Here is a 204,867-nt window from a genome sequence, read left to right as displayed (position 1 = left end):
ATTTAAAAATGCTTACTGTGATGCTGTTCAGTCACATTCATTTCCAAGATAAATACAATCAGCTATTTAAACAGCTATTTTTCTTTACATCCTTAATTAATTTTGATTCGTTCAGTAATTACACAATAACTCATCGTAATGATGCTCCCAAACATGCCGCTCGCAATGACATAGCAGGTGACTTCTGTTTACATGCTGTGCATTTACATCGCAGCTGAGAGGAAAACAGTTTTAATTGCAAGTTAGAAAGTTTCTACTGCTGATGTGATTTCTGAAAATACAGGCCTGCTCCCATTCAGTCACAGTAACATGTTTTTTCACAATTCAGCAGTGTGGAAAATGTATTAAAATACTGTATGCCAGGGTGGCTCATTATAACAGTAGGTATTAATATCCCTTAATTTCTTTCTGTCTGTCTTACTGCAGCTACTTCTCGCTCCAGAGGGAGTAGCGGGTATCACACTAAATGCTATAAGCTATTAGCTATCTGCTTGCCTGGTTACTCTTGGAGGAAAATATAATCAGGTGTGAACTTCCATTTATAATTAAAGGTAATTATAACATTCGGAAGTAGTAAATAGCAAACCCTTCTACACAAGATCAAGAAGAAAGGAGTAATAATGTTTCTTTCCTTTTCTGCACACATTTGAGCATCAACTGGTAAACCTTTTTAATGGAAGTTTTACCATTGGGATGTTCAGGGTTACTTGTTGCCCACTTTTTGTCAGTTGTTAAATAAGTGTTACTGTCAATACTGAAAAAAAACTATGTTGATGTGGGGTATCTAGTCTTTTCAGGTTTCAATAACTCTCAGGTCTGCAACTTAAGTGGTGCAATACTGTGCAGTTAAAGGGTAATTACACACTATGCTTGGATGAGGATTACAACAAAGTGTAAAGGAAACAGATGTAGCAAATAAATTATGATGTCAATTACGTGACAATGTCCCTGAAGCGTCCGCACCACTGGGCAGCATTTAACTGACACAGTTATCAAAACGCTTCCAAAAGCAAGAAGCTGCGATGTTGCTGTTCAAGGTTCTCCATTTCCACTGTCCGTTACGCTCTCTGTCACCAGTATTTGTATCACGTTTTCCATCGCTTCAGCGTTTACTGTCGCTCTATTAATTATGTCATCATCATTTTGTGGTTTACTTTACTTAGACACACTCAACTATTAATATTTGTAAAACAGTAATGGATAGAAATGCACGTTAATTTGCATTTTCTTTTATCGATTTTTGTAAATTTTGGGTTAAGAATTGTGCCGCATTTGGATGGAAATCTGACTGCTCTATTTTGCATTGGCGCCCTGTTTACATAGGACAATAAATAATGGAAAAGTAATGCACACCGAGGGTTGTAGTGAGGTGCTGATCACCGGAAGTAGACTTGAGAGTACGAAAAAAGTGCAACACACTCTGACTCCATATGTATTTTTTGTGTGTGTATGTAGGCCACATCCTAGTAACATATCTGTTCCACCATTAGGGTGAGAAAAACGCTGGTGTGCCATCTTGAATAAGCTTTTGACCTTGTGACTCTGCTTGTTGACCAACTTAAAAAAGATTTGGATCAATTGGAGAAATCAATTGATGCGAAAAAACTGTCTCTATCCCAAGCAATCAGAAATGAAGATGATGAAATGATCTCCTCAAAGCTAATCAAGACATGGAGGAGAAGTTCTCTAGAGAGATCAAAGACATGAAAATCAAAAAATTCAACAGAGACAAAAAGGATGTGAGTGAGGGCAACATCTATTACTGGAGGAACCTCGAGTGAGCCCCAAAAGACGGCACGCAGGACGTCAACAAACTGATCATCTCTCCTCTGACCAGCTCTCATCAGTCTCAAGTTCCAGTTTTTTATCCAAGCATGACAGACAGAAGAAGAAGTCAAGGCCAAAGGAAGGCCGTACACAACCTGGGAAAAAGAGAAAGACCTTGAACCTGCTCCCAGGTCCATCAATGGAGGAAAGAACCGTCTACTTTACAAAGAACAGACTCTGATCATCCCTTACTGTTAAAGAATAGTCTCCCATTTAGTCAGTTTTGCAGATTAAAACAAGTTTGCCAGAAAACTGATGATTTTGACAGGAACATGAATGAAATGAAAAACAACTTTCAACAAAGAGGATATAAGAAATCTGTCCTAAATGATGCTGTCACTAAAATAAAAGATAGATGATCTCTTAAAAAAATAAACCTACAATGAAATCAAATGACAGTATAATATTTACAATTGAGTATTCTAAGGGTTCAGAACAGATAAAGGGAATAATAAAAAAAACGTTGATATATACTTGAATCTGATTCTCAACTCAAAGAACGACCTCTCATGGTATATAAGAGGTAAAAACCTAAGAGATCACCTGGTTCACTCATATTTACCTCCTCTTCACTCAGTACCAGCCCCAGCTACTTTAACACCTTGTGTATCTCTGAGGGCACCGCTGTGGTTGTTGTACAGTTTTAAGCATCCTCACACAGGTAAAGAGATCTCTATAAAAGGAGTTATTTCATGTCACACTAAGTCGGTTATTTATCTTATCACTTTCCCTTGTGGTAAGTCATATGTTGGAAGAACAAGTCGAGCACTGAAAACTCATATCGCTGAACAGAGAAGCAGTATTAGATCAAAAACATGAATTATTCAGTGGCAGCACACTTTGTTGAATTTAATCATCCTATTTCCTCTCTAAGATACTGTATATTAGTATTGAGAAGGTATCACTCTCCCCAGGAGGAGGTAACTTGGATGATTTACTTCCCAGAGGGAAACACTATTGGATCCACCATCTGAGAACCGTCACCTTATGGACTGAATATAGATTATGATGAAGTTTTTTTCTGTAATGTACCTCATTTATTGGATATTTACATTAAGTTGTTTAGGATGTTCATCCAGAGCTGAGGTTTAACTTTTTCTGTATATTTATTAGAAATTTATTACAAAATAAATGTATTTTTAACATTTTTGAATATACTTAACTAAAGAACTGTAATGTAAAATTTAAATCTCTTTATATAGTATGAGACATAATGGTTCTTGCCACTTTGTTTAAAGTAATTTGATTGGCTGTAGTTTGGAACATGATTGTCTAATTACCATCATATATGTAACTAGGATGTGGCCTACATAACGTACCAGTGCCTGTGTCCTACTATTACTGTTGATCTTGAAGAAGGCTTGAGGGCTGAAATGTCATCTCAATAAAAGCCAGAGTGTGTGACACTGTTTTCCTTCTCTCTACACAGGACAATAAAACAAAAATGTCACCAGCAGTATCAAACATGAAGATATCTATTAAAATTGAAATGTAAATAAGTAACAGAGATACAGTGGTAAAAGATAAGAGCAGGAGTGATCCTTCAGTAAATACATTTGAATGCAACAATAAAGGATAAAAAAAAAACAGCTGTAATATCGACACTCCACTCAGATCTGACAACATATGGGATTAAATTTGTCATAATAATTTAACAAAATCAGAATCAACAGAATCAAACAAATAAAAAAAATAAAGTGACAGTGAATAAAAATAAATTGAAACCAGCAGGATCAGTCCTATAAACAGAGATGTCTGTGACTGAGTGACTGAGTGATGAAGTTACACCATTGGTCAGCCAAAGGCCTGGTGTCACCACTTCCTGTATCCGTCGTTTCAAATTAAAAGCCCTCTAGCGTTTCATACACGGTCCAGCCATATATGAGGTTTTGACCTAGTCTTGTTTAAGATTTGCTGCTGAATTTTTCAGTTTTGACACAAAACTCCCATGTGGGCCGGTGTTACAGCGCTGGGTCCTCATTGGATAATTACTTTTGGGAGAACAGGTCAATGGTCCGACGTGCAGAAGTTTAAAAAAATGAAATTTCCCCCCACCAACTTGTTTTGTTTCTCACAACTGGCAATCCTAATATAAAGTAAGAGTCTTCTTAATTTTATTTATATTATCATTAGTAATTATAAATAACCATATATGTAGATACATTATAATACAAACATATATATTGTAATGTTACGTGATGTTACGTGATGTTACGTGATAACATTGTTTGTTTATGCTGCAAACATAATGAATTTGATGTTAATACAGGTGATCTTTCCAAAAATACACATTATGTGTAAAAAATGTTTTATATACTCAAATGTTACGGATATGAGTATGTGTGTAAGCCTGTTTTTGTGTGTGTGTTTTTTTATGCCTGTCAATTAGCCTGTACCGTCCCAAGGTTCAGCTGTTCCTCCCGCTTCCTGGTTTCTTCGATGATCCTGATTGGACTTATTGATCCAGCGCTCCAATCCCAACGGTTCAATTGGGGAATTGAACCTATAAATATTTGGCCAGCTTGTCAGTCGGGGCAGCTGTGAGCAGCTCGCCACTGTCTCTCTCGAACTGCCTTTACTAGAAAGTGATGACTCTGTATAAGCTCAATTTCAGTGTTAATTGAGGTTCTAGTTAATTACCTGAGGATTGGGCCATGTATAGTCTTCAATGATTACTGATAACTCACTGATTATCTGCTGTGTTTAGACACACTAGACGCAGGGGTGCTGTTTTGACTGTTTTTGGTTTTGGTCAAGTAAGACTTAGATAGTGAGGTTTTATTTTTGTTTTGGTTTCTTTTAGATAAAGATAATTGTAGCTCTCGTTTAAAGAGCCTTCTTTTGGTTATATTTGGTTACTGATTTTAACAGCACTCACAGGACCTTTTCCTTTGTAATTTGCCTCTTGTGTTCTGGTTTTATGTTGCTTCCCTTTTGCCTAACGAACTGGGTCATAACATCAAAATTAGCTTGTTTCTGTCTGCTTGGATTTGAAAGTTCTTGAAAGTGTACTTCCATTATGTATCGCATTTCAAAAATTTCTTTACATAATCTCCTAATATAACTGAATGTAGAAATTCTCACGGTTAATGTAATGATCCTATGGGTTTATATTATGACCACCAGTTTCAACTATTTCAACTTAACTTCTGAGAAATCATGTTTTGTCTATGATTTTGGTGGACAGCTAAAAATACTACAATACCCATCAGCTCTGATTTGAGGGCTTAAATCAGCGTGTAATGAATTCAAAATGCTTTGTCACTGAAGTTGTAAACAAAAAATGGCGCCATAGTTGCTGAAGTTACTTAAAAGTGACCCAGAAATGAAAAGTAAATTGATTCACCAACACAACACCATAAACCTGAACAAATTTTAAGCTCAGTGATTGGTAGTTTCTTGCTGAAATGCATCTTGGGAGTTGTAGTTAACTTCTACCCCAAAGGCTTGTACACAGTCTTCTACCTTTGACTTTTTACCAAAGTACCAGATTTTTTTCCAACACGTTTGTTCAGCTTTTATACTGATGATTGATGAGAGCTCAAACTGTGAGTAACATAACATTGTCTACGGGAAAAATGAATGGTATTTTTACATTGCCCAAAATAGCTCTTCCCACTTCCTAACTCTATTAGGCAAGACTCCGAGGTCTATTCCATATATCAGCTGCCACACCTACTATAAATATCAGAACCCTGGTTAACTGTAGCCTCAGTATGTGCCTCTCACACAGAGCTCCTGGTAGCGTTGGCGAGCCAAGATAAGAGACGGCAGAGAGACATCATACATTACCAAGAGATTTATTCCTTTTCTGTGGCAGTAAACACAACACACTGGTCTACCAATAACCAACTGTGCTATATTCAGAGCTTAACAAGACATTGAGGGCTGATGATGGTAACGTTAACTGTGATAAACAGCAGGGCTACAGCTGCGTACTGACACTCCCCCACAGACACACACACACACATCAGAGAGCCTCTCATTTTGAGTGTGTAGTTACTCTTTAAGAGACCAGTTTGGTAAAGAAAAGTCAACAGTATCTGTCCTGCATATTCTGACATCAAGGTGAATCACACCTACAGTATAAAGAGCAATAATATTGTTGTATTTTGTTCTGCGATGTTCACAGCACATCTTTCTGTTTCTCTAGTGGCAGGAGCTTTGACATCTGATGTAACCCGGTGAAGTCTGCCTTTAAAGCGCCCCATTTTCAACCGTTTTACATGCGTATCATCGTCTTTTATGAACCCGTCAGCCAGCCGGTGCAGAGCTTCTTCCAGCCGTTTACCATCAGAGAGCCTGAAAGGGGCTACGGGCCATGAAAGCCTGACGCCATCCCCATCTCCTTTTATACCCCTTCATCCCTAACCTCTGCAATGTGACAGCGTCTATCGGTCTGTAAGAGGATAAAGTTGCCGCCACCTCCTGTCTCCCCCCATCGCAGTGGGAGGGAGAAACAACACAAGACAGACTGGCAGGGGTACCCCGGGGAAATATCAGGATCCAACCTGTAAGGGAAAAAAAAAAGTCTGAGAGGGGTAGAAAGATGAGATGAGGTGAGAGACAGGAAGTAAATGGCACCAAGAAAGAGAGGGAAGGTGTGAGATAAGAAAAAGGAAGTTCAAGGAGAAAGGGAGGAAAGAAGAAGAAGAAGAGGAGGAGGAGGAGGGGAAGGAGGAGAGGTGAGCGGTGATGGCGAGGCAGAGAAATTGCATTTTGATGGAGGCAAATTGAATCAGCTCTGCAATAGAGGCCTCGGGGCAGAGAGACAGATTGAGACGGTCATGTCAGCACCGAGAGATTACTACTACCTGTGTGTGTGTGTGTGCCCGAGTGTGTGTGTGTGTGTGTGTGTGTGTGTGTTTGATGCGATGATTGCCTGCCGTCACCATCTTCAAACCTCGCACAAGGATATTTGCGCTCGCACTGTGACAGCCTCTCCGCCCATCTTTGAGGTGAATGAACAGACACGCGCACGCACACACACACACACACACACACCTTATAATAAAAGCAGGACAGACAGAAACGGGGAGAGAGAGGTGTCGTGGCAGAGGACAGGTATGTGAAATTGTCTGTTTACAGCTGAAACACCATCAACATGTACTAACAGGATTATTGCTGGCAGTCGGGAAAATAGAGCCACCACAGGTCTGTCTGAGACGACTGCAGCTCTGAATCTAACAGATGAAAAAACAGTCAAAGTCACATTGGAGAAATTTGGAAACTCACTCTCAAACTGTGAGAAAAGCCAATGTGATCTGCTCTTAATTTGAGTTTTAAAATAACAGATGACATAAAATAAACAGCAGATCGCATGTTCGAGGTGAATATTTCCATTGTTTGTGTTCTCGGCTGTCATTTATGGCTCACACGGGCTCCCTTCTGTCACAATTATCTTGTTCTGCAGCTCCAGGCAGTTTATTTGCAGGGCAACGACTTCAAGTCACATTTACTTGTAGAGCCAGTTTAGGTGAGACTGTCCTCCCACGGAAAATTGGATCAGCTATTTGAGAATGTGCCTCAAAACAACATATTTTTACATTCGAGTGACGGAAGCCCTCTAGCTGTTGTAGTAATTATGATGAGAGCAAAGGAGGAAATGAGATGATGTATTATAGAGCAACAAAGTCCACACAGGGAGGAGGTTGGGGTGGATGAATGGATCAACAAAACATCCGACTTTAACCCGGGAGTGTGTCGTTCTGGAGTTCAACGACATATTTTTCATTTAATTTGGATAATTTGTTGGTTTAGATACAACAGGAGCTGACCAAAGTGAATTTAAAAGACCTTCACCTATCAATGTCATCAAAATATTGTCAGGAAAAGCTAAAGACAGCTGGGAAGAGAATAAGAGAAAAAGCTGAAGAATAATTCATAGCTTTGATGAATCCGATTCAAGTCCAAGTCTCAAGTCTGAAGTCACATGCAGCTCTGCTTCAAAGCAAAGACTGAATTATTAAATATTCAAGCTGTGTGACAATGAAGGCTGACAAGTTGCTCTTTTGTTTCTCTATTTTTTTTAATGTGTTATAATAGTTTGCTCTGGGATTTTACCAGGTCAAACCATGTCGACTTAAGTGTTTTTCCTTTTAAGTCTCAAGTAATGTCTTAAAGTCCAACTGAAATCACATTTAGTCGTCCCTGTTTGCAGTCAAAAATAATGTCAACATGTATTTTAAATGCAATGTTAATCATTTGTGGAGGGACATGTCGGTGCAAGTGTTGAACAGCAGTTGGCAGGCTGAGCTCAGGCTGCACCTGTAGGGCAACGAGAGACAAAGTAAACAAACTTGTGCTGCATCTTAAATCATGGGCGGACAGTGTTTTGTTAGCAATGGTATTGAAGAGTAAAGCCATTTTCCTGTGATATCTGAGTTATTGTAATTCCGAGTTTCCAACTTGCAAATTCATTCACGTCAACATCCAAGACCTTATTATGACTGTGAAACTCAAAGTTTCCTGAAAGCTCTGATATACGGTATGTGAGTCGGCATTTATCAAACAAATATGGATGCCTAACATCCATATTGAAGTCTGACTTTCAGTGTAATTAAACCCAAATTTAATAGATATGGTGTTATATTGTTAATGCATAGTATTTTACCATCTCTGTACTATCCATACCAGCATCTAACTGGACTTTCATGACATTTTCAGGTATGTTTAAATGCTGTTTAATGCACTGCAGCTGAGCAGCTAGTTAGCTACCTAGCCTGCTAACTGACGTTAGCGGTGCACTTTTCCCCAGTGGATGTTTGTTTGGTGGCTCGTTCAAGAAGCTAAGGTGCAGGACAAGACGTGTTCGTGTTTAGATAAGGAATTAGTTACATAAGGAGACTTTAGCAGGAAAGCTAATGTGGGTTTTTGTTCAGTCAGTCTTATGTCGTGTAGCAGGATGCAATCAGGCTCAGTGTGACCGTCTGCTCTGCCTATGATAGAATGACACATTATCGCTTTATGTAATCTACATAGACAAATAACTAACTGTATTATATTGAATTAACACAAAACTAGGGGACACCATGAAGCTGAAAAATATAAAATACAGATCATTTTTGGTTTCTGTATTTTATTTTTTTCTTCTCAAAGGAGAACGCAGGAGAAGTGATTTATGGGGGAGATATGTATACTGCAGCAGAGAGAAAAATGCAATTTAATTTCAGCTGGACTTGAAGGGAGTTAAGGCTCAAGTAGGTCATGTCTCAGATTTAATGAAATCTAACTCAAATCTGCTGTTCTGGTTCAGACTGAATGTGACGCAAAATCTCACCTTGCTTTACTCACAAATTTGACTGCTGTGTTTTTATCCTTCCTTAACTGACAGTACAAAAGATTGCAAACATACACCAACTCAGTGTTTGTGCAGTGTGTGTGTGTTTGTGTGTAAGAGATCACACAGACTGATTTTAGACCTTGCCAGGAACTCTTGCTGTATCTCTTATTTTCCTCCAGAAAACACGAGCAGAGTTTTGTTGGCAGAGGCTGAAAAACAAGTTGTGCAGGCTTTCTTTTTTTTCTTTTTTTTCTTACATACCGAGACCCCCATTTTCCCAGGTAGTTTTGTTGTGATTTACAGAGGTCTGGAGATTTCCACCACAGAGATGTCCTCCATCAGTCCATTACATCTAATAGGTAAATTGGATAGGGAGGCTCTCAGGCTCATCAATTGTTCCGTCGACTAGAGCCAAATATAGAAGCTAAAATACCCCAAAGCTGCTCAGGTAATGGCACCGGGAAGTTGCCATTACCTGGGATGTTTAGTATAATTTAGGAATTACATCTGTCTTACATTTTCTAGTTTAAACACTTGTACACATTTTGGAATTATACTGTATTGGTATTGGTGTTTTCAAACTGTATTTTTCATGTTTTACAAAAGAAAAGATGTCAAGAATGAAGACTAACTGGTTGTTTTGACAAAGTGTACATCTGGTTAACCACCTCGCCTCTGTTAAAGAGCAACACGGAGCTTTTCAGTGGGAGAGCAACCTTGCTCTCCACTGCAGAGAAGCTGGAATCACTCACCTGTTCACTAAAATAACCAGAAATATTATTGGACGGATACTGTTTTTATAATCTGGAGCTACTGGCTACAGTGTCTGATTCTGCGAATGCATACAGGTCATTGATAAAGACTTTGAGTTCCTGAAATGGTTCCAAGGCTGCTGGAAAAGTACCGGTGGTGTAAATGGGCCATATGTATATATGTGTGCACATCCCTGCCTGCATCAAATCAAACATCATATCAACTTTAACTGTCACAGCAGGGGTCTGGTTATTGTTTTCACCTATAAGTTTCTCAGTTTTAATAGATACTTAGCTCTGGTTTAATCAGACTCTTGTGTGTTTTCTCCCTCGGTACATTTTATTCAGGCAGATCTGGACACAGCAGTCGTACTTGGGGGAAGACCAAGACAGAGGACGTGGTCTTGGTTAATTTGTTTTGGGAATGTGATCCAACCTAAAATTGACGTATTGCAACTCAACTCAACTTTATTTATACAGCACATTTCATACAAACATGTAGCCTAAACTGCGTCACATAGCAGGATTAAAACAACACAGACAACACTGACAAACGAAAATAAATAAAAGCCAAATAGACAAGAATAAATGAAATTTTGCAAGACTTAAAATTACAATAATAAAACAATGAAGCTTTGAAAATAGAATAAAATAGAATATCAAAAAATAAATGAATAAATAAATAAACACCGAGGATAAAATGACATAAAAACCAATGAAACCCAAAAACTAAAGCTAAAGTTTATTGCAAGCTCAAGGTTCAGCTGTATAGTTGTTATAAAAATACAAATATTAAAGCATTTTAAATTAGAACTGAATAAGACAAGGAAATTGGCCAAAGTATGTAAAAATAGCACTAAAAGAATAAATAAAAAAGGAAGATATATATATATATACACTGTATATATACACATGTGTGTGTGTATGTGCAAAATCAATGTCGGGAGAAGACTGGAGCGAACAAATTGCAAGTTTGAAAAAGCCCTTAGCGAAGGTGAATTTAGTTGATTTGTGGTCCGCAGACTGATTCCAACAATACATCTGAGAGAAATTCTTTCTAAGTAGCTTGTAGTTGAGGAAAACATTGTTCCTGATCCTGACTCATCCACATCACAGCGTCATCAACATCAACAACAAGCGATGGTTTTGTTCTCTGCTGTGTGACTGAACCCACTGTGCTGCTATATTTAGTTTGCCAGCCTGCTCCATAAAAACAGACCTAATGATGAAACTAGGGCAGCCCACAGTGACAGAGCCCCTTGCAACCTGAAGCAGCGCTCTCCAAAGCCTTGATGTTAATAATAACCCCAAAACCTGTAAAATTCATTTTCCATCAACATATTCTGCTTTGGAGGGTAAACCAAACACCTTAATCATTTTTTCTGTTTGTAAGTAGCAGGTTAATCTAAAGACTCGATCTTTTCTTAATTGAGTTTTTCAAGATAGATGAGACAGATTGATGATTTATGGCTGCATGGCAACTGGTTAGTATGCAAACACAGCCCCAAGGAGTCTGATTCGTATGAGGTATGAAGCACGCCTGGCTGCCATCTGTGTTTTGAAAATTAAGGATTAAAAAGAAAGATATGGATCCAAGATAAGAAAAAGAAAATTAGATAGATAGATATATAGATAGATAGATAGATAGGTATAGATAGATAGATCTTCATTAAAGATTAAATACAACAAATCACCACAGAAAATCAAAAGCAACTCAATCTAACTTTAATATATTCAAATATTTGAAATATTCAGGAAAGTGGAAGGCACGACTTCCCTCCACGGAGGTTGAGTTGCAGTCTGAAGACGAGTGTGCGCTCGTGGATCGCTGTGATGAATAATTAACTGGAGGGAAATCGGGAACCCTTTAATCAAACCAGCCAGTTACATCACTGCCGTGGAGGAATACTCCATCATTTACTGATCAACTTACTCATATTCACATTTGCATGTTTCCACAGAGGGAAGTCCAGGCTGAGACAAAAGAAGGTCTGAGAGTAGCAGTTTACCACTTAATCAACCAGCACCACAGCATCCCTGCAGCATAGTGGGAGGCTGTTTATGATGGATGTGAAAGTCTAACGGAAATTAAAAACCATTTTTGCTATGAAATCAGTAAATATATCATTGATGTTTGTTTTGACTTGTGTTCTCGTTCTGACTGACAACGACACTACTGGTGGTGTGAGTGTGATATCTGTGTGGGCAGACGCTAAAAATAGTTAATAACATCACAGCAACAGCCACTCAGACAGTTAACTAGCTGGGGCCAATGTTGATAGCGGTTGTTTAGCAGTGGTGGAGGAAGTATTCAGATCCTTTACTTAAGTAAAAGTACCGATACAACAATGTGAAAATACTCCATTAAAAGTAAAAGTTCTGCGTGAAACAATACATCTGAGAGTACTCGTTTTCCATCACCCAGCGGTTGATCCTCCAGAGAGGGCAGGTGGACCTAAAGCAGCAGACTCACTCTTCAATTTGCTTGTGCTAGTGTGACGTCACACAACGACACCGTTTGGATCTCTGGGGGTGAGGTCAAGTGAGGTCCAAAAAGACCACCTGCAATTACCGCTTTGTTCTCTTCGACGCCATATGGTGCCATCAAAGAGAACAAAATGGAGATCTTTGAAATTGCCACTTTAAAGTATTAAAGTAGAAATACTCATTTCATCCCTCTGACTGATATATTATTATATGTGACATCATTAGATTATTAATACTGAAGCATCAGTACATTTCAACTACTTTATATACAGTTAGCTAGTTTCCAGTGGTTCCCAACCTAGGGGTCGGGCCCCTCCAAAGGGTCAGCAGATAAATCTGGGGGGTCATGAGATGATTAACCCTTTCATGCATAGTGGTCACTACAGTGGACAGCTGTTCAAAAGCCGTTTTCTTATATGTGCATGGGGTTTTAATGGTATAGTTGCACATCAGCCAACACAGTGGACTCTAGTGCGTCATCCCATACACTGCCATCCATTGGCCAGCCTTTGTAAGTGCAACACAAATTTCTCAAAACCATAGACTGTAAAAGCTCAAAACCAAGATGGCCGCCTGCTGGCCAGAAATGCTCATCGGCTCAGGAATATCTTGCCAATCCTTCTATAGTAATAGACCCTTGCAGGTAAATAAAATTTTGTAACATCAAGTAACAACTAAGGAGTAAAACAATTGTTAAAATTACGCAAGTATTGATTTTATGTTGGGAGAAAATGACAATTAATCATCTGTCCACTACGTTGGACAAACTCCTTGAAAAATGTGTGTTTAAAAAAAATAAAGTTCAATTTTTTTTTTCATGCCTAAAGAGGAATAAAAACACTTAGGAAAAAAAATCCTGACTGAGGTTATCATAATTCATGCATGAAAGGGTTAATGGGGGAGGCGCTGACATTCAGAATAACACAAATAACAAACAAAACCAAGCAACAATGATTTTCACAGGAGCTGTAGTTTTTTGTGTGTTTGCTAAGTAATCGTTGCTTAACTTTGTTAAAATCATGAAGGTTTCAGTTTGTAAGGGCAAGTGGCGTGATGTCAATTTGCTTTAGAATATGGAAAGTTGAGGCTAGTGAACCAGAAGGTAGTCTGGACATGACGTCAGGACTTCAGCGCTCTGTAGTTGTTTTATCATCATAGTTAATATTTCTCAACATAAAAAGAGAGAAGAATTCAGATTTCAGCTCGACTTTAATTTACTGCACTTTTTTCAAGCTGAAAAACAAAAAATGTTGCAGTTAATTAAAAAAGAAAAGTCCAGGGAGGCAAAGATCCATAATCCACAGACACAGTTTGATCAAACATTCGTTCTAGATTTTTAAAAATGCAACTAAAATGGATAAAGATGACAACCTCTACTAGGATGCCCTCTTTCATCCATCGCCCTCCTTATCTGCCTCTGGCATCATTTTTCAATACACCTCCCCCCCCAAGTCTACCCATCTTGTCTTCTCATCCATGCATCCATCCATCTCTCCCTCCATCCATCTGTCTCTCCGGGTGGCATGGAGCAGTAATAAAACATAATGTCAGGGAGGATGAAGATGTCATGTTGCAGGCTTATCACTGTATTTCCATTTCCACAGATGAGATGGTGCTTTGTTATTAACAAGGTTGCCTGGAGCTGCCTACGCACCGCGTCACCTTCTATCTGAGGAGAAGTCTTAATTTTAACACTGGGGAAAATAAAAAATAAGACTGCTGTTTGTGTTGATGATGAAATATCCCCGTCTCTCCCTCTTGTTGTTTTTTTTTTCCACATCCTCTACCCTTAAAACTGGTATTTTAAGAGATGACATTTCAAAGGCTCGTGGACTAGCAGTTGCATTTGCAGCAGATGCTTTTCTCGCTAATTAATGCCAGAAAAGACAACTCTGACATTCGCTCACCAAGAGCAACAGAAACACAAACTCGCTCTTTCCCACACTCACAGTTAGAAAGAGCAAGGCATCGGTGCTGTTCATCTCTTGCTCGCTTGGCACATTTACACCGGCTATAGGTTAATTGGCTAATCCCAAGAGGATAAAGGGATTGATGACCATGAACAGGCAGAGAGAGAGGGTGTAGAAGACTGACAGCGAGGTGGAGATGGAATGAAAATGGCAAGGGGGGGAAAAGGGAAGATAAGGGGGACATTGGGACCAATTTGCCATCTTCTCCCGTCATTAACTGATAGCTGGGGCGGGTCATTAGCTGAGCGTGTCCTGAACGCTGGTCTCATGGTGCAGGAAGAGGGACACCTGCTGAAGGTAGCAGATGGCTGAATAAAGAGCCCAGAAATAGATGTCCATGAGGGGGGAATAGTAGATGATTCAGCTCCAGCACCAGTTTTTTCTGATTATTCATTTAAGAAATGGGGAAATTTTGTCAAAGCTGAGAAAAAGAGATGTCAGCAGCATCAGCAGCAGCAGCAGCAGCAGCAGCAGGGGGGACGATGTGTTGAGGAAGTTATATAACGTTTCTGCTTAGGAACTGTTTGCATAGATAAAGTCAAACACATGGTGGTCACGCTCAATGATGCAAGGCTGATTCAGTTCCTAAATGAAATGAGAAATGAGAGAGGTTGGTATCAAAATACACTACACGGCCAAAAGTATGTGGACACCCAAACATTACACCCAGATAAGCGTGTTGAAAATGTCAGCAGGTGATTGGTTGTAAAGGAGAAAGTTTTTGTAGTTTATGTGGTTTTGTTGTTGTTTTCTTTTGAGAATTTTGTTGTTTTTTCATTTTCTTTTTTCAGTTTTGTTTTGGTGCCATGTCCACCAACCAAAACCAATAAAAACAAGACATCTCGCGTGACCAAACCAGTTTTCTGGGCAAGCACATCCCACCAAGCACCCAACATCCACATATCTTGTTTTTTTAGGCTAACTGAGGTCGGTCATGGTCAAAAAACACGGGTATTAACCTGCTGCCTCCACTCTTCTGGTTTCAGGCTTTTAACAAGATTTTGGAACCTGGCTGCAGGAATAAAGCCTGGGGCCCGTTTCAGAGAAGTGATTTGTGAGCGCTGCCTACACACAGATCACAAATAGCGCCAGGTTCCCGCTTCACTCGCTGATAAATTTGTGTATCCTACATTCCTCTCACATCCTCTTACATGTGTCATAAGTATGGTGTTTCTCCTGATTAGTTAAACGTGTCAAAATTAATGTGAGAGGAAATTATCTCATGTTGTAGCTTGCAAATTCAGTGAAATGGGCCCCGGTCGAACTGAGGAAACTATTTCTTGCAAAAAAACAAAACAACTCAAAAACAGAGAAGTTGCAAAACACTGAGGTTTCATGTAAGACAGCTCTAAAACTACACAAATAAAGATAAGTGAATAAAAAACCAGCATTAATGTTATTCGACCATCATCAACACAATTGTTCTGCGTTCTTGTGACTGTTTAAGTCAGCGGACACAAGTTGATTGTAAAGTTTTTTAAGAGCACAAATGTTTCTACATCGCTAATTTCTCATTTGGTTGTTTGCAGTCGCCTAAAGGAGGAGGAAGACGGTGTTTTTATGGTTCAGTGTAAATAACAAACTTTTAAAAATCTGAAAAACACGAGCAGAACTCTACATCAGTGTCGACGTGTCCCGAGCTTCGGTGGCTTCACACTCCATTACCGTCCCTAGTCAGAGCAGACGCACGTTGCCAACATGCCATTAGACTTGTTTAGCCTCATTGCGTGGCCGCGCTGCCCACTCTTTTAATTCTATTTCTGTGCGTTGGCCAAAGCACAAAGAGTGCGCCAGTTTGCCGAGAAGCGTCCAGGATGCTCAGATGCAACAGAGCGCGGCAGCCTGCCAAACGCTGGCCAAGAAAAGCAAAAGCACAGGAGGGATTTAGTCAAGTGCTCATTTAAATATGAGTGAGCAACAGACTGTGGAATTTGAATGAGATTATAAAGGGAGAAGGGGTAGGATGAATTTCAATTTGAGAGCATTACATGTATTCTCTCACCATCTCTTCCCCTCTCGCCTCACCCGCCTCCCAGAGGTGAGATAATGACTCCCAACAATGAGCAGGAGGGAGGAAGTTGGCAGCGCTATTGCCACATAGCAAAGCCCAATGGTTATTATGGCATGGCTGCTCCTCCCCTTCTATTTATCTGTGAACACACACACACACATGCACACACACAAAAGGAAACACATTTGTACACATGCACACACACACATGCACACACACTGGGATCTAGGTTAACAGAGCATCATATCTGAGTGGATCTTACTAGCAGCTTCACTGCAGTTGTACGCATTGCACCTCCAAAACCTCCTTATCAGATCACAACCCCCCCTTAGCACCTTAGCATATATTGTGTGTGTGTGTGTGTGTGTGTGGAAGGGGGTGGTGATGGAGGGAGGTGGAGTGCCTAATGCAGCAGCAGCAGCAGCAGCAGGTTGAAGGAAGAGACAGTGAAGGAGAGAGAAAGAGGCAGATGGAGAAAAAACAACGAGGGACGGGAAAAAAGAGCAAGGAGGGCGACAGAGGAGGGTGGGAGAGAGCAGATTGAGAGAGAGAGAGAGAGAAAGAGGAGGAGGGGGGAGTAAAGAGAGAGAGAGAGAGAGACAGAGTGAGTGAGAGAGAGAGAGAGAGAGAAAGAGGGAGGGGAGGTTTATCCAAACACTGGTGAGACAGAAGTTTCAGCTCTACGCTTCACACACAGCCAGGACAGAAGATACCACACGCATACGTGCAGGTGAGACAACTCTATCTCTTCTTCTTCACCTCTATAAGGTGTTTTATTTATTTATTTTTTTTAGCTGTAATATGATGTTGACATTCAGGTGTGAAGGTGAATGCCGCGTGAAAGCGATGAACTTGGTGCTCAGCCGCAGCCTAAGTTGGGAGTGTGCAGGAATGCAGCGTAAACACTGATGCATCAGTGGGGGTTTTGTTGCGTCCTGAGGGATGAATGTCAACATAAAGAGTCCAGAATCTGCTCCTTTTTCTGTCTAATTTTTTTATCCCGCTGCAAGAGTGTCATTTTCCAGATGAACACAAAAAGAGGGGGTAGTGGGGGGGGAGTGTAAGTGTTGCTGTAATATTAATGGATGCTTTCCTTAAGTGTTGCATGCTGTGCGAGTGCTGTTGGAACGTGCCATAGTGTCTGTGTGCGTTCAGCAGTCGTGCCGCGTCTGAGTAGCATGCATTATTTATCTGCACTGATCTCTAGAAACAGCGATACCTCAACAGGGGCAGAGGGAGGAATGTATGTACTATAATTCATTCACAGAGTCTTAATATCATATGTGATAGCTCCACTGATATAACGTGAGAGCAGGAGCAGGGTGGACAACCATGCATGTTTTTTTATGTTTTAAGCTGTTCCACACATGCTTTGTCTTGTTTGTAACATCTTGCCACAGTATAGTAGGTTGCAGCTTGGCAGAAAGAGTATGCATGGATATCCTATGGTTTATTTATCTGTCATTATCTGCGGTGGAGATACTGGAGAGCTCCGTGGGCAGCAGAAGGATGTGAATAAAGCTAAAGAGTTGATGAGATCTCTCTTATCACAGATGGGTTTTTCCACACTGAGGAGGTTGACTCCTTTTGTCTGCAGCTCCAGTATCTTAATACACATCAGTGTAACACACGGCTGCTGCAGGCTACAGATTCATCATCTGACTCAGTGTAGATTTCACATTTGTAAGGGGACATATGCTTGTGTTATTTACAGCATCTGTGTGTGATTGTTTGCCTGCATACAGCTGCTTCTGCCCTTTTTTTACTGGAGACTGAAGGCAGCGCCTGATGTTCTAAATCCTGGAGAGTCTAACACACACAGAGACTGATGGTTATGAGACAGTTATATTGGCCGATATCTCTCTCACAGCACATTAAGGCTTTAATAACAGGTAAAGGAATGTTCCATCTAAACTCACCCATTGTTGGCCTCTGAAAAGTTGTAGCTTGTTCCTTTGTGGAGGACAGCAGCTGTAGTGGGCTTGGATTCACAGCTCTTACAATGGATTCCAACTGTGACCCAGTTTCTTGGTGAAAATGTAACAAAATGTTAAGAGAAAGTTCTCACACCACTCCTGCAGTGTCATCCACTTCTTCGCTGTCCATCTTTATGCTCAGTATTATTCAAATATTCACATCTTTGCCAGTTACACAGTTTTTATTTGTCGCTAGTGCAGTTAGCTGTTTGTGTTTGTTACCAACATAAAGCTGAAATCATCTACTCCACACTTAATGACCATTTCTACCAATATACACAGTCTTGGCAATCAGAAAGCAGCAATCTGAAACTAGTAAAAACAGAGGACAACACACTGAACAGGTACTTAATAAGTGTGTTTCCATTCACCCGTGTTTAAGGTTTCAATTTGTGCGTTAAAAAACTGAGTTGAAACCCATAAAAAACATCAAAAACGGTTGAAATGTTGCAGAATATTTGGGGGAAAATTGGTGTATCCATAAAAACTAAATGCGACAAAGTGCAATGGAACCAGACTTTAGCAGATAAATGATGATGTATATGAAGCATGTGACTTAAACGTCACTCCAGTTTTCACTGAAGAGATGAAAACATCAGACCTGTCTGCAGCGATGAGGACACTGTCATAAAATGTCATATTTCCATTACATCCTCCACATGGTTCTCCGTTATCTGAGGTTTAACCGCCACTCTTTTAATTACATCATCTCGTTGTGTCTTCTTCTTCTGAAATGGTTTAAAGGCACCAGACTGGAGAATTAGCACCACCTGCTGTTTATCTCGACAACCCAACTCACAATATTCGCATAACAGTCGTGGAAGGAAACGCGCAACTGCTGTTTTTATGGAAATTCAGTTAAAATTTGTGCTACATTTGGATGGAAACTTATAATGATTAGAGTCGCCTTGCAAGTCAACATTTATTAAAAGTGCATTATCACACAAGAGTGCCTCAGCAAAACATTGAAAACAACAGCAGAACTGACAAACAATACAATTGATGAATTAAAATAGAGATAAAACATTGAGAACAGTGACAATAAAACCAATAAGCTGCCAAGAGAGGGTTAAAAACAAACACCAACCGGAAGGTTATAGTAAGTTCTACACTGTAGGACAGAAAAACAGATGAGTTTCCAAAAAGGTTTCCAGAGAAGGAGCGTAGTGGAAGAAGGGACCATGATGTGAAAACGCTCTGACACCAGATGAATTTTTGTGAATTCTGCAACAACATGAATAACTGCTACTGTACCTAAAACAGAAATCAACATAAATAAAGAAAAACTGTTTGTCTTGTTAACTTATGCTGTTATTCGTACAAAGAAGGCAAAAAATATGCAACACGTATCTTCATCGTAAGTGGAAACAGCTGAAAAGCTACAGTATGAACTACGAGTGAGTGTCTTATACTCAAATAACACGTTTTGATTGGAGTATTCCTTTAAGTTAGGCAGGTGACAGAATATGAAAAAAGAAGCTGCATTTCCTTTGCTAACGCCACTGCCACCTCCTTACATCTGATTTAAAAACATGCGGCAGTGACCCTACTCAAATATTAAGCAGTGGTAGAAGTTCTCAATATGTAAAAATACTTCATTACATGCAAAAGTCCTACTTAAGTAAAAATATAGAAGTATTACCAGGTGAATATACTTTAACTACTAAAGTAAAAGTATTTGTTTTGCAGAAAATCAGGCCGTGACTGATACATTCCATAAATTTAACAGTCAATTCATAAGCAGCTTTTTATTGGCGCTAGTTTTAACTGGGTCACCAGATAAATACGAGGGGTGTTGAGATGATAGGTTTGGTAGGAAAGAAGAAGAAACATAGTTCTGCTACATCAATTTGGATGAATTTTTCAGAACTTTTCTTTAATCTTTGCTTTTTTTGTGAAATATTGGAGAGTTCTCTTTGTTGAGGCCATGCGAGGGGAAATGTCTCCTTGGTGGAAAACTAACAACTCTGACTAGAAGACATAACTACACTCTGATCTTTGGTAAGAAGCCACAAGTTACATTCAACCACTGATATTAAAGACCACAAATGAAAACTTGCACATAAAACTCAGAACAGCAATCCTTGACAGTGTTCTTTACAGTTGATCCTGGTCGCGGCCCCGATGCTCTCAGTCATCAGTCTGAGTCCCGCTGCTCCCTGAGTAGTTTGTTAATAGGTTTAATTTGGAAACAGATCACTCTGCCGTTCAATGCTGCAACTGAGACAGATGTTACTTCTCCCAGAGGAAGTTCATGTGATGTAATTTTCCACGGCTGAGTCAGTTTATGTTAACTGTTCATTTTAATTAGAACAGTTTTTCATTTTTGTAAATAACCAGCATCAGACTTCTTCTGTTTCATGTTTCCTCCTGACATCCTAACCTAGCATACAGGCAGAATAACAAGTCTGTGATTCTCTGTTCTTCTCCCATGATGTTACATACCACACACACACACACAATACCTCGCTCTGCCTCATGCACTACTCTTAAATTACTGATGGACAAATGTTACACTGGTATCGCCTGAAACAAATGCGTAACATTGCATCACCAAGTGTACGGCAGATGTCACCGAGCGATGATCCACAATGAGACTGCAGAGATCTCAGTACTGAACGTGATGGTTGCAGTGCAGCTGACATCATTCTAGTGCAGTTAAACCATTCTGTGGTTTGGTCATTGCATTCAACAAGAAAAAATGTGAGATGTCATCTCATAATTATGACTTCTGTATTTTGTAATCATGAGACACGGGAGTTATAATTACAAGATAGCATCTCCTCTTTAGTTCCTTTGGTCGATGCAGTTTGACTCCATGGTAACTATACCTTGAAAATGAGAACAGTTGAAGAGAGCTGGCAGAGATCCAGCGCAGTAGCTGATCATTTACACATTTGGCACCAGACAGAAGCCTTCGCTGGTGTTCTGAACAAGTGAGACTCCTGACTGAGGCAACTAACTACACGAACGACCTTCTGTAAGTCAACTGGGGATAATGGTGGTTTATTTTAAAATATTTCTGAGCTGTAGAAGGCAGCGTTTCTGCCAAGTTCAATATCCCCTCCAGATGTGTTTTAGGATATATAAAAATACTCTGCTTGGATTAATAATATAACTGATATTTTATTCCATAAAAGATGCTCAGTTACCTTGATAAAAATCCTTAAAATTACATCTACTCATTCTCCCCCATTGAAATCTATGAATATACAAATGTTTTTCATGTCAAAAGTTTAACTGCTGGACACAAGATGTCTCCTGCTTCACTGTAAAGTCCATTCAAGGCTTCAAGTTTCTACATCACACTTGTGTTAAGTCATTTACTGGCTTTTTATTGGCTCCAAACAGGTTGTGATGTTACAAATCATGCTTGTAGGTACACACCTAAAACTGAGACGTTCGGTGAGAACAGAGAAACTTTCCTCCTTCAGCAGATGATATGAAAATATACTCATATACATCATTCTGAACAACATCCAGCTGAAGGAACAAGAAGGAAAAACACATTTTAAGTGGAGGTGAACTTTGAATTTAAGACCGTTTTGATACCACATAAAATGCTATTTAATACCTGTTTCACAATCATACCGTCCAAAGTATGAAACCCAGATAGCAAAAGTGCTGTGGTCCAGATCCGGCCTGCACCCGCCACTTTCAGCATTTTCATCCAACCCACATACAACGTGGAATGACGGTACTTGTACGGTCCGCCCCTGTTCCCCAGATCTGGGCCACAAGTATGTCAACGAAGAACAGGCCCACATCCAGAATACACATACCTGAGAGCACTGCATCTTTACCAGAAAGGGCCCACATTTGATTTGTGATATTTGGCCCATATTTGCTATTTTATATGTGGGCCATTTCAGGCTCACATCCATTTTGTCCGGGGTGGAAGAAGGCCAACAGTGCTGCATCACTGCCTGAAGTGGCCCGCTGGGATATGATGGTAAACCAGTAGGGATGATATGATGATTATATCACTTTTTTCAGTACTTCTGAGCAGTATAGAACAATGAATCCTATAAATCTATATAATTAATACGACCTGGACAACCATCAGAAAATATTCAAGTTCATTAAGTTTTTGTTAAAACCGTCACTCGCCTGTTCTGATTGGATGAGCTACTGTAGCTGCAGCAGTGACACAATGTTTGCTGCAGGTCTGATGATGTTGACTGAAACATCACAAAATAGAATAAAACAGCAGCACAATCCACTGTCGCACCAGTCTCACTGGTAGTTTATAGGTGTAGCTGACAAACACATACATAAACATGTCAAAACTACCACCGCCCACAACATACATAAGAAAATTACATTTTGATTTAAGACTATTTAATACCTGCTGTGGCCTTTTTTAGGAAACTAGAATGAATGTTTTTTAGATTTTTTTAGGACCTACAGATACCTTTATACAGTTATAAAGGTAGTACATTTGAGTTTATCAATATTTTCTCAGCTACAACTTCATGTCAGAATGCAAACACGACGTCTGTAGACTTTTGAGGAGATTTATCATTAGACATCTTGCAGACTGCTTCTGTCACTGGTCGGATCTCATCTGCACTGCAATGGAAACAGCACACAACATAATGCTGTTCCTGAGCTGTTGACCAGACTCCACTGAACACTGAACGTAATGAACCAGGCTGCTGCTGATGAACACAACTCTGCAAGATACAACCAGAATACCCGAAGCAGATGGAGCACTGTTTGCTCTGAGCACGCCGGTCTTGAAACCACAACATGCAACCAGTTACATGAGATCAACATCAACCGACTGCAGGTGAATGTGAACAGTGAACTAAAAGAGAAAGAGAGATGCAGTCAGATTATTTTAAAGCAGTAACTTCACACCTCGAGGTTTGGATTACTTCGAGCGTCTGTGATAAACAAGTCATGAAATAAGCCCTGAGCAGAGAGACAAGACGGTGCTGCAGCAGAGGAGTGTCTTTGAGATATACAGGGTGTCATCATCTGCTAATCCCTCTGCTGCTGCGCTAATCTGTCTCCTGCAACAGCCTGAAAATCACACACACACAAGTTCATTCGTCTAAACCGAAACCTGAACCCTGTCCTCTACGTATCAAAACTTAACCTTAACTTAAACTTCTTTTCAGTTACAAAGTGGATACTTCTATTCTGCACTGTTATTACCATGGGATATGCAGTAGATAACAAGTTGGAGTACTTCTATTTTTGCTATTTCTGACATTTCCCAGAATTCTTGTCAGTCGAATGAGAAAAAGTGTCAATTTCTTGCATTTATTGCATTAAGTGTAACGTGTTGGTTGTGGCTCGTAGTGATGAACCTACAGAGAATTATCAGCGACTCTGCAGCTCCCTTCAGCTTTACGGAGCTTTATAGCGACTTTCAGCTCTTTGTTTAGATGTCTGGCTGCAACTTTACTGTTTTGGTTCACTCTCAGCGCTCTCATAGTGTCGTTTTCAGAGAAAAAGCTGTAAAAAGCCACTGTACACTACCTGCTCAGCACCAAATGGCAAACAGACACAGTTAGCTGTAGACTAGCTGGTGAATATAAAGAGCCAAATATTTTTCTCAGGAGTTGGTGGAGAACAAAAACAGAGCTAAAAGAGAGTGAATATTGGACTTAGATTCACCAGGTAGACAGAAACATGACTTCAAATGAATGATCTTGTTACTCAATAACTGCTGGATGTGGAAATAAGCAACTGTTTACTAACAAGTTCAGTATTATCATCTTAAACGCTGATATCAGTATCTGGGTTTCCATCCAAATGTATCACAACTTTTAACCAAATTTTCAGAAAATCTGCAAAAGAAATTGAATTTTTTTTTTCATCCACTACTGTTACGCGAATATCAGGAGTTGGTTCATCGAGATAAGCGGCAGGTGGTGTTAATTCTCCAGTCAGGTACCATTATACCACTGCAACAAACAAGCGCCAGTCAAACCTCAAACAGTGAATAACAACATAGAAGACAAGAAGGAAATACATCTCTGTTTGTTTCAAGTAATAATTTGAGGAGTGTTAGTCTTGTCACTGTGTAGCAGTCACCCATTTGTGGGACTTGCTATCATTTCCCCTGTCTCCCCGTTACGAATTCGGATAGTTGCATGTCTGGGTTGATTGGAGGGTTTATGCAGATCACCTGTGTGCAGAGTGTGGGGACTGGACTGGACTATTAAAGAGGCATTATTTCATTAAGGGGACGTTTCCCATTGTGCAACACCTTGTGAGGTTTCTCCAAGTGAATTATTAATTATTATTAATTATATTAATAATAATTATTATTTGTTTTTTTTTAAATTTCTTTATGTGGCTGGGAGCTGGTTTTCCGACTTCTTACAGAACATCTGTGTTCAAGGGAAATCAGTACCGCCACAGCCGTTTTCGTTCGTTTTCATCTGCCGTCACTTTTCGTTTCTTCAGTGGAGAAGAAAGTAAGTTTTTTTTAAAAGTCTTTATTTCAAATTGTCAACACACACACTATCTACTGGCAAAGCTGTTTCCACAAAAACCACCTCAAGTGAGCATAAAAACTTTTTCAAAATTGAGGAAGTTTTTTTTAATTTTCCAACAACCTTTTCTAATACGATACTTCAAAATGCGCATAAAAATATGTTGATGGAAATACAGCTAGTGTTCTCAGGTTTGAGGAAATAGTAATTTAAACCCAAAACATGTCTCCCAAAACCTGACCAAACTGTAACCACAGACTTACAACAGTGATCTGTGGGTTTCAAAAGGAACAAACTGATGATGCTGTTCAACTGATTCGGGCGTCAGAAAACGCTTCTGCAGTATGTATCGTTCTGGACGGGTAATGACAAATCATGTATTTTGGAAGGAAGTGAATTGAAACCAGACATAAAAGCATCAATCATTAACTGATTATTATTATTATTATTATTAAGAATAAAAGCTCACCAATCGTCTCTCTTCAACAGAGCTCAGGCTTTTTGATTCTCTCTGTGACTTTCACAGTGTTTCAGTAAACTGTCAGTCACCCGGTGCTCCGACGCAAAAAGCTACTGATTCAGTCAGTGACACTGATGATTCAGTGTGCTCAGTTCAGCTCGAGGACTTGGTGTTGAAAATGTGTTTGCTAATGTTCTGAACGTCTAATTAGTATAGAAACTGAAACAGTGCAGAACAGAATGTAGGAGCGAAAGATTAAACCACTTTTTTCATGAGCATTTAATTTACATCTGAAGTTTTAGGTTACCTTAAATCACATTATCTGTTCCTGTTCTTCTTCTCTGATAGATTTCTCTGTGTATGATTGTTGAAAATCAGTGTAAAAATAAAATGGCGGCTCTAGAAAGAAGCTCTTTGATTCTGAGGAACTGACACCAAAACCTGATGTGTACTGTTGATGCATTAGATCACTGAAAGATGTTCTGCTGTGCTGGAAATACCTCAACATGTTAACACTCCACCTGGTTTTTCATTTAGTCAGTAATGCAGCAAGAAAACAAGAAAAATCCAAAATCAGACAACTAAACGAGCCAAAAGATGCAAGGTAATTCACTGATAGATGTTTGTTGGTGTTTAAATCTTGCAGTTGATGTTTCCTGTGACTCTACGCTGTCATTTTAATCTTAAACTAGCTCCTTACGGGACTGACATTTGTGTCTTTGGTCCTCGTAATCACACACATAACGAGGAGAAGCAGCAGTCAAAGCCGGCCCAGTCTGCTGCCTGGCTCGTGTCTCGTCTGTCACTGGCGGATCGAACCCTGCCGTGTTTCCTGGCGAGACACCAGGTCGTTGGTGTAGCTGTTACTCTCTCTTCCTCTCTCTCTCTCTCTGTTCCTCTGTGCAGTCATGTATCGGGTGAACTGACAGGATTGAGAGAGCAGTCTTGCTGCTGCAGGTTTTCTTTGTACTCAAGACTGTGGCGGGAGAAAGGAGATGTTTACAGGAAGGATTAAAGCTTAGAAAAATTGATCTCCTCTGTTGTCTCGCTTCGGCTGACAAACCTGGCTTACACCTCGAAATCTCTCCTTCTTTTTCTGTCCTTCTTTGCGTATTTTTTTTCTTTCTTTGTTTCTTTTTGTTTTTCCTTTCTTTCCATCCAGTCCCCAGGCTGGTCCGGTGTCTACAGTTGAGCAGGCAGCTGACAGCACGGTGACAAGTGTTGAGGATGGGAGGATGAGAAACAGGGAAGGGAGGGAGGAAGTGGGACTAATGAGAGGGACAGCAGCAGCAGGGGTCTGTCACTGCAACTCCAGATAACAGCCCCCCCGACTGTCTTTGATATCTGTCCCAAGTGACCAGGTCGCTCTCTCCTCAGCTTGTACCAGTGAGGTGGGGGTAGGGGTGCTTATTAGCAGTCCCTGCTCTCTCTCTTCTCTTCCTTTGTGCACTTGTAAAGAGAAGAAGAGGAGAAGTAGCGGGAGGGCGTTGTCAGACCACGCTTGGATCACAAAAAGCTAAAACCTTGAATTGAAGGAAGATCCAATAATGAGAGAGGATGGTGAGGATGAACAATACACGCAGGTTCTTCGCCCAGTACGTTCTCGACCCCACTGTGTTGACATGAAAAATGCAGGATATCGTACACGAGGAGCTGCAGGAGGTTGTAAGAGTGAATATAGCAGATATGATGTAGAAAAATACCAAAACAAACAGCTACCAGCTCCATCAAAGGATTTTTTAACTGCCAGTTTACAACTGAGATCAATAATTCAGTACAACACAATATATACATTTAGATATATGGACGGACCAAATACAGAATATTTTACAACACATGCCAGAATATCATTTTCTTTAATGAAATATAATGAACATACATCATTTATTAGCTGTTTTTTTCTTATATTTACATAATAAAATATGTTGCATGATCCTTTTTTATAATACATGAAAAGCAATGTGCTTAAGAAAAAAAAAGCATGTGTGAAATGTATCTTTTCACCTGGGAAATATATTACATTAAATGTGAGATGTTTGAAAACAACCTTTATTAATGTACCACCTTTCATGCAGCTTAGTGTAATCTTAAAGGCTTTACTGAGAAGCTCTGAGTTTTAAAGGGTTAAGGCTGGCGATTTTGATTCTCTATATTTTCGAACAATGAACTGATCTACTAACAAGTACTGAGTGTGTATCCAAAGACTGATATATCTTATTCCTCGATGCACTGGGTGACATCTTTCTTCATCATGAAGATTACAGTTACGTTTGTTTTTTAGAAACGGCTCCAAAGACCACTAACAACGATCATGTTTTTTGTCTCCGGAGAGTAGTTCTGTGTAAAGCAGATGCCACTGAGCATGTGCAGGAACACGGTTCTTTTTAAATTGCTTTACTAGCTTGTTGTGCTACATGTCTAAGTTCTTATTTATCAAATTTATGTAGTACAAAGTCAAGAGGTTGTCTTATGTAGCACAACAAGCTAGCAAAGCTCTGCCGTACTAGAAACTACTCTCCTGGGAGTTACAATCTTATCGCTGTTTTTACTCTTTTCAAGCCACACTCTTCAGGGATCAAGGAACATGTCGCAGGAAATGAAAAGCGTTCTCCTGTGTTAAAGTCTGATATTTTGTTGACCCGTCCATCCATCGTGACCACCGCCCCCTTGTAGACTTTGCCGCTATATAATAACAGTCATACTTTAAACATACGTCGTTTTGGGGGACTTGCACTGATGACTGATGCTCTGGTTTTTCCCGGGGGGACGGTCTCTAAAGGATTTGCTACCTTAAACTGCATACCTATATGATTTAAGAGGTTTGTGTGTAAGCAGCCATACTGACTAATTCAGTGTTATGTGTATTGATTGTGATGCAGGTTGCAGTCTGTCACTCTGCTTTTAAAGACTGGGAAGAACTCACACCTCTAACACATTACAGAAGAACAGACCTTTTTTTTTTATAGCTACAGTGTGTCCTGATTATCTTACAGTACATGGTGGAAGCAGCACTGGTTGTGTCTGTATGTCTCTGTATTGTCTAGAGCACTGAAATGTGTTTTTGTGAACCAAAATTATTGAATGCAAAACAGGTCCCTGACTGAAATTCTAGTCATCTCTTCAAAATCTGTCAAAGAGGGACATTTTTTTTTTTTTTAGTCCTCCTTGTGCAGCTTGTCCCAGATAAAACAAGATTACAACTGCTGTATTTTTCTTTTGTAGATCACAAAACCTGGTTTCCAAACCAAGACAGAGTGAAGCAAAAACATAAAATATTCATAAATACAAGCTTTGAGGACCACAAAAGGTATTTTAGTTCAGTCACCAGGTGCTCTATGTCATTTCCTCTTCCCAGAAACCTCAGACTCCTCTGGGCTTCTGTCTGCACACGAGCTTGATTATATATACTGTGTGATACAGAAGTCAGTGTTGATGTACTCTAAAGATATTGCGTCACAATAAATATCTTCACCACATCAACACCAAGAGTATAGAGTATAAAGAGTATAATCTTTATAAGCATTCAGGAACGTCCTGTGATGTCAGGAATCCGCATTTTTATTTCCCCTCTTAAGCCTGCACATCCTGATAATGGACATAACCGTAACACTAGACTGAGCACTTTAATGTCCATCCACAGCCTTAGTGCTTATTTTGATATTGACTTCTAGTCGGAGGTGTGAACTTTTACATCCACCCTCTCTCAGAAGCCCTGCGCTTTGATTTCGCCCTCCCAGCAGGTAGGAGGCTGACTGAGGCGGCTTCAGAACATCAGTCACACCCTGCAGCTTTCATGGGAAAACAGTATGACAGTATAGATCATTATGGAAACCTTCATGTGCTGAGATTTTTCCTGTGCAAGTCCTGTAAACTGCAACCACAGGCGGCTGTGAGCGATATTATATTAACGTCTTTCTGTTTTTCATCAAATTGATTGGAGGAAGTGAAAGAAAGAAGTCAGGATTTTGTGTTTTTGCTGATAACCCCTGGGAGGATTTTGAGCCCCTCTGAAAGAACGAGGTAAAAAATACTGATTTTTATGCTTTCTTCAAACTGGCAACACTCGATAGATGTGAAAGGGCACTGAAGTCTGCTGAGTGTTTACTGCTGAACTATATCAACTTTTATATCCAACCTGTGGTAAATAATAGTGGTTTAAGTGTACTACAGCACAGTCTTTATGCCAAACTGGTAGCTGTTCAGATGAAGTCTTTTGTCATGGTAGAATATCTCTAAAATCTCATCAAGTAAAAGTGGCTATCGTTCCTATCAGTAATAATAACATTGTACTAAAAGTTAATCATCTGATGGGTCAAAAAGCACATTTTTAATAAAGACAATTTTAAACAAACCTTCAGTCTGGCTAAATTTATTCAGAAGACAAAGCGAAGGTGAACTGGTTTAACTTTGATCACTATAGTTGTGGACACACACAGTTTTCTTGTGAAATGAGGGATAATTATTGATATTTTTGGGTGTGCTCACTTCTGGTTTTACGTCAAAATGAAGTGCTTTAGTTGCATAACAACTGGCAAAGCTTGTTTATAACCATATTTCTCTCAGGGAAACATGAAAGTTGGTACCAGAGTTTGCACCATTTGGTATCAAAAGTCCTCCAAATTAAATGACAAGATATGTATTGGTCCATGCATCCTTATTGGCAGGACAACCTAATCTTTCTGTGCCTTTCAAAACTGCTACAAATCACAGTTTTATGATGTGACGATTGTTACGGACTAGTCAAGTCTGGGGGATTCAGTGCTGAGAACCGATACTAGTCCTAACCTGGAGGGTGTTGAAAAGGAGAAAATGTGGAAGGACTGGTTTCCAAAGTTAGAGAGAGACAGCCGGGAGGTGGGTTACCTTACCGAGTTCCCAGGCCGGCTAGCAGTTATTAGGTCCCTCCGACTCGGCCTCGCCAGCACTGGGCGTTGCTCTCGTGAGCGGCGAGCTCCATCTGGCGTTTCATTTCAGTTTTTGGTGGTTGGGGGATGGGTCCCCAAAGAACAGAGCTGGTTTTACACAAGGGTCCAGGAGCAGGAAAGGTGTGAAGCTGCAATGTCTCAAAAACGTTTCTAAAAGGACGTCTCTGGTTTTTAACTCAACTCGTATCACTCATTCAACTTCTCACTTTCCCAGCTGAGCCTCATCCCGTCATTAAGTTACTCCAGTGGCTGCGCGTGCACCTCACTGTGACGTCCTTTTTATTAACACGCAGCTTAACCACACCACCTTGTTATCTTCTTAATGACAACCAGTCCGGTGTTTAGAAAAGGGAGAGGAAGAAAGAGGAACTATAAACCGTGCCCCCCAATCACTCCTAACATGATGCTATAAGGTTCAGTTAGGTTTAGGCACATAGACGACTTGGTTAGCACCTGTTATAATTACTACAGCTGTTAGGGAGCTTTGTCACTTGAACATAAACATATGTCGTTTTGGGGCACTTGCTTGTCATTTTTATACTGTTATGATGTCGGATTTCTATGTTAAACATGGTCAAAGTTCCAAAACATGAAGCAAATGTATGTAAAAACGCTCCCTGAAAGTCTAAAGCCAGAGCTTCAACCTGCTCTGAACACTCCGTCTGCAATGTTTCTTCTACCTTGCCGACGAGGTGACGTCAGCCCTTCAGGAAAGTAGAAAACCACACGCCCATAAACAGCCTTCTGTTCTGCAGCCATTGTTGCTAAAGTTGTTCCACAAGTTGTCCACTTGCATATTTCAAATTGGACTCAAGCTCAAACATTTACAGATGTATTTGAGAAGTTGACATTTCAAATAAAGAATGAGACTGTTTGTTTACGTGGCGTCCAGAGCTGGCTGAAGCTGGCCAATCAGAACGGAGCGGGCTCATCAGGAGGCGGGGCTTTAAAGAGACTGGAGCTAAAACAGCCTGTTTCAGACAGAGGCTGAACTGAGGGGCTGCATAAAGGACCAGTAAGAAAAGTTGTTTTTGTGTGTGTAAATTAAAGCGTAAATCATATAACAACAGCTCATCCTGTTGTTTATCTTGGGAACAGTTTTGCCAATCCATGTCGTAGATGTAGGTATATTTCACTGGATAAGTAAACATTTTGACTGGTGACGCTACAGGACAAGTAAAGAGAATCAGAAAAGTCATTTGGATTCATCCTCTGGATAATTACACCAGATTTCATGACAATCCATCCATGACACATTACAGTAAAAAGTAAAAATGTCAGCCTAACGGTGGCGATTGAGGAAAAGTTTGTGGATCATCATGCAATCCATTTATCAGTTGTTGAGATATATTTCAGTCTGTAGCTAAATGATGGACCGACCAACATTTCCATCCCTCACAGCCAGTGTAGCTAAAGATGTTACCATGAATAATGACAAAAAAATATATACAGCGGGTCAAAGTTTAGTCAAAGTCAGTCTGCAAACTGTGATGGATGTTAACAACAGTCAGTTTGAGAAATAATGTTTCCGTTCACCTTCCAGATACGTTCGTCTGACCCAGAGGTTTGTTTACAACCTGTCTGATCGTCTGACTGCTCGTGTTTCTTACCTTGTCTGACTTCTTTCTCAGCGACCGACTGAGTGAGCACACTGCTGTTATTACTGATAGAAAAAACAAAATAAGACCAAAAAAACCACAGCTATAATTTACAATACTGTTTATGAATGTGAATGTGATGCATGTTGTATATCTTAGAACATTTCAGCATTTCTCTAACCGACCTTTAACATCAGCAGCACCATTGTGCAGCAAAGTTTAATAATCAAACAGAGAAAAGGCAGACAGAGTTTTATTTATTTATTTATTTTTACCCAAAGTAGCCATAAGCTGTCTCTCTTGTTACCATTGCTATCACAGTATCTCCAACTAACTGTAGAAAATGGAGCAAGGTCAGATGGGAAGTTGTTGAAATGCGTTGCGGAAAAAGTACAAAATCTAGACGAGGACACAGTTTTAATGGCTCTGTACCCCGAGACAAGTTTATTTCTATAGCACCTTTCAACAAGAAGTACTTTACATAAAATATAAAAAAGTATTAAGAAACAAAACACGATATAAAAAGGACGTTATGAAAAAAATGGTTTAAAAGGAGTAAAACAAAATAGAAGATAAAATAAGGTAAAATAGAATTAAACAGGAGAATAAAAATGATTGCAGCTACAGTCCAGTGTGAGATATGAATAAATAGTCCCAAATTAAATTTAATAAGTGGCAGAAATACAGAAATGTCTTTCATTTAAAAGCACTGAGAGTTGGAGGAGACCTCCATAACATTACATTAGAAATGCTAATGACAGTACACTATTATAAGTTTAAAGTGTAGACTTTCATTTTTAATTTGTGGCTTGTAGAAATTGTAATCCTTTTTTCTAGGGTCTCTTAGGGTAAAAGGTATAATGAGTCTTACACTGTTTATCCAATATTGATGTGAAGACCTTCCAGTTACCTTAAAGCTGTAAGTCAGCATTTCAGCCTCATAGTCATTGTTGAATTTCTTATCTCTCGTGCCGGCGTACTGAGTCAGTGCAATGAAAACATCAGTCCTAATAGTTGCTGACAGAGCTGCAGGTTCACCAAGAAAGAAAATTCTGATATTTCATCAAAAATAGCTCCCTGAAGTCACAGTTTGATATGTTTGGCAGTGTAACGGGATGATTTTTGCTTTAATCTGCAGTAAAATCTTTGTTGAAGACATTAAATATGAGGACAGATGGATACCTCTTATCATGAATAATGACAAAGTCAGTTTCCACGGCCAGCGGCATTTCATGTTGTTGCTTATTCATATGGTTTGACGAGCGTCCTTAAGACAAACTGTCAAAGGCAGCGATTATATTCTCGTCAGGATCAAGCTTTTTCTCCTCTCTGCAGCTGAGGATTTTGGATCTGCTCGTACTGATTTTCAGTCCGTGTGGCTTTCAAGGCCGTGTGCTGCAATTCTAGCAAAAGTCATTTTCAAAGGCGCTTCTACTCAGATGGCAGTGGGAGAGGACGAAGCGGCGACCTCGACTCCCTCCTTTTGTTTTAAAGGGATGGAGGGGAGGGAGGAGAGGCGACCTTGAGCTGGAGCTTCACAATGGATGTTTGTTTGAATTCATAAAGCAAATGATGTTTCGTCCTTTGTGGGTAAACATGGGCATAATGGGGACTTCAGAGATGATGTTTGATTAATCTTACACTGGATTTTTAACTAAACTTTTTTGGAAATAAAGCATATTGTAAGAATTTACTGCTGATAAAAACTACTTACAACTTTAAAGGGCAAAATGTGCTTTCTGAGAGTGAGATGAAAAGATCGATATCACTCCCGTGTCTGTGTTAAGTACAGAGCTCAGATCAGGAGGTAATTAGCCACATCATCAGAAAGACTGGAAGCTGAAAGCCTGGTTCTGTCAAAAATATAAACCTTCCAACACATCTGAAGCTCACTAATTTACACTGTGCATCTTGTTTGTTTAACATAAACAAATGTATGGAGCTGGATCCCGGGGGCAGTTAGCTTAGCTTAGCATAAAGACTAACCTTACATAAACAGAAAAGTAAAACAACAGTTTTAGTGGAACTTTTGCACTTTTACTATTACTTGAGGAACAACAGTTTATCCGTTCATCAGTACATCTGTGCAGCATCTTTGGCTGTTGTTCAGTTTGGTGAAATAGAGACGATTCCTCCGGTTAGCCAGTTAGCGTTGTCTGTCTAGAGTTTAAAAACCAACCTACCAGCTAATCTAAAGCTAACATTAATGTTAGAGTAAGTGAACAAGGGACTGATTTTGGACACAGCTCAGTAAGTCTTTAACTAACAAGGTGTTGATTCAGGATGCGATGTTTTTGAAATGTTTTTACTCATGAAGTGAATCAGAACCACAGTGGACCTATATAGACTATGAAGCTATTAGACTATTTCTTGCTCCTGTTACAGTAACATTTATAAAATAATTATTAACTTAAATGAAACAGTTACAAAACTTGAACTTGACCAGCGCATTTGCAAGATTTTAATCCATTAAAATAGTGCAATATTTTCACTCTTGGCAATGTGATGCCGAGTTCATGTCTGGTCCTTTCCTCATCTGGACACATAGGAGATGTGATCATATGCAACAAAACAAAAGGTTAAACGCTAATTTGTATGGAGCTGGATCCCGGGGGCAGTTAGCCCGGGGGTTACGCTCCTTTCAATACTGTGGATACTCGGCCAGGTGTGACAATACCTGTAACGTCATTCTTGTAAGTCACTGATTAATTCAGCTCTATGCGCAGCGTACAGCAAACTTCAATACTGAATAGAAAATGATCACGACATGCAATAGTACAACGTGCTGTCATCATAAAAATGACTAAGACTAAGACAACAGTTCTTTGATGACAGACTTCTGTCTTCTTTTTCCGCTCTCCTGTGGTGAGGTCATCCGTGGTGTATCGTCCCTCTTTTACCCACAAATCTCTGCAAATGTCTGAGCAGGGACGGAGGAAACCCCCAGTTAATTTACTGCTTCATCACATCGCGTAGATGTGGCATCATCTCTACTGTCACACGGGTGCTGACAGTGAAAGTCCATTTCCGATTTTATTGTTGTTTGCACTAATGACTGTTTTCACGTTGTTTGTCACGTTATTTTAGATATTTTAGATGGCCTATGGGTGAAGCAGCATAGAGGAGCTAGAGCACAATGAGGGGATACATTTTTGGTCCCATCAGGGATGGAAAAAAAAAACTCAGCAGAGGCAGGGATATATAGACAAGGCGGACGGGGAATCCCAACCATCCCCCCGGCAAATCGTACCCTCTGTTAATTAGTGAGCTTTAGAGGCGTCGGTAGCCTCCAATATTTATGCTATGCTAGGCTAAATGCTTACCGGCTCTATCTCCTAGCACGCAGATGTACAATTTATACCAAACTACTCATCTAACTCCTGGATAGAAAGTAAATAATCACCTAAATATTAATTATTACAGCTGAAATTTCCTTGTTGTATTTAAATGAGGGAGTACAAAAAACAAAACAAAAATGTTTGTGTGCGTGTGTGTGTGTGTGTATGCACCCATGCATATGTGCAATAAGTGTTTCTTTGTTATTTTGGCTTCAGTGCAGGCAGCCTTGCTCGCCTTTACAACGGAACAATAGTTCTCTGTGTGTGGCTTTGATCTAATGAGAGAGGGAGAGAGAGAGAGAGATGTGGGGGGCACGGGGAGAAAGAGCGAGGCTGTTCAGGGAAGCAGAGAACAGAGATGGATTTACACTCGGATCACGCTGAGAATGAAACAGCTACTCCAAGAACTGATTTTATTTTGGCTTAACCAAAACACTTCAAAAGGAAACTGAACCTTGTGGTTTTGTGGAATGATATCAATATTTTCAGAGCACACTTTTTTTTTTTTTTTTTTTTTTACAGTTATTGGTTTGTCATTCACACCAAAGATTTGGAAGCAATTGTGCAGTCTAGGAAAACACATTTGATGACTTTAATTACAAATCAGAAAGCAACGGGATACTATTAATAAGAGTTATTGTGAAAATGAATTAGTAGAGCAACAACAAGGAAGCTAATTTCACAAAAAACATACTGTAGACAAGCAGACAAATTAGTTACTTGTCTTGTCATGCCAGGTATAACTGAGTATCATCAGTGAAAGTTTAATAGCTTAAGTCCCCATAAAATGTCCAAACTAATTAATCTAGTTAGCAAACATACACATAAACTCCACAATATACAAAACAGTTAGCCGAACAGTAATTTTGAATGTTGTATTAGCAACACATGAGCCTCAGACAGCTAGCGTAGCGTAATGTTAGCTTGTTTAGTGGGAAAGTAACCACAGGAAAACAAAACTGCAAAATCAACAGTCACAACACAGCCATAATAAAACAACTATAGATAATGATCTAACAAGTACATCTGGGAAGTAGATAAAAGATTTCTGTCAGTATTTGTTTGGTCACAGATCTGACTGTAACTGCTGTGTGTCGGTTGCTACTAGCAACAGGACGTTCAGGCTCTGTTTGACCAGCTTCTGGAACTCGAAACAGCAAGAGAGCGTCCGACTATCACATCACATCGCATAACATCGGACGCTCTCTGTCCACACTGAATCCGTTAAATATGCGCCTCTGTTACGTCATGTAAACAAACGACGTAGGCTACCAATCAGCTGTGTGCTCGAGATCAGACTGGAGAGCAGAAGGTGGGCGAGTACTTGCTATCTTCCGACATTTGTACTTTTTTAAACAGAAAACTCCAGCCAGCTGCCACCTTATTTAGGTTTTTGTAGTGAAATGAGGAGGATTCAACTAAATGAATCAGCTGTTCCTCGTCCATGACACTGTGTCCTACAGCGCTTTCAATGCAAGCAACAAGAAGAAACAGGGCGTCTGAAAAAGTTCAGCTCAAGACGGCGTGCTGCGGCGCTCGCAGCCAGTTAGGACAAAGCAAATTGATTTTGTTGCTGACACTCGTTCACGTCGCATTCAGTTGGGACACGGAGTGAATCAGCAATCAGTCTTTCTGAAAAAGTGTTCCTGGAGTTTACTTTCCCCAAAATCAGCATCCACTATAGCAGTTGCTATAAGAAATTGAAACCTTGGTGAAGAGTTAAACAACGATTACTTAGTGATCTGCTCCCATGAACAAAACTACAAGCATGGCAGCACAGGTACTTGCATCATCGTAACTTGTTTTCATCCATAAAACTCACCAACACTTTCTTCTCAAGTCAACTTTCTAGTCATTATCTCTTCTGTCCAAAAACCTCTTCAGCATTCGCTCTTCTCTGTCCTGCTGTTATTACACACATGTCTGAACCATGACTGGGCATAAAGATGGACGTAGCGAGGTGTGATGTAACCTCTTGGTTTGCATTGCATAAATATCAAATAAAAAAAACAATACTAGATTGCTTTTGTTAAAACTACTGTCCTTATTTTTACACATGAAGCGAGTCACACAACATACTGTTGATAAAGGCTCTGTTCCAAAGGCTGGATTTTTGAGTTATAAGCATAGTTATAAATGCCAGTTGTATCTCTTCCAGCTTCACATTGGCTCTGTGTCTGATTGTTGGTCAGTAGGGGACCAGAAAAACTCCAAAACAACCTGACAGATGCTTGGCCCTTCGCTAACTGTCTGCTGCTCGGTGCCAGGCACGTAGCATACAGAGGGTTTATCACAGCTTGTTTGTTGAAACTGCTGCTGCTGGAAATAAGATTGATGAGAACATTAGGACCGAACCACAGTCGGTTTATAGTCTCTTTGGGTTTGACACTAGCTGCTACGGCTTTCATATTATATGTCATCTGATTTAGTGTTAATATAAAAAATATTAATAAAAAATGAGCTATAAGCAGAAAACTCCAATCTTAGTAGCTGTGAGGTGAATTCAGGAGTGCCTGGTTAAGGGCTAAATGGACTCCTGTGACATTAAGATGATGACTCTGCCACCCGCATATTCACTGGAGCAGGAGGAAATATGAAAATATATTAACAGGTTTTCAGAGCAGACTTAAAGGTAATATAAACTAGTAATCCTCAGCCAGCCTGTGAGAGTCGGTGAGTGGTTGTTTTGCTGCAGTCTGAGAGCTAATGTGTTTGTTATCACCTAGAGCAGATGGCCCAGCATGGAGGAGAGATTCACACACGCACACACACACACACACACACACACACACACACACACACACACACAACCACAAAAGCATTGTCATACATGCATATCATGCATGCACACAGCCAACACAAAACTAAGTACACATCTGCATGTACACACATAGGAAAAACAACATATTTGCATACATCACTGTATACACAAATATACTCGTGTACACACATAAACACACCACACACACTCCTCAACTCAATAGTACACACACAAACACATAGCTAAACTCACATATGAACAAATCACACCTTTAATCAGCACACACACACACTTTCACACATTTCCTCAGACCAACAGCAACCCACGCAGCTAGGACTACACACGCACACACACATAACACCACCCACACAACAAAGTTATGTGGGCCATACACACACATATACTGTATATCCAGTCTCCCATATACACACAAATAACAGTAAATCAAGCCAAACTTCCCACATCTTCTATTCTAAACTCACTCTCGAGAAATTTAGCTGTATTTGTTCAGCTTTCTTTCTTTCTCACCATATACTCCTTCTCCTCCTGCCTCGCCTGCCATCTCCTCTCCCTCCTCCTGTCCTCCTTTTCATCCCCATCTCAATCATCAGTTATTGATCTGTCTCCGGGGAAGAGAAATCAGCCTTTCTCCTCCCTCTATTTTTAGACACTTGGCAGAATCTCATGGAGAGCCACAACCTGAGAGATGGAGTAGAAGCGTAGATGCAACCGATACGGCGAGGAGGTGTTTAATTTGATGGCGAAGCGACAATAGAGTTGAATAAAAGAAAGACCCTGTAAAGTAATGAACCTGACGATGCTCAGTTCACCCCAGAGCAACCGGTGACACAATGATAACACCCACGCTGATATGCAAATGCACCGTAGCGTTTTCATATTTTTGCATTTTCAGATGCGCCTTCAGGGTTCGATAAAGGATGATCCCTGAGCCTGCGAGACACTTTCACAATCCTTTGTATTACTTCAGAAATTCATGAAGGTCAAATCTAAAAATGAGTCTGGTTTTGAAATCCTTGATAGGTTGACCTTCTGGAGACAAAAGGGGTTCAGCTGACAGCGTTCTGCTGGCATGAAAACACTACAAATAACTGATGGTGTGTTCAGGCACTAGTCCTCCCATATCTCCCTTTTGCATCCCGTCTTTTTCTTAGAAGGGCACATCAACCCTTTAAGCCTGAGCAGACTCAGAATGTCAAACACTGTTATAATCACAGTCACAGATTTTGTTGATAGCAGAGATCAGATGGCAGCGTTTGATGGCTGAAACAATCACCCTGCTTGTGGAGGGTGAGACGACTGATTGCATGAGGAAACGACCTACAGCTGCACTGTCATCATTATGTCTGTTATGGACAAAAACCTTTTCCATGATGGAGGTCCGTCTCGCTAACGCCAGCTCCTCTCCTCTCGTCTTTGCTCATGCCGAACACACACAAACCATCAGCCATGCATTGCTTCTCCAGGCGTCACTCACTCAGCTGAACTGCAGTGAGCCATCCATCCATGCTGACAGCAACTGCTCGCTAGAGACCGGTCTGCCTCAGGTGACCCATGTAGGATCAGAGTCCTCCTGAGAACAACGCCACCAGGGTCACTGAGGCGTACAGTCCCTCATCTTTCATGGATAATGTTGCATTTTCATTCGGTGCTTTGGTATTCATGGAAATGGGCAGAAACAAAATGGAAAGGTTTGAAGAGAGCGAGGATTCATTCTGTTTGCACTTAGTAATCTTTCAGACTTTCCTGAAGAGGCAGTTTAGTTCTTGCTTTAAAGGGGTAATGTGTCATTTCTTCATTTTCCCTCAAGGTCCTTCAAATAGCTAATATTGACACAGCTAATGGAAAGTCCTGAAACCCACTGATGGAGTAATTATCAGAGTTATCAGTTCAGTTAGTCCATCTCGAGAGGTTTTCTACACAAATATTCACTCACAATTTCCGCAACTATTGCTCTTCAACTTTTTTCTTTCCTCTGTTTTCTCTTTGTTGGCATAATTGTTCAGACCCGCTTATTGTTTCAGCCAGTAGAACCTCGTCTCCTGGACATTATATTATACGCTACAAACAGTTACATCTTGGTGGTAATTGCTGCCCAGATTATGTTCAACATTTTGTCCAATGAAGGCTATTTGAATATAGTGCAGGTCTCTGAGACAGGAGGCCCACTTCGCATCTTGTATGTGATTAGATTCATGCAACAAAAGCACTTTGGAAGCATGTTGGAATCAATTGAAAGATTGTGGTTTTGGTTCAATATTATGTTAACTTTTTAAATTTTTAACCAAGGGTCAAGATCTTCCCCCGAGGTGCTTTAGAGCCTGAAGCTGCAATGAGCGGAGTCTGTACCCTTCTCTGAACCTGATGACTATAGCTGTGAGGTTTTTCTTAATAATTTATTTATTTTTGTTACTGAAATATGTTCATTAATCATGTTTCCTCATTATCTTAATAAAATATGTAGTCAAAGTGGCAATTAGTTTCTCTCAAAAGCATTTGCTGTCACAGTTCAGTAGCATATTAAAGTCATTTCTAGGATAAATGGTTGTCCATTGTGGTATAGCAGTGTTCTTCCATAATAAACCACTTTACTGTGAAAATTTAGCTTGAAATTAAATGCTACACCTACATATAATATGGCCAAGAGGAAGCAAAAAACTGTACATTGCAAATAGAATAGGTCCCAGTATTAAGCCCTGGGGCACCCCGTGCAGATAAGTTGAGCACCTTACATGCTCCGACTGGACAGTTTTCTGATGTAGCCGCTGTACTGTGTAAAAGGAAGTAGTTCATTTATGGTTGTACAATTTGCTGTCAGCAGTCTGCTGTCTTTTTAACCTCTCAGTCCATGTTGTTGAAACAGTTTTAATACAATGATGACATCCAAGCTGTCAAGTGGAAACAACTCTGTGCTTCCATTTCTGCAGGTGTCAAAACAAGTGTGGTTGGTTCTCGCAACCTTGTCCTATTCACAATGACTGGCAGCCTGTCTCCGTCCCAGTTTTGAGTCTGTTGTATTTGTCTGTATGTGTGAAGGGCCTGTTAGAGTGGTTTGCAGCTAAATGTGAATAATTTAGAATGAAAATCTGCATCTTTTTGTTGCTCGCTCCTGGTAAAGTTGTTCTCTGACATCCAGGTGAGAGGCGAGCAGTTGCCAAGCTGACGGAGTTCAAGTTAATGTAGGTGGTGATGAAAGGGACTGAGATTGACTGCCACTGTAAAGACTACAGCATTTAACACATTTGTTGAGACTGTGATCGTGATAAAAGAGCTGAGCCAAAACACAAAGCTCTGGAATCACAGACAAATCTTTGTCACGTCCCTCAGCAAAGGTCTTAATCCCTCGGCGGCGACTGAAAGCAGCTAAAACAAGCCGCCATGATACAAGCAACTAAATCAGTGTTTTTCTGCTTGGTTGGTATTCTTCATGAGAGTGTAAGGAGCTGACTCATCTGCAGGGACGCCCATGTCCAGCTGCTGCTTGCCCACACTGAGAACAGCCAGTTGGTTGAGGCATCTGGTGACTCAAGCAACGTGGTTCCAGTAATCCTCACTGCTGCCCTTATGACAGTGTCATATGGCGATTTTATGCAAATGTGTAGTGACGTGGGAGATGACATCATAGAAGTGCTGGATAAAGTGGTGTTCTGCAAACTCCATAATGTTTGTATTGCAAGCCACAGCTAACACCAGCCATGTGTTGTTTACTTACTCATTGGAAGCAGTGATGCTACAGGAACCAGGCTGCTACAAGCAAATATGCAAAAAATAAAAAAAAACAAGGAATAGCTGGTGCATATCTCAACATTTATAACCTTCAAAAGCATGCATGGAAGTGGAGTACATTAAAATAAAAGCCTGAAGGGTGAGTGGAACCATATGAGCATCACTGAAGCGACTCAGCAGACTCAGGTGGAAAATACATGCACCTCTCTCTTTCTCTCTCGCCATCCCGGGAAAAAATAATTACACAAAGGTTTTGGTTATTTTGGCTGTTGTGATCCGTGTGAGGCATACAGACTAGACTTTATCCTCTTATGTTGATTATGTTGCATGTGAATGAAGCACTTAGTCGTGCTTGTAAGGCTGATTGTTATCAGCTGTTTCTAATATGCTTCACAACCATTGGCTCATTCTCAGCTGTGCGGCCAGTAACATCCAACCATATTCATGCAGGTTGGTATTATAAGCTGACACTATCGCTGATTATTCAGCTAATTACATTCATGCCAACATTGTTTGTTGCCGCGTCTCCCTCCACAACCCCGATCTCCGCCTTTGTGGTATTTCTGTTGCTGTATGTTTATTAAAGCCAAAGATTAGCTCTCGCTCTCTCCCTTAAACAGCTATAAATATGTTTGTAATGTGATTACTATTTTCAGTAATGAGTAGTGTGAAGGGTAATTACATTATGATGTTTGGTGGTCCACTTGCCGTCTTGGTTTGGTTCAGTAGTTTGATGGAGGGTTGATATATCTTTGCGTAAATGGTCAATTCCTTGATACAAGTGTCTCTGACTGAATTCTTTTGAGTTAACAAAGCGTGATAAACTCTGGAGAATAGCTCCAATTAGTATGAAAATGTGCAAAAATATCTAAGCGGGACAAAAAGGGAAAGGGATTCACTCCAGTTTGATTAAATCCACCGTGTCACCATCCTGCAGGTTGCAGCAAGGTCACAAACTCGCTTCGTCTAAAAGTTTAAACACTATGACTAACTGTGAAGAGACCCCGGAGCGGAGCGAAGACACGCTGGAGGTAAGATATCTCCCAGCCTGCCGGAGCCTCGGGAAATCCCCCAGGAGCAGCTGGAGGAAGCTGCAGGGGAAAAGAGTCTGGGCTGGCAGCCTCGTCCTGTGGGGATTGTCGCTCTGACCCAGATAAGCAGTGAGAAACTGGATGGATGAATGGCTGTTTGGAGATTAGTAATTATCAGCACAAAATGCAATTAATAAACATAATAACATGTAATTAATTATATCATCTGTGGCATTAGTCAAATTCAATCATCTGTTTCTTATTTGTTTTTCTTTTTTGTGATGTTTCTTTCCAGTCTTTACGTTGGCATTTGGCCGTCTTAATTAAGCGCCGCTGCTTATGTTAAGTTTACATGAGCTATAATTTAGTGGTTAATATGCCAGAGCAAGCAGGAGGTACTGTAGCACCATTGTGAGGGATAAATTAAAGTATAATATCCTCTCCTCTTGAAACAAGTATCATCAACACCTTTCATCAAGGCAATTAACTCTTGCAGGCTCCAGTAAATCTGCTGAGTGGAAAAGACTGTGGTTTTACTGAGTGGCTCAGTTTAGATATAAGACAAAACACAACACAGTTATCTTGCCCAAACACAATGTTATAACCAATTGTAAATTGTTGTAAATAATTAATATTTTGCATTATTTAATTTACTAGTGATAACTAGGTCCATAGTTTAATTGTAGAATACATAATAAGGACCAATAGCAGCTTCAGGCAGCTCCTACTTCTGATTGACTGATGTGTTTAGCACTGTTTCATTTTTAGCCATGCTGTAAACTAGCATCACTGTAAACTCTTAGTCTTCTACTTTTGAAGGAGAAAGTTTTTCAGTAAATGTCTAAAAAAAAGAAGAAAGAACACGGACTACAGAGTTTTACTGATGCACGTGCTTGGACGCGTTCACAGTTATTGATGGATTAACGTGTCACTATTTGTGTATTTAGCACGTGAGTGTGGGATTGGAGTTATAGTAATCTGATTAATCACATGCACTTACTTTCTGAACATGCAGTTGAGTTTATCGTGTTGGTGTGGCTTCAGCTATTTCTTGAAAATGCCAGCTCAGAGGACGGATTCACAATGTTTCAAGTCTGTCTTAAAACAACAGTCAGGAGCCCAAATGAACCCAAATGAACATTGAAACATGTTTTTCTTGCTGTAATCATTCCTCCTTTTCATACTGACTGTTAGAAGATCCCTTAATAATGCACTTACAATGGAAGTGATGGAGGACAAAACCCACAGTCCTCCTTCTGTGCAGAAAAATATTTAAAAGTTGAAGCTAATATGAAACTTCAGTCGTCCAAATGAAGTAGATATCTTTCAGCGTTACAGTCTTTTTAGTGCCAAAGTCTCTCTTTTTGTTACTTTACTTCCACCGCAGCTGTCCGAGGAAACACAAAGAGGAAATTAGATGCTAAAAAGACTGTAAATGTGTCAGATATCCACTTGATATGACTAACTCAGACTGCTGAAGACTGATATAAGCTTCAAATCAACTTTTAAATGCATTCACTAAATGACTTTGTGGACACACTGTGGATTTTGGCCTCCATCATTTACATTGAAAGCACATTTGAAGGGGATCTTTTAATAGCCAGTATGAACAGGAGGAATGATTAAAACCTCTTTCACTGTTCATATGGACACCTGACTGTTATTTTCAGACAGACTTGAAACATTGCAAACCCGTCCTTTAAGCCACGACAACACAATGAACTCAACTGCATGTTCAAAAGGTAAGTGCATGTACTTCACTACTTATCTGAATCAAATTACTGTAACTCCAAACTCTGTAGGACACAATAAACTGACTAATTAGCCCAATTTTAAAAATGCATGGCATAGTGTAGTTTTTACACTTGCATGGACTAATTCCGCTCTTCTCCTTTCTATTCTCCTCTGCTCTGCTGCTCCTCTCTCTGCTTAACTCCCATGGGTGCTCATTATGGAAGAGGTTTGTTTGATCTATTCTTTCATTGCTGTTTGAACCTGAAGCATCGCGCTCTCCAAGGAGTACAGTCTATCAACATGACCAGTTAAAACTGCTGCCATTACACAGACAAACAAACACTATTTCTCAGTGCAAGCTGCCGTTACACGAACAAGCTTAACTGCTGAGACGTCAGTTTTGTAGCTTTTTTTAAAATTTTGGACTACTGTACTGAAAAAAAAGTGCCTCATAAAGGAAAATTATAATATCTGCAGCGAAGCCGGTACTACAGCATTTTCTTTTCTGTTGTGGAGAACAGATTTCTCCCCCTACTGCAGCAGGACGAGTAATCAGACGAAAACGATCAGTTGTGCCTCAGTGCCTTAAGTACAATTAACCACTATAATTAGATTCCATTTAAAGAGGTCGATTTAGTATAAACATACAAGAACATTTTGTTTCAACAGTAAATAACTTCAAGGCCTTTGCAGTAAAGCTTCTGTTCTCCTCGTCTCCTCAGAGACATTTAATTGATTGGAAAGTCCTTGATGATGGTGAACCGTGATCAATTTCTGGGTCATAGGCTGGAGGGTGAAGGAGTGTGGAGGGGAGGAAGGATACTTAGCTGAATGGAAAGCCATGTCATGAGTCATGAAGACTTTATTATTAAAACAACCAATCCAGTTGTTGTCAACCTACTTCCTAAGAGGTCACAACTCCAGCAACAATAGAAGAACTTTATTAAGATAAATAATAAAGTTGTTGCTGGACTTTTAACCTCTTCAGACTTCTTTCCTTCTCCATGCACACTGGAGGTTGATGAAGTTGTGCCAGAATATCTGCAAATTGTTGTTTTCGACATAGAAAACTGCAGTAAGTTATTCAATATTTTAACATGTGGGAGGAATATGTTACAATACTGACTAACAACTTCACCTTCTTATTATCCTTTTAAATACTGTACGCACCCTCCATCATATTCTTCCACCATTTCACACTGGGAGATATTTAAAAGTTAATTCACAAGACTGATTCTTTTCAAATAAAAAAAAAAAAACTACGCTTGTATGGAAATATATGACAGTCACTCCTGCAGGAGCATTAATACAAATTTACCAAATTTAAAGAACTGGTCCACAATTCTTCAAGTCTGTCCTAAAACAACAGTCATGTGTCTAAATGAACATTTAAACATGTTTTTCTTGCTGTAATCATTCCTCCTGTTCATACTGACCATTAGAAGATCCTTTCATAATGCACTTACAATGGAAGTCTGCGCAAAAATGTATTAAAAGTTTATCTGAAGCTAATATGAAGCTGCAGCGTCCAAATGAGTCAAATCAAGTAGATATCTTTCAATGTTACAGTCTTTTTAGTGCCAAAGTCCCTCTTTTTGTTACTATACTTCCACCTGCAGCTCAACAGGGAAACACTGTCAGAGGAAACACAAAGAGGGAATTTGATGCTAAAAAGACTGTAAATGTGTCAGATATCCACTTGATATGACTAACTCAGACTTCTGAAGCCTCATATAAGCTTCACATCAACTTTTAAATGCATTTTTGCACAAAATGACTGTGGGGCAATAATTCCCAAAATGACCATCAGCACACTTATTAGAGGGCCTGAGTTAAGCGATTGAGACCATAATGACTTGTTGAAAAAAATGAATGACTTTGTATTTCAAGAGAGAAGTTCAGTGGGAGTCAGATGGAGCATCTAATGTCAGTCGGTGGCAGTGCACTTAAAGGTATTTCTGCATTGGCTTCAGCCTCAGGCTGTGGTTATTGTTGCTTGGTGTGAATGAAAATTACATGTCAAAATCTCAATAATTACAATAACTCTGATATGATGTGAACACAGAATAAGCACAGCCTCACAGAGCTGCGAGCTTGGCTGTAGACTCTCAGCCTTGTTTTCTTATTAAAGAGAGTTATGAGCAGCTCCACCTCCATATACTGTTCATATATTTTATAAAGGACATAATACTATACGGATGTAGGTTGATAAACTCCTCTGGGTAGCTCTGTACATGATACGCTCTGTCCTTTTGTTTTGAGGGTGCTTTGAGCGCACTGACAGCTCCACCTGTGTGTTTCTGCTTCCTGTTGGCTCATTAGAGGACAATGGGACAACGAGAGCACTTGTCTCCGCTAATGAAAGACACATTAATACCTCCAGAGCGATCTGCTTCAATGACTCAAACACAGCAGAGGGACTGTATGTGTGTATGTGTTTTATCTTTATGCAGATTGAGGAATCCTGTTATGCGTGTTTTTGTGATGTGCAAATGTATGTTTGCTCCATCATGTGAGTATTTTCCGTCTGTGTGGGGTTTTTAGCATTTTAGCGTGTGCTCATAAAACCGTTTTCACCCGAGAGGCGAAGCTTTGAAGACATTGATCCTCACATTTCTGTCAGAAGAGGCATTTTTTTGGTAGTGATGTGTAATGTTTAGGGCTCGATGCTGCTTTGGTACCTAGACAAATGTCTATTGCAACAAATATTGACAACTGTCAACCAGAGACAGCCGGTATCAAATGGCTGGTCAGGTTTGTAATCTTGTGTACTCATTTGATCGGATAGTTCCTGATTTAAATAAAAAATAGACTGAATTTTATGCTGGCAAAGACCTTGTATGATTGCTTGTGTGTTTTTTTTAACATTTGAGAATGTTTGCTAGAAGTGTTTCATTAGTCTCTACTGTCAAACTATTAGAAAAAAGTTTAAAATGCATTAAAAAAATAAAAGGTTTTATAGAAAAATATGTTTATTTTTTTCAAAGTAAGATATCGATAAAAGTATGTTTGGTGTTGGCACAGGAAGGAACTCAGATATCATATTGACACTAATATCAAAAATGTTCAAATGATACCCATCAAACAGAGGTTTATTCTCCAGTTAGGAAACCAACCATCTGCTAGAAAAAAAAAACCCATAGACTGTAAAAAATAACGGACGTAGCCACTGTGACGTCACCCATCGGTTTGTGGACTCTCGTTGTGAAGGCTTGAGTTTGCATTTTGACCATCGCCATCTTGAATTTTTGGAGCCAGAAGTGACCGTACTTGGCCGAGAGGGTGGAGCTGACCCTAACGCTAGCTGCTAGCTTGGTTAGCATGGTAACTGTACAGTCTATGGTTAACTGTCATAATGCTAATGCTAGTTTTCGTGAGAAAAAATCTAAACATCCGACTCCCTTGAGGGTCTTTTAGTACAACCTACAAAGACTTTTAGACGACCAAAACGTTACAATTAATTGTCATGAACTGAGATAGCGCTGTCTATGGCTACTATGGTTACGCCATAGTTACATTACCTAACCAGCGTTGTCACCATGGTAGCAACTCCCCTGTGATGGCACTCACCTGTCACTCAAAGCGGCCACGCTCTTATTTATGCATAAATTTAAGCCTTAATAAAATTTAAACGGGTGAGTTATATAAATATTCACCCCTTGTACAGTTGTCATGAACGGGGACATTAGCTATACAGACCAAAACCATTTTTTGTACCAGGCTGTAAACATGTTTATTTCTGCTGTAAAGTTGGGCATTTTAACATGGAGGTCTATGGGGATTGGCTTGGTTTTGGAGCCTCAAGTGGCCTATTGAGGAACTGCAGTTTTTGGCACTTCAGCATTGGCTTCATTTTTCAGTCCTGGATGTTTCTACTTGGAAAAAACTGGAGAAACTGTTTTGCATGAATCTGTGCTTTGGCTTGAGGACAAATATTCTGATATATGAGCAGTGAAGCATGAAATGATATGATGAGACAGAGATTCTATATTGTGGAAATAACTGAAAATATGAGACGTTTTACAGATATTATTACAAAAGTTCTAATGAATGAGCAACAAAATGAACAAAGGGTCCTGAAGCAGCTCAGGCTGATCTCGGTGTTTACATTGTATTACAAGATGTTGAAGGAAAACACAGAATGAGACAGTCCATTTATTTACTGTATTTATTTTAACAGGGAAAATCACTGTAAATGTGCCAGTGTTTGCCAAAAAGCTCATTTTCAACTGCTGTACTTGGGCCAGATTTTAGATTAGCCATAACGAGAGGGACACAGAGAGGGGAGCTGCAACCAACTGCAACAAATAAAAAAATAGGCAGAAATACAGATTTTCCCAGCCAGTGCTGTGTCTTCTCAAAAGTTAAAAAGCCCCTCCAGACACATTTAAAATAATTTATAAAACTCTGCTTTGAATAATAATTTGTATCTGATGTGGGGTTTTTTTTCTACAGAAAAGTTAAATTACCTCGTTGGAAATTCTTAAAATGACATCTCCTGCTTCATTAAAAATTCAGAATCTGTGAATATGCAAATATTTTTCATTTCAAATCTTTTTGCCAGACATCTTGTGTCTAGCAGTCAATTCTCTCTGGCGCTGGAGGCTTCAAGTTTCCACAGCACACCTGTATAAGCTGGATACTGGACCATGATTGGCTCTAAACTAGTTGTGATGTCACAAATCATGCTCGTAGCTAAACACCTTAAACTCAGATGTTCGGTAAGCACAGAGGAAATTTTCCACTATCATCATTCTGCTCAGTGAAGCTCAAACATTCAAGTGAAGCAATAATGAGCAAAACACATCTTCGACTGGAGGGGGACTTTAAAACTTTCTTCCAACAAAATACTGCCGCTTGTCGCAGCTGCAGTGTTTAAAGATCTGAAGGAAGATTTTCTTGTTGCTAAAAATTTCAAAAAGCTCAGAGCTCCAAACTGCCTTTGTAGCTTCACATGAAATTAAACACATTTCTCACTTTTCCATCTTTCTACAGATACGATGCTGCTCCCAGCGAGCGCGCTAATTGGCCTGCTGTGCCTGAGTCATGCGGGGGGCGTCTGGGGATTCGCCCGTCTGCTGGACGACGTGGAGTTACGCTCAGCTTTCTCGGTTGCACGCACCAACAGCATGGAAGGCGGACCCAAGATGACAGTGACCTTTGACACTGTTTACGTCAACATCGGCGGGGACTTTGACCCCAAGGCTGGCTTGTTTCGTTGCCGTATCCCCGGGGCTTACTACTTCTCCTTCACGGTGGGAAAGTTCCCGCACAAAGACCTGTCTGTGATGCTGATGAAGAACAGAAACGAGGTGCAGGCCATCGTGTACGAGGAGAACGCCGGCGAGGAGAGGAAGGTAGGCGGACCCTGTGGGGTGAGAAGATCTGCAGAACCGAAGTTGCTGTGAAAATATGTGGGTGGGACTAAAGTTATCAGGCTCACACTTTTTCCAAGTGTGTCTTAAAACAACAGTCAGGTGTCCATATGAACAGTGATAAGATTTTCTTCGCTGTAATCATGGCTGGCTGTTAAAAGATCCCCTTCTAGTGTGGTTTAGATGTAAGTGATGGAGGCCAAACACAGTCATTTAGTGCAAACATGCATTTAATTGATGTGAAGCTTATATGAGGCTTCAGCAGTCTGAGTTAGTCATATCAAGTTTCCCTGTTGAGCTGCGGTGGAAGTATAGTAACAAAAAGAGAGACTTACATTGTGAGCACATTATGAAGGGATCTTCTAATGGTCAGTATGAACAGGAGAAAATGATTACAGCAAGAAAAACATGCTGACTGTTGTTTTAGGACAGACTTTAAAAAATTGTGAACCCGTCCTTTAATTTGTATTGTTAACAAATCCCATGACAACACAAAAACCAACAACTGATCCTACTTAAAAGTATTTTCTGTATACCCAAAGCATAGATAGATCTTATTCCTCTGTGCCGCAGAGCCACAGTGGAATAAAAACATCAATGAGTCACACCATTGCAGTGTGTGAAATGTTCTTTCATTACCATAAACACACACAGACACACACACAGCTGCTGTAAATAATCATGCAGCACTAAATGTGGATTAATCCGCTGCTGTAATTAATGTTTACCGTGTTCACCATCTTGGTTTGAGCATGCTAACATTCACTAATTAGCTCTAAACACAAAGTAAAGTTGATGAGAATGTCATCGGTTTTGTAGGTATTTGGTTGTGAGTGTGAAAATGATATTTTGACCTGATGACGGCACTAGATGAAAGATCAGGGGATCACCAAAGTTATTACAATTCATCCTGAGGGGAATCTGAATGTGTGTACTAAATTTCACCAAAGTCCTGGACCAAAGTGGTGGAACGAAGGACTGACATTGTCACCTCTAGAGCCACCATGCTAGTGTGGCTAAAAACAAAGACTTGTTGAGTTAAGCAGACTGTATGATTTTAGAAAGGTCTTTCAGTCAAGTCAGCCTCCGGTTCAAATAACGACTCAACTCTCTTTCAGGGTGGATTTTACTCTCTAAGGAAATGTTTAAAAAGGTGTTTTATTATGTCGAAGCTCTCCAGCTGTCTCACAGAGCGATGTGGCTCTCATCACAGAGGGTGTGTTTGTGTTGGGGTGGGGAATGAAAGCAGAGCAGAGGGGATTACACACCGAATTCCCCTGAATGAAGAGCTGCGTGAGGTAGATGATGGGATTATGTGCCTTGATGTAAAACAGAGCGGAATATGACTCTGTAGCTAGGATAATAAAGTCTGCTTCCATCTTTAGGTGCAGAGCCAGAGCGTTATGCTGCAGCTGGAGTTCGGTGACACCGTCTGGCTCCGTCTCCATGGTGACCCTCGCTATGCGCTCTACAGCAACACCGGACACTACACCACCTTCAACGGTTACCTCGTCTATCCCGACACCTACGGTTACCAGACGCACCACCACCAACACCGTCCTGCCTACAACTCCCAGCAGCCCCAGCTGAACGGTAACCAGGCCACGGAGCACGTCGGGCCTGGAATGAGGGACACGGCGGTGGAGGAGAAGGAGCTGCAACATAGGGAGGAAGAAGAGGAGGAGGACGACGATGAGGAGGACGATGACCAGAGATCTGCCTTCTCTGTGGGGCGCACCCAAAGCATCGTGGGAGTAGACCAAGTGGGCATGCCGCAGCATCAGCCGGTCAGCTTCGACACGGCGTTCGTCAACATCGGAGAGGACTTTAACGTGACAGAGGGGGTGTTCACCTGCCGTGTTCCCGGGGCCTACTACTTCTCCTTCAATGTGGGCAAACTGCCCCAGAAGACGCTGTCCGTGAAGCTGATGAAGAACCGCCTGGAGGTGCAGGCGATGATCTACGACGACAGCCAGGGCGAGAAAGCTCTGCAGAGTCAGAGCTTGATGATGTCGCTGAAGCCGGGAGACACCGTCTGGCTCTACTCCCACCAGAGAGATGGCTTCGGGGCTTACAGCAACCACGCCAAGTACATCACCTTCACCGGCTTCCTGGTTTACCCAGACCCCCCACCTACCGCTACCACCACCACCACCAGCCAATCAAATGCAGAAAAGAAGCCCTAGCTGCAGCACATGAGCGAAGGACTGAACATTGTGGGAGGAATTCATGCAAGGCGGAAGAGTCCGTGAAAGGCGTTGTGCGGTTCCTGTGCCGAGTGGAGAAAACTGGAAATGACTGTTGTTTTGTGGTCGTCTGACGCTTCCTCTTCGTATGAATTCCTTCACAAAGTCACAGGGACCTTGGACTGAGTGTAAATGAATGAATGGCTCCCCGGTATTTGACTTCATCTCACTCAAATTTTGGACCTTGAATGACAGTAATGTGAACACTGATTGAATAGTTTGCTCGATGATGAAGACTCGGTTATTACTCGCTCACCTCTGTGTCAGTCAATGTCTCGTTGAAGTTAGAACGACTCCTTCAATACGCCGGGAGTTCGCTCCTGTGGCGTCATATTTACAGTGCACCATGATCAAAACATTTTAAAAACTAAATGATTGCACTATGGATCCAAAAGTCCACACATATCCTTCAGAGGAGTCTTCGAATCGCTGCTCACATCTCTGATAAAAGCAAAAAACGGTAACTCAGTCTGATTAACAAGCGTGAAGGAATGATGATTAAAAACGTGTATGCACATTTTATGCTCTTTTTTTTAAGCCGTAGCTGTATTAACAGCAGTAGTAAGAGAGTTTGAAAGTCCTACATACTCTCCTTGAGTTTCGACTGACATGAAGGTGAGCAGATAATCACAGAGTTTTCATTTTTAAGTGAAATATTCCTTTAAGTGCATTTTGTTATTATTATCCTCGTCAAAGACTCGGTGTTACTCGTACGTATCACGTGTCATCTTGCTTTCTTTATGTCTTTAGAGGCATGTGAAAATGATATGAACAGCGTGTTTTGTGTCAAAATGATTCTTTTCTTTTTTCTTCATTCTGGAGCGTTTCTCACCCCGATACTCGGCCGCAGCAGGAGCCGAGGACAACGGGACGAAACCGACTTTGACTTACTTTTGTAACAAAAAAAAAACACAACAAAAAAAAAAGTGCAGACTCCATATCCATCCCATACAGACTATTGACCACATGCCGCCTCCGGGCCTGCGGGGATCTGGACCTCATAATTTGATTTCTAATTCTAGCAGCGTTTAATTCATTTCTTCAGATGGCAACCACTGTGGGGAAAATTGAATTGCTTCTCCCAGGCCACAGTAATAAGCACGTCTGTTTAATTTCACACTGCCGGGAGAAAGATGATGATGTTCAAATTGTGATGAACCTTGACTTTATGAAATCACCTTCTCTGCTGGAGAGGCACCATCTCAAGTGATTCTACTTCACTTTGATTTAACATTTGCATTTTTTTTTTTATTACAGTTAACAGGACGTCAAAGTATGAGATGTGAAGTTCTGATGTAAACAACAAGCTGAGGCAAATTCACAACTTTAATATGAAACAAGCTTTTAAAGTTATCAATTTTAATGATTTCGACTACATTTTTCAAAGGGCCAGTTCACCTATAATTTTTGCCACCACCTCAAAACAATCAATAATTTCATGTTAACAATTGATCAAAGCTATCAAAGCTATTTGGAATATGAACGGAGTTGCTTATATTGACAAATTTAACCAAGAATTATCTCCCAACTCTGCAGCTCCTCTCAGCTTTACGGAGCGTTTTAGCATCTTTCAGCCTTATGTTTTACTTTTACAGCAATTTACTGTTTCGGTTCAGTCTCACAGCCACAAAAGGCTGCTGTTGTCAGTGAAGAAGCTCCCTGCCCAGCACCAAACGTCAGACAAAGTAAGCGTCTGACTGGTTAACATGTGTGTGTGTGTGTGTGTGGAGCATTTAGCAGCTGTGGGAATCACTTAGCTGCTTCATGATCCAACACGTGGACACGCACGCTTGAAAGTCTCATTAAAAATAAATATCACAGACAGATAGTGGAAAGTGATATTATACTCTACTTGTCTGTAAATAATTCTTTAAAAGCACAGCATTCATTCAGACTGATGCACTATAGTTAAAGCACATTTAAAATGGTCCAATCAGATTACATCCAGATAAATCTGAAGATATGACCGTACAGTACAGTACAGTACAGTCAGAGAGGTGAAAAGCTGAGTTTTAGAAGTCTCTGACCTCACAGTGATCTCTTTGGCACCGGTGGGGGGGGAAACGTCCTCGCACCTTCTCTGAAAACTAATAACGTGGAGAGAGTCTCCAGCTTCACACTCGCACCAGGCGGCTCCTTCACCACGGTCTCACTAATGGATAATTTCCTGTCCTTTACGGCTGCAGTGACTTCTAAGAAAGTGACAAAACTTTAGACAATGAAATGCTAATTTTCTTCTTTTTTTTTTCACAGTATGAAATTATACTGCGAGTGTGCCTCATTTCAGATAATAAGGTATTTTGTCACAGTCTAACCCATGGTGGTTTTTTCTATCTCAGCCTCAGTAAGTGAGCAGCGGCACAGAGGTCGGACCTGTGATTGCTTCAGTGTTACTGCGAGACAGACAGACCCCACCCGGTTCAGTAAAATCGGTCTGTGAAGGTGATTCGAGCATAACTCATCTGACATACTCAAGAAGCACTTGTGTGATGCATGCATATAACTAAAAAAAAAAAATACAATGAATTAAAAGATGATTGCTGAACAGCTTCACAGGCCCCCGTCGACGCCTGTTACTGTGTATTTTTATCGATACGTGAATTATCTTGTACAGTATTTGACAAATTGTTGGATGTGTCTGGTCTGTGCTTCTTTGTTTCTGATAACTCTGATGAAAGATTGTGTTGTAGATGTCGAGCGGACATGGATCAAAATGTCATTAGAAGTACTTTCCGGTTATTGATTTGTCTCGATCAAACAGAAGCAGATTGTACTTTTCTATGATTTTGAGCTCCAGAAGCACAAACCAGATTAAAAACGATCCTGGAATAATAAGTAAAATAATATCAAAAAAACATTTTGACCCATGTCTTGTTTCAGTAGTCTGGCTCATGTCGAAATGTTTTGAATATTTCTTACATGTAAAATGAATGCTTCAATGACAAATGTTTGACAAAATTAAAAAAGAAAGAAGAAATGTACATCCTGTCTGGACTGTTATTGTGTCCATGAACTATGCAGCTGCACGTCCTCAGTGTTGATTTGAATTTTTGACCTGCAGCGCCATCTTCTGGGCGACTCCAGTATGATTTATACGGCAGCAACGTAGACTTAATAGAGTACCAACATATCATAATTATTACTTACTACTTCAACTCACTTGCCAACATACAGATTTGCAAGATATATATATATATTTAATGAATTTAAAGACCCTGCAAACATATTTTCTTGATCAGCTTCTTATTGTGATAATGGGGTCTTTTTTTGCCAAAGTTGAACAGTTTTTGTTATTTCACATGAGAAATTAGTCACTTTTGACTGTATTTTTCTCACTGGTGTGAAGTGTATAATAATAATAATAATAATAATAAACAACTTTATTTATAGAGCACTTTCATGACATAGAATAAAGCTCAAAGTGCTTTACAAAAGAAATATTAAAAGGAAAATAAAAATAAAAATAAGAGATACATATAATGTGATGTGATGTCACAACTTTCTGTCCAATCAGGATTTAGCAATATTTGAGTATTGGTTAGTTATGGGGCTGTTTGCTTATGTTGCCAGGCAACTGCCAATCAAATGTAAAACACCCATTATTAGTTCCTGATGAAGCAGATTAGCTGAGTTTATGAGTCTTAAAATACACATTCATAATTTAAAACCCTCAACATGAAGCTGCCACCGATCCAGTCCACGGCCGGAGCCGTTCCGGTCCGGAACGAGAAAGGTGAGCCGTTAGTTAGCAAGCTAATGCTAACAGTAGCGTAACCTCAACTTTAAATACAATTAGTGACACGATAAATGAGTCTGAAATCGTATAGAGAGATTAGCTACTTATGCTAGCTGCTTTATGCTGATATAGTATTTAGTATTTCCATTTTATGCTACTTCATACTTCTACTTAATTGCATGTCAGAGGGAAATGTGTTTTTTACTTCACTTCATTAAAGTCTTAAAACAGCCGTTAGGAGCCCGAATGAACATTGAAACGTTTTTCTTGTTGTATTCCTGTTCATACTGACCATTATAAGATCCCTTCATAATGTGCTTATAACGTAAGTGATGGGGGAGAAAAATCGCAGTCGTCCTTCTGTGCAAAAATGTATTAAAAAGTTTATCTGAAGCTAATATGAAGCTTCAAATCAAGTAGATATCTTTCAACGTTACAGTCTTTTTAGTGCCAAAGTTCCTCGGGGAAACACTGTCCGAGGAAACACAAAGAGGGAATTTGATGCTAAAAAAGACTGTAAATGTGGCAGATATCCACTTGATATGACTAACTCAGACTTCTAAGCTTCATATGGTCGAGGCAGATGGCCGCCCACCCGGAGCCCGGCTCTGCTCGAGGTTCCTTCCTGTTAAAGGGGAGTTTTTCCTTTGCTGCTGTTGCCAAGCGCTGCTCCTGGGGGGGATGTTGGGTCTCTGTAAATTAGAGAGTGCAGTCTAGACCAGCTCTAAGTGAAAAGTGCAGAGAGATAACTTCTGTTGTGATTTGGCGTTATATAAATAAAATTGACTTGACTTGATGCGGACACCTGATTGTTGTTTTCAGACAGACTTGAACGCATCCTTTCATTATCGGAGTGAAAGTTGTTTGATTCCAACACTGAAATTAGGGAAGCATAAAATGTTTCAAAAGGTATATTTAGACAGCAATTACTTGGACACCGCTTGTCTGGGTTTTCATGGTTTGGAAGACTTTAGTTCCAAACAAATCTTGTCAGAAAAAAAAAAGTTCTTCGGGCACGCGGGCAGAGCGAGGAAGAAGTTATATTAAAAGCCTTTATTTAGTCGAGCATATTTGTTCAAACTCTGACTGGTGTCCAGCTCACAGGATCGGGGAAACAGTGAAAATGAGTGTTATATCACAGCATACAATGATATTTTAGTTTTATAACTGTGTGGCAACAGTCTGCATAAAGCCAGCTCCATAAAGAGTCGGTTTTCCCGGTTTGGTTTGAAAGAACTTGGCTCCGACCTCAACTCCATCCATCACCTTCAGGATGAACTGAACACTGACTCTGACATTGGGGTGTAATGCTTTGGTGTCCACATACTTTTGGACATATAGTGCACCCAAATTAGAACCGTTCCATCCTGCAGTATTAAGAGTTGCTCCAAAGAAAACCTCCACAAAAAATCATTTTAAGCTTGTTTTAATAGTATTGTTATTTACATAAATATTTCAGTTGGGTTTCTCGAAGGGGTTGGTACTCCCGGAACACAAACAGACAGAACATGATGATGATGTGTGTGTAGACTAAACAGAGGAAGATCACTTCTTCTCAGGAGCCTTGTCACCGGCCTCCAGTTTGGGTGCGGCCTCTTTGGGCTCTCGGTAAGCTGGGAAAACCTCCCAGGGTGTGTTGAGGTCAAACTTCCTGAACTCCTGCGACAGCTCCACGGGCTCGGCCACCACACGCTTCACCTCATCGTCGTAACGCACCTGCAGAGGAAAACACACACACACACTTCAGTCTGCAAGCATTTTAAAGTCCATTTATTGTAGTATAGTATTTTTATGTCTGTAGGGGGAAATTATTTAAATGTTTTTCACGGTTGGGACAAAAGAATGGCAGGTATGTTAGAAAATAACAGCAATCAAAGCTTCACATAAAAGAAAAACCTTTCTTGTCTAGACAGCCTGATGAAATTATTCTAATCCTCAGAATGTGAAGTGTTCTTCCTCAGATAGACAGGAGTAAGGCAGAGGGGATGAATTTGACCGTGTTGAAATAAATAATTCATTTTTTTTTCAAAGAAATCTATTTTATTTCAAAGTCTGCAGGACATATATTATTCTTTCTCAAGTCACAGGCTGTCAAGGTCTGTGGGAGCCCTGGATTTATGATAATGAACTCTAAAAAAAAAAACAACCAAAAAACAAAAATCACAGGATCCAGCAGAGTTTGAGATCCAAAGCGTCTGGGCACAGCTTCCATCCTGTCTGTCTCACAGACTTCCTGCCAATACTATTACTACGTTCATATCTTAGAATTAAAAAAACAAACAAATGAATCACACGGAGCTGAATTAAGCCAACTCTCGTACCGAGTGGACGTGCTGCTGGCAGAACTCACCTCCACGTATCCTGACAGAGGGAAGTCCTTCCTGAAGGGGTGACCCTCGAAGCCGTAGTCTGTCAGGATGCGCCTCAGGTCTGGGTGGTTGGCAAAGAACACGCCGAACATGTCCCATATCTGTAAAAAAAAAAAAAAAACACACTTTACTCTCAGTCTGCCTGCCAGTGAAAACACTACGACAGCTTGAAAGTTATGTGACATCACTGATTGAGCGTTGTTGTGAATTTAATATAGTAGCCTGCAGGTTGTGACTCACCTCCCTCTCGTACCAGTTGGCAGCCATGTGGACGGGAACGGCGGAGTCCACCGGTGTTAACTCGTCTGTGTACGTCTTGACGCGCATACGAGTGTTGTAGCGCAGCGACAGCAGGTTGTACACGATCTGTAAACCAGAACACACACACACACACACATCATCACTGTAAAATCATATACTATGAATTATTAATGACAGTCTATGCACAAAAATGTTCATTCTAACCATAAAGCATTTGGTGTTAGGGGAGAGTGTGAGTCCTAATATCGATACTGGAATACTATCTTTTTCCTTCTGTTTTATTAATGAAGTGGCACACAAGTGGAAGCAGCCACAGTGTCTATGTGTGAACAGTAAGTGACGAGCATGGACTTCACTACACCTGGAACTATCTTCTAAGAACTCATTTTTGTCCCTGGTTCCTCTGGTGAAAACACTGGTTTAGTTCCTGAGTTACTGTGACTATGACTGTAACAACACTATTACGATTACACTCATTCACTCTCATAGAAGCAATTTCTGGCAACAACAACAACAAAAAAAAAGTTTGTACCTCAAAGCGGTTCTGCCGTGTTGGGATGTCGACGGCAGTCAGGTCGATCATGTTCCTGAACTGGGCGTTGGTGTGGTCCCTCAGGAATGTCAGCACAGGGACCACCCCGTCAGGATGGATCATCACCTCCAGCTCATTGTAACAGGTCACCTACACACACATACACACACACACAAATGAAATGTAATCACTCCAACTGGTCTCAGGAGATGAATTTAAGACCAAGTTATGTAAATCAGCAAAACAGGAGAAAGCAGACAGTTCCTGGTGGATTGACGCAGGACTCTCTGCAGGTCTGCCTACATGCTGCTTCATGCATCACAACTATGTGCACCTGCAGGATTTCTCATCTACTTATTTACTTTTTCCCCCTTTAATGTATTTGTATCTATGAATGAATTTAAGTAGGGCTGAAATTAATGATTATTTTCATTATTGATATTATTATAAATGCTCTGACACAAACTGAACATTTGAAGTCTCTTGGTCATTTCCATCGAGGCGAGGATGAGCTCAGAACTGGTTACAGGCACATGAACTGACCTGGACCTGCTGGATATATTTGGGCATCATCTCAGCCACGTATTCCCCAAACGCTGACAGCTGGTTGTGAGTGACAGCATCCTTGGGCCTGACGGTGGCTGCAGGAAGGACAAGAGAGGCAAGAGGTTTAAAAGTATTCAACCACACAGTGATCAAGACCTGTCCTGTCAAGTCTGACCTGACTTTTTTTTAACACTAACAATTCATTATTAAAATTGCAAAACAGGTTAGGAACATTCAGACTGTTCACTGAAATGTTAATGTTAAGTGACCTATTGAGATTTTAAAGATCATCTTAAAAACAGATTTATAACTCTGTGACTCAAATGTAATGATAATACATGGAACTAACTGCTATTTGTGTCCACTGATCAGCAGTCAAATAGGAGACAAAACAGCTATCATATTTGACTGCTTATCAATCAACAAGCATCTCCTGTCGGCAGTCTGTCTGTACTCACGGCTGGTTTCTGTGGTGGAGCTCTGCAGTCTGCTCTGCTGCTGGAGGAGACATGAGGTCCTTGCAACTGGAAAAAACAGAAGAGAGGGTCAAAAAATCTGTATAAACACTTTACAGATTACCAGTGGTAGAAGAAGTAAAGTTACTCAGACACTTTAAGTAAAAGTACCCTTACAGCAATGTAGAAATACTCCATTACATGTAAAAGTCCTGCATGAAAAATCCTACTACAATAAAAGTACATAAGTATTATGAGCTTGATGTAGTTAAAGTATTGCAGTAAAAGCAATGGTTTAGTCCCTCTATCTGATATATAATTATATATGACATCATTAGATTATTAATACTGAAGCATCAGTATTTTATATACAGTTAGCTAGTTTAGTCCAGTGGTTCCCAACCTAGGGGTCGGGCCCCTCCAAAGGGTCAGCAGATAACTCTGAGGGGTCCTGAGATGATTAATGGGAGAGGAAAGAAGAAAAAACAAAGTTCTGATACACAAATCTGTTTTCAGTTTTTGGACTTTTTCTCTAATCTTTGATTTTTGCTGAAATATTGGATCATTTGAACATTTATTGAAATGAAAGCATGTGAGAAGTTTAGAGGGAAAAATCACTATTTGGTGGAGCTGTTAACAACTCATAGACATGTGAAATGTGACCCCGACTACACACTGCTTTTTGTAAGACGTCAAAAGCCAAAAAGGTTGGAAACCACTGGTTTCATCTTTAACAATGTGTTGTATTTTAAAAGCTTGTTATATTATCCATTGTGTCAAATCTTCATCTGAAAAGTAACTAAAGCTGTCAAATAAATGTAGTGGAGTAGAAAGTACAATAATTGCCTCTGAAATGTAGTGGTACTTAGGCACAGTACTTGAGTAACTAAAATGTACTTAGTTACTTAACACCACTGTTGATTGCTGAATATACAGATCTGCAGAGGAGCTGACAAAATGTTCACTAAATAGATGCTCACCGACAACATGAAGAAACGGCTAATCCTACATCCACTCTGAACACTTCTACATGATTTATGTTAACAAAATAAACTATGAATGTATGAAGAAATAAACACAGCTGTCACAAAAACAATACAGACTCACTCTCCTCTCTGCTGTTCAGCTCCGTGCTGGCTAACACTAGCATTAGCTTAGCTAGAAGGTCAAACCGGAGACGTTTGACCGTTAAAATCGGACCGTGTCGTTTTCAGCAGCATGCAAAGACCCACTTTATATAACGGACCATCGCAGCAACCAGCCTGTACAAGCAAAAAAAGTGTTTCGAATTAACTTACTGTTGAAGCTCTTTCCAAGACCTCCGCGGACAAACCGCATCAACGACGCCGCCATGTTTGCTCTGTTATGTTAACCGGTTTTCTTCGGGTAGAAAGGCGACTGTTGGCGGTCTATCGACTCCTGCAGGACCGGAGGAGAAACAACAACTTCTTCTTCTTCTTTTCTTCTTTCTTTCTCTTTCTTTTTCCTCTTCTTCTTCTTCTTCTTCTTCTTCTTCTTCATAATGCACTTACAATGTAAGTGATGGGGGACAAAATCCACAGTCCTCCATCTGTGCAAAAATGTATTTAAAAGTTTATTTGAAGCTAATATGACGCTTCAGTCGTCCAAATGAGTCAAATCAAGTAGATATCTTTCAACCTGCCAGTCATTTTAGTGCCAAAGTCCCTCTTTTTGTTACTATACTTCCACATACTGTGGATTTGGCCTCCATTTGAAGGGGATCTTTTAATATCCAGTATGAACAGGAGGAATAATTACAGCGAGGAAAACCTCTTTCACTGTTTATATGAACACCTGACATGTTTTAAGAGTAGCTATATAAAACACTCTACTTTGAATCATAATAATAATTGCTGGTATGTTTTTTCCAAAAAAAAAAAATTACAAAATTAGTTTATTTGCTGTTGATGAAATTTTATTTCTTAGGGACCCAGCCTGATCTCTTACTAAATTACAAGCTCTTCTGGACAATTATAGCATAATATCTATAAGATGAACTGTGAAAAGATTGAAATACTCCCTGTTGTGGATATTTTGAGTGATGGTCAGCGGTGGAGAAAGGCGCACACGAGACTTTTGATGTCTTAATGCTAAAAATGTTTATTGAAAGCACTTGGCCAAGTGGAGAACCAAAAACAGTACACAGACAGCTGAAGTCTCAAGGAGAAGATATCTTAATCTCTGATTAAGAATTACAGTGTGACCTCAAAGCCAAGCTTGACCCAATGTAACCCGATTTGTAACCTCTAAAGATGGAAAATTCCATAACACTCCCTCTGTCTAAAACTGATCGCAGAGACCTGTGCCAGCCAGACTCCTTCAAGTGGGCTCCAGAAGGGTTTACATATCTGGGTATCCATGTGGATAACAATGTGAAAAAGGTATTTAAACTACCCCATGCTAATTCACAAAATAGAGAGTGATCTAAACAGGAGGACAGATCTACCCCTGACCTTATTTGGTAGAGTCTTTTGCCAAGGATAATACACTTATTTCCATAGCTCCCGATCCCCCTTTCCAACAGCATTTTTTAAATCTCTTTAAGAAATTGTAAGTGAAGAGAGATTATCATGGGACTACAAAGATGGGTGGCCTCCAACTCCCTAATTTCAAAATTTACTTTTGGGCAGCACAAATGAGATTTCTGTCATCTTTGCTTGAACGTGACTCTGCCTCCTCCTGGACACAAATTGGATTACAATGCCTTAATGAAGAGGTGGGAAGTGACTTTATTTATATGTAGAATCCAGAAAGTATTATTAACAAAACCAAAATCCCACTTACTGTCCACTTTGTTAGATCATGGTATGAAGTCCATAACATTCTTGGAGTGAGGAATGGAAAAACAAACTCATACCAATGATCTCTGATAATAAAGTGTTTAAGCTTTGGTATGATAGTGGGATAAGATACCTGGAGCAGTTATATTGATGGCATCTTCATGTCCTATGAACAGCTAAAAGAGAAATATGAATTATTCACCAAACACTTTTTTTTATTATTTGCAACTGAGAGCCTAAAAAGTTTGGGTGAGCAGCTGATTCTACCTGACCTGACAAAGGTGGAGGTACTTCACAGTCACAAAGGCTTAGGGCATTTTATTAGCAGGGTATATTCAATAATGATGGATTACCGCCCAAAACAAAACATACATCGGTCAAGAGAGAGGTGGGAATCTGACCTGAGCATGACTACAGATGAGACTAAGGTCTGATCTATGTCAGAACAGCATGTTCACTACTGTAAATGCCAGATTTAAGCTTGTCAACAACAACTTTCATCAGCCTTACCTCACCTCCCCTCAGAAATTGCACCAGTACAAACCCACAATCTCAAATATGTGTTTCAGATGCAGCGTTACTGAGGACACGATGTTACACTGCACATCGCAATGTGCCAAAGTCACAACATTCTGGTGTGACTTATGTGACTAAAGTTACGGACAGACCAGTCCCATTAGACCCAGAACTGCGTCTCCTAGGAGACGTAATAAACGTGAAACTTAAGTCAGAGTTCCAGATAATTCATTGATAAAGCTCTCGCTGTTTTCAGAACATGTATTGCACTAACTTGGAGGTCAGATTCCCTCCTCTCTCATAACTGTATATCCTTAGAGAAAATGACACGTCCTGAAAAACAGATATGATGTTTTTCTTAAAGATCTGGCAGCCTTTTATTGAATACATGGAAACATCTGTCAACTGCAGATTCAATGTAACCTTTGAACTGGTCCCAGTGTTGGCCAGTACTAATGTCCAGGTACAATGGTTGAGGTATCTCAGTGATAAGTATGTCATGGTATTCTGTTACCTGTGTATTGTATTATTGAGTTATTGCGTTTTTAATGGGAATAAGTTGTACTGTTTTGTGCCCTCCGCCCTCAAAAAAAACCCATCTCCTCCTTCTTCCTCATTAAAAAAAACAGAATCTATAAATATGCAAATGTATTTAATTTCAATAAAGGTTGACACTTTGAAGATGAACAAAATGATCACTTTAATAATAATAAAAATTATCCCCGGTGCAAAAATGAATAAAAATGATAAATGAACATTATGATTTTATCTCATGAATGTGACTTTCCATCACTCTGCAAAGCAGCTACAGCCGTCAGATCAATACAGTAGAGCACAAACGTCAACATTGCAATCTGAAATATGGAGGAACTGTATCAAGTTTCCCCTCAATGGCTAAAGCTAACAACAGTTCTGAAATATGAGTACTTCACTGTGGCTGAAAAGCTTGTTTTACATCAAATATCTTGTGAGACAGAACAGTGTTTAGTCAGAAAGTAACTTGTGTTTTCATGCAATCACATCACATTACTAACTGTATGCACACATATACATACATACACGTATTTGACAGTAACATCACAGCATTTGCAAACACTATCAGCCTGCATTCATCAACAATTAACTGTCAATATGTTTTTACGCTGTGAGGCACGATAGGAAAGTTTTCCACTGAGCACAGTAACCGCTTCGATGCTGAATTTTGCTGTAAAACGTCCTCATCTTATTGTGACACTGCAATCAAAAGGCAAGTCAAATGCTTGGAGTGTTTTTTTATGATTAAACCACAAGAAAACATGACTGCAACGTTGGAATATGGAAGTAATTTTTGCTGAAAAAAGAAGGGATTGTTTAGATATTTTAAAAGTTACATTTCTTTTAATATAATTCTGAGCTTCAATAATTCCAGATATTTTTTTTGTTTTAGCCAAATTCAGGAAATTAAAGGAAAAAATGATGAGGGTGACCAAACCTTCATGATAATGTAAAATTATACATTTCTGCTCACTGATCCGTTGTGAATTAACAACTAAAAACCTTCCATTTCCCAGTAAAACTCAAGAGAATCTGATTTTAAAAGAACAATTAGTTCAGCATTTACTCTTCAGTGGGTGTACAGTATGATATGGAGGATTTTTCTGAAAAGAAAACAGCTTTGTTTCACGTCAGCGTGACTTCAAATAAAGCTCTGAGTCCAGTCTTCCAGCTGCTGCAGGAACAGGATGAGGTCCGACCCGCCGCTCCGCGCTCTCTTAGCCGGACTGTCCGCACACCTGCTGGTGATACTTCCACAGCATCTCCAGCTGAGCCGAGCGAACCAGGATGTGCGGCCGGACAGACGCCAGCTTCTCACAGGCTTCCTCTGGAGTCCAACTGTGTAACTGTCAGCAGAGAAACACGACGTCAATGTCGACATACCTGCTGCTCACCGACTGACTGACTGACTGAACAGACGGTAAGTTTAGCAGGTTTTGTAGATTATTGTGTTGCAGAAGTCAGAATCGAGACTTTCAGTGTAAATTTAAGTGTGTTTACATCGACACTGGGTGATCAGTGTTTGACTTTAAGCCCTTTTTATAGATATATTATATAGATTATAAAGTTCCCACCGGTTTTTAAAGGTGCAGAAAAGACACAACAACAAATCCTTCACCGTTCACCTAAATCTGGACGTGAACACCCTCAGATTACAGTCAACTGTCAGCACTGTTGTTTCTAATCACTAATTGATTAATTTATAACTTGCTAATCACTTAAACGTCTAACACAACAAACCCACAAAATACAGAACTCAGTATTGTATTATCAAACGAGGATTGGCAAAATATGTGAAGAATCAGCAAACCAATAGTTTGCTGACTTGGAGGGAATTTTTCTTTATCAGCACTAAGATAAAGAATAAATACTTGAACAAAGATATTCTACGTCGGAGAGAATGTGGATCTGTAAATGTTGATCATAGTCTTGTATTCTGGAAATGCCCCAAAGCAATGAAAAGAATATTACAATGGATATTTCTCTGCTTAATACAAGTGAAAAGATGAATATCTGGATGAAATATTAATAGTGGATCAGTGGATACAGAGTGGAGGAAATCTATCGGATGGAGAAACTGAAACATTGTGAGACTGCAAGAAACCCAAATGCAGAAAAAGTTGGAGAAATGGACATTATCTCAAAGGAAGGAAGATATATATATATATATATATATATATATATATATATATATATATATATATATATATATATATATATATATATTATATATATATATATATATATATATATATATCTGATTTGCCAAAAACAACAAAACCCTCCCACGAAATAGAGCCTCAAAACATAGCGTTAGTATTATAGTACTAATACCTGCAACACAGTATTAGTTGCAGGGATGTTGCATTGCATTACACTGATAAGGTTTCTGTTTTCCTGATAACTGTCATTTAAAATGACGTGCAGGTTTGAGTGCAAACAGCAGAGTAATGATATGACAGCGTTTATGTACTGACCCGTATGAGGTACGCAGCGACCAGCGTGGCGCTGCGGGAGCGTCCGGCCTTACAGTGGACGTAAACGCTGGTCCCTCGCTCTCTGTGCTGCAGGGCAAACTCGACGCCTCGGTGCAGGTTCTCCAGGCTGGGAACGCCGGTGAGGTCGATGGTGCTCAGCCTCAGCTGCTCCACGCCGACGGCCCGCCACTCCTGCAGCCAAACGCACATCCCATTAACCGTTTACCATGAACACACCTTCAGCTCTGTTTACTTTACATAGAGGCCGGTGGTTTGCAGATCTATTATTGTGTGTCTTTTACATTTTGTCTTGATGCCTTTTATGTTTTAATCATTTATTGTTGTTGAAATGTTCTATATAAATAAACTCGCCTCGCTGTCATATGACAGAAAAGCAGCACAGTTAAGAAGCAGGAAGCAGGAAATGTTTGGAATTTTTGCTTGAAAATGACTTAATCAATTAAGCAGCTACTGAAACAGCTGCCTGTCAATCAACTAATCGATTAATCAGCTAATCATTTCAGTTTTAAACTAATTAACAGCATTTTAACTGATTTACATCATCGGGACAGAAAATAAAAACAAACTCTTGAGGAGATTTAAGCTCATAAAATGTAGAAACTGTGAAAATTTAAAAACTGGTTGATTTCTTGTCTTTTCATTCATCAATACATTTTTAATTTAGCTTCCAGTTAGCCATATAAAAAAATAACTGAACCTTTTGCTGCAGTGTTGCTGGGTCACTTTATTATTTTCTGTTTACACAAACTTAATATCTTAAACTTAGAGAAGAAGTCGTGGCGTTTACTCACCTCGGCTGAGTTGCAGAAATATTTGGTCTCATACTTCTCGTTCATGGTGACCACCCCTCGGACATTTTCTGTTTCTACCAGCTGTAACACACACAAAAAAACAAAAAAACAACCATGTTCAGAAGGTCACATGACCTTTGAGAAACGAGAATCAAATGGTTACTTGTTAAATGTTGCTATTTAAACACAACCTGCAGCACAATAAAGAGACTTTCTTTTCATTTTGGATTTTTCAATACCAAACCTGAAATATTAAGAATTCACAACATTTTCCAACTTAAAGTTTTTACTATTTTACAACAAGCAACTTATATTATAAACTAGAAGCAGAATAACATGCAGCCTGAGCAGCTGCGGTACCAACAACTACATTTCTTTAAATCGTATTGCCTTAATTTAGAGATATGTATGTTAAATACTCAGAGAATTATGGCTGCAACTAATTATTATCTTTCATCATCAATTAATCTGTCCATTTTTTTTTATCTCATCACTTTTACTTAACCACTATCTCAAAATGATAATGTTGATTTGCATCACTATTACTTATTTATTTATTAGTAAGTATTTATTACTTTAAACCCATTTTTTCTTCCACAATAATTGTTTCCCTGATAGTTTTGTTTCTGACAGCAAATCTAATCAAAATGGGATTAACTTGATAGCAAATACAAAGAGAGCAGCAATAAGTTAAAGTTAAAGCCAACATTGTCTTCACCAACCCTCAGTGCATGTTAGTGTAACAGCTGATCAGTGATAGAAGTAGAAGTACCAATACAACAATGTAAAAATACTCCATTACAAGTAAAAGTCCTGCATGAAAAATCCTACTACAATAAAAGTACATAAGTATTATGAGCTTGATGTAGTTAAAGTATTGCAGTAAAAGTAGTGGTTTGGTCCCTCTGACTGATATATTATTATATATGACATCATTAGATTATTAATAGTGAAGCATCAGTGTTAGAGCAGCATGTTACTGTTGTAGCTGCTGGAGGTGGAGCTAGTTTACACTACTTTATATACAGTTAGCTAGTTTAGTCCAGTGGTTCCCAACCTAGGGGTCGGGGCCCTCCAAAGGGTCAGCAGATAAATCTGAGGGGTCGTGAGATGATTAATGGGAGAGGAAAGAAGAAAAAACAAAGTTCTGATACACAAATCTGTTTTCAGTTTTTGGGCTTTTTCTCTAATCTTTGATTTTTGCTGAAATATTGGATCATTTGAAGATTTATTGAAATGAAAGCATGTGAGAAGTTTAGAGGGAAAAATCACTATTTGGTGGAGCTGTTAACAACTCATAGACATGTGAAATGTGACCCCGACTACACACTGCTTTTTGCTTTTTGTATTTTAAAAGCTTGTTATATTATCCATTGTGTCAAATCTTCACCTGAAAAGTATCAAAAGCTGTCAAATAAATGTAGTAGAGTAGAAAGTACAATATTTCCTTCTGAAATGTAGTGGAGTTGAAGTATAAAGTAGCATCACATGGAAATACTCAAGTAAAGTACAAGTACCTTAAAATTGTACAACAGTGCAGTAACGTTACTTTAGTAAATGTACTTAGTTACTTTCCACCACTCTAACGGGTTTTAAAGTTTGTAACCAACTAGCAAGTGTTAGCTGTAGGCTTAGATATGAGACAGAGACAGAGGCTGATGTTTGGAGGTCTGACCTGTTTTGTCATGGATCTGAACGGCAGCGCTCCGAGGATCACGGTCCGGTCCACTCGGTCGAACCACCGCCTCGACGACACCTTCTCCATGACAACATTGTAGGCTAAAGTCGGGTAAAAGAGCAGCCTTGCTAACGCTCCCGACATGGCTGAGTTCTTGAACCAAAACATATACAAAACTCAGCTTTCAAACTCGCTCAGCGTCTCATTACCACACACAGTTGTCGTTGTGCTCAGTGTCAGAAGCACAGATGTCACGGCAGTCCGACCTGAAGCTCATGTTAACCGGTTAGCATGTGTCCCTCCCCCAGCAGGGATCGTTTTTCCTAGGGTGGCGAAGTCAAGTTGCGCGAAGTCCCGCCCCTTCTCTACCTCTGATTGGCTCTAACCCCCGACGTGCTTAAATCTGACCAATCTAACCAACGGAGGAAACGAGTACTAGCCAATCAGAGGAAGTGTGGTAGAGGAGGACGGGTCATTCCGTCGCCATCCTAAGAAAAAAAAATTGCCCTCCGCCAGCCTGTTCCTCTAACTATAAACTTCCGGCGTGAACCCATGCTTCCAATAAATTCCGCGACCTTCATGAAATCTTAAATCCATCTTAAAACAATATAAAGTTTAATGGTGGGAAGTAATTAAGTACATTTACTCAAATACTTGTACTTTACTTGAATATTTCCATTTGACTATACTACTATGGAAATACTCTTAAGTACAAGTACCTCAAAATTACTGTTACTTACCACCGCTGCACTTTCTATCTTTGATTAATAATTCACAGAATATGTCAAAATATTCCCTTTACTTTAACACCACTGCCATTTTAGACAGATTACAGTGTTTTTGTGGTAAATTGTTGTTGAATACTAACAAAATGTATTTATTAAATGATGAGGTGATCATATTCTACAAATATTAACATTAATATATGAGCAGAAAACCACATTAACAAGTTTTAGCGGTTCAGAAAGACCAGTGAAAGAAAAGACAGATATTCAAAAATACACTGGAAACAAAGACTAATGAAAGCTAGAATTACACTGAATAACATCTGGATGATATATCACAACAAATCTAAAGACCCTACTGAGACAAAGTCAGATAACAACAGCTAATGTCAACTGATGTTTAATCAACGCTGATTAAATTAAACAAGCAGAGTTAACAATTTGCCAGATAGATATTGATTAACATTAGCTGATCTTAAACTAATCCTTAAATCAACCTCGAGCTATTTGTTACTACAGTTGGTGTCAAAGTTTCATTTTCAGTTATCAGTCCTGATAAAAGAGTTTGAAGGTAAAAGTAGAGCTGCAATCAATTGATTAGCTACCAACTATTACATTAACTGCCAATTATTTTGATAATTGATTAATCATTTTGAATTTTCTGGTTTCTTTAGTTCTCTGTGACAGTAAACTGAACATCTGTTACTTTGGGAAACTGATCAACATTTTCTGACATTTTACAGACTAAACAACTAATTGATTAATTGAGAAAATAATCCATAATGAAAAAAAAAATTAGTTGAAGCCCTGGTTAAGTTTTTTTTAATGAACTTTATATCAATAAACTGCGCAAAAGTTTATGATACACTGCATTAGCTTATTATTTGTGGTAAAATGATCATTATAAACCATAATTTACATGTGAAAACACAAGCTTTGGTCTGGTATTAAAAAAAAAAAAAAAGGAAGACTGAGTATTTGTCCCCCATCTTCAGAAATAAAACCAGTCTGTGCTTTTCAAGTGAAAATGAATTTATTTTATTTTGACAAGCTTTTCCAAATCAGCCATGATAGTGTATTGAATCCATATGATTTATAACTGTATTAAACTATTACACAGCACCAATATATGATATGTTAATAACAGTCTTAACAGCCTGTTTAAACATCTATTAGCTTTGTCAGACAGAGATGCTATAAAGAGAATAGCAGATTCAGAAATATATACATTACATACATACATGTATAAAAACAAATATAGGTGAAAGATTTGGATGGAACAGTGTAAGCGTGAGTAAAACTACACAATGCACTGTAATATATTTTCCAGAAAGTGCAAATATTTATAATACATTTGGTCTGTAACCCCAGATTGCATAACTTCAGAAAGTTAACCTTTCTTTTGTCTCTTTTTTTTATAAAAACATGTGCAGTACAGGATGCAAAAAAACATTTATTACATCTTAATAACTGGCAAAATCAGAGAGGCAAAATAGTGTTAGTTTAACTTATGATACAATCATATTTTTCCTTTTACAGACAGTGATAGACCGGGAAAATGTTCAGTAACACGCTGAAGACAACATGTTCAGCAACTGGCTACAGATCGACAAGACGTCCTTGTTTGACAGGAAGCTGCTAAGAGTTTATCACCGAATCGACACTTAATATATTATTACCTTCATTTCCATATAAAAGCAGATAGCAGTGAAGGGTAGTGATGCGTTCTGGGGGGAGATCAGAACTACGATATCATAGCTGACACAGTCAACATCGGAGCGGAGAGGTCAAATGTTGGTGGTGGTGGAGTTCAGGATGTCGTGCTCGATCTTGGCGTTAGAGGCCTTGGACAGGTCTCGCTGTGGAAGAAGGAAAAAACAGGCGTAAGGTTGATTTCTACGACGTGACGTGACAATATGAGGAAGAGATTGAAGCAAACCATCATCACTTACACTTTTGTAACCATTAAAGGACGAGTTCACAATTCTTCAAGTGCATCTTAAAACAACAGTCAGGAACCCAAATCAGCAGTGAAAAATGTTTTTCTTGCTGTAATCATTCCTCCTGTTCACACTGACCATTAGAAGATCCCTTCATAATGCACTTACAATGGAAGTGATGGAAAAATGTGCAAAAATGTATTTAAAAGTTTATCTGAAGCTAATATGAGTCAAATCAAGTAGATATCTTTCAACGTTACAGTCTTTTTAGTGCCAAAGTCCCTCTTTTTGTTACTACAACAGGGAAACACTGTCCGAGGAAACACAAAGAGGGAATTTGATGGTAAAAAGACTGTAAATGTGTCAGATATCCACTTGATATGACTAACTCAGACTGCTGAAGACTCATAAGCTTCACATCAACTTTTAAATGCATTTTAGCACAAAATCACTGTTGTGGACACACTTACGAGCACATTTGAAGGAGATCTTTTAATAGCCGGTATGAACAGGAGGAATGATTACTGTTCATATGGACAGCTGACTGTTGTTTTAAAACACACAGGAAAAACTGTGAAGCTGCCCTTTAGGAATGACACACTGAAGGTTGTTAGTGGGAGTTAGAGAGTAGCCGATCACACAGATGGACAATCAATGTAAAAATGAACAGGGAGTCAATGCAGGGAGGCTAAAATATGAGTTATATGATCTTGTTTTCTTGAACCAGTGTGAAGGGCATTACAATAACAAGAAAAAAATAAAGGCGGGAAAACTCTGTGTAAGTCCTCAAAGGATAAGAAGGATTTAATTTTTGCAATTAAGATGAAAGAAACAACCTTCTTATCTTGGTCATCAAAACAAAGACGAGAATTAAAAAAAACAAAAAAAACACCCAAATTTCTTGCAGTTGGCTTAATGTTATGTGATCAGGTTCCCAGACTGAAACTATGTGACTGAAAGAGTCAGTTGTGGCAAATTGAAACTCAAAAAAGAACAATTCTTTGTCTCAGAGTTTGACGGACTGATACTAAACATGTCCTCTGCTATCAAGCTCCATGTTAAACCTGCAGTGTGGAACTTTTACATATAAATGAACGTTCGTTACATTCAAGCTCTTCCCAAACAAGTTCACAAAATGCTGATTAAGCCAATCACCGCCAGGTAAATCTCTCTGTATTATACAGTACACCAGTATGTTCTATGGGCAGAGCATACACAGTAGAAACTTCCGCCGGCTGGGTGGCTAACTTCCAGTTAGCCCTCTGCTAACTTGAATGGAGATAAAAAAATTTAATCGTGCTGCTCCTCTAGACCAGCCGTTCTCAACCAGTAGGCCTGTTGCCTTTCACCACCACCTGTTTAAGTGAGTCAGGGGTTTTCCATTGTGACTCTCACAAAATCAAAGGCAAGGAACAAAGTGGAAGCAACTTGGAATGCTACGACGCACGTTAGCCTCTCACCAGTCTCACCAATCCCACCACGACTTGATCTCATTATTTCTCAGAAGTAAGCCCAAGTATCTCACTGAGGGTATGCAGAGTATTTATTTTGGTCATTACAGCTGACAGTGGCCTAACACATATTTACAGCCCAGGTTTTTTGTCATGTTTTTTTCTTTTCTTCATTTATTTGCGAAGGTGGTCCTCAGGAATACAATCTGAAGTGGGCCTTAAGTTACAAAAGGTTGAGAACCTCTGCTCTGGACTTTCCAAAATTATTTCATCATAAATTATTTTAATCAGCTCAAAATAATTTATCCAGCATTTTACAGCTGCAACAGTAGCAACAGAGTTGAATACAGAGGAGCCTGTGACGTTAGCACATGTGGTGTCAACAGTGTTTTGTAATTACTCTCACTGCCAGAAGGGGGAGACAAAAGTCCCACACTCCACCTTTAACTGCTGGTAGCGTCTGCACATCACATGTATCTTCTATTTGGTGAACTATCCATGAAATTTAGGAAAATAGAGCATACGACAAATAAATCCAGACATCATTATTCATAGATAAGTACATCACCTGTAGCAGTTTTGTAAATTTTTCACCAAAATTCAGTGAGTAAAACAGGAAACCTGGTTACTGTAATCCAGGTAGGGGATTTGAGAACACGGTTCCTCAGATTGATTTCTCCAGGAAAACACTCATTTCTTGGTCATGTATGCACAAAACTGGGTTTCTAATCAGTTTTTTTACAAGTGTGTACTTGCATGACATAATACTTCACATGGGGAAAGTGACAACGGAGCGGCTGAATAAAGCAGAGATCATCACACGGAGTGATGCGTCGTTGTATTTAAAGTAATTCCATCCAAAGTCACGCAAACATTGAAACTAACACAAAGCAGCCTGTAGACGTCTAAATAAGATGGTTCTCACTGCTGAGCATTTGACTGTTTGTTAAAGTAACAAACATTTGCACGGGGATTAAGATGAGTCCTTTGTCTGCCTGCCATTCATCTCTGCAACATCAGTCCCTGACGCAGATATTCAAAAAACAAAACAAAACAAACAAGAAACAAGAAGCATCGTCTTCTGTCATTACAGTTAAAATCAGTCGCTGTAAAACAAGGTGGAGGTTTGGGGAGAAATCTAGTCACTAATCTGCTGCAAATATATCCGGCTTTACAGTAACCAGGTTAGTACAGTGCAGATTACCTGCGTAACCTTGTTATTTAAGTAATTGAATAAGATACTTTGGATTGCATTGTAATGTGAGCCGGTGTTGACAACTGTAACCATTCAAACTGAAGCACAACTGTTGGAAAACAGTCACACGAGAAACGGACAACTTCTGTCGGGTGTAGACGGCGTGTTAGATGGAGAGACTGATGGGATGGTCAGTAGCTGAGGGTTAATCCTGCAGGTTCAAGCTAAACTAGTGTGTTAAATTGCTGTTTGAAGATATTTATTCCATTACAGGCATGCAATTATGTGAAAGAGGATTAGTCAGAAGGTTTTAGGATTCCAAACACACCTTGATTGAACTGATTCAGTGTTGACCAAGTCCCTCTAAAATATAAATGTACATCATTAGAACTTGTACATCATCAGAAACCCCTTCGATATACACTTAAATGTGTTAAATGTGCACCGAAATGAGGAAAAACATGCTGAGCAAAGAAAATTAGAGACAAAAGTGTAAATTACCACAAACTCTGAATATGTGCTGGCAACAGAGGTTATGCTGAAGTTACGCTGTGGACCAGTGGGGGTCAGCAACGCACCACTCAGAGGGCTCCCCTTCAACTGGGCCTCGTTCTCCTTGTTACAGCCCTGCAGTCTTGGGTGGGGAGGTTTCCCTCCGCCTGTCCGTGCTGTTGAACCCTGGAGGACACACAGCAGGAGAGACTATCAGGTCAGACTTTTGTTTTTAATGCTTTTAAATAAAAACTGAATGAAAGTAGGATTCCCTCCTCCTCTCAATCGTTTTAATGTGCTGCTGAATCACATTTTAATTGGAAAATCAATCAGTACAGTCATAGAAATTACACATTGATTAGTTCACATTCAGTAGACATTTCTGCTGAACAGTTAGATTGAGGTTATGGAGAAAAATCTAAGTCTGAAAGCACCTGTATGTAGTTTTTGCCCAGTTAAATCAAGTCAAGTTTATTTGTAGAGCACAGTATCCTACAGCAGAAATTCAAAGGGCTTCACAGCCGGCAGACACACACACAACTCGTTAAAAGCTAAACAAAACCAAGAATTTCTTCAGTTTATTCTTAAGATACAATTCTGTGCAAACAGGTCATATTTTACAACAAAGCAGAAAATTAATATTACATTAAGTTACTCAATTGTCCTAAAGTCTGATAAAAAATGCTCCTATTTCATTGTCTGACTGAGATCAAGTCAACTAGTCAAATGCTGTTTTCTAGTAAATTTGCAGGGTGTTTATATTACATGTGCAGGATATTTAGTGTCGCCTGTTATATTTCTTGTTATTCTTTCAAAATTAAACCAACCTTATTTGCTGAGAGAGGTGGGCGGGGCACAGGTGAGCGACAGACAGTTCCGCCGTAGACGGAGCGCATGGTGCTGTTAGAGGCGACGCTAGAGATGCTGGAGGTGGTGTTACCCTGACAGGAAGGAGAGGGAGGGAGAGTTAGTGCTGACAGAGCCAGACGGCTGAATCAAGAACTTATATCATGAGTACAGATGCGAGGCATGCATTGCAAGCAACATGATTTTACCATCTTCCGTGATTTATTTGGGGTGGTGGTGCCGAGGAATCTGCGTTTGGTTGGGGTTCGTACCGCTGTTCCGTACAGCATATCCTCCTCGGTCTGTTTGCTCTTCTTTAGATGCTGTTAAGTTTGTACAGAGAAGCGTCAACACGTGTCTCAGCAGACTTAAAGGCAAAGCCGATAACACGACAAGGCGACTAGCTCACCCTTTCTTGTTTCTCCTTTTCTTTCTCTATCCGGTGCAGCTCCCACTGTTCTTCCACGTACTGCAGGAACTTCTGACCGTTTACGAAAAACTCACGACCCTGCTCAACCTCCCACGCTTCGATCTGGGCTTTTAGTTTCTTTTCAAGCTTCAAAAAAGAAAAAAGACACGGGTGATGTCAAATTACTTTAAACACTTAAGAATCGCAACATGTTAACCATTTAGAAAATCAACGGTGACCTTCGCGTCTTACCTTTGGCAGACTTTTATGCAGCTCAGACCTCTGTTTCTCCTCTTTGAGAAGGTTCCCTCCTCTGTTAGTGAATCTGGACGGATCTGTGGCTTTTTTCTGGGAATAAAAAAAAAGATTCTTCATTGTTTCTGAAAACATTTTATTCAAACTCTGACAGAAATTTAACAAAAGGCACAAATCTTTGTGTGAAAAGTTTTTTGTTTTTACATTTTCTACTTTTTCTATTGTTATTGACAGGATTTTATAGGGTTGAAATCTGAGTTTATATCAACTGAATGTATTTGCAATTTCAAAAGACTTATATTGAGTAACTGTATCTGTAAAATCCAACTGGCTCTGGTTTAGTCGCACCAGCACAGCTTCAGATTACTCTTGTTAGTTTCATTTTTCCTGATCAAGTGAACTCACCTCCAGCTCCAGGAAGAGTCTCCAGCTTTCTTCCCATTGGTTAACTCCGTCAAAAAGCTCTTTGTGATCCTCGTAATGCAGCTTCAAACGCTGGATCTCAGCATCGTGCATCCCCAACAGCTCTTCAGTAAAATCCTCTGAAATAGTCAAATTATAGTATAAGCAAAAAAAAAAACTCCTATAAATGTGATTAAAACAGCTAAAATGTCAAACAAGTGAACTCACCACTAAAATATGGTGAAAAGGCCTGCCGCTGGTCAGTGCTGAAGAAGCATTTTTCCCAAAACACGGCGATCTCGGAGCGGATGGCGTCTGTGACGTTACGAATGTTTAGCAGTTTGAGCTCCTCCAGACGCTGGACCTCTGCTTTTAACTGAAAAAAAAAAAGGGAAGTGAATACATGAATACAAACCTAAAACTGTAAATCAGCGGCACACAGGACGCTTAAGTCTTCTCACCGCTTCCAGGTTCCTCTTCCTGGATGTGACCATGTGCTCGTTGAAGGCCTCTCTCTCCTCCTGCGGCACCTGCAGTCTGTCCCACAGCTGCTGGATCTTTTCTCGATGGGTCTCACACATCGCCTCGTTCTCTGCCTTGCGCTCTTCCAGCTGCAGCATCAACAAGACAGAAAGTAGCATCAGTTAACAGCTTGGACAGTGACTATACATCATATCTGGGTTTTGAACTAAGGCCACAGACAACATTCAAGCCCTGATTATAATTTATGGGACCCATAAAAAAAAAGGGTTTCACTTCAAGATTCACCAAGTCTGATGTTATAAAACAATCTTACCTGACAAAGCAGCAGTTTGAGTGATGTAATGTTGTCTCTGGAAAGACAGAAAGAGTCCTCATCCTCACAGACTACATCCTTCTCAAAACTGGTCTCAGGGATGTGGTCCAGCACTTCCATGTGCAAGATGATCTCCTTTTTGATGTCCATAAACTCAGTGTACCGCTTCGCCTGAACACATGAGAGCAGCACATCCAAATCAAAACATTAAAATTGCCAAAATGAGGCTTCCTGGCAGTGAAGTTCAGCTTTTCTATTCATGCAGTAAAAACAACTGAACAGGACAGCATGTCCACAGTACACAGAATGTATGTATGTATGTACACAAACAATCTCGCACCTTCTCTGCGTTCTGGTCGGAGATGTGTTGGCGGAAGCTCTCCAGTTGCTCTACTGAAGGGACAGAGTCTGGAGAGATACCGTAAGGCATAGAGCACAGGATGTCACACAGGTCCTGGTCCTGCTCCAGCAGAAACTTCAGCTGCTGCATCCGCAGAGTCTTCTCCTTTATCAGAACCTCCACCTGAGTGCGGATGTTCTTCTCTTGCTGGAGCATGCTGATCCCGACCTCCTCCTGAATGTGCAGAGAGGACGGCGATGACAAATTCACTGTACAACATGTGGTGAAACTGAACTGTGCATACTGAGAATGCAGTAATAGGATATGTAGGAATCTAATGTTAGCATCCGCAATCAAAAAACAATACGTTTGGAATATAGGAGACCGAATGATCCAGTCAAGAGAAACATGTGACCAAAGTTAAATTATTCTTCAACACAAAAGTTATTGTTACCTCAAACACAGGTAGCTGAAGCTCCAGGCAGAGTTTCTCCATGTCTGTCCTGCATGTCTGAATGCTGCTTATAAGCCTCGTCTTCAGAGACTCTTCTTCTTTGATCATCATATCTAGTAATCCCTGGTGGACAAACAAATGAAATCAGCTTATTCAGACTGGATGACAGCGCAGAGACAAACAAGAACACAAAACTGATCATTTGGCTGATATGCATATTGGCAAAAATCACAAATATTCTTTCAATATCACAGTTTACTGATCACACAGTAATGCTGCTCCTTCTGTAGATACAGATAAAGATACAGTCTAAAAATTGACAGGAAATTAACTGCCAACTGTTCTGATAACTGTTTAATCATTTTGAATCATTTTTAAGAAAGAAATGTGCGTCTCAAATGTGAATATTTTCTGGATTATTATACTATGACAGTAAACTGAATATCTTTGGGTTGTGTATTGCTGATCAGGACAAAACAAGACATTCAATCCTTGGGCTTTGGGTGACAGTGATTGACAGTTTTCACCATTTTCTGGTATTTTATGGACCAAACAACCAATCAATTAATCAAGAAAATAATTAACAGATTAATTAATAATGAAAATAAACATTAATTTGCAGCCCTATTACACAGTAATACTGGTCCTTGTTGGTACAGATAAAGTCTAGTTCTGTCTAGCAGATGAGCAAAGTAGTTCAACTCAAATGTAGAAAAATGATGAAATGATAACTGATGCATAATATGATCAAACATCTGTTTTCTATCAGTTTTTCTCCAGCCAGTGGATACTGGAAGCTTCCCAATAAGACACTTAACGCCACAGAGTATCTTCAAGTGAAAACAGATTTTTGTCAATATTAAATGTGAGGAAGTCTTCTTCCTTCAGTCACCACGAAAACTTACAAACAGGCAGAAAGGATATCAGTGTTCCTCATCTAACATCCGCTAGTGTTTGCAACAGGAACAGTTCAAACAGAAATAGCCTTCTGTGGCTGTAGTAATGAAACCACAAACTTCTACACTCGTAGTAAACTGATGAATGATCCACCGTTCATTATCATTAGGTATAATCAAGTATATTTTTAAATTATCAGCTGATATAACAGTAGCAGATTTTTAAAACTTCTGAATATAAACACTGGTATTGGCCTAAAAAAAATCTAGTATCAGTGGGGCTCTCATGCATATAAATACTTGAAACTCTACTTTGTTGACCAATGTGATCATTCAAGATGTGTTGTGCAGTGTGTTCATGACATCATTAAGGCTTTGAATTCTTTCCAGTGGCCTAGTTTCGCCCATAATGATTGTCCTGTTCTTGTAGACCCCCACCCCCATCTTTCACTCTCTCTCTCACTTACACTACTAGTCATATTCTCTGTGTCCAGACATTTGACTGGTACTACACCCAAACAACAAACAAACACATGACTTAAAAAAAACAACAACACATGACTAACTGGTTAAAACCTCTGTTGACACCGTTCTAAGCCAAGTGCACCCAGTCTGAACTGATAAAACAGCAGGTTTAGAAACATCAGTCAAAATGATCTTTTTTGTCCACCAGCCAGCAAATCTATCAGCCACTTGCATATTTTACCAGCATATTATTACAGGTTTACAGTATATATACATGATGCTGGTCAGTGTCTTACCTTAATGTGGTTCTTGACAACATTAGTTCTCTGTAGTCTCTGGTCCTCTGGTATACCAATCTCCTCCCAGATGTCCTTCAGGTGGCATAGTGCTTTATTCAGGCACGACACAGACTCAGCTGCGAGCACCTCACTGCATACAGTGAAGGGCAGACACGGTCAGTTCACTATCAATATATCACTAAAACTCACTCCAGTACCCAGTGGTGGAAAGTAACTTAACATTTACTCAAGGTACTTATACCTCACATGAGTATTTCCATTTGATGCTACTTTATACTTCCACTACATTTCAGAGGGAAATATTGTACTTTCTACTCCACTACATTTATTTGACAGCTTTAGTTACTTTTCAGATGAAGTTTGACACAATGGATAATATAACAAGCTTTTAAAATACAACACATTGTTAAAGATGAAACCAGTGTTATGTAACAACGTTACTTTTATTTAAGTAGGATTTTTCGTACAGGACTTTTCCTTGTAATTGAGTATTTTTACATTGCTGTATTGGTACTTTTAAATTAAGTAAAGGATCTGAATACTTCTTCCACTTTTGATAATAACCAAATAGCTGCTGACGTTTAAACCGCAGAGACAAACCGCAACTCATCTGATGGAACTAACCGACGTCAGTTTCGCTAGCGTGCTTAAAAACGTATCTCATCTAGGTAAAACCAGCTAAATAACGGTTATTTTACACTTTAAAAACTCTGACCTTATCGCAAAAAAAAGTTTGACCTTACCTTTTTCTCATTGTTGTTCCAAACTCTGTTGTGATTCCCAGTGAACAGCCTTAAACAACCAAAACTTGTCAGGGAGACAGGTCGCCTGTCTGCTCTCGGTGCTTCGGCCGTTTGTACACAGTTCAAAATACGCATACAGCACCGCTCTGGCCTCTGATTGGCTCTTTCTGCAGGAGCGCGTGTTGCGTAACACCGCCGCCGGCCGTTAGGAGTATCTGTAGTTAATGCTTAAAGGGAACCGCCCATCACCGAATCACTCATTCACTAAAACAAACGCACCAGTTTCATACCGGGTGCGGCGACGTAGCAGCATTCCGTCACCACGCAACAATGAGCTTCTGTTAGTGACCACGACAAAGTTATAGATACATGAATAATGTACATAATTAAACGTGATAATTAATATATTTTTACATTATAGGACAGATTCACAATTTTTCACGTCTGTCTTAAAACAGTCAGGTGCCCAAATGAATACTGAAACATGTTTTTCTTGCTGTAATCATTCCTCTTGTTCATACTGGCTGAAGATCCCTTCTTACTGCACTCACAATGTTAAATTCCTGTGCAAACCTACTTGGCAATACACCTGTTTCTGAAAAACGATCCTATCAGTTAATAGCTGACTAAACCAGAACTTGTACACATAAATACTTAAAGGAAAATAAGCAACAACTGTGTTAAAAACATTTATTTACTTTATACATCTTTACAGTTCTTTCGTTGTCAGACACAGACCATAATAGTCAACATTTTTCCATCAGATAATGGCAGGACCGGAGGGAATGCATGACAAGTGGCTGCAGGAATGTGTCAGGTTCCTGTCCATCGATGTGTCGACAGGCTTCATACATGGTTGTCAAGCAAAGCCTCGAGGAGTCTCGAACTGTTTGTAATCGCAGTTGTTACCACGATAAATTTATAACCTGAAAGAAAAAAAAACAGTAATGTGTGTTAATATAATTTGGTTTCAGGTTTTTGGATTTTCATAAATAAACCACATGCAGCAACAGGAGAAAATGCTTCATTTTACAGGTCTGTAATTGTTGAATAATTTCAAAACAGTTTCATGCAAAGAAGACATTAATTACTGGAAATGAGTGTTCAATATATACATTTCCAGTTTATTAATTCAAATGAACTGTTAACTGTGTAACCTTGGAGTCTTTTAGTCAACATCCTCTACACTACTGATAATATTAAAAATGGAAAAATATCTAACCTCAAATACTTTTAATTGACATATTTGTGTGCCATGACAACTACATAACTGAACAGAGAGCATGACAGCTTTTATGGACATGATGCCCTTTCTCTGCTAATTATTGTGAATCAGCAGCAGGTATTTTTTAGTGGAGGACACGTTTAAACCGTTTCAAGAGACAAAAGGACTTCACTACGTCTTCCATAAAGCACATCAATAAGGAGAAGGTCAGAAAACAACAAGGCTCCTACCTGTTAGATGACTAATCAGGACAGCTGAAGTGAAACTAAACTACAAACAGGAGCAACACTAGCAAGAAGAAAGGAGGAACCTAAACGTTAGCCTCAGCGTTCGGGTCATCTTTACCTTTCTCTCTGCCCAGAAAACGTAAAGCCGAAATCTCAGAGAAGGTGCAGCCGCCGAGGAACATGACCAGGATGATGCGCTGAGCGTCGTTCTTTGCTTTTGAATCGGCTCCGCTGCCGCCTGATGAGAGACAGAAAACCTTCAGCACTCGTCAATTCAACGCAACTGCATGTAGGTTCACTCTTGCTGTTTAAACTGTGACTTAACCTGTAACAGCAAACTCATGTCCGTTCAGCAGCCTGGTGACTTCATCGAGCCCCGTCCAGCCGTCTCGCTCCAACACCTACAGATGACATACACAGCAGGAATGAGAGAGAACAGTTTCATCACCTCTCATTGATTCTCTGCACAGAGAACAAACATCCTGTTGAATAAAAGAATCACCTGCTCGATGAGTTTGCAGCTCAGAGGGACGTAGGCGCCGCTGAAGATGTACGCCATGTCTCGTGGGACACGCAGGTCGTATTCTTCATCTGACTTTGGCACCTTTACACAAAATATGATAATAGGCTTACTACTGTACAGCATTTTCAGTTAAAATACCATCTGCGTGACCTGCTGTAACATGATGAAAGAGCTATCAGAAAGTTGTTGATAGTTTACCAGGTTGAGTTTTCTGCTCAAGGCTCTGAAATTGCTCTTCTTTGCCAGAGAGGAGAAGGCGTCTGTCAGCTTTCCTGGAAAATAAATATTAAAAATCATCTGGACAGTTTGGTGCCAATTTTAAGATTTCTACATTAACATAAGCAAAAATAATTCGGCTATTTCTTAGAAACGAGAGACATAGAGAGATATCGAGGAGCCTGTTTCACCTGCGGTTTTGTCGTTGACCAGTTTGCCCACTTTGGTCTCCATAACAGTGAGTGTTTCCCCTGGTTGCTGCTCCACCAGCAGCCCCAACTGCCTCAGGTTGGCAAATGTGAGCAGGTGGTCGATGCCGTAGCTCTGATGAGGTCAATGAGAGACAATGTTATACAGTAGACCAGTGGCTTCAACAGGGGTTAAGGGACCAGCAGGGGTCCAGGTTAAAATGAGGACTTTAGAACTGTGGGTTGTATATCTCACTGGTCAAGACATTCTTCCAATATGTGTGTGTGTTGCATTTCCCTTCACATGTACAATTTTCTTAAGTCAATTCTCTCCCAGTGCATGGAGAGGTGGGTAATCACCATCATCACCTTTTCAGTGGATATGGTGAACATGTTAGCAAACAGCTTTGCAGAGCAACATTATCATTCATTTGGAGTCGTGTTTCTGTCCAGCTGGTGAATCTAAGTCCAGTATTCACTCTCTTTTAGCTCTGTTTTTGTTCTCCACCAACTCCTGAGGGAAATATCTGGCTGCTACTTATTTTTGGGAGACTGAAATAGTTGTTTCTGTTGTACTAATGCAGTCCAGTAAAATCATACTGCATGAGAAACATCGAGTTTGGACAATATTTGACAGGAAATCTCAGTAATTTCTTAAAGTAAATGACTGCCGTTGCACATTTTTACAAATTTGAACTTTGTCAGACAGATGTTGAATCTCACCTGCAGGTACTGTGCTTTTAATGAGCGGTAATCTTTTGGCAGGAGTCCTGTGAAAAAATACAATCACATACTGTTGATAGATGATGAGAATAACGTGATTCTGTCTTAATTATACATTGAGACAACTCACCGTTTTCTGTGATAGACAGAAGACAAAGCAGTCTCAGACTTTCTATCATGGAGACCTTGAGAAAAGCAAAAAGTAAAACAGGAAACAGATGTTTTTTAGCGTGTTGTTGCTATTGTACTTGTTCATATATTAGACTCTCTTTAGACAAACCCACCTGTCTGTTGATGTGCTCCTCTATGAAAGAAATGCATTCACGGATTTCGAATCCTTCAAGTAAAGCTGGAAGAAAACAAGACATCGAGATTTTTATGAATAACAACTGAATTGAACTGAGCTAAATCCAGATGTAACAAACATAAAGTGTGAAGCAGAGAAATCTTACAGTGTTCTGTCTTCAGCAGCTCCTGGAAATCCTGCTTTGTCTTCTTCTTCATTATTGATTCACTGGCACCGATGTCTGAAAGAGAACAAGCTCTTCAGCGAAGCGGCTTCGCAAATATTACGTAAAATATATACGACAATCGATCCGATGTACATCACTCAGCTTAAACACTCACGAAGGCTCAGGAGCCGATGTTCCTGTTTTAACCCTTTTAGTTCCTCCGACACAAACGTCTTCATCTGCTTTATGTCCATCCCCCGACGCTTCTGTGGAGTTGAAAAGAAAGAAAAACTGAGAAACCAGTATCGGTTGCTTGAGTGAACTTAGTTTCAACGATGGATGATTTGCTCACATCGTAAGCAGTCTGGAGGTTCCTGGCTTTCTGACTGAGAAAGCTGAAGACGTTGGAGAAATGTTCATTTCTGATTTCATTGAAGACCTGAAAGAGTTCAGAGAGACGTTTTAAAAGTAAAATCATGATGAGATGAAGAGATTCCGCAGAGGACGACTCGCCTCTTATAATAAACCCTACCTTGTCCTGAGAGTTCAGCATGACTTTTAAACTTTTTTCAGAGGAAGTAACTTCAGGCCCAAACTCCACACAACCTGCAGGACAAACGCTGTGATGAGACACTCGAGCATCCTGAACATTTACTCTCCACAGGTTGCACTGATACCCACCACATTTGATTCTAAATATATCATCCACAAGTCCTTCATACACCACTTGTGAGCACAGAGGAGTGACGAAATCCACATCTGCAAAGATAACGACAGTAGGAAACAGTTATGGAGAAGATCTGCAACCATTGGTCAGTCAAAGGAACATTAAAGATGATATTTGACGTGTGCTCTAGGACACTATGATGGACCTTTTCCCTGTTTTCTGATGTTTTATTGACTAAATGATAAAATGATGATGAAAATAATGGTTATTTGCATCTCTAATAGGGAGGAAAAGCATGTCCTGCACTGACAGAAGGGTACGTGGCTCCTCACCTCTATCAATAAGAAAAACATTTCCTATTTCAGCATGCTGAGGCTTTTGTTCTCCCTCTTCTATCTGCTCCCTCCACGACTCGTACGCCATCTGATATCAGACAAACAGACAGAATCAATGGCAGTTCAATCCTTCATCGTGCACATACTTATCGCAGTGGATCTAAGGGTTAAACATGACATAACAGTCTTTGGTCTTTACCTTTGAATATCGTCCGATCCCGTAGACCTTTGAGAACGGGCCGTAAAGGGAGTGAAGGAGGTGCAGAGCGCTGCCGGCTGTCCTCACCCAGCGCTGGTCGCCTGCCTGCAAAAACACACGTGGAATAATTTGGTTAAATATTGTTTACTGAGATTAATAATACTGCATGAACAGGCTCCAGATGAGCTCAAAGCTTCAGATATGTGAAATCAATTTCAGAGGGATTAGTAAACATTGATACCAGCAGTTTCACTCATGATGCTTTGACTTGTTGAGTGGTGATTTTAAAGGTGTTTGTGATGTTTTAGATGAAATAAAAAATATAGTTTTGATCAGTAAAGTAATAAGCTGTTAAAATGTTTACTGTGTGATGAAATTGACTCTGATGCATCTGTGCTGGTACGTGGCTGCTGCAGTACGAGCAACTTTTAGATTTTACTCACTTATACAGTAGTTCACATCATCACATGATCAATTACATTAGTGCTGAAACAATTAGTCTATTTTAGTAACATAATTATCACTTAAGTCATTTATAAATGAAAAATTCTCTGGTTCCAGCTTCTCAAAAGTGAAGATTTTCTGCTTTTCTCTGTTTTATCTGATTGTAAATTGAATGTGTTTCAGTTTCAGACAGAAAACACAATTTAAAGAGTAAATTTAAAACCCCTGAACGTGTTGTCTTTACTGACCTCTAGTGGTTAAACTTCCCACCCTGCTGCAGGGATGTATAGATGTACTCCAGGACCCCACGACATCACTAGTGGATGTGATTACAGGTGCAACGATGCACATTTCTGACCACACAAACACAACCACGCCCATGAGTGGTGCTGGGTGAGGTCAGAGAGGAGACGGGCTTCACACTTTCAGACAGAAAGTGCAGCAAAACCCTGATATCCAGCCTGGTGTTAAGTTAGCCTACTCTTTGTTATTGCAGCTCTAATTAGCATCATCATAGAGAGTGTGAATGTTTGAGAACAGGTAAAAAGCACCGATATACAGTATGTAGGGTACTATCATGTGTCTTTTTTAAATATAAAGTTTTAAAGAGCAACTAGAGCTGCAATGATCAGTTATTTAATCCAATGACTAATCATTCAGCAACTATTTTGATTCATCGTTTTAGTCACTTTTCAAACAAAAATGCAGAAATACTCTGGTTTCAGCTTCTGAAATGTGAAGATTTGCTGTTTTTCTTTGTCATATTTGACAATGAACTAAATATCTTTGAATTTTGGACTGTTGGTCAAACAAAACAAGAGGACGTATGATTGAAGATGTCGCCTTGAGCTGTGGAAAATTATAACAGGCATTTTTTGACACTATTTTCTGACAATTCACGGACGAAACAATTGAATAAATAACCTTTGTATTAACCGATAACAGCAGCTCTAAGCTCAATATTATTTTTCTGTTTAATAGCTGGCTGCCGTTTTGTGAACTTGTCTTCTGACTCATTAAATTGCAGACATTTGGCACTTGATCGGTGGGATTTTCAGACACAACGTGCATCATTTACCAGAAAGTTGTCTCGAAAGAATTCTGGGAGCTCCAGACTGATGATGTCATCGTCTAGTGGAAGGAGGTAGAAAGCCCATTCGTCTGTCGTCACGTCTGAGAAAACACAAAAACAAGATTCACGTCTCCTCTGATCATCAGCCTCTAAAAAACAAAGTGAAGTAAAAAAAACAAGCACCTACCGCCATAGATCCCCTGCTCCTCCAGCACCGCCTCACATGCATAGAACTGGATGACAGAAGAGGGTCGGCAGGTTAAGTATCAATAACTAGTATCAATAACTCGATCCAAAACAAATCAGAGCAGAATATGAAAAACACAGCGGAGCAGTAATTACCTTCTGAGGGGTAAATATTATCTTGTATCTTCTAAATTTCCCTACTGCTTTGTCTGCATTGGCCACATCTGGAATAAGAAGGAAAACAGAATGAAATACACCTGAAATTACCTGAAGGATCCACCTGGAATGATTTAGTGGGTTAATTCTGCTACATGTAGGTAAAGCAGTGTATTGTTTTCATGCAAGTGCCAATACAACGCCTGAATTTCAGTGAGAAATATATAAACATACTTCTCAAAAATGTGTTTAAAATTGTGGTAGTTTTGATTCAAATCTGAAACTGTCTGATCAAAAATTAAGTAAACAAGATGAACTGTTGCTCTGATAACACTGATACAGCACTGTGACAAAAATGAAGCTATGTGATATGACAAAAAAATCATAATAAAAAAAATCTAACTGTAATTAGTATTAAAATATTTAGATGTATATTTACATCTCTGCTGTTAGAAGCAACTGTAACTCTGTCATTTTGAGTTTATTTTTTTTTTAATTTTTAATTTTGAGTCAATTAGAGTTTAAGAAAATGTACCAATAATAGATAAGTTAAAAAAAAGTTATTTTTCTTAAGTTCCTAAATACTAAATATGTGCGTACTTGTGGTACGTAAAACTGTATTTTTAATAATCAAATCAAACTGATGACAACTAGAGTTCAGACTCTTCTGACTCCTCACATGTTTTAAACGGAGAACAGAATTGCAACTTTATTTAAGCATTTACAGTATTCAATTAAAATATATTAAATGATAATATTGAGCTTTAACTGAAACTTTAATTTAAAAAAAACAAAAAAACTCCAGCTCTACTTACCACATATCCACTTCACAGTTTTTATTCTTGGCCGGATCAGAAAACAAAGCCTGTAAGACATGAATGTCACAATGTCAAGCAGTCATATCAGGTGTGTGTGTGTACTGTATATGTATATATATATATATATATATATTAGGAGTGTGACGGCTGCAGGACTCACTGATCTGAGGTGCTGATTATTGGTTTATATTCCACTTTGTAGAGTTTGTCGACTTCATGTTGCTATTAAAAAACAAACAAACAAACAGACAAAATATTTGAAAAAAGAAAAACATTAGAATTGTAGTTTTCACGACAGGAGTCAGAAAAGTGACATTTGATGAGATTCACCTTTAGTGTTGAAACATTAGCGATACGATCAAGCGGGCTCATCAAGTCCGCCTCGATGAAGAGATCCTTCTTACCGGGAAGCTGTGTGATGAAGAGCGGAGGATGAAGAGGAAATCACTCAAAAACACTCACAAAGAAGATTCTTTGTCTACTAAATGGAAATATTTGGCAAATGTTGCAGAGTAAAAACATGCATTTTCAGTCTTAAACAAACATGAAGTACAAAAAAGAGTCTACAAAATAAAGTGCTCATTAAATGTAGGAATTTTTCTGTACTTGTGACACAATCACAGTAAAAATATCCCTTACTTTTTTCTTTTTAGGAACTGACAGGTGTGTTTTAATTTGATTATACAGGTTCTGCTTGGTAAAGAGGTTTGACGGCTACATTTAGGAACAAACTGCAGGTGATGCAAAATAATATTATTCTCTAATTATTAAATGCATCCCCTCGAACTCAGAAGGGTAGGACTACTGTCAGTATAGTGCAGAGTAGAACAACAGAAGCTGCATCATAATAATAATTAATTATTAATATTATCAATGGTTATGCTCCTCAATACTCAGATAACAACAGTCCATACTCAGCATAACTATGATACCAGGGTGTGTTCATGTAAAATGCCTCCAGGGAAAAATATAGCCAGAGGTTCCTTTTTTTAAATTGCTGACATGTTGTGGTTCAATCCTCCACTACACATCCAGTTTTTAAAAAAATGAGAGGAGCTAATAGAAGTCAAGTTAGGACTTATTAATAGATCAGGCTCATGTATTTATAATGAAATCTGCAATTAGTTACTTTAGTTGTCCTTGTATTTTGATGTGAGAGTTATTATCTTTTACATCTTAAAGTGTCTTTTGGATTTCATGATTGTATTGTTTAGTTTTTATGTTAAATGTCTTGTGCTTCTTTGTCTTTTAATATCTTGGAACCATGTTTAAAATAAGTGTTTTCACTTTAACATGTGGATTTTTTTGTTTGTGTGTCTGTTAATCCATAAATAAAAATCAGTCAATCGATCAATTTCCTGTAATAAATCACCAATAAATACATGATGACATGCCGGTGACATCCCTGGTGGTGCGTCTGTATAACCGGCTTGTTCCTACCTGTTCCAGCAGGTAGATGAGCTGATCTCTGGCCAGCCTCTTGAGCAGAGAGAAGTCAGGGAGCTCCGGGGAATCTCTCCTGGCACTGTGAGCCATGCTGGAGCACAATCACTCACCCACTCACACACAAAAAAAAACCACACTAACTCTAAGAAATGTAATGACAGGCTAGAGAGAGGCTACAACCAACAGAGACACGTAGAAGTGCAGCGGTTATCAGATCAGCTAGCTAAATTAGCTTGAAAGCTAAAAACACACCCTTCACATCTCACGTACTTTCAAGACTAAAACTAGCGTCAAACATTCTGACATTAAAGTGGAAATAATCTCGCAGCAATATGAAGTAAATGTTCGAAACCGGAAGGTGAGCATTAGGTCGAAACATCAATAAAGATGCGTTTAGTTGAGATTAACCGTTACCTGCTTCCGTAGCGACATAAGCGGAACTGATCAATCGTCAGCTGTTTCAGTCCGAACACCTCAATAAACGGACTGCTACACTGTTGGTTTGTAGGAGAGACGCAGGAGCAGCTGCTTGTTGTCGCTATATGTAATTTTTCACAATGAGTACAGACGCGGTTTTACTGTTAGAAACGGTTAATTTTGCTGCAGAGAAACATCGTAACCAGCGACGTAAAGACGTAGATGCGACGCCGTACATCAATCATCCAATCGGTAGGCTTGTTGCTGCTGCCGAATGTTTACATAAGTCGACTAGGAAGTAAGAACACCGCAGAGCTGCAACGATTAGTAGATTAATTGATTATGTGCCAACTGTTAAATATATCGCGAACTATTTTGATAATCAATTAATCGTTTAGAGTCATTTAAAAAAAGAAAATATCCAAAGTATTATGAGCTTGATATAGTTACAGTATTGCAGTAAAAGTACATAAGTATTATGAGCTTGATGTAGTTAAAGTATTGCAGTAAAAGTACATAAGTATTATGAGCTTGATGTAGTTAAAGTATTGCAGTAAAAGTACATAAGTATTATGAGCTTGATGTAGTTAAAGTATTGCAGTAAAAGTAGTGGTTTGGTCCCTCTGACTGATATATTATTATATATGACATCATTAGATTATTAATAGTGAAGCATCAGTGTTAGAGCAGCATGTTACTGTTGTAGCTGCTGGAGGTGGAGCTAGTTTACACTACTTTATATACAGTTAGCTGGTTTAGTCCAGGTTGGAAAGGTTGGAAACCACTGGCTTCATCTTTAACAGTGTGTTGTATTTTAAAAGCTTGTTATCTTATCCATTGTGTCAAAAAAATAATTTTGCAGTACAATAGATTGATTTCTCTCTCTGATACTTTTAAGGAGTAGCGAGAATCCTCAGCCATGAAGGAGGCGTCACAGAAATCGAGGTTTTGCAAGTACGTCATCAGTTCTTATCAGTTTATTCATTCAAGTCATATCTCTTACAGTGTTTTTGTATTACTAAGCCTGTGTATTGTGTGTGTGTACTGTCTGTTCCTGCAGGCCGCTCTGCTCCACGACACCGTGGAGGACACCGACACTACTCCTGCTGAGCTGGAAGCAAAGTTTGGGCCAATCGTGGCTCGCATCGTAGAGGAAGTGACGGACGACAAAAGTCTCTCCAAACAGGAGAGGAAGCGTCTGCAGGTGGAACACGCGCCCCACCGCAGCCACCAAGCCAAACTGGTCAAACTGGCTGACAAACTGTATAACCTGAGGGACCTGAACCGCTGCACGCCTGTCGGTCAGCACCTCTCTGTCAATGTTTTTATATCTGAGTCACTTTAGGGGTGGATTTTTATCTTTTTCAGGATTTCAATCAATCTATTGTTAGTTTAAGTTCATTTTATTCTTATCATCATGTCATGTACTCTCCCTCCTCTGTGTGTGTTTGGCAGGTTGGACAGCGGAGAGGGTCCAGGAGTATTTCGAGTGGGCCTGTGCAGTGGTGAAAGGCCTGAAAGGAACCAACTCAGCTCTGGAGGAGAAGCTGGAGGAACTGTTCAGACAGAGAGGAGTTCAGCTCTGATGACACAGCAGCACTACAAGAAGAGTCTATTTAAGTTCCATATTTCCATTTATAAATGAATAACATATAAATAAATCATATTTCATATACATTTTGGTGATGATGGTGTTACTTATTCATGGTGTTTCCAAACCTAAAACATGAAAAACTGATAAGGAGAAAAAAGTAGAAACTATTTATATTTTATTTAAGGATGCAACGCATAATCAAATTAAATACACAAATTCCATATCATATACTGTTATTAATTATATACTGTTGGCATATACTGCTGTTTCTCTGCTGAACTGTAATAAACTAACAAACGGAACTATTTATCCAAAACCATAATACTATATATTACATACTGCATCACTGCACAACTGTATATCTTTGTAAGCTCCTCACAGTTAATTCATATCCTGTACATAACTATTTATAATTCATATATAGCCATTCCATACCATACTGTTCATTTATAAGATGTATATATATTAGAATAGAATGGATTTTTAGTGGAGTAGGAGACATCTTGTGTCCAGCGGGTAAACTTGTGAGATTAACTATATTTACACGTTTATAGATCCTGGATTTTTTAAATGAGGGACAAGAAGGTGTAGATATAATTTAAGGATTTTCAACTTATATGTGTGGAAAAAACATATCAGACACACATGATTAGTCAAAGTAGAGTGTTTTATATATATATTAAACACATGTCTGGAGGGGATCTTTAACTCGATTCAGCTGTTTTATTTATTTTATGTATTTATTTGTTTTATTCGTACTTTATTTAATTTTCTTTCTGTTTCTAATGTGTTGTTTGTGAACCCCCCAAACCGACTGGCATTTTGTTCCCAAGTATGTACCTCATGTTCATTCATGTAATCAATAAACAGACATAATAAACACAGGTGGAGTGTGTTCCAGGTCGGGAGGAAACGTCTGTCGGAACAAACCCGCTTCCGGTCCGCTCACACTTTACAGAGCTAAACTTCCGGTTGTTAGAAGAAGCAACAACGAGCTCGTTTCTTGTACAAGTGAAATACTAGTTTTTACTGATATTTAGGTGATATCGTCGACCAGGCAGACATGTCTAGTCGCGAAGCCCTCAACATGAAGCTGCCACCGATCCAGTCCACGGCCGGAGCCGTTCCGGTCCGGAACGAGAAAGGTGAGCCGTTAATTAGCAAGCTAATGCTAACAGTAGCTTAGCGTAACCTCAACTCTATATACAAATAGTAACACGATAAATGAGTCTCAAATCATGAGGAGAGATTAGCTACTTATGCTAGCTGCTTAATGCTGATATAGTATTATGTATTTACATTTTATGCCACTTCACACTTCTACTTAATTGCATGTCAGAGGGAAATGTTGTGTTTTTACTTCACTACATTAAAGCACAGGTTCACAATTTTTCAAGTCTGTCTTAAAACAACAGTCAGGAGCCCGAATGAACATTGAAACGTTTTTCTTGCAGTATTCCTGTTCATACTGACCATTAGAAGATTCCTTTATAACGCACTTACAATGGAAGTGGAAGCATAATATTTTTCTACCGTTAATGTATTGACCAATTGTTTCAGCTCTTATATCAGCTTTAAAAACCAAATTAGTGGAATTAGCTGGAAAAGAATAAAGTAGTTAATTAATAATGACCCAACAAAAAAGTGTCAGCATAAATAATAACATTAATTAACTTTTTGCAGAGTTGTTGTACTGAGCAGTTGTGTTTTATGAAGGTGTCATGATGACAGTTTTTGGAGATTTAGGCAAACCTCTCTATAATTAGGCAACAGGGACGGGAACACCTCGCTTTAATAAGCTAGTAATCAATATTGTTTCATCTCCTAGGTGAGCTCTCCATGGAGAAGGTGAAAGTGAAGCGATATGTGTCAGGTAAACGTCCCGACTACGCTCCGATGGAGTCGTCGGATGAGGAGGAAGAGGACTTCCAGTTTGTGAAGAAGGGAAAAGAGATGGAGCCAGAGCTGGAAGTGGAGGAAGAGGAGGTCTCTGACCCACGTCTCAAACGTTTGCTCAACCGCGTCTCTGAGGACGTGGAGGAGAGGTATCACACTGAAGATTTGATTCAAGAGGTTTTAGCCTCTTCAGAACGACATGATTTGATATAAACACTAAATTTTGTGAAGCTCATCGACCTCATTGCTTTCTGTTTCTTTCTGTTCAGGCTTGCGAGACACAGACAGATCGCAGAGCCTGAAGTTGTGGTTGAGAGCAGCGAGGACTCTGACGAAGGAACGTGGCACCCAGAACGTGAGGAGAGTAGCGAGGAGGAAGAGGAAGAAGAAGAAGAAGTCGATGATGAGGTTCATATCTGTTTATAACTGTTTTATGTGTGTTTTTTCTCAGTTATTTGACTCAGTTGTTTTTAAGAATTATATATTAAGAAACTAAGTTTTTAACGTGGACTTTGTCGCTCTGCGCAGGAAATTGAGAGGAGACGAGCGATGATGCGGCAGCGAGCCGTAGAACGAAAGAACGAAGAGATGGAGCTCATGGAGCTGGAGGAGGAAGGGAAGTCTGGTGAGGAGTCGGAGTCTGAGTCTGAATATGAAGAATACACAGACAGCGAGGACGAAGCAGAGCCGCGACTCAAACCCGTTTTCATCCGCAAGTAAGAGCTGAAGAGAAAGTTTCTGTAAACAAACGTCAAATCATAATCCATAAACGTTCAAACAGCTTTCTGTGTAAGATTCTCATGCTGTTATATACACAGCAGCAGAAGATATGCATTGTTGATTAAATATGTATCAGGCACATTAAAATAGCAGCTGTAGCTTAACTTTAACAAGCCTTATTTTTTAGAAAGCGACTCCTGAAATCGTCATCACATAGAGAGAAGACGTATCACTCTGTCAGAGTCGTCGGAACTGCAGAAACATTCACGATCGTACACTGACGTTACAGAGTGGAACATCTTCCCTCACATGGTCTGGAGCGCAGACACCGGCTGCAGACAAACACACAAACCAAGCCAAGTTGTATTTGGGCACGTTGTCAAGTTAATTAGTCAATTAGAGACAGCTGATGACCTGCCGCCAGCCACGTCTTTTTAAGGAAAGTGACAGTCAGCGTTGGCTGAAAAATGAGAAGCTGCTACCTGAAGGAAGAGAGAGGAGAGATAACAGGTTTTGGCATCAGACTAGAACAAATCCACTGTACTTTCCTGGTGTCACTTGCTCCGACGCGCCCAAGTGGCCTAATCACATTCACACACTTTCATATGCAGCAGGTCGAGGTTAACAAGACAAGTACAGTAAAGAAAAGATTGGCTTTGGAGCAGCTTTATTTTAGCTGATTGGATCCATTTACCTATAACTGGATTGATTGGAAGGCTTGGGACGTGTCCACTGTTCATTAATTGGAAGTTTTTATTTAGTGCATGATGTTAAGTGAGAAATAATTACAGTAAAGTGTGCGTTTTTTAAAATAAAACCACTCAAATCAGTCTTTTGTTTGTTTATATTTGGCACATGACAACAATAAAAGCAGGGATATAAAGCAACAGCATGGAAATGACATTTTTCTCATCACGTGATGTTTAATCGGCGTCGTCTCTATGTGTGTGTTCTGTGTCACAGGAAGGACAGAATAACGGTGGCGGAGCGCGAAGCAGAGGAGCAGAAGCAGAAAGAGCTGGAGGCCGAGGCCAAGAGGCAGGCGGAGGAGCGACGGCGCTACACCCTCAAGATCGTGGAGGAGGAGGCCAAGAAGGAGTTCGAGGAGAACCGGCGCACGCTGGCCGCTCTGGACGCTCTGGACACTGACGGAGAGAACGAGGAGGAGGAATACGAAGCCTGGAAAGTCCGCGAGCTGAAACGCATCAAGAGGGACAGAGAGGCCCGAGAAACGTGAGTAAACACAGATTTTAAAGGGTTCACTTTATGATGATGATGATGTCAGTAAACACAGCGCTGGTGTCACTGATGACGATAACGAGTGGTGTTTGTCCGCAGCATGGAGAAGGAGAAGGCTGAAATCGACAGATTCCACAACTTGACGGAGGAGGAGCGCCGGGCCGAGCTCCGCAACAACGGCAAACTCATCACCAACAAAGCCAGCAAAGGCAAATACAAGTTCCTCCAGAAGTACTACCACAGAGGAGCCTTCTTCATGGTGAGTCATTCTTAACACGGCTGCAGTTTGGATTGAACACATCAGCAGTAATCCAAAATCTAGTTAACTTTCAAACACAACAGAGACAAGAAAGTGTCTCAACTTCTCTTTTCTGATGTCTGAACTGATTGTTATTTATCTGTTTATACTTTCCGTCTGATCTTATTTGTATTGTTCATTCTTTATTTTTTATTTTAAGTATTATTTGCAAGTTTTCTGATTTTTACATTGTAGCATGAGCTGCTCTCTTGGTCAGGACACAAAAGACATTTAGAATCTCAGTGATACATTCTCCTGGTTAAATTAAGCCTCTGATCATGTGAATGAAATCTCAGATGTATTGTTGTAGTTTAACATTCACATCAATCAGTTCTTTTTCAAGGTAAACCTAAGAGCCGGACTGATGCAGCAACAGGGCTGATATTAGCATGTCACAGATGTATTTGTGTATTTGTTGGTTGATAAGTAACAGACATTGCAGTGCAGAAATGTTAAAGATATGTTTATGTTTTTATGATATTTAGAAACAGCGTCTCCATTACATCGATTCCCCACCAGAGGGCACCGAAGAGTTTTTCTCTTTAATCATTTTAAAGTCTCAATTATCAGTCTCAGATCGGCCTCAGAAATCCAGATCAGTTGTTTACTGTGACATTTTTATTACTGTTTATGTCATTTATGTGTTGCATTGATCCTTTAATTGTTCCTTTGTAAAGCTTGATGTGGTGTCGAGTTACAGACAGGAAGTCATCATTAGTAGTTTTGGGTTCAGGTCTCTCATTGGTCTGTAACTGTCAACATGATCTGTGTTTCAGGATGAAGAGGAGGACGTCTACAAGAGAGACTTCAGCGCTCCGACTCTGGAGGATCACTTCAACAAAACCATCTTACCCAAAGTCATGCAGGTCAGCTGCTTTCACTCACATCGCATCTGTGTTACATGTTGTAGTTTAGACTGTACAACAGAATCATCACAGAACCAGGATCTATTCATCCTGTATGTTTGGTCTTAAAAGCAAAAGCTGTTTTATGTGATGGTGGGAACAGCGCTGCTGCGTTAAAGGAAGAAATGTGGCTTTTTTAAAATACTGTTAATATGCCACAAACAATATGTACCAAATGTATAATTCCATGTCTTAACATTTTTTTCCTTTTTAACACACACAACCCAAGAAATCATGTTTTTTAAAATTCTAATTCTAAACCAGTTGTGCCTCATTTCCTCTTAATTTAGTCTGATACATTTCACCTCTGCACATTTTCAGATCTCCACAAAACTCAGAACAGAAATAATGTTCTGTGACACTACAGAATGTTTTGTCTTGTCTTCAGGTGAAATGTCTGAGTTGTATCTGCAGTACAGCTGCGTTCATGTCAGTCAGATGGACGGGAAAGATCCTCACGTTTACAACTCGTTAGCGTTCACGTCATATTGACAGAATGGGAGTTAGACTTGTTTATGTTGCCGCTGTCACATCCAATCATATTAACCAAGTTCAATGACCCTAAATCATCCATATTTCTGGCTATTTTTGAACAAATTAACACAGATGTGAATCATTTCATCATCGTCTTTTTTTCTAGTTTATTTGTGTACGTCAGGTTTAATAACCTTGAACTGTAGCACGTGTGGAAGTGTTTCTGCTAAGTTGGAGACATCGTAGCCGTCAGATATTCCTGATACGTTCGACTCATTCTCTGATTTGACCTCTTCGTGTTTTCTTTTCCCCTCATAAGGTCAAAAACTTTGGGCGGTCTGGACGCACCAAGTACACCCACCTGGTGGACCAGGACACCACGTCGTTCGACTCGGCCTGGGCTCAGGAGAGCGCTCAGAACAGCAAGTTCTTTAAGCAGAAGGCTGCAGGAGTGAGAGACGTGTTCGACCGGCCCACAGTGAAGAAGAGGAAGACATAAGACGTGAAGCCGAGGACTCGCACACGGCTTCAGAGGACTGAGACTTTGTTTCGTAGAAGAAAAGCAGCGAATTGACTGATTCTATCGTTGGGATGATGAGTTTTATTCACTGGGAAAAAGCGCCGTCGTTTAAAAGACTTGATTCCATGTTGACCTAAGATAATAACGTTGATAATAATCTACGATACAGTTACAACTTTTCTTTTTTACAAGTTAAGATTTCTGCATTTTCAGGAGATACAGGGAAAATGAGTGAAATCACCTTTATTGTCCTTTTCAGTTTTAAACCCTCAGAAAGTAAAGCAGCGGGTTGTGATGTTATTTTGTAAATATCACCTTCAGTAAACAGATTCTTGTATCGATTTCCTGCATTTCCCCTTTTTTTCTCTTCCATATTTGTGAAAGTACATGTTGTAACTTGATTTGTATGTGAATAAAACTTGTATTTTCACCATTTTCTAAACTTTTTTACAGAGAGAACAGGCAGAATGAAAGGAAAAGACATGCCCGGTGTTAACTTTTATTTAAAAAAAAAAAAAAAACAGAGTAAGTTAGAGCAACAACAGTTTAACCGCCGAGTTCTTCTGACTTGATGAGTTCTTCAAAACAAAGACGTGAAGCAGTCCAGAGTGTGAATGTAGTTTGTTCAGTTGGTCAGAGCCACCAGAGCTTCCACCACGTTCCCCATGTGTTCCCTCAGACTGCGCTCCGCCACGTTCCTGGAAATCTCCATCTCTGACATCTGCACATAAAACATCACAACGTCAACCAAACGATAAACTGATGATAAACTGAGACGAGGTTAAGATAAAGAATGCAAATGTTTAACTAAATTGGAAATAGTCAAACAATGAACAAGTGTGATGCATTAAGGTGTCTGCAAATGTTTTGTTTTTGTGTGATCGACGGTCCAGAATCCAAAGTTTATTTTAAGTTTACCATCATGTACGACACATAAAAGCTTCAAATCTGAAAGCTCGTTATTGATTAGTCGACTAATCGTTGCAGCTCTGATTTGAACCTCCTGATCATTTGTGTAATTCTGATTCTTTAGTTCCAGTGAAGTGAAATCTTAATGATATTTTAGACAACAGTTTGTGTTTGATGCCCTCGTGCACTAGTTCAGCTCCATAAAGAAATGTTTTTCCTGCAGAGCACCGACCTCGACCCCACCCGACATGTCTGTGATGAACTGGAATTTATCTGTAATCTGCGAGTGATAATTTGTGAGACATGAAACGGACCCCAGACCTCATCACCCAGCGTCAGTGATGGACCTCATGAATGCTCATCCTGCTGAAAGCCTCATCAGAAGCAGCAGATTGATGCCCACAGCTTAGGAATGACATGTTCTACTGTCAAATACGGATGTGATGTTCTGGTGTCTACATACATTTGTCCATTCTTGTGTACTTTAAAAAAAAAAACATTTACAGATGTGTGATCCCAAACTTACAATTAGCTCAACGTCCTCTTTCTTGATGGTGACTTTAGCCAACTCTTTTTCTCTGCAAGCACAAAAACAAAACAAGGTTCAAAATCTGGTGAAAAAACCCTCAAACTACAGATTAGAAGTGTCACTACTTTCTCATAGATGAAGAAGCAACATATAAAGGCTGTGAGGGTCACTGATCTCACCTTTCCTGTTTGGCTTTCTGTTCTCGTGACCTTCTGTCTCCGATCACTGACATGGCCTGAAAGAAGAGATGGTGTTATTCATACAACTGTCAGAACACAGAACATGTGATGAGCATAAAAATCCTTTGATTATTAAACAGAACATGGACAGGACGTGTTTTTCACGTAAATTTTATTCAACTTTAAGGATCTTAAATGTAAAATTATTAATTTTTAAATAAAGGACAGGCTGCTTGTATGTTTGTATGACATGTATCCAGTATCACGTATTATAAATATGGTTGCTTCAAAAACTGTTATCTTAAATTTTATGAGTATGAGTTGACTCCTGGATAAGAAACAGCACAGCTGGGAAATATACTGATATTTACATTTTATCATCAGCTACTAATTGTATTGTTTTATTGTTTTTTTTTACAGTAATTCTAATCATACATACATTTTTTGTCCAAATTAACAATACAACCAATTACTTACTGATATTTCTCCTATAGTTATTTGTGAAATATTTGAGGATGCCAGTTGAAAACCCAACAGGTGACTTTCCATTTCTGAACAGGTATCATGATGAGTGATTTAATAAAGACATCTAGACTTGTCTCAAAATTTTAAGTGGAAAAGCAGCACAGATTACTCTCTGTAATTACACAATACTATATACCATAACACATATTTTTCTAGGGCTGCAACTAATAATTATTTTCATTGTCAATTAACAGTTTTACTGTCAATCATTTTATAATAGATTCGTTTTTTGGTCTGTAAAAAGTAAGAAAATGGTGAAAAATGCAGAAATTAATCATCTCACGACCTCTCAGATTTATCTGCTGACTCTTTAGAGGGGCCCCACCCCTAGGTTGGGAACCACTGGACTAAACTAGCTAACTGTATATAAAGTAGTGTAAACTAGCTCCACCTCCAGCAGGTACAACAGTAACATGCTGCTCTAACACTGATGCTTCACTATTAATAATCTGATGATGTCATATATAATAATATATCAGTCAGAGGGACCAAACCACTACTTTTACTGCAATACTTTAACTACATCAAGCTCATAATACTTATGTACTTTTACTGTATTAGAGTTTTTCATGCAGGACTTTTGCTTCGAATAGAGTATTTTTACACTGTTGTATTGGTGTTTTTATTTAAGTAAATAATCTTAATACTTAATACAGAAAACTGTCAATGTTGGTTCAATAAAGCAAAGAAAAAAAAGGTGAACAGATTAGCATTTAGCCGCTAAGTCAACTGTCAACTGTGCTATTAACAAGCAAACGCTAACTGCCAATTAGCCCGCAATTATCAAGCAAAATTAAAATAGAACTATAAGGTAAATGTACACTTAAAGCAAAAAACTAAATAAAAGCACATGGTTTGGTTTGAGTGAAGCCAGCAGTGGCCGCATGTCTGCCGGCTAACGTTAACGTTAGCTCGCAGCTCTCACCGTCTCTAAATCAGAGCTGGATATTTCTTTCTCCTCCGCGTAGTCCGTGACCCTCTCCAGGTCCGCGGCTCCGCTGTCATGTTTTCGAGGTTTTTCCGCCGGTTTTCCAGTGCAGTTTTCATCGGCTTCCAGGTCCAAATCAACGTCTCCCTCTGCCGCCATGTTTGCTACAGTGAGGCCGGAACAAAGAGGAAGGTTCCTCTCAAACGTCGGAGGGACAATTGTGTAGTACCGGAAGTGAAGAGCTATTTAAAGAATACGCAGATTTTTTTAGAGAGCATGTTGTATTTTAACCAACTACTTAAAAGAACCGAGTATAGCGGAGATCATTTAGTTGTTTTTTGTTTGTTTTGTTTTATTCTACCAATCTACTGCTTCACACTGTAGTCCGATAGGTGGCGGTAAGGAGCCGTTGAGCTGTTTGCTAAACGCCAATAAAACCACAGAAGAAGAACAGGTGAATTTAGTATGATTCTGAACCAGTCCTGACCAATGTTAAATCAATGATTAGCAATGTAATACATAAATAATCCCATCCAAAATATTCTATAACAGGTAGACTGTCTGTTTGATGTCAGTAGGACTCCTCTCTGCCACACTGAAAAGAAGTAAAATATAAAGTAAAATCTAAAACCTACTTTTTGTCAAAAACTACAGAGCCTGGGTGGGGCCACGGAGAAACAAAACAAAACAAATTTGTGTTCTGTGCTCTCAAATTAATAATTTGTGCTTTAAATTTAAAAATCTGTGCTCTCAATTTAATAATTTGTGCTCTCTTATTTATTTTCCTATAATTTTTATATATCTACTATTCTTCTATTTTATTTTGCTTTATGTGCTTTTACATGTTTCTCTATAGATTCATTCATTGTCGGTGTACTCCTGTGATCTGCACTTTGGGTTTAATGTCCAGCTGAAAATGAAACTTTGGGATAATACTGAAATTGGTTAATATTTACGTTAATAAAATCTGTCAAAAGTCAGCAGATTGCCTTGCAGGTTGCTTCACAACAGCAGAACAACAAATACTCAAACTCACACCTGACAAATTCATTTATTTCATTCATGGAATTTATCCAAAGTTGATGAGCTCATAATATTTTGACTATGACAAGTTTCACTTTGTTCAGCTTTGGATTTAGGTGTTTCAGGAGGTGACAGAATATACTTTAGGTTTGAAATCATTTTAGAACAGTACAGCAGGGCTTAATTAGGATGTTTCTGTGAAAAGAAAAAAGTCACAATTTATATTCACATACACAACAATGATGACATATGAATATTTTTTTTAAAAAGGTTACAGTAGGCAGTTACTCTGCATATATCACATCCTGTACTTTTATTACATTCAGTATTCAGTGTTGGACCTGTTAAATACTGAGCTTATGTCAAGTTCGACTCACATGAAAGGATCATTTATATGAATTTTTTACATTAAGGTTATGATGAAGTAATAGTAACTCAGGCAGAAACATTTTGAGAACACAAAGGTTAAAAAGCAAATACGTTTACATATTGTTATGCCATAGTAAAATTAATGTAAACCAACCGCTGCATGAAAGGCAGGAAAAATACCAAATCAATACACAGCAGCATAGTTTGAATGCATGTTTTGTGTGCTAAAAAGACACTAGAATTAACTTTAACAAAAGTAGAGTGGGTGAAGTGTTATTCCCCAGAGATACAGGTTTCATTCTAATAGATCTCATAAACTACTGCAGCACTTCTTTGAGAAAATCCACCAAAATCATAAAAATCCATCAAGCTCAGTGGGACATACTGGATTCTCTGGGAATGTAGGTGCATTTTGTCATCAATAATAACCATCATAACTATAAATTCATCATAATCTTTGTCTAAATACCAAACATTTAGTTAATTCATTGCAACTGAGTGACTCATGTTTTTCATTTTTGATTTAAATTCTGATTTGATCAAATATTAATCTTAAGTTAAAGATAATACATTAATTTGTGATCTGATTTACCTGATCTAATCATTGCCTGAGAGATAGAGAGAATACACAATAACAGGATTATGTGGACGTTTAATTGTCTGGATTACTGAATCACTCCTCGTTTCTATTCCTGTCTGTGATAAGAGGTTTACTTGTACTGTAATAGAAATAGTCCTTCATTGAACTGTAACAGATTTCCTGCGTCTCCAGACTTTTCCAGCCCTTTCGTGTGCTTGAGCTTTTTCAATCCGCCAACCTTAATCAGATTAAGGAAAGAGAAACCTGCTCGTGTCTTCACCCCGAGCAGGACTGAAAACCACATCAGTGTTTTCTGGTGTTCCTGGTTCATTCTTGAGGAAATATGTGTGGCGGCGAGAGGCCGGAGGGATGGCATCAGTGAGACACCGCTGTCATCACACCAACCCCTTCATCCTGCTCTATGACTGATGGTCGTCTCGACTGCGGACGTTTAAAGCTCTCCTCATCTCAGACCTCAGCGACGTGATGTCAAGACGCTTCTGTCGAGCCCAGGTGAGACACTGCAGCATGCAACGCTTTGTGGTGGTCGAACAAAAAGCTAAGAGGATGAAAGCATGACAGAAAGCTCTCAGTGTGGGAAAACATAAACAACAGGTAATACCAGCCAATCACACGACACGATCACACAACACACACACACGTGGGTGTGTGAAAATGATCTGTGACATTTTGGGAAAAACACCTTCATGTGTGATTCCTACATGAAGGTTTAAGAATAAAAGACTGAAATGAAAGAGCAGTTTACATGAATCTACATCTGCAGGACAAATACTGAATACACAAATGTATACATCTTTATGCCCCATAACATACAACTGACAGGGTATTATGATTAAAAAGCTTCTATAATTATATAATTTGCTATGAAGACACATTTATTTAATGTTAACATGCAGACAAACTGCTAATAAATTAATGTAAACAAATACACCCAGAATACTGTGAGAATTGGTAACGTGTTGTTGCATTTGTAGGTCATAACTGAGAAAAACTACGAAAAAGAAAATACACAATATCATCAAAATTATGTCAACATCAGAATATTCAACCCATATATTACATGTGATAGTTTAACTTATAAAACCATGGGCATTAATGTGCTGCTATAACAGCCTTAAGAGCATTAGAGAGGTCAAACACTGATGGGGGGTAATAAGGTCTGGTTCCAGTTCATCCCAGAGGTGTTGGTTGGGGTCAGAGGTCGGAGCTCTGTGCAGTGACAGTCCAGTTCTTCCACACCAAACTGGGAAAATCATTTCTGTATGGAGCTGGCTTTGTGCACAGGGTCATTGTCATGTTGAAACATGAAAGAGACACTAAGTTTGAAGCACGCTGTCGTCTAAAATAGTGGTTCCCAACTTTGTACTTTTTCATGTGAAACACGGATACTTTTACCTCCTCACGCCTCTAAAAATCCCACATTTAAGACAAATTTGCTCACAGTTCATGTTCACACCAAGGTCCAGTCTGTAATGAGGAGGTCTCTAATAAGTATTGCTTCATTTTATAAGGTATCAAGCCCCAAAAGTCAGGAAGCACTGGTCCAGAATATCTGTGCATGCTGTAACATTAAGTATCCCCTCAAGACATGTTTTAAGATTTATATAGAATACTCTGAATAGAATCCTTAAAGTTACATCTACTCCTTCTCCCTCATTAAAAATTCAAGAATCTACGAATATGCAAACAGCTTTCAATTCAGAAGTTTAACTGCTGGACACAAGATGTTTCCTCCTTCACTGTAAAGTCTATTCTCAGTGTTTCAAGTTTCCACATCACACCTGTGTAAGTTGAAACTGATCGGCTTCCAAACTAGTTGTGATGTCACAATCATGCTCATAGGTAAATTCAGATTTTTAAGACCAAAGATACGCAAAAGTGTGAAGACACCGGTGTCCACATACTTTTGGCCATGTATAGTAAAACATACAATAACCGGTCAGTATAAAAAATATTTGTATCTAAAAATATCTGTTTAAAATCAGGTCTTGACCTTCTTTGTATTTTTCACCGCATGTCAATAATTTCAATCAATATCTGAGTTTAGGAATGTTGCACAGATTAAATATCTCTCTGGAATCTATTAATAATCTGCCATCAACCTAATTCCTGTGCACTCAGTCATGTCACAGTTTTATGAATGGGTACATTGTATTTCTATGTGAAGCCTGCGCTTCTCGCCTGCAGCTGCAGCATGTGAATCATTTACAACTTTTTATTTACCTAAAACAAGATTAAAAAAAAAAAACAACACTGGTCAAAAACCGTCGGCCTGAATTTTTGCTCAACAAGAATCGTAGATAAATAATGAAAGGATTATTTTTCTCGTCTTTTTTTTTGTAAACAAGGCCTGGATTTCAGCCAACTGTTATTGCGCAAGCCTATTGAAACCATAGATTGAACGCTTTCACTCAAGCGGTGATTTGCATCCTCTAATTTGCTTTTGTTTGTTCTCTCTGGCACTTCCTCCTCTCCCACAAGGCAGCAGCAATTATCTGAGAGTGAAAGGGGCCCCCAGGAATGCCGGACCGCGGCTGACTGGACCGTTCAGAGCAACATGTGTTTATCACGGGGACTAACTGCTGTACAACCGCTCATGTTGGAGGGAATTATCCAAAGTGAGACTGAGGGTGTTGTGTGAAGAACAATGAAAAACAAAATGATGCTTGTTTTTAAGCCAATGGGGACATTATTGGTCAAAAAAAATCATACAGTATACACTCACTGAGCACTTTATTGGGAACACCTGTGCAGTTTTTGCTTTTATGAAAAAGGTGCATCTGCTTTATGTTTATCATTGAGGTTTTAGTGGGTGATGATGGGAAGTGCATTATATTGAAAAATGTTCCTAATATTTTGCCCCCATCATGTATGTTAATGGGGGAGCAGGGGGGACAAAATATTAGGAACACCGCTAGATGAAAGGTCAGCGGGCCACCAAAGTTATTTTTAATTGATCTTGTGTTGCACATGAATGTTTGCACCAAATTTCATGACAACCCATCCAATACTTGTGGAGATATTTCATCTAAAACCACAAATGTGTGTTTCCAGATACAGATGAAGTCAAATGAGTCACCAACATGTGAAGGATTCATCTTCTGGAAACTCTGAATGTCTGTAAAAAAAATGTCACAGCAATCCATCAAACAGGTGCTGCTGTATTTCAGTCTGGACCAAAGAACCAAATCTGTCTACACATATGAATATTCGATCACATAGACAAACACCTTATCTAAATTAAAAATGAAGTGGCCACAGACTTGAACAACACTCAGCTGGCTGGATGAATAAAGATGTTTTTAGCTGTGCATGCTAGTTGTTCCTCCTCCTCGTATTTAGACGCTCCCCTGCTGTCATCGCCTCCTCTGACCAATAATCCCACAACATGTTGCTTTGCTGGAAGGTTTTGCGAGTCTTCATTCACTGCGTTTGTAAGTCCAAGCCTCTTAGCTCTTAGAGACTGAACCACGCTAACCGCTGAGGCTTCTTCTTAACCTCTTGTTATTGTTATTCACTTCCTAGAAAGCGAACCTGGACAGATAGTTTGCTCCGTTCTGGCTCTTCTGAAGAATTACTGCACAAGATTTTGGCTCAAGCAGCTTTTTTCCAACATGCCTGTTAAAAACAACTTCCTGTTCTGTGAAGCAGTTACACAGCGAGATAAACGGGACAGCAGCCGTCCTCATGGATCACTTCTGTCCTCATTACAATCATGAAACATCCGTTCCGAGTGAGAAATATGCCTCATAATTTACATGTGATATTTTACAGTTTCATATAAATTAGTTTTTGATTCTGGTATTATTGAAGATAATTATATAAACATACTGCAAACAACCATGAGTATATTGTACAAAATGAATAAAATTGCACATCACATGAAAAAAGCAGTTACTAGACCAGCGCAATCTGAGTGTGTGTGTGTATGTGTGTGTGTATTACAGGTATTCTTCACGTTGTGGGGACGTATATCTGTTTACACAGTCATGTTGTGGGGACTCGGCTCCCTTATGGGGACAAAAAGCAAGTCCTCTTAGCGTAAATCATTAATTTTAGGGTTATGTTAAGGTTAGGGTTAGGATAAGTCTCCAGGAAATGAATGTAAGTCAATGTAATGTCCTCTGAAGTCATGAAAACATGACTGTGTGTGTGTGTGTGTGGGAAGGGGGGTTACTGGGAGTTAAGGAGTCTGATGGCTCAGGGGAAGAAGCTTCTGCAGAATCTGGCAGTTCTGCACTGTAGGCCACATCACCGTAGGCCCTTCTGCCATCTTGCTGGAGGGTTATCCATGATAAGGATGAGTGGCATCCTCAGCAATGCTGGTGGCCTTGGTCAAGCAGTGTTTGTGTGATATGTCCTGAATGGATGTGAGTGAAGTCCCAATGATTTTCTCAGCTGACCTCACCACTCTCTGCAGGGACTTCCGGTCTGAGGCATTGCAGTCTCCACACCAGATACCGATGCTGCTGGTCTGTAGACTCTCTCTGGAGCCTCTGTAGAGTGTGGTGATGATGGGAGGGCAGAAAGTGCAACCACTGCTGGGCTCTCTTGGCTACAGATGAGGCGTTCAGGGTCAAGGTCAGGTTGTCCGTGATGTGCCGCTGATGTACAGTGGAGCGTGATTAGGGTGGTTGATCTCTTCGGTTTTGTCGACATTCAGGGACAGATTGTTTGTGTTGTAACAGCCCGCTAGTCATGTCACCTCCTCCCTGTGGAGCAGATCCCCGTCGTCCCGCATGAGGTCGACTACCATCGTGACATCTGCGTATTTTATGACGTGGTTCATGCTGAACTTGGCACAACAGTTGTTGGGTCATCAGGGTAAACAGCAGTGGACTCAGGACGCAGCACTGAGGGGAACCGGTGCTCAGTGACATAGAGTTGGAAGAGTTGTTTGTCTGTCTGTGATGAAGACCAGTAGCCAGTAAGAGGGGGGACGCTTGGGCCCAGTTTGCCCAGTTTGCTTACCAAGTGTTGGGGGATGATTGTGTGTATTTCTGTATGTATGAGATGGGTAAAAGAACTGATGAGAGTGATGAATCATAATTTGTTTCAGTTTTCTGCCTCATCAATAACTTCTGTCAGCCCAGATGACTTATGGGTATTGTAGTTTGGTCATTTTTGACAGTTATAAGGAACCATTTAGGCAAAGATTATAAAGATCTTTAAAAGAGGTATTGGCAACTTTTAGAGCCTCGACTTCTGTTTTGAGGGTTATTTTTATGGAGTGATGTGAAATTACTACGTCAAAGTAGGTATACATGTTTGTAGTTTATGGTTTTGCTGGAAAACAGTGAGAATGTACACTTAGTTTTGCAAAATTATTAAGAGTTTGGAAGGGTGTTTGCTATTTTGAGAGCTCCATTTCCAAAGGTGTTTGATTGATGTGCTGAAGTGAAAGATCTAAATTCAGCAGTTTAGACTGGGAAAGAGGTTGTAGTACAAGAACAATAGGCCTTTATCATCTGGCAGAAACAGCATTAATTAAAGTTCTATGCAGGATAAACTGTGTTTTGCAGGTTTAGATGCATTTCGGTGACAAATCACTGCTCGGTGAAGCCGGTATGTGGCGACGCCGCAGCTACTAATGTCCTGTTTGGACTGGTGAAGGTCATCCTGACTGAGAGGAGGGCTGAACAATGACGGGATTATCCCGGCGCCCCGCCCTGAACACTAACCCAAATCTAATCTGACTTTCTCCTCATGCACTCAGCGCTTTTTAACAGCAACCACACACATTGTTTCATTTCACGGCTGCAGGAAACAACCTCTGTATTTCTACTGTCTGTCATAGACCTTTAACATATTTCCAGCTCCAATTGTGACCAACAATGAGTTCCTTATTTCAACAACAAGCTATACATTCAGTGTTCTCACACACAAATGTAAACAAAATCCTGCATTGAGTGTATTTATGATTACAGTAAACTGAGATGATGCTGACAATGTGTGCAAAACAAAAAAAAACAATGACTGAACCTTAAAAGCAAACATCAAGTTTATGTTTTCAATATTATAAAAGACATATCTGATATCTGAGCTTTTAAAACGATCCTCTATCTTTCTATGATTTATTTTTATTTGCACAGAAAGAACAAAGAAAGAAATTGCACAGTGTAGATAGAAAAAACATCAGAAGACACTAAAAAAATAAAAATAAAAATCCTATAAAGGCCTGTCGAGTTGTTCTCCTCATGTCAGACTTACATTAAGAATGAGAATTACATATAAAAGCACACAAACAGCAGGAAACTTTGCAAGGAACAAGTCATGTTGTCAAAAAGCTTATTACAGCTTTTCATGTACTTATGCCGAACTAATGGACCTCCTCTAAATGTAATTGAAAGTTGTGCAGATCATCTGAAATCACTTAAAAGCTAAAATATTAGCCGCAGCTCAATATTATAATATTTCTTTGCCAGATGCCTTTTCGGCCTTCCATTAGAGCCCCCAAAAAATCCATCAGCATGTTTATTATTAACCTGTGAGCACATTTAATGCATCTAATGCCGCCTGCCTTTGTTGATTCCATCACAGACAGCCCTGCATCCAGTCTGCCCCACTTCAGGGTTTCTGGGTCGTAAATGCCGGCATGATAACTTGTTAGGATTACGGACGTGGCCTCTTTATCTAACTGACACTCAGACTCGGGCTTGGACGAGGTCTGGGAGGTCGGTGTGTGTAGTCGGCATTAGGCTGTGAAGTGTCAGGCATCAGCATCCAGAAATCCCACTAGGTAATTGTTTAATTTTGTAAATCTGGATTAAACAGGAGTATTGTCCAATTCCATTGTACTGAAGGGATTGTGTGGTAGAGGGAGGGAGGAAGAGGGAGGGAGGGCGCTGGGGGAAGGGAAGGGAGGGACAGATGGGACTGACACATGGTCCCTGTCGACCTCCTCCTCCTCCTCCCCCTCCTCCTCCTCCTCCTCCTCTCCTCACCCCTCCTCCCCTCACAGACTCTCTGCCTAATCTGAGCGGGTAGGACAGGGGGAGGATGGGGGAGGGCACCGGGCATTCGCCACCAGCTCTCCCACTTTTCTGGCAGCACCCAACACAGCCGCAGAGCCAAAGCACGCAGGATATGGGCGAAAAAACAACTTATTCCCCTGTGAGGCTGGACTGAGAGCAGCTGAAGCGGTGCTCATGCTGAGGTTATCAACTGCAGGGAGCCCAGCCGGACTAGATTTAATCCAGCATAAGGAGCGTGTAGGGACAATTTACCGGATTGAGCGTTGTGCTTTTTTCACTTTTTATTTTATTCTCCTACCAGGAGCTTTCAGGCCTGTTGGAAGTTGTGTTTTTGGCCTCTTTGAGGATGTGAGGATGCCATCTTTGCAGGCACTCTGAGAAAAAAACCCCCCGACTGTGCTGGAAATTCATGGCCAAATGTGGAGTTGTGGTGGCCGAGGAAAAGCAGTTTAGCGGCACGATGTCGGCCACGCAGAAGATGAACCGTAGAGGCGCCTACAACTACTTCCTCAACATGGTGGCCTATCAGGTGAGAGCTGATGACGAGCAGCAGCGCAGGAGGCAGTGACAGCAGCTGGAGTTTGATGTTTTTAGGGTTCATTCAGTGTCAGATTAAAAGGAAAGTTTCTTTATTGGTAGATGATTATATATTAACTTTTACCAATGAAAATCAGAGCTGCAATGATTAGTTGATTCATCAATTAGTCGATCGAGAGGAAACTCATCAGCAACTATTTTGATAATCGAATAATCATTTTAGTAATTTTTTTAAAGCAAAAATACCAGAAAAGTGTTGATTTCGGCTTCTCGAATGTGAAGATTTAATGTTTTATTAAAGTTTTAATTATATTATATTATATTATTGGATTATTCTTAATGATGCATTAACATAAGCAGCATTTTAATGTCACAGCTGGTCAATGTGGAGCTAGTTTTTGGTCATATTTTTGTATGTAAAAAAATGATTTACAAAGTAAAAAGTGTAATATTTCCCTCTGAAATGTAGTTACGTGATATATGAAGTAGCATAGGTTGGAGGTATTGAAGTACTGGGAAGTAGCTGGAAACTGTACTTACATAGTTTGGTTCCAGTTTGCTGTTGTATTTATCACTAGCAGACGTTGATCTCTGTCACCAGTCGGGATGATTTTCTTCAGCTGTACAATCTGATACCACAACACATATGAAGCTTATAATTTTCCATTTCTTCTTGCACCTATGACGAAGATTGTTGAGTGTTGATTTGAGGCCTTAGTTTGTTGTGTTGTTCTCTGTGTTCGTGTTATTTTGTTCATCACCAGTGTGACGTTCATCTACGGGCTTCTGAAACCTTTTTAAACATCTCTCTGAAGAGTTTGTATTTTGGACTTGAAGACTTTAGAGGGAAGATGGCAGGAAGGTGTCATTTAGCCATGTTTAGTCAAATGTCTGAGCAACCGATCATGATTGATGTCAGTCTGGATTTGTACATCTACAAATGAGCAAATCTCCCACAGACAGACAAATAGACAATCAAATCTGGATTGTCAGGATTTAAAGAGATGCATTAAAGCTCTGAACAAAAAAATATAATCTAGTAAATGTACTGCTGACAGGTTTTCCACCTCTTCTCATTCAGTCTTAGTTTGTCACCAGTGTGGTGTCGATATTTGGTTCTGTGGCAGCTTGTTGAAAGTGTTTAAGAAAGTGACTGTTACTCATGAAAACACTTGTATTACTAGTCAACAAATCCTCCAAAATGATCAAAACCAGCTCTCAATACTTAATGAAATTCTGTACAGACATCATGTTCCCCAGAGGATGAATCCTACTGTGATTCTCTGACTTTTCCTCAAATATTTTGGTTTATGACCTTCAAAGCTGATGAAATTCACTGCAAATTTTTAGCCTGTTCAATATGCTAACAGGCTAAACTAAGATGGTAAACATGTTTGCATTGTCATTGTGACATTAGTGTCTAGTTTAAGCATCACAGTACCTACAGTAAGTAAAGCTTCACAGAGCTGCTAGCATGGCCGTAGACTCTCTCAGTCAAGTCATCAGAATATCATCAGCCTTATCCTTAAAATCAAGACTATGTAACTTTTGAAAGATGAACTTGTCAAGTCAATTTTTATTTATATATCCAAATATCACAAATCATAAATTTACCTCAGGGGGCTTTACAATCTGTACAGCAAAACAACGTCGTCTATCTATGATTCAAATAAGGAAAAACTCCCTAAAAAAAAACCTTTAACAGGTGAAAAAATGGAAGAAACCTCATGAAGCAACAGAGGAAGGATCCTTCTTCCAGGACTGACAGACATGCAGTAGATGTTTGTACAGAACATACCAGATAGCAAAATTACAGTTTAGAGAAACAGGATGACAGAATTATACACTTTGAGTTACACAACACTTTAAAATGTCTTTCTATGTGTTTATCACCAGTATAAAACCAGTATACCTCACCAGGAGACATATTTGTTGTTTCCTGCTTGTCGTCCCGTTCCTCTTGCTCTCATTCCTCTAATGATGACGTCTTTAAAAACAAGAGAATTATGGGAAATGAAGGGAAATCTGATGCGTTATTGATCATTCGTCATTACTACTTGTGGCCGCAGTCGCTGCTGTTCAGCAACAAGTGTGAATGAATCAATGTTCACTCTTTTATAGTGCAAATGGAAACAGCACAACACAAATCACTTCTATTGATCAGCTGATCATACCGAGCAGAGTTCATGACCTTCATGACCGTCTGCCAAATGTTTTTTAACTCATCAAGAGTATGAAATCCTTTTTATATGTTCTATAAAAACCCTGATAAACAGTATTAACACAATTAAAGTTACTTCACTGATTTTAGTTTATTTGCAAGAGATAAAATCAAACATTTTTCACCAAGTTACACAGAATAAGGAATTAATTTTGCTATTTACGTCAGAACAATACAATAAAACAAGAAAACAGAATTAAAATAGATTGTTCTTGTGAGCTAAAGGCTAAAAAGTCTAAAAAAAAAAAAGGATATTTATGACAATGTCAATTATAACAATAGTAAAGATTTATTATATAGAATGTATGTAGATTCTTTAGGTTATGATTAAAAATACTAAATAATAATGTTACAGTTAGGAAAGTTAAGAAATAAAACATAAAAACAAAGTTATGAAAAAGAAATTACATTATTTTTATTATACAAAAATGTTCTGTTGGACCATCAAGAATAAATGGTTTTAACAAGAAGAGAAAAAGAGCTTCATTAATGAGTAAACATAAACATCTTACTGAAAAATAAATAAAAGAAACATTCAGTCAGTCCATCAATCAGTTTCATCCTACGTCAATTTACTGACACTTGAAAACCACTAAATCACTAAAACATTATAAACTGTATAAAAACTAAGTTTAAATGCAGGAAGTTGCTGCTGTGGACTATGATGAAAGGTAACGTTGGATCGCTGCTGCATTAACAATGTGATTCATGCAGGATTAGCTCTCAGATTAGCTTCCTGAACACTTGCAAAGATGCAGGAGATCCGACACTGACATCTACAAACAAACAACCAGCGTCCTGAGTCCTGCTGGTTGTTTTTACGGAAAATATTCCTGATTTGACAAGAAAGTCTGGTGCATTTATCCAAACGTGCACAATGCATGAAGTAAAACTTTATCACTCAGGAGCTAAAAAATAAAGATGTTGTGTTATTTGATTTTTCCCTCTGCTACACTCTCTGCTGTTTGGCCCAGATATACTGTATGACCCACTGTATTATTTTAAATCAAAGTGATTACTCTGTGTTTATACCAGATTTGCGCCGCTCGCTTACTGCAACAACTTCACTCTGTGTAATCCTCTGTTATAAAGCTTAAACTGGGCCAGAGGACAGACGTGTGCAGAGGTTAGAGCGATCAGCACTGTCTGTAAGATGGATCAACAAGGTTTATACTATTTCATAGCAGAGTTAGCAGACAAAGTTTTCCCTTAACAAGAAAAGCCTTGAATAATTTATAATATAAAGAACCACAGTATCAATATTCTGCACAGAAATGCTAAAAATCACTCAGTCAAAATGTTTCAATATAGCAGCAACACAATACTGAGTTAATGTGATCCAGAAAGACTCAAGACAAGTTGTTGTTTGACCCAGTTTTAGTGTGAAAAGCTTGTTATAATCTAATCTACTCTTTTATAACTTACATGTCACAGTTTGTTATTGATTGTTAATGAACTCGTGTATCTTTTGAATGCTATAAACACATCGTTTTGAGTGAGAAACAATACATTTGTGGCAGATTTTAGTGTGTAGAAAAACGTTCAACTTGCACAAAAACTACAATTTTATGAGACAAAATATAAAATCATATTATTCACTATCATTCGCAGAACATAGGATATATTTTAGAGTCAATGTAGTCATGGAATCTATCAATAGGAGATTAGTAGAAATGAAATGATTTGATTGAGGACTGCAGGGTAAAGGAGAACATCTTTAAATAGAAAAGATGAAGTATCCTTATAGTTATTTGTTTTAGGTCAGAAACATACAACCAAAGCACCAGTTGGTCTATATGAGCTATAATGTAATGCATCTATCAACATCCCATGTATTTAATATATATATTTTTAATATTATATTTTTGCTATTTATGCTTATTGAGTGATGTTGGCTTTCACTTCAGAGAACAGGTCACTCTCTGACTCTTGGGGGGGTTTTGAGGTTGTGATGATTTCTTCAGTCACAATAGAAACTTTCAAATAACTTTGCTTCTTTTTGTGGTCACGAACGATTGATTTGAGTTTAGAGGAAAAAAGTCTCATAGGCTTATTGATTTCCTCGACTTAAATAAATACTCCTGTATCTGATTGATAATTGACATGGTTGTCAGATGTCTGGGAAGATGAAGATTAGATGATTGGCTGGTTGAGTCAGCGATGATCTGGAATATTTCCCTCCTCAAATTGTATCTTATGTATAAAAACACATATTTGGAAAATTTTAATATCGTTGTGAGAAGTTGAGTTTCTTGAATTAAAGGAGCCGATGTGGAGCAAATATTTGAGCAGGTTGCTGTTCTGACAAAGTTTTTTTGTAGTTTTTTTCAGTAAATTTTCCAATAGATTTTGTCACTTTTTTAATGACACGATCAATGTGTTGATCTCGTCAATTATAATTCCAAAGAATTTAGTGTTTTGCATTTGAGGCTTGTCATTACACTCAATGAGATCTTTGATGAGTTTTTACAATATGTTCTTTGCCACTGAAAACAATGAAATTAGATTTTATAATATTTAAATACAGTTTGTTTGCTTTAAAGGGGACATATCATGCTTTTGGTGATTTTCTCTTATTTATATACTGTTATGATGTCGGATGTCTGTGTTAAACATGGTCAAAGTTCCAAAACTTGAGGTGAACGTATGTAAAAATGCTCCCTACAAGTCAAAAACTTCAGTCTGCTCTAAACACTTTGTTTGCAAACTACTTCCTCCTTGTGATTAAGTCAGATTGTTCGAGCATGCCAACAAACAGCCGTTCATTCAGTACTCTTTGTTGCTAACGTTGTTCCTTTGTTTATTCACGTCGTCCACTCACATATTTCAGATTGGATCTTGGCTCAAACTTGTACAGATGTATTGAGAGGTTCATATTTTGAGTAAAGAATGAGAAAAAGTGAAATCAGACTATTATTGTTGGGTTATGTAGCCTCTGGAGCCGCCAGAAGTTGGCTGAGATGCAGCTTCCGCAAACTAACCAATCAGAGCAGAGTGGGCTCATCAGGGGGCGGGGCTTAAAGAGGCAGGAGCTAAAACGGCCTGTTTCAGACAGAGGCTGAACTGAGGGGCTGCATAAAGAGCCTGTATAAGATAAATGAGGAGTTTTTTGAACTGTAAATCATGCAAAGATATTCCAGTAGAGCCTCAGAATAAAAATATACACCTGGAATATGTATGATACGTGCACTTTAAACCGTTCTACAGATAAACCACATTCAGCATCTTTAATCAGTGACTGAAAATTAGACAGAACTAAGGTTGTGTCATCTGCAAACATTATGAGAGAGAGATATATTGGATACATTTGGTAAATCATTTATATAAATGAGGAATAATAGCAGCGCTAGAATGGATCCCTGGGGGACACCACACTGTAACCGTGCTTTGTGACAAACAACTCAAAATATTTAAATATATAAACTGTTCTCTTTTACAAACACAATGCAGTCAGAGTGCAGATGAGAGATAATAACTATAATAACTATAACTATATTTGTATAACAAACTTATGAGGTGTTTTACAAAGAAACACAAACAGGAAAAAGAGGAAGAAAACATTGAACAGCAAGAATAGAACAGAAAAACTAGAAGAAACATGTTGAATAAGTAATCAATAAATTGTAGCCAAAGATAGAGGAAAGGTTACAGGTTCACCAAATGAATTGTGTGTTTTCCTCTTGGCAGTGTGACTCTGCATGGTAAAGATTTTTGAGATGGGGTCTGATGGCCGTCCCAAGTTGTTGTCTGCAAAGTATCTTAGTTTTGACTCATGTCCCACTGAATTAAATCCAATTTTCTTGTGAAAACCCAATGTACTCATAAGTCCACAGGAGGCAGGGAAAACATTGAATGAAAATGTTTATGAAGTTACATTAAGCCTGATCCTTTACCAACATGATGATGTATTCCTAAACTGTAACATACATGTTATCACACTGGCTACACGTGTCAAATGATCAGGGCCAAATGAAAATGTAACACTGCAACAAAGGCTTGTTTAGATCCGACCCTGTTTGCAGAAACCTCTACATCTTAGCACCAGAGCTTTGGCCATTCTTTTTTGCACATGTACATTAAAGGATAAGGCTGAGATTTTCTATGTTTATCTTTTTGTCAACCAATCTCATGTGCAGAACCAAACTAACAATGAATCGATCTACTTATAAGTGTTGTGAGTATGTATTCAAAGCCTGACATATCTGATTCCTCTGTGCCGTAGACCTCCGTTGTTGTCCACAAACTATTAAATACACATCAGTGAGCCACATTTCTGCACTGGGTGACATGTTCCTTGTCTCAGAAGAACGTGGTGACCTTAGTTTGTTTAGAAACGGCTTCACAGACTAATAACAGCGTTTTCACTCTCTGGAGAGTATTTCGGTGTCATAAAGAGGCCAGTGTGCTTGCACAAGGACGCAGCTCTCTTGACAGTAAACAAACACCATTTTTTCATTGATCAGACACAGACATTGTAAATTTCTCTGAGAAGTTTAGTACAAAGAGCTGGCAGAGCACTTTCAACAGACTCATGTCCTCACGCATGCATGGTTGCCTCTTTCTGACAGGGAAATACTCTCTGTGTGAAAGGAGTGAAAACTCGATTGCTGTTATTAGTCTTTGGAGCCGTTTCTAAGCAAACTACAGTAACCGCACTCCTCAGGGACAAGAAACATGTCACCCAGTGCAGCAGTGATGTGGCTCATTGATGTGTTTTTAATAGTTTTTTGGACAACAACAGAGGTTTACGACACAGAGAAATGCGATATACCAAGCTCTGGATACACACACAGCATCATTTCATTGTTAGCTCTGCACATTTGTTGACAATAAGAAAATATAGAAAATCGCAGCCTTATGCCATTAACAAAAATATACAGTATGTTCCTGCATTCCAGCACTAAAGAACAAAATAACAATAAGTATATACAGTACATAACCTTAGCAAAGTGTAACTATAATACTCTTCAAAATATACTTTAACTTTACATAAGATGTACATAAACTGCTGCATGAACTTAAATCATGTTAGAACATTTATAGCATGTAATTACAGCATAAATAATTTATGAAATATCAATATGTGCCTATGTTGTTCTTACAAGAAGAATGAGCAGCAGTCAGCCATAAAATACTGCAGTTAAGATAAAGGCAACATTTCTGTGGACTGATATTTACTTCAAGAGATCCATGTAGAGGCAAATTTGGACAAACTGTCCCTTTAATAATCATGTTTCATGTGCTCCAGGATCAAATCATTTTTGAGCTACTGTACACGATTAAAGTTCTATTTTTATTCATTCTTCCCTTCAAAGAGAAGATATTGATAATCTTCTCTGCATTATCCATCAGATTATAACCAGCACGTGATGATTAAGTATCTCTGGATTCTCTGCACCAGCATCCAGTGCACATGTTCATGAATCGTACAGTGCAGCAGAACAGGAGCTTCTCTGACTCTCAGACAGTTTTGTACAAGAGTAATTTTTACTTTGCATCTTTTTTCATTCCAGTAATGACCAGAGATTGAAAATCACTGTGCGTTTCACACAGCAGAGCACATATTCTACAAAATTTATAAAGCTAAAACCCATATTTCCTGTCCCATGCATCATCTTGTGACCCCCTCAGGATGACTTTGCAACCGTCAGACTGAGCATCGCTGATGAAGCAGACAGATGGACCTCCAGACAATAATCTGCAGACTTTGCTGTCACATCAGACAGATGTGCGTGCAGGTTTACCCGCTCGGCCTCCTTAGATTTAGTCGAGGATCAGAGGTGAATTATCAGAATCAGAACCAGCCAGATGCTGCTGGACTCATTAGATTAATCTGCCACCAACTGCACCGCTGCCAAACACTAAATGTAGGTTGTCTGATACAGTGACTTCCAAAAATCTTCACGCTGCTTGACTTTAAATTCTTGGACTTGATGCATCCACAAATGAGTCATATTTAGGGTTTAAGCTTTTTTTTAGATTTAGTGCAGATCACTGGTTCCAGTTTGTTGATTTGTCAGTTTCTTGAGTAACAGATGGTTGGAAAGTAAAACTGAATTTGTGTGAGAAATGTTGCTAAAAAAAAGTTGTAATTAAGTAAAGTAAAGCTGTATTTATATGACACTTTTTTAAAAAACAAATGTCACAAACAGTGCTGCAGAATAAAGACAGAATAAAATACAATTAAAGTAAAAGTAAAGCAAGTTTGTAGAATTTGTTTTTTAGTTTTATACTTAAATACTTTCTAACTTTTTTACTTAATCTTTTTTATTTAACTGAGCAGAACAACAACAAACATGTTTGTAAATGTGTAGGAACACCTCAGAAAACAAAAAAGAATTAGCATGTGTTATAATTTCTTCATGTATGTAAATGGCATGGACATAATATTAGAAACACCGTCTGAATAACGCACTTAAAGCAACAACACCCACTACGACCTCAATAATACACATAAAGTAGAATTATCACCATTCTGACAAAGTCAACAAAACTGAAAATGTATGAACTTCATAAAAGTAGAATTCATGGCAGAGCTGTTGCATTGGATTGTACAGGTGTTCCTAATAAAGTTCTTGTTATCAAGGCAAGTTTATTTGTACAGCAATTCAAAGTGCTTTACATTAAAAACATAAAGGAAACATGGCATCAAGACAACATGTAAAAGCAATGCAAGGCAATATAAAAATACATTTAAATACAATTAGAGAAGTTAAACCTGCAGTTTTCTGGGAGTTTGTTCAGATATGTGGAGCATAAAAACTGTACGCTGCTTCTCCAGGTTTAGTTTTGACTTTTAAAATCTCTTCTTTGACCGACAGGAAGCCAGTGTAAAGATCTGAGAACTGGACTGATATGATCCACTTAGTCTTAGTCTTGGTGAGGACTCGAGCAGCAGCGTCTGGATCAGCTGCAGCTGTCTGTCGATTTTTAAGGGAGTCCTGTGAAGACAGCGTTACAGTAGTCGAGTCTACTGAAGATAAATGCATGGACAAGTTTTTCCAAATCCTGCTGAGACATAAATCCTTTAATTCTTGATATATTCTGCAGGGGATAGTAGGCTGACTTTGTAGTTGTCTTATGTGGCTGTTAAAGATCAGGTCTGAGTCCATGACTACACCAAGATTTCTGGTTTGGTTTGTAGTTTTTAACATTGTTGATTGAAGTTGAGCGCTGACTTTTAATTGTTCTTCCTTGGCTCCAAAAACAACTACTTGAGTTTTATCTTTGTTTAATTGTATGGAATTATAATCCTCTGGTGATATAGTTGTGTACATTTGTGTATCATCTGCGTAACTGTGGTAACATATTTAGTTGTTTTCAATAATCTGAGCCAGTGGGAGCATGTAGATGTCGAACAGAAGAGGCCCCAGAATGGAGCCTTGGGGAACTCCACATGTCATTTTTGTCTGCTCAGATGTGTAATTACCTATAGACACAAAGTAGTCCCTGTCCTTTATGTAGGATTCAAACCAGTTTAGTACTGTGCCCAAAAGTCCCACCCAGTTTTCCAGTCAGTCTAGTAACATGTTGTGGTAGACTGCATCGAATGCAGCTCTGAGATCCAGTTATACTAAGACTGAAATCCTGCAACTGTCAGTGTTTAAGTGGATGTCAGTAAAGTCCTTAAAAAGAGCAGACTCAGTGCTGTGGTGGACAAAATACTGACTGGAAGACATCAAAACATTTGTTTAGCGCGAATAAGTTGTTTTGCTGTTGGAAAAAAAGCTTTTTCAGTGATTTTACTTAAAAACAGGTGGTTTGATATGAGCCTATAATTGTTCATTAGTGAAGTGTTTAGAGTGTTCCTTTTTAAGAGCTTGATGACGGCAGTTTTCAGGGCCTGTGGGAAGAAACCTGAGAGAAGAGATGTGTTTACAATCTGTAGAAGATCTGACGCTGTGCAATTAGAGACATTTTTGAAAAAGCCTGTTGGCAGAATATCAAGGCAGCAGGAGGATGATTTCAGATGTTGTATAATGTCCTCCCAGTTCAGTTATCAGTTCAGTTTATTTCAGGTCAATTCCATCAACAAGTCAAACTTTTCTTTATGCCACACGAGACAGTTTCAAACTGTCTTAAAGACACAAACCATAAAGACAACAACAACAAAACCCTGAATAAATGAATGAAGAGACATAAGAGGTGCAGCAGCTTTCACACAGGGCATGAGGAGTCTCTGAAATGTTTGATAATGATTTCAGTCACATGCTCTGGCCGTCACGGTTACCAGATCTCAGCTAAGAACACCTGTGGGAGATTTTTGGGAGGTGACCATCATCATCATCAAAACACCAACTAAGGGAATATATTCAGCATCCAGCTGTTCTGGAGGCTCGTCGTGGAACAAAGTCTACGACAAACTGCTTAATCAGCCTCATATGCATAAAGTTGTGATTGAATTTTAAAAAAAAATGGCCATAGTAAAGAAAACATTTTCAGGCGCTCTTAGAGAGAGCAAAGAGAACATTTTTATGTTAAAAGTGTTTATTTATCCCTTTCAGCATAGTGGTCACTACAGTGGACAGCTATTCAAAAGCAGTTTTCTTAGATATGCAGGGGGTTTTGATTGTATAGTTGCACATCAGCCACCACAGTGGACTCTAATGTGTCATCCCACTCATTTATTTTTCATCTTGTTTTAGAGCTAACAATTGCAGATCTGCTGATTATTTTCTTGATTAATCGATTAGTTGTTTGGTTTATAAAATGTCAGAAAATGTTGAAAAATGTTGATCACTATTTCTCAAAGAGACGCCCTCAAATGTTTAATTTTATCCCGACCAACAGTCAACAGCCCAAAGATATTCAGTTTACTGTCATAGACTAAAGAAAATATTCACATTTGAGAAGCTGGAATCAGAGAATTTGGAAATTTGAAATGATTCAAAACGATTAATCGCTTATCAAAATAGTTGATAGTTGATAGGTGATTTATTTAATAGTTGGCAACTAACTGATTAATCGACTAATCGTTGCAGCTCTGATCTTTTTCATCAGACTGTGTTTGTTTGTTTGTTTGTTTGTTTGTTTGAGCGGCCTCCGTCCTCTCCTCCTCAGATATGCTGCTGCTGTGGACCCGCTCCCTGCTCGCTCTGCTGTGCCTTCTGTCCTCCGGTCAAATCCTCCACCAGCACGCGGGTCATGTACACCCTCTTCCACATCATGAGCTGCGCCGTCTCCTGCCTCATGCTGTCACGCACCGTCTCCGAGCTCGTCAGGGAAAATGTGAGTTCTGGATCTGATCCTCCGTTGTGTTCAGTGTTTATCTTTTTTATTTCTTATCTTTTCTTTAAATTATAGTTTAATTTAATTTGTCTTACCTTAATGTACCTTACCTTATTTTATTATGTTTAGTCTTATTTTATCTTATGTTATCTTATTTTCTTTTATCTTCTTTTCTTTTCTTTCATCTAATCTTATTTTTTGAATCACAATTATTTATATTTTTTTCATAATTAGAACTATAAATATTGCCCCTAAAATATTTCAAACATGATTAATTGGGGGTTGTGACCCAGTATGGACATTGTTGATTAATTCAAATAATGTTCAATAAAGTTTTTTTTTAATTCACACACACTACTGTAGTTACATTCGCATTATAAAAGCAACCACAAGTAGAAATGCAAGTAGAACTGGAGTAAAGTCTCAGCTCATTCCATCTGTAGGAAGCATAATATTTAGTAAAATGCTCCCTATAGTGTTTTTATGAATAGTATTTAAAATGAAATATTGTTTCATAGCACTAGAAAACTAGTAAAAAATAAAAAAAAATATGATACTTTAATGTATTAAACTCAAATATTATTTACAAGCCTGATTCACTTCATCACCTGCTGCAAATTAAAGAGACTTTTTTTTAACTCAAGTCCACCCAAAAGGTTAACAGGAACATTTGTAAGAGATCCTCTGTGCCTCAGATGTCTGCATACAAAATAATTCATGTGTGTGTGTGTGTGTGTGTGTGTTTCAGGTGCCTTTCTTCAACATGGTGTGTGACCAGGCGCACGGCGGAGGCCACTGTGAGATGCTGGTGGGCTACTCAGCGGTCTACAGAGTCTGCTTTGGCACTTCCTGTTTCTACCTGATGATGGCGATCTTCCTCATAGATGTGAAGTCCAGCCAGGACTTCAGAGCGCTCATACACAACGGGTCAGTGCTGCAGAGTTGACCTCATCCCACCTGTTTACTCTTTTTAGACGTCTTTCAAATCAAATGGTGTAGATCATGTGTGTGATTACACATCATTCAGGAAGCCAAAACTAGACGAGTTAATAATTTGGAGGTTACAAAACAGTTTGTGCTGATTTATCATTATTTTCAGAGAAAGTAGCTCGTAAAAGCAACAGTTTATTTTTAAACATGGAAATCCAATGACTCAGAGTGACTCCAAATGATTAATCAATTATCAGAATAGCTGGCAATTAATTTAATAGTTGGCAATTAATCGATTAATCATCTAATTGTTGCAGCTCTAATAAAAATGCCATCAATGCTCCACCAAATATTTCACAGATTTATGTGTGTTTCTTTATTGATCCCACTAACAAACAAGACAATCAAAAGAAAAGACATAAAGTCCTGAATTCACTTCTTTCCAGCTTCTTTGGAAGAGAAAATAAACATAAAATTCTCCCCAAATCTCCCATAAAAAATCCTTAATCAACTACAGACCTTTTAGAGATTTGGCACACATTCCCTCAACCCCCCCTCCCCTCCACAAAACATCCTAAATTAAGCTTAGAATGGAAAAAAAACAGCCAATTTTCTCTGAATTTATTAAGACCTTTATGTAATTTCCCTGAATCAAATTATTTAGAGTGGATGTGATCCCATCCAGAAATGTTCGCACGCTACACACATCTTTAAATACTTCCCCGAGGTCTGTAAGGGGAAAGTGTTTTCTCCCTCTGCTCACCCGACCTGGTCCGTCGGTCTATTTTCAGCCCTTTGTTGTCACACTTTCCACTGCAGCGCTGTCGATTAGAGCCGTGACGCGGCTCGGATTAGGATTTGACAGACTGGAATGCTGGTCATCTCTCGGTATAAATCTACTCAGCTCGGTCTTGTTGGTGAAAGGTCTCAGGGTCTTTGGCAAAGGTTATACGCCTCTTAGAGGTCTGCAGAGGGTCAGAGAGTGACCCAGTGCCCTGCTGAGACCTTGTACAGTGTGTCCTCATAAAGACCAAACAGGGTCACATGTATACGGAGGGAACATTAAACACAGTGTGTCAAGACAAAATTTTGTCATGTGCAAACCTTGTGGGATTTTTTGATTAGATTAAAGGCTCCATCTGTAATTTTTTTTATACTTCCCTCGTGCTACTTTGTACTTATTCTCCACTACATTTCAGAGGGAAATGTTTTGCTTTTTACTGTGGTTAGAAGTTACTTTACAGATTAAGATTTTACATATGAAACATATGATCAGTGTACTCTGCAACAGTAGACATATGCGATGTAATGTATACATATGTGTGTACAAGCTTTGCAGGTAGAGTTTATGGCTTTTTGTTTTGGGGTTTATTTTATTTAATTTATTTTGTTGTTGTGTTTTTCTCTTTGCAGTAAGGGGGGTATAGGGTATATGGGGTGGGTGTTGTGTTATTTTTGGTAATGTAAAAACCCTGGACGGAGATGTTGACGTATCTTGTCTGAGTTTTTGATGCACGCAGCGTCTATATTTTTTTGTATGACATTTCCTTTTCGTGTTATGAGTCCTTATCAAACTACATGGAGAAAAGAGCTATAAAATATAATCAGCTGATAAAACATGTTGCATTGTTCATTTGAGGATGTCATCTTGGCCTTTGGGAAACAGTGATTGACATGTTTCATCATTTTCAGACATTTCATAGACCAAACAACTGATCCATTAATCGTGACAGTTATTTTGACTGTAATTATTAGTGTGGTGTACCCTGCAGATCTACTGTATGTGTATAGAAATTTTCCTAAAACAACTTTACAAAGTGCATCATGACCAATGAAATGCAGATAAAGTAGAAGAACAAGCACAAGCAGAATATAAGACACATTTTCATACAACATGGATTAGATGTTTAAAATCAGTTTTCATCTTTATGTTTTAGCTTTTAAACTAATTGTTTCTCTGTGTTGTCATACAGCTTCTGGTTCCTGAAGTTCATCACCTTGCTCGGGATGTGCACTGCTGCCTTCTTCATCCCGACAGAATCCTTCCTGCACGGTGAGAAGCTGAGTGGAGGCTGTTAACTGTAATTTTTGAAGTGTCTTAAAACAACAGTCAGGAGCTCAAATGAACATTGAAACATGTTTTTTTTCTTGCTGTAATCATTCCTCCTGTTCATACTGATCATTAGAAGATCCCTTCATAATGCACTTACAATGTAAGTGATGTTTCATTGTTCATTTGGGCTCCTGACTGTGTTAATGCATCTCTCTGTGAATCCTGCTAGAGGGCAGCAGAGAACCGCTCCTAAACACTCTCTGAAGGATGACCCTGATGTGAATTATTGGTCCATAAATCTCTGTAGTTGGATTTGACTTTGTTTGGGAATAATAAATCTGATACAAGCCTGATATCAGAACTCAATTCTGATTTACAGTTTGCCCCTTTTTTTGTTTGTTTCTTTCTCTCTGTTCACTTCCCTAAAATAGATCAAACAACATGAATGATGGTTCTTCTTTTTGCTCTCTCTCTCTCTCTCTCTCTCTCTTTCTCCTCCTGTCAGCTTGGCATTACGTTGGTGTGGTGGGAGGATTTGCCTTCATCCTCATCCAACTCATCCTCATCACAGCTTTTGCACACACCTGGAACAAGAACTGGTGAGTGGTGGGGATGAGATTTGTATTTGTTGCCATCTTTGTGGCAACAAAGAGGCACACACGTGTATTTTTTTTCAGGAGCTGGGTATCAATAAACTGCACAAAAGAACAAAAACATACCTGCTAGCTTGTTTCTTTAGTTCTATATGGACATTACAAAGTTTTGACCAGGCAGGTCGGTTGTTCCTGACGTTGCCACAGTTCTTCTGTGGATTTTAATGTATCAGCTGCTTCTGTCTCTTCATGTGATCCTAGACTGACTCCATGATGTTGAGATCAGGGCTCTGCGGGGTCTGTTGCAGGACTCCTTGTTCCTCTTGTTGCTGAAGATAGTTCTTTATGGCTCTGGCTGGATGTTTGGGACCAATGAGATGCTCCTCTGATGGTGTTGCATGATGGATAAGAATCTAAACATCTAAAGTGCCTAAAACTTTTGCATAGTATATATTTTCTCTGTGTTAATAATTATATTGTGTGACAGCTCCCAGTCATTAAATTATTATATATATACAAGTGTGTTCACACTCTCACCTTTACCTCAGGAAGACCATTAGTTGTCGTAACATCGCGTCCATATAGAATTAAAGAAAAAGATAGCAGTGTGCAGGTACAGCACAGAGCTCTGACCTCAACCCCATCTAGCAGCTTTGGGATGAACCGGAGCCAGACCTCATCGCCCCACATCATTGTTGGATCTCACTAATGCTCTTGTGGCTTAATGGGAGCAAATCCCCGCAGAGAGGTTTCAAAACATCTTGTTGAAAGCCTTCCAAGAAGAGAGGAGGCTGTTAAGCAGCAGCAGCAGCAGAGTAATGCCCATTGTTTTATAATGACTAGTTGTATGTAATGTTCAAGACTGTCTACCAGCCATTTATATACAGTCAACGGTACCAGCTAATCATAAATCCATCACTACGTTTATGTGTAAGGTCCTTTCTAAGTTCTTAATAACTACAAGCAAGTTTCAAACTACTGAGTTACTAAATCATGTTTCACCATGAAAACTAAAGAAATGTCACTTTAATAATGCATAAATCGGTTGCTAGGAAACATCTGTAGCATCACAAGCTGTAACATGCATACAAAAATATTTTTTTTAGGGGTAAAAAGATCAAATAAACTTTGCAAATGTAGGTCTGACTTTGTTTTATTTCTATCTGCAAACCTGCACAAATATGTGTGTTTTAGATTTAGTACTATTCACGCAGTTTATAGTGAAAGGGAAGAATCCGATTAGGCTAAGCTAAGCTAACTGTTGTTATTTGGTCATTTAGTCTGATGTTATTGGCATAAAGTTTGCAGTTTAGTGTGTTTTTTTCTGTGAAATGTAACATGTCAGGTCAGATACTCTTCACACTAAATTAGTCAGATATTAGCACGCTAATGTTAGCTTTGCCAGTTGGTTCATTCAGCTAGCTTAGCAACACTTCCACCTGGCAGTTAGAAGGCCTGTAACAACTCATCTCTATATAAGAAATAGTTTGTGTGGTTCAGCTAGTTTTAATTTAGTGATGCGTAAATCTGCGTTTAGTAAACACGTACATGATAACGAAGCTAAAGTTTAAACTTGCAGCTGCTGCAATCGACAGGTATCCACATATCAAGTTACTTCATAACATTGATGCAAACATGTTGTAAATCAGATGTAGCAGTCCCGCTCACTGATGTGCAACATTGACCAAACTGGCCTGTTATAACAGATATGTTAAAGGAACGCTGTTGCAGTAACCGAGTGGTTGCTTATGTGGCTGTAAAGATTTTGGGGGAAGGAATGTGTTGTGGAGGCGGCAGAAGAAGAACCATTATTCCCTTTATTCCCTGGTTATACAGGTGGATTTAACAGACAGCCTGTACCTGCTGTTACTAGTCAGCATGTAGAGTTCATACAGTTTACATCCATACGTGTGTGTATATCGAAGGTTTCTAATAGTTTATCACATATGGACTGCAGCCTTGGTCACATCTGGAGAAGAACGTCTCTGTTTGTATCAGTGCTGCTGATGACGGATTCATCTTCTGTCCAGCAGAGACGGTACATCTCTTTACATCACAGAGACTGACTTCAGCAACATCTGTACCAAAACACAAAAAGACAGAAGCTACCTCAGTTTCTCTGTTTTGTATTTCACTTACTTTCTAGTTTCTCGCTGTGCTTTTTGTTTGCTTGGTTGCTCGTTGGTACCTGGTGATGTTTTATTTTTTATTATTTCTTTCTTTCAATTTTTTGAAAGTCCACCTCCACTCAGAGATGAGTTTTTCCTTCAGTTGGATGTTGTTCTCCTCTCTGTGCAGAGTTTGTTTTCATATTTATCTGCTGAAGTTTCTCTGAGCTCACCTTAAATCTGAGTTTAAGGCGTTTATGTACGAGCAGGATTTGTGACATCACAACTAGTTTGGAGCAAATCGTGGTCCAGTATGCAACTTACACAAGTCTGATGTGCAAACTTGAAGCATCCAGTGAACAAACACACAAGAATTGACTTTACAGTGAAATAGGAGGCATCTGTTTTTGAATGAACAAAGAACAAAGATTTTTTTTTAATGAGGCAGAAGGACTAGATGTCATTTTAAGGATTTTAACATGGGAGTTGTACTATTTGTGGAGAAGTCTTATCAGACACAAATTATTAAGCTATTCAAAGTACAGTATTTTTAAGTGTTAAAACATGTCTGGAGGAGATTTTTTAAAGATTTTTTGTTTTGTTTTTTGCATTATTGCCTTTATTCGATGGCCAAAAATGCAGACAGAGAAAGGAAACAGGGGTGGAGAGATCGTTATGATGTGCAGCAAAGTTCCACAGCTGGAATCGAACCTCAGACGTTACAGTTATGAGGTATTTATTAATAGTTTTATTTGTTAATTCACTTCAGTGAAAGACTCTTATGTAAAGGAATCGATCAAATATAGCAAATGGTTATTCTGTTAGATTTGGCAGAAAGAATTTGCTCTCAAAGAATCTGAGCAGCAACGAGGAATCTGCTGATAAAGCTTAATGAACACACACACACATATTAGATTTTAGTTAAATTAACTAAACTAAGCAGAGAAGTGTCAAATTATGATGGCTGTTTGTTACTTCACCTGCTCATCTGTTGCTTTATATATTTGTCTGCTTGTTCCTGTTTTTTTTTTAAATATTTGTTTCCGTGTGTGTGTTTGTTTATTCTCTCTGCTGATATTTCCTCTTCTCTTCGTCTTCCTCGTCTTGTCCTCATTCATTCAACCCGACTCGTCCTCTGACAGTCAGCTTGTCCCAGATGTTATTTACTGTGTCCAGCTGTTGCTGTTGTGCCGTCAGTCTCTCTCAGCCACTTCTGAACTCTGCTGTGGCATGGCAGAGTTGTAGCTACAACAGCTAAGAGGATTTATTCATTCAGGACCTTTTCCAAGGCAAACGCGCAGAACGTAAAATCCTCTTATTCCCTTTATAGTAGTCTGGGGTTCTCAATCCCCCCCCCCCCCGCCCCCCCTGCAAACCTGACTCTCTGTCTCTTATGGGTTTGCAGCTCAGAAGACGACCTGTAGAATCTTTCCCTCTAAAAAGCAGGAGTTACTGTCACTCCTGTGTGTCTATAAAAGCTTTCTTACAGCTCCAAAAATGATCAAATGTCCACAAAAATTAATTTCACAGCTTGTACAGCAGAACTCAACTGTTATGTTATGCACAGATTATAAAGCCCCCTGAGGTAAATTTGTGATTTGTGATACTGGGCTATACAAATGTGAATATATAAATGTCCTAAATATGGCACATTATTTCCTTTAACATACTTTTCATATGTCTTAAATGTCAGTTTTCTCTTGTTACCTACTTTACTGTGCTCTGATTTTACTGACACACCTGGAATTTGCTGCATAAGCTGAAACATATTTACTTTTATTTTAAATTTATGACTTTGATCAGCGGATCGGCCCCGACATGTATCCAAGCACGGTTACACTGAAAGAAACACATAGACTGCACTGATCTTCACAAGGATCGACTCATTTCTCTGTAATCAAAAACTTATGTTTCAATGTTTTGAAAGATGCTTTAATCGCAAAAAAAAAGTAAATATAGAAGCTTAAGCTGCAATGAATGAATTAATTCTCATTTCAGAGTGAAGTACTTCCTTATAGGCACTGGAGAAAACTCAAAGAGAAAAATAAATCTTGGATTTTCACCTTTAAGACACTATTTCCTTAACTTATGCTCTCATTTTACACCAATAATCTTTTAAATCTATAAAGTTTTTGTGATATCTTGCAAACAAACAAACAGGATGAACCTCCTTGGCCAATATCACAAACATTATCCCAAAACTTCCAGTGTGACACATGCAGCGTCACTGGATAAACATGCAGGTTAAAGTAAATCTGAAGCCTTCACTTCATGTCTCCGTCCTCTGTGCTGCTCTCAGGTTAACCGGAGCGGCGGAGAACAAGCGTTGGTACCTGGCGGTGATGTGCGCCACTCTCTTCTTCTACACCATCGCCACCATGGCCTTCACCTTCATGTACAAGTACTACACACACCCCATCGCCTGCCACTTCAACAAGGCCCTGCTGTGGATCAACCTGGGACTCTGCGGCCTCATGTCCTTCATTGCCGTCACACCGTGCGTGAAGCAGAGTGAGTCGATGAAACACACTCGCGCGTCTGTCATCGATCCTCGGTGGTGAAATAACACTTAGTCCATCTCCAGCTATGCAAACATGCCTCCTGTTGAAACCAGTGCTGCTGCAGATAATAATAATTAGATGTAAGCTAATATTATCTGTGGCTCCGTTTGGAAGACAGATCTGCTTTGTCTGCAAATGTTTTTAGGCTTTTATCATCGAAACATACAGCTGCTTGCAGACAGGGCGAGTAACTAAGTACATTTACTCAAGTAAAGGTGGAAGAACTGGTTCTTCACTTGATTTTTTCCATTTTTGGAGAGTCCACTACATTTACCTGTTAGAGACCGACCCTACTTGTCAACTTCCAGATTTTGCATTCAACGTGAGATACGATTCTGTACATTGCTGTTTGTCAAGAAATATGAACTTTTCAGGGATTCTCCTGAAACTCTCTCCTCCTTCCAGATTGATGACACAATTAACTTTAAAACATTATATAAAGATTACTATTTGCTTTCTTAACGAGATGAGAAGATTGATACCACTGTCTTATTTGTCTGTTAAATATGGAGCAGCAGGTTATCTTAGCATGCAACAGCTAGCTTGTTTCTGTCCAAGGATAATAAAATCCTCCTACCAGCACCTCTAAAGCTCACTAACACGTTTTATCTCATTTGTTTAATCACTTCATTAAACAAAGTGTGAAAAACCGACAGGTCCTGCCGTCATCATCAGGCTGTCAGCCAACCGGCAGGGAAGTTACTGCACCTGGCACCAGAAATAGTTCAGGAAATAACCCCTCATAAAACCATAACCTGTCATTTGTGCAGTTAAAACAAATGACATATAACATGGCAATTAGTGAGATTTAGGTGCTGGTAGTCAAATTGTTTTACCCTCAGACAGAGGCAGGGTAGCAGTTTAGCTAGATGCTAAGCTAACCGGCTTTTGGTGTTAGCTTCATCTTTACTGTACAGATGAGAGTGGAATCAATCTTCATGTAAGTCTCAGCAAGGAGGCAGATAAGCGTACGATTCCTTTAAGTAAAGGATCTGTACTTTCTCCATCACTCTCTGCTTGTGAAGTATGCAGTACATTTGGGGGGTTATAGTTCATATTCTGACCCTGACTCTCTCTCTCTGTCTCTCTGTCTCTCTCTCTCTGTCTCTCTGTCTCTGCAGAGCAGCCTCGGTCGGGGCTCCTTCAGGCCTCCATCATCAGCTGTTACGTCATGTACCTCACTTTCTCTGCTCTGTCCAGCCGCCCGCCAGAGAAAGGTACGCTAACGTAGCAGACACAGAGCAGAAGCACAGCGACTGTTCCCTGCAGCTCCACTGAGACACCGAACGCTGTGTCTGTCCAGTGTTAACGCTGAATCTGAAACCTCTAACATCAATACAAACACTTGGGGGTTGATTTTCAAGGTTATTCTCTATATGTCGATTAAAAGAGAAACATCTGCTGCCCTGAGTGAGAGGAAGAAGCTATCCACTTCACGTGAAATCCTCTTTTTACTGTAGTGTTGTTCATAATAACACATTTTTTGATTGTAAGTGATGCAGACTGTTTTCATTCTTCAAGCTGCGGTAATGAACAATGGGTCAAATGAGCAAATGTGTATTGTGAAAAGAATTACCACCCAATACTGTTGAGCTGCAGGTGGAAGTATAGTAACAAAAAGAGGGATTTTGGCACTAAAAAGACTGTAATGTTGAAAAATATCTACTTGATTTGACTCATTTGGGCTGCCGAAGCTTCATATTAGCTTCAGATAAACTTTTAAATGCATTTTTGCACAGAAAGAGGACTGTGGATTTTTTTTATGTGCGTGTGAATACTTGGAAAAATCAGAAGCTATCCTTTAATATCACCACTGTCATGTTTGACATTTGTTCAGTTGAACCGGATCATCCTGCCCTACGCACATGCACATATGATAAAATCCTCCATAATTTGCCTCTACTTTTCATCCGACACTCATAATGACTCACCTGGTGGCTCCAGGTAAGACAAAGAGCCTCCACATGACTGAGACATTAATGCAGCAGCTTGTCAGAGGCCCCTCTCTTATCCAGGGTTTACATCTAAATGGCACACACGTAGATATAGGTGTGCACACACACACACACACACGCACACACACACACACACACAGATAATCTGGGATGAGATGTGCTCTGACATGCTGCCTGCTGGGCTGGTGGCCTGTGGTGAGGGCAGACTGAAGGATATTTGTTTCACATTCCTCATGGATCCATTGACAACATAATAACACAGGAAAACAGCCTGGCAGCATCATTACACATGTTCTGTGAAAGTGCAATATGTTGTTCAGTTCTGTCTGTCAAGAGTGATATATCGCTTTGTTTTATGCTGCTACGCTAAGTACAATACAACATATTGTTAAAGATGAAACCAGTGGTTTCCAACCTTTTTGGCTTTTGACGTCTTACAAAAAGCAGTGTGTAGTCGGGGTCACATTTCACATGTCTATGAGTTGTTAACAGCTCCACCAAGTAGTGATTTTTCCCTCTAAACTTCTCACATGCTTTCATTTCAATAAATGTTCAAATGATCCAATATTTCAGCAAAAATCAAAGATTAGAGAAAAAGTCCAAAAACTGAAAACAGATTTGTGTATCAGAACTTTGTTTTTTCTTCTTTCCTCTCCCATTAATCATCTCACGACCCCTCAGATTTATCTGCTGACCCTTTGGAGGGGCCCGACCCCTAGGTTGGGAACCACTGGACTAAACTAACTAACTGTATATAAAGTAGTTGAAACTAGCTCCACCTCCAGCAGCTACAACAGTAACATGCTGCTCTAACACTGATGCTTCACTATTAATAATCTAATGATGTCATATATAATAATAATAATGATGATGATGGGAACATGTCACCCAGTGATCAATTCATTGTTGGTTTGGCTCTGCACATGACACTTGTTCACAGTAAGAAAAACATAGAAAATTGCCAGACGTATCCTTCAACATGCTGTTATGCACAGAGGCAAACTATACGTGTGTGTGTGTGTGTGTGTGTGTACAGTAGGTGTGTGTGAGAGTCCCGGGGCAGTGCAGGACATTGTAGCAACTTGTTGAGAAAATATGCACTCTCAGCCTGTTATAAAAACACCTTTTCAACGCAGACTGTGAACCACACACAAAGACACGTACGCACACACACACACACACACACACACACACACACTCGACTGCTCTGTAACATTTGATTTCCACCTACTGTTGCTGAGTGTGTTTCCTTCCTCAGTTGCTCTAATTCAGGGTCTGTTCACCTGTCATGGCAACGTCTCCAAAGGGGATATGTGTGTGTGTGTGTGTGTGCGCGGGTGCGTTTGTGTGTATGTGTGTGTGTATGTGTGTGTAATACAAAGAGATCCATCCTTGTTACTGTCTTCTTAGGTCTTTGTTTGCCTAGTCTGTCCCCGGAAGGCTTATTCTGCTCTATGACCTCACCATGACAAACACACACACACACACATTCATACACACACACACACACACACACACACATACACACACACACACACACACACAGTAATCCTTACATTTCTGAGAGGAAGAATTAGTCTGGAGTGCAATTGAAAAGAGAACTCAAAGAGCAGGACATGTTCTCTCTCCCTTGACGACTCTTGACCTGAGTGTGTGTGTGCGTGTGGGTATGTGTGTGTGTGTGTGTGTGTGTGTGTAATATAGTCTGAATCCTGTAATTAGCCAGTGTTTTCACTGAGCTCAGGTTCCTTTTTTTCCCCACAACACACAAACACATAACTTCTCTCAGTAATCCACAGCCGGCTGAAACGACCCTCTGGAGGTTGGACTAGATTTGTGTGTCTGTGTGTGTGTGTGTGTGTGTGTGTGTGTGTGTGTGTGTGTGTGTGTGTGTGTGTGTGTGTGTGTGTGTGTTTTGGGGGAGTTTGGAGCTTGTGCACATGCATGTGCATGTGTGTGCATACAGTACATATTTGTGAGTGCTCTGTGTTCCTCTGCCTTCGCCCCAGAAAGAGTCCAGAGGGTGAGTCTTTAAGAGAGAGAGTGTCCCAGGAGAGAAAGTGTGCAGCCGAGGCCCCTTTTACAAGAAAGAGAGGAATTTCCCAGGAAATGAGACGAAGGAGAAACAATGAAGAAAGTGACACAGCTTTTGTCCTGCATGTGGAAAATTTCTCTGTAGCTCTGACAAAAAAACAAAACAAAACTCAAAGTGACTTAACAAAAGAAAATGTCAAAGAAATCTCCAAATTGACTCCTGTTGTGGTTGAATAAATAAAGTTAATGCTGGCTCATTTTAGACTCAGGTTTATTTTAGTATGATTCATTTGAACAGATCTGATCACAGTAGTCACACTCGGATGTTGACCACAAACAAACTCTGGAGCGGTTCGTTTGTGGTGGGAAAGTGATCCGACCTCGATCCAACCAGCTAAACGGCTCTCATCGCCAGGTGTGCTTTGCATGCTGGGATGTGGATGAACTGTTGCTAACAGCTAGCCAGAGAATTAAATGAGGTCCAACCTGGATTAGCTCAACGAAGAACGTTGTATTTGACCAGATTACCTTCTTCAGGACCTTCTTCCTGTGTTTACGTTCTTGCTCCCGCCCCCGACACATCTGACCAATGAATGGAGAGAACGTTCTCATGTAGCTTTTAGTGAAGCATTTTGGTTCACTTGGAACCAGAGCGAATGAACTATAGGTTTGAAAACACCTTTAGTCTTGTTTGTGGATTATTCTTAATTTCAGTAATATAACATTTGATATAAAACAACTGCATTTAATTTCAAATTGTGCCAAATGTGCTTCAGTATAAACACGATAAATTGAAATTAATGTACATAAATTCAGTCCATATTTTTTCATCCCTGTGTCACTATATTTGGTGGTTTTACTCACACATTTACAGATGTTGCGGCTGCTTTGTGTCATGAAACAAATCAATTTCTTCCCCCTAAAATCAGCCAAATTAAAGCATTTTGCTCCAGCAAGGATTTTACAACGAGACACTGATGAACTTGAAAGGTGCTACAGACTGAAAAGATGTTTTCAGTTTTTATTTTGAGGCCGATACACGATTTTTTCTTGTAGAGAGACTCTTCTGTCTTAATCCAGTTCGCATGTACACCCATTTGATTTCACCTTTGAATACAACAGTAATTGCCACTAATCCATATAAAAGAGACTTGGCGTAAAAATTGAAAAAACTGACAGTTTCGTTGTGTGTGATACTCTGAACTTACCTGCTGTGTTCTCCTCTGTGTCAGTTGTGTATCAGGGCATGAACATGACCGTCTGTTACCCATCTGTGGGACAAGATGACATCCAGAAGGAGGGCAACGCCGTCGCCATCATCGGAGCTGCCATCATGTACTGCTGCGTTCTCTTTGCATGGTAAGAAATCATGTTATCTTTCAACAGAACGTCCTGTATGGATGTAAATTCTCTATAAAATGTGAGGTGTACAAAAAACATGACCTTACTTTACCATGATACAACATAAAATCCACATCAAACGTTCATGAATTTTGAACCTAAGCATTCAATTAAAAGTTATATCCTTGAAAGGAGTAATTCTGTGCTAATAAATGTGCTCAAATCAAATTTTTCCACAGTAATGAAGCTTCCTACCTGGCAGAGGTGTTTGGTCCATTTTGGATGATCAAAGTTTACCGCTACGAGTTCCAGAAAGCCACCTGCTGCTTCTGCTGCCCCGAGGAAGAGGAAGGTTTGTACCGAGATGCAGTTTAAAGGGGGAACTCCAACGATTTTATAGGTCAATTTTACACATCAGGGTCTGTTTCCAGGTGTGTTGGGGAGTACTACTGCACATGTGAAAAAGTACTATAAAGGCTTTTGTGGCTCCAGAGGGAGCTGTGGGAAAAAAATGATAAATTGTCTCAAGTTATGTCAATTGATTGCATCGTGGGTAATGTCGGCGCCTGGTTGTGATAAGGACGAAGAACGCATGGAATTAAAAAAGACAACAACTCTGGTTCTGCAGCATCAATTTCGATCCTTTTTAGAAAACTGTCCATCATAAGTCCAACAGTATTATAGGAGTGCAATGCTGTCAGTGAAGTACTGTTCTAACATTACAAATTGACCTTTCAACAGTGCTTTGTGTTGTGTTTTTACATCAGTAAAGCGCATATTCACTAATATTAAGGTAGAAACAAGACAAGCAGCTTGGTGGGAAATATGTTGTTTTGTATTATAGCAGAAGCAGGAAGAGCTCTTGTATTAATTTCCATTGTTCTGATGTTACAAATATACAGTAAATGGCCTTTATCCCTTTTTTTGAATTTTTAGTTTGTAATGTTTTGTGTTTTGTGTTAAACTGAGGAAAACACAAGTATAAACTCTCAATAGCAAAGCAACAAAAACAAAAAAATGTTCTGGATATTCAAAGATTATTTAAAAAAAACATAATAAAAAATAACAGATGGGCAGTAAGTCAAAAGTAAAATTGCATTTCTTAAGTCTGACAGTGTACTCCAAACAAAGTAATAGTTTAACTAATCTCTATTTATTTTAAAACTGTTGCTTAGTAACGTTGTTTCTCTGGTCCAGCAGTTCATTAAGATGTTCTCCATCTGTTTGCTGGAAATGTTGGCTTCCTTTCTTAATGTTGGCCGCGATGATTTGTCTCACAGATTAAGTTTTATTTGGAGTTGAGCTTTTTATTAAAGACATTCGCACTTATAAATTTGTCTCTCTTTCAGCTGAGGAGGAGTTTGTGATTGACAACGAGAGCAAAGGTTGTCAGAAGGTTATCCACAACGAGACCCAGAGAGTTGCTTACAGCTACTTCTTCTTCCATTTCGTCTTCTTCTTGGCCTCGTTGTACGTCATGATGACCCTCACTAACTGGTTCAGGTCAGTCAATGACACTTCCAAACACAGACGTTGTTCTCATCCTTATATCTCTGATTTCTGAGCAGTACCTAAACTGTGTTGTCGTCCTCCCAGTTATGAGTCTGCGGTGCTGGAGACCACCTTCACCCACGGCAGCTGGTCTACCTTCTGGGTGAAGATGTCGTCCTGCTGGGCCTGTGTGATCCTCTACCTCTGGCTGCTGCTGGGCCCTCTGTGCAGCTGTCAGAATGAATCCAGACCTCGCCGCTCACGCATCAAACGCCGCTCGGCATCCTCCCGTCACGTCACCGTCAGCGTCTGACACTCTCTGCGAGGGGCCTGGCAGGAGGGAGGCCGACAGGGCGCGATGCGGACGAGAGGTCAGATGACTCCGAGCCTCCCAGCGGTTCCCCCCCGCGCAGGAGGGGATTTTCAGGAATGGAGGTCACAGGGGTCAGGGGTCAAAGACTCACAGCGCTGTGAGAGGGACCAATCAGAAGAGTCGGTGCCCCGTTGATATGTGAAGAAGTGGGTGATGCCCTGATGTCACCGGCGCCGCACCGTGAAAATAAACCACTAATGAAGACTTGACTGTGGTTTTGAAACACACTTACAGTATGAATTGCCAAAGGGATCAGGAGGGTGAACTCTCACTCTGTATATTGAGGGAATTACAGGACGTAGGTGCAAAGGTGGAAACATTTCTGAATTTTTACTCTTTAATTCTAGTAATATTTTAAATTTCTGGCTGTATTTAGACTTTTAATATTATAACTAAAAAGGAATTGTAGATATTTGCTGTAATATTGCAACAAAGGCACTCATCCCTATCGCTTTTTCATTTATTTTTGATAAATACTTTTTTTCCTGCCTCAAACAAAAAGCCCAGTTTGTCCTCTGTTCTTAGCCAGGCAGTTGTTGGTTGTGAACAAATCTTTCCCCCAAGTTGGAAACAGAGAGCTGATTTATAATAGCATCATCTGTGACCTTTATAAGGAATAATTACATTGTAAAAAATGTTACAATTATAAAAATGAACTTAAAATTGAGGCCGATTGCCAGTGGCGTCCGACCATGTGTGAAGGTTTTCTGTTCAACCAAACACTACAGCAGACGTCTCTCTGGTTTAATCATCAGTGGGAGAATAAAATGAACTTATTGATTGGTGTTTTATACTTCGTACACAAACTGAAGTGTTTGGTTTGAATGAGAACCTTCTGGTATTTGGTGCCTGAAAGGAACAGTTCTACATTTTGGGGAAATATGCATTATTTTCATTATCGATTATCTCCTCGATTAATCGTTTTGTCTATAAAATGTCATAAAATAGACTCTTGGAGCCCAAGGTGACATCTTTGAATGTCATGTTTTGTCTGACAAACAGCCCAAAGTCCAAAGATTTTAAGTTCATCTATCATGTATGACAGAAAAAGCCTAATATTCTCACATTTGAGAAGCTGCTACTAGCAAGTTTTTTCGCATTTTTCCTTAAAAAACGCCTAAAACAATTATATGATCATTAAAATAACTAAACTAATCAGCAATTGGATTAGTGGACTAATCCTTGCAGCATATATGCATATTTACTTTCTTGCTGAGAGGTAGATGAGAAGATCGATACCTCTCTCAGGTCTGTACACTAAATATGAAGCTACCATCAGCAGTCAGTTAGCTTAGCTTAGCTAACAGCTAGCCTGGCTCTGTCCTAACTGAAAAAACTCTAAACTCTCTAAACTCTAAAACCTCTAAAGCTCACCAATTAACACGACAAGTTGTGGTTTGTTCTGGAACGATTTCTTTGATGGGTCACAAGTTCCTGTAAAACCGAACTTGTCGATTTTACATTTCTGTTTGTGTAAGGGATTAACTAACCAGATAAAACATGTGCATTTGTGAGCTTTAGAGGAGCTTTGGACAGAGTTAGGCTAGCTATTCTTCCTGTTTCCAGTCTTTATGCTAAGCTAATCGACTCCAGTCTATAGCTGATCTTCTCTGACTAAATAAACATATTTCCCAAAAATGTCAAGCTGTTCCTTTAACATCTGTTAGGGACTTTTCAATTTGTTTAATATTGATCCTCCACATTACTACTACAAAATAGTACAAAACTCTAATTTAAAATCAGCTGCCGGAACAATAATGAATTACAATCGATGTAGTTGCACAGAATAATTGCATGAACTTTATTTAATTTAGTGCTAGCACTTACAAACCAGAAAATGTAAAGTCAGAACCAATTTAATTGCATTTTTTAACTCATTCACAAACACAAACTTGCAGCTTATGATTCTTATATGGTCCAAAGCCAAAGAAAGGGGTTTTGTGTGTGTGTGTGTTTAAATAAACCTGAATGGTCCAAGATAATGGGAATAACAGATTCTCTTTCAGTATTTTCTCTGAATCATTTCACAGGATTGATTTTTAGATGCTCAGTGACAGAAGGTCTGACAAAGTGAGAGGCAGCTAAACTGAAATGTATGATGTTCTTCAAAGGTCAACATAACAGATTTGTTAAATTGGGGAGCAAAAAATACTTTGCATTTGACTCACAATGAGGAACAAGCTTGTTGCTTTACGGTACATCATTCACTTCTCTATTCATTAGTACTGTTTATAGTCCAAATAGATATAAATGTGACTTTATTGTTTACATGATGTTTTTGCATCTCTTACTGAAATATGAAAAAGCAAAAACTGAAACCTGGAGTGCTCAAAGAACACAGAAAAAAAGAAATCTGAACTCCAGAAGGGATAGAAGATTTCTATCTCATGCCTTCAGATGAAGTAGTCGTGTCTGCAAGACGCCGAGTTGAACTGTGTTATAAATCTAAAATAGCCCCCCCCCCCCCCCGTCCTCTACTGAAGGGAAACTGAGCTGAATGTGTGAAGACGTTCTTACAGTTGATGAGCAGTAATTTGGTTCAGTCAAAATAAAACATACAGTTGTTATTATCTGTACTTTTAGTATCGTGTTTCCTTTGTTGTAGATGTGAAGCTTTTTTTTGTAAATACATTGTTTTCTTACAAATGCTGCTGTTCTCATGTCTGGTTTGTTCATAAATAGCGACAATCACCTCAGGTTCCTTTAACACTGTGTGATTTTGGGTTTTCTGAGACGAAAGAGACGATAGTGAGAGAAATGTGGTCAAATTGAAAACAATGGTCTTAGATGAGACTCGACAGCAAATTTCTCACAGTTTCAGAAATTTAAATTTTCAATGCGACTGCTGCTACGACCTGCGTCTACATCCCAATCAATCAGAATATGACATGAGATGATGTAGAATAAACTGGCCAGCTCAGCAGTTTAGAAAGCAAACACCATGTCTGCAGGAACAGCGCCAGGCTGCGAAGCTATTTTGACAAAGTGGCCAAACCGTGTAATTACAACTTCCGGGTCCGTCATGTGATGCACGCTGGCCCAAAATGCATCTTGTCCATACTCCATCATTGGAAAAGGAGCGATGGTAAAACGGGTGTCACAACCCCCCACAAAATGACTTGTTTCATTATCAAGATTTGATCCATTTGGTCTGATAACATTTGGAAAGTCTAGAAGAGTCGTATGGTTAAATTATTTTATCCCATTCAAGAGAGCAGAGAGTCATCTGGAAGCAAAAGTCTCAGACGTGCATAGTCTGAACCAGCTCGGGTGGAAAAGGACTCTATTGTGAATGATCTATGGGCCCAAAAAAACGAGGACGACCGCCGAAACATGGCAGACTTTTTTTTATTCTGCTTCATACACCACTGAGCAGTTTTCATAGGAATGAATTTGCGCCATCTTTGAACGTGGTATCCAGTTCTCCTTAATACATCCATGGTACACACAAACAAAAAGAGATGGAGGCAAAAGGAAAAAGAAGTTTGTGTGAACTTGCTACATTTTCAAAACATAAGAGCAGTACGGATGGATGATGACGTCTCTGCTTTCATATACTTTTTTCTATTTGCATTGAGTTGTATTGCATTCATCTCACAATCTGACAGCCTCAAACGTATATTGAACAGTCTGACACAGATTGTGACCAAGATGCCCATCTCGCACAATGTGACATGCAGTAAACGATTGTTGTCACACAGTCTAAAGGCGCCTTTAAACATGTGTAATCAGCTTTCAATCCAAATTCAATTACAATAGTTGTTATTTTTTTAATTCCTATAAAAACTCTATATTAAGCAGAGCGGATCTTTATCATCCGTACTCTTTTGGCACATTTAGATGAGGTTTGACAGGAAATGTGATATTTCAAATACATTACACGATGCACAGAAGTCAACTGACAAGACTGCAAGTTCTCAAAAATAATTATAGTCAAATGATACTTTAGTATATTTGTAGCTAATCAGTGCCACACAATAAAATACTGTATATTTCATATTCTCTTTCATGTAAAGCATCACAAAACAGACCTGATTTAACACACTAGAAAAAAATGAATACCACAAATGAGCAACATAAACACTGTGAAAGACGTTACACAAGTGAACACAAGTAATGTGTTATGGTTTAAGCTTATTTTTATACATAAATACACTGTGAAGCAATATGTTGTTACTATATCTTGAGTTAAAGATAAAAGAAAAATCCACCTTCAAAACCTGCATCAGTCTATAATGTTCAGTATTTTTGTGATCATTGAATTATAATTTTGGCAACTTTTGGCAAATCCATGTTTCTATTTTTTAATTTTGCCTCCCAGAATAGATTTAAAAGATAATGATATGTGATAGCAGAGTTAGACTCTGTTAGAATAGTTAGAACGTGTCTGTGGTGCAGAAAAAGGAATTTGTAGAGAAACATATTTATATTTTGGTATCTGTACCAAAACTCAGGTATTGTAGTGTAGAAACTCAGGAGTTTCCTGCGTAATTTGATGACACTACAGGTTTATATTATCACCATTATTTTATTTATTTCCACTTTATTTATGAGAAATTATGTTTTTTCTGTCACTTTGGTGTAGAAAATGGCATAAACACTACATTACCCATGAGCCTCAGCTGCCATTGCTATGGAGAGGAACCCAGTTAGAGTTTGACTCACAGCTGTAGCAAATTCAGAACACTTAAATGTCACAATGAAAAAAAATAATGGATGTAGCCGCCGTGATGTCACCCGTTGGTTTGTTGACTCCTGTTTTGAAGCCATCTTGGATTTTTGGAGCCAGAAGTGATGAGAAGTGATCATATTTGGGCAAAAGGATGGAAATACCCGCTTGGTCAAAGCAGGAAAAGCACAGGTGTAAATAATAATATCAATAATAATAATGTCAGTGAGTGAATGTGCACAATAGCAGAGTGACCTTAATGCAATGCAGCCGTCATTAATGTTATTATTTCCATCTGTGCTTTTCCTGCCTGTCTGCTGTGAAAAACATCTATTAGAAACAAAACATAAGCGCTGAATTTGTCCAAAATGGATTTGCCAATTCCGGTCCGCCACTACACCCACATGGCGTACTCTTCACGCTGCAACATACATTATATCCAAGGCTCACATAATGTTTAGCTGGTGTTTTTCTACTTCCAACCAAATCCTTTAAGCATTCAGTGTTCCAAACACTCTTTAGCTGCATGCCTGCTTGCACCGCTCACCTGGAAGATACAGTATGCTGTCACCTACATCATTTGACTCGGCCTCCACCTGTAGGGTCCCAGTCTACATTTCCAATAGGAGATGTTTTTTTTCCTTTGTGGGGAATGATGAGGTCAGAGCCTAGACGCCAAATATCAACACTGTAATATTCTAGTTTCACATCATTCATTCCACGTGAGTTGGCTAACCGTAACTCATACTGCTGAATGATTTATCAGCCTTCTACAAAGCGTAATCCTTAACTTCTGCTCATCGTTAACGGTGCAGGTAATGGATACTCTATGTCCATCAAAGCCTTGGAAGTGCTCCACCTATAAGTCACCTAACAGGACTTGTATTTCCGGATCTCTGAAAGGGAAATCACCCCTGAAAATAACCCTTCCTACTCTGCAACTTTATTGGTCTCTGCAGCTCCTCCTCGACGGATTTTCTTCTTGTGTGATTGGTGAAAGTCAGAGCTACGTGGCAGCTCAGGAACGAAGGCCTCACTCTTCAATTCTGGAGGACTGACAACAAACCTGATGTTGACTGTTGGTATTTTAGATCACTGAAACATTTGCTGCTTTTAAGTCTTTCTGAGCTGCTGGAAATATCTGACATCAAGGAGATTTAGGCCATTTATTCCCAGGAATAAGCAGAGGAAACCACTGAAAACCTGCTGTTTTGAGGTGGATTTTTCCTTTAAAAACAACACACGAAAAATTTCATTGATATAAAAAAGTAAATGAGCCGTTGAAAAACAGCAATAATAAAAAGGCCATTTCAGTCAATGTTCTTCTCTTTGGTATGTGTTTAAAGGTGGGCACAAGTGTCCACCTAAAGTGCTCTATATGGTACAGTAAGCTGGTGAGGCTTTTAAATAAACTTGGAGTCTTTTTGGTTTTCTTAATGTGGCGAGTTTCAAATGAAGCTGAAAGTGTCCGCCCACGGTCCAGCTGTCATCTTTCTCCAGTGACGCCACTCTGGAATTCATCAGGCTGTCGCGTGGATCGCTTAGATCCTACGGAGCGTGATGTTTTGAAGGTCCAGAAATGAAACATTGGAAGTAAATAAAGCTTCAGTATGAGCTCTATTCTCTGAGACACACACACAAACACACACACTCATCCCCTCGGTTCTCCTCGCTGTTTGGGTCCTCTGTTGCTGCAGAGCCTTTCGAGCGGTCGCACCAGTTCGTCCTCTCTAGGTGAGTACGGCACCACGTAGCTGTCCTCCTCCAGCAGGATGCGGTTTAGCGTGTGCTCATAGTTAATGTGCCGACGCACCATCAGTATATACTGTAGCCCCTCTTCCATGTGGGGGCAGTCGCACAAATTAGGGACCCAGAGGAACTCCCGGTGCTCCAGGCGGAAGCGGTTCCGATAGGAGTGGAGGATCTGGACGTCGTAACGCGTCTCCTCGCCTGTGTACAGCTTCCCGAGGACTCTGCCTCGGAAAACTGATGGGAAATAAGGATATTTTAATATTTCAATACATTCATTCATTCAAGTTATTTAAATACACTTAAGCTACAAAGTTCAGACTTACCGAAGTCCTTCTTGCAATACTGTCTCTGGCGTTCCCTTCGACCTTTAACCCGCAGACATTTCCCACAATGCCCTGCAGGATAAACCGAGCAGAAGTAAGCTCACAAGTATAGACTTCATATAAAAAGAGGACTTGTAGGAATTCATCCACATGTTTGGAAATATGCTAGCTTGCTTTCTTATTGGGAGTTAGATGAGAAGCTTGATATCAATCAAACCTCCAAATCACATCTGCCATTTTATCACAGATTTAAATATATCTGGTGTTCTCCTCATGACGGATGTTTCCCTGTTTATGAAAAGAAACAAACAAATCAGAATTTTGTGGTTGATATTTAGAGTAGGGATGTCATCCTTATGTGCCAGTCAGAAAAATAATGCCCCTTACATTTTTTCAAGGACACACCTTACTAGAAATGATGCTCTCCCTCCACTCTCTTCCGTAGTGAACCACATGTCGCCGCCCCAATGTGAAGGACTGCTTTTAAGACTTTGGATTGGTGCAATGCAGGTTTTTTTTAAAAGTCTCTAATTGTTTCCACCCAGTTTTAACAATGAAACTTGGGAGATTGTCCTCAGTCTCTAAGTGTTAAGAGGCTGACCTGTGAGTCTACAACATGACAAACATTAGCCTAGCGAATGTTAGCCGCCAACTGCTTCAGTGTGGCCTGAAAATGACATCACCAGGATGATCAGTCACTACAAATTGTAACCCGTTAACCATTTCCCCCAAATAGGTTAACAGGAACATGAAGTTCGACTGAATAATGAGGTGAGAATTAGGTTTTTAGCTTAGCTTAGCAAACTAGAAGCATCCGGGACAAATAGCTAGCATACTGTAGCCCCGTTGGTCCATGTAATAATTATAAAGAGGTCTTGTTTGCACATAGTATGTTTGTGTTCAGCACCTGTAGACATCATTGAGATCAAGTTACTGCTTTGGATCACCTAACTCTGAATAAAACCCCAAATCTTAGATGAAGAGTTTTTTTTTTTATCAGGTTGTGGTTAGCTGGGAAGTTGGTGATAAGTTGGGATGAGGTGGTGAACATACTTCCAGGTGAAGGCTGAGGCAGGAGGTTTCTGTGGTTGTCCTCCCGCTCCAGGCGGGGCAGGATGGGCTGGTGAGGGCGCTGCTGGCGGTTGTGGTGAGAAGGTTGACGCGGCGGCTTCACAGGCTTTAAAACTAGCAAGACACAAATCACAATCTGTCGTCAACAATGTAGTAATGTTTGTTTTTTTTTACATTAATCTTCTCAAAGCAAACTTTAATCTAAGCAAGTTGTTTGAATTTTTCAACATAAGTTGCTGTGAGTTAGCGGTAGTAATATTAGCATTTTTTACAGTTGTACACAAGAAATTGATCTTCTGCATCATTTTTGAGCAGTAAATGTTACGTTAGCATTAGCTTAGAGCCAGTGTTGTTGTGAACACTTGACTATGACTATGAAAGCAGAATAAATCATAAGAAATACACAAAGGCCAGCTTCTTCTGCTGTAGATAATTAAAACCTGCTTCATGTTGTGTTGTATTGTGCCTTAAAATGTATGTTAGCAGCAGGAATTCAGTTGGATTCAACTAATGCTCTTGTACTGGCACCAGTGAATTCATACCACTTCCTCAACCTATTTAACTTTCAAACTATTGAAAATGCTGCTGAGAAAAACAGGAAATTCTTTGTTTTTTGACATATTGATCTAATGAAACAGCAGACCTCTCTCTAAAATGCCTGCGGTGTATCAACAGACTAGTTTAACATCAAAACAAATATGTTGTATCAAAAATAGATAATATCCCAAACCCTGCATTTATAGCTACAATCCCGAGTCTTTCACACTGTTAATCATAACTGCTCAGAACTTTTCTTGTTATGAAATTTGCAGCCTTTCTCGAGCCAGCGATAGTTTAATGTTTCATTAAGTTGCAAGATCAATATAATTTTTCAATTTATAAAGAAAGACTGTGTGTTTAAAGTATAAACTGTCACTATCCATGAAATGCACAGGCAACATCCAAGTATGGGAGTGTTACAATAGCGTCTGAATGTGTGGCATTTTTGATTAATCTGTGAATATTTTCATAATATTTTCATAAAATGCCCGTTATAATTTCTAAGATCCCATGGTGACGTCTTCAAATGTCTCGTTTTGTGCGATCAACAGTCAAAAAGTCAAAAAAAATTCACTTTACTGTCTATTTACTACATACATGACACAGAAAATCTTCAAATCCTCACATTTGAGAAGCTGCGTCCAGCAACAAAATGACTAAAATGATTTTTCTAATATAAAAATAGCTGCTGATTAATTTTCCGTTGGTCAAATAATCGGTTAATAGAACAGCATTTCAAAATTTCACATCATGTCAACGTTTCAATGCTCTGAGCACCACAAATTAAATTCCATCAACCTCCCATTCTACTGAGAGGAGACGGAAATCTCAGAGACGGATATTTAGAATAAAAAAAAAAAACCTCAACAGATTAAACCACAACTTTCTGGCTGGGTGGACAGTATCGGGGCAAAGTGAGAAAATTAACTTTAAAAAAAGCAAAGGTCCAATTTAATTTCAATGATGACAGCAGAAACATTATGCAGAGTATAACAGTAAAAGTACAATCTTACAACAATGGATATCATGTGCAAATATGCGCTAAATTAGCATTAATTTGTATAATTTCCTGTTGTCAGCAGGGTCGATTATATAGAATTACTATGCAACAATTGGAAATATCACCATGTTACCTAACAAACAGTAAAGACACTATTTCTGGAAACAACAAGAGTCAATTTCTGTTCGGCGTGAATCCACCAGCTGGAAAATATTTCCAGAGAGGCTACAGTGTTGGATATATTCCAACAGAAGGCACAGGTCCTCGGGCCGTGTGCATATTTCCATGTGAATTTGAGTATTTAAGGAGGTCAGGACAGATTCAGCACATATGTACTGCAGGCTTATCATGAGAGATAAACCAACCGCATTCCTCAGCAGCAGCCACCATGTCAGCCGGCAGATAGACTCCTGTTTTGTGTTTTAATGTGGTCAGAAGATGGACCGCTTAAGGCCCCCGAACGCTTATCGTCCACCACACAGGTGTTTTCACTTATCGTGCCTGATTGGACTTCTTCTCAGGGCTGTGTGTGGGGGGGCGTGTACAGACTGTGATTGATTGACATTTCCCTCGTTCTCCTCTTCATTTAGAGTCAACTTGTTAGTTTTGGAAAGCTTACACCTTTATCATTCTTATTAGTACATGACTGGAAACACCTGTGAGGGTGTGCATGGGTTTCAATTTGATCAAGATGTAAGATTCTCGATTATCAAAACAGTTGCTGATTAATTTTCTATCTATCTTTGCAACTCTACTTAAAGGAGAAATACATTACGATGCTGCTGCTGCTACAGACTTTGGGTCAAAGTCTTCTCACGCACAGGCAATAAAACGCCTTCATGAGGCTGATAAACTCGGTTCTATATGGTTCTTACAGAAGTCGCTCACCTTGAATTTAAGGTTCAGTCATTATCTACTTACATGTCAGCTGAAACTCCACTAAAGGTCTTAAAGCAGCAGAACAGACAAATTACTTGTTAAAAGTTCCTTGTGAAGTTTTTGACCACTACAGTCTTTTTACAGAGTTCACTAAATTAAATTTAAAACCTTTTTAATACTATGTAGAGGGCAATTTAACACCTTTTTCACTGTCATACTGGTCAAAGAATAAAAAACAGGTTGGGACGATAATGCCTACAATTATTTAGTAAGTACATTAATTTATTGACATTTATATCACATTTTGTCAGTACTTCCCAGTTGTATATAATAATTATTCCTAGTAATATAATCAATTAACATAACTTGGACCCAGACAAATAGCAGAAAATTGCTGGATGGATTAATCAATTACAAAATAATCAATTTAGGTTGATTTAAGTTTTCAGTGGATGAGTTTTTAGCTACTGTAGCTATCAGTAGTGACAGTGTTTGCTGACTGAATCTCCATAAAAAATAATAAAAGAGCTTCCTGTCTCCCGACAACCTTCAAGTGATGTACAAAAAATAATGTTACTGTCTACAGCTGGCAGGAAAACATTTTCAAGATCTTTATAATTTAAATTAGAGAACTCCTCTACCTCTACCTTCTAAGGCCTTTTTTGAGGAAACTGAATTAAATGGGGTTTTTTTAAGACGTGCAGATCCCCTACACTAGTAGCGCTACGGATCAGTGCTTTTATGAGAGGATCCTGACAACCATTCCTGCTAATGGTTTCACACTGATCTGCAGTTGGCAGTAATGCCGCAACCACAAATATGGATCAGAACAATGCAGGTTTCAATTTTAAAAAGAAAAAAAAATCATCTTTGCAAATGTTTTATGAGAAAGGAAATGTTTGTTAGACCTAAAGGATACACACAATATGTTTTGATGATAATATGGAATATAAACATAAACTCTGTTTACAAGAAAACCCCATCGGGCGTCTTTAAATTTATATCTCCCAAACTACTGATGATAACAGACATATTTATATAGCTCCAAAATCAGACATAAAATGGTCAGATTAATCCAAGCTTCTCTGTGCTCCTGCAGCATAATTCAAGTAGCCGAACTCATTTTATACCTTTGATACTGTAGCATGACTGTTGGCATGTGGGACATAATGTAGTAAACACTTTAAATTTACATTTACATGTATGAAAAGTCCTTAGGGTGCTCAGACAAATGAAAATTTGAAGATCAACAATTCCATCACAGCTGGGCAACTGTCTCTGCTGATGAAGACAGTGAGATACGATCAAAAGATCCAGAACAGCTACTAATGGACCCTGTGATGAGATTATTTTGTAAACTATCATTTTACTGTTCGCCTTTCCTTTTATTTTGAAACTGTCTCATTGTCTGTCCGCTCGCCTTCCTTGCTCTGTCGGATGCCTCTTTAGCAATTAACTTTATTAACTAATTATTTACTTTAATAGACATTTTTCTATGTTTGAAGCTTTTAAACAAAGGCTTCATTGGCTTTAGTAGTTTGCTGTGAAGAACTGATGAAGTCTCAGTTCTTCCAAACATCAGCAGAGTTTTGACTGACATGCAGGTGTGTAGATAACTGATTAATTTAAATTCTGTTTGTCCTTTAAACTCTTGCTTTCATCTGTGAATATACTTGAAGGTGGTTAAATGAAGCTTACACCATTGGGACCGCGTGGTGACAGGGGGAGGTCGGGTGGTGGTAGTGGTAGTGGTGGTGGTGGTGGTTGTAGTGGTTGTAGTGGTGGGTTGGTCCCAGGGGAGGTAGCTGGCAGTGTGGTGAGCCTGACGTAGTGGACTCCTCCTCCCGTGGTAGAGGGCGTACTGGTCTGGTGGCAGCCAGTACTCGTATTCGATCCCCGGGTTTCTGTCTGTTGCCAGAACCTGCAAACAAGGACCACATGGAAACATCTAGACCGGCCTGGAAAAGGCTTTGAATCTTTTCATCTGTTTCCATTTGCTTTCACATTTTAGCTGATAGTGCAGCGTACAGTGTAAGCTTTGTATGTATCTTCACATTATATGCATGCATCAATATTGACAAAATACTGAAATTAAATCACATGTAGTGTTACATTTACATTGTTCGGTTCTGTTCCTTATTTTGTCATCAGACCAGAACCAAAAACATCTTTTATGTCTTTATAACCGCATTAACTATTTCCTCTGTAGTTGACAAAACAATCTCACCATGAGGTCCATTTAGTGGCTTTTCTGGAGCTTTCAATTGTAGCTATTATTGTATCGGATATCATGGTGAGATTGTTTTACCAATCGTGGTTTCCAAGGTCGAGAAATAACTTTTGATTTAATTGATTTTCTCTGTGCGTTACAGAGTCTGGTCCAGGTGTCCTTTGTCTAATATTTGTCCTTGTATCCCTGCACTGTATCTGTAATCCTAAATAAATGTGTCTTTTTACAATTTCTTGTGTTTCTTTTATATCTGATCTTAATGTCTTTTATGTTTCATATAAAGCCTTGTGGTTGAAACATGCTAGACAAATAAACTCGCCTTGCCTTTTAATCCTAAATGGGTGGGGTAAGGGTTACAAGATTAACTAAAATACATGAGTGATGAACAAGAAGGTATTGCAGCTAAATGAACCGTACATTCACTGCTTTTTCTGAGCTTAAAGCTTTTTTTTTGAGGACTAGTCCTGGGGTTTGATGTTTAAACTTTAGACAACCGCCTCTGCTTAAGGATTAAGTTAACCCTAACCCTAAGGGCTAGCTACAAGGGCACTACGACAAATTATAGGCAATGAATCCCAGGACCGATCCCTACACACAAAAAAAGCTTTGTAAAGCAAAGAGAACGCAGCTGAAACTCATGTTCTTATTGTTCTTAAAGTATCTCAGAAGGAGGCAATCGTTAACAGCTGTTTGGTAGTAAAGCCAGGTCGAAATACCTGCACAGAACCTGAATGGAAACAATCAATTATTTATCCAAACCTGTTTTTTTCTTATTATATGAAATGCTTTAAGATAAGCCAAATAACTTAAGGGTTACAATATGTTGCACAATGTTGGAAAGGAGAACGTGTTAATCTTTTACTGGCATTGGTGCCTGTCTGGCTGGCTCGATGGTGTCTGGTGAGTAAACAGACAGACGGGCTCAATAAAGTACGGCCTGACTTTAATATAAAATACAGGTCACATGCAAACAGGCGAAACTTTACAATTAAGTTACTTAAATTATATGACTTTACAATTACGTTAAAATTAACAAAAGAACGTAAATGTTCCAGCTCCTGAGACCAGATGTTGATGAAACCGCCCTGTTCTCGTGTCTTCAGGGACTCTCACCATGAGATGCAGGTCTTCCTGGGTGGGTCCCGGCACCTCGAAGCTCTCCCAGGTGTCTGCTGAGCGCCGGTACACCAGTTTCGTCCCAGCTACATTGTATTCGCCTGGTACACTGATCTTCCAGTTACCATTGATCACAAACTGGGAGCGACCATTCTGGAGGGCTGAGGGAGGAAGAAAGGAAACATTTGGTGTCATTCAGTGTTGATAAGTTAGTTAAATATTTCTTATGAGTTAAAGGATAACGCTGGTGATTTTCTATACTTTTTTTATTGTCAACAAATCTCATGTACAGAGCCAAACCAACAATGAACTCATCCTACTAACAAGTATTGTTTGTGTATCCAAGCCTGATATATCTTATTCCTCTATGCCGTAGACCTCTGTAGTTGTCAAAAAACTATTAAAAACACATCAATGAGTCAAACTGCTGCACCAGATGACATTTTCCTTTATTACTTTAGTTTGTTTACAGACTAATAACAGTGATCATGTTTTCAGTCTCCGGAGAGTAGCTCTGTGTAAGACAGACGCCACTGAGCATGCGCTGTTTACAGCTTTGCTAGCTTATTGTGCTACATATTTGGGATGTGCAGAGGGCCCAGTATTTGTATTTGTATCTGTATTTGTTGAGGCAGCAAAATTATTTGTATTTGTATTCGAATAAAAGTGGAAAGAGGCCTAAAAATACTGTCTTTGTTTTTATTACGTTTTATAATTTTAGAAAATTAAAGTGTCAGTAGCTCCAGGAGTGACGTCCAAATTAGGAAATGTGCGTCATGTAGCAGGTGGATGTGAATCCCCTCACTGAGACCTACTGATAGACGTCACAGTGGAGCAGAGGAGAGACACTGAGATAGAGATGTAACCGACCTGCATGCTGGTATTTGACTTTTTTTTTTCTTCCCAAAAACAAATAAGTTTTAAAATATTTGTATGAAACAAATGTTCTTAGGAAATCCACTATTTGTGCTTTGCCAAATCACGTATTTGTATTCGGGCACACCCCTACTACATATCACAACCTCTTGATTTGTACTGAAGTTCTTTGAGGAATTTACAATGTAGCACAAAGTCAAGAGGTTGTGATATGTAGCACAACAAGCTAGCAAAAGCTGTAAACAGAACCACATTTGCTCACATGCTCAGTGGTGTCTGTCTTACACAGAACTACTCTCTGGAGACTGAAAACTTGATGCTGTTATTAGTCTTTGGAGCCGTTTCTAAACAAACTAACGTGACCAAACTCTTCATGATGAAGGAACATGTCAACCAATGCAACAGTGTGACTCACTGACTTATTTTTAATAGTTTTTGGACAACAACAGAGGTCTACAGCACAGAGGAATAAGATATATCAGGGTTTGGACACACACACACACACACACTCACAACACTTATAAGAAGTTCAAGTCATTGTTAGTTTATAGCTCTGCATATGATATGTGTTGACAAGATAATTACCAGCCATGTCATTTAATGCCAAAAATTTGCTCCTCATATCAGTGGGTCATGTTAAGCTAAAGGCAGGCGCTCAGAGATAGAAATATGCCATCTGACTATATAAGGCAGCTGTCTCTCCTCAGTACTTAGAGAGGGATTTTCCATGACATGAACTGGAAACAAGTACTTTCACCTGCCTTGCCCCAGTCGCCAGATAAAAGCCTTTACTAGCTTCCCTTTCAAGACCACAGTGTGTGCCATTTCAGGGCCTGTTTTATTTTGATCCCATAAACAAAGATGAGAATAGATGCCCTTTGTTATTATGTTACCTGGAAATAACTGCTGAGCCCCTCCTGTCTCTGGGGAGAGGAAGTAATAGTCTAGGAATTAATTTCAAGTGTCTGATTTACACTGTAACTATGGAGCCAGTGACACAAAGTGCCCTCATCTGCAGAGAGCTGAAACTGATATAAACAGCATACCAGGTGGCCTGTGTTTATACGTGTGTGACAGGCTGAATCTTACCTAGATAATTCCTGCTGTTATCGGTGACTCGGATGTGAGTGGCTCCAGCTGGTATCATGGTCACTTCGTTGTATCCGAAAGGTCCGCCTGGCCAACAGAGACACTCAGTTAGAGGCTTGGATCCAAAGTTAAGTTTCCTGTTTTTTAATGACTTCACATGATTAAAGGGAACGTCAGTTTTTTACAACCTGGAACATGAACTGCATCAAAAACAACTTGATAGCCAAAGAGAGAAAAGCCTCTGATGGCTTTTAAAGTCGAGTTATTTTAATCTAAATGAAGGTGAACATTAAAAGTTCAAACTACAGGTTGACTGTAAATGTTTTTGTTTACAGTGTGAGATGCTGAGATGTGACCTAGAGAGGTCAAACAGAATGAGAAGTCATGTATAAAACCCAAAATAAAGAGCATCGTTGTTGTTAAAGAGGCATTTTACATGTCAAAGTCAACTTACTAGTCATAAGGAGAATAATATCTTCTGGCTCTGAGGGAGCTTTGTTAAACTAGAAGAAATTAATCTTGGTTTTGTCTTGGAGATGACACATTTTTAACAGAAAGCTTGACTTATAAACTAGGGGTGTATAGTTTAAAAGACTTAAGCGTTTAATAGGCAGGGAGGGTTTAATGAAAGAGACGATAAAATTGGTTTATGGGAAGTGTAGTATCCAGTGTTTTTGGAAAAAGAAAACTTGAACCCTATTAGACTATAAATCTGTGATGTTCAAAGCATCAAATAAGAAAAACACACCACCAAACCACAAAATGGACCCAAACATGGATCATCTTCCATGAGCATTAAAGTGATTCATGGTTTTTCCAAAAGAAACTCTCTCAAGTGGCCATAATCAATATTTCTATCATAACAACGTATGAAATGTCAGTGTGTAATGTGTTTGGTTGTGGCTCGTAGTGATGAATCTACAGAGGATTATCAGCGACTCTGCAGCTCCTCTCGGCTTTACGGAGCTTTATAGTGAGTTTCAGCTCATCGTTTATCTGCTGCAACTTTACTGTTTTGATTCACTCTCAGTGCTCTCATAGTGTCAATTTGGGCCACAGCAGGCAGCTGTTTTCAGAGAACAATCTCCAAAAACCCTCTGTACACTACCTGCTAAGCACCAAACGGCAAACACACAGTTAGCTGTAGTACTAGCTGGTGAACATAGTGGAGCATTTAGCAGCTAAAGAACCAGATATTTCCCTCAGGAGTTGGTGGAGAACAAAAACAGAGCTAAAAGAGAGTGAATATTGGACTTAGATTCACCAGGTGGACAGAAACACGACTTCAGATGAATGATAATGTTGCTCCGTAACTGCTGGATGTGGAAATAACCAACTATGTGCTAACAAGTATCAATCTCAAGTTAATATGTAATGATATGTCAATATTGTGTTCACTACCTGTTTCTGTGGCCAAAAAAACCCATGAATGCAGGTTTAAGTGAATTAATTTGAGGAGTGAAAAGCTGCTTGTAGATAGCACATGGTGGGTATTTATTTGATAATAAATTCTTTAAAAAAAACTCCTTTACATTAATAAATGATCTCTGAAAAGCTGCATGACTCTAAATATTTTACTTTAACATTATTACAGTTCAGGGGTTTCTTTTTGTACTGTGTACTATATATTGCAAGTTAATCTTCGAAGAGCTCACAAAATCATCATCTGTCATTTTTCAGTCATCAGTAATTGATCAATAACTCACAAACAATCTGGATCAGTAATCAGATAATTGGGGTTTTTTTTATAGATCTTGCCGAACACAGGCTGTGACAGGTCGCGGTTTGCATTACAGTCTTGATCGTCTATAAAACAATCAGAATCTATGATGTCAGTTAACGATTAACTGTGATTAATGGTTTACTAGATCAGTTTACAAGCACAAAGACAGACAATTTGTGAATGAGCTGAAATCACAACCATTCATTAGAGAGTGATATTTCACTCCTGAGCCAAAACAAAAAAAAAGGGGAGGCTGGGACAGCTCTATGGTTCCCCTGCTGCTCTGGAGTGAAAAGCAGCCGCTGGATGAACAGCATTCATCACAGCTTTTGAAGAGCGCCTAACTTTGGTTGCTCCTGCTTACCCGTTTAAGAGAGAAACTATGTGCAAGGTTTGTCTGTGGAGCCTCAGCTGTATGAAGACAAAATGTCAGAGTTACAGACAGGCAGCGATGAGCGCAAGGCCGTCTGACCTTGTGAGGAGCGTTTTTTCCTGCCGCCGTCCTCCATCGGTTCTCCCTTCGTTGGGAAACGCAGCTGCAGGAGGAGAGAAAACCTCCCAAGGCCGTTGAGTCGCCCAAACAAAGCAACCATTATCAGCCTGTTTTCTTCTTGCTCAATCTGAGCCATTATGGCCGGCACTCCATCTGTCAGCTCTGCTCTGCCTACACACAGAGCCGAGCCCGCAGAGGTGCTGGGTACTTTCTGTTCATGTGTATGTGTGTGTCCTTGATGTGTTAAATCTCACAATTTGATTAAATTCTCAGTAGAGGGCAACACAGGATCTAAATGCAATTTTTGTCCCATCTTGATCAAAGCTAATTTAATTTTCTTTCCCTTCTGTGACTTAAATCACTGCCAACATTGTTCCATCTTGGTTCAATGTCGACTGGTAGAAACCCAAAGACCCAGGCTGGATGTGCTACTTTATACTTCCACTCCACTACATTTCAGAGGGAAATATTGTACTTTCTACTCCACTACATTTATTTGACAGCTTTAGTTACTTTTCAGATGAAGATTTGACACAATGGATAATATAACAAGCTTTTAAAATACAACACATTGTTAAAGATGAAACCAGTGGTTTCCAACCTTTTTGGCTTTTGACTTTTGTCTTACAAAAAGCAGTGTGTAGTCGGGGTCACATTTCACATGTCTATGAGTTGTTAACAGCTCCACCAAATAGTGATTTTTCCCTCTAAACTTCTCACATGCTTTAATTTCAGTAAATCTTCAAATGATCCAATATTTCAGCAAAAATCAAAGATTAGAGAAAAACTGAAAACAGATTTGTGTATCAGAACTTTGTTTTTTCTTCTTTCCTCTCCCATTAATCATCTCACGACCCCTCAGATTTATCTGATGACCCTTTGGAGGGGCCCCAACCCCTAGGTTGGGAACCACTGGACTAAACTAGCTAACTGTATATAAAGTAGTGTAAACTAGCTCCACCTCCAGCAGCTACAACAGTAACATGCTGCTCTAACACTGATGCTTCACTATTAATAATCTAATGATGTCATATATAATAATATATCAGTCAGAGGGACCAAACCACTACTTTTACTGCAATACTTTAACTACATCAAGATCATAATACTTATGTACTTTTACTGCAATACTTTAACTACATCAAGCTCATAATACTTATGTATTTTTGCTACTTATGAGTGTTTATCCGTATCAGCCTATTTAGCACATCATGTTTCTTACCTCTCAGGATGATCTACTTGTGTTTGTTTTGTTTAATGTATATATTTATCTTCTGTTTTTTTTTCTGCACTAATTGTAAATACTTTACCTAGAAGGCACATCCTGTCCTCTGACCAGCATCAACAGTTTGGTACTAATAACATCGTTTCGCTTTTAGTCATAGCAACTTGAATTTTTGTTTTCTATCTCAGCTGTGTGACTCAATAGTCACACAGCTGAGTTTAGTTTACATTACTGACATTGTGGGTGTATTTGATGTGCTGTGTGTATTTTGTATGGTGTGTTCTGTGTGGTGTTTTTGGGTTTTTTTTGCTTTTTACTGTTTGTTGTTGTACTGTTGTATGTTTTTTGTTGGGGACTACAGACGCAAATTAGCTTCAAGCTAACTCTGGTGCAGTGCATCTTTAATGTTTCAAACTGCACACTGTCCCATTCAATAAATAAATAAACCTTCTTCTATCTATCTATCTATCTATCTATCTATCTATCTATCTATCTATCTGCTGACTTCAATAAGTGTTAATGTTCATGTATGTGTTTGTTTGTTATTGGGAGTTAGTTTTCCTAGAATAATCCTCATTAAAGTCTTCCAAAAAGCTGAATAGGCCACAACTGAGTTTGTGCCGCCAGTTTTAATATCCCCTCCGCCTTTTTTCACTTGTTGCTGCAGGTGTTTCAACGCTTGCAAGGTGTCAGGCAGCTTGCTGGTTAGCAAACATTGTCTCAATAAGCAACCTACAACTTTCCCAAACTATTTTGTGCCAAGCAGAAATTTATGTTTATTTGTATTTATAATATTGGAGGCAAAGAAGGATCCCAGGAACTACATTAATGATCTTTTCCTCCACAGACGTTTATCTGCTGCAGGTAAAGATTAAACTTCCTGTTTCACCCCAAAGAACAGAGGCTTTTCTTTCAAATTTGACCGTATAACAATAATAACCAATGCCTCGACAGAAATGTTTCAAACTGAACTGTAATACAGAGTAAATGCAGTCAGAGCTCCAGCAGAAGAAGTTACAGTCAATATGTTCTTGTCTATCATGATGGATGCATTTTTGCACTGGAATATATTATAGTATGAATCCTCCTGTCATCACTTGGTACAGAAATATTCTTTCTTATACTTTGGACTACATGTGTGTTTATTAGGATTTTTGCCTATAGATAATAGATAAAATGCTTACTTTGTAGAACTTTTGTGCTTGGTTGGTTTTGGTTTATACTGCACAACTCCAAGCGAAATAAAAGTCACATGGACTTAGAAGAGTTTTCATTGGCTTGTGTCTTCGGTAACCTATTATCCAATTCAATAAAAGTAATCTATTTATAGGTGCCGACATATTTCTTCTTCTACATCTTTTCTTTTTCCCTAATGGAAACAGAACCGTTGCAAATGTGCAGACAGAAACAATGTTAGTGTCTGTACTGCAGGTGCCAACGTAGGTACAAAGTATTTTGGTGGCGACGAGCCAGAGTGTCATTTAGAGTCTTGACTTTGGCCTGAAAAACTCTGCGTTCTTCCTCCTCCTTCCAGAAAACTTAACATATGTAATTTCGCAGGAACTGTTGTTAGTTCAATTTCTTCATGGAAAGCAGCCAACTGCTTTTGTTTGGCCAACTTTTTACCGTGGTTAATGTTCACTTTATCGGAGAACAATAACCTCTTGACTAAACTTGAATGACTAATAACACTTGGGAAGGAAAAACACGAGTAGTGCCTGGAATTATCCTGACATCGTGTTGGTCGTGTTGATTGGAAACTGCTTCAATTGATTCCTCGTGGAGGTAATGTAATCGTGTGTGTGTGTGTGTGTGTGTGTGTGTGTGCGTGTGTGTATCCTACCTGCCTCCAGACCGTTGCTCTGGTACACACTCTTGTGGTGCATGCAGGTGGTGTTTTGTCCTCCACACACCATGCAGGCGTCCTCCTGCGTCTTCGAACCCAAGATGGAGTCACAGCCGGGCTTCTGTACGACACACACAAACATGCACACGACTATTTAGGAAGTTTCATGTCTCTGCTGAGACTTGTTTCTCTTACAACGTGTTGAGAAGTAGCGTTCCCACTTCACACATTTTCTGACAGGAGCCCTGGCAACTTTTTAACCTTTCTTTTCATTTTGTCTTTGCTGCACCTTAAAGTCTACTCCAGAGGACACACACTCTCTCGCTCCTTCTCTTATTTGCTTATCCCTGTCATTTCTCCCCCTCACAAACATTTACTTTGGGGAAAAAAACAGCAGCTAAGGGCCTCAAGAGGGGAGGACGGGTAGGAGCAATGTCTCTGTAAACGTTAAAATGCCAAAGCAAAGAGCACGGAGGAAGAGCTGGATGGTTTATGATGTGTGGAGAATCTTGTTGCTAGATAGATTACAGTGGCTGCTTTCTTCCAAGGCCTTCATCTACCGCTCTGCAGAGCAAACCAATCAAGGAGGAGGTTCCCAGGCAAGAGAGTAACAATCTAGGGAACCTATAATCAGCCCCTTAAGCCCCTTAAAAATACAAAAACACTCCGAGCATCCTGTGTGCACAACAGGAAATGAATCCTTGGTGACAAGGTAACAGAGTGCACGAGGGCCCCACTGAGGGAGCGACCTCAGTCCTGCAAAGCACCAGCAAAAAACCAAGCATGCAAGAAACAACATCTGTATTAATGTGACTTTGAGACTGTAAAATGGTTTGGTGTCGGTGATTCTTTCAGGGCTAATTTCTTTACTTCAGGTGGTTTTGAGCAGCTGATCTACTCACATCTTTGTTATGTGATTGGACAAATGCTAAAGGAAATTAGTTGATTTATCAATTCAATCAACAGAATAATAACTGACAACAACTCTGATCATTTATTAATTTATTAAGTCATTTGTCAAGAAAATAAAATACAAACATTCTCTGATTTCAGCTTCTCATATGTGAGGGTTGCTGCTTTTTAGCCACACTAGCAGCGTGGCTCTTAGGATGACATTGTTGGTGAATCAGTTGACCACTTCGCGCTGAAATATTTCAACAACTATTGGATGAATTAACACAAAACTTGGTGCAGACATTCAACGTCCCTAGAAGATAAATTCTAACCACTTTGGCTTTATTTTCATCCTTTTGTGTATGACCAAACACCTGAAAAACTAATTACATTTAGTGCTAATTAGCAAATGTTAGCATGCTAGCAGGCTAACTGAGATGGTGAACGTGGTAATATTATACCTGCTGACACTGGCACTGTAAACATGTTAGCATGCTGATGTTCAAGCATTTAGCTCAAATCACAGCTGTACCTAACGCCATGTTCACGCTATGTCAGATGGATGGGAAGGACCAGGAAGACTTGAGAGCATTCAAGAGAGTTTTCAGATGACATGAACGCCATCTTGTATAATAACTGAGTTGGTTGTATGAGGGTTTAAAACACTGTGCATTGGCAAAATTACATTATATCCATTAAATTTGGGTTTAATGACACTGAACAACAGACTATGTTTGCTTCATTTTCAAGCACTTCCATATTATTTAGTGATGGTAAATATGAGCTGCCAGAAAACTCACAGTTTCCCGCTCATAATTATGGAGGTTGACATGAACACTATTTACAAGTTGGAAACGTGTAAATAGCTAACTTATGGTAACTTCAATATGACACTAATAGTACTATTAGTATAATTTCACAGTTTCTAGCACGGCTGTAAACTCTTAGTCTTGTTTCAAAAACATGTGTGTTTTGGACAGAAACTATTTGAAGATATCCTCTTGGGCTCTGGCAACTTGTGTAGAACATTTCTCACTATTTCTGACAATATAATAGATTACACAAGAGATGTAATCAAGCCAAGGCAATTTTATTTGTACCTTGCTGTCACAAATCACAAGGCACATCTGTCTCAGGGGGCTTTACAATCTGTACAGCAATAAAACATCTTCTATTCTTAGACTCTCGATTTGGATAAAGAAAAACTCCCCCAGAATACCTTTTAAGAGGGAAAAAAATGGAAGAAACCTCAGGAAGAGCAACAGAGGACAGACATGTAGACCAGGTAGCAAAATTAGAGAATCACAGTTTGGAAAAACAGGATGACACAATTATTGGTAACAAACCAACAAAATAACAGATGTTTTCATTGATATTCATTAATAATGAAAATCATCAGTTGCTGCTGATTGGATAAATTCAGCAACTGCAGATTAAAGAAGTGCAAATGTGCAAAAAATTAGTCGAGAAGGAGCATCTACATAGGTTACACACACACACACACACACACACACACACACACACACACACACACACACACACACACGCACTGCGTCCAAACCAGACATGTGTTCTGCAGTCTGATCTCAATTTGAGACCTGCAGCCCTCTACACCAGCTGCAGGCAGCATCTGCTTCCTGTTTCAGGTCCTGTGCTGCTCTGACCTTGGTCCACGGCCCATAAATCTACTTATTTACACCACAGGCTGCACGTTAGCATGCACACACATACACATACAGTATATGTATAGAGACATACAGTATGTAAACACAGACGCACAGTAATCCTATGTCAGTGGTGTAAAAATAACTTTGCCTGTGAGTGCACCCTGATGCAGCAGATGTGTCTATTGAGTATTATGCATGCATGCCGTTATTCTGCGTGTGCTGCAAATGACCCGAGGGATAAAAACTTATTTTCAATCGTCCCCATCTGTGTGAGAGTGTGAGGGGTGTCAGGGTGACAGGCTGGATGTGGAAGCAGCTCTGGACTGTGTGCAGAGCAGAGCTGTAATGCTAACTGAAGGTTGCAGTCCACACTGATGAGTGCACTCTGGCCCTAACGCACAGCATGGAGTTCACTTCTCCAGAGAGCACCGGTCAGAGTGTCACTTATACCTCGACAGAGTGGGAATGAAGAGAGGAGAGAGAAAGTGGAAATTTAGTTCAACCCCAGCTTAATTTTTTAAAGGTCAACAGAGTTATGAAGTGGAGGGAAACTCGCAGGGATCCAAAAGGCAAGGCAAGGCAGGTTTATTTATCTAGTGCATTTCAACGACAAGGCGATTCAAAGTGCTTTAGTAAAGGTAAAGAACAAACTAAAGAGAAAGAACAAAAGATCAACTATGTTTGAAAATGTCTGGTTCATTGATAAAAAGTCAAAGGAACAAGTCTGTGTACATAAAAGCTTAAGGAGAGGAGTTAACTACAAGTCTGTGCATTTCAGTTAGAAACACTCAGCAGTTCAAATGCATCTGGATCCATGTTTGATTAATTCAGCACCTACAGATTTATGGCGGCGGAGGTTCATGAGTATTGTAGCGTTTAGATCCATCTGCTGTACCAAACTGTCAGAAGAACCCTGATTAAAATGATTAAAACTAAAATGATGGCCAAAACATAAACCTGGTCTATTGCTTAATTATCCAAGACACTGTGTTTCTGTGTTGAGGAACACAGATGATATAACTGAGATAAAACTGGAGAAATACTTCTGGAACCAGCACTTACTTTGAAACTTTATATTTTATTATTTAAACAAAAGTAGCCAAAGTTCTCAGACGTGAAATGTTATCTAAACACAAAAGCAGAATATGTGGTTCAATCATGTCATCAAATTACCACAAAACATGAACTTTGACTTAATAAAATAGTCTAAAACCGGCAACATTTTGATTCTAAGTATCTTTTAAATATTTAATAGTCAATGACACAGACACCAAAACATATTGCAGTTATCCAGCCCCACCAGTTCCAATATTTCATATTTGACATTTAGCAGTTTCATGTTTAGATCATCACCGAAAACTACAACTCAAAACCAAAAGTGAAATTCTTACAGGGTCTACATCAATCCGATGTCTCATCCTGACATTTACAGCTGCATAACATTGAATTAAAAGCCTCTGCAGAATAAAGAAAGAAAAGAGGCGTTGTTCGCAAAGACAAACGACAAACAGAGCTTTTTAGCTTTGAGTTTTAGCTCAGTTTTGGCTTCACGTCACATTTACAGTATGTAAGAATTCACTGATTTCATAAAAAACTGTTTGCAGCAGCCACAAACTGAGACTCCAGATAAAAGCGAATGTTGCTCTGCGTCGTCTAGATGTAAAAAGAGGTAATTGTTTGCCAACTTGTTAGCTGTAACAACCTTATAAGGCAAACATATGTCGGGACTGTGCGTCTGTCAGTTTGTTGTTGAGTTCTGCTGCCCCCTAGTGGCCAAATATCAATGACCTTCTCAGTTAAAGTTGCATTATCTTAAATTAAGTATTACTGACAATTACAGTTGAATGAATACAGTGAGTAAAAAAACACTTATAAGACATATTGTTTCCACTCACCAGGCAGCGTCCGTTGACACACACCGCTCTAGGCTCTTTCTCGCAGGTCGTGCCATCGAGCACGCGGCCGAAGTTGTAGTAGAAGTTGTGACCCAGGGCCAGGCAGCTGAGTTCACAGGGGTTAGAGCCTGGCAGGGAAGATCTTCAGTCAGTGGCTCGTTAGTTTATTATGGGAAAATAGGCAAAGAGGCAAAGTGACAGGGGAGGGGAGGTGGCTGAGAAACAGAAACACAGGCAGGAGGTGAGGAGAGGAGGGAACTGGGAAGAAGAACGGGGAGGGAAAAAAACTCATAACACAGGTTGGATTAAACACCCAGCAGGCCTCACAGAGGACAAGAGAGTCACATGACTGCCACCAACACAAAAACTACAGTTACACAAACACACTCTTAACCCCAGCTGGTATTTTCAGATCTGTTCAACCAAGAGAGTTATTTCAAAAAGAAAAGCTTTCTCTTTTACTTAAAAAAAAAAACACCAGCTGGTAGAGGCATTATGTCACGTTCAGGTCATATGGGATGAATCGTAAATTGCCTGAAGTTCAAGGTGACATCTTCAAATGTCTTGTTTTGTTGCAGCTCTAGAATTGACCACTTTTTAAACCATAAATGCCTTCGATAAATCATGTTGTTTTGAAAACCTTGCGTCCTCCTGAGACCCATTTGGCAGCAGTTGAGAAAGCGTTCATCTCACTGACCTCCATGAAACGTGGTCCATCTGAAGGTGTTTCCAGCCACCAGCGGTCTGTCATTGAAGGCAGCGCACTGCATCTCTCGGAAATCGTCCGAACCGGAGGGACACTCCTGCACACACACACACACACACACACACACACACACAATGTGAGGATGTTGTATTGCACTGTGAGAAACACTGTGTTCAGCCCCTGAAAGTTAAACTTAGCCATAACAGCTACCAACATACCTAACCACAACTCTTACCTTAACCATAACCCAGCTATAATTCTAATCTCAAGCATAAAAGCGAGTCTTAACCCTAAAATAAATGGTTAACCATGTGGGATGTCACAGTGTGAACAAATTATTTCCACACAAAACTTCACGTTCCTCACATAAAGTGCAGCAGAGAAGTCGGGGATTTGTGTCCATTCAACAGAAGCTTAGAGTTAATCACACTGAACAAACTGCCACATGCACACACACTCGAGCGTGCTTCAACACGCTGCAACTCATCTGTGTTCTTCCCTTAATCAATATGGGCCACAGTGACTGCCTGTCCAAACACACCCACACACACACACACACACACAGACACACACACACACACCTCGACATGTCTGACACACCGCCGCTGACCTCACAGCACGTTTCTCAACACAATAGCAGGTCTGATACCTGGCTGCAGCACGACTGCGTGAAATCCCAGATTTCAGAGCAGAGCGGTGCGGTGAGGACGCGGGTTAATATGTCGGTGAAATTCCAGATCACACCCTGAAAGCTCTCGACTCAGTCAGCTGCTATACCTGCCCCGAACACACCTACACGACCGACTTCCAGAGCAAACATCAGCCATTGTTCTAAAAATGTTTGCATTGAAAGCCGGTTTTTCCCATACAGTGTGAAAACCTTCGTGTTGAAATGACCTTGGTGTTGCAGATCTTGTATTGTCTGGGTTCTCCTCCACATGGTCCGCCCACTGGGTTCCTGTGACACAGAAACAAAGAGATTTATAAGATAAAACAATCTTTTATTAATCTCACAGTGGAAAAATTTACAGTCTTACAACAGCAAGAATAGATGAGTAAGAAAGCAAGATATAACAAGTAAGTAAACCACCTCCACTGAGTCAGGGGGCATCCTGGGACATGGGATTATGAGACTTTGGGAGTATCGCAAACACAACAGGAAAGAGTCTTTTTTCAATAAGATGCAGTGATTAGTCTATTAATCAATTAGTTAATCGACACTATAAATTAATCAGCAACTATTTTGATAATCCAATAATCATTTTATTCATCTGTTGAGATAATTTAATGCTTTATTTGTCATACATGATAGCAAACCGATTATCTTTGGGTTCAGGACTGTTGTCGATTTAAAAAAGAAAGACGTTACCTTTGATTCTGGGAAATTATACCGGGCATTTTTCATAGTTTTCTGACATTTTATAGACACAAAAATTAATCAGTAATGTAAATAATTGTTAGTTGCAGCCCTAGAAAATATGTAGTGAAACTGCAGGCTGCTGTGACGGGTTGAAAACATTTAATTTCATTTTAATTTCATTTTAATTTCATTTTATTACTTTATCTGACAGGGACATTTCTGAAAATATGCCAGAGTTAGCCAGAAAGGCTGATTTTCATCTGTTGTCCCTGGGCAGGCAAAAGTTGGAAGCACAAATATTGTGAATAAATGCATCGAAAATACAATCAACAATAAAAACGGTGAAAATATGCCGATACAAACAAGCCTGCGCTGCATAGAGACAAGAAACACAGGTCTTAAGACACACAAAATCAACAATAGCACAACAACACAATGTCAGGACTGGTGAAGTGTGGATGTTACACACAAAGCTTATGATAAACTAGAGCAGCTCTTACACTAAGTGTAATAATGAAACAATATGAAAAACACCTCACTGTCCTAGTGTTCACAAGTTTGATTTCTAATGAACCAGGCTCTTAATGTTGTGGTGAAAGCAAATATATATTTGGAACATTTGACAAATTCATATAAATTATATTAATGTATTTTTATTTTAATTTAAATGGGAATTTAACTGAGTTTGTTTCGATTATTCAAAAGTAGGTGAAAATCTGATTTAACAAGTATTGTTTACAGTGAAACTGAACTGGACTACTTTGTAATTAAACATCACAAGAGGACTTAATTTACTGGAAACTACCTTCTTCTTACAACAGGACACATACAGTAACTTCAGGGTGCACGGAGACATAAAACCAGGCGTTTTCAGTGAAAATCTGTAAGACTTAAGTCAGTAGTTCCAGGGCTTTGTGGCCTGTAACCCTTTAAAACAAGGCCATGTGTTCTAGACAAGAACTGTGAGAAATCAAGAGAGTGATTTTTCCCCCTCAGATTGTTTAATTTGAAGGAATTTTGGAGGCCTAAATAGATTAAAGTATTCGGTATTTCGCAAGAAAAAAAGCAAAGAATAGAGAAAAAGCAGGAAAAAACAGATTTTCTTTCTTTTTTATCCCTTTAATCATCTTGTGACCCCTCAGATTTACCATGAGCCTCCTGAGCCCCAGACTGGGAACCGCTGTGTTTAGTTAATTTAAAATTAATACAGTAAATGTTAAAATCAACAGATTGCTATGTCGAAAATGTATCAGCTAAAATGAAACTCTTACTTGTTAAAATCTATTCCAACTGTAGAAATTATGCAAACAGATTTTCTACAATGCCTTTCAGGTTTCTCTGAAAATACAAATTAAACTTTAAATAGCATTAATTAATTCTTCCAAAGATCATTGGGAACCAATTTGAAATGCATCATGACTAAGAATATCTCTCCTTTCCATGTACACTGAGCTGGATCTGAGTGTTATTCACCTGGTGATGCAGGTGCGAGTCCGAACCGAGGCTCCGGCCCCGCAGCTCCGTGAGCACACAGACCAGCCGCTCCAGCTCGCCCACTCATTCTTGAAGTGCAGCTGCCGTCGGGCTCGCGCCGGACGCCCCGACGAGGCCTCACCGGAGGGACCCCACACAGAAACCCTGGAGGACTGAGACAGAGAAGACAGAAGGAGACGGACACTTAAACGCTGACATTTAACACAGACAGTCTGTTATAAAGTGACAAACACACTAAAAAGAACAAAAAAAGCCCGTCCAGGCTGAGCTGAGATACCTGTCAGTCACTGCAAATACACCACAAATACACAACTCCTGATCCTTAAAGCCTTAAAACAACACTGACATGCCCATATGTGCATTGAAAGAATGATTGTTTGCTGTAATTGTTCCTGCAGTTACTAAAAAGATCAGTAACTTACTAGGATACCTTCATGATTTGTCTGCTAAAGTCTCATATTTGCTTAAACAATTAAACTGAAATTGCTTTAAGACGGGATTTCTTTGCAGAAGAAGAAGAAGCAACCAAACCAACTCTTTTTAATTTACATACAGGCATGTCAGTATTGTTTTAGGATAGACTTGAAACAAACAAAACATTTCATAATTGTCACCTCACACATTAGAAAAACTGACGTCAGCTGTTGAAACTTTGAATTCTTGTAAAACAAACAAACGCTGACTTTATTTCGAAGGAAAAATTGAGGGATTTCCTATTCACTTCAATTCTACAAACTGTTGTATTGGAGCAATAACTGTATTTTAAGGTACTTCCATGACTTACTATCAATACTGCAATTAAAATAAAATGTTAGTGTTTTAGTTTTGCTTCCCTTTTTTAAATGTATTTTTAAATGAAAATGTTACGTTTTTACGGCAATAATATTGTTGCTATTGCAGTAAAATTAAATGCAACTGTTTGATAAAAATTTGACTGATTTGCTTATTTATAAAAACAAATATTGTTGATTTTAATAACAGTGATGAACAAGAAGATAGTAGAGAAGTATTAGCTTTTACAGAATAATCCTACAATGTAATAGTTGTTAATAAAAAAAAACTGTGAAACCTCACTATAAAGTTCAGAGTATTAACACCTTTCTACTGTTTCCACAGATCACACGGAGCAGTTTCTATGCTGCTCTGCTGTGTGTTTTCTATTTATATTGTGTTTGGAGTCGTGCACCGTCGAGTTCCCGTCAGCTGAGACAGCGAACGCTAACAACACGACTCTCTGCTCGCCGCTGTAATCACTCTGCAGCATCACTCTGTGGTGTTGTCCTGCATGTTCAAAGCTGTCAGGTGGCAACTGGCAACTGTCAGCACTTCACAATCCCTGTGAGTGTGTGTGTGTGTGTGTGTGTGTGTGTGTGTGTGTGAGGACAGTATTGGCAGAACAGTAGGATGTCATTTGTGAAAGGGAAAATGTCTGTTGAGGGGAGTTGTCTGTGACACCTAGCACAACCCGCTCTATTTATAGCCAAGAATCCAACGGGCAGTAACATCTATTCACACAAACAGACAACCTTGTGAGCCTGGTGGATCAGGATCATCAGAGCCAAACAATAAAAGTGATTAGAGAAATCTCAATGGTGTTCCTCAAACACATTCCAGAGTTTTTCCCCTGGAGGAGGACTGAAACTGGCAGCGCTCCCACCGGTTTCTCATACAGGAGCAGGCTCACACACACACACACTTTTAACTCTTTACACACACCTTCAACATCAGCTGCATTTCTGTCTTGACCTACTTAATGGACTTGGGCCAAAGCCATGTGGAGTATCTGTTGTGCAAATTGGGAATTATTGCGACACTCAGAAGGAGCAGATGTGAATTAGAACATGAACAAAACAGAACTCGGGACTCTTGTTCTCATGTCCCGCCACTTTCTTCATTAATATGCAAATGTATGCAGCAAGATTGTCCGCGGTGTAATCAGATCATCCACTGTAATGGAGGAGTGTGGTGTGAGTCGGATGTCTCCATCGTGTTTGTGTGCTTGATTTATTGTGTTGACAATAAAAGACTAAAGTACTCAAAGTACAAGGTGGATAAAACATCAGATTCTGATAACTTTGGTTTTGAAAATGTACAATAAACAAATGCAAATAAGATAGAAACATATAAATCTTCACAATATGTAAAGAACAAACAGGTTTCTGCAGTGTTCCCAACCTTTTTAATGCAATTTAATACATTTTCCACGATCACGTCAGTCAAAGAATAACAGAAAACCTTTCAGGACAATAAGTTAAGCTTTTGCTAAACTTGACACCTGTCCATTATGAGACAATGAGCTTCCTCACTACTGTAGCTGCAGGTCTGATGGTGATAACTGAAACTCCACAAAAAAGGATTAAACAGCTTCCTGCAGCACAATCCACTGTTGCAAAAGTCTCGTTTTAGTAACTGTCTCCTGACAGCCGTCAGCCACACATAAAAAGCTACAATTATGGCAGGAAATAAAAATGATCCAAGATTTTTGTAAATTGAATTTAATACTCTGTAATAACCGTGCAGTGCTTTTTACAGATCTCCTCCAAACTTTGTTAAGGATCCTTAACTCTTCCTTCTCCCTCATTGAAAAATGCAGAGTCTATAAATATGCAAATGTTTTTCATTTCAAAAGTTTAACTGCTGGACACACGATGTCTCAGTGTTTGTGCACCGGAAGCTTCAAGTCTCCACATCACTCTTACGTGTTGTTTGTTTGCCCTCGATTGGCTCAAAACGAGTTGTGATGTCACTAATCCTGCTCATGGGTACGCATGTTAAACTCAGATTTAAGGTGAGCACAGAGAAACTTTCCCCCCTGCAGCAGATGAACGTGAAAACAAACTCTGCACATACGTCTTTCTGCACAGTGAAGGTCACACATCCAACTGAAGGAACAAGAAGAAAAAACATATATTTGACTGGAGGGAGACTCTTTGAGACCTGCAGATACCCTGGTTTTAGCTGTTGGGTTTGCTGATCTCACCGTCCTCGAAACTTGAAGTCGATGATACTATTTAGGACTGTGCACCATATTGGAGGCAGAAGGGATCCAGCATAAAGCAATAATGTCTATAATAATAGTAATAATGGCTAATTGATTGATCTTTCATGTGAATTAAATGGGGATGGTTTCCATTCACTGACCAGCTGTTTCACCTCAGCAATGAACAGCTGGAGACATCAGGTAATATAGTAGCATGAATCCACATGCGACCTCAGTTAACTCCTCTGCCGACAGCAGAATAAAACTAAATAAACAAGAATAAAATGAGCAGCTGCTGTCTACACCTCACGTCCATATCGAAATGATTTCAGGTTCATCCCACATAACGAGGCTCGTTTGTTTCATAAGTAGCCGACACAACTACAGCAAACACAATATCCTGCTGCTACAGGCCTTGTTTTAACCGTGACGTGGCTTAAAGAGACAAAAATACCAACAAAATGCTTTTTCTCAGCATAGTTTCACATGTTTAAGGATTAGTGATGAACTTCTTGCGTATAAAAAGGTTAAAAAATTCTGTGCGGTTCCAATATTAACTTTAGCCTCCAAAAGACCGGTTATTCAAAGAGTTTCCACAGTTTAATGAAACATGACATTTATCATTTGCTAGATTATTACTGCAAAGCCTTCTGAACTCCCGGAGTTCAACATTAAAAGAGTTTAATGAAAACATTAGTCCCAACAAGCCTTTGTACTTCTCATGTAGTATCTCCACAGCCATGGCGCTTTCATTTACTGGTAACCATTAATCTCTCCCAAAAACTCCCACATCCAAAACCTTCAGTACACTTGTTTTCTTGTACTTTTAAAGGGGTCATATCATATTTTGTGATTTTCTGTTATTTATATACTGTTATGATGTTTGATATCTCTGTTAAACAAGTTCCAAAACTAGAAAAGCTCCCTGCAAGTCAAAAGTCAGGGCTTCAACCTGCTGTTAATACTTTGTTTGCAACGTTTTTTTCTACCTTGTCCAAGTAGATCTATCTGTGGACTCACACTATGCTACACGACACTTTACTACACGACACACCCACTTGGTTAGGTTCAGGCATGAGGAGTGACATGATTAGGGTCTGAGTAAGAACATGGGGGGGGTTGTGTAGTGAAGTAGGTGTGTCGTGTAAATCTGCAAGATTGCAACTAGACCCTCCTCACCTTGCTGCATGCCGTTCTGTAGCCCTTGTTGCTAAGGTTGTTGCTAACGTTTTTCCGTGTGTTGTTCATATTGTCCATTCACATATTTCAGATCAGATTTCAGCTCGAACATGTACGGATGTATTTGAGAAGTTGACATTTCGAGTAAAGAACGAGAAAAAGAAGTGAAACCATACTACTATAGTTTGTTGACGTAGCCTCCCAAATAGCCAGAAGTCAGCTGTGATGCAGCTTCTGAAAGCTGACCAATCAGAACAGAGTGGGCTCATCAGGAGGCGGGTCTTAAAGAGACAGGAGCTAAAACAGCCTGTTTCAGAGAGAGGCTGAACTGAGGGGCTGCATAAAGGACCAGTAGAAGATAAGAAGAGTTTTTAACTGTAAATAATAATAATAATATTCCAGTAGAGCCCCAGAATATAAACATAGAGCTGGAAATGTGCAGAATACGTCCAATTTAACTGTTAATCTCTGGTTGACTAAGCTGACAAGAAGAAAAAAGCCTGAGAGTGACTGAGGCTCTTTGACTTTGTGACTCATATGATAGAATTGGTCAGACATGCACACACACACACACACACACACACACACACACACACACACACACACACACACACACAGCTGAAAGTGACCTGTGCTATGACTCTCCGTCATTTTTCATGGCAGGGTCACGTGAGGTTGCCCTCATTAGTGTTACCGCCGGTCAAATTAGTGTTGATAACAGTTGGAGATGGGGTGGGCTGCATTCTAGATTAATGAAAGTGACCTTTGACCTTTACAATGCACCCCTCCCCCCCTTCACATGAGGAGAAAAAAAATCTGCTCTCATGTGTGAAAAGAAAACTGCATACAGTCAGAGCGACAGGTAGAAACCAGGACCTGAACCCTCCACTCTACAGTCTAACAAGATACATAGACAGAGTACTTTATTAATCCTAAAGGGAAATTAAAGTGTTACAGCAGCCACTTGACAGAAATCAAAATATAAAAACAATAAGGAAGGTAGAAGAAACAAATATAATAAACTCATATAAAAAAATTAAAACAAATAGAATACCTAAATATGGAATAGAGACCAGAGATAAAACCAACTACGAAATATAATAAGAGGCTGTACAGACTTATTGAGTGTACTGTCGCCTGACTTTCCCATCATGCCTCTCATCTGTCAGCAGACCAGCTCTCCCACTCTGAGGAGACAGTCTGGGACTGACAGACACAACTGGAAAAACTTTCCATCCCGCGTTCACAGCCAAAATAATCTGATTATCTACTCAATAAGTCCATAAGAATTACTGACTTAATTACTGTTAATACTGTCCCTGAAAATGACTTTTCCACACTATATATAGAAAATCACTTCATCTTGTCTTTAGTTTGTTTTACTTGAATACTGTGTAATGACACTTAAATGTTGTTTTGTTTTAATAATTATTATCATTTAATCTTTTATTGAGTTCTGTTTGATGATTTGTTTCCTTCTCTGTTTGTTTTGTGAAGAGAACACAAATTTGTCAACAAATCTAAATGTAATTTTATAAAAAAAAAATAATTACATGTATCCATGAGTTTTCAAAGGGGATGTATCATGCACATTTTCAGGTCTATGTTTATGTTCTGGGGCTCTACTGGAATATCTTTGCATGATTTACAGTTAAAAACTCCTTATTTATCTTATACTGACCCTTTATGCAGCCCCTCAGTTCAGCCTCTGTCTGAAACAGGCAGTTTCAGCTCCTGTCTCTTTAAGGCCCGCCTCCTGATGAGCTCACTCTGTTCTGATTGGTCACTGCTTCACTGCTGACTTCCTGCCACTCTGGAGGCTACAAACCATGAAACAAACTATAGTAGTAGGATTTCACTTCTTTTTCTCATTCCTTCATAAAGCCCTTTTAACATTTTTTAAAAAATTTTGCCAGGACTTTTAGAACATTTTATGTTAATTTCTCATTAACTACTGAATCCTCTTAAATAAAACTAACCTAACATGCTATCTCACTGGGTACTAGTGCTGAATTATAATACAGAAAATATTTTTGTCAACAACTTTTTTTTCTACCAAACCACGTTCTTCACAGTTTTTAACAGTCAGCACTACACATTTCAACATATCAATTAGTAACAAAAAATATTGTGATTCAACAGCCATAATTGCCAGTCATTGTTTATTTTGTGGCAGATTTTCATGTTTTCTGTTATTAAAACAAAACGTAGAGGATTATGCAGCACTTAGTGAAGGTTCGAGCTCTCTGACGTCTAGTTTTTGTGGTTCTTTCAACTGTGGTGCTTCCAATATGATATATTGCAAACCAAATTTTCCCCCTGGGAAAAGTTACTTCATGAAAATAAGACAATAACATGATTCTAGCTCTAGCTCTTAATCTAGTATTTTGAATTTCTTGGTCCGTTGAGTTGTTTGGTCTATTTGTCTTGTTGTTGTGTTTCACTGGCTGAATGACAACAGAAACATTGCCAGTGCAGCTGCAACAATGACTGAATGCAGAAAATGTTCCAGCAATCAAAACATCTAAAACAACATTTTAAATGTGGAATGGTTTGTCTCCCCCAGAGTGTCATTATGTCTGTTTAAATGACACCAGTGTGATACTGACTTACTGTTTTTCTAACAACACATAATAAAAAAGGGACCCTCGATGTGTCGACCCTCCACTACATTCTTGTGTTTGATGTGACAGAGCGGGCTGGGGGTTTAGACTATCTCAGTGTCTGGTTATTCCAGCTGGGCCTGGGGGGAGGTTGGGGGGGGGGGGGTTGTCTGCCTGACAACAAGACAAACAGTGATGATGATGATGATGGACGCGGCAATCGGAGAAGAAATGGCGGTGTTGTAGCAATCAGAGCATGGAGACACCATGAGGACGCAGTTTATAGGAACAGTACCGTTTCTAAGACAAAATACTATCAGAAGACAAACACGCTGCAAAAACAATCCAATCAGCACGCTCCCAGACCTCAGCGACCCACTCACATGGTCAAAGGGCTGTGATTGGTTTATTATCTAGATGAGCTGGATTTTCCTCTTTGGAACCTGAGAGCACCGTTTTTCTCTGCGCAAATTAGCTTAATCGCAACATTTAACTCTGTCAAATGTAAGAAAAAGAAGACGAAAAGGCAGGAAAGAGTGGAGAGACTGTGGGAAACGGCCTTGAGCCTTGGCAGGTTGCATGACCCCGTGTGTAAATGTAGCACGGTGCCACTTGTTGAAACACTGTCACTCAGCTATTAGCTTTGTATATTTGCACAACACAACACAAATATTGAGATTATGGCTTCCAACTGACTTCCTGTGTACAACTGAAGACCTTAAAAATGTATGAAAGTGTTCTTAAAGGAGCTCAGTAATAGCTATTCAAAAATATTTAAGGAAGACATCGGTTAAGCTCCATTAAACTTTAATCAAATGCTATTTAATAAATGCTATGTTTCATATTAACAATGAATAAATGACTATGTGTGATGTAATAAAGCACTTTGAGAATCACTACAAATGAAATGTATTATTATTATTATTATTATTATTATTATTATTATTATTATTAATGTGAAAGAGACTGTCCTTGGTGATGAACCTACAGAAAATTATCTCTTAATTCTGCAGCTTGATGGAGTCTTTAAGCCTCTTTTAGCTCAAAGTTTTGGTTTTATGGTACATTCACTGTTCAGCGCTCTCATGTAGGGCTGTAACTAATAGTTATTTTCATTATCTATTAATCTGCAGATTATTTTATTGATTAATTTTGTCTATAAAATGTCTTTAAATGAAAGAAAAATGACAATATTTTCCCAAAGTCAAAGGCAACCAATTTACACATTACTAAATTTACTAGCTAAGACTTTTCTTAAGTTTTAATGGGGCAACCTGATTTAGCAAATCACTAGTTTTTAATAAGTTAGCGGTTTCTAAGAGCTTAAAAAAGACTTTACACACAAACTAAGTGATGGTTTTAAAAACAGCTGGTGCAACTCAGGCCAGGTATTATTCTGAGGAGTGACTTGGCTCTGTGTCTGCTGGATGTGTGAATAGACGACTGTTTGAGAACACGTTAGCCATATGTCATAATATGTGTTCTTCTGCCCCAAATTATCAAATGTAGCATTAAATTTTGTTTGGTTAAATCTGAACTTATTGGTTTTAAAAGCTATTTTGAGTAGTTTTGGACAATGTACAGCTGCACTGACTGACTGAGAAAGGTTCCACTTCACTGGCAGGGTTACATCATTTGATAATCAATCCCGATTCAGTATAGTAAGAGGCGTAAAACTGAGCAGAGGCGTTCCTGTCGAGGTCGTGCAGTAACTTGTGTTGAAGTAGGCGAGTCGGACTTACGCTCTGCAGGGAGGACAGGCAGACAGGAGCGACCAGCAGCAGGACAAAGGTCAGGGCCTGGCACAGAGTCAGCTTCCTGTAGACACAGAGAGTAACAAACACCGTCAGTCGGTTAGTGACATTACCGTCGCTGTTTTACACACAAGAATGTCCAGAGTTGAAGATACAGAAGTTGTTACAGCAAAGGTGGGAAGACTAGAGAAAGAAAAGACGCGACTGACATTTCAAACCGCCTCGCAGGCACAGAGGTCTTTAGGTCGATGATAATATCCACAAATAAGCCGCCACACTACTGCGAACCCCTGTGGGTAGGAGCCAAGGTCAGGAATGCCCCCCCATCCAGCCAGTATCATTAATTCCCCCTGCCCAGTCCCCCCCACCTCAACTGTGTCTTATTAACTCCCACACAGCCCGAGAAGGAGGGACCGCCTGCATGACTGGACTCCCCCCTCATTCAACCCTGTCCAACTGTTGACCCACGTTACGTAAAAGGATGCTAGAGAACCTGTATCACCTGCTGCGTTTACATGAAGCTTTTTATTTCACTTATAATCTGAATAAGAGCTCAATTAGAATCAATGTCCGGTTGCACCAGCTCTTTGGAAATTCAAATTTAGCTTTGTTATTACATGTTTAATAAGTGGAGAATTATGCAAATCTTTACGCAAAATAAAACTGTTTGCACCACACAAACTTGTTCTTATGTAGAGATTAGTTTATAAAATATCTACAACCAGTAACTTAAGGTGTTATTGTTACATAGCTAACTGAACCAACCAACAAAGCTAACGTTAGCGTGCTGATATACGACCAGTTTAGTTCTTATGTAGAGATTAGTTTATAAAATATTTACAACCAGTAACTTAAGGTGTTATTGTTACATAGCTAACTGAACCAACCAACAAAGCTAATGTTAGCTTGCTGATATACGACCAGTTTAGCTCTTATGTAGAGATTAGTTTTCATAAAATATTTATAACCAGTAACTTAAGGTGTAATTGTTACGTAGCTAACTGAACCAACCAACAAAGCTAACGTTAGCGTGCTGATATACAACCAGTTTAGAGAGTAAACGAAATATGAAATGTGGTCGACCTGACACTTTATAATGATGTATACTTGGAAGATTTTAAAATTTTATTTCACAAAACAATAACAAAACATTGTGCTAACAATAGACTAAATAGCCTAGCATTAACAACATTAGCTAGGTTAGCAAAATCAGATGTATCCCACTTATTTTAAGCTGCATGAATACTACTAACTCTGAAAAGCACATAATTCTACACATATACAAATAAGATAAAGTTATACCTAAAAGGTTACCAGTTAAATTTTATATATCTTTTGTAGAGCTGCAACAATTAGTCGATTCATCAGTCGATCGACAGAAAATTAATTGTCGACTACTTTGATAATCTTCCTCTCAAATGAATATAATCTAATATGGATGAATGTTTTCTTGTGTCTTTATAGACCAAACAACTAATCAGTTAATTGAGAAAAATCATTAGTTGCAGCTCTAGTAGAGTACCAACACTGTAAGCCACTTCTCATGGTGCTGCCTGATAAGACTTCCACTCAGCATCGTGTTGAGTGTCTCTTGTGTTTGCTATGTTACCTCGGGGCAAACATGGTGAGGCAAACTGTGAGTCGCTGATTCTCCCTCTCTTTCTCCCTCTGACTCATCAAAGGACAAGTGCTTTTCCTGAGAAGTGCTGGTGATTCTTGGAAAGCCCCTCTCTTTAAACGCTTCCTGGCAGTGCTTTCCTGGCAGCTGCAGTGTGTCATACGTTTAAGGGTTCTGGTTTGTGATGGGACTCGTCATTTTCAAAGGAAAAAGATGTAAGAAATTTGGAAAGTTACACCAACTTAATCTTCTCTGTTTCCTTTTTACTCTGCCCTTATCTTCCATGTCCCTCTTCATCCTCCAACAGCCTCCAGCCTGTCTGTCATCTATCTCTCTCAGTCTGTTGTTGTCTTTTATCTCTCCCTGGGCCATAAACAGAAAATTGGTCCAAAGCTTTTGGAGTTGGCTTTTTTGGCTCAGTCCCAGGTCAGTAGTTGCCCTGTCTAATTAAACGATACACATCTCCCTCACACTCGGCTGAGCAGCCCTTCCCTTCAGAGCCCTTCAGCTCCCGTCTTGGCCTTACATGGGGGAATTCATATCAGAGGAACAAGGAAGGTCGCGTTGACCGAAAGAGGCAAGGAGCACATAATCATGATTGATGTAAGGGGCCTTTTCATTTTCTCACAGACTTTATTTTACTTCCAGCATCTGAGCCGCATCACTCAAGGCCACAGTGTATCGTACGTTTTAGCTATAAACTACAAATTATTACAATGTGTACTTTAAACTAAACATATTTGCTGGTCGTTTCCACATGCAGACAATACAGTTTTAATTTTTTTTTTTTTTTTGTGAATTTTTCCTTTCATTCCAGGCAGCCATTAGTTTCCACTCATTTTGGTATAAAAACCAAAAGGCAGACTCCTCAAAAACCGGCTTGAGTTGTGTAATCCATCACAGTGAATATCAAATCAGCTTTTTTGTCAACTGAATAATAACACAGTTTAAGTCCAGATTGATTTGAAAAGTGTGCACTGCATTACCTCTAGAGCTACAACACTTCGTCCAGTAATTGGCAAGAAATTACTCGCCAATTATTTTGATAATCGATTGATGGTTTTAAGGCATTTTATAAGGACAAAAATTATCTGGTTCAAGCTTTTCAAATGTGAGTATTTTTAAATTTCTTTTTGAATTTGTATCTTTCAGTATTGAACTGTTAGTTTGGACAAAACAAGACATTTGAGGATGTCACCTTAGGCTTTGGGAAACAGTTATCAACATTGGACAAACAACTAATAGACTAATTGAGAAATAATGAAAGTAATGGTTAGTTGCACTCCTAATTACATCATAGTGTAACTTTGACAAAACTAAATGTGTTCTTGATGTTGTTTTGTTTGCTGTTTTCACACTAGAGACAAACCGAATCATGGTTCAATTTGAGCCGGACCGAGACCCCTAGTTTTCATCCGACCAAGGTTTGGCTGTTTGGTCCAGACTGTGGTCTGGGGGAGGTTCGCCAGACCAAACAAGCTAGGTGAGAAAGGGCCCTAGATCTGCAGTAATCACAAATATTTATATTATAAATGGATAAAATGACTATGTGTCAAGCGAGAGAGGCTGCTCGTAGTGCCAAAATCACAGAGAATTATCACCTGACTCTACGAAGCATTTTAGCATCTTTTAGCTCATTGTTTTGGTTTTTTAGAAACTTGACTGTTTTTCTTCAGTCTGATTGCTCTCATCAACCTCACATTCAGTTTATACAAGCTCTGATAAACCTACCCGTACGCTGCCGACCCAGCACCAAACACTGCAAGCATTTAGCAGCTAAAGAGCCAGATAATTCTGTCAGGAGTTGGTGGAGATCTAAACAGAGCTACAAGAAACGTGATAGTTGGACATGAACAAGTAAATGTTTTTCTAACAGGCCATAACAACTTTATAAAGTGATAATATGTCAACAATGTTTACAGCTTGTTCCGCTGCCCCAAAGTGGCAAAAGAATCAATTATTGCTGTATGAATTGGGTTTCTTTAATTTTTTTTTTTTTGCCCAAACAAAAAAAGGTGCAGTATACCTGCCCTAACAGATGAGCAGCACTTAATTAATAAAATAAAATAAAATCATAAGCTCTGAAGAAGTCATGCTGTTGCGAGTTTATGTGCTTGTTTACTGTCTACAGACCAGCACTTCATGTTTAGGTTGATATTTTTGTTTGTTTAAATTTCATGAAAGAAAAACAATTCCTCTGAACTGCAGCTGAGCAAAGTGATCCACTTATTTTCAAGGATTTATATAAAAGGAGAAGTAATTTCTCTCAGTTTGACATGATCTTCGGTTTCAGTTTTTTGAACATGAAAAGACAACAGTCCTGGTCACTGACTGATTGGCCCCCCGACTGCAGGGGCCCTCACAGAGGTGAGCAGGGGTCAGCCCGCCTCCTCCTGCTCTCATTAAGATTATAGCAGCACATTAGCGAATAGCTCCGGGGCAGGGAGAGGGAAAGGGCTTTAATCAATACGAGACTAGTTGTTTATTTTGACTGACATTAGTCGCACACATGACAGAAGAAGAAGAAAAAACAACCCACCCAGACAACACCCAACTACATCATTAAGAGTGTTAGACAAGAAAATGAGCCGTACGTAGTGATGCTCAAAGATCCGCTAACACTTCTCCAAACCTGTAGCTCCCTTTGTTTATCTTGTAAGTTTGATTTTCTGAGAAAATATCACATGAATCACGTAACACAAACTTAGATATTTGGATAATTAATTATTGAGTCTTCTTTGAGCTGGTTCCAGCTTCTGAAATGTGATGATTTTGATAATTAATCAAACAAAACAAGCAAAGTGAAGATGTCACTGTGGCCTCTGAGAGATTGTGAATGGCATTTTTTCACTACTTTCATACAGTAAACGATTTATTGATTAATCAAGAAAATAATTGGCATATTAATCCATAATGAAAATAATCATTAGTTGCAGCCTTAGATATCTCATAAAATATTTTACAGATATTAGTGATATTTTTGTGAAACTTCGAAATGATTAGTCCACTAATTGATTAGTCAATCAACAAAATTAATCAGCTACAATTTTAATCGTTTGAGTATTTTTATAAGTAAAAATGACAAAAATGTACTTGTACTGGAACTGGAAGATGAATCCATAATAAAAATGATCCTTGCAGTCCTAGCTTTTGTTAAATAATTTTTAAAAGTATTTATTAACACTGGCATTTTTGAAAAAACATGCTTTTTTCTCATTAAATACTCCTGAAATAACACCTGTCACTTTGTGTACTTTGTTGCAGATCTGGATTTAAATTTTTTACACATTTTGTATTTTGAAAATAACAAATTAAAGTCCAAAGATCATGCATCTTTGGCAGGAACAAACACTCTCAGTTCTTTAGGGTTGAGAAACTCTGATCATCTAATGATTCAAGTCCCAAAAGTCTCCACATAAATCCAGTGAACTGACACTTGAACGAAGTGCGATCTGACTGTCAGACAGGTGACAACATAACCTGCATCCAGCAGAGGAAAAAGAGGCTGCGCTCTCCCCACCCAACGCATTTAATACCTCTGTAATGACTGAACTCACAAACCTTTGCTTAAACACACCCTAACAGACACGTAGCCCTCACATTCCCACCCTGCTCAAATAAACAACATTTCCACGCTGTTATCATGCAATTACACTGAAACTATAGTGGTGCACAGTGCGCTGCAGGTGAGAATGTGTCCTTTGACCTGCGGGAAGGTGTGAGTCACATCAACACCGGAGACACCTGACTGCAGATCTGTGCTCCTTCAGTTTCTTTGTGTGGGATCTTGGTCTTTCTGCATGGTGACCTGCAGGCGTCCTTTTTACAATTGTCTGCTCACCCACCGAGTTTGGAGAAGCAATACATCTTCCAACCGGGGGCCAGTCTTGACCTTTGACCCCTCTTGAGATTTAGCTGTGACCCACCCAGTGTTAAGGAAAGCCTGGTGGAGGGTCTGATGGTTATATGGAGCACGCTGCTGAATGAATTGACACAACCTTACAACCTTTAACAGATGTTCAGACTGGAGGCTCGGTGGTCAGCTCTGACCTCTGGATCCGCGCTGACTATGAATGAGGCAGCAACAATCGAACACTCAGTGGCCTCGTATTCATGGAAAGAGTTTCTTTGAGCGCTCGTGGAGCGTCTTTGTGCTTCAGCATCTGCTCCACTTAAAGATGTAGTAAAACATTTCACAGAAAAGAAATGAAATACTATTGTATGTCTGGACAAAACACCCACAGACATTTGTGGTAAATGACTGAATGAAAGACAGATCGTGTTGTTGGTTTTGTTGTTGCCAAAATGTCTAGACTCAGACTGTTGCTCAACTACGGTCCCTTCCCTTCACTTCATTTCACTTCACATCACTTCACTCGCTCCTTCCACGACAGGGAGAACAAACTTGGTACACCATCATACCTCAGGGATTATAAGATTATCTTTTCACAGCCACTTTGACTGCGGCAGAGCCTCCTGGGTCATCTACAGTCATGGTTTCACAACATGAGTAACATGAAGAGATCCATGCAAAAAAAAAAAACAACAAAAAAACCCCACAGTGAACAGTGAGCCAGACCACCGAAACTTTAAAATATTACAATCACAACTGACATTTCAACAATGAAGCCTGTCAACCTCAACATTACTACACCCACTTCACTTCTAAATAAAAACTGTTTTCTTGAAGCTGCAAATGTTCCTGCAGGATTAGGAGTCAAATTTCTGTCTCCATCAGCTTAAACACTAATGGTCCAATGGCAGAAATCCCAGATCTGGATCACCACCAAATCCAAATCAATTGTTCCTTGGCCCAAAGCCGATATGTCCGTCAAATTTCATGGAAATTTTTTCACGGGGGTTTTAAGACATTTTGCTGACAGACAAAGAAACGCACTAACTGGGTAAAAACACAGCTGTAATCCTGCATGGAAGGAAACCTTGCAGTCAGTAAAGAACAAGCTTATCGTCAGGTTTGTGCAAAGACACACAAACACGGAGCAGTAAAGTCTTATCTGACTGAACCTTGAGACTAGACAGTGTTCGTCAGGAATATCGCTGTCTGACTTCGTTATTTTCTCTGACGGAGAACAGACGTTCAAAGTAACCAGGGAACGGTGTTTGGATGAGCAGGATGCTTTGGCAGAAACATGACAAGGACAGATTGTTCAGAAGTGTTCACAAGTTCAAAATGCTTTCATATTTTTCAGAATGAAAAACTGGAGCAGCTGGGATGCAACTGTGCATTCTTTCACTTGGCACCATTTTGTTAAACTTGTTATTTTAAAAGTTGTCAAAATGCAGGATTTGTTTCATGGGAGTTTATGTGTTTTTTTTTAAATAAATCTTTGATTGGATTAGGGCTGTAACTTACCATTATTTTCATTACTTTTTCGATTAATTGTTTGGTTTATTAATTGTTTAGTTTATAAAACTGTCCATTAATTTCCCAGAGCCCAAGATAATGTCTTCAAATATCTTGATTTGTCCGACCAACAGTCCAAAACCCAAAGATATTCAGTTTATATGGATATAAAACAGAAAAAAAAAACAGAGAATCTTCACATTTGAAAATCTAGAACCAGAGGATGTTTGGTGTTTTTTGCTATAAAAATCACTGACACAATTAATTGATTATTAAAATCATTGCCGATTATTTTTCCTTCGACTTAATTGATTAATCAACTAATCATTTCACCTCTTGACTGGTTTACTGACCAGTCTTTCCAGGACATAAACCAACAGGATGCAGACAAAGGTAGAACAGAAGTGTATAGTTCTTAAGGACAATTATTTTAAGGTCTCTTTCTTGCAAATCAAATTTTTAGACCATTTCCATTTGTACCTTGAATAGAAGGATTACATTATGTATACCCAAAATGACAATAAGCCTTTCTCACAGCAGTCATATTGACTTGTGATAGTGGGAAAAACACAGGTGTGACTAATAACATTAATGATGGATCTGTTATATTCAAGTGTCCCAGTAAACCTTGGCATTGAGTCAGCAAACACAATACGAGGACACTGAAGCTGCTGAATGGAAAAAAACCATCAAGACAAAAAAACCCATCAACACCTGTAATTTTCCTGCTGTGACACCGTGAAAAAGACTCATTATTTGCATTTCACATTTTTCAAAATCAATAAATTGGGATGCATCCATGGTTTTCATTTCTGTACCTCTGTAGGTTTTGTATTATGTGCGATTGTGTGATTTTGGTGAACATAGCGGAGCATTTAGCAGCTAAGAGTTGGTAGAGAGCACTTGCAGTTCATTTGCAGAGTGATGATTGTGCAGAGTTTGTTTTCACATTCATCTGCTGAAGATGGAAAGTTACTCTGAGCTCACCTTAAATCTCAGTTTAAGGTGTGCACTTATGAGAAGAATTTGTGACATCACTACTAGTTTGGAGCCAATCGTGGTCCAGTATCCGATTTACACAAGTGTGATGTGGAAACTTGAAGCTGCACAAACACTGAAAATGGACTTGACAGTGAAGTAGGAGACATCTTAAACTTTTGAAAAGAAATATATTTGCATATTTATAGATTCTGGATTTTTAAAGAGGAAGAGATGTCATTTTAAAGATTTTAATGAGGAAATTAAACTTATTAGACTCAAATTATTATTCCAAACAGAGTATTTTTATATGTCTTAAAACAAGTCTGGAGAGAATCTTTAACTAAGAGTCTTTTTTTTTAAATACTGCTGTCCTTCTGCTCACAGTCCGCATCCACAAGGAAGAAAAGGATTGAAATTCCTCCCCACAGGAGAGAGTGACATCATTGCGTGTAACACCAAATTAGAGTCCTCGTTTTGAAGCTATATGCTCAGTGTTCCATGGTAAGTAGATTAAATCTGTTCACGGGGCTGGTGGCTCCTTCCCAAACAAACATTCCTCTAAAGAGTTATCAGAGAGACAGAAAATGCGCCCTGAGCCAAAATCTTTCGCTCTCTAGTGTCGACTTTCTCTTTGTGCAGACCATGTCCGTCTGACAGACAGCTTGCACATTTCTTCTGACACATTACATCAGATGCAGCTCATAAGAGATCACACTTTAACATCTTGGGTGCAGAGTGCAGAGATGTTAGCATTCGAGTACTCCAGAGCAGCAGAGCAGCAGAGGAAACAAAGTTAAAAGACAGATTCAAGACAAATAAAAAGACTTTATGCACAGTCGGAGCAAAAGGCTCAGACCCTCTGCAGTCCCCTGTGTTTGTGTTCTCTGTTGCAGGGACGGGATTAGATAAAATATGAGCAGGGTATTTATAGTCGGTGACATTTAAGAGATAAGCAGAATGGGTGGAATGTAGAGCCAAGAGTGGCAATATCACAGATACAGTGGGAGGATTACCTCACCCGCTGGCAGGAAGTATATAGCTTACAGCAGACTGAATCTGCCCTCAGAGAAAACACACTGAACAAGCCGCATCTCAGCTGCTTCAAGTCAAGTTTCTTTGATGAACAAGTCAAATAACGCATGAACACAAGTCTTAAGTCACCACATGACACACACACATCTTTCAATACTGCGGTAAAGGATGCCAGAGCTACCTGCTGCTCTAATCTTGTATCTAACAATCAGCACAATCCAAAAGTTTTATTTGACACCATTTTTTCATGTGAGGAATGTAACAAATTTTCTTCTTTCTATGTGGGCAAGATTAATGACATCAGGTCGAACATTTTCTCTTTACCTTTCCCTCTTATCTCGTGCTCCTCTCGGCCTACAATCCCGAAGAGTTCTTACTAACTTGGTTAACAGAATGAAAATGACCTCTTGCCCCTTTGACATCCTTCCAACATCTCTGTTTAAAAATGTCATTGGCTCTATTGTACCTGCTGTGTTCTCCATAATCAACAACTCTCTATTATATGGTTGTGTTCCTGCTCAATGCAAACAAGCTGTTATTCAACCACTTTTCAAAAAATCAAGCCTTGATCCTTCTCTACCCCAAAATTACAGGGTTACCCTAACCATAACCCTAACCCATCTCCAAGTTGCCTTTTGTAGCCAAAAATTTTAGAAAAACTGGTTGCTAAGCAGCTCACAACTGCAGTAGACGAGCATAATGTCTTTGATAAGGTTCAGTCTGGCTTCTGCTGGTTGCACTCACCAGAAACAGCTCTTCTCACTGTGTCGAATCATATCTTGATGCGCGGTGATGCAGGAAAATGTTCAGTGTTGTTGAATCTCAGTGCAGCTTTTGATTGTGTGGACCAGCGTATCTCGGTGGAGAGACTTGGGCAGTGGGTGGGTGGGTGTGTATCTATAGGTCAGCCATGCAGTGGTTCCCCTCCTACCTCTCTGATAAGAGCTTTGCAGTTTTTTTTGTTGGCAGCTTCACCTCCTCATCTAAAACTCTGTATTGTGGTGTGCCCCAAGGTTCAGTCCTTGGTCCTGTTCTGTTTGCCTTGTGTGTGCTTCCCCTTGGACAGATATTAAGACACTTTAAAGGTATCTCATATCACTGCTATGCAGATGATATTCAATTATATGTTTCTTTTAAACCTCAAAACATAGCAGGTTTAAATAACTGAATAAATGCTGTAAAAACTGGATGGCAGATCATTTCTTACAGCTAAATGCAAACAAAACAGAAATCCTTCTTTCTGCCCCTCCTAGTGTTGTTCCTGAAATAAGGGATGGGTCTCTTACCTCAACAGTTAAATCCTCCATAAGAAATCTAGGTGTGACTTTGGAGCAGGCTCTGAATCTGGGCCAATATGTCAAGCGTCTGATTTGCTCTTGTTTTTTTCCAGCTGAGGAACAAAGTTCAGGCCCATCGTGTCTCAAGCGGAGATGGAAACGTTACTTCATGTTACTGTAAATCCCTTCTCACCTGCCTCAGCAAAACATCCCTGGATTGTTTACAAGTGGTCCAAAATGCTGCTGCTGCTGCTAAACTCTTGACCAGATCCTCCAAAAGATTTCATGTGACACCGATTCTGATTGCTCCTCACTGGCTCCCCATCAAATTCAGAATCCAATTCAAAGTTCTCGTGATCATCTATAGAGCTCTGCATAGTCAGGCTCGTGCCTACATTAGAGATCTACTGCAGCCCTACATGTCACCAGCAGGTCTCTGAAGTCCTCTGATCAGGGTTTACTGGTTGCTCCTTAAAACTAAAGGAGACTTTTCAGGTTGTGGCTCCTAAACTTTGGAACTCTCTCCCTTTGGACTTAAGATCTGTGGACACCTTTAAAAAACAGCTCAAGACCCATTTGTTTAGACTTGCCTTTGTGTAATTTTTCTATTATCTATTTATTCTGTTTTTACTGTGTTTTAAGCCTGTATTTATGCTTTATTTCCTCTGTGAAGCGCTTTGTGATGTTTCTTCTCTCCAAAGGTAAAGTAAATAAAGTAAGTTACTTACTTATTTACTTACTTCCCCCTGCAATTCTTGTGATGAAGTGAGAACAAAACAAACAGCTTCCAACTGGAGGGAAAAAAAAAACTCAACTGTCCCTGGAATTTATCACCTCCCATCCTTCACTGTACTGCAAAAAATGTTCAAGGCTTTGCAGTTCATTATAAGCAAAATAACTCAAGGTAAATATTTAAGGGCACCACATATTTTTCCCTCTGAAATGCAACATCAGAGAGCAAACAGCCTTCACTTAGAAAAGAGAAAAACTAAACCTGTCTCTGGAATTTATCACCTCACATCACTGCTGGACACTCACTTATAAATCATCTTCATTGAGTTCTCATGCGATCCTCCAAGCAGTTACAGCCACACAAAACTTCACCAGAAACACATTTTTAAAAATCCCAGAGTCTTACCTCGACATAGTGGATCCTTGTGGATTGGTCTCAGGTTTGTTACATTCGCGGTCAGGTGCAGTTCTGGTCCCCTATCATGGTGTGAAACGTCGCGGCTCAGATGCGCAGTGCATCCCAGCGGCTGGCTGCTCCGACGCACGGACTCCAAACTCAACACCATCCATAGCAGCCCATACTCTCTCCTGGGCTTCCCTTCTTCCTCTTCTTTTTCTTCTTCTTCTGTTTTTTTAAGGGGAACTTTAAAGGGACTTGTTTTTCCTCTTTCAGCTGCAGAGCTTGTCCATCCAAACAGCTGTCAGTTCCCAAAACACATCACATCAGTTTTGTCTCTCGGGAAACGCAAAGTGGGAAAAAAAGACGCATCTTCTGCTGCACTTCAGGTGCAGAAATTAAATTAAAATAAGGGAAATTCCTTTTTCTGTTTCTATTTTATATTAGACACCATCAGCTGAGAGGCACACACAAATTATTCCAAATGGGAAACAATTTAAATTCAGTCGCTGAAGTGTGTATAACAGTCTTACCATCGCCTCCAGGCAGGTGATTTTCACTTGCGCGCAGCCCCTGCCTGATAAAACTCTCCTGTAGCAACAGGTAGCTCCAGTAGCTGTTTCTTCTCTTTTCTTTTTGACCTTCCTCTCAGTCCAAACCACACAGTCTACAGTCCAAACAGGACAAATGTGTGGCAGAAAAGCCGCACAAAGAGCCGCCGGCAGCGCTCCACTACTCCACCGCCCTCGTTGGCAGTGTGAGCGCAGTGCTGGTGTGTCTCTCTCTCTCTCTGTGTGTCTCTCTGTCTCTCTCCCCCCCCCTCTCTCTCTCTCTCTCTCTTTCTCTCTCTCTCTCTCCACCTGAGCGCTGCATTCCTGCAGTGAACACGCCTCTCTCCTCCAATCACAGCCCAGCAGCTCCTCTAAAGTTAGAGGTGACAAGATGTTTCCTACAGAAATCCTGCAGGTGAAAAAGTGCTGCTGCACAGAGCTGGATGACAAACTTAAAGATCCCCTCCAGTTATGCATTAAGAATTAAAAAATACTCTGCTTTGAATAATAAATTGTGTCACATATGAGTGTTTCCAAAAAAAGAGACAGCAACAGCTAAAAAATCTTAAAAATTCTTAAAGGTTCTGTTCGCTCTCCTCGTTTGTGTGCTGGAAGGTATAAGAGTGATGATCAGACTTCTTTATGATGCTTATTGAATTAAGATTTTTTTCCAAAATATTTGTGATGTCACAAATTGTGCTCGTACATGTAAAGTTAGTTTTAAGGTGAACTCAAAGAAACTTTCTTCTTCCAGCAGATGAATGTAAAAACATGTCAAACTCTGAACATAAATCATTCTGACCAGAAAACAGAGAACAACACTGAGAAGTAAAATATAAGTAAAACATATTTTTGGGTGGAGAGGGACTTTAAAACTTAAAGATTCCCTCCAGACATGTTTTGTTAAATGAAAAAAAAATCTGCTTTGAATGATAATTTGTGTCTAATATGGTTTTACCTCAAAAAAGTTCATTTATGTTGCTAAAAAGTGATTAATAGCACATCTCCTCCTTCTCCCTCGATGAAAAATCATGAATCTTAATGTGTAAATATTTTTCATTTCAAAGGTTTTCCTGCTGAACAGAAGATGTTTCCTGTTTCACTGAAGTAGAATAAAGGAACAAGAAGAAAAACACTTCTAAACACAGGAAATATCACAATACAACATTTGTTCATTGCAAATAAAAGCCCTTCATTCATCATTTTAAAGTATTTTACCTTAAGTAAAAAGTACCTAAGGATGATGATGATGATGATGATGATGATGATTATTTGGTATGTAATTATATATATATACAATATTAATGTAACATTCCTGCAGGTATTTACTGTGCTGCTGCAATATAAAAATACTCCATTACTGTGTACAAAAGTACAAAAGTATTTACAGCTAAATTTACTTGAAGTATCAAAAGTAAAAGTATTCATTTTGCAAAAAAACAAGAAAAAAACTCTCTCTGTGACTGATGTATTAAATAAATTGGCACCACTTTCTAATAAGGAACCCTTTATAAACAGTTATTGAGGGAAAGGTTTCATTAATAGTTAATAAGTCATTTATTAATGCTTAATAGATGAGTTACAATCCAATAATTAAAATATATTCTGGGATGTCCAGGTTGTGAAGAATCCCTCTGGTTGGTGTTTATCATCTCTGTTTGTCAATAAAGCAAATAAAATGTTGGAAATCCATTAATAAATGAGTAATAAGTTGTGAATAAATTGATTTTTGTCTCTTTTCCAGAAGGTTCGTCCAACCAGTCAACAGGCAAAGTAGTTCTTAATAATGATTTATAATGGATCCATAAAGCATCAGTAAATGATTTATTAACTATTAATAACTCTTTATAAGGGGAACCGATACATTTAATAAAATACAATATTGATACAGCAGCATTATACTGAACATAGTAAAATACTTTATATACAGTTTATATACAATTAATGGTTCTCAACCTAGGGGGTCAGGACCCTGCAAAGAGTCAAAAGATAAATCTGAGGGGTCGTGAGATGATTAATGGGAGCGGAAAGAAGAAGAAGTTCTGATACACAAACATGTTTTCATTGTTTCGACAGTAACATTTACTGGAATGAAAACATGTGAGAAGTTAAACGTCTCTTTGATGAAACTGCTCACAACTCAGAGACAATAAAACACAACTAATCACTGACAGAGTTCACATGAGAAAAAGGTTGGAAACCAGTTTAATCTTTAGCAATGTGTTGTAATTTACAAGCTTATATGTAATCTTATGTAAAATTTAATTCTGAAAAGTAACTAGTAACTACAGTTGTCAAACATATGCAGTACAAGTACAATATTTTCTCCTGAAATGTAGCATAAATAGAATTACTTGAGTAAAAAACCTTTATTTCGTTTTTTTTAAAATCACTACAAATAATAAATAATAATAATAAAAGTGACAACAGAAATGTAGCCGAGTACTTACACAACCACAACATAATGAACGGATGTCAAAGCATCACACACACACACACACACACACACACACACACACCGTCCTCCAGCTTCTTGCCATCTCTGTCTTTTCCATCCTTTCACCATCACGTCTTTCATCACCATCTTACTCACTGTTTCATAATTTCTTCCCATTCTTCCGCTACTTTTTTCCATATCCCATCACCTCCTCCTCACCTTCCTCCTGCTCTCACTGTTTCACCAGGTGAGTGCTTTAGGGAGACAAACCCCATCTGCATCTACATGTCAGGACGCCTGTCTGTGTTAATCACTTCATACCTTCTCTTGTATTATAACTACATGAAACTGTATCCCGCGGGCATTTCCTTTGTCTCTCATTGTGCTTTAGATTTGAGGTGCCACATCCTCTTCTCTGCAGGTTTTGTTGGAGCTCATCTTGTGATGTATGAGTCTGTAACATGCGAGTCATCTCCAGTTTCCTGCAGCAGCATGAACGGGAAGATTTGAGTGATGGTGAAGCAACCACATAGCCTCTCGGTGAACTCGGAGAACTGTCTCCACCTCGGTGTGTCGCAGGCCCCTTTAAGCTCAGCCAAGGCGGGAGACAGTTCATCTGAGCTGCGCTGCAGCTCCAACATGCGACCTTGAACTATCATCTGGAGCCGTGCAGACATAACAAAGGAAACAGGAGAGCGTTCGTTGGATGACAAAGCGGTCTTACATGGTCTCAGGGTCTTAAAAGAGTACTTAGCATTGTTCTTCTATTACACTGTCAGACTCATGATGGTCATATGATGCACATTTGCAAGTCTGTACTTTTATTCTGGGGCTCTGCTGGAATATCTTTGCATGATTTACAGTTCAAACTCCTCATTTGTCTTATACTGGTCCTTTATGCAGCCTCCCAGTTCAGCCTCTGTCTGAAACCGCAGAATAAAACGTTGACATTGTATCTTTCTGCAAACCACGTTGAGTATCTACGTTTCAACAGGTGTAATAGGTATCATATCAACATTTCTAAAGTGACGTAGTTCACATGAGATCTATATGAGCTGACTTTCTCATTAGGAGGACGAGGGGTCGGTGGGCGGCTGGGACATTTGTTGGAATCAGCAGAGAACACAGTTCAAGCCCACCTCGAAAACAATGTCCGCTTCCCGTTTCAACTGACAAAAGTAGCTGTTTTTAGCGAGACGTCAGGACATTTGCAGCCGTTTTTATTTTATTTTTTTATTGTAATCCATACCACAATCTTTCCCAAACACTAGCCAAGTGGTTTTTGTGCCTGAACCTAACCAGACCTAAACCACAGCGTCGTCACATCATAAAACATCATTATTCAACTGATAATGGCCGACATTGAAACGTAGACATTCAATGTATCCGTGGTTTGCAGAAATGTACAATGTCAACATTTTATTCTGGCGACTGGGTCAAAAACAGGCAGTTTTAGCTCCTGTCTCCCACTCTGTTCTGATTGGTTAGATTTTGAAAACTGTGTCTCGGCCGACTTCCTCTGGCTCCAGAAAAACAGTGGTGGTACTTTTATCTTTTTCTCGTGCTTTTCTCATAATGGAAACTTCTCAAATACATCTGCACATGTTCGAGCCTGAAGCCGAGCAACAAAGATTACGGAGCAGACGGCTGTTTGTGGGCATGTGCGAACAATCTGATGTCATCACGAGGAGGAAGTAGAGTGTGAGGACGAGGACATCGGAAACGCACTGGTTTGGGTTGGACAACTATGAAGATAATCGGTTCAGAGAGGATACTTTCATTTCCAGTGCAGGAAGGTTACAACAGTGAATGTGTGTCGTTCTGATTCACTCACGCACACAAATCACAAAGAGGGTGGTGATGTGCATTGCCAGCTGGCGGTCCTGTGAGCTCCTGATGTGGTAATTTTGCAGACGAAGCATTCAGAGCAGGTTGATGCTCTGGGATTTTGACTTTCAGGCAGCATTTCTACACACGTTCACCGTGTTTAAAATCAACATCCGACATTATAAAAGTTTAAAATTAACAGAAAATTGCAAAAAGCATGATATGTCCCTTTTAAAAAAAGGGCTAAACGTAGATGCTTTTTTATTCCACAAATTCCTCTTCCCTGTCAAAACCTGGTGCCTACATTACCCACAATGCAACTCAACTGCCAACATTTTTGTCAGAGATTTGAGTGTGTTATGCTGGAAGTGGCTGATGTAGCCTGGAGCAGTTAGCCTCCAGCAGAGATGAGGAGCTACAGACGTCTTCTAACTTCGCTCCCCCAGATTCTTTTTCATTTTCAAACTTGTAGTCTTCAGCCTCACCTGATGTTGACTCAAGTGACATCACTTGAGGCAATTTATCAGCTTCCTCTGGAGACACAAAAGGCTTCATACTACTTTATTGAGATATGCAGCAGCTTGTACTCCCCGACACCTGTAAACAGACTTTAATGTGTAAAATCAGTGGAGTTCCCCTTTAACTGTGATCTTGACTGTCAGTTTCCGTTACCACTTGCTCGGTTGTTTGTGACCACACAGGGTGTTGAATCCAGTGTAAACACTCAGCTGAGTCAGACCACTTACCAGTAAACATGCAAGACGTCATAAATATATAGAAGCATCAGTTAGGAAGCAGCAACCAGCAGCCACCCAGTCTGACCGATAAGACCTGAGAGTGAGTTATTCTTTGTCTTATTTCCTTTTATCACATATGTCTGCTTTGATTAGCAGATGATAAAAAGGACTAGCATATTCTTAAGTAAAAGCTCTGTGTTAGGTGACAAAAAAAGAGGATTACTTGTGTTAAAAACTAAAGTAAGCATCATGAGAGTGCAGACAGCGTCCAGTAACCAGATGAACAGTCGGTCCTCCAGGTTCCAAGAGGAGGATCCTTAATGCTGTTCTGTGCCTCCTCCAGTTCTTTATCTCATCTCAATCTTGACATCAATGACAAAGTATCTCAAAAACAACGTGCTGTGGATATTCTGGTCTCCAGAGGATGAATCCCAGTGGTCCCCTTGCAGCAACGTGCGGCCGCAATTGTCACTTGTTTGCAAGAAATACCAAAATCGAATAGGTGCATGAATAATAAACCTTTTGGACTTTATTGATCCTCTTGCCCTGCAGGACAAACTTTATATTGCTAGGTGGCATCTTACTGGTCAAGGTGTGAAGGAAGGTAGTCGCACTCTCGTAGCCATACCTGTACTTTCATTGTGGTCAGCATCTCTCTCATGCTGAAAGCTTATTGGTTAAGACACTTGTCACATAACTGCAGCATCCGCAGTTCAATTCTACCAGTGGATCTTTGTTGTAGGTTGTCGCCCATCTCTCTCTCCTTTTGTTTCCTGTCATTGCTATACTGTCGCTAAAGGCCCAAAAATACATGAAAGAAAAAGACCCCAGTCTATTTTTTCTCCACTTACGTGTTAAAGGTCATGATTGAGTATCGACTGTGAGCCTTGTCATAACGTCTCCGAGTGCACAGCAGCTCTATGGTTAAATGGAGACATTGTGTTTGTGTGCATTTAAGCCTTTTGATCATTTCTTGCTCTCAGAAGTGTAATTTCACAGTTTTCCTCACATTCGTGTGAAGATATTCATCACCGTCATGGTTAAGACGACTTCACAGATGTCTGGCTGTAACTTTTTATGACACTGAAGGTCCATGCAAGTAGATGAAAGGTGGAATTTTTAAGCTTTTACTCTTACATAACTATAAAATAATTTAGCAGATAGAGTCCTTTAACTTGACGTTCACTTCATAATTTTTATAGAAATGTTTCCGGCAGCAGTGAGTGGCTCCTCAGTACCTGTACATATAATGATTAGTTAAGTGCTCTGAGGTCTCTGTTCTTGTCTCAGCTTGTAGAGAGATTTTCCTCCGCCCTCCCTATAGTCCCCCCCCCCCCCCATCATTACTGAACACACTTCACTGTTTAGTGCTGAGACAGCAGCAGATAGCCCAGTGTTTACAGTAATCATCACATTCATACACCTACGCTCTCTCTTTCTTTGTGTGTGCATTTAGCTGCCTACAGTGTGCTGCTCTGTAATAAGAGGTTCCTGAGCCCGAAGAGGCACTTCAGCCCTCCTCAAAGACATTAGTGGGGAGTCAGAGTCCCCCCTCCCACCCCCACCCCCACCTCCTCTCTCTTTCAGGTTTATACTGAGATTGGCAGCCTGCCAGTGTGAATGGAGAAACTTGATGAGTGGACTTGGTTTCACACAGCAGCACTGATGAAAGACTACCAGTGTTGGTGTGAAAAGTCATATATGTTACATACATCCTTAAAACAGCTGCAGCTTGGATGTGGTGTTTTGTTGCTGTTTGGTTAAAAGGAAACAGATTTCCAATTTAAAATTTTGCTTTAACCCTCCTGTTGTCTTCATGCAACTTTTGTCCTCCCGGGTCAATTTTGACTCCGGAGAACAAAAGTCCACAGATGCTATAAATCTTAATAAAACACCTAAAATTCAATAAAAATAGTGATAATTATTATAATATATTAATTGATCGTTATCATTATTAATGTTTTCCTTTATTTGTTTTTCATTTTTAATTAATGAATTAATTAATTTACTTATTTTTTGAAGTGTGTTTTTCCTGTGTCCTTTTGACATTATGTTTGTTTATATGGAAAAAAAGCAACATCATGTTTTGATGCTTTACAAACACGAGTTGATGAGCTCGATGAGTTCAGTGAGACTTGAAGTGCTCAGCTGGATCATTTATGCAGAGAAAGTTTCACCACTGTGTTGATCTTTTTGAATAGCATAAAGATTTGCCGTCTTTTCAAACATAATAACGACACAAAGTGTTTCTTCTTTTGACTGAAATCATCTCATGCTGATCATTAATATTACAGACGGTTCTGGCTGCTGGACTCAACAGTTTACTGTCGTTTTCCTACAGTAGAAAAAGAAAAATACAATTCAACACTATGACAATGATAAATAGGAGTCAAATAGGATTAGTAATCCCATAATGTAACGAATCACATTCAGGAATTAAAATGAACAACTTTAAATTTATAACAAAAACACAAAATAAAACCAATCAAGTCAAAAAACAGCAAACAGGTGATTAGATGTTCTATAACTGAGTAGAAAGAACATGTTAATTACATATGTGTGTAATGTTTGTACAACAGCTGTAACATGTTAATACACATTCGTCAGGTAGTGTGGTTCAACAAATAATCCTTCAGCCTGAATTTAAAGTTTCTGATAGAGGTAGATTGAGCTGCAATATTACAGTAATTGTTCCATAACTAAGCTTCCCTGAATCTGATACGATATTAACATAAAGTTACTCTTCAACTTGAACAATACAACAGTTTTTTAAATTTTTGGTGCATTTATGGACGGATGAAATGACATTCTGGCTGATAGATACACATATAAATAAAAATGCACATTTGAAATACATTAATGCACATATTAAATACATATACTATAGCTTGGAAGCAGTATTTTGTTGCTTTCTGGTAAAAACATTCAATTTGAATATTACCTATTATATGCCTGAAGGATTAAAAAGTGTAACATCCTCTGTTTGACATGTTGCATGTTTTCCCAGCAGACTGAAACCGTCTGTAACTTGACAACATTACAAGTCCAGGCAGCACAGACAGGTGATTAAGATTTTGACAAGTGTCATCAAGTATCAAAATTGAAGAACAAAAACAAAAAAATGAATCATCTTTAGCAGAATATGTGTGAGTTTAGTTAACACAAGTGCATGTAGATGCCAGTACAGCAACTCAAGCTGAGTGAAAAATAAAATAAGTCATAATGAGAATCTCCTGAGATTGATTCATTTCATCTTATTCCAAACATGTTCTTCATCTAAGACAAAATGAAGATGAGAGGAAAAAGGTATGAGAGTCTACGTATGCAACAACATGCAAAGTCTACCTATAACTTGGGTGTCATGATTGATGACCGACTAACCTTTAAGGTTCATGTGGCCTCGATTGCTCGGTCTTTGCCCTGAACAACATCATGAAGATCAGACGCTACCTGTCTGAGCTTGTCCTGGTACAGGCTCTCTCCTAATGTCACACACTGACTACTGCAACTCCTCCCTGCATGCACGTTTAAACTTCTGCAGATGATCCAGAACGCCACAGCACGGCTGGTCTCCAACCGGCCCAAAACAGCACACGTCACCCCCGCTGTTCACTCACATCCGTCCACTGGCTCCCAGTTGCTGCCTGCATCAAATTAAAAACACTGACACTCGCTTACAAAACGGCAACTAAACCAGCTCCTGCCTACTTGAACTCCCTCATTCAGGCTCTGTTGAAAGGTGCCTGGTGCCACCAACACAACAGGGCGCTAAGTCACTAGCCAGACTCTTCTCCTCTGTAGTTCCTCGGTGGTGGAACGAGCTACCAAACTCCATCTGATCCACAGAGTCCCTTTCAATCTTAAAGAAAAAGCTAAAGATCCAGCTCTTTCATGAACAATAAATAAACAAATTCCTGCTTCTTTGCACTCTATGTGCCTCTGTTGGCACCTACATCCTATCAGACTCAAACTTAGTTTTATAGCATTTACTCACATTGTTCTCTCCTGACTAGGTCCTTGCTTGTGTTGCATCAACTCTCAGATATATGTCGCTTCGGATTAAAGCATCTGCAAAATGAAACTGTAACACTGTGATGGTAAAATGGCACCATCCCAGCCTGCATCCTGGGTGGTATTTGAAGTAAAGTGGAGGTATATGTGCCCGCTGGATGACATGACAGGAAAACCCTGCAGGCACTTCCTGCTTTCATCTCGAGCTGTCCTCCGTCACCTGGGCAACACATTGCCGTATACATGGATGTGATGTTATGACATGTTTTGGATGTGGCGCTGGCTTAATGGCTGTAGCAGGATTATGTAGAGAGGAGGAGCTCTCAGAGAGCGTGAAGGTTTGACGTATGGAGTTCATAAAGTTCATAAAATAAGAGAGGAGGAACAAAGAGAACAACAACTTTGATTTACTGCTGGCAGGGACGTATGGGGGGGTATTACACGCTTGTCTGTAACACTCAAGTAAGAAATCCTCAAAAACAGGGTGCAGTCAAGCTCGTGAGTCAGTCATGAAGGTGTGTGTTGTCCAAACTCATCATAATAAGAGCTATTTATTACACGCAACCACCACTTTCTACCATAGGACAAAATAACACGTGAGGATAAAAAGCCACTTAAAACTTCCAGTAAATACCATCCACTACATTTACTGGACTGTTTGAATACTGTGAAACAGGCTGAACATCTGCAAGGAGAGGTTATGTACCAAACACTTACACGCTGCTCTCCACTGGCTGGATGAATAAATCAGTACCCTATGTGTGCAAAAAAAAAAAAAAAACAGTTCAACACCAGTATGTGCAGAGTTAAGATATGTGATGAACATTTGGGACACACATTTAGCAATACAAAAATGTGCATTGCCTATTTTAGTATGTAGTCTTTTGATCTCCGCTGCAATCTAAGAAAAATGTGTTTTCAAAAATCTAATCTAAGGAGTCAAATGTTGTGTTGTGATCATGGTGTCATTGGGGACATTTGGATTCTTTTAAGGGTTTTTTTTTGTTGTTGGACTTGTGGCCCCCAGAAGAATTAACAACACTCTGAGGACATTACGTGTTAAGGACATATTTCATGAGGACACTGGGAAGACATCCACACTGTGAGGACATTCAGATTCAAGACAATGTGAGAACATGTGCTGCAAAGACATTCACTTACTTGAGGTCATATTTTATTATTTATTTATTTATTTAGAAGTTTTAGTGTAGCACCTTCCACAGAAATGAAATTCACAAAGTAATTAAGACCATAAAAACATAAATACAATAAAAACATATGCCACAAGTTAGACTTAACATAAAACAAACAAAACACAGGCAGCAGGGTACCTCAAGAAGAAACACATGAACAAATGATGAAATTACACATCACGCACAGCTAAAGATGACACAAAAGCCAATATAAAAAAATAGGTCTTCAATTGTTTTTTTTAAAAAGCTTCTATATAGAGACTGCTGACCGTATATGTACAGGAAGAGAGATCCATATTGTTGGAGCCACAAATGCAAAGACATGATCACCTTTAGTGACCTACTGGTGATGTAGTGATGGATAAGATCAGTGATGTATTCAGGAGCCTGTCCATGCAGGGCTCTATACGTAATAACAAGAACCTTAAAATGAATAAAATGAATCCTAGAACAGATGGGAAGCCGATGCAAAGAACTTAAAATAGGAGTGATGTGAGTCATCCTGCTGGACCTGGTGAACAGCATTTTGGAACATTTGTAGACGGTTCAGAGATGCTTTACTGAGACGTTCACTTATATGAGGACGTTCACAGTGAGAACATTTACTGCAAAGAATTCATTATAAGGAAATTCACTTATAAATGAGGATATTCACTGTGAGGACACTATTAGGACATTCACTGAGAAATTTCACTATGAAGACATTCACTATGAGTATGTTCACACATTCACTTTGATGACACCAACTTTAAAGACATCTACAGTGAGGAGATTCACTCTAAGGACATTTATCATGAATGAGGACATTCAAGATGAACAAACATTTGAAAATTATAGTCAATTATCGCAAATTATAACTGCACACAAAGCATTGGTGTTCGTGAGTGTGAGGTGATCTATAGTTTGCACATTAAAGAATGAAAAACTCAAAAAATCAGTCGTAATTGTCTTTTAATTGATTTTTGTGAAACTGACCCATAAACCTGGACATACACACCTCCGGGAGGAGTGACGTTTGAGGACACTGACACTCTGAGGTAAAACAGTGCAGCCTGGTCTTGTAAATCCACACCGACCTGTAAACCAGAGTCAGAGATGGTCTAAACAGGGAATCTGGATGGGAAACATCTGCTGCGTCCGTCCAGCCCGACGTTATCTCAGTGTCTCTCCTTCGCATGTGAAGTCCAATAAAGCTCATGCTTCAGTACACAGTATGTAGCACGCTCAATGTTCCTGCAAGCACAATAAATCACACACCCATAAAGACCGATCTCTTTGGGGTAAGGTAGCACGGAGGATAAATTGTGTTTATGTCAGCGGCACAGTAGTCTGACAGAAAGATCTCAACTTCTCAATACAAACATCTATAGGGGGGCCAAACACAGCTGCACGAGTGTGTGTGTGCATGTAAACTTCATACTTACCAAGTGAAAATCACAAACACACAGTAAACAAAGTCATCCCTGACTCGCTTATTGCCAACAGATGGTACCACAGAGCAGAAATGTGGTACGAACTCGTTGGCTGAGAATAACACACGTAAGCATGTAAACAAAAGCCAAAAACCAGCGCCGACCACATCCAAGCCTCCATTCACAAAGCAGGCCATAGATCAGATGCTGCCGCCGCTCCTCCTGTTCTGGGAATGAGGTTTTTATTTGAGCCTGTTCAGCTCTGATCCTGCTCCTGTTGAGTGGGATTAGGTTATTTCAGGCACTCGCAGCACACAACACCAGAGGTGTGACCGCGCCGCCGTCTGAAGCCCAACATGCTAAATATACAGATCACAAGCTTCGACGCAGGATGATAACTGAGGTGTTTATTAGTCATTGCAGCAATCAATCATTTTTCACTTGATGGATGACACTGTGGTCCGACTCCTGGTTGGATTTAACTCCGGTTTGTGCTTCTCAGGTATCAGTATACATTCAGGTCACAGAGGTAATGTGTTAAAAAAACCCAGAAGGTCAATTAAAAACCCTTAACTCTGTTCTGAGGGTGTTTTCCAAATCCTTAAAGACTCTTCTGACCATCTAGATGAAACAATATTGAGAAGATTCTTTTAACCTGTTTCCTAAGTTGTGATTCTGTTTCCTATCCAGGTATCCATCAGGCTGCCACCTTTGTTTTATTTTAAAACCTTTTCTATCAGCAGACGGAATATTTTTCCATCCAGATAGTTTTTCAAACATCACTGATGAAATATCTTTTAGAGAAAGTGATGTTCATCCCTGTTACCTGAATGTATGTTGATACATGATAAGGGATGTGCAGAGATCCCAGTATTTGTATTTGTTGAGGCAGCAAAATTATTTGTATTTGTATCTGTATTCGAATAAAAGTGGAAAGAGGCTTAAAAATCCTGTTTTTGTTTTTATTACACTTTTAGTTTTAGAAAATTATTATGATTACTGAGCTAAACCCATACTAGCTACACCCATAACACAGAGACAGCACAGTGTGTAACGTGTAGGGAGGAACTTCAAAGGCAATTATTTCATTTATTGCCTATTTTTTACAACCTAACTTTGTGGAAAGGAGAAGGGGAACAACAGTTGGAGAGTCTTTGAGAGCACTTTGCTTGTGTCAGTAGCTCAACTTTATCTCTGGGGAACACCCCCAACACATAATATTTAAAATATTTGTATGAAATAAATATTCATATAAAACCCACTATTTGTGCTTTGCCGAATAATGTATTTGTATTCGGGCACACCCCTAATACATGAGAGGCACAACTTGAGATGACATCTTACATCAAGTCAGCTGAATTCTAAAACGCTGTGCGAGCAAAAACAACATGCGTCCATTCCAGCTTGTTTCTGCAGATACCTCCGTCCACATTAAAATGTCAAAACAGGCAATTCTTCACCTACTGGGCAGACGAGCAAGTCAGTCACAAAAAACCAGCGAAGAAGAAACGGTATGCTATTGATGTTTCTGCTGGAGGTCCTTACATTTTTATTGCAAGCAGATTACAACAGTTTCAGCAGAGGAAGGTGATAGATAGTTACATTTAACTCTAAACAAGCTATCAAAGTAGACGATAAAGCCGTCCACCATTGTTTTTATAGTCTGGTGTTTCTTCTTCTTCCTTTTCCGATGAAATGTCAATGAAAAACAAGAAAATGCTGACATGACAGCTGTTTTTCACACTACGACGCCAAGCTGGCGTTTTCAGATTTACACACTCTGGAGGACGTTTTAGAAAAGCTCCGTTTTCAGGGGAGAAAAATGCTAGAAGTGTGTTCCCATCCCCCTGTTTTTATTTGCATTTTCAATTTGTGCATTAAAAAAACCACAGTGGAAATGCTGAAAATATTGCAAAAGGTTTTTATGCTTGGCTGAGGTGGGAAAGTTGGTGTATTGATTAAAGCAAAATGTGACAAAGTGCCATGAAAACAGACTTAACGAATGAATCATGACGTACATGAAGCATGTGACGTGTGAGGAGGCAAAAACAGGCAAAATCTTCTGGAAAAGTTTGTGTTACATTTGAATAGAAACTTAGTTTAGGATGGATAAAGATATTTGGTTCAGACATCCATGTTCCTCAAAGAACCATGACTCTTCATGTTGGGTCAAATCCACATGTGCGAATCGCTCTGTAACATGTTGCAGTAATCTGTACACTCTTCTCAGTAAAGAGTAGTGTAGAGATTACAATTTGAAAATCTTAATTACATTACAGTCACTAATCCCAGTGACGATACTTTGACATACTGGTTGACTTGTGTGCTCTCTCTCTGTCTCACCAGGAGGTCGTTGGGAGGAAGCCCCGTTTGGAAGCGTGTAATCCATTGGCGATGGGAGCCGCGAGCACGCTCCGGGAGACATGGAGTGGACATTCCAGTTATACTTGAAAACACTCTTGTGGGTAAACTTCCCACCCACTGCCTTACATTTTTCAAAGGGAATCATCCGGACCAGCTCCCACACTGTGGATGAGACCGTCCCAAAGGGGGTAATGGTGGGAAGGGTCTACATCAGGCCCGCAAGCGAAACCAGAAAAGGATGTTGTTCATGACTTGTACATTTTGTCTTTAATGGGAAATTGTTTAAAACTTCAATAGGTTTTCATTGCGTTTTCACATTTGTACTACGGACAGTATGTGTTGATGTTTAGCAGATATTTACGCCGCAAAATTGAATTACAAGTGGATTTTCTTTCTTGTGTCTCTCACATACACAAACACACATACAAAGTGACGCCAGAAGGGCACAAGAGTGACAGAGTATTAAATAACATCACTGTATGTTTTGTGTCTGAAACCACAAAAGAAGAATCTGTTGTGAGGCTTTTATTCTGCTGCGTATAAGCATCTAGTCCATCAGAACGTGTGGGCCGGTCCCTGACTTTCATTCCATGCCAGCGCTGTTTGAACTCTTTAAATGAAAACGGGGACAAAGCGTTCAAAACACATTTCTATCTCCTCTTTTATCAATATTGCAACCACCTGAAGAAATCCAATCTGGAGACATTTTTCGGTCGCAGCTTATAATTTTTCTCTATGGGGTCTGGGTGGAATTAACTGCCAAACAGCACACACAGAGAGAGAGAGAGAGCCGCGCTCACTCAACATGCCATATAAACATCAGTGAAACACGTGTGGTGAAAACGGCGTCAAGGCAGTAAAAAGGATGCTTCTCATTGCAAATGGCGAAAGAGAAATGACATGAAAACAATTAACTGCAAACAAATGCAAGAAGAAAGAGAAAGAATGAGAATGTATGAAGCAACAAACAGCAGGAAGGCAATGTGGACACAACAGGCACAAGAGAGTAAGTTATATTTAGATATTAGGAAAATAATGTGGTTTAGTAATTAATAATAATGAGCTGAATCCTGGAAACAGCTGTCTGCTGCTTCTGGAAATGATGCAGATGAGAGCAAACCAAAGTTGTAGGGTTGTAAAAACCAAAACAGTGAGGTAAAAGACTTTAAAACACTCCTCAGAGTTGAAGAACAGAGTGATGGTGATAATGAGTGTGATAATTCTCTGCAGGTTCTTTTCTATGAACAGCTCTGTATAGATATCGAGATGAGATTCTACAACCAGTGGCGATCCCATATCTCCACAGTCTGGGGCCGAACTCTATCCTCCAAGATGACAATGCTCACCCCCACAGAGAGGGGTTTATCAGAGACTACCTCCAGAATTTGGGAGTGGAGAGGATGAAGTGGCCTGCCAACAGTCCTGACTTCAACCCCATTGAACACTTGTGGGATCAGCTTGGGCGTGCTGTTCGTGCCAAAGTGACCAACACAACCACGTTGGCTGACTTGCGACAAATGCTGGTTGAAGACTGGGATGCCATCCCACAGCAGAGTGTGAGCAGGCTGGTGACCAGCATGAGGAGGAGGTGCCAGGCTGTTGTGGCTGTGTATGGTTCTTCCACACGCTACTGAGGCTCCTGTTTGGTAAATGAATAAATTGTTAAATTGACAATATGTCTTGTTTCTTCAAGCTTCAGTCACCCAATCCACCAAACACCAAACAAGAGTCAACGGCAGAATAAGCTGTTCGGCATTGGTAGAGAAGATTTGGCAAATTTTTCATGGGCGCAACCCACATACTCAGTTCTGCTGCTCATCCCACAAATGCATGTTCCTCATAAACGTTTTAAAAGGGAAATAAACAGGCTTTCCAACGATATAAGATTTATTGCCAAGAAGCATTGTTACAACTAAGAAATAATCCACCAAACACAAATTTCCTTTCTTTTTGTGCTAAATTTATATTATTGCTGGCTTGTTAAATGTGCCACAAACTAAATGCAAAAAGTATGGTGAGGCAGCTTTTTGCAGCTACGCAGCAAAGATCTGGAACAAACTCCCACCACATATTAGACGAGCATCCTCTGTTGATATTTTCAAGAAGCAGATCAAAGCTTATTTTTATGGTTTTGCTTTTAATTAAGTCAACCTTTTATTTTCTACCCGTTTTATCTTTCTCATCTCATGATTTTACCTCTTTTTATCTTCTTGCCTCTTTTAATCACTGTAGTTTTTGTTGTTTATTGTATTTCTTTTTTTCTCCTTTCTTTTAAAATTTTTAGATATCTGTTTTTTATGTTTGTACCTCTTTCTGTAAAGCAATTTGAGCTGCATTTTATGTTAAGAAAGGTGCTATATAAATGAAGTGTATTCTTCTTCTTATCATTATTATTATTATTATTATTTTGTGATTTATATAGTATTTATATACTATAATGTTGGATATTTATGTTAAACATTGTTGAACTTCCAAAACTTGGAGGTAAACATATATTGATATTTAGCAATTAAAATGTTTACCATGTTCATCATGTTGGTTTAGCATGTTAGCATGCTAACATTTGCTAATTAGCACTAAACACAAAGTACAGTTGAAGCTGATGGGAGTGCCGTTAGTTTTAAGGGGTAAAGATATATATATATTTGTGATTTATATAGTATTTATATACCATTATAATGTCGGATATCTATGTTAACCATTGTTGAACTTCCAAAACTTGAGGTGAACATACGTAAAAATGCTCCCTGAAAGTCTAAAGCCAGACCTGCTCTACTTCCTCTACTAGTTACCGCTACTTCCTCCTCGAACTGACGTCAGATTGTTTCTCCATAATATATCCATTCTGTAATTTTTGTTGCTAACGTTGTTCCATGGTTTGTTCACTGTGTCCACTCACTTATTTCTGATTGAATTTCAGCTTGAAACATGTACGGATGTATCTCATAAGTTTCCATTTTGGGTAAAGAAGGAGAAAAAGAAGAAATACTCCCATTACTGTTTATTTACATCATGGATGTATAAAGAGAACTGGATACAGAGTTGGATGCGGGGCTCCATTCATTCCTATAAAAGTTGCTCAATGGCGCACGAAGCCAAAAAAGTTTGACTTCCTGGTATAAAATTACCGGGATCTTCTGCATCTGTTCGGCCCATAGAACATGCACACCAGAGACTTCTGCCGGCCAAGCCAACTAACTTCTGGTTTAACGTGAATGGGTATAAAATAATTAAATTGTGCGGCTCTTCTAGACTTTCCAGATGCTATCAGACTGAATAGATCAGTTACTGATAGTGAAATGAATCATTCTATGGGGGTTGTGATGCTCAAAAAAATGTATCCATCGTTTTACAGCCGCTCCTTTTCCCATGATTGCGTGTTTTTTTTGACGGACCTGGAAATTAATTACACGGTTCGGACACTATGTCAAACTGGCTTCAAAGCCCGGCGCTGTTCCTGTGGGCTTGGTTTATGTAGCCTCCGGAGCCGGCAGAAGTTAACCAATCAGAACAGAGTGGGCTCATTGGAAGAAGTTGAGTTTTTTAAACTGTAAATCATGTAAAGATATTCTAGTAGAGCCCCAGAATAAAAAATATAGACTTGGAAATGAGCGTGTTGCGTCCTTTTTATTTTAACCAGATGATGATGCTACATGAAAAAGTCAGAAAATAAAAGTTATCACAATTCATCCTCTGGGGACCATGAATGTGTGAGCCAAATGTTACAGCTATCCATCCAATAGTGTTTGAGATATTTCACTCTGAACCACAAATGTCAACCTCATGGTGGCGCAAGAGGAAAAGACACCAACGAGGACTCATCCTCTGTGGAGTACGTAAAAAATTTCATGTCAATCCATCAAACAGTTGTTGAGATATTTTAGTCTGAACTAAAGTGGTGCAACAGACCGACAGACCTCTACCTAGCCTGGCTAAAACCTGTCAATCAAAGTTGGAGGTGATTAATTCCTTACACATTTTGTACGTGAGCAGGTCAGTTAAAATTTGTTCTTAATTGACTTTGCTGCTTGAAGAAAAGTTAACAACAATAAAAGCAGTTTGCTACACAGTTATTCTGCCAGCAGCTTAACAGACTTCATTAATTACTTTCAGCCAGCAGCTTCAGTTCAGAGCTCCTCCAGGTTCCCACCAGCTGGACGGTACACGCACACACACACACACACACACACACACAAACATCATCCTCGGAGGAATTCGAGGCTGGCATCATGACCTGCCCAGACTCACTTCGTGGACCGACTCCAGCTCTCTGACTGATGACTGTGATTATCTGTTCAGCTCTCTCACTCTTGTGTGTTGTTTTGGGAACTCACTCCCAGATTGCATTCTGTTTATCAGGTTTGGCTATTCTCCAGGAACCCACACCATCCATCTGCCAGACTTACTGTCCCCACACACACACTCCTATGTACAGTATACACTGTTTGAGTGTGTGTGTGTGCTGTTTCTTCTGAGGGACTGCGATGCCCATCTGCAGGGCAACAAATGGCAGGTTTATAAATTCAGTGTTAAACATTAATCTGCTGCATTGACTGTGATGGAAATTACCTATTTATTAGTAAAGATTTACTGAACACAGTTAATCCTAAAGTCTGGTGCAGGTTGGTAGAGAGGAAGAGATCGCCAAACAAACACTGTGTATTGCAAACATTAAAGGACAGGCTCACATTTTTTCAATTGTCTTAAAACAACAGTGAGACGCCCATATGAACACTGAAAGAGGTTTTCATGCTGTAGTCGTTTCCTCCTTCA

The 204,867-nt window shown here is 39.3% G+C and overlaps 10 protein-coding genes across 15 annotated transcripts; 4 read left to right on the top strand and 6 right to left on the bottom strand.

Moving 5' to 3' along the window:
* Window positions 1-16,812: 16,812 nt before the first annotated feature.
* c1qtnf4 (C1q and TNF related 4) lies at window positions 16,813-54,491 on the top strand. The gene is made up of 3 exons (XM_067612069.1): window positions 16,813-17,059; window positions 49,344-49,705; window positions 51,109-54,491. The coding sequence occupies exons 2-3, from the start codon at window positions 49,349-49,351 to the stop codon at window positions 51,907-51,909; spliced, it is 1,158 nt and encodes a 385-aa protein (XP_067468170.1). The 5' UTR covers window positions 16,813-17,059; window positions 49,344-49,348; the 3' UTR covers window positions 51,910-54,491.
* Window positions 54,492-57,115: 2,624 nt separating this feature from the next.
* ndufs3 (NADH:ubiquinone oxidoreductase core subunit S3) lies at window positions 57,116-61,294 on the bottom strand. Its single transcript, XM_067611960.1, has 7 exons — window positions 61,167-61,294; window positions 59,872-59,937; window positions 59,411-59,508; window positions 58,868-59,017; window positions 58,315-58,440; window positions 58,056-58,175; window positions 57,116-57,421 (listed from the first exon to the last, which is right to left on the bottom strand). Exons 1-7 carry the CDS (start codon window positions 61,219-61,221, stop codon window positions 57,251-57,253), a joined length of 786 nt encoding a protein of 261 aa, XP_067468061.1. The 5' UTR covers window positions 61,222-61,294; the 3' UTR covers window positions 57,116-57,250.
* A 2,566-nt stretch (window positions 61,295-63,860) lies between these two features.
* ptpmt1 (protein tyrosine phosphatase mitochondrial 1) lies at window positions 63,861-69,019 on the bottom strand. Its single transcript, XM_067611844.1, has 4 exons — window positions 68,684-69,019; window positions 67,009-67,089; window positions 66,197-66,388; window positions 63,861-65,065 (listed from the first exon to the last, which is right to left on the bottom strand). The coding sequence occupies exons 1-4, from the start codon at window positions 68,852-68,854 to the stop codon at window positions 64,937-64,939; spliced, it is 573 nt and encodes a 190-aa protein (XP_067467945.1). The 5' UTR covers window positions 68,855-69,019; the 3' UTR covers window positions 63,861-64,936.
* Window positions 69,020-70,425: 1,406 nt separating this feature from the next.
* prc1b (protein regulator of cytokinesis 1b) lies at window positions 70,426-80,528 on the bottom strand. Of its 3 annotated transcripts, XM_067611581.1 has the most exons (15): window positions 80,395-80,528; window positions 79,649-79,781; window positions 77,992-78,114; window positions 77,538-77,771; window positions 77,198-77,368; window positions 76,863-77,012; window positions 76,630-76,777; window positions 76,405-76,541; window positions 75,997-76,092; window positions 75,745-75,891; window positions 75,545-75,658; window positions 75,317-75,430; window positions 74,499-74,675; window positions 74,326-74,360; window positions 70,426-71,270 (listed from the first exon to the last, which is right to left on the bottom strand). In XM_067611581.1, the coding sequence occupies exons 1-15, from the start codon at window positions 80,403-80,405 to the stop codon at window positions 71,222-71,224; spliced, it is 1,839 nt and encodes a 612-aa protein (XP_067467682.1). In that variant the 5' UTR covers window positions 80,406-80,528; the 3' UTR covers window positions 70,426-71,221. The 3 variants fall into 3 exon arrangements, with proteins under 3 accessions (XP_067467682.1, XP_067467762.1, XP_067467844.1); XM_067611661.1 differs by lacking the exon at window positions 74,326-74,360 and having other exon boundaries at window positions 80,395-80,527; XM_067611743.1 differs by lacking the exon at window positions 74,326-74,360 and having other exon boundaries at window positions 74,576-74,675; window positions 80,395-80,527.
* A 542-nt stretch (window positions 80,529-81,070) lies between these two features.
* On the bottom strand, window positions 81,071-89,825 carry vps33b (VPS33B late endosome and lysosome associated). The gene is made up of 24 exons (XM_067611127.1): window positions 89,686-89,825; window positions 89,266-89,384; window positions 88,156-88,236; window positions 87,986-88,047; window positions 87,823-87,872; window positions 87,008-87,075; window positions 86,853-86,898; window positions 86,672-86,766; window positions 85,150-85,254; window positions 84,948-85,038; window positions 84,630-84,707; window positions 84,481-84,554; window positions 84,301-84,387; window positions 84,124-84,214; window positions 83,949-84,023; window positions 83,781-83,845; window positions 83,627-83,681; window positions 83,497-83,543; window positions 82,777-82,909; window positions 82,568-82,641; window positions 82,349-82,450; window positions 82,172-82,247; window positions 81,965-82,084; window positions 81,071-81,320 (listed from the first exon to the last, which is right to left on the bottom strand). Exons 2-24 carry the CDS (start codon window positions 89,359-89,361, stop codon window positions 81,241-81,243), a joined length of 1,851 nt encoding a protein of 616 aa, XP_067467228.1. The 5' UTR covers window positions 89,362-89,384; window positions 89,686-89,825; the 3' UTR covers window positions 81,071-81,240.
* On the top strand, window positions 89,694-91,365 carry hddc3 (HD domain containing 3). The gene is made up of 4 exons (XM_067611350.1): window positions 89,694-89,940; window positions 90,587-90,642; window positions 90,749-90,989; window positions 91,144-91,365. Exons 1-4 carry the CDS (start codon window positions 89,829-89,831, stop codon window positions 91,272-91,274), a joined length of 540 nt encoding a protein of 179 aa, XP_067467451.1. The 5' UTR covers window positions 89,694-89,828; the 3' UTR covers window positions 91,275-91,365.
* An 860-nt stretch (window positions 91,366-92,225) lies between these two features.
* On the top strand, window positions 92,226-97,767 carry mfap1 (microfibril associated protein 1). Its single transcript, XM_067611227.1, has 8 exons — window positions 92,226-92,427; window positions 93,111-93,327; window positions 93,448-93,586; window positions 93,707-93,894; window positions 94,862-95,131; window positions 95,237-95,396; window positions 96,212-96,301; window positions 97,134-97,767. Exons 1-8 carry the CDS (start codon window positions 92,346-92,348, stop codon window positions 97,311-97,313), a joined length of 1,326 nt encoding a protein of 441 aa, XP_067467328.1. The 5' UTR covers window positions 92,226-92,345; the 3' UTR covers window positions 97,314-97,767.
* Window positions 97,768-97,819: 52 nt separating this feature from the next.
* On the bottom strand, window positions 97,820-100,615 carry hypk (huntingtin interacting protein K). The gene is made up of 4 exons (XM_067611473.1): window positions 100,402-100,615; window positions 98,952-99,007; window positions 98,770-98,821; window positions 97,820-98,055 (listed from the first exon to the last, which is right to left on the bottom strand). The coding sequence occupies exons 1-4, from the start codon at window positions 100,561-100,563 to the stop codon at window positions 97,960-97,962; spliced, it is 366 nt and encodes a 121-aa protein (XP_067467574.1). The 5' UTR covers window positions 100,564-100,615; the 3' UTR covers window positions 97,820-97,959.
* An 8,820-nt stretch (window positions 100,616-109,435) lies between these two features.
* On the top strand, window positions 109,436-137,000 carry serinc4 (serine incorporator 4). Its single transcript, XM_067611074.1, has 11 exons — window positions 109,436-109,900; window positions 121,190-121,357; window positions 122,106-122,284; window positions 124,261-124,340; window positions 124,846-124,939; window positions 129,341-129,552; window positions 130,724-130,819; window positions 134,824-134,950; window positions 135,172-135,284; window positions 136,282-136,435; window positions 136,529-137,000. Exons 1-11 carry the CDS (start codon window positions 109,781-109,783, stop codon window positions 136,734-136,736), a joined length of 1,551 nt encoding a protein of 516 aa, XP_067467175.1. The 5' UTR covers window positions 109,436-109,780; the 3' UTR covers window positions 136,737-137,000.
* Window positions 137,001-138,568: 1,568 nt separating this feature from the next.
* adamtsl5 (ADAMTS like 5) lies at window positions 138,569-186,349 on the bottom strand. 4 transcript variants are annotated; one of them, XM_067610880.1, is made up of 14 exons: window positions 186,096-186,349; window positions 185,572-185,863; window positions 174,149-174,224; window positions 165,624-165,796; window positions 163,688-163,748; window positions 162,782-162,887; window positions 162,085-162,212; window positions 157,626-157,749; window positions 152,342-152,428; window positions 150,374-150,537; window positions 148,729-148,951; window positions 144,594-144,725; window positions 143,541-143,612; window positions 138,569-143,451 (listed from the first exon to the last, which is right to left on the bottom strand). In XM_067610880.1, the coding sequence occupies exons 2-14, from the start codon at window positions 185,577-185,579 to the stop codon at window positions 143,117-143,119; spliced, it is 1,689 nt and encodes a 562-aa protein (XP_067466981.1). In that variant the 5' UTR covers window positions 185,580-185,863; window positions 186,096-186,349; the 3' UTR covers window positions 138,569-143,116. The 4 variants fall into 4 exon arrangements, with proteins under 4 accessions (XP_067466981.1, XP_067466906.1, XP_067466821.1 ...); XM_067610805.1 differs by having other exon boundaries at window positions 185,572-186,349; XM_067610720.1 differs by lacking the exons at window positions 185,572-185,863; window positions 186,096-186,349 and adding an exon at window positions 183,901-183,947.
* Window positions 186,350-204,867: the final 18,518 nt, after the last annotated feature.

This window comes from Thunnus thynnus, chromosome 1, assembly GCF_963924715.1.
Source record: "Thunnus thynnus chromosome 1, fThuThy2.1, whole genome shotgun sequence".
NCBI lineage: Eukaryota > Metazoa > Chordata > Actinopteri > Scombriformes > Scombridae > Thunnus > Thunnus thynnus.
The sequence above is the reverse complement of the archived record's forward strand: the minus strand, read 5'-3'. Positions and strand labels throughout refer to the sequence as shown.

What these genes read in the sequence shown, in the direction of transcription:
- c1qtnf4 (XM_067612069.1), top strand. Translation starts at nt 49,349, where the DNA reads ATGCTGCTCCCAGCGAGCGCGCTAATTGGCCTGCTGTGCCTGAGTCAT. An exon ending in ACGCCGGCGAGGAGAGGAAG is followed by an intron (nt 49,706 to 51,108) that starts GTAGGCGGACCC and finishes TTCCATCTTTAG; the next exon opens with GTGCAGAGCCAGAGCGTTAT.
- ndufs3 (XM_067611960.1), bottom strand. Translation starts at nt 61,221, where the DNA reads ATGGCGGCGTCGTTGATGCGGTTTGTCCGCGGAGGTCTTGGAAAGAGC. An exon ending in CTCCACCACAGAAACCAGCC is followed by an intron (nt 59,509 to 59,871) that starts GTGAGTACAGAC and finishes TCCTTCCTGCAG; the next exon opens with CCACCGTCAGGCCCAAGGAT. An exon ending in CACGGCAGAACCGCTTTGAG is followed by an intron (nt 58,441 to 58,867) that starts GTACAAACTTTT and finishes TCTGGTTTACAG; the next exon opens with ATCGTGTACAACCTGCTGTC.
- ptpmt1 (XM_067611844.1), bottom strand. Translation starts at nt 68,854, where the DNA reads ATGTTTTGGTTCAAGAACTCAGCCATGTCGGGAGCGTTAGCAAGGCTG. An exon ending in ATTTCTGCAACTCAGCCGAG is followed by an intron (nt 66,389 to 67,008) that starts GTGAGTAAACGC and finishes GTTTGGCTGCAG; the next exon opens with GAGTGGCGGGCCGTCGGCGT. An exon ending in TCGCTGCGTACCTCATACGG is followed by an intron (nt 65,066 to 66,196) that starts GTCAGTACATAA and finishes CTCTGCTGACAG; the next exon opens with TTACACAGTTGGACTCCAGA.
- prc1b (XM_067611581.1), bottom strand. An exon ending in GCACATATTCAGAGTTTGTG is followed by an intron (nt 74,361 to 74,498) that starts GTAATTTACACT and finishes TTTATATTTTAG; the next exon opens with AGGGACTTGGTCAACACTGA. An exon ending in ACTGAATCAGTTCAATCAAG is followed by an intron (nt 71,271 to 74,325) that starts GTGTGTTTGGAA and finishes CTTCTTCCACAG; the next exon opens with CGAGACCTGTCCAAGGCCTC.
- vps33b (XM_067611127.1), bottom strand. Translation starts at nt 89,361, where the DNA reads ATGGCTCACAGTGCCAGGAGAGATTCCCCGGAGCTCCCTGACTTCTCT. An exon ending in CTAATGTTTCAACACTAAAG is followed by an intron (nt 88,048 to 88,155) that starts GTGAATCTCATC and finishes GTTTTTTAATAG; the next exon opens with CAACATGAAGTCGACAAACT. An exon ending in GCTGCTGAAGACAGAACACT is followed by an intron (nt 83,846 to 83,948) that starts GTAAGATTTCTC and finishes GTTTTCTTCCAG; the next exon opens with CTTTACTTGAAGGATTCGAA.
- hddc3 (XM_067611350.1), top strand. Translation starts at nt 89,829, where the DNA reads ATGAGTACAGACGCGGTTTTACTGTTAGAAACGGTTAATTTTGCTGCA. An exon ending in GTACATCAATCATCCAATCG is followed by an intron (nt 89,941 to 90,586) that starts GTAGGCTTGTTG and finishes GATACTTTTAAG; the next exon opens with GAGTAGCGAGAATCCTCAGC. An exon ending in CAGAAATCGAGGTTTTGCAA is followed by an intron (nt 90,643 to 90,748) that starts GTACGTCATCAG and finishes CTGTTCCTGCAG; the next exon opens with GCCGCTCTGCTCCACGACAC.
- mfap1 (XM_067611227.1), top strand. Translation starts at nt 92,346, where the DNA reads ATGTCTAGTCGCGAAGCCCTCAACATGAAGCTGCCACCGATCCAGTCC. An exon ending in ACAGAGGAGCCTTCTTCATG is followed by an intron (nt 95,397 to 96,211) that starts GTGAGTCATTCT and finishes TCTGTGTTTCAG; the next exon opens with GATGAAGAGGAGGACGTCTA. An exon ending in TCTTACCCAAAGTCATGCAG is followed by an intron (nt 96,302 to 97,133) that starts GTCAGCTGCTTT and finishes TCCCCTCATAAG; the next exon opens with GTCAAAAACTTTGGGCGGTC.
- hypk (XM_067611473.1), bottom strand. Translation starts at nt 100,563, where the DNA reads ATGGCGGCAGAGGGAGACGTTGATTTGGACCTGGAAGCCGATGAAAAC. An exon ending in CAGAAAGCCAAACAGGAAAG is followed by an intron (nt 98,822 to 98,951) that starts GTGAGATCAGTG and finishes TTGTGCTTGCAG; the next exon opens with AGAAAAAGAGTTGGCTAAAG. An exon ending in AAGAGGACGTTGAGCTAATT is followed by an intron (nt 98,056 to 98,769) that starts GTAAGTTTGGGA and finishes TTTTATGTGCAG; the next exon opens with ATGTCAGAGATGGAGATTTC.
- serinc4 (XM_067611074.1), top strand. Translation starts at nt 109,781, where the DNA reads ATGGCCAAATGTGGAGTTGTGGTGGCCGAGGAAAAGCAGTTTAGCGGC. An exon ending in CCGAGCTCGTCAGGGAAAAT is followed by an intron (nt 121,358 to 122,105) that starts GTGAGTTCTGGA and finishes TGTGTGTTTCAG; the next exon opens with GTGCCTTTCTTCAACATGGT. An exon ending in ACCCTCACTAACTGGTTCAG is followed by an intron (nt 136,436 to 136,528) that starts GTCAGTCAATGA and finishes TCGTCCTCCCAG; the next exon opens with TTATGAGTCTGCGGTGCTGG.
- adamtsl5 (XM_067610720.1), bottom strand. Translation starts at nt 183,932, where the DNA reads ATGATTCGACACAGTGAGAAGAGCTGTTTCTG. An exon ending in AGTGAGAAGAGCTGTTTCTG is followed by an intron (nt 174,225 to 183,900) that starts GTGAGTGCAACC and finishes CTGTGTCTACAG; the next exon opens with GAAGCTGACTCTGTGCCAGG. An exon ending in ACAAGATCTGCAACACCAAG is followed by an intron (nt 162,888 to 163,687) that starts GTCATTTCAACA and finishes GTGTGTGTGCAG; the next exon opens with GAGTGTCCCTCCGGTTCGGA.